General features: G+C 38.0%; 3 protein-coding genes, 1 long non-coding RNA gene, 1 other non-coding gene and 2 pseudogenes across 11 annotated transcripts; 4 read left to right on the top strand and 3 right to left on the bottom strand.

The window, feature by feature from the left end:
* Positions 1 to 2,409: 2,409 nt before the first annotated feature.
* Positions 2,410 to 12,822, bottom strand: RNFT1 (ring finger protein, transmembrane 1). 4 transcript variants are annotated; one of them, XM_037163765.2, is made up of 9 exons: positions 12,470 to 12,822; positions 10,858 to 11,312; positions 10,581 to 10,657; positions 9,144 to 9,244; positions 7,589 to 7,742; positions 6,852 to 7,010; positions 6,105 to 6,170; positions 3,494 to 3,595; positions 2,410 to 2,640 (listed from the first exon to the last, which is right to left on the bottom strand). In XM_037163765.2, the coding sequence occupies exons 2-9, from the start codon at positions 11,255 to 11,257 to the stop codon at positions 2,530 to 2,532; spliced, it is 1,170 nt and encodes a 389-aa protein (XP_037019660.1). In that variant the 5' UTR covers positions 11,258 to 11,312; positions 12,470 to 12,822; the 3' UTR covers positions 2,410 to 2,529. The 4 variants fall into 4 exon arrangements, with proteins under 4 accessions (XP_037019660.1, XP_037019658.1, XP_037019659.1 ...); XM_037163763.2 differs by having other exon boundaries at positions 2,410 to 2,681; positions 12,470 to 12,820; XM_037163764.2 differs by having other exon boundaries at positions 2,410 to 2,681; positions 10,858 to 11,309; positions 12,470 to 12,820.
* A 6,538-nt stretch (positions 12,823 to 19,360) lies between these two features.
* On the top strand, positions 19,361 to 65,501 carry LOC128628585 (uncharacterized). The gene is made up of 3 exons (XR_008393016.1): positions 19,361 to 19,455; positions 59,569 to 59,686; positions 65,419 to 65,501. It is a non-coding gene; the product is annotated as an uncharacterized LOC128628585 (long non-coding RNA).
* LOC119062729 (small nucleolar RNA SNORA12) lies at positions 33,217 to 33,364 on the bottom strand. Its single transcript, XR_005085031.1, has one exon. It is a non-coding gene; the product is annotated as a small nucleolar RNA SNORA12 (small nucleolar RNA).
* A 20,277-nt stretch (positions 65,502 to 85,778) lies between the features above and the next one.
* Positions 85,779 to 87,197, top strand: LOC119062711 (keratin, type I cytoskeletal 18-like; annotated as a pseudogene).
* A 10,444-nt stretch (positions 87,198 to 97,641) lies between these two features.
* LOC119062710 (cytochrome c oxidase subunit 6B1-like) lies at positions 97,642 to 103,366 on the bottom strand (annotated as a pseudogene).
* Positions 103,367 to 134,646: 31,280 nt separating this feature from the next.
* On the top strand, positions 134,647 to 234,849 carry MED13 (mediator complex subunit 13). Its single transcript, XM_037163736.2, has 30 exons — positions 134,647 to 135,448; positions 137,257 to 137,491; positions 148,580 to 148,748; positions 169,241 to 169,386; positions 170,147 to 170,344; positions 172,024 to 172,218; positions 172,707 to 172,869; positions 173,064 to 173,174; positions 184,138 to 184,821; positions 198,801 to 199,014; positions 200,014 to 200,095; positions 202,428 to 202,549; positions 204,360 to 204,450; positions 204,581 to 204,795; positions 205,660 to 205,856; positions 206,626 to 207,542; positions 211,125 to 211,286; positions 213,574 to 213,797; positions 215,206 to 215,395; positions 216,531 to 216,993; positions 218,640 to 218,859; positions 219,527 to 219,718; positions 219,893 to 220,116; positions 221,680 to 221,822; positions 222,748 to 222,906; positions 223,005 to 223,190; positions 224,599 to 224,741; positions 226,430 to 226,603; positions 230,429 to 230,529; positions 230,867 to 234,849. Exons 1-30 carry the CDS (start codon positions 135,383 to 135,385, stop codon positions 230,997 to 230,999), a joined length of 6,519 nt encoding a protein of 2,172 aa, XP_037019631.2. The 5' UTR covers positions 134,647 to 135,382; the 3' UTR covers positions 231,000 to 234,849.
* A 7,231-nt stretch (positions 234,850 to 242,080) lies between these two features.
* On the top strand, positions 242,081 to 287,940 carry INTS2 (integrator complex subunit 2). 4 transcript variants are annotated; one of them, XM_037163700.2, is made up of 25 exons: positions 242,081 to 242,174; positions 243,387 to 243,693; positions 244,359 to 244,497; positions 247,271 to 247,373; positions 248,543 to 248,656; positions 251,246 to 251,376; positions 251,622 to 251,795; positions 253,676 to 253,902; positions 255,555 to 255,680; positions 258,539 to 258,610; positions 258,699 to 258,813; positions 261,102 to 261,170; positions 262,574 to 262,708; positions 263,849 to 264,025; positions 264,964 to 265,072; positions 268,183 to 268,287; positions 271,880 to 272,044; positions 273,374 to 273,575; positions 276,713 to 276,838; positions 280,722 to 280,920; positions 283,838 to 284,089; positions 284,439 to 284,546; positions 284,672 to 284,777; positions 285,610 to 285,786; positions 285,896 to 287,940. In XM_037163700.2, exons 1-25 carry the CDS (start codon positions 242,156 to 242,158, stop codon positions 286,063 to 286,065), a joined length of 3,627 nt encoding a protein of 1,208 aa, XP_037019595.2. In that variant the 5' UTR covers positions 242,081 to 242,155; the 3' UTR covers positions 286,066 to 287,940. The 4 variants fall into 4 exon arrangements, with proteins under 4 accessions (XP_037019595.2, XP_037019596.2, XP_053512911.1 ...); XM_037163701.2 differs by having other exon boundaries at positions 242,090 to 242,161; XM_053656936.1 differs by lacking the exon at positions 242,081 to 242,174 and adding an exon at positions 242,266 to 242,443.
* The last annotated feature ends 418 nt before the right edge of the window (positions 287,941 to 288,358 follow it).

The raw sequence follows: 288,358 nt of genomic DNA, 5'->3' as shown, positions 1-288,358 counted from the left end.
CACTTACACACAGAAATTTTTTCAATAAATACGTTTGGCCCTCCATGTCAGTGGATGTGAAGGGCCCATTGTAGAATCAAGTTATATGTGGGTTTTGATGGGGGTGGGGGTGGGGGGCGATGATGGAGTTCCTAATCTGCACATTGTTCAAGGATCAACTCTACTATACAGGTGAGGAGTGGCAGTTGTGAAACTGTTTCTGCTGAGAAATTGCAGCTACTTAAATAGATAACAAGTTTTAGTACTGGTTTTATATATTAAATATTACACATCTGTGATCTCCAAGTTGAATTAGTTGCTTATTTTTTAAAAAAGCTCATGTGAGAAGTTGTGTGAAAGCTAGCCTGAGACTTTCTTATGCTAATAGTCAACAGTTTGTTCAGCCACACTTGTCAACTATACTTATTTGATGTGTATACACAAAATAATGTGCACAAATCTGTTTTTAACTAATGTCTCAATATATGTAGGGTAAGATGGGTAAAGTTTTGTATAAATCACTTTTTCTTTATGAGGCAATTATATCACGCTTGTCAAAATGATTTCTCTATAGAAGTTCTCAAACTGACTTTTTATAAAACATATAATAGCAACTCTTAACAGTGATGAAACAGTTTTTAAAAAGGTGTGATGTGAATTCACAGAATACATGGCTGTTTGAATTCCTGTTCCCGTTTTTGGAGGTGAAGGAATAGAAGTAGAGAAATGCTTCTGTTGTTTCAGTGTTGTTAATGGATGGCATAGCTCTCCTATTACAGTTTTCCTCCTTTTAAGTTCATGTGTGAAATGCTTTCTTATTAAAAAAAAAACACTGTCCACTGGGCATTTCCTTTACTAAATTATATTAGGAAACAAAGCTATGAATATAGCTATAGGATAAGTAGTAGTAGAAGTAACCCATGCAGTAAAGTGCTATTCCTCTGTTTTTAACAAGTCATCTTACTTATCTTCACTCCCAAATTCTAATTCTAAATTGTCTTTCTCACCCATCCCTTGCCTTATGCCTAAATAACTTTTAGGAAGGTGATAGTAAGCTGGTTTCAATATTTGCAATGTTCTCAAAGGAGATAATAGTTAAATATATCAATGCTGAATGTATAGAAACAGGTATACTTATAACCTGGCAATATATACCTGAGGTAAAAACTTACAAGCTTTCTAAAGTTCTTTTGCAAATTAGGGTAGCCATACAACCATGAAAGTGACTTAACCTATGGCTGGTTGGTCACGATCCTTATTAATCTATATGCTGGTTCAGCCTTTATCATTACCAACACTGCAAATTGGTTTTCTACCTCTACCTAACTTCTTCCCACTCTATCTTACTTGTAATTCAAACTGATACATGGTGATCAAGAAAATGGGCAGAGGCTTTGTACTTTAAACTTAGATATAACCACTACTTCTGACTTCTGTTACAGATATTGGTCCCTCTTAGAGGTTTCAAGAGTAGAATGCCTAAGTCCTTTTTCTACCACACTGTGCAGATACTTAAGAGTCAAACAAATCACACAACCCAAAGCATTTGGTTGCCTCTGAGTGCAAGCTTTTATTTCCCAAGTAATGGGGATTCAAGCATTAGATTTCAGAACTCTTTGGAGAACACGTTTTAGGAGGAATTCTTTTTCAAGATTTGAGTTGGTCATGTTTGTGAAACTATTCAAATTACCAGGAAGCCAGCTATTTGTAATCCACATGAATTATTTTATTGATTTTTTTTATCTTCACCAGAGGACATGCTTATTGATTATAAAGAGAGGGAAGGGATAGAGAGAGTGAAAGAAAAATCGATGTGACACAGAAACACTGATCAATTGCCTCTTGTACACACCCCCACCAGGGACCCAACCTGCAACCCAGACACATGCCCTGACTGGAAATCAAGCCAGTGACCTTTTGGTTTACAGGACGATACTCCAACCAACTGAGCCACACAAACTAGGGCTCCACATGAATTAATTTTAATAGTTACTTCAAGATAGTCTATGGCACTATACAACAAGCAGGGTCACGAACTGATGGCAAGACTGTATGTAAGAGATCCACAAACAATAAATAATCAATTTTCACTGATTGCTAATCATACTACAGAGAATGCAGTATTAAAACATATCACCCTCAGTAAATCTTTACTTAGAAAATCTGATTGTTACATGTAAAATATAGCATTTAGAACTTTCATTTAAAAATACTTTTATGAAAATTTTAAGAATTTTTAGAATAGGAATTATAAAGTCAACCCTGAAGAAAATTCTACTTTCAGATCATGTGTTTCTTAAAATACTGAGAAAAATATTCTTTATTTTGAAAACAATGTTAGGAAAGAATACCTGAGTTCCTCTAAGAAGTAGCTTTAGTTATCCAATTGCTTTTTTGGTAACAAGAAAAACACAGTTTAACACTGCAATCTGTCAATTAAGATAGAATAATATTGCATATGCATTCAGTTCAACATACATATATTTTAAAACATGGGGTTCTTTCAATCTTTTGATGAACTGGACTACAACACTTCAGTGTTTTGTGGCCTTAAAAGTTTATACAACTCAATATATCTGAAGGTGTGATGAAGTAGCTCCGTCTTTCCATTTGTTTATATGGTCTGAAATCACAGTTCTGCACAGCGGACATGTCTTCTCTCTGTTAAACCATAAGGTAATGCACTCTTCACAAAATATATGCTGCAAGGGAATTAAGAACTACATTTTAAACTTGATGACATTTTTTGTAAAGATTTTATTTCTTTATCTTTAGAGGGGAAGGGAAGGAGAAAGGGAGAGAAATATCAATGTATGGTTGCTTCTCATGCATCCCCTGCCAGGAACTGGCCTGCAACCCAGGCATGTGCCCTGACTGGGAATCGAACAGCGATACCTTGGTTCACAGGCCTGCGCTCAATCCACTGAGCTACACCAGCCAGGGCTTGATGACATTTTTATTTTAAATTCATCACATTTTAGACAGTCATACTCTTAAAGCGAAAAGGGATTTTGGAAAGCACTAATCCCTTCACTTTACAAATTAGAAAACAGTAAGTATGACATTCCAGAGTAAGGGTCACTAGTGTTCTTTTGATGGTACTATCCATTTAACCACTTTTAATCAAATACATGCTATCCCTAGGTGATAACTTTGGAGACCAAGTATAATGACATAGTGGCTTAATAAAGTCTCTGAGAGTAATTGCCATAAAGTATAGGAAAGGGACTTACACGATCCAATAAGAAATGCTGGTATTCTAAAAGTGTCCAGTTATTAAAAATAGCATGTTTTTTAAAATCATACTGGTAACCCATCTGTGTAAGTCATCAGAACATAAAGGACTAGATTTAACTAAGCTACCAAACCCCTAAACCACAAATAAGAAATTACCAGTATGTGTCCTGAATGCTACTTTCTGCTAAATGTCGTTTTTCCCCCTTATAACTAACATAAATGGGACTTTTACAAGTCACAGAAGTGGTGTATTTAGATTGCTTAGGAATATAATTACCTGGCAGATGAGAAGAATTGGCTTTTGAAATTCAGCTTGACATATTGAACAAATATCATCCACATCTGAACACTGTCTCTTGCTGGCAGCCACTCCGTAACTCTATGAAGATAAGAAGTTCTGTTCATCTACAAATTCTTTCCTGTTCTTCCAGTATGTTGGTGATGCTGTGTTTCTCAAATCTACTTGGAACTAGGCACTTGAAAACTCTCCCAAACGGCACATTTCAAAGCTGAACTACATATGCAGAACCACACACTGATGGGCTGCATTAAGGTAAACTCATTAAGTACATAAAAGGATCTTGAAAGGTTTTAAGATTCACTAGATTTCCTGAATAATGACAGGGCTTCAAATTTAACATGGATTCAACTGGCTTAAGAGCCTAAGCAATCTGAAATACAAATATTATAAAATCTACATTAATGTACTTAGGTGACCACATATTGTCAAATCGAGCCCACTTGTCTATGGTAATAGATCAAAAAAAGTCAGTCCAGAGTTTGGCTGATTGACTGTAACTCATGTGGAGAGACAGCTTTAAAAACAGATTTTCTGGCCCTGGCTGGGTAGCTTCGTTGGTTAGAGCACTGTCCCAATACACCAAAGCTGCAAGTCTGATCCCCAGTCAGGGCACATACAATAAACCAATGAGTGCATAAATAAGGAGAAACAACAAACCAATGCTTCTCTCCCTTCCTTGCTCTAAAATCAATAAACGGAGAAAGTTAAAAAACAGATTTCTGTGCTCCCTACTGGAGATTGACTCAATGGATTAAGACATATGGGGATGTGACAACAGGAATTTAATTTTTGTAAACTCCAGATGAGTTCAATGTGAAGAGTTGGGGATGACTAAACAGTGTCCTTACTATTAAGTCTAAAAATAAGTTTAGTTTTGCTTGACACAAAGTCAGGGCATTTAGTACTAGGAAAGAATGGTAGAATTTTATTAAAAAACTAGTTGCAGAATGTAATTTGGGTAGAGTTACTGTCAAAATTAACTGCCTGAACAATAATGCAATTCTTTGAATTTCCTTTTCTTCTAAGGTCCTAAAATTTTTTCTGATCTCTTTAAGATCTTAGTAACTTCCTCACCAAATTCAGTAGAACTTACTTATTAATAACTAGATGTATCAAAATATTACAAAAGAGATCAGTTTTTTGTAGAAATTTTGGGGAAGAGGAGGCTAAAAGGGGAGTAAACATCCAAGTTCAGTCAGTCATGGTAGTGACAGCAAAACATGATTTGACTCAACAATCTGAAGCTATGATCTAAACTTTTTGTACTAAATATCAAGGATTAACAAAGTCAAACTAAGACAGCGGATAAAAAGATTAATATTTTTTCAGGTTATTGACCTTGGTGCCAATTTCCCTTCAGTGTCACTTAGCAGAGTACACGGCAGATACTTAGGCTGACAAGTATTCAAATGAGCACTTTGGCATTTTGCAGACTCCTTTCTTAATGGTGATTGCCATTTCCCTGGCAAAGTTAAGGAACATAATATATATATGTCCATGTAAATGTTCCTAAGAGACTCAGGAGTAAATCAAAGAGAGCTGATTGTGATATTCTGTTTCACAGAGACAGAGTCAAACAGTTTGTCACACAAGCCTTACTAGATTAATTAAAGTAAAATAGTTGAGACCCACATAATGAATAAACCTAATCAAAGCTGAACTCTCTATTATACTGTATCTGTCTAAAGGATGAAGTCTGAATAGTAGGCAGCAAAATTCATTACACTACCATTATCTTAGGGACAGGGTACCTTGACCAGTTAGTGTAGTCCAATTGGGAGATAAAATCCTCTCTTTTTGTTTTTTCAACATATATTATTATGTTGGCATTCTTTTAGTCAGATGCCCTGAGTCCTGGCCATGTAATTGTTTAAGTACCTAATGCACTGCAAAATTGAGGATCAAACTCTGAGATCTGACCACAAAGGCTATAAATAACAAATGAGTCTACAACACCATTTTGTCTGCAATTTGTAACATCAGTAATAATCACATAATAATCACATTTATAGCTAACATTGAAGTCTCAATGTATTGTTAAATTCCATGCTGTGAACTTATTTATGCACACAGAGTTGAGTATCAGTGGGAAGATTTTTCCAGTAAGAAAATTGCAAGGGACATGATTTTTGGTAATAAGCTTTTTTCACACACATAATAAATAACAGTGAAGGTGTTTTCATAGAAGTTGAATAAGGAGTTAATGGAAATACACAAAGCTAGTACGTGTAGATTAAAAAAGAAACAGCTACACAGTTCATAAGATACTAAAGGGAATGTTTATTAAAGACCTTAAGAATGTCAGAATGTTTATTAAAGACCTTAAGAATGTCAAGTGATTAGAAGAGGCAAGAAGCACATTCAAATACATAAGCATTATACCAGCTTTCAGGTTAATCAGGTTAATGTACGAGTCAAGAAACTGATCATAGATATTTCTAAATCATTCTCATAGCCCTAAGTACCAAAGTATTAGAAAAGTATTTTAAAAGTAGGAAATCCACATTTGCAAAATTACTGAATTAAAAGTTATTTATAATGAAGAAAAGTTAAAAGCGTTTTTCTTAAATGATTGAAAAGTACTTACCGGTCGTGTAAAAAATATTTGCAAAACCCGCCTGAAATTTCTTAGATGTCCAAAAAAGTCTAAAAGCTGAAAGAGGAAGTAAGGTTATTTATTGATTCAAAAAACCCTATCTGCTAAACCCAGAGATTAAAGCTAAGGTGCCACAATATCAAATACTGATAATAATGTCCATCACATATCACAACTAATTTCAATCTATATTTAAAACCCAATTATGGAATTTTTACTCAATTTACAGGTTTCAGCCAACTCAACACACCCCGAACCCCCCAAAAAAGTACATTTGAATACCTATAAGGTACAATTTGGTCAAGACAAAAAGTTAACTATGTCAAAGACAAGGCTTTTACCTGGTCCATATGTTTTTTAACATTTAGATTTTATAGTTTCATAAAAGCGATTAAGCTGAGGGGAGAAGGCATAGAAGAAATAGGATAGGAGACTCCATTAGTGTCAGCATTATGTGTATGACAGATGCTGCTGTTGGAGATGGATATTTCTATTCTCCCCAAATCTCCACAGCATAGATAATCCATGCTGTGTGGAAGTCCACTGTCCCAATAACATCTGAGAGCCACTGGGTTAAGATAAAGATACATATTTCCATTTCTCCATCTCTAACTAGATCTAGAACTTATGTCAAACTACTGATAAGATGATAAACTGTAAACCACTTAAAGCAATAGTAGATAAAATCTGTAATCACTATATGAATCATACAATGACAAGATTAATAATGTTACCTACTTTTAGGATGAGGTAGAGTAAAGCCAGCAATATCCCAAGACTCCTTCTAGTTATATTACCAAACTCCCCATAGCTTATAAGGTAACGAAACCAAACTGGTATGGGAACAAAAGTTCGGTAATACTGACACAGTTCTTCCAAAAGCATATACCAGTAACCCTAAAAAGGAAGGAAAAAGAAAACAAATAGTTACCCATGCTAATTACATATATTACACAAATTATATTGTATTGAGAACATCATGAGTATATGACACAATCACACAAATAACTATGAATTAGTCTTCATAATGCTAATGGTTATGACCAACAACCTCAACCTGCTTCTCACATATTATGGTCACTCACTGGTTTGTTTTCAAAGAATAACATAATGAAAATGTTTTATGTATACTACAAGTGAAACTTATGTGTGTTTTTGCTGATTACAAAAATTGTTATTAAAGTTTTTATTGAGATGGGAAAAACAGTGATTAATAGCATATAGTCGGTTATCAGTTGATGATGCCCTGGAGGAGAATAAAAGTATAAATCTTATATTTTCCATATATGATATAGGAATTGATTTTGAGATGATTCTGAAGCAAACATAATTCTGATTTTTTTAATAGATTAATATTTTGGTCCAAGTCTTTAAGCAAATAGTTGCTATTCTGAGATAATAAAATTAGGTTGAGACTAAGTAGCATTAATGTGGTTTGCTAAATATTATACTATCAAAACATGTTAGTTTCTTACCTTGGATTTAAAAGGTGTGATGAAGGAAGGCACCAATAAAATAAGGCATTTTAAGCCCATGCAGAGGAATTTCAGAATGAAGTCTGTAATTCCAACAATCCAAAGTACTTCCCAGAAGCTTGAATGGTCCAAAGTAGGATTTAAAAAAATTAAGCTACCCAGAGAAAAACATCAAAACTTAACAGAGTAATATACAAAGGTAAAGTATTCATATATATGTTTTTAATTTGCTACTGAATATTTTACTTTGATGAGTAAAAAGTATGAATTTGGCAAATGTTAGAGTTCATATAAACAGAAGATCATTTGCTTATTTTAAAGAGATTTTTTTTAATGTCTGAATTTCGAATCTTTCCTCTATAGTATAAAAAATAGTCTTCCTAACTTGTCATGGTTGGTACCTTTCTAGTCTGTAACCTAAGGAAATTCACTGAAATTAGATATCTGCCATTCTCTCAACCAACCTGAATCGGGATTCCATGCACTTCTTTCCACTGAATTTTTGTCAAGATCACCAACTCCCTCCATCTTGCTAAATTCAGAGGTCATGTCTCTTTTTCCATTTCCTTCCCTGAATTATTTTTATCCTAGATTTGTAACACTCACTCCCTACGTTTTGTCCTTTGTGACTGATGATGGTCCCTTCTTAGTTCTCTTTGTTGTAGATGTGGGCATGTCCAGTCCTGGGCCCTCTCCTCTGACTACTTTCCTTGGTTAGTCTTGGTTTTAAAAATATCAATCATAGGCTCATCACACCAAAATTTATAGCTCTAACTTCTACTTTGAGCTCATGACATATATCTATAATCACTTTCTTAAGAATTTTACATGGCATCTCAAATTTAGTATGTTCAAAACAAAATGATGGATTCTTTCTCTCAAAACCAGCTACTTTCCCAGTCTTTCTAAGCCTAGTAAATGGTACCACCATCTGTCAAGTTGCTTAAGACTAAAATCCCAGGAGTCATCCTTGATTTACCCCTCTGCCTACCCTCCCAATCCAGTCTGAGTGATACTGGCTCCACCTACAAACCATATCCAAGATTGTCCATATCTCTCCAACACTACTGAAAACCAGGACTTCTAATTATCTGATTAAAGCCAAAAATTCAAAACACTTCCATCTAACACGAAAACTTAACAACTACTGTCCTTTAGCAAGTCATCTCCTTCTAGAAACAAAGATCAAGTGTTCTCATCACACAGTGTATACATATATCAAAACATCATGTTGTACAACTTAAATATATTTTTGTCAAAAATAAATAAAAATAACAAAAAACACCACCACCAGCATTAAGTAAATGGTACTTAATAACTACTGATTGTAGAAATAAAAATTTAAGTTTCAAAAATCAAGTATTTATTGAGCACCTGTCAGGAGCCAAGGGACTGGGTATACAAATCTGAGTAAGTCACTTAGAGCTTTCAATCTTGGAAGGAGACAGATAAAAATTGAACTCTAACAATAAGTATGTGCAAGTAAAATATATGCAAAATGTTAAGGAATATTATTACATAAAAAATGTGATTGTGTACTTGGACCTCTAATTACCTGTGATAAAGTGACTGAGAATGAAAGGTGTAATATAAAAGAACAGAAGATCCTGCTAAGAATACCAGTAACCAAGCACACTGAATCTTTGAGCACCTTTCCTGAAAAATAAATAATTTTATAATTTGTTACTTTGGATTATGCCATAATTTTAAATATCATTAAACTATTTTTACTTTAATGACTAATGTATTAACTTAGAATGTTTTACTAGATTAAACTTACTAAATATATAGAATATGTTAAATTGTACATCATCACACTCTTTTATATACTTTAGTGAACAAAACAGAACCCATATTTAACCACATTTTTTAAATAAAAATTATTTCATTATATAAAAAATATTACCTATGTTTCAAAGAAGCCAGATCTTCTACAGATTGACATAAAGGACCCACCCAAATATAAACTTTACCTCTGCAGCTCCCTATTTTTGTCTCCCTGACAAAATGTTTAAAGATGCATTTAAGTTATCAGTGTTCATAATTTTTAGATTCTCAAACATCAACAATAATTTAATAATGTAATTTGTTTTTTAACATTAAGTTTTTTAATTTTTAAAAAAGATTTCATTTATTTATTTTTAGAGAGAAGGGAAGGGAGGGAGGGAAACACTGATGTGCAAGAGATACACTGATTGGTTGCTTTTCCCACATCCCCAACTGGGGACCTGGCCGGCAACCCAGGCATTAGCCCTGACTGGGAATCAATGGGTGGACCTTTCGGTCTGCAGGCTGGTGTTCAATGCACTGAGCCACACCAGCCAGGCCTAAAATTAAGTTTTAATTACTAATTTAATTAAAACTTTTACTAGTTTTAAACCCTGAATTAAATTTTTAATGGTTTGATAGATTCAGACTACAAATTTCCAGGTCAAAATTCATGATCCTTTACACAGGTAGTGCCCTTTAAAGTTGCTTGAAGGTGAAATTTTATAAACTAATCCTAGTTTTCCCAGTAATTTACATGAATACCATTCTTATATAATTTATATTAGGGAAAAACTTCTTGGGTTTAATTTTCTTTAAGAGAGATGTAAATAGTTCATTACCCATTTATTCAATGTACATTTTGTTTACTTTAAATCTGACAGTGCAATAGCTAAGTTTTTAATGATTATATTACTTATTGTGGTTGATCTATCTCATAAAACATGACGACACTCGACATATCAGATCAAATAGAGCATTCTAAACTTTTTAATCCTTCTGTCCAGTTTTTCTTTATCAGGAACACAACTTACAAAGATTATTAAGGTGAAAACAATTCAAATCATGTATGCCATGTCATTTAGACAACAAAACTTAGTATACATGTTACAATATATCTATTTAAATTTGTCAAACTATTTTAATTCCTATTTCTCTCAAAAATGAGTATATAATCTACAGAGAGAGACATTTAGTAATTGTTTTCATTGTTTGTTATACTTACTCTTAGAAACACCTGATTTACAATGCTTTTGTTTGCATACATAAAAGTTGTAAGCAGTCCAATTCCGAGAGAAATTCCTGTTAGATAATAAGTTCCAGTTAATTACAAGAAAAAAAAATAAATGAGCCAACACAATGACATGAACTTAAAGGAAGCATTTACAATTTTAAAAGCTAGCAGAAAATAACTAACTAAAATACACAGGTTAAAGTAGATTACCAAAAAGAAATAAAATTTAGTGAATTTATCAATGAAACATTTTTTTATTATACCCTACCTGTTATATGCTGCATTACAAGTTTGACACCCAGAATCAGAATATATGGAAGACTTTTTTGCAGCCACTTGAAGAGAGATTGGAATTCTGAGAAGGAGTTACTACCATGATCTCCAGATTCCATGGAAGTATTATCAGGCTGCCTTGCTTCATTATGGGAGTGATTCCGTAAGCGACTATGTACACATCCATGGGTACAGCTATGGACACCTGACCTTGTATTTCTGGAGCTTGGGTTTTCAGCACATTCTTTAGGTATGGAATTTATTTGGATATGCACATCTCCAGAATGAAGACAAGAACCTTCTGTCAATCTTGTGTGGACACACTGGGAGACTGAGGCATCCTCACTGCCTACAGCTCCTGGAGGACTGTGCAATTGGCTACAGTTGGCTTGCATGACCCTTGAATACTTTTTCTGTGATCCAGATTGCTTTGCTTCAGGTCACTGTCTTCTAAAAATAAGAGCAGAAAATATTCTAAGTGAACAATTCACTAAAGGAGAGGCTGATAACCACAGCAGATGAATTATTTTCAGGTTATCTATCATTTATTACTAGACTCCTCCCTTACTGCGAAGGCTTGGCTGCCTTACACAAACTATTTTTTAGGGAACACCTGCTACAAGAGAAGTTGAGCTGATGCGTCCAGTTCTCTAATGAGAAGGAATCAGCAGAACAGAGTAGGGGTGCCCAGTAGATGTGAATATCTGAGCACTAGTACTCATTCATATTTTAATACTTCAGTACTTGTACTGTGCCCACTGGGCGCAGTTTAATCTCCAATGTGGATACTACATTTCATAAGAATCATTTTTTTAAAGGCTTGGAAAGGCTAGGAAGAAAAAAAACTAAGTCAATACTAAGTATCATCACGGGGAACTAATAAACATTTCACTTAGGTGACCTACACATTTGTTTTATGCTAAACATCTTTCCCAAAGCTAATAAAAAGGCTTCTAGTAAATACTAAGAGTATTACCTCTCCCGCCCCAAATATTACCCAAATACCTTTAAATTAGGGAGACTTGGGGAGTCACCATTTAATTGCTAGGTAACCCTGGTCTTAATAAGGATAGTAGTCTGCCCATTAAAAATGCCAATCGTCGAGGTGTGTGTGTGGGGTTGGGCGGGGGATGGTCACGAAAGAGGACACGGGCAGGAAAGGAGCCCTAAATGACCAGTGCGGCAGCCTCCAAGGATGCCAGCCTGGCTTTTCTGTAGGAGGAAACTAGGTTTAATGCCAGGTCATTCCGTTTCATTCCTATGTTTTTTCAGTTACTGTATGGAGTCTGGCTTTTCGTTCCTTTCACTAAAAGCTTTCACCGATGCCAAAGGTGCTATTTATTCCCTCAAACCTCTGAAGACAAGTTGGATGCGACAGTTTCAGGGTCTTTTCCATGAAAAAAAAAAAAACAAAACCCAAACATAGAACCCTCCCACTTTCCAACATGCAACAGCAAGAAATAGAAGAAAAGGAAGAAAAACGCAATCAACCTTCCGGAATCCCCAGGACAGAATTTTCCACCCACGTTCGAGCTGCGAGTGTCTCTCAGTTATTCCCCCCCAGAGCCCATTTGCCGGGGCCTCCGCCCGCTTCCCCCAGGCCTGACCTCTCATGACGATGAGGGGACCGAGTCGCCAGCCGCGATTGCAGAACGAGCGAGTGAAGTGGCTTCACGGCCCTCCATCGGGGACATCACCTTCAAGCCCCACCACCGGCTAACCCTGCCCGGCTCTGAGGCGGTGGCGGCGCGCTCGCTCCCCGGAAGTCCTCACGTGCGCGTGCCCGCCCCCGTGCGCCTTCTAAGGTACATGCCGCGACCAGGTTGCCCCGCGGAAGCTTTTAGGTGGTGGCGGTGGAGGGCACTGGGCTGCGCCTGAGAGGACACCCCCAGACCAGGCGTCTGCATTAAACAAAACTACCGACACGTAGTGCATGTATATCGGTAACCCGCCATATTCCTTGTGGACGTCTAGAGGTTAAAAATGTTTTGACTTCGAAAAGCTGCCTTTGGAGGAGGGGCCTGAAGTAGGGACTGTCCTAGTCCCGCCCCTGGCTCATCCCTCAGGGCCCCAGGCCCCTCCCTTCTTGAGGCTGCCTTGCCCGCTAACCCAGCTACGCCCTCGTCTCAGGGGACTAGAGTTAGAGGAGCCACGTCGGCGAGGGTTTCCGAGTGTCTCTGGGCGGGGCTAGAGCGTTAGGGTTTCCGCGTTGGGGTTACGTGAGTCTGACTTCTGACCTAGTTGTGGCTGGCCGTGGCGGAGGTTTAACTGAACTGGATTTTTCTTGCAATCCGAAAGTTGTGCCGTGCAAACTCGGCCCTGCCAAAACCTGAGGGGAACAGAAGCAAAGAGACGTGGGGGAGAGTGTAGGTAGAAGTGGACGTTGAAGTGAGATTTTTAAAAACCTTGTGCGGGGTATAGGGAACTCTGTACTCTCTTCACTATAATTCTTTTAACATCTGTTCTAAAACAAAAAGTTTATTAAGAAAAAGCTTACGCAAAAGAAACAAAAAACTGCCTCTTGTTACTCGCCCAGACTGTATTTTAAAGGATAATGAATGTATTCCTTGAATCTCCCCTACCCTCCGCAACCACCAATAGCCTTTCCATGCTGAATCTCCCCAACGTAATTTTTAAAATTTATTAGACATTCATGTCAAGTAAATACCTCTTGATAGTCTTGCCACAGTTCTTTAAATGAAATATTCTATTCCATGTGCGCTGAGTTAACTTGTCAAGGGGTTCAGTCTTTCCTCACTGAAGAGGATGCATTTGCATACAAATACACACTTTATGAGTTGAATATCCAGTGGAAAGAATGATGCTTTGTCTTTTAATTGGTCACTGCTCCGCGTAAACTATTCACAACAATTTTACCCAAGTTAGTTTGCTGGTGGTGAGATTGGAGGTGCTTGAACCATGACATTATTTCCATTTCATTTTCTCCTATATCAGTAAACTGAATCCACTGTTTAACCTCAATTATCCACGTTGAGACTGTGCTTAAATCAATTAGTCCTGTTACCAAACCATTTCCCGTGGTTGGAAAAGCACGTTTCCCCTCTCAGTATTAGATCTGCTTCTCACTGTGCATTAAGAGACTGGCTTACTTGTTTTGTATTCATAAGTCTCCATGAATGTAAGTCTTGGAGACTAATGTTTGTCTTCCCAATAAAATATAGGTTTCTGGGTCGGTAAGGCAGCCTTAGTCCTTTTGGGCTTCAACATTATAGACTGGATGGATAGCTTATAAAGAACAAACTTATTTCTCACAGTTTGGGAACCTGGAAAGTCCAAGATCAAGGCGCCAGCAGATTTGGTGTCTGGTGAGTACCTGCTTCCTTGCTTCCTCGTTCATAGACAAATATGGTTTTGTTTTGTTTTTTACTCAAATGTCGTCTTTTTGCTCTGTCCTCACACATGGTGAAAGGATGGAGGGAGCTCTTTGTAATATTTTTTTTTTAAAGATTTTATTTATCTTTAGAGGGGAAGGGAAGGAGAGAGGGGGAGAAACATCAATGTATGGTTGCCTTTCGTGCGTCCCCTGCTGGGAACTGGCCTGCAGGGAACCTGCCTGCAACCCTGGCATGTGCCCTGACTGGGAATCGAACCGCGATTGTCTGGTTTGCAGGCCTGTGCTCAATCCACTGAGCTACACCAGCCAGGGCTTCTTTGTAATATTTTTAGAAAGGCTCTAATCTCATTGGTGGAGGCCTTGCCCTCATGACCTAATCACTTACCTCTACCTCCTAACACTATCACATTGTGGGTTAGGGCTTCAGTATGAGTTTTGTGGGGGGACACAAACATTTGGTCTGTAACAAAGGCTGAGGGCCAAGCTCTGGGATGAAGTGAATTTTCCAGGGAGATTTATGTGTATATATTCTATCTTGTCAACTATAACATGGATATTTTTCTTTTAAACTTTAAAATGTGTGAGAATTTAGGAAACATAAAAGAGATTCAATCTCACATAATCCAGTTACAGCCACAGTGGGTCATCAGTATGTTTTAGTATATTAATAATTTTTAGTACATTAATAATAATTAAAAGTAATTAAAGTAATAAGGCACATTTGTGAATTTAGTACACTTATGCACTGTAATGTAATGTTTAAATTCTCATTTTAACATATTCATAACACATTGAAGGTATATTAGTATATATTGAAAGTTCATTAGGACACTTGGAACTATATTCCATTCAAATAACTTGACTGAGAGTAACATTTAAAGAAATAAAAAGTACTGAGTTAATGAGAAGATTTGGTAGTGACAAGTTTATCTGATAAAGTTTCTTTCCACTGGCATCTAAAATTTTGGAAATGGATATTTTAATTAATTAATTTAAAAAATCATTTACTGAGTACTTACTAAATATCAAGAATTGTACTAGATGTTGGAGAGATAAACATTAAAAAAGATATAAGTTAAAAACATGATGCTTATTCAAATATAAAATAAATATTTTAGATATTTTATTTAACTCATTGAATAATAAGAGAACATGTAAGATACTAAGATTGGTTTACAGAAGAAGTCAAGAAACAAAATTTGTATAGTCAAAGGAATGCTGAAATAAAACTGTCAGTGGAAATTCCTGCAAGGCAAGAGGCATAATATTTGGGGTTGCTTTTTTTTACCAGATGCAAAACAATTAAATCTCTACCAAGACTTTTGTATCTGTAGTGCTAAGGACAGGAATCAGTTCCATTGCTTTATGACAGGGAGTGTAATTTCTTTGTTATCAGTTGTCTACAGGTTAATCACTGCCCCTAGAAAGTTGTAGAATAGTCTATTCAAGAGAAAGTCAGACTTCCAGCCAAGATGGAGGTATAGGTAGACACACTGTGTCTCTTCACATAACCAAAAGAAGGACAACAAATTTAAAAACAAAAAACAACCAGACTGCCAGAAAATCAAACTGTATGGAAGTTGGACAACCAAGGAGTTAAAGAAGAAACATTCAACCAGACTGGTAGGAGGGGTGAGATTGGCAGCTGGGTGGAGGACCGAGGTGGGCAAGGCAGTGGCTGGTGGACTATGTGGCTCCACATTCGCACGCAGATAAGCCAGGAGGAGCAACTGAGAGGCAAGACAGACTGCAACCCAGGGTTCCAGCACAGGGAAATAAAGCCTCAAAGCCTCTGAAAACACCTGTGGAAACTGTGGCAGCAGGAGGAACTCCCAGCCTCATAGGAGAGTTCATTGGAGAGACTCACAGGGTCCTAGAATGTACACAAACCCACCCACCCAAGAATCAGCCCCAGAAGGGCCCAGTTTGATTAGGGGAAGTGACTGAAAACCAGTAGAGAGCAGAGCAAGTGGCACTGTTCCCTCTTGGACCCCTCCCACACACACAGCATCATAATGTAGCCGCATGATGGCCCCACCCTGGTGAACACCTAAGGCTCCACCCTTTACTACGTAACAGGTATTGCCAAGACCCCCCCCCCAAAATGGCCCAAATTAAAGAACAGATCAAAGCTCCAGAAAAAATGCAACTAAATGACAAAGAGATAGCCAACCTATCAGGTGCACAGTTCAAAACGCTGGTAATCAGAATGTTCATAGAAATGGTTGAGTATGGTTGCGAAATAGAAGAAAAAGTAAAGGCTATGAGAAGTGAAATAAAGGAAGATGTATGGGGAACCAAGAGTGACAGAAAGGAAACCAGGCCTCAGATCAATGGTGTGGAGCAGAAGGAAGAAATAAACATTCAATCAGAACAGAATGAAGAAACAATAATTCAAAAATATAAGGAGAAACTTAGGAACCACTGGTACAACTTTAAACGTTCCAACGTCTGAATCATAAGGGTGCCAAGAGGAGAAGAGGAAGAGCAAGAAATTGAAAATTTATTTGAAAAAATAATGAAGGAGAACTTCCCCAGTCTGGCAAAGGAAATAGACTTCCAGGAAATTCAGGAAGCTCAGAGAGTCCCAAAGAAGTTGGACCCAAGGAGGAACACACCAAGCACATGGTAATTATATTACTCAAGATGAAAGATAAGGAGAGAATTTTAAAAGCAGCAAGAGAAAAGGAGACAGTTACCTAAAAAAGGAGTTCCCATAAGACTACCAGCTGATTTCTCAAAAGAAACCTTACAGGCAAGAAGGGGCTGGAAAGAAGTATTCCAAGTCATGAAAGGCAAGGACCTATATCCAAGATTATTCAGTCCAGCAAGCTATCATTTAGAATGGAAGGGCAGATAAAATTCTTCCCAAATAAGGTCAATTTAAAGGAGTTCATCATCACCAAGTCCTTGTTATATGAAATGTTAAAGGGACTTATCTAAGAAAGAGAAGATAAAAAATATGAACAGTAAAATGACAACAAACTCACAGATATTTAACAACTGAATCTAAAAATAAAACCAAAAACAAACTAAACAAACAGCTAGAACAGGAACAGAATTACAGAAATGGAGATCACATGGAGGGTTATCAGCAGAGGAGTAGTGGGGGAGAGAGGGGGGAAAAATACAGAGAATAAATAGCATAAACGGTAGGTAGAAAATAGGGGAAGGTTAAGAATATTATAGGAAATATAGAAGTCAAAGAACTTATATGTACACCCCATAGACATGAACTAAAGGTGAGGGGGAATGCGGGTAGGAGGGGGTGTGCAGGATGGAAAGAATAAAGGGAGGAAAATGGGATAACTGTAATAGCATGATCAATAAAATATATTTAAAAAACTAAAAAAGAAAGTCAAATGAAGATGCACTCTCCTACCTATCAGGTCAGTCCCAGAGGGTCTGCTAAATTACATCCTGCATCCCATTGAAAGGACCCCAGTAATCTCTTTTGCTTATTTTCAAATTTTGGATATTTTTTCTTAATACTCTTTACCCTAGACAAGAAAACTTTACTTTCTCTTTTCCTTTGTACCTGTTGCCCTTCCCTTATACAATGTTTTTTTTTCCTTTCCAATTATTGTCTTTGTATCCAATTATCTTTCTTTAATTTTTAAAAAAGATTTTATTTATTTATTTTTAGAGAGAGGGGGAAGGGAGGGAGAAAGAGAGGGAGAGAAAGAAACATCAGTGTGTGGTTGCCTCTTGCACACCCCTACTGGGGACCTGGCCTGCAACCCAGTCATGTGCCCTGACTGGGAATCGAACCAATGTCCTTTTAGTTCACAGGCCAGCACTCCTGAGCCACACCAGCCAAGGCTCTTGTTTTCTTGAAATCTGGGCCCCAGCTTTCTTTCTTTCAATACATTTTTTTTTCTTTCACCATTATGTGATGTGGCTCACCCTCAGTTCATTCTTTAAACATTTGAAGAGTAATTTGTAGTGTTAGTTTTTCATCTGGGGGACTAGTGAGAGGATATTATTTTTATAAAAATGGTCTTTATTGGGTTGGGATATGTATATTCTAAGTTTTACTTTAAACTCTGGGTCAAAACTATGATTTTTTAAAAACAGAAATTGTGTCTAATAATTCAGGGAATGTAAATGTACAGCACTTGTGCTGCCTTTCTAACTGCCTGTACCTAAGGCAGAGACTGACAATTGATAGCAAACTCATTCTTTTTCAGCTTACACTCAGCTTCAGAGTCTTTCTTAACGAAGAATTCCAGGTATTCACTATCAGTCAGTTGAAGTTGGCACAAAGTGGACATGTTTTAAATGAATACTTTTAGGGAAAATGTCATAAAATAATCTGATTTTAGAGCTAGCGTATTGAGAGGCAATTTTTACCTCTCTCCCCAAATGAAAATGTCTTTTGGGAATTCTTCTAAGGTAATTAGTTGTATGAAGTTGAATTTCTTCATAATCTTCAAAGGTGTGGTTTCCTTTGCTTTTTTGCTAAAAATCCATGTTATCAAAGTAGATGCATTATTTATATAAAATGTATTCCTATCATGTGTTTCCGTGGTTAATCCTTTACAAAATAAAGATAGGGATTTATGAACCTTTTTTTCTTTTTGGCAACTTTACACCTCTTATTTGCAGTGCCTGGGCTCTGTTTTGAAACAACTCCTTCTACTCCTACAGTGGGATGTGGAGGGAGTAAGAAAAAAATAGAAGATATTCCTCCTTATTAATAGTACATGGACCCTGTATACAGGCCCAGCTGACCAAGGCTAAGGAGTCTCTTGGCACATTTTCAGATCCCTGTTCAGGAGGGGGAAGGGTGACTGAGGAGGTGGTCACACATGAGAGGGTGCCCAAGGGCAGCCGCTGGTCCTGGCTACTGGTCTTGTGCTTCCTGGGTTGTTGGTACCTTCCTGGCCTCAACCTCCAGTCCCAATCCCCATTGCATCTTTTAAAATGTATTTACATTTGGTAATAATGTGTTCATGACTGAAAATTTGTTTGGATTCATTAAATCTAGAGAGTTTTGTCATAGAAGAAAGAGGTTTCAAAAACAGAAATTAAAAAAAAAAAAAATCCAGAAACTAGTTACCTCCTTCCTAAATTTTTTTTTCTTAGCCTCACCCAAGGACATTTTCTTCATTGCTTTTAGAGAGAGAGAGAGAGAGGAACATTGATATGAGAGAGAAACATTGATTGGTTGCCTCCCATCCATGCCCAGACTGGGGATCATGCACAGCCAGACCAGGCATCGAATCCACAACCTAGGTATGTGCCCTAACCAGTAATCAAACCCACAACCTTTTGGTTGTGGGACAACCCTCCAACCACCCAGGGCAGTGCACTCCTTTCTTATAGCAGATCTGTCCAAAGGAAGCATTTGGTATTTTATAGAGGGCAGTTCAGAACAAGATAGGAAGGATCTTTTGGCTTGTTCAGTGTTCTCCTCAGAGCTCTTAATATATACATGTAGTAATTATTTAAAACATGTGCTTTGATGCCCAACTCCCTGGATTCAGCTTTTAAAAACTGTTTAACCTAGCTCTGTCTCAGTCGTTTCATCTTAATGGGGTTGTTTGAGGAATTTTTATTTATTTACATAATTATGAGCGACACACACACAAATAAGGATTCATATACACAGCCTCCTGTATAGCACTCAGCATAGTCTGAACATGGTAGTATGCTACGTGTTATTTATGTTTACAAATTAAATTTATTACCATTTCTCAAATGCTTGCCAATTCTAGATATATTCTCATGAAAGAGTATTAGAATTTATTTTAAATATTTATATAATAATTATATCAATTTTATTTCTTGTTGTAAATAGGTTTCCAGAAAGAGCTGTTTGATCAAAAAAAGTGACTCTTAATTTGTTTGGATCCAGAAAGAATAGATCAATTTGAAATGTTTTTCATAAAATGGCTGTAAGTGGTAGCAGTGCGTAGAAACATGAATTTATGAGCATAACCGCATGCTTTTTTTCCTTTCAGTTTGATGTAAATTTAATATCCTTCCACAATGGAAAATGATTTACAATAAAGAGATAAACTAGAAGGAATAAGAAAATGGAAACAAGATGTTATTACATTTTACTGTCCAACAGATTTACCATCTGTTTTAAAATGATGTTTGACCATCCACAGTAAATGAAACAAAATACTTTTTAAAATAATGTAACTCTTTATGTTATTTTTACTACTAAACTCTTTCCTTCCCTGTGAAAACATTCATCTTACTGAGTAAAGGTTTATTTAAGCTCCACTTACATCTATGTTGTTTTTAGCTTATTTTCTTTTTAAAATACAATGCGGTGAGTTTATTTCCCATTATAGCTGTTATAATAAAATATAATAGACATTTTTATCGCAAACTTTTTATTTAGTAAGTAGAAAGAGCACACTCTAAAACAATAAAATGTATTATATGGTAGATATTATACAGTAACGTAGTCAATTATGGTGATCAAGTATGTACACATAATTGTACACGCTATACTCTTATGTGACTGGCAGCACAGTAGGTTTGTTTACACTAGCATCACAACAAACAAATGAGGAATGGACTGTACTACAGTGTGACTACAACTACGACATCATCAGGCAATAGGAATTTTTCCGCTCCATTATAATCTTACGGGATCCCTGTTGTATATGCATTCCTTCATTGACCAAAATATTGTCATGCAGCACCTGACTGCTTGCTTGCTTGCTTGCCCCCATACCCAGCTCTCTGGGATTGATTTGGCTCCATGTGCAGTGCAGGAGTTTCTTTTTCAGCCTTTATTTTTCTCGTTCAGATCTTCGTTTCACTTCGTTTATCAACACCGTCACCTTTTCTAGGAGGAAGCTCTTGATTCTGGGTAAGTTTTGCCCCATAACATACAATTTCTGCATCTTTAACCATTTCATTCCATAGACTACAAAGCCCACCTCTTGAGAATGCAAGCTGCATATCTGTTTTCAACCATTTAGAATCAGATCAAGCCTCAGCAGTCTAACAAAGAATCAGAGGGCATCTTTTCTCCAGTTTCCTCCCAGCTGTCAGACCTTAAGTGCGGAGACCCCCACAGCCTGTGCCCCACTGGTTCGTCTTGGGATTCCCATAGCCTCTCGGAGAATCACATTAGTTCAAGATCTTTCTTGAGGTAGTTTTGCTAGGACATAATTCTAGGTTGTCGATTATTTTCCTTTCAGACTGTAAAGATATTATTCCACTATTTTTTGGCTCCCGCTGTTGCCATTGAGAAATGTCTTGTCATATTCTTTTTTTAAAAAATTTAAATCTTTATTATAGTTTTTAAATATGTTTCCTTTTAGTCCCCTTATACCCCCTCACCCCAGCAATCACCATACTATTGTCCATGTCCATGAGTCCTTTTTCCTTTTTGTTTAATCCCTCTACCCCTCACCTCCAGCCCAACTAGCTGTCATCCTGCTCTCTGTCTATGAGTCTAGCCCTATTTTTCTTGTTAGTACAGTTTGTTCATTAGATTCCACACATGAGTGAAATCATATGGTATTTGTCTTTTCTGACTGGCTTATTTCACTTAGCGTAATGTTCTCCGGGACCATCTATACTGTCTGTCACAAAGGGGAAAATTTTCTTCTTTTTTTATGGCCAGTAGTATTTCATTGTGTAAATGTCCCATAGGTGTTTATTCACTCATCTGCTGATAGACACTTGGGGTACTTCCATGTCTTAGTGATTGGAAATAATGCTGCAGTGAACATAGGGGTGCTTATGTTCCTTGGAATTAGTGTTTGAGGTTCCTTCAGATATATTCCCAGAACTGGGATTGCTGGGTCAAAAGGCAAATCCATTTTTAGTTTTTTGAGCTATCTCCATACTGCTTTCCACAGTGGCTGCATCGGGTGCGTTCCCACCAACAGTGCAAAAGGGCCCCCTTTCTCCATATCCTCACCTGCACTTGTTTGTTGATTTATTGATGATGGCCATTCTGACAGGTATGAGATTGTATCTCATTGTGGTTTTAATTTGTGTTTCTCTGGTGATAAGTAACATTGAGCATGTTTCCATATGTCAAAATAAAAATGTCCTATCATTTTCATTTATTTTTTATAGGTATGCTACATTTCTCTCTAGCTCTTTTAGAGTCTTTTTCTTGTCTTTGGTTTTCTGTAGTTTCACTATGATGGGTGTTGATGTGGGTTTATTTTTATTTATTTAGATTGAGATTAATTTTATTTCTTCAAACTAAGAATTTCAGTTTCATTAATTCTGGAAAATTCTCAGTCATAATTTTTCAAATATGACTTCTCCTCCATTCTCTCCATTTCCTCCTTTTGGAACACCAGGTTCACATTGGACTTTGCCCATGATCATTTGTGACCGATAATCTTTTTTTATCTTTTCCATTTCTTTGTCTCTGTGTTAAAATCTAGGTAACTTCTTTGGGACTGTCTTTTAGGTCACAAATTATTCAGCTGAGCTATTCAGCTGTTTATTTTTTTTCAGATTTTGTACTTTCAAATATTCTATTTTTTATTTCAGAAATCCTGTTTGATTCTCTTATCACTACCCACTCTAATGATATGTTTTAACCAAGTCAAACTGCTTGCAGTTCCCCATTATGTTGATAGTAGTTAAAGCTGGATGGATGGGTAGATAGGGGTTCATTATACATTTTTTCCTACTTTTGAAATGTTAAATAATTTACATAATAAGTTTAAAAATTGAAGGGAGGACATCACCAAACTTTAAAAGGTTGGAAACAGTTGAACAATTGGCTACATGAAAAAAAGCATGGGAATTTAAACTGGGGCATAGAGAAGACATATGGTGGTAGGACACCAAAACAGTATATTCAGTTTTCTACAGGGCCTAGGATTGTGTTTGGTTTCAGGGATTTTTGGAAAGTGAAAACTCTAGCTTCTGTCAGGGTAGCCTCATTGCTACATTCTGGTTAGTCTGATATATCCAGTCTAACCTCTTGGCTGAACTGGTTTCATCACCAACCAATCAGTGTCCTGCTTTGCTAAGAAAAAGAGGGTGAGAGTCAAGGAAGAATAGCTTCAGACTTCTTTTCTTAGGAGATGTAATTCTTCCTACTTTCTCTTCTGTCATGACAATTTAAAGAACATTTTTAGTTAAAAAAACTAGAGCAGAGCCTTGCATTCAAAGATTTTCCATATACAAAGCAACCCCTAAAACATATCCTTGGAAGCACCAGGGTTTCTCTTGTATACATTTTAACAACATTTCTCTCTTTTGAAAATGTTGTTACGTATGCCATACTATTAGATCTTTACAGCAACTCTCTTGGGTGAGGTAGTTATTACTAAATACTTTTATAGAAGGGGAAAAAAAACAGTACTTTCTTGCTTTACTATAGTGTCTTTGGTTTCCTTCAATTTGACATCTCATTCTTGACTCAGAGTGTGGGCCCTCAATAAATACTTGTTGGATAAATGCAATTTCAAATATGATTGGATTTGAGGTTTTTTATTAAAAAATTAAAAATGTAGTTAAAAAATGAGATTATCTTTGGCTCCTTCCAGCATAGTCTTTCTGAATAGGAGGAAATTTTTTGCAGTGATATAGACAAGAAAATTTTTGTTTGAAAAAAAACTGAGAATTGGCCCCTTGAGTTGTTTTCTGCCCCTAAAAAGGTACTTACATGCTGTCACATATAGTTAATGTCTTAATCAGCTACACATTTTCTTTGAGGCATGATAATAAAATAATATAATGAAAATCTTGTCTTCATTGCTTTAAGGGAAAAGCCCTTTAATTCATTAAAATTTAAACCAGAACAATAATAACTTCATTGCTTTAGAATGAAATTTGGCATATGAAAAGTTTGTTAGTGAGATGTAGTAGGATTGTCATACTCTTTAGAATTTACCGAGTGATACTTGAAACTTATAAATGGGATAATAAAGACAAAATTAATTGTAGTTCTGCTGAGATTAATACTTTTTCAGATATCTAAAATATTACAACAAAGGCCCACATGAGGGCGCTCTAATCAGTCAGAAATTTCAAGTGCATATACATTTGTTGCTAGGAGTTACACTTTTAAGAAGTCAAAATCAGTGCTGTACATTTACAGATGGAAAACATAAGGCTTGAAGTTATTTTGACTCTACATGCCCTTTTCTTTAGAGTAAATAAGTTGGGCACTAAGACTGTTAAAAAGATTGTACTGTAGTCCTTTGTCAGTAAATTTATGCCAGAGAATTTTGATTCTCAGAAACTTTTTATTTAAAATCTTTACCCATGGCATGATATAATTTATTTATAAGATATAGGAAAAACAATTAGTTAGAATATTTATTTTGTGAATTTTTGTGCCACTGAATGAAAAAGGTCTCTCCTTTAAGGGGGCTAGGTTGTGGGAAAGAATATATCATGAATCTAATTTTCTGATTTGTTTTTGTTAATGACATATATATAATGACATGTTCAGTTCAAGATGTGGCTATTCATTTGATTATCTTTTTTAAAATATATTTTATTGATTATGCCATTACAGTTGTCCCATTCCCCCCCTTCATTCCCCTCCTCCCTGCACACTCCCCCACCCACATTCCCCCCCTTTAGTTCATGTCCATGTGTCATAAATTCTTTAGCTTCTACATTATCCACACTACTCTTGCCCTCCCCCTATTTTCTCCCTACTGTCTGTGCTATTTATTCTCTGTACCTTCTCCCCATCTCTCCTCCTCCCACTCCCCCGTTGCTAACCTTCCATATGATCTCCATTTCTGTGGCTCCGTTCCTGTTTTAGGTGTCCACTTAGTTTGCTTTTGTTTTAGGTGTGGTTGTTAATAAGTGTGAGTTTGCTGTCCTTTCACTGTTCATATTTTTTATCTTCATTTTCTTAGATAAGTCCCTTTAACATTTCATGTAATAAGGGCTTGGTGATGATGAACTCCTTGGACTTGACCTTATCTAGGAAGCCCTTTATCTGCCCTTACATTCTAAAAGAAAGCCTTGCTGGATAGAGCAGTCTTGGTTGTAGGCCTTTGGATTTCATGCCTTGGAATACTTTTTTCCAGCCCCTTCTTGCCTGTAAGGTCTCTTTTGAGAAATCCTCTGATAGTGTGATGGGAACTCCTTTGTAGGTGACTGTCCCCTTATCTCTTGCTGCTTCTAGAATTCTCTCCATTTAAATCTTGGCTAATGTAATTATGATGTGCCTTGGTGTGTTCCTCTTTGGGTCCACTTTTTTTGGAACTCTGTGAGCTTCCTGGACTTCCTGCAAGTCTGTTTCCTTTGCCAGATTGGGGAAGCTCTCCTTTATTATTTGTTCAGATAAGTTTTCCACTTGTTGCTCTTCCTCTTCTCCTTCTCGTACCCCTATAATTTGGATGTTGGAATGTTTAAAGATGTCCTGGAGGTTCCTAAGCCTCTCCTCATTTTTTTGAATTCTTGTTTCTTCATATTTTTCTGTTTGGTCATTTTTTCCTTCCTTCTGGTCCACTCCCTTGATTTGAGTCCCAGTTTCCTTTCCATTACTATTGGTTTTCTGTGCATTTCCCTTCATTTCAATTAGTTTAGCCTTCATATGTTCCTCTAATTTGTGACTAAAATCAACCAGTTCTGTGAGCATCCAATCACCAGTGTTTTGAACTATGCATCTGATAGGTTGGCTATCTCTTTGTCACTTAAAAGTATTGGCTCTGGAGCGTTGATTCATTCTTCTGATTGAGCCATTTTTGGTCAGGTCACAACTGTTACATGTGAGGGGCAGAGCCTTGAGTGTTCACCAGGGCGGGGCAACCCAGTTGCTGGGTTGTGACGCTGTTTGTGGGGGCAAGGTCAGAGAGAAGACAATGGTGCTTGTTCCTCTCTCTCTCGGATTTCAGTCCCCTCTGACACTTCCCACAAGCTGGCACCTTTTAAATCGGTGCTTTTAGGCTTTATTTCCCATCGCTGGGGCCCTGGGTTGTGTGTTTTTTCTTGCTGCCCATTTTTGCCTAGTTTATCTGCTTGCAAACATGTGACCAGGGTCAGCCTTGTGCCACCTGTGCTCCCAGGTCTGGCAGTTACGGCCTTTTCCTTCCATGATCCCTCTCCTCTGGCTACAGACTGCAGCCCTCTTACTGGTCTGGTTGAATGGTTGTTGGACTTCTGTAGAGTTCAGTTTTCTGTCTGTTCTGGTTGTGTTTTTGTTTCTAAATCTTTGTTGTCCTTAATTTGGGTTGTGCAAGGAGGCACAATATTTCCACCTATGCCTCCATCTTGGCCAAAAGTCTCATTTGATTATCTGAATTTGTCTTTTATGAATAAAAAATTAAACCTTTTTTCTGTCCTTGAAAGTACTTGACAGTCCTATAATACAAAGCATGAGGTTTTTAAATCAAGGATGCAAATAACAGATTACATTACAAATGCTAAAAGTTGTGTTGTGTGTGTATATTTTATCTATATTTAGTTAAGAATATCAGACAAGCACAAATTTAATAGTATGCATATGAATCTATATGATCTGGCCCTGTTCCCCACTCTGCTTCATTTATTATGACTTCCCATTGAGTCATTCCATGTTGGTTACACTGGTCTTTCTGCACAGAAACATGCCAAATATCAGCCCAAAATAGCACCATTGCATTTTCTGTTCTCTCTGCCTGGAATATATTTATGAATTTATTTTTTTCTTTGATCATTGGAATGAAAGCTCTAAAGTATAGCACAGTTTTTTTCCGATTTAGTATGAATCTCAATAGAAAACAGATGGTACACTAAAAATAATTCTAGGAAAATTTATTCACAAAATGGTTATTTATTTATTAAAATGTTATTTACAAAGATGGAAGTATAGGGAAACCACAAAGACTACTGAAGTATCTTGGACCTGGTAGCAGCTGTGATGTTACCATCTTTAGACCCAAAATGACTAGAGGAATAGTTATAGTAGTTAGTAGAACCTAAAAGAGACAGTATGTGAAGTTGGCTGCCTTGGAAGGTAAGTGACCTTCCTGGAGAGGCACAGCAAGCCCAAGGTACCCTTTCAGTGAGGAAACCAAAAGAACAAACACTCTAATACACTCTGATCTCCTCCCTGAGCTCCTTGTTGGCCAAACCCAACCACAGCACAAGAACCCTTTTGATGTGGTCTGTTAGGTCAGCTGCTAGGGACCCAGCACAATGTGAAGAGTGGAAGGTGAATCTGGAAGGCTAAATGGAAGACATATGTCAACTATTGTATTTGCAGCACCTTGAGCATTGCCAGGCACATAACAGGTTTTTGAATGTAACAGTATTATTAAAGTGTAAGTCACACACCATATAATTCACTTATTTAAAGTATATAACTTAATGAGTTTCAGTATGTTTACAGAGTTGTGCAACCATTATCACAGTCAATTTGAGAACATTTTTATCAGCCCCACGAAAAGAAAACCCTCATACTAATTGGCAATGACTCCAATTTTGCCCATTCCCCAACCTTAGGCAATCACTCATCTTCTGTCTCTATGGACTTTTCTATTCTGGACATTCTGTGTAAATTGCATTATAAAATATGTGATCTTTTGTAACTGGCTTATTTCCCTTACCATGTTTTAAACATTCATCTGCATTGTAGCATGTATCAGCTATTCCTTTGTTAAATTATTTTTTATTTTTCAAGTACAGTTGACATACAGTATTATATTAGTTTCAGGTGTACAACCCAGTGATTAAGTATTTATGTAACTTTCAAAGTGATCACTTTGATAAATATAGTATCCATCTGACACTGTAAATATTTATTACAATATTATTGACTATATTCCCTATGCTGTACTTGACATTCCCACAACTATTCCATAAGTACCAATTTATACTTTTTAATTTCTTCACCTTTTTCATCCCCAACCTTCCTCCCATCTGGCAACTGTCAAAATGTTCTCTGTATCTTTGAGTCTCTTTCTCCTCTGCTTATTCATTATTTTGTTTTTTAGCTTCTACATTTAAGTGAAATCATAGGCTATTTGTCTTTCTCTGACTTATTTCACTCAGCACAATACCCTCTGGGTCCATCCATGTTGTTACAGATGGCAAAATGTCATCTTTTTCTTTTTTGGGCTGAGTCATATTCTATTGTACATATGCACCACATCTTCTCTATCCATTTATCTATTTTTTTAAAGGACTTTATTTATTTTTAGAGAGAGGTGAGATTGATTGCCTCTCACCCCATCCCCTAAACTTGGAACCTGGCCTGCAACACAGGTATGTGCCCTGGCTGGGAATTGAACGAGTGACCTTTTGGTTTACAGTCCGGCACTCAATCCACTAAGCCACACCAGCCGGGGCTATGCATTTATCTCTTGATGGACACTTAGGCTGCTTCCATATTTTGGCTATTGTAAGTAATGCTCCAATGTACATATGGATGTATATGTCTTTTTGATTTAGTGTTTTGGGTTTCTTCAGATAAATACCCAGAAGCCAAATTGCTAGGTCCTTCTTTGTCTCTGTTATAGCCTTTGTTTTAAAGTCTATTTTGTTTGGTATAAGTATTGCTACCTGGCTTCCTATTGTTTCCATTTTCTTGCAATATCTTTTCCATCACTTTACTTTTAGTCTGTGTGCGCCTTTCTGTCTGGAGTGTCTTGTAGACAACATATATAAGGGTCTTGTTTTTTTTTTTGTCCATTCAGCCACCATATGTCTTTTGACTGGAGATTTTAATCCATTTGCAGTTTAAGTAGTTGTTGATAGATAAGATATATATTTATTGCTATTTTATTATTAATATTCTTGATGTTGTTCTTATTTCTTCTTCTTCCTCCTCCTCCTCCTTATTCTCCTTCCTTCCTTCCTTCCTTCCTTCCTTCCTTCCTTCCTTCCTTCCTTCCTTCCTTCCTTCCTTCCCTTCTTCTTTCTTCTTTTTTTCTTCTTCTTCTTCCCCTCCTCCTCCTTTTTCTAGAAGATCCTTTAACATTTCTTAGAATGTTGGTTTGGTGATAGTAAACTCCTTTAGCTTTTTCTTGTCTGGAAAACTCTTTATCTGTTCTTCAATTCTAAATGATAGTCTTGCTGGGTAAAGTAATCTTTGTTGTAGGTCTTTGTTTTTCATCACTTTGACTATTCTGTGCCAGTCCTTTATGGCCTGCAAAGTTTGTTTTGAGAAATCAGCTGACAGTCTTATGGGAGCTCCCTTGAAGGTAACTAACTGCTTTTCTTTTGCTGCTTTTAACATTCTCTCTTTGTCTTTAACCTTTGGCATTTTAATTATGATATGGCTTGGCTTCATCTTGTTTGGGACTCTCTGCCAGAGGTTATGGGGGCATCTTCCCTGGCACTGGAACCCTAGGCTTGGGAAATCTCATGTGGGGCTTGGACCCCTCACCTCTCAGGGCAGACCTCTGCAACTGAGCTGTCCCTTTCAATTTTTAACTGCCACATGTGGGTGTGGGATCAGCCAATTCTGTTGCTCCTATCTATCTCTTTGTGGCTTCTATTTATCCTTATTATAGGACTCTGTTCAATCAGATTTCTGGTGGTTCTGAATGATGGTTATTCTGTACTTGTAATTTCGTAGTAATTGTGGGAGGTTCCAAATTGACCTACGCCACCATTTTGACTAGAGCCTCCTTTACTCCTTTTCTTTAATAATTGAATTTATTGAGGTGATAATGGTTAATAAAATTATATAGGTTTCAGGTACACAATTCTATAATACATCATCTGTATATTATTATATCATGTGTTCACCACTCCAAGTCAAGTATTTTTTCCTTTACCATTTATCCCCTACCCCCTTACCCTCTTCTAGCTCCCCTTTCCTTCTGGTAATCACCATACTGTTGTGTATCTCTATGAGGGGTTTTTTTTCTTAATTTTTATACCTTTTTCACCCAGGCCTCCAGCCTCGCTTCCCTTGTGACAGTTGTCACTCTATTCTCTATATCTCTATCTGTGTCTATTTTGTTTGTCAGTTTATTTTGTTCACTAGTTTCCACATATAAATGAAATCATATGGTACTTTTCTTTCTCTGACTGGCTTTTTTCACTTAGCATAATACTATCCAAGTTCATCCATGCTGTTTGCAAAAGGTAAGATTTTCTTCTTTTTTTCTTTTGTCTCATAGCAGTCCATATCAAAACTTTGTTTTTTAATCCATTCATTACTGATTGGCACTTGGTCTGCTTTCAAATCTTGGCTATTATAAATAATGCTGTAATGAACATAAGGGTGCACATATTCTTTCAAATTAGTTTCTTTGGATATATTCCCAGAAGTGGAATCTCTGGGTCTTAAGGTAGTTCCATTCTTTATTTTTTTGAGGCAACTTCATACTGCTTTCCACAGTGGCTGCCCAAGCCTGTATTCCTTCCTCCATTCCTTTTTATTGTTCATATTCTGTTTATTTTTATTTTTATTTTTATAATAACTTACTTTATTTTTTAATCTTTTCTCATTTTATTTAATTTTTAGAGAAAGAGGAAGGGAGGGAGAAAGAGAGGGAGAAATACATTGTCGTGCAAGTGATATATCAATGAGTTGCCTCTCACACTCCCCCAATAGGTGACCTGGCTCGCAACCCAGGCATGTGCTCTGACCATGATTCTAACCAGCAGCTTTTTGGCTCATGGGCTGCTACTCAATCCACAGAGACACACCAGTCAGGGCTCATATTCTCTTTATGAATATACCATATTTTATTTATTTAGTCATAGGTTGAATGGCATTTGACTTGTTTGGTTTTTGGCTATTATGAATAATGCTGCTTTGAACATTTATTTACAAGGTTTTCTATGGACATGTTCTCATTTTTCTTGGAAACACACCTAGAAGTGAAATTGCTGGGTCATATGGTAACTATATGTTTTACATTTTGAGGAACTGCCAGACTGTTTTCCAAAGCACTTATGCCAGTTCACATTTCCACCAGCAATGTATACATGTTCCAGTTTCCCTACATTATCTTCAATTCAGTATTATCTCTTCTTTTGTTTGAGTTTTTCATAGAATATTTAGTGAAAAAATAACTCCATTTCAATATATTATTGATTGAATAACCAAATATATTTAATGGTTGAATTTCTTTTTTTTTTGAATTTCTTTTTATTTAAGGATTTCTTTATTGTTATTCTATTACGGTTGTCCCAATTTCTTCCCCCTTTGCTTCCTCTGCCAAGCCTAACTCCCACTCCCACAGTTAATCCCCACACTGTTGTCCATGTCCATGGGTCATTCATACATGTTCTTTGTATGACATGTTCTTTGGACTTCTGAAACATAAGAGAAAAAGAAAAATTCTATCTTTTTTTAAATTGATTATGCCATTACAGTTGTTCTATTCCCCTCTTCATTCCCCTCCACCCTGCACACACCCTCCTCCACTATCCCCCCCTTTAGTTTATGACCACGTGTCTCAAGTTCTTTAGTTTCTATATTTCCCATACTATTCTTACCCTCCCCCTATCTATTTTCTACCTACCATCTATGCTACTTATTTTCTGTACCTTCTTCCCCCTTCTCCTCCTCCCACTCCCCTGTTGCTAACCCTCCATGAGATCTTCATTTCTATGGTTCCGCTCCTGATCTAGCTGTCCTTTTAGTTTGCTTTCGTTTTAGTTGTGGTTGTTAATAAGTGCGAGTTTGCTGTCCTTTCACTGTTCATATTTTTCATGTTCATTTTCTTAGGTAAGTTCCTTTAACATTTCATATAATAAGGGCTTGGTGATGATGAACTCCTTGAATTTGACCTTATCTAGGAAGCCCTTTATCTGCCCTTACATTCTAAATGAAAGCTTTGCTGAATAGAGCAGTCTTGGTTGTAGGCCTTTGGATTTCATGCCTTGGAATACTTTTTTCCAGCCCCTTCTTGCCTGTAAGGTCTCTTTTGAGAAATCCTCTGACAGTGTGATGGGAAGTCCTTTGTAGGTGACTGTCCCCTTATCTCTTGCTGCTTCCAGGATTCTCTCCTTCATTTTAATCTTGGCTAATGTAATTATGATGTGCCTTGGTGTGTTCCTTCTTGGGTCCAACTTCTTTGGGACTCTCGGAGCTTCCTGGATTTCCTGGAAGTCTATTGCCTTTTACAGATTGGGGAAATTCTCATTATTTGTTCAAATAAGTTTTCCACCCGTGGCTGTTCCTCTTCCCCTTCTGGTACCCCTATAATTCGGATGTTGGAATGTTTAAAGATGTCCTGGAGGTTCCTAAGCCTCTCCTCATTTTTTTGAATTCTTGTTTCTTCATATTTTTCTGTTTGGTCATTTTTTTCTTCCTTCTGGTCCACTCCCTTGATTTGAGTCCTAGTTTCCTTTCCATTACTATTGGTTTCCTGTGCATTTCCCTTCATTTCAATTAGTTTAGCCTTCATATGTTCCTCTAATTTGTGACTAAAATCAACCAGTTCTGTGAGCATCTAATCACCAGTGTTTTGAACTATGCATCTGATAGGTTGGCTATCTCTTTGTCACTTAAAGACAAAGAGAGTATTGGCTCTGGAGCGTTGATTCATTCTTCTGATTGAGCCATTTTTGGTCAGGTCACAACTGTTACATGTGAGGGGCAGAGCCTTAGGTGTTCACCAGGGTGACCCAGTGGCTGGGTTGTTAGGCTGTATGTGGGGGCAGGGTGAAAGGGGGGCAACAGCGGTCCCCTCTGCTGCTTCTTGCTGCTGGGGTCTGCGCGGTCTGTCTCACTGCTCACTCCTTTGCTGGTTTATCTGTGCACAAATGTGTGACCACGGTCAGCCTGACGCCTTGTGTCCTCAGTGGGTCTGTTGGTTGCTACTCCACACCTGGGATCCGCCCACAGCTGCCTGCGTGCCTTCGCGCACCTGGGTCAGGCGCCTGGATCCGTCCGGTGGATCTTTCCTGCCTGACCCCACTCTGTTGCTGGCTTCGCCCCTCTTGTCGGTCTGGCTGAAAGGTTCGTTGTTGTCGAACTTCCGTATAGTTCAATTTTCTGTGTTTTGGCTGCGTATTTTGTTACTAAATCTTTGTTGTCTTTAAAACCTGGTTGTGTGAGAAAGCACCATGTTTCCACCTACACCTCCATCTTGGCGGAAGTCTCATTAGTTTATTTTGTTCATTAAATTCCTTTTTTTCCCCACATGTGGGAGCCAACTTCTGCATCCCGGAAAGGCCAGAGAGGAGTCTCTTTGTCATCAAGCCTTTGCTGGCTCCTGTATAATATCTGTGGCAGAATCAGGCCCATTTAAAAATTTAACAAATGTGCCAAAAGAAAACTACCACAGTATTAAATTCCTTTTATAAGTGAGATCATGTGGTATTTGTCTTTCACCAACTGGCTTATTTCACTTACCATAATATCCTCCAGCTCCGTCCATGCTGTTGCCACAACAGGTAGGAGTTCCTTCCTTCTTTCTCCTGCATAGTATTCTGTTGTGTAAATGTGCCAGTTTTTTGATCCACTCATCTACTAATGGTCATTTATGCTGTTTCCAACACTTGGCTATTGTAAATAGTGCTGCTGTAACACAGGGGTGCATAAGTTCTTTTGAATTGATGTTTCAGGATTCTTTGGTTGTATTCCGAGCAGTGGAATCACTGGGTTAATAGGTCCATTTTTTATTTTTTTAGGAGATTCCACTGTACAATGGCTGCACCAGTGGTGTACTAGGGTTCCCTTTTCTCAATATCCTTGCCAATACTTGTTGTTTGTTGACTTGTTAATGATAGCCATTCAGGCAAGAATGAGGTGATACCTCGTTGTGGTTTTAATTTGCATCTATCTAATGGCTAGTGATGTTTAGCATCTTTTCACATGTCTATCGGTCATCTGTATGTCCTCCTTGGAGAAGTGTCTGTTCAGGTCCTTTGCCCATTTTCATTTGGGTTGTTTGTCTTCCTAATGTTCAGTCATATGAGTTCTTTATATATTTTGGAGATTAAACCCTTGCCTGATGTGTCATTGGCAAATATCTTCTCCCATACAATCAGTTCCCTTTTCATTTTGCTGATGGTTTCTTCAGCTGTGCTTTTTAATTTGATGTAGTTCCATTTGTTTATTTTTCCTTTATTTTTCTTGTTCTAGGAGATATATTGGCAAAAATATTGTTACATGGGATATCTGAAATTTTACTGCCTATGTTTTCTGCTAGGACTTTTATGGTATCTCGACATATTTAAGTCTTTTATCTATTTTGAGTTTATTCTGGTGTGTGGTGTAAGTTGGTGGTCTAGTTTCATTTTTTTTTTGCATGTACCAGTCTAATTCTCTCAACACCATTTATTGAAAAGAGTATTTTTACTCCATTGTCTGTATGCTCATGCCACCTTTGTCAAACATTAATTGACCATAGAAACATGGGTTTATTTCTGGGCTCTGTATGCTGTTCCATTGACCTATCTGTCTGTTCTTATGCCAGTAGCTGACTGTTTTGATTACAGTGGCCTTGTAGTACAGTTTTATATCAGGTATTGGGATTTCTCCAACTCTAACAGGGTATGTGTTTCCATTTATTTGTATCTTCCTCAATTTCTTCCCTCAGTGTTCTATAGTTTTCTGAGTATAGATCTTTTACTTCCTTGGTTAAATTGAATACTTTATTTTTCTTGTTGTTATAGTACATGGGATTTTTCCTAGTTCCTCTTTCTGATAATTCACTGTTGGTGTACAAAAATGCCATTGATTTCTGAATATTGACTTTGTATCCCACTACTTCGCCAAATTCACTTGTTAGGGCAAGTATTTTTTTTGGTGGAGACTTTAGGGTTTTCTATGTACACTATTCTGTCATCTGCAAATAATGACAGTTCTATTTCCCCCTTTCCAATTTGGATACCTTTTATTTATTTTTCTTGTCTGATCATTGTGGCTAGAACTTCCAGTACTATATTGAATAAGAATGGTGAGAGCAACACCCTTGTCTTGTTCCTGATCTCAAGGGCAAAGCTTTTAGTTTTTGCCCATTGTGTATGATGTTGGCAGTAGGTTTCTTGTATGTGGCCTTGATGATGTTGAGGTATGCTCCTTCTATTCCCACTTTGCTGAGTGCTTTTATCATAAATTGGTGCTGGATTTTTATCAAATGCTTTTTCAGCATCTATTGATATGATCATGTGGCTTTTGTTTTTCATTTTTAATGCAGTGTATTATGTTTATTGATTTGTGAATATTGTACCATCCTTGCATCCCTGGGATAAATCTCACTTGATCATGGTGTATGAGGTTTACAATGTATTGCTGGATCTGGATTGCCAATATATATTTTTTAAGATTTTATTTATTTATTTTTACAAGGGAAGGGAAGGATAAAGAGAAGGAGAGAAACATCAATGTGTGGTTGCCTCTTGCACGCCCCATGCTGGGGACCTGGCCTGAAACTCAAGCTTGTAAACTCAACCAGGAATCAAATCTGTGACCCATTGGTTCACAGTCTAGTGCTCAATCCACTGAGCCACAACAGCTAGAGCTGGATTGCCAATATTTTGTTGAGGACTGTTCTATTTAATTATAGCCATCCTAGTGATGTGAAATGGTATCTAATTGTGGTTTTGATTTGTATTTTCCTGATGGTCAGTAATGTTGAGAAGATTTTCATGTGCTTATTGGCCATTTGTATATCTACTTTAGAGAAATGTCTCTTCAGATCTTTGTTGTAGTTTTAAATTGGGTTATTTCTCTTTTTAAAATTTAGTGTTAACAGTTTTAAATATATGTATTCTAGGTATAAACTCATAGTATATACATCATTTGCAAATATTTTCTCCCATTTTTGAGTTCACTTTCTTGATGGTGTTCTTTGAAGCACAAAAGTTTATAATTTTGATAAAACCCAGTTTATTTATTTTTTCTTTTGTCACTTGTATTTTGGTGTCATATCTAAGAAGACTTTGCTTAACTCAAGAGCACAGAGACTTACTCCTGTATTTTTTATTTCATCTGTTTGGACTGCCATAACAAAATACCATAGACAACAATATATATTTATGAGTGGCTAATAAAGAGCAGAAGTTTATTATGGCCTGGAAAGTCCAAGATCAAAGCACTGGCAGATTTAGTATCTGATGAGGATCTGTTTCCTGGTTCACAGACTGCTATTTCTCACCATTCTGTCCTCATGTGGTAGAATGGGCAAGGGAGCTCTCTGAGCTGTTTTATGAGGGCACTGATCCCACTGATGAAGGTTTCATCTTCATGACCGAATCACTTCCCAGAGTTTTCACCTCCAAATACCATCATTTTGGGTGTTGGAATTTAACACACGAATGTCGAAGAGACACAAATACTAAGTCTATATCAATTTTCTTCAGTCAGTTTTATAGTTTTAACTCTTACAATTAGGTCTGTGATTTATTTTGAGTTAATATTACACATAGATGTTTTAACAAATATTGTTGGTACATGGGAAATATACATGTTTCATGTATAGTTGCTAAATGGTCTAAAGGGCTTTCTGGAACACTACCATCTTAAATAATTCAGCATGCAGTACAGCAGCAACTTAGCACTTTAAATCTGGCTGGATTGTAGATAAAGACTGACATGTTAGATTTAGTATAACTGTAGAATTAATACTCAAAACCCCCATGCTGTATAGTTTTCCCACACGATACATAAAAATGCTATATAGTTTCTCACTCGTAAGCTGCTATATTAGGTTGCTAGCTGATTTTATTACCTCAACTTGCTTAATGTTTTCATTTATATACAATAGAGTTTTATATCACATCAGTCAAACCATGTATTGCAAAATAACTTACAGTGAAATCATAATAAATTTATACAAAGTATTGATTTAACATTAACTTTCAAACTGTGAAAAATCAATGAACCATAAATCTGTAAATAAATTGGTGAAGCAAAAAACATAAATGACAAGAAAAATTAGTCACTCTGTTGTGTATGTACTTTTTAGATAGCTACATGGAGAAAATATATGGGTAGAGCCTTCATAAAATGTAAAATTAGTAACATATAAAAATAACAATGCACAAAGAAGTAAGCTATCTCAACAAAATTGTGAAAAAAAAATCAAGAATCTGGTTCATAATCTTGACATACTGGTGTCACAATTCAGTTGAATGATAACCTGAAAAAGAAAGCAGCTTCATATTCTTTTGCTTTCAAGTAATTTTGAAGTAGATTGATAGTACAATGTATTTAATTTTTAGATTACCATGCTTCTGTTTGTGTGCATATGTTTGAATATTTTTACTATAGAAAAGACTACATTGGAGACATCACCTTTGCAGCATAATGGTCCATGTTCCCAGTGGATGTTTGAGTCCCTCAACTTACTTTATAAGCAGTCATTGAACCTGGGTTTGACCACTTGCAGTGATGGGAATCTAGAATCTCTGGTCCATTATGGCCTATTTGTTCTAGTCTTGACTGGTTGCTTAGAGATTGTGGCAATGCCAGTTCAGTCTTCATTTTGGTCAGAAAAAACGTTTTTTTTTTAAGACCATATTTACCAGACCCTTTGTAACCCAATCTCAGTGGTGTCCACTGGGCACAACAGAGACTAAAAAAGGAAGTCGCTATGTTGATGAAGATACCATTATCATTGCCTGGGAAAAAAATAAGTCCTTCATCTGGACACAAATTGGTAGTTACTGTGAAAAAAAGTCAGAGTTTTTGGTTGGAAAATTATGTTATAGGGATATACATTCTCATTAAGAGTCCTGGGATCCACTCTGATTGGACTTGTTTAAATTTAGTTCTTGTGCCCACCTCCCATCTCTCCCCGCCCCCCCCCACACTTACCAAGGGGCCAGGGGAATGGATGCATTAGGACTTATCCTTTGCTCTAACTCCAGGCCACAGGTAGTGTCCTATCAGGTCATGTTGACTATGACAGAATAAGTACAGGATAAGTCCTTCCACAAAAGGAAATTTGGACTGTGGCCAGGACTACGGTGAGTGTTGTGTAGGCGGCAGCCTGCACAACTCCAAGGATCATGATTCACACAATCTGCAGTATGATTGGTCCCCACCCTTCAAGTTTTGCATAACCTATGTAGCCGTATGAGTAACCCTAGCTGTGACTTGGAAAAGAAACAATAAATGCTGGAGAGGCAAATCACGATGTCTACTATTCTGATTAACTATATTTGTTTACCTATGTGTTCCTAAAAGGATACTTAAGAGAGTACTTATATAAGATCCTGAATCTTATCAGTATCTTTGGTCTATTTCTATACCCTATCTCTTCAACAGTGGTTTTCAATTCTTTTCTTTTCCTGCTACAATATGTACAAAGAATGATTTTCATGTAAGTTTATATGTAGGTTATATACAATCCTGAAGTGTGTTATCAAACTCTACTCTTTGTTACTCAAGAAAGCACATCTGTGGTCTCTTGTGCACCACAAGAAAACACAGCCGTGGGCCACATGGCGAGTGTTCATGCAAAAGGGTAAGTTTCTCCCTTCCCCATAGGAAACCAAGTAAACAGTGATGCTTAGAAAAATCACCTGTAAATTGTGTGGGTTTTTTTTTAAATTTATTTATTTTTCGAGAGAGGGGAAGGGAAGGAGAAAGAGTGGGAGAGAAATATCAATGTATGGTTGCCTCTCATGCATCCCCTGCTGGGAACTGGCCTGCAACCCAGGCATGTGCCCTGACTGGGAATCGAACCGCGATAGACTGGTTCACAGGCCCGCGCTCAATCCACTGAGCTATGCCAGCCAGGGCTGTAAATTGTGTTTTGAGTGAGGGTACCTGCAAGAAGGGGTGCCTGGCATTTTGGTACCCCAGATGTCCATACATCTGCTTATACAGCACACCCAATCTATCATCTGTACCTATCTGAGCAAAGAAAGAGTAAATAGGAGAAAAATGGAGAGACAGAAACAGGAGTCAGTGGAGCAGCCTGCATTTCTCTGTATCAGGGCAAGAATGTGAGCATTCCTCGAGGTTTGGGGAGCTGCCAAAAGTAGCTGCCCGACCGAGAATGCTAGCCCCAGCCGAAGGCACCCCAACAGCAAGAGGCTCAGAGAGATGGAAACAGAAGCGGCAGAAGTGAAGCTGGAACCAGATTTCTCAAGACCAGGACCTAAATTGTGATGAGCCCCAACCAGCCTCTCTAAAAAACCCACACCATAGCTTCAGGAGGCAGTGAGCAGTTGGATACCTGCCATGTAGGATATGCCTGTGGTGTTCATGGTAGTGAGCTGTCCAGATCTCCTTTCAAGAAAGAACTGCTTTTCAACTGCAGGGAGTGCAGTTAGCTGACATCTTTCAGCTGCAGCATTTGTGATGGGGCCCATGTTTTCCCTGGGTAGCCCCTAGCAATTGACAGAGCACAGAAAGGGCACTAAGACCCAGCCACTTCTGCCAGACTCCTCTAATGTGCAGTCTTTGTGCCAAAGCTCCCTCTTGGTTAGCTGAGACGTCATCAGATCCACATTACAGGCTGAGATTCTCCCTGCCAGATTCTGTTTTCCCCACTCTATCCTTTATCTTTTACAAGTATTACTCCTCAGGAAACTTCTGATACTCCTAACTCTGTCGCATCTACTTCTTTGAGGACTCGTACTGTTACAGCATCCTTGACCAGTTAGCATTTACTAGAGAAATAATGACAGCCTACTTCCATACCCAATTGGAGAAAGAGATGTTTTCCTTTTCCACCCTTTCTTGCCACCACCGATAACAGGCAAGCAGGACCAGAAAGGTGAGGAAGAAGGAGTACCAGAGTAGACTGTACCTCTTTCCTACTTCACATCCTTCCAGCTTTGGGTCAAGCCTGCTCTGGAAAGTGAGGTGTATAAGGAAGAAATGAAGTTAAAATCAGCGTTGCCAGATTTAGCAAATAAAAATACAGAATACCCGATTACATTCGAATTTCAGATAAACAATGAATAATTTTTTAGTATATGTATACCCCAAATACTGCATGTTTCTAAATGTAACATTTAGGTTTGAGGGGTACAACAGTAATTTTTTAGGGCTGGACTTTTAACATTCAAAAGGGATCAGGAAGTTACAGAATTTGCCCAAGATGTTAAAGGGGAAGAAGAGATTAACATAGCACAGTTGGGCCCATGAAAGAAAAAAAGTTTCACATTTATACCTCTTGAGTTGAAACTCTTCATTAAACTAGTTCAGTAAACTGGCTGAGCATATATAAGTCAATCTGTCTTACACTTCCATAGTTTGTAGGTAGTAACAATTATTAGGGTGCAACAATAGCTTGATACCTCCTAGTAAACCCTGCTCTCAGAGACACCCCAGGGGAACTATCATTTATGTAAGTCTAAGGGTGTCAAAAACTATCTTATATGACAAAAACTCTTAGAGCCTTCCAAAAGAAGATAAAAGAGCTGTGTCCTTTTGCCCTGCACGTGCTTGAAACTGCTGAACCTTTAACCTCGGGTAGCAAGTTCATCCCATCAGCTTCTAGCCATTGTTGCCTGCCACAGATACCAAGCCCTCTTCTCTAGCTCCTTTCTCTGCCAAGGTCAGCAGCTAGACAGAGCTCAGAGCAGAGAGAGTAGAACTTGCAATTGCTGATGAAATGTATTTGTTCTGAAATGGAGCTGAGGGGCCAGTTTTTGAATGGCAAGTTCTAAACAAGATACAATTTCCAGAGGACAAGAGAACAAAGCATCATAAAGAAATACAGCTTGAACACACGTATTGCACTATGTATGTATTGGAGTGAGGAACAGGTAGTTACAGGTATATGGTCGTGAATGAAAGAGGAATGAATTGGACAAGCAGTTATTTCTTAAAATTCTAAATGGCAAAGCACTAAAAAATATTTCCATTAAAAGGAGGCATCTAACTTTGTTGCTATATAATTCTAGAAGTTCTTACCAGTCCAGTGACACGATACAGAAATATGATCAGTTAACATTATGACATATCCATAAATAAAGCATTGTATACACACTGAAATGATGTTTCCATGAATTTTGAAAGGCATGAAAAATTTTATATTGTGAATGAAAACATAGAATGCAAAGCTGTTCATGGTCAACACCAGTAATCGAACAAATTAATATCATATGCCTTCTAACAAGATACACTAAGAATATAATAACACCACTTATATTGTGTTTTTGCCAAGAAAGCATAACTTGAATCTAATCACAAGGAAACATCAAGTAACTTTAAATCAAGGGACATTCTACAAAATAACTGATCTTTATTATTCAAAAATGTCAATGTCATGAAACACTAAAAAAGACTGAAAATTAAAAAGACATAACCAAAAGCAAAGCATGACCCAGGATTTTCATTTGTTATAAAAGACATTGTTCAGAAAATTGGAAAATTATGAGCAAGATTAGATATAGTATTGTATCAATATTAATTTCCTGATTTGATCATTGTACTGTGGCCATTGCAAGAAAATTTCTTGTTTTTAGGAAATACACAATGAACTATTGATGTGTAAAGGGGCTTCATATCTCTAGGTTACTCTCAAAAGGTTCAGAGAGAGAGAATGAATGGGAGAAAAAGGGAAAGGGAAAGATAAAGCAAGTGTAGTCAAATGTACACATTTAGGGAATTGGAGTGAAGGGTAGAAGGGAGTTTGTATACTATTTTTGTACCTTTCCTGTAATTCTGAAATTACGTAAAAATAAACAGAAGAAAATGTTCAGTGTGACATTTAAGAACAAATTATGACTATAAAAATACATATTTATATGTTATCAATATAAATATATATTATGTAAAACCACTTATGACTGGGAAGAAATATACCACAATGCTATTTCTTAGTTGAATGATTTTGAATGATTTTTGGCACATTCTCTCCATGAACTGTGTATAAATCATTTCTATGATTCCTCCACAGACCCATTTGTGCTATCATTTTAATGCCCATAAATTAATGGCCATAAAACAATTTTTTAACTTACCTGGTTGACTCTTTGCTATTTTTAATGTAATAACTAATGATTTTTTTTTGTTTGAAACTGACTTGGAGATGACTGTACACTTGCCTGCATCCAGCAATCATGTAGGTGGGTGAGTAACGGATTCTGATGTTACCCCATGTGCCCCCATAGCCTTATTGGAAAGGATAGTTTTGTAGATGAATAATTTTGTATTTGGGTGTAAAAGACCAAGCTAAGTAATTTGTGTAATACTATGTTAATAAAATGTAGTATACCTTTAAGTAAAGGAAGTACTAGACTAATAAGAACTCTCAAATTTATTCTTTTAATATCAGGCATTTTATAGAAAAATGTTCTATAAAAACTGTATGGAATCAGGATTCTACAAAATCCAGGTTATAGATTTCACATCTGTAAATCAACAGTCTGATCTTTACATGGATGCATTCCATTATGTGCTTCATAATAAATTTAAATTTAAATTATGCAGGTTTTTAAAATAGAATGATAGCCCTGGCTGGCGTAGCTCAGTGGATTGAGTGTTGGCTGTGAACCAAAGGGTCGCCAGTTCGATTCCCAGTCAGGGCACATGCCTGGGTTGTGGGCCAGATCCTCAGTATGGTGTGCAGGAGAGTCAACTGAGGCAAGCATATATTGATATTTCTCTTCTTCTCTTCCCCCTCTCTAAAAATGAATAAATAATGATAAAAATCTTTAAAAATAAAAAAATAAAATAGATAAAATCCCGCTATAGAAGTTATCAGGTCAGCCTTATACTTTGAGGCAGATCCATAATTAAGTTATCTTAGCTAGGTAATTGTCCATCTAGTGGGAGTCTATACATGCTCAGAATCCATTCCTGGAGTGATTTTTCATCAGAAGCTTCTTTTAAAAAAAGGATCTTATTTATTTTTAGAGAAAGGGGAAGGAACGGAGAGAGAAAGAGAGGGAGAGGAACATAGATGTGAGAGAGAAACATCAATTGGTTGCCCCTCACATGCTCCCATCTGGGGACCTGGCCCACAATCTAGGTATTTGCCCTTACTGGGAATTGAACCTACAACCTTTTGGTCCTCAGGTCGGCACTCCACCCACTGAGCTACACCACCCAGGGCTATCAGAAGCTTTTTATTTTTATTTTTTTAATTTTTACTTATTTTTAGAGAAGAATCTTTTAAAAATTAATTTTCTAATCATAATTGATGTACAGTATTAGTTTCAGATGTATAATATACTGTGATTAGACATTTATATACCTTATGGACTGATCACCCCAGTAAGTCTAGTACTCGTTTGACACCATACATAGTTATTACAATATTATTGACTATATTCCCAAAGCTGTACTTTACATCTCCGCGGAAGCTTCTTTATGACATCTAATTCAAATATTTGCCTTTCAATTTAATTTGCTGACTTCATATTACATATTAAAATTCATTCTATTGTAGAAACTTATGCAGTGATATGTTTATTCCATCAATTTATTTTACCTAATATCATGCTGACAAGAAAATGTTGTTTAATTACTTATTAATCACTAATGTTATTTGCATATATTAACTGCATTTTCTTTCTACTCTTATTAGAGTATAATGATGTGTTATTACATTATCCATTTAGTTGGTATCTGTATATGATGCCTTTTAAAAATACACTGTATTTTTGCTTTTGAGAAAACAAAAATGACTGTAGTTTATGACTATACTGGGTTGTAGTAATGCGAGTTTATGCAGATGATTTACCTTGACTTGAACTATTGAAGAGAATATGATCATCCACTTTTATCTCTGTGATTTCTAGTAACCTGTCACTTTACTAGTGTCTAAGTGTTGTCAGTATCTGCACAGTATTTAGGGCTGGGGGTAGAAATGAGCATGAATAATAATCTAGTTACTGTGATATACCTCCCATTCAGCATGATTTTGTCTTGGTTTTGGGTGTACAACGTAATGGTTAGACAGTCAAATACTTTACCAAGTGTGCCTCTCAACATTTCCATTACCCACCTGGCACCATACATAGTTATTACAGTGTTATTGACTGTATTCCCGGTGCTGTACTTTACGTCCCTGTGACTGTTTTGTAACTACCAATCTGTACTTCTTAATTCCTTTACTTCTTCACCCAGTCCCCAAACCTCCTCCCTTCTGGGGGGCAGACAGAATCTTGTCTCCCCAGATTCATCGGTCTGTTCTCTTTATCTATGACTTACTATCACTTTTAAATGTTTCTAACTCTTAGTTCTGAACTTAATATCAAAATTCTACTTCTGGGAGGATAGTGGAAAGTAATAATAAACAAAGTCATTAATGTCAATATATTTTCTTAAATCCTGGTGATCTGGTTATAATTTGTTAATAAATTTATTTGACATGTTTATTTTTCTCTTGATTTTTTCATTTATTTTTCTTCTTGTAAAATGGAGAATATTTTAAATCAGTATGAAAAGAAAGAAACCACTGATGCTAAAAATGTACACTTATTTGTTAGCAACAGCACAAAATAGTTAAGTTACAATAAACTTCATTGATAATTTATTTCATATATAATTGGTCAGCAGATGGTAAAATGTAATAGTTTAAAATTCACAAATGTAAAATGACCTAGGAAAAGAAAAATCATTTAAGATATCTGTGCTATAGAATCATTATTTAAGGTGGTGTCCAATAAAATGATTAAAAACTCTGTCTGGTAAAAACAATTATTTAAAACAATATATGCTAACAATAGAAAAAAATCCAATAGATTGTTGAATTGCATATGGCAAGGTGCTGGTTTTCACAGCTTCTAAAACTTTAGGATTTGGACTAGAACGCATTGAAAACTTGGGCAAGCTGATGCTTTATATATCCTGGGATAGTTCTGTCGCCAAGCGTTTCTTTCACATCTGTCCCTTCATTTCCATTCTCAGTGCTACCAACCTACTTCATCTCCTTATGTCTTCTCCCCCAGTAGTCCATGGAAATACTATTTTGATTGGTCTCTCTCTCTTAGAGCTTCCACTTCTCTGATTTCTTTATATAAATCTGGATTAATTTTAATATTGTTCTTTATAACCTCTTGATGAAATTCAGCTTCTCAGCTAAGCATTCAAAATCTACTGTGAAGTCTACTGTGAAGTCTACAGTAGATGTCTGACCTGAATAATTCATGTCTCCTGAGGACTCAGAGACTCAGGGATGAAAACAACAGACTCACCTTCACTAAAATAAACAGCATTCTTCTATCTCCATTGCTGCAAAGACCCCTATTATTTCTGGGGCTCCTGTCCTTTTATTTGGCTCTGCTGTTTTTCATTTGGGTTGTCTGCTAAGGTAACCTCATCCCGATGAGTCCCTTAAGAAGAATAATAGCACTAAAAGTTGATTGGTTCTCAAGGTGTACAAATATCAAGCCATTATGTTCAATACTTGAAACTCATATTACATGTCAATAATACTTGAATTTTTTTAAAAGGAAAAAATAATACTAAAGATTACTATGAACCAGACACACTGGGTCACACTGCTCACCTATGTTACCTGAACACATCCTCACAATCTCTTGTGCAGTAAGTACCAGTAGGAACTGGTAGTAGCAATGCTAGGATAAAGCCCTGGAAAGCCAACTCCAGAAGTCTGTCTTGAAACCACCAACCACACTATGGGGACACCTTCTGATGTCACCATGCACCATTGAGGATGAGGAATTTCAGAGATGCTATGACCCCTGAGCTGATTTCTGTGTTTCTGCCTTATAGCACTTCTTTCCCTGCTTAAAAGTCATTGGTGCTGCTGTCACCAGAGCCTTGGACTTGTACCTGTACCTGTGCCATTTGAGTCACTGGTGAGCTGGAAGCTTTGGTATGTCAAAGCTTCACTCTGTTTCCAGAGCCCTTCCAGTTTCATAGCCCTGTGGAGTTTCTGCCCAGGTAGGCAGAATACATTCTTACCCTTTGAGCTTACTCTGATGCAACGGTACCCAAGTTGTCCATGTGGCCATCTTGCCTCCCCAGATTCTTTTAAGAGATTTTAGTAAACATAGATGTTCCACTTTTGACTTCGAATCCCCTCTCTCTACATGGCTTTTAAGTATGGGTCCACTGGCCAGGCTAGAAAATCTACTGTGAACAGTGGCCACTAGGATGAACTTAGAATCCCTCTCTCACTAGGGGACTGGGAGGGGAGGGAGAAGCATTTTTCATTGAATACCTTTTTGAACTGTTAGATTATATATCTTTGTCTTTCAATTAACAAAATCTAGTGAAAAAGTAAACAAATTTAAAAACTCGAATTCCTCCTCTGATGGCCTCCCATAATATGGTTATTAGGCAGAGTTTGTGTAATTTTTTTCCTGGGAGGCTGTTCAGTCTCTCATATAAACAGATTCCTGGCAGGTCCCAACTCATGAGACTCCCAGGTCAAACTCTATTTAGACAGAGTTGAATTCCACTATACTTATTCCCTACAGTTCCCATGTGAACCCTGGAACCCACCAAATGGAAACATACTCCAAACCAGGCCTTGCTTTCTTGCAATGTCTTTTGCATATCCCTTCCTTCACCTAAACTTTCTTACCACCTGTAACTCCTGAAATCCTATCTTTAATGTGCAGGCACAAGGTTTCTCTTCCAGATATCCTTTACTGAGCACCATAGAAGGAGCTCTCTCTTCCTGCTCTAAACTCCCAAGTGTTTTCAGTCATTTCCCTCGCCCTTGTAATGAACATTTGTTTTGTCTGCATGGCATCCCTTTCCACTGTCTCCAGTAATGGCTTCCACTTCCACCTCTTTCTCTTTCCACCTGGTGATTTAGTCCTGGTGTAGATGTCAATCACAGTAGCTCGCTATACTGGGCATGGGGTAACATATACCCAGCATACTAACGGTCTGTTGCTTTGGCTTCAAAGATTTGTGGGGATCGAAGCAGACCAATCATTCTTTTCCTGGGATCAACATTTATAGAAGTGAAAAAAAAGACATTCTCTCTTTTATTTGGGTCAAAAGCTAACATGGTATTAAGAGATGCCTTGGGGTGTGTGTGTGTGTAGGTTTAGCCAACAATTTTGTTTGAGTCCCTCAGGCTACTTCATTCTTCCCAGTTGCACGAGCCAATAAATCCCCTGTATTGCTTAAGCCAGTGTAAGTTAGTCGCTGTTACCTAAAACAGAAAGTGCTTGACTATAAAAGAACCTTTCCCTATATATAATTAATATAATCACAAGCTCCTGCTGGCAAAGATTGTGTCTTTTTTTGTATTTGCATCTCACTAGCATCCAGCACAATAGCAATCAATTGCATAATATGAGCCCAATAATATGTTGTATGAATGAGTAACTTTGTATAGTATGCCTCAGTTGACAAGCTAAAATTAAACTGCTTATTTCTTCTTGGACACTTGTCTCTACATGCATTCAGAAGGTGTCATCTGAATAAAGACAGGCAGGAAGTGAGGGATCAAGCGGATTAAGTGATGTAGGTGGATATCTGGAGGAAGGGAGGATGCTCTCAGCAGAGGAGAGAGTATAGCAAATTGCAAAACTCTGAGGTCAGAACATGCATTATGCATTTAAGAAATATTAAGGTGCTCCATGTGACTGTAGTTTAGTGAACAGGGGAGAGAAGATGAAGTCAATATATCATGTAGGCGCTTGTAGTCCACTACAAAAATTTTGAGTTTTACCTTACATGATATGGGAAGCAATTGAAGCATTTTGAGCACAGGAGAGAGAGATACATATTTCTTCTCTTTGGTATTATATTTCTTTAATTAGGAGGTCAGCTGAGCATCTTTTCATGTATATCTTGGTTGTTTACATATTCTTAATCCATTTTTCCATTGGATTAGCATTTTTATTTTATTTTTATTTGTATTGAGATATAATTGACATTTAAATTTGCATATTTTAGCATGAATAGCATAATGATTTTATATATGTATATAATGCAAAATAATTACCACAGTAAGTTCAGTTAATATCCATCAACTCACAGTTACAGTTCTTTTCCTTATGATGAGAACCTTTAATATCTACTCTCTTGGCAATTTTCAAATATATAAAACAGCGTGTTGTTAGCTATAGTCATCATGCTGTGCATAGGAGAGATATTTGTAAAGGAGCATGGACTGTTGTGCGGAGTGTGAATTCCAGCAGGGCAAGGATGGAAGTGGCTATGATGGTGGCAGTGGGGACAATGAGATGGAGTAGATTATAGAAATCTTTTGGAAATTAACCCAACAAGCTTTGCTCAAGTAGAGTATAAGAAAAGGAGTGGAGTTATGGGTTTTAAAATTAAAAATAAAAAATAAACATGGTAACAAATCAAATTGTGTAGAAGATCTTACTATGAAAAGTCAGTTTCCCACTCTCACTCCTCACAGCTAATTTCCTTTTAACAGTTTCTGGTTTTGATTGCCTCAGTTGCTCAAGATAAAATGTTTATGGTTAACTTTGCAACCATTCTTCACTCTGATTTATCATTCTCTGGGACAAAGTTTAGAAGACTAGACTCATCTTCCCAGCCTCCTTCTCAAATAGGTTGGTCATGTACCGTCTGGAAAATGGGATATAAAAAGAAGTCTGCAAAGGTGGTTCTCTTAAAGAAAAAAAAAAAGACAAGAACCAGGGGGTGGGAATGCTAAACAAATACATTTTTTAAAAATGCATTGAAGCAGAGTCCAGAGGATTTTTAGGGCCTTGAAAATACTCCCTGTGATATTACAATGATGGATACATGTTATTAAACACTTGTCCAAACCCACTGAATGTGCAACACCAGCAGTGAACCCTGAGGTAAACTGCAGACTTTGGGTGATTATGTGTCAATGCAGGTTCATCAGTTGTAGCAAGTGTCCCAGTCTGGTGGGTGATGCTGGCAATAGGGAAGGGTGGGGGCAGGGAGCATGTGAGAAATCTCTGCACCTGTTTCTCATTTTTCCTGTGAACCTAAAACTGCTCTTTTAAAAAAAATAGGATTTTTTGTTTTTGTTTCAGATTATTTCAGAGTTAATATTTTCTTTATATTTATGCTTTTAAATTTTTATTTTTAAATTACAGTTTATATTCAATATTATTTTATATTAGTTTCAGGTGTACAGCATAGTAGTTAGACAATCATATACTTTATAAGGTGGTCCCTATGATATTTCAAGCACCCAGTTGGCACCATATGTAATTATTAAAATATTATTGACTATTTTACCTATGCTGTATTTCACATTCCCATGACTATTATTACCAATTTGAAGTTTTGTCTTCACCTTTTTTACCCAGCCCCCAAACCCTTCTCCCCTGTGGTAACCATCACTTAGTGCTCTATATCCATGAGTCTGTTTCAATTTTTTTTAATAGTCTTAAAAAAAAGTCATAGAAATGTGTTTTTTTGTTTCTTTTCAAATGAATACCATTAATGAGATTAATCAGATTTTGACACCTTTACTGAAATTGACAAATATTATCTGCGTGGGACTGAATTTATATCATTTCCTTTCCTAGGAATGAATGACAGTTGTGAAGGATATTTTTATCTTTGCTGTTTTTTTGTAATATTCCTAGTGAAGACTTGGAATAGTCTTGCCTACTATATCAGTTCACTCCTTCACAGATATATTGCAAATATCATCAAAGTAATTAAAACAATAGAGATTTATGAAAATTTTAAAAAGAAGTCTACAAGAGTGAGTAACTCTAAAAAAACCACTACTTTGTTTCCTCATGAAAGAAACAGATCACAGCTGGATTCCTCCATTTCCTTTCATCACGTCTTGACTGTGGATGTCAAGAGGAACGGCAGCCAACTTGAAGCTGGAAAGTGATCAGCATGAAAAAAGGGCCAATATGCTAATGATGGCAAAACAGAAAGAAAGCCTCGATCCTTGGTGATATCTTAGAGTAGCTGAACCAGCTTTAATATCCACCTGTCTCTAGGTATATAAGATATTAGATGTCTATTTTTTAAACCAGTGGTTCTTCAAGTGTCATCTTTAAACCAGAAGCCAGCCACAGCTCATTATCACTGGGAACTTGTTAAAAATGCAAATTCTTAGGTTCCACTCTAAACGTACAGAATTAGAAGCTCCAGGTGTGGACCCTGCAAGCTGTGGTTTAACAAGCCCTCCATGTAATTCTAATTCATGTAGAAGTTTGAGAACTTAACACCAATGCTTTTCAAACTTTAATGTGCATAAACATCATCTGGAGATCTTGTTAAAACACCTATTCTGATTCAGCAGGTGCAGTGATGCAATAGTTAAACCCAGAACCCCGCCCTTCAGGACTAAGGCACTCATTCCCTGATCTGCTAGGGATGTAATTACCTTCAGCCAAAGAGAGCTGCCTCACCCAAGATCATGCCCCTGGCCATGGGGCAGCCTGCATGCAATGGCTGGTTGGTGTGGAGAAATAAAGTCCATCCCCACTTCCACAAGGCAGAGAGCCCTCAGGTGGATCTCTGATTTCTAGACCTCCCTGTAGAGTCCACCGAAGCCTCTCTTGCAACTGCTTCATAGTTAACTTCTTCCCCTTCACAAGCCTGCTCTCCTCACCTCTCAAAGGTGTTGTTCCCTAGATAGAATTGCCAGACTTAGCAAATATAGACACAGAACACCCAGTTAATTTGAATTTCAGATAAATGAGAATAATTTTTAATATAAGCATGTCCCAAATATTGCATTATGTGTTGTTTATTTGAATTTCAAACTTAACTGCACATTTGGTATTCTATCTGGGTACCCTATCCCCATTGGCACTGTCAAACCACCTGCCTACAGAGAATCTCAGAGTCTTTCCCAGGGAAGGCAATTTATGACAGTTGGGACAGGGAGATATCATGAGAAGAAGACTCTAAAGTGGGATTTTAGAGCTGTTTCACCGAACATCTGGCTTCCAGAAAAGACCTGGTCACTTGTGTGAGTATTGACCCTTGGCAAGTGGTTGTGGGTAATTGTCAATACTCCACCAGTCAGGGCCTGAGGTAGAAGGCTGGGGAAGGGGAAGCACTGGAGGGTCATTTGAAAGTTTCAAGGGACATAATTATGTAACGACTTTGAAATTGGATGGCTGTTTCTCCTGGCTACTAGTGCGTTAGGGAGAGAATGAAAGGCTGAGGGTCAGAGAGAGCTACCTCACCTATATAAGATGAAGTGTGAAACCAGTGGCCCACCTTGGCAGCACATGAGGAGACTCTCACTGCCTGTAGCTGGAGGACAGAAAATTCGAGGAGCAGGAGTGGGACTTAATTACAAGAGTAGCAGAGTTCCAGTGAAAACTGGATTCTCTGTCATGTCAGGTCTGCTGTACCAAGGTCTGGCCCTGATTGGGAAGGAGTGGGACCCTGAGTTTGTGAGAAGGACCTCTGGATCAATGAATTGAAAATCCTCTGGGTCTATGCACTAAAATTTCCTCTGAATCCTCTGAGCCTGCAAAGCTAATACTCTCCACTTTCTTGAAGATGATCCTGGGGATTGTGCCATGCAGGACAATTCATGCCCTCCTTAGGATCTATTCCCATTCCCTCTTGCCACAAAACGAATAGCTTATAACTCCAGCAGCCACCTTGGACCCTAACATGTTCTCGGGAATAGAAACAAGGTGAAGTAAAAAATGAGGGGTCTGACATCCTTGGTGTTGTGGACACCTCTGGACTTCTGAAACAAGAGAAAAAGAAAAATTCTATCTTTTTAAAAATTGATTATGCCATTACAATTGTTCTATTTCCCCCTTCATTCCCCTCCACCCTGCACAACCCCTCTCCCACCATTCCACCCCTTTAGTTTATGACCACGTGTCTCAAGTTCTTTAGATTCTATATTTCCCCTACTATTCTTGCCCTCCCCCTATCTATTTCCTACCTACGATCTATGCTACTTATTTTCTGTACCTTCTCCCCCCTTCTCCTTCTCTCACTCCCCTGTTGCTAACCCTCCATGTGATCTTCATTTCTGTGTTTCCGTTCCTGATCTAGCTGTCCTTTTAGTTTGCTTTTGTTTTAGGTGTGGTTGTTAATAACTGTGAGTTTGCCGTCCTTTCACTGCTCATCTTTTTTATCTTCTTTTTCTTAGGTAAGTCCCTTTAACATTTCATATAATAAGGGCTCGGTGATGATGAACTCCTTGAATTTGACTTTATCTGAGAAGCACTTTATCTGTCCTTCCATTCTAAATGGAAGTTTTGCTGGATAGAGCAATCTTGGTTGTAGGTCTTTGGTTTTCATGACTTGGAATACTTCTTTCCAGCCCCTTCTTGCCTGTAAGGTCTCTTTTGAGAAATCCTCTGATAGTGTGATGGGAAGTCCTTTGTAGGTGACTGTCCGCTTATCTCTTGCTGCTTCTAGGATTCTCTCCTTCATTTTAATCTTGACTAATATAATTATGATGTGCCTTGGTGTGTTCCTTCTTGGGTCCAACTTCTTTGGGACTCTCTGAGCTTCCTGGATTTCTGGAAGTCTATTTCCTTTGCCAGATTAGGGAAATTCTCCTTTATTATTTGTTCAAATAAGTTTTCCACTGGTGGCTGTTCCTTTCCCCCTTCTGGTACCTCTATAATTCAGATGTTGGAGTGTTTAAAGATGTCCTGGAGGTTTCTAAGCCTCTCTTCATTTTTTTGAATTCTTGTTTCTTCATATTTTCCTGTGTGGTCATTCCCTTCTTCTTTCTGATTCACTCCCTTGATTTGAGTCCCAGTTTCCTTTTCATCACTATCGGTTTCCTGTGCAATTTCCTTCATTTCAATTAGTTTAGCCTTCATATGTTCCTCTAATTTGTGACTAAAATCAACCAGTTCTGAGAGCATCCTGATCACCAGTGTTTTGAACTGTGCATCTGAAAGTTTTGCTATTTCTTCATTGCTTAGAGTTATGAGTTCTGGGGCTTTGAGATCTTCTTGAGCCATTTTTGGTCTGTTTGCGCCCATTAAGTATGAGGAGAGGCGCCTTAGATGTTCACCAGGATGGGGCTGCCCAGGTCACTGGGTTGTGACACTGTATGTGGGGGTGGGGTCAGAACGGGGAAATGGCGGCTCCCTCTGCTGCCTCCGGCTGCTGGGTCCTGCTTGGTCCTATCTTACCGCCCACCGCCCACTCCCTCCCCAGATCTATCTGTGCAGGAATGTGCGACCACAGTCAACCTGCTGCCCTGCGTCCTCGCTGGGTCTGCCAGTCGCTCACTGGGTCACTCACTGAGTTGCTCACTGGGTCCTCCTGTTGCAACTCCACGCCTGGGATCTGTGCACCCAAGTCCGGCTGACTGAGTTTTCCTGTTCAACCCCGCCCCTCTTACTGGTCAGGCTGAACAATTCGTTGTTATCAGACTTTCAAAAAGTTCAATTTTTTTGTGCTCTGGCTGTGTTTTCTGTTGCTAATATTTTGTCTCTAAACTTGGTTGTGTGAGAAAGCACGGTATCTCCACCTATGCCTCCATCTTGACGGAAGTCCCAGAAAAATTCTATCTTAAGATACTATTATTTTAGATTTTCTGTTATTCAGAATGAACTTAATCCTACCTCATAGAGCTCTTCCCACTTCAATCTCTTTATTGTTGTGTTTTTAATGCCTTTAAAAATTTTTTTACTATCGTTTTAAGGAATCTTAATAAAAGAAAGATTCAGCTCATGGGCTGGATCAGATACTTTGAATCTGAACTTTTGATTACTCTTCAGAACAATTGTATATTATAACAACAGCATTAAGATGGCAATGATGGAATTACAATAAAAGCAAAAGAACCACTTACCTTCTCACTATCCCACCCCTCACAGATTCTCTTTGTCTAGTTTCCTTTCCAAGGTTTCATACTTAATCACAATTTTATTTTCTCCTTTTCATGATAAATACATCAGCATTTCCATAAGCTATATAGTGCTCTTAATTATAATTTAAATAGCTATATTTTATTTTATTAAGTGTATGCACCACAACTGACTTAACCTTTTTTCTATTTCTGTTCATTACAGAATAAAGCCTCAGTAATGGGATTATTAAACCCAAGAATTTGAACTTTTCTGTGGTTATTGAAATGTATAGTCAAATTATAACTCCAAAAGAGTAGAGAATTGCTATGTAGCAAATTCATTTATGTGTAACACACAGAGCTAGCACAGTGCTCTAAAGGACAGATAGAATTCAGATAAATGAAGGGGGGAAATTCAGATAGGGCTGGAGTAATGATATTGAGATGTGCATAGTCCATAGAATGTTTGAGCACAATAGTTGTGAAGTTTGAGTAGTGAGTAGTGTAAGTGTAGATTCACATATTGAGATCAAATTGTGGAATGCCCACCAAAGGAATTGGGAGTTTATGCTGTAGCAATGTGAAGACTGATGAAATAACAATGGTATTTTATCACTATATTTAGATGAATTGGAGGGAAGGGGGTTGAGAGATGAAAGATGAGGAGACTGGGAAATAGGGAAACCACTTTGAAATTATTGCAGTATTTCAGAGAAGATTAATAGCACAGGAAATGGAATGAAAACCTTCCAGGTTAATGGTGGCAGATCGGTTGGTCTTGATATGTCTTTTCTCAACTTCTTTTGAAAATGGCCAAAGAAACAAAAATTTTTTTGTACAGATATAGAAAAAGTTGTGGCAATGATAATGTACATTAAAAAGTGAAAGTCTATATGCCAAAATCATAGGTTCTTTTAATTGCATCATGATTTTGTGGGCCTGAGAAACTCAATGATTCTCTTTTGAACGCGTAAGTGTCTAAGAATAAAGGAAATACTGACTCGCCCCACCATTTGCTCCATCATCCGGCCTTACACCAGGATGAAGGAAGGGGCTGCACTGGCCAGGAAAGCAGAAAGTCTTCTCCCCAAAACAGGAATGAACCTACTTTAGGGAGACTAATGGGATGGGGAGAGGGGCGGACAAAGAAAACTTTAGCTATAATTCTAACACTTGATTTTTTACAAAGCTAATGTGTATCAGTGTCACTCATGTAATTCGTAACAGTGGGAAAAACAAAACCCAAAAGCACCTCATTACAGTTCACTCATTATCCACTAACCTTTAACCTTTATTTATCACTTAGCAATCTTATTCTGGTTTTCTTTCTAGGCTTGAAAGGAATATTTCATTGCAGTTCATCTTAAATCCTTGTCTTAGAGTAATATCCTATCAAAGGTTCATGTAGGGACTTCAGGACTTGAAGATATTTTGCCACCAAAACCTCTCCTCTGGTTTTTTCCATCATAGTCACTACCATCAGGTACCCCGCTGGGGGGTGCGCTAAGCAATGGGATGTCCTGCCTCAGGTTTGGCTTCTTGTGTCTTCCTTCCTTTCTCTCAGCTGACATAACTGAAGAAATCTCTCCGGTCCTGTAAAGTACCTCCATACAAACAGCTTTTGAGAGATAGAGAGTTCTTCACAGAGAAGTCCAGCTACCCCCACTATTTCTCATTCAGCATAGAATCACCACTCAGCAGTCGGTAACCCGCCTCTGAGAAGCAATTTATAAACTCTTCATGTAAGCCAGAAACTCTTTCCAAAAGGGTCAAACATCTCTAGCAGAATAAATGCTGTCTCTAAGCTAAAATCCAACATTTAAGCCCCAAACATTATTTTACAACAGAACTATATAATGTATTTTTATCACAATGTGCTATAAAAGAGAACAAAAGGAGATGGGTTTAGGTTAGGGTTTTCTAAACGTAAGAACCTTCTCAAGATATAGATTATATATTGAAACAGGTTATTAGAGACGGCCTTCCTTGGGGATCTTTAAAAATAGAATAGACAGCTCTGGCTGGTGTGACCCACTGGACTGACAGCCAGCCTGTGAACCAAAGGGTCACCAGTTCAATTCCCAGTCAGGGCACATGCCTGGGTTACGAGCCAGGTCCCCAGTAGGGGGCATGCGAGAGGCAACCACTCATTGATGTTTCCCTCTCTTTCTCCTTCCCACCCCTCTAAAAATAAATAAATAAAATCTCTAAAAAATAGAATAGACAATCATTCTTCTTGAATGATTTATCTGCATGCCTGCTTGGAAGCAAGAACTAAAGTAAATGCTCCCCTGGGGTCCCCTACAGTTTGTCTAATCTATGATTTCTGACAACCTTTCCCAGGACACCAGGCATAGAAGAGACATAGAAGTTGATGAAAGGTGGACAATAGTAGTGACATTTGGGGTTAGTTCGCCCCAGGAATTGAGAAAAATTATTACAGTCCACCAACTGAGCAGTTAATGTAAGTAGGCAGTGCAAGAAAAATTGTTACCCCCATTCGCAAAGAAATATGGTAAAACTGTGACTCTAATCTGAAAATGATATTGATTAGAATTCAACAAAGTTGTTCTTTTCTTCATATATATATATATATATATATATATATATATATGACGTCCAAATCTAATTCAAAGTCTAATATATAGGACATTTTTTTAAAAGGATTTAGGTCTATTGTATGCATTTATTGGAAATTGTATAGGGTACATGTAACTGCATAGATCTCAATAAATACAAATCAGTTTCATAAGAAATGTACCTTTCTTTATTTTTCTACAACTTAATCTCTCTTTTTGTCATTTTTGCCGAGTAACAGATACTAAAATCTTAGTTTAGGGTTCCCACTGCTCTATTCCTTTGAGACATGTAGAGAGAGGCACAGCATCAAGGTGGGGATGGGTAGTGTCTTGTCCTTGTTCATCAGCTCATGTTGGCATCTGCTAAAATGTTCCACATCCCATCTGTTTTTGGCCCAGGTGGCTGTTCTGTTGTCTCTCCTCCTGACTGCAGGAGGCTCTCTAAACACACTTTCCCCCTACTTTCATGCTCCCTCACCATTCCTAGACTACAAAGAACTAGTTGGAGTGTCTAAGCCCTGCCCAAAGTCTGTGTTACTCTTAGGTGTGTAGAAAGTATTTTGATTCTCCCTACACCACACTGAGGCACAAGCAATGCTTTGAGGCTGCCCCTGTCCCACCACCCAAGACACATATTTCTTCTGCACCTTCACATAATGGGTAAAGAGGACTATGGTGTCTTGAAACCTTCCTGGGCTCTATTGGGCTGCACACAGGTTCCTCTACCCCTGGATTGCTTATACCAGGTGGTATGAATCAGGGGAGGACCCTGAACTCTCTCCTTTGATTTTCTCTCTTGATCTTCCAGTCCAGGTAAACTATATTTTGCCCCAAGGGTGATACCGACAGATCTCCCCAACTGTCTATGCTCAGAAAGCTTCAGGGTTCAGGCTTGTTGTACTCAAAAAGCCTTTCCCACTCTAACAGTCCTTCCCCAAGGTAATCAATGCATCAAAGTATTATTTTTTAAATAGGGTATAAAGGAACTACCAGGAATTAGAAACATATCTGTTAATATATCAAAATATGGTGCCACTATACTATAAAATAAATGTATTGACAAGAGGCACTGAGAACTGGAAGACTTCAGTCACAGATGAGAGGGAGAGCATCCCTTCTCTTCTCCCTTTCCCACCCCCACTCCTCTCCTCCTGTGTAAAAGACACTCAGCTCTTTCTCGTGGTTCAACACAATTTTAGTTCTTAGGCCACTTTCAGGCAGGTGTATATTTCCACATCAGTTGAGGTCTACTTCACTGCCATCTCAAAAACCCTCTCCAGGGAAAAGGAGAGTATATTTCTCTGCTACTTTAGGCTTTGAGTTAGAGACTAAGCTTCCTAAACTGTGGTGTGTGGTGGTGGTGGTGGTGGGGCGGTCTCTCATTGGTTCCATGATGGCTACGCTCATTCCCTTAGACTGGGAAACCGGGAAGAAAAAGTAGAAATAAATGAGTCTCCCCTACCTTGGAAATTAGTTTTCAACAGATTGTGTTAGCACTTGAAATCACTGCCTTAACTACTAAAATTGATTAAATTAACAGCTCTGTGTTTTGCCAAGATTTTTATAGGCTTCCCCCCTACCCCCCTTCTCAACAAATTAAAACCTGGCTTGGAGGGGAGTGTAGTAGACTGGAGACATTTCTCCTCCTGTCGCTGATGCTGGCGTAGCAAGCCTTTGTCAGTTTTTAAAAAGAAAAACTTAATTCGGGATTACTACTCCTTTTGGTGTCATATCAGGACTGCAGGATGGGTGAATGGAAGGAAAACTGTTGTAACATTGAAGAGTTTAATAAATATTTGTGCTTTGGAGCTTTTAAATCATTGATTCACAGGAGGCTATGATAATAAGAATAGAATTATTTTATTTTAAAGGTAATGTAGATCTTTGGTAATATGTTAATGAATTGAATAAAATATTCTATGAAATAAATGTCAGGCCTAGTGCAAGCTAACAGATTTAAAGCAACATTTTTAATTTGCCATAAAATATAATAACTGCTAGCAATCATATTTACCATCCAAAAAGATAAAACTCTCCAAAATGTGGAAAAATACAGTGTTCAACTTAAATAATGCAAAAGGGAGAGGTGAAATGATGAAGAAATATGTTTTATGATGTTCAAAGTAATATAATCTTGACTTCTAATTTAAATGAAACACATATTTTTACTAAACCCTGTGTTCACATCAACTTTCAAAGTATGCATATTTGCTTGAGTTATAATTGGAAGTGAAAATAGGACACAAAAGTATATATATATATTCTATACATATAGGGTGATCACAGTAATCTTTTTTAAAATTTATTTTAAGGATTTTATTTATTTAGTTAGAAAGAGGAGAAGGGAAGGGAAAGAGAGGGAGGGAAACATTGATGTGTGAGAGACACATCAATCTATTGCCTCTTGCACAACCCCCAGCTGGGCACTGGGCCGCAACCGAGGCACATGCCCTTACTGGGAATGGAACCTGCAACCTTTCAGTTTGCAGACCAGTGCTCAGTCCACTGGGCCACACCACCCAGGGCACAAGCTGTTTTTTTAAATGTGCACTACTAAAAGCTCCAAAGGAAATTCACTGAAGTATTATTAATGGTTATCTTTTGGATTGGGGCTATAAAAATGATTTTTAATTTCTGTGACATTTTCAAAATCATATATAATGATAATGTATTTCTTATATGTTGACTAAATGAAGTAAAAGCTATTTTTAAAAGTAAGTTTCCCACAGTGTCATTGTGTTTATTAAGTACAATATTTTCTTTCTTTATACTCCTCATGATTGTTTGGGAAAGTGGTATGAGCAAGAATTAAATGCTAAAGTAGATCCTGAGATGCATCAATGAGCTCCCTAAAGTGTTACCAGGAAGCAGGTATCAGAACAAGGATCAAATGCACTTTGGTCTCCAAAGTAAGAGAGACACTGAACAGTCATCATTTCAGTTTGACTCCCCCACTCTGTGACAAGATGTTTTGCCTTTGAACTGCCCACTGGAAAGATTCGTGTGTGTAAATGCCCAGATCTTTCTAAGTTTGATGACTGCTTTTCTTCACCACACTTTGTTTTACATAATGAATTCAGTGTAGGAATGTTATGGTGTAAAGTGGTAGAGAAATATAAGGTGCTAAAATAAGGTAGAGCAATATAATTAAAAGGCTGTGGAGTTGCCTGTTGATTACTGAGGTTTCTGCAGATTTTATATATAGTCCCAGTGAATTGTACTGATGAGGAAGGCAACAGAATCTGAACAACCAGAATCAAAAGGAGAAAAGATGTCTTTGATTATCTATTTGACTGACAGAACTAGTCACAATTTTTTAAAGTCCTCACCAGAGGATATGTTTTCATTGCTTTTAGAGAGAGAGGAAGGAAGAGAGAGAAACATCTGTGCAAGAGAAGCATTGATTGGTTGCCTCCCATACGCCCCAGACTGGGAATCAGACATGCCTAGATTGGAATTGAACCCACAACCCAGGTATGTGCCCCTGACCAGGAATCGAATTTATTTATTTTTTTTACATTTAAAAAATCTTGTTTAACAAGACTGTATTTCTTTTATGTTGATTAAATTAATTAAAAACTAATTTTATTATTTTTTAAATATTTTATTTATTTATCTTTAGAGAGGAAGGGAAGGAGAGAAGGAGAGAAACATCAATGTATGGTTGCCTCTTGTGAGTCCCCTGCCGGGAACTGGCCTGCAACCCAGGCATGTGCCCTGACTGGGAATCGAACTGCGATCGTGTGGTTCACAGGCTCGCGCTCAATCTACTGAGCTATGCCAGCCAGGGCTAAAAACTAATTTTAAAAGTAAGCATTTATTTCCCACATTGTTATTGTGTTTATTAAGTACAATGTTTTCTTTCTTTCTGCTCCTCATAATTTGGGAAAGTGGTATGAGCAAGAATTAAATGCTAAAGTGAATGCTGAGGTGCATCAATGAGTTTCCTAAAGTGTTACCAGGAAGCAGATATCAGAACAAGGAATTCCATAGCCTTTTGGTTATGGGATGGTGCTCCAACCAACCTAGCCACACCAGCCAGGGAAGTGGTAGTCACATTTTACTTGAGTAAAATGTGCTAAACATCCAAAATAACTCTTTTTCATCTACTTTTAAAAATATATATATTTTTATTTTTATTGATTATGCCATTACATTTATTCTATTTCCCCCTTCATTCCCCTCCACCCTGCACACCCCTCCCTCACCATTCCCCCCTTTAGTTCATGAACATGTGTCTCAAGTTCTTTAGATTCTGTATTTCCCCTACTATTCTTACCCTCCCCCCTATCTATTTTCTATCTACCGTCTATGCTACTTATTTTCTGTACCTTCTCCCCCCTTCTCCTTCTCCCACTCCCCTGTTGCTAACCCTCCATGTGATCTTCATTTCTATGTTTCCGTTCCTGATCTAGCTGTCCTCTTAATTTGCTTTTGTTTTAGGTGTGGTTGTTAATAAGTGTGAGATTGCTGTCCTTTCATTGTTCATTTTTTTTATCTTCTTTTTCTTAGGTAAGTCCCTTTAACATTTCATATAATAAAGGCTTGGTGATGATGAACTTCTTGAATTTGATCTTATCTGAGAAGCACTTTATCTGTCCTTCCATTCTAAATGAAAGCTTTGATGGCTAGAGCAATCTTGGTTGTAGGTCTTTGGTTTTCATGACTTGGAATACTTCTTTCCAGCCCCTTCTTGCCTGTAAGGTCTCTTTTGAGAAATCCTCTGACAGTGTGATGGGAAGTCCTTTGTAGGTGACTGTCCCCTTATCTCTTGCTGCTTCTAGGATTCTCTCCTTCATTTTAATCTTGACTAATATAATTATGATGTGCCTTGGTGTGTTCCTTCTTGGGTCCAACTTCTTTGGGACTCTCTGAGCTTCCTGGATTTCCTGGAAGTCTATTTCCTTTGCCAGAATGGGGAAGTTCTCTTTTATTATTTGTTCAAATAAGTTTTCCACTCATGACTGTTCCTCTTCCCCTTCTGGTACTCCTATAATTTGGATGTTGGAACGTTTAAAGATGTCCTGGAGGTTCCTAAGCCTCTCCTCATTTTTTTGAATTCTTGTTTCTTCATATTTTTCTCTTTGGTCATTTTTTCCTTCCTTCTGGCCTGCTCCCTTGATTTGAGTCTCAGTCTCCTTTCCATTACTATTGGTAGTAATGCCAATTACTACCTTACTACCTTACTACCTTTTCCTGTGCATTTCCCTTCATTTTAATTAGTTTAGCCTTCATATATTCCTCTAATTTGTGACTAAAATCAACCAGTTCTGTGAGCATCCTGATCACCAATGTTTTGAACTGTGCATCTGAAAGTTTGGCTATTTCTTCGTTGCTTAGATTTATCGGCTCTGGGGCTCTGAATTGTTCTTGAGCCATGTTTTTATCTGTTTTTGCCTATTACGTATGAGGAGAGGCACCTTAGGTGTTCACCAGGGCGGGGCCACCCAGGTTTCTGGTTTGTGATGCTGTATGTGGGGGCCAAGTCAGAGAGGGGGCAATGGCGATCCTCTCCGCTCGCCCCTGCCTGTTTATCTGAGCGCAAATGTGCGAGTCCGCTGCCCTACACTGGGGCCTGCACGGTCTGTCTCAATGCACATCTCTTCACTGGTTTATCTGTGCGCAAATGTGCAACCGCAGACAGCCAGCTGTGCTGTGCCTTTCCTGGCTCCGCCCGTAGCTACCCCACACCAGGGATCTGTGCCCTCAGCTGCCTGTGCACCTCCCAGGTTGGGGGATCTTTTTTGCCCGACCTGCTCCACTGCTGGCTTCGCCCCTCTTACCGGTTTAGCTGAGCGGTTCATTATTTTCGGACTCCGTATTGTTCGATTTTCTGCGTGGTTTGGTTGCATTTATTGTTGTTAAAACTTTATTGTTTTTAGATTTGGTTGTGCAAGGAAGCAAAGTGTTTCCACCTACGCCTCCATCTTGGCAGAGTCCTCTCATCTACCTTTAATGTAACTGTTGGCACTGGTTTGTACCGAAGTTTGTTCAAGGGTCTTTAGGAAAACAGGCATTTATCCGGTTTACTTGCTGGTTGTTCACATTCTGTTGCTTTCCTAATATTGGAGTACAGCAGAAAAATGTCAGGTGTGAAATCATGAATCCTATAGATGTTGCCCAGGTAGATTCATGAATTAGTTACTTTCAAGTAGATCATTTATTAACATGTTTAAAATAGTAACTATTTCTTCAGACTCTATTCTGCCCCATCTCTGTACTCTAAAAACAATGACAACAAAAAACCCGCTACTTTATTAAAGTTGTATTTAAAGTCTTAGGGGCAATCCCTAGTGCCATATCACAAAGATCATATATAAAATTTTATAAACGAATGGTTAAAATGAATCTCCAAAGATTGTTTCAATGTTACACTGTCAGGGAGAAGACCTTAGATAGTCACTTAATATGATAAGTAAAAGAAAGGTCTAATGTATACAACAAGGTGTAGAGTGGAAATCATGAAAATCTAGGTTTCCAGGACAGAATGAGCTTTAATGGATGCCCCACCAGAGAGTGTTCAAAATAAGACATGACTCTGAAACCAGCCAAAAAAGACTTCAAAAATTTACTGATACCTTTGCGCATGTCTGAGGCCATATGCTACGACTAGGGCAGCAAGGAGGGAGAGGATGGGCTGGGATGTTGGATGAATGGGAAGCTTCCTAGGCCTAGAACATTGTCAGGAGTGGATAATGACCCTTAAGATCTGGCAAATCAGAAGCGAGAGCACAGGTGCTAGGTGGAACAAAGCCTACACCTAAGCAATCCTAGGTGAGTCAGTCAGGCCTAGGTTGGTGGAGATGCAATGGTGGAACCAAGAGTTAAGAAACTGTAGACTTGATTTGGTTGATGAGTCTACCTATAAAAAGGATACTAAGAATAGAGACCTGCTAGTCAGAAATGGGAGGAGCATTGGAATTGATAAACAAAGTCAGGGTCCTCCATTAAAGGGTAATAATAATAAAATCTACCACAATAGATTCTTTTTTAAAAATATATTTTATTGATTATGCGATTACCATTGTCCCATTTCCCCCCTTTATTCCCCTCTGCCCTGTACCCCCTCCCACTGTCATTTCTGCCCCATCCCCCCTTAGTTATGCTCATGGGTCATACGTATAAGTTCTTTGGCTTCTCCCTTTCCTATACTATTCTTAACCTCCCCCTGTCTCTTTTGTACCTACCATTTAAGCTTCTTATTTTCTGTACCTTTTCCCCCTTCCCCCCTCTCCCTCCCAGCTGATAACCCTCCACGTGATCTCCATTTATGTGATTGTATTCTTATTCTAGCTGTTTGCTTAGTTTGTTTTTGTTTTAGGTTCAGTTGTTGATAGTGGTGTGTTTGTTGTCATTTTACTGTTTATATTTTTTATCTTCTTTTTCTTAGATAAGTCCCTTTAACATTTTATCTAATAAGGGCTTGGCAGTTATGAACTCCTTTAACTTGACCTTATCTAGGAAGCACTTTATTTGCCCTTCCATTCTAAATGATAGCTTGGGGGACAGAGTAATCTTGGATGTAGGTCCTTGCCTTTCATGACTTGGAATACTTCTTTCTAGCCCTTTCTTGACTGTAAGGTTTCTTTTGAGAAATCAACTGATAGTCTTATGGGAACTCCTTTTTAGGTAACTGTCTCCTTTTCTCTTGCTGCTTTAAAAATTCTCTCCTTATTTTTCATCTTGGCTAATGTAATTATGATATGCCTTGATGTGTGCTTCCTTGGGTCCAACTTCTTTGGGACTCTCTGAGCTTCCCAGACTTCCTGGAAGTCTATTGCCTTTGCCAGATTGGGGAAATTCTTTTTTATTATTTGTTCAAATAACTTTTCCACTTGTTGCTCTTCTTCTTCTCCTTCTGGCATCCTTGATCAGATGTTGGAAGGAATCTGAATCAAGCACTTCAGGAAGTGCTTCTCCCAGAGAACATGGGGACTTGGGCTATGTCAAAGCCGGGGGGTGAGAGTCCATTGCTCTTTGTTGCAGCCCCTCAAGTCCTTCCATGAAGGCCTCCCAAGTGATCGAATCTGGCTTAGGTTGCCCCCCACCGTGAGGGGTCTTACCCGTAATTGACTTCTGACCAAGCTTTGGGGGCAGGGAGAAGAGACTGAGGCAGCGTTTGCTACCAGAGACAAGCTTTGTCTCCTGTGGCTGGCATTCCAAAGGTCATCCTCGCCCTTAGCCACAAGGGGTCGAGATACAATTCCTAAAACCAGGCAGAATGGTCTCCAACACATATACAGCCAATTCTGTGAGCATCCTGATCACCAGTATTTTGAACTGTGTATCTCATAGGTTGGCTATGTCTTCGTTGCTTAGTTGTATTTTTTCTGGAGCTTTGATCTGTTCTTTCATTTGGGCCATTTTTTTGGTTTGTTTTGGCAGATCTATAGTAAGGGGCAGAGCCTTAGGTATTCACCAGGGTGGGGCAATCCACTTGGCTGCTTGTGGTGCTGTATGTTGGGGAGGGGCCTGAGAGGGAACAGTGCCTCTTGCTCAGTTCTTGTCTGGCTTTCAGTCACTTTCTCCACCACCCACAAGCAAATTGGGCCCTCCTGGTGCTAATTCCTGGTGGGTGGTTTTGTGTACATTTAGGACCCTGTGAGTCTCTCTAATGAACTCTCCTGTGAGGCTGGGAGTTTTGTTGCTGCCACAACCCTCACAGGTTTTTACAGTTAGAGGTTTTGAGGCTTTATTTCTACATGTTTGGACCCCGGATTGTGTGATCTGTCTTGCTCCCCAGTTGTTCCTCCCAGTTTATCTACATGCAAATGTGGGACTTCCTGGTCTGCCAGCTGCTGCTACCCAGTCCTCTAGCCATGGCCTTGCTAGGTGTCCTTTCCACCCCTACTGCCTGTCTTCACCTCTCCTACTGTTCTGGATGGATATTTCTTTAACTCCTTGGTTGTCGGATTTCCATACAGTTTGATTTTCTGGCAGTTCTGGTTGCTTTTTGTTTTTAAATTTGTTGTACTTCTTTTGGTTGTGTGTATCTACCTATGCGTCCATCTTTGCCAGAAGTCAATCGTTGAAAGAAGTATGTTGAAATAATGAGGGGGGCATCTCAGGACCAGGTAACCAAAAATAGATTCAGATAGAGCAAGGAGCATAGAAGAAGTAAGCAGGGAACTGGAGTGATGCTCAGGATTCTTTGAATGGTTTTTATGTGTCCAAGTTTTCTAATCAATGCCCCTTCTCAATTCTAGAATCTCAGAGCCTTCCGAGACTGGAGTCTTCCCTGCCACACCTTTCAGCTAATACAACCTTTATAGAGGTATGATTGTTACCACAACTAAGGTAAGGTTCTACATAACAAAGCTATTTCTGCAGCCCCCAAATAATGCATATCAATGGCAATTTCTTTTCATCTGTTTATCATTAAGTCCCCATAGGGAGCCCTAACTGGTGTGGCTCAGTGGATTGAGTGTCATCGGCCTGCCAGGGGTGGGTGGCACTGGTTCAATTCTGGTTGGGTGTGTGCCTGGGTTGTAGGTGAGACCCCAGTGGGGGACTCCCTCCCTTCCCCTGTAAAAATGAGTAGATAAAATCTTTTTTAAAAAAGAGAGGTGGGGGAGAGGAAGGAAGGAAGGAAGGAAGGAAGGAAGGAAGGAAGGAAGGAAGGAAGGAAGGAAGGAAGTCTTTTAAAAAAAGGTCCCCATAGGGAAATAATCTTGTAGGCAAATACATCATCTTATACCTGATCATAGATTCCCAAAGCCAAAGGGACCATAAATGACAAAGTAGTTCAACAAAATACCTGAACCATCCATAACATGTCTGTATTTGTTGCCTGTGGCTGCATAATAAATTTCCCCAAAATTTAGCAACTTAAAACAATTATTACCTCACACAGTTTCAGAGCATCAGGAACCCTGGAGAGGCTTAACTAGGTGGTCCCAACTCAGGATCTCTCATGAGGCTGCAGTCAAACTGTTGGCTGGGGATGTAGTCACCTTAAGGTTTGACTAAGTCTAGATGACTCACTTCAACTTCAGTCATGTGGCTATTGACAAGAAACCTTCAGTTCATCATGTGGGCTTCTCCATAGAGCTGCTCAATACTTGATAGCTGACTTCTCCCAGAGCAAGTGATACAAGAAAAAGAGAATGGTGCCACCTTGCCCACCTTTTTATGACCTTGCCCTAAGTCATACACCAGCATACTGCCTAATTCTATTCATTATAAGTCATTAGGTCCAGCCCTCCATCAAGGAGAGGATGACACAAAGGCACAAATACCAGGAGCTATGGATTTGGGGGGCATCTAAGAGGCTGGCTACTGTGCCTTACAGGATGTCATCTACTTTTTGTGTAAGCACCTCCGGAGATGAGTAGCTGGTTTGAGAGGCAGCTCAATCCATTCTTGAGGAGCAGTATGGTTTAACTTATCTCTGATAACTTCCACTCATCAGTTCTAATTCAACTCCAAAATAATTTTCCACAAGACACTCAACTATGGGGAGACATGCTGCCCTTTCAGTCATTAGAGGTACAAGCAACTCAGATTCCTTTGACTATTTTTTGTATGATAAAGGTTTCAATATGCTCTTCATTCTGATTGCATGCTTGTGGGCATGGCTTATTTTTCAAGTGGTGTGGGCAGAAGTATCCCAGTGCTTTGTTAGAGGGCAGAAAGAAATGGAGAAGACAGGGCTAACTTGAGCTGGAAACTCTATTCACATGGATTGCTTTTTGCCTACTTATGTTACATGATTGATTTTTATCAAGTTTGCAGTTAATTGAAACTTCTAAATCTGTTGACCTTGTAATGCTCTTGAGCCACATATTCCTCATCTTGAACCTGTGAAGCTGAATTTTTGGACCCCAGTGTAGGATTTTATATTTATCCCTGTTAGATTGTTCTGTCTTTCCATTACTTAACAATTTAAAATGACTTACATGTACACCTTTCAAATTTTCTCATGACTCAGAATGTTGATAGCAAGTTATTTCTGGCAAGTTGGTTTCCTCAACTCTTGAGATGTCAGTGATTAAAAATGAACCATTGATTTCACAGTGTTTCGTTGTTGTTGTTTTTTTCAGGAAAAATAACTGAATTATCCAAATAAATTACCCATAAGAGATGCATTGTGTAAAAGACACATATTAGAATTAGATGCAATATGATGGAAATAAAGATGTTGGGCAGCATTCAAAAAGATTTTACCAGACTAGAAAAATTGGACATATCTGGATCAGGGCCAAGAACATAACCCCACTAAAAGCAATTTTATTTCTTTAATTATTCCTTCCTTCATTCAGATGTTCGGAGAACATCTGCTGTGTGTCAGAGGTGGTTGTAAGGCAAAGATGAATAAAACATGGATTCTACTCTCTGGGGCTCCAAGTTTACATTTTTTAAAAAGGTGAGATTATACATTATAGGTTGAACTTCTTTTGAACACCATATTATTGTGTGTAAATTATCTGCAGTGTGGTTTGATCCTTGAGTCAAGACTTTACCTTATATTTGGCTAAATTCTGCCTACTAAATATGATGACTTTGAGGATATGGGCTTAACAAATTCATTGTTTGGATTCATACTCTTTGGATCTGGGTTTTCTGAATAAATTATAAGATGAAGGGGTCCCTATATTCAGGCATGCTGCAGAGACAGTGCGGGTTTGTTTCCAGACCACAGCAATAAAGCCAGTATCACAAACAAGTGAGTGGTAATCTTCTTGCTGGGTCTTGTCTTCAATTTGTAAAAACACAGCGTGACACACAATAAAGCAAAGTACAATACAAGGTATGCTTGTGCATGAAGGGAAGGAGAGAGACAGACAGGCAGACACCAGGCGATGAAACAAAGAAATTACTTCTGTATTTTCCAGAAAAGACAAACTCATGATAAGATAGATTTCCATATTAGAAAGCAGGGAGAAGTTCTTAGGGAAGTGAGGGGGTTGGGTATCATCCCAAATGATAAGAAATACTTGTACTGGTCCTTGCCCCCCGATCTTGACACAGAGCTCCTAAATCCCTTTTAAATAGAGGTGCTAGGAGAATTTGTTTCAATATCTAGTCTTTCACCTCCAAGCTCCTGAGCCCTTGTGATTTCCTAAGTGACAAGAGCACCAGGAGCATCATTTGTTCTAATATTTGGTCTTTGATCTGAGTTTCTGACCAGCACTCCTAAATTCCTCGGAATTTCCTGTGTGGCTCTGGGTGGGCTCAAGAGTGGCTCCTGGATAGGGGGTAGCCATGGTTAGATGCTTGGAATTTTTAGTCCTAACTCCCATTCTCCAGAGAGGGGAGAGAAGCTGAATATGAAGTTATTAATTGATCATGCCTATGTGATAAAGCTTCCATAAGAATGACAATAGTGTGGGATTTGGAGAGCTTCCAGGTTGGTGAATGTACATACGTACCAGGAGGGTGATGTACCCCAATTCCACAGGGACAGACCTTCTGTGCTCAGGCCCCTCCTAGATTTCTTCTTATGTATCTCTTCACCTGGCTGTTCATTTGTATCCTTTATTACATCTATTATTATATAATCTGATAAATTAAAAAATTTCCCTAAGTTCTGTGAGCCATTCTAGCAAATTACTGAGCCCCAGAAGAGGATCATGGGAACCTGAATTTATATCTAGCCTGTCAGAAGTACAGGTGACAACCTGGGACTTGTGAGTGGCATCTGGAGTCGGGGCATGCAGTACAGTCTTGTGGGACTGAGCACTTAACTTGTGAGCTCTGATGCTAACTCCAGGCAGGTAGTGTCAGAAGTGAGTTGAATTATGGGACACCCAGCTGATATCATAGAGAATTGCTTTTTTTGGAGAAAACACCCACAACTTTGGTGATCAGAAGTGTCAGAAGTAAAGTGTTCTGCGTGAGTAGTAAAGGAACACACATGAGGAAGAGTTTTTCCTACTCACATGTACAGACTGTTATTACTCACTTTATCTCTTATGTTGTAAACAGGGGGCTGAGATCTAACTTTCCTAATTCCTAAAACATTGGAAATTTTCTAAATTCCTGGATCTGTCTATCATCTATCTATAGCTTCATCGAGAGATAGTTCACATATTATATATTTCACTGACTTAAAGGATACATTTCAATGGTTTTTAAGGATATTCATAGATTTGTGCAACCATCCTCACCATCAGCTTTAGGACATTTTTATCATCCCCCAAAGAACCTCATATCCATTCAACCCAGGAAGCGTTCTCCCTTTATCCCAACTTCTCAGCAGCTCTGGGCAGCCACTCATCTACTTTCCATGACTACAGAATTACCTATGCTGGACATTTCACATAAAGGCAATCATGAGGTCTTTTGAATCATTTTTTTTACTTAACAATGTTTTTAAGATTCATCTATGTTGTAACATGCATCAATTCTTTATTCTTTGTAAATTATTGGGTAATATTACATTGTATGGATATACACATTTTATTTATTCATTCATTAGTTAGTGGATATTGCAGTTGTTTCCACCTTTTGGGCATTATAAATAATGCTATTATAAACATACATGTCCAAGATTTTTTGTGGACATGTTTTTATCTCTCTTGGGCAGAATTGCTAGGTCATGTAATAATGCTATGTTAATCTTTTGACAAACTGCCAGACTGTTTTAAACTGGATATACCATTTTACATCTCCACCAGTAGCATATAAAGGTTTCAATTTCTTCACATCCTTGTCAGTACTTGTCATTATCTGTTTTCTTAACACATCCTCATGGTTGTGAAGTGGCAGCTCATTGTGGTTTTGATTTGCAGTTCCCTAATGACTAATGTTGAATTTCTCTGCGTTACGAGTATGCCTGCAAAATGTTGAGCATCATTTCATTTGCACTTAGTCATTTATATATCTTTGGAGAAATGTCTGTTCATATCCTTTGTCCATTTCTAATTGGGTTATTGGTCTTTTTATTAACTGAGTTGTATGAGTTTAAAAATATGTGCATATTTTAGATATCACTCCATTATCAAATATATGATTTGCAAATATTTTCTCCCATTCTATGGGTTGTCTTTTCTTTTTCTTGATGATGTCCTTTGAAGCACCGATGTTTTTAATTTTTGTAAAGTCCAACTTACCTATTTTTTTTCTTTTGTCAATTGTGCTGTTGGTGTCATACCTTTGAAGTGTTTGCTTATCCCCAAATCACAAAGATTTATTTCTATATTTTCTTTTTAGAGTTTTATAGTTTTAGCACTTGCATTTAGGTCTACAATCCATCTGAGCTGATTTTTGTGTGTAGTGTGAGGAAAGGGTTCAACTTCATTCTTTTGCTTTTAATATTCAGTTGTTCCAGCACCATTGGAAGACTTATTTATCTTTTGGGAGTAAATATTAACAATATCTAAAATTTGTTGAGTACTATGCAAGTGCTAAGCACTGTTCCAAGGCTTTTACATCTGTTGCCTTATTTAATCCTTACACAATTCTAAGGGAATGATTGAGAAGTGTAAAGAGAAGAAAGTTGAATGTTAATTGCCCGAAAGAAGAGCCAGAAGGAGGTAACCTCAGCTCTTTTATTTTTCTCCCCTTGCTTTTAATACCAGCGGCAGTGACTGGACTCCCTGGTATGGATGGCATAATGTTAAGAGGGAAATAAAGCAAAGGATAGGGGATCTACTCAAATTATATTTTGCTGCTATCAAGAACTATTGATAGAGATATTATGACTAGAAAAGGAGACACGATTGTTAAGAGGCAAGCAAAAATCTTGATAGGGGTGATGATACTTAGAGAATACTGTAATAAAACCTCACTGAGTTTAAAGCTCTTGACTCAGAGGGATTATAGCTAAGAATGAAAAATCTTACAGATGAGATAACTTGGGTGTTGCCATCATTTTCGTTTAAATGTAGACAACAGAAGTGCTAGAAGACTGAAGAAGGCTTGCTAGTTTTTAAAATGAATTAGGGGCTTAATTCTGCCCATCCTAGAAGAGAGCTTGGTAGCCAGTGCAGACAAAATCCTAGAATGGTTCTTTAAAAGAAAATAAAAGAAGAAGTATTTTTTAAAAGATGTATTTATTTATTTTTAGAGAGAGGGGAAGGGAGGGAGAAATAGGGAGAGAAACATCAATGTGTGGTTCCCTATCACACCCCCAGGTGGGGACCTGGCCCATATTCCAGGCATGTGCCCTGACTAACCAGCAGCCCTTTGGTTTGCAGACCAGTACTCAATCCACTGAGCTGTGTCAGCCAGGGCTAGAATGGCTCTTAAAGTGGAAGTTTTGTGATTATTTAGGAAGAGAAGGGGTGAACAGTAGGAAATGGCATGCGTTCACCATTTCAGCTGACATCAATTTATTTGTAATCCTCTATCTGTATATGTGCTTATAACATTTAGTACTTTGCAGTACCATGTCTCCATAAATTATACTTCCAGGTTGAAAAGCAATATTTGAGGGGATAGGGTTGGCAGTAACAGTTTGGAGAATTAGTAATTCTTTTCCAACAATGATTTAGCACTTTAAATTTAAATAAAGAAGAATATTTTTTTCCGTCTAGACTTTTCCTTGTTGACTTGCTTAATTAGTTAGATCTGTTCCATTTACATAAGAACATAAATATTTTAGAGTAAAACCCAATTTAATAAATGAACAGACTTACTAAGATATAATTACTTTTCTAAGTTCTTGTTTTAAAAGTAATAATGAGAATGTGGATTACAAACTATTCTACATGGAGCCTTTAGGAAGGTTTGGCTTATCTTTCTATAATTGTATCTGGTTTAAAGCTAAACATGCAGTAATGTGGAATGCATGGCTTTAAATGGAGTAATTTCATATTGATAAAGCAGAGTTCTATTTCAAAATATATGTAGACTTATTATTTAAGATGGAGAAATGGGGAAGAAAAGCATCCTAAGTGGAAGGAATTTCTGATTAGGCTTCATGTTTCCCCATACATAAACAATTGTATATATTATTTATGAACATAAAATATAAATGTGAGTATGGATACTATGGATATAAGTAGAAAAGCACAAAAGTGCTTTTGGAAGTCAGCTTTAAGGTAGTGATTATCTGTGGGGAGAAAGAAAAGGAAAATCAAGAATCTAGGACTTTAGTTTTATCTATAATATTTCACTTTTAAAAAAGAGTAAGATAGAGGATGGGTTTCTTTTATTTTCTGTATGTTTGAAATGTTTCATTAACTGAAAATTTGAAAACTAAGAAAATAAGCAGCTTAATTCTCTGCTTTTCTAAAGGACCCAAGGGTTTATCTCCTGTTGCTTTGAGAGCAGTGTTAAATAAGGATTAAAAGGTGCATAGGGAGTTTATTTTTATGGTCTTAGCATACACGACAGCTTTAGTTTATTAAGCACACACAGTGTTCCAGGCACTATGAAAGGTGCTTTAGAAATATGCTCTCTACTATTCTTACAATGACTGTGTGAAGAAGGTTTCTTTCATTCCCATTCAAGAGATGGTAAGGTGAGCTGTAGTTCTAATCCATTAGTGGTGATAAAATATGCTAAGTGAAAACTCAGACTTCCAAATGTCAGGTTTAATATCCCAAAGATCATTTTTCACATAGTAGCTTACTTTTCCCAATAGCTATTTCTACATTTTAATATGTTTACTTGAGAAAAAAACAGAAAGTATGGATAGGGGAAAAGAAGATAAAAGATTGCCTATAGTTTCACTACCACCCAGAGAAAATTGCTGCTACTACATTAATAGGTGCCCTTTCATATGTTTTTATGCATAAATATGTATGAAGTTTTAAATGCTTTGAGAAGAAACTGTGTCAAAATCTCTATTAGTGTTGCTTGTGGCACATAATATAGAATAAATTAAAGCTTTGGCTTTTATTCCATACGTGTCTGTGTATTTTTAAAAGCAGAGTTTTAAACTGAAAAACTTCATTAAAGAATCTATACAACATATATGAAAAATAAATTATATAAGCTACTTTTTCAAAAATCCTGGTATTTATTACATTAATCGATCTAATCCAAAGTCCAACTAGATTGTAAATTGTTGAATCAATAAGGAGTATATTACCTCTTGGGGATAGTTTGTTTCAAAGGACAGGTGTGCCTGCATTTTAAGAAAAAGGGAAAATTGCTATATGAAATATGAAAACCAATTTTCTAAATTTTAAATTTCTGTCATGTAGTTGCAATCCAAAATGCTCAAAACAGGAAAGCAACTGTTAAATTGAGAAAAGGTACAATTTATATATATTATTTTCAGAAACCCAAATAGATATCTTATGTTTTCCCAGGTTCTTTGCTTAATTTTAGAAGTGTTACATGCAGATTATCATGACATCTCTCTGATCACTGCTCCTGGAGAACATCCCCATGAGAAATGAAACATTTGTTAACAAATATTCATTAAGTACCCTCACACACAAGATACTAATCCTCATCCATTACATAAATCCAAAGCAACTGCAATTTTAGACCACCTGGATATTATTTGTGTTATGTATCATGAACACAAAACATTGATTTCTACTTTTTTTTTTCATTTTTTTCCATAATGGTAAGATACATACCCAGTACGTAGTACAGAGGCATGAAATACATTGATATTGTTGTGCAGCCATTACCACCATCTATCTCGAGCTTTTTCATGCAAAGCTGTAACTCTAACCCCCTTAAATAGTAATTCCCCATTCCCTCCTCCCTTCAACTGCTGACAACCACTATACTATTTTTTCTCCCTATGATTTCACTACTCTAAGTACCTCATATGAGCAGAATCATATAAAACTTGTCTTTTTGTGACTGGCATATTTACTTAGTGTAATGTCCTCAAGGTTCATCCATGTTGTGGCATATATCAGAATTTTCTTCCTTTTTAAGGCTGAATAATATAATATTGTATGAATATGACACATTGGGCTTATTAATTCACCCATCGACGGACACTGGGATTGCTTTACATGTTAGCTATTGTGAATAATGTTGCTATAAACATGAGTTACAGATATATCTTTGGGGCCCTGCTTTGAATTCTTTTTGTTATATACCCAGGAGTGGAATTGCTAGATCATAAGGTAATTCTATTTTTAATTTTTTAAGAAACCTCCAGAGGACTTCTGCCGAGATGGAGGCATAGGTGGGAATACTTTACGTCCTCGCACAACCAAATCTAAAAACAACAAAGTTTCAACAACAATAAACGCAACCAAACCACACAGAAAATCGAACAATACGGAGTCCGAAAATAATGAACCGCTCAGCTAAACTGGTGAGAGGGACGAAGCCAGCAGCAGAGCAGGTGGGGCAAAAAAGATCCCCCAACCTGGGCAGTGCACAGGCAGCTGAGGGTGCGGATTCCAGGTGCGGAACCCAGGGAAGAGGCACTGCTGGCTGTCTGCAGTCGGTTGCGCATTAGTATGCAGATAAACCAGTGAAGAGGTGAGTGTTAAGACAGATCGCACAGGCCCCTGCGGTGCAGGGCAGCGGACTTGCACATTTGCGCTCAGATAAACAGGTGGGGGCGAACGGTGAGGCGGACTGGGGGAGTGGACAGGACCGCCATTGCTCCCTCTCTGACCTGGCCCCCACATACAGCATCACAAACCAGCAACCTGGGTGGCCCCGCCCTAGTGAACACCTAAGGTGCCTCTCCTCATATGTAACAGGCACAAACAGATAAAAACATGGCTCAAGAACAATTCAGAGCCCCAGAGCCGATAAATCTAAGCAACAAAGAAATAGCCAAACTTTCAGATGCACAGTTCAAAACACTGGTGATCAGGATGCGCACAGAACTGGTTGACTTTAGTCACAAATTAGAGGAACATATGAAGGCTAAACTAATTGAAATGAATGGTAATGCACAGGAAACCAATGGTAATGGAAAGGAGACTGGGACTCAAATCAAGGGAGCAGACCAGAAGGAAGTAAAAAATGACCAAAGACAAACATATGAAGAAACAAGAATTCAAAAAAATGAGGAGAGGCTTAGGAACCTCCAGGACATCTTTAAACGTTCCAACATACGAATTATAGGGGCGCCAGAAGGGGAAGAGGAACAGTCATGAGTGAAAACCTTATTTGAACAAATAATAAAAGAGAACTTCCCCAATCTGGCAAAGGCAATAGACTTCCAGGAAATCCAGGAAGCTCAGAGAGTCCCAAAGAAGTTGGACCCAAGAAGGAACACACCAAGACACATCATCATTACATTAGCCAAGATTAAAATGAAGGAGAGAATCCTAGAAGCAGCAAGAGATAAGGGGACAGTCACCTACAAAGGAGTTCCCATCAGACTGTCAGCTGACTTCCCAAAAGAGACCTTACATGCAAGAAGGGGCTGGAAAGAAGTATTCCAAGTCATGAAAACCAAAGACCTACAACCAAGATTGATCTATCCAGAAAAGCTTTCATTTAGAATGGAAGGACAGATAAAGTGCTTCTCAGATAAGATCAAATTCAAGGAGTTCATCATCACCAAGCCCTTATTATATGAAATGTTAAAGGGACTTACCTAAGAAAAAGAAGATAAGAAAGATGAACAGTGAAAGGACAGCAATCTCACACTTATTAACAACCATACCTAAAAGAAAAGCAAATTAAGAGGACAGCTAGATCAGGAGTGAACCATAGAAATGAAGATCACATGGAGGGTTAGCAACAGGGGAGTGGGATAAGGAGAAGGGGGGAGAAGGTACAGAAAATAAGTAGCATAGACAGTAGATAGAAAATAGATAGGGGGAGGGTAAGAATAGTAGAGGAAATATAGAATCTAAAGAACTTGAGACACATGTTCATGAACTAAAGGGGGGAATGGTGGGGGAGGGGTGTGCAGGGTGGAGGGGAATGAAGGGGGAAATAGAACAAATGTAATGGCATAATCAATAAAATTTAAAAAAATTTCCAGGGGGGAAGAAACCTCCATACCATTTTCCATAACAGCTATACTGTTTTATTTATTTTTTTTAATTTATTTATTTTTTTGAATTGATTATGCTGTTACAGTTGTTCTATTCCCCCCTTCATTCCCCTCCACCCTGCCCCCCAACCCCACCATTACCCCCCTTTAGTTTATGTCCATGTGTCTCAAGTCCTTTAGGTTCTATATTTCCCAAACTATTCTCGCCCCCCCCCCCCCCCATCTATTTTCTATCTACTGTCTATGCTACTTGTTTTCTGTACCTTCTCCCCCCATCTCCTCCTCCCACTCCCCTGTTGCTAACCCTCCTTGAGATCTTCATTTCTATGTTTCCACTCCTGCTCTAGCTGTCCTTTTAGTTTGCTTTCGTTTTAGGTGTGGTTGTTAATAACTGTGAGTTTGTTGTCCTTTCACTGTTCATGTTTCTTTAACTTCTTTTTCTTAGATAAGTCCCTTTAACATTTCATATAATAAGGGCTTGGTGATGATGAACTCCTTGAATTTGATCTTATCTGAGAAGCACCTTATCTGTCCTTCCGTTCTAAATGAAAGTTTTGCTGGGTAGAGCAATCTTGGTTGTAGGTCTTTAGATTTCATGACTTGGAATATTTCTTAACAGCCCCTTCTTGCCTGTAAGGTCTCTTTTGAGAAATCTCCTGACAGCCTGATGGGGACTCCTTTGTAGGTGATTGTCCCCTTAGCTCTTGCTGCTTCCAGGATTCTTTCCTTCATTTTAATTTTGGCTAATGTAATTATGATATGCCTTGGTGTATTTCTTCTTGAGTCCAACTTTTTTGGTACTCTCTGGGCTTCTTGGATTTCTTGGAAGTCTATTTCCTTTGCCAGATTGGGGAAATTTTCTTTTTATTATTTGTTCAAATAGTTTTTCCACTGGTGGTTGTGACTTTCCCCCTTCTGGTACCCCTATAATTCGGATATTGGAGCGTTTAAAGATGTCCTGGAGGTTCCTAAGACTCTCCTCATTTCTTTGAATTCTTGCTCCTTGACTCTTTTCTGTTTGGCCATTATTTGCTTTCTTCTGGTCCACTGCATTGATTTGAGTCCCAGTTTCCTTTTCATCTCTATGGGTTTCCTGTGGAATTCCATTCATTTCCCTTAATTTAGCCTTCATATGTTTCTCTAATTTGTGGCTATAATCCACCAGATCTGTGAGGAAGGTGATGACCAGTGTTTTAAACTGTGCGTCTGAGAGTTTTGCTATTTCTTCGTCATTTAGATTTATCTCTGGGGCTTTGAGTTCTGCCTGTGACATTTTTGGTCTGTTCTGGCCCTTTAAGTGAGAAAAGCGGCGCCTTGGAGTCCCAGGTCGCTGGGTTGTGACGCTGTATGTGGGGGCGTGGTCCGAGCGGGGAAATGGCGCGCCGCCGCCGGCCGGTACAACCGCTCACTCCCTCACTCGCGCGCAACCAGGCAACCACAGTCAACTCGCTGCCACCGCCTCCCCACTGTGTCCTCTGTAGTCGCTCACCCGGTGGGCTGCTCGGTGGCTCACTAGGTCCAATCCTGGGTTTGGAACCCACGCAACTGGATTCGCGCGTCTGGATTCCGCGCCCGGGTCCGACCGAGCCCTCGTTTGTAAGTCCTCACCCGACGCCGGTTTCGCCCCTTACCGGTGGGGCTGAAGAATTTGTTGTTAGCGGACTTCCGAAAAGTTCAGTTTTCCGTGTTCTGGTTGTGTTTTCTGATGCTAATATTTAGTTGTCCCTAAACTTGGTTGTGTGAGGAGGCACGGCACATCCAGCTAAACCTCCATCTTGGCGGAAGTCACAGCTATACTGTTTTATATTCCCACCAACATGCCATTTTATTACTCATATTTTTATCTCTTTTTCTTCTTTTCCTTCTCCTTATTCTTCAAGACCCTTTAATATTTCTTGTAATACTGGTTTGGTGGTGATGAACTCCTTTAGCTTTTTTTTGTCCTGGAAACTCTTTATTTATCCTTTGATTCTACATGATAGCTTTGCTGGGTAGAGTAATCATGGTTCTAGGTCCTTGCTTTTCATCCCTTTGAAATTTTCATACCAATCCCTCTGGCCTGCAAAGTTTCTGTTGAGAAATCAGCTGACAGTCTTTTTTTTATATCAATTTCATTTATTTATCTTTAGAGGGGAAGGGAAGGAGAGAGGGTAAGAAATACCAATGTACGGTTGCCTCTCATGTGTCCCCTGCTGGGAAATGACCTGCAACCCAGGCATGTGCCCTGACTGGGAATTGAACCACGATACTCTGGTTCCCAGGCTCACACTCAATCCACTGAGCTACACCAGCCAGGGCTCAGCTGACAGTCTTATGGGAGCTCACTTGCAGGTAACTAACTGCTTTCCTCTCATTGTTTTTAAGATTTTTCTCTTTGTCTTTAACTTTTGGCATTTTAACTATGATGTATCTTGGTGTGGGCCTCTTTGGATTCATCTTGTTTCAGACCCTGTGTACTTCCTGGATTTATATGTCTATTTCCTTCACCATGTTAGAGAAGTTTCCATCATTATTTTTTCAAATAGGTTTTCAGTTCCTTGCTCTCTTTTTTTCTGTCCAGAATCTCCATGATGCAAATATTGGTACATGTGAAGTTGTCCAAGAAGCTCCTTATACTATCCTCAGTTTTTTAAATTCTTTTTTCTTTTTTCTTTTCTGATTGGGTGTTTTCACCTTCCTTATTTTCCAAATCACTGTTTTGATCCCCTGCTTTATCAACTCCACTGTTGATTTCCTGTAATATATTCTTCATTTCATTAGTGTATTCTTCATTTCTGATTGTTTTTTTGTATGCTTTCCATGTCCTTTTATTTTTTAAATATATTTTATTGATTATGCTACTACAGTTGTCCCATTTGCCCTCCCTTTATTCCCCTCTGCCCTGTATCCCCCCTCCTACCTGCACTCTTCCCACTTAACTCATGTTCATGGGTTGTACATATAAGTTCTTTGGCTTCTACATTTCTTATACTTTTCTTTTTTTGTTTTAAATTTTATTGATTATGCCATTATGGTTGTTCTATTCCCCCCTTCATGCCCCTCCACTCTGCACATCCCCTCCCCAACCATTCCCTCCCCTTTAGTTTATGACCATGTGTCTCAAGTTCTTTAGATTCTGTATTTCCCCTACTATTCTTGCCCTCCCCCCTATCTATTTTCTACCTACCATCTATGCTTCTTATTTTCTGTACCTTCTCCTCCCATTCCCCTGTTGCTAACCCTCCATGTGATCTTCATTTCTATGGTTTTGCTCCTGATCTAGCTGTCCTCTTAGTTTGCTTTTGTTTTAGGTGTGGTTGTTAATAACTGTGAGTTTGCTGTCCTTTCATTGTTCATATTTTTTATCTTCTTTTTCTTAGATAAGTCCCTTTAACATTTCATATAATGAGGGCTTGGTGATGATGAACTCCTAGAATTTGATCTTATCTGAGAAGCACTTTATCTGCCCTTCCATTCTAAATGAAAGCTTTGCTGGATAGAGCAATCTTGATTGTGGGTCTTTGGATTTCATGACTTGGAATACCTCTTTCCAGCCCCTTCTTGCCTGTAGGGTCTTTTTTGAGAAATCTGCTGACAGTCTGATGGGAACTCCTTTGTAGGTGACTGTCCCTTTCTCTCTTGCTACTTTTGGGATTCTCTCCTTCATTTTAATCTTGGCTAATATAGTGATAATGTGCCTTGGTGTGTTCCTTCTTGGGTCCAACTTCTTTGGGACTCTCTGAGCTTCCTGAATTTCCTGGAAGTCTATTTCCTTTGCCAAATTGGGGAAGTTCTCCTTTATTATTTGTTCAAATAAGTTTTCCACTGGTGGCTGTGCCTTTCCCCCATCTGGTACCCCTATAATTTGGATGTTGGAACGTTTAAAGATGTCCTGGAGGTTCCTAAGCCTCTCCTCATTTTTTTGAATCCTTGTTTCTTCATATGTTTGTCTTTGGTCATTTTTTCCTTCCTTCTGGTCCACTCCTTTGATTTGAGTCCCAGTTTCCTTTTCATTACTATTGGTTTCCTGTGCATTTCTCTTCATTTCAATTAGTTTAGCCTTCATACGTTTTTCTAATTTGTGACTAAAATCAACCAGTCTGTGAGCATCCTGATCACCAGTGTTTTGAACTGTGCATCTGAAAGTTTTGCTATTTCCTCATTGCTTAGAGTTATTGGCTCTGGGACTTTGAGTTCTTCTTGAGTCATGTTTTGTCTGTTCGTGCCCGTTACTTTTGAGAAGTGGAGCCTTAAGTGTTCACCAGGGTGGGGCCGCCCAGGTTGCTGGTTTGTGACGCTGTAGGTGGGGGCAGGGTCAGAGCAGGGCAATAGTGATCCCCTCTGCTGCTTCCCAGTGCTGGGGCCTATGAGTTCTGTCTCACTGCCCGCTCTTTCACTGATTTATCTGTGTGCAAATGTGTGACCCCAGTCAGCCAGCCGCCTTGCGTCCTCACTTGGGTCTGCCTGTCGCAACCCCATGCCTGGGATCTGCCAGCCGCCGACTGCGTGCCTGGGTAGGTCTGACCGAGTTTTCCTGTGCAACCTGCTCTGCCAGCTGCTGGCTCCGCCTCTCTTACCCATCTGGCTGAAGTGTTCCTTGTTGTTGGACTTTGGTACAATTTAATTTTCTCTCTGTTTTGGTTGTGTTCTGGTTTTTAACTATTTGTTGTTCATAAATTTTGTTGTGCGAGAAGGCTCAGTGTTGCCACCTATGCCTCCATCTTGGCAGAAGTCCCCATGTCCTTTTCTATGCTCTTGAAGTTCTCACTCAGTTCCTTGAGCATCCTTATAACCATTCTTTTGAACTCTGTATCTGATAGTTTGCTTGCCTTCATTTCATTCAGTTCTGTTTCTGGAGATTTCTCCTATTCTTTCATTTTGGACCTGTTTCTTGTCTGCTCATTTTGGCTGCCTCTCAGTGTTTTTCTGTATTAGGTAGCTGCAACATCTTCCAGTCTTGGTAGAATGGCCTTATGTAGTAGGTGTCCCATAGGTCCCAATGGCATAGCCTCTCCAGTCACTTGAACCTGGCCACCTTCCTGTTGTAGTTGAGACTTAATTGCTGTTGGCTTATCACTCAGAGGGATTGACTGCCCGAGCTGTTCAGCTGTGAGGACCAGCTATGACTACAGTGGACTACAGTGGAGTAGTTGCTGTGCTGAGGCTGACCCCATGGAGCAGGACTCATTTCAGTGGAGTTTTGGTGCCTGTTAAGTCTTCCACTTGAATATCACTTGTGGAGGTGATTGGGTGTAATCCATTATAGTCCGAAGCTGTCCACTGGGTACATTGGCTGTTGGGGCCTCCCAGAAGGTGCAGGCCAAAGTCAGCCACTGCCTGTGTCCTGCCCAGAGCTACAGATCTGCCAATGGCTGTTATTTGTGCTGGGCTCGGAGGTGCCCAGGAGAGGCCAAGCTGTGAATTGAGGATGGCTGATGCCAATGCCAGGCCTGGAGCCACATAGCAAGAGCTACAGGGTATATACCAATGCCAGATGCTATTTGTTTAAGAGGTTTTAGGAAACTGCAAAGCATGGACCAAGAGAAGCCTCTTGGGTGGAAAAGCCACTGAAAGGGCTTGGGTGGCCCCACAAGTGGAGTGGGGCAGGATCTCAGGAAATCACCATGGTAGGGTGAACAGTGTGAGCTGGGTTAATAGAGTCTCAGATATGGTGCTTGCCTGATGGCTGTCATAGAGGGGAGGGCTCAGCAAAGGAACAATGGTCTCTACAAACATTCCATCTGAGAGAAAGCTGCCCCTCCAGCCCTCATCTTGGAGCCAAGTAATTCAGTCAAATTTTAGGCTTTGCTTTTATCATCACTTTTTAACTGAGCTTGGGGGAAACAGAGCCTTGTGCTTGGGAACCCCAGTCAGACCATAACCTCTGCTCAACTGTCCTTGGCTATTTTCCATGGAGCAAAGGACTTAGAGCCACTACTACCTGAAGGCATTTTCCATACTTCAGGATTAAAGGGAAGAGGATCCTGGATTCCACATACCTAAAAGAATGAATATGTAAACTCCTGTGCCAGTGGCTCTATGCTCTTCTTCACTTACATTGGTCCACCCTATGCAGATATTCTAAAGCCACACATGCCTGAGCATAATAAACATCCAGTACCTCACAGGATCCTAACCAATAACCTTATAGCAAGTGTGTCAAGAAATGCCTTGGTAATTATCTCAGTGGGTTTGCCAATTTGGGAGAGTTTCTAAGGAATGGTTACATATCAAATGGTTAGTTTCACCAGCATAGTAGTGAAATAGGCAGATGTAGGAGAGGCCATTTGAGAGAGAAAAAAGTTATATGCAAGAAATCACAGACTTTGTGATGATGAATCTAGGGCAAGAGGAAGCATTACTTTTTTGCCTTTTTTCTCTTTCCAGACAAACTTCATCACTGGGGATAGCTACAAGTCTTCTCTTCCCTGATGCCTTTTACATCCACTTCTTTTCCAGGAAAATACTGAGACATGAAAGTGTCTTAGACAGACTAATAATTTGGTGCCTCCCCAAAACAATATACTTAAAATATTTATTCAAAATTTTAGGTCGGGTTAGAGAGAAACCAATATTTTTATTATATTAAAAAAGGGGATTCAACCACTCCCATTGGCTGAAGTAGAGTTAGTGTGCTAGAAAAAAGAAATCTCATTTTTCTGTAATTCTTGTTCTCATTTCTATTTTCTTTTGCAGTTTACTGAATCAGACTATTTGGGAGACATACCAAAGAATATAAAATTTAGGCTTTGTTCAACAGTTTGAAATTCATTCCAGAAAAAACAGCTTGGCTCTATGCATGATTTGATTTCAGAATTTCAGTTGACTTCATCTGCAGCTGTTCATGGCAGAACTGATCAACAGACATAGGTCAGCTCTACAGAGGAGGTTTCCGATTCTTTGTTTTTTTAAATTTCCATCTGAAAGCATTGTCCTCTTTGGTAGAAGAAAAAGAAAATTATCTTCACCAGGAAGTGAGTTTTGTATAGAGATCTTAGTGAACTAGCACATTTCTGATTTTGTATTGCTATCTGGGATGGGTGCCTAGATTTATTATTCCTTAATACAACTGTGTCCCTCAAATAAACAGAACTGTGTGCTCCCTCTGGTCTTCTACAGTGCTCTGCTAGAGATCATACTATAATTGTTTTTGCATCTTTGTCCTCTACTAAACTATGAGCTTGCTCAGGTCAGAGACTGTATTGTGTTCATGAAGCCTCCTGGGCCTTCAGTAAATGGATGAATGAATGCCATGGGCAGCTAGGAAAGATCAGCTGGCACCAGGCCTACATGTGGGACATTGATGAAGAATCTGAAATCTCATTGGGCAAAGCCTTCTATATGATGGGCAGAAACCCTAAGCAATCTTAAGTTGCCAAACATTCAAAGAATTTAGTCACATATTGTGTGTGTGTGTGTGTGTGTGTGTGTAGTTCACACCAAGCACTCACCATCTCTAATTTGATACAAAGCAGAAATAACAGGTACTGACCTAGGATCTTTACACCTATTTTTTAAAAGATTTTATTTATTTACTTTTAGAGAGAGGGGAAGAGAGAAAGAGGAAGAGAAATATCAGTGTGTGGTTGCCTCTCCCATGACCCCTACTGGGGAATGTAGCCCACATCCCAGGCATGTGCTCTGCCTGGGAATCAACTCGGTGACCCTTTGGTTCGCAGGCCAGCACTCAATCCACTGAACCACCCCAGCCAGGGCTGCACCTATTTCTTATTAAATTATAACAGCTCTCTGTTATACATGTTATTATCCTTTCTTTTATAGGGTAAATAACAAAATTGATAAAGGTTAAGTAAGTCCATGATCACTGAGCCAAGCAGAGGTGAAACTGGCCTTTGAACGCACCCCTGCCTTTTCCTTCCACCATATCTCCTGTTATAGTTACACATTACATATTTCACTATGGAGCTATAAGAAACAAGGGACATTCAAGCATTATATTAATTAGAATTTTCATACAATAGTCAAGAAATCAGAGACTAATTCTCCCCAGCCTCAGCCCTGAAATTGAAATACAGTAATATAAAAGTGTATCTTGATTTCCCCCCAAGGAATTGCCCTCTCTTACCCACATTGTGAGCATTAACAATAATGGGAAGTGCTTTTCAAACCATATAACATCATTCTTAATATTTATGATGCCCATGCAACACACAAACATATGTTCTGTCGAGTTATAACTGTGAAAGCATACTTAAGTGCCAAGCTCTGTCTCTCATATAGACAAGTCAAACGTTTATGCAGTTGCCCCCCCTGGAGATTTCTAAGTAGCCACGATTCCAAGAAGATGGGAGAAAGACAAGTTTAGACTCAACTTATCTTGAGGAATACTGGTTCATTTTATTAGAACCAAAAGCACATGATAATTTTAAATAGAATAAGTTATGTTTAAATGGTTGACATGATCTTTCATATTGGGGATGATGACTGCAGTGCACCCCTAAAGCTGAAGATAAGGTTTCCCTCTGAGAAATAAAATTAGAAAAGCCTCAAAAGTTCTTTTGATGAATGAGATCATCCATCAGCAGGAAAGGCAGATCTGAGGAATCTGCTGTTAAAGTGAGACTGAAGAAGAGTTGGGTACCCCCAAATCCAATTCAGGTGGCCTGCAAATACTTCAGGGAGCAGGCCTGACTTGAGGTCATCACTAAGAAAAAGGTCTTTTACTCCATTTCTAAAGAGACTGGGAATGGAGAGTGGCCAGCTTGGTTCTCTGATAACAGAGTTGAGTCAGTGGAGCCAGTACCTTCAGCAGAACTTTCTGACTATATACCGAGCTAACGTGAGCCAGTCTCAGTGTGCACTAACACAATTTAGTTTAGCAAAGCTGAGGACTAGACTTTAACCATCAATCACATACAAGCAAGTACTGCCACCTAGTCTTTCCCAGCTGCCACTTCCTCAGATTATAACAAACACAAGGTTAACATAATAGCCACTGCAACAATAATGGCAACTAACAATTGTTCAGCTCTTATCAAATGTCAGGCATACTTCTAAAGTTTTACGTATGAATTACCCACTGAGTCTTCACAGCAACCCCATGGGATAAAAGAAAACTTATGCACACAGAGGTTCTGTAATATATGTTATGTCATGTGCCAGTGAGTGGTGGAGCCTAAATTCTAACCTTAGTAAACTATTGGCATTCTTAACAACTCCTTGAGGGTGAGAGACAAGGGGGAACAATATAAATATATTTAAATAACATGTTCAAGCTGGGGTTCTTTTGTTTTTTTGGTTGCAAGATACAAAACTCTACTCAAACTATTTCAAATAAAATGTTGGGTGAGGCTCAGCCCTAAGCCAAGTAAGGTATTCTCCTAATGTAATAACTTATATTTATCTCTGTCATCACATTTACTATTGTGTTTACCACCCTGTGTTTTAATGATCTGTTTATATGTTCATTATAATTATCCCACTTGACACCAGTAACTTAATGACTTTTTTCTCTTTTACTTACTACTATATCCTTGGTGCCAAGAAAAGTGGTAGGTGCTGAAGAAATATTTGTTCAAATAAAAAGGAAGGTTGAGGACACTGGACAGGGACAGGGGTGTTAGTGAATTACTTTAATGATTAAAAAGTAAGGGCATAGCCATGAGGATGTAAAGTACGGTACAGGAAATGGAGTAGCCAAAGGACTTATACGCATGACCCATGGACATGAGCAACAGTGGGGGGATTGCCTGAGGGAGTGGGGGATGCTGGGTGGAGTGAGGGCAAAGGAGGCAAAATCAGGACAACTGTAATAACATAACCAATAAAATATAATTAAAATTTAAGATAATAAAACCTAAAAAATAAGGTAAGAGCATCTGGAACCTGGCTCTTGGCCTCTCACCTTCCTCCCCAAGCAACATGAGCTTTAGCATCTGCACCAGCTTCTCCACCAGCTACCAGCCCCTGGGCTCTATGCTGTCGCCCAGCCACTGGACTGGCTGGCCAGCAGCACAGCAGCACCCATTCAGGCCCTGGAGGTTTGGTGCCCCAGATCTCTGTGTCCCACTCCACCAGTGTGTGGGTGACTGGGGTTCTGGGACTTGGCCTTGGGGATTAATGGGGCTCTTATGGGCATAATGGGCACCCAGAATGAGAAGGAGACTAGGCAATGCCTGAGTGACAGCCTGGCCTCCTGCCTGGAGAGAGTGAGGAGCCTGGAGGCTGATAATCGGAGCCTGGAGAGCAATATTCAGGAACACCTAGAGAAGGGACCCAAGGTCAGAGATTGGGGTCATTACATTGAGACCACTGAGGACCTGAGGGCTCAGATCCTTGCAAGTTCTGTGGACGATGCCTACATCAATCTGCAGACTGACAGTGCCCCAAATTGCTGCTGATGACTTTGAAGTTAAGTATGAGAGGGAGCTGGTCATGCAGCTGTCTGTGGAGAATGACATCAATGGGCTCCAAAAGGTCATTGATGATACCAGTATCACTCAACTGCGTCTGGACACAGAGACTGAGGCTCTCAAGGAGGAGCTGGTCTTCATGAAAAGAACCACAAGGAGAAAGTAAAGGGTCCACAAAGTCAGATTGCCAGCTCTGGGTTTACTGTAGAATTGGATGCCCCCAAATCTCAGGACCTCAGGGCATTAACACTCATTATAATGAGCTGTCTTGGAAGAACTGAGAGGATCTGGACAAGTACTGGTCCCAGCAGACTAAGGAGAACACCACAGTGGTTACCTCACAGACCACTGAGAGAAGAGATATTGAAATGACACTGACAGAGCTGAGACGTATGGTTCAGTCCTTGGAGATTGACTTGGACATGATGAGAAATCTGAAGGCCAGTTTGGAGAGCATCCTGAGGGAGGTAGAGACACCCTATGCCTTGCAGGTGGAACAGCACAACAGGATTCTGCTGCACCTGGAGTCAGAGCTGGCCTAGATGTGGACAGAGGGGCAGTACCAGGCCCAATAGTATGCGGCCCTGCTAGACGTCGAGGTTAAGCTGGAGGCAGAGCTCACCACCTACTTCCACCTGCTGGGAGAAGGGAAGGACTTTGATCTTGGTGATGCCTGAACAACAGCAACTTCATGCACTCCATCCAAAAGACCACCACCCGCAGGATTGTGGACGACAACGTGGCGTCTGAGGTCAGAAACACCAAAGTCCTGAGGCACAGAAACAGGGAACCCCTTGCAGGGTAGGAGGCCAATAAAAACCTCATATATATGTGAGGGGGGAAAAAAACAAGAAACAAAGTCAGTCAGACTTTATGAGAATTTAACTCAGAAACAGAGCTTGTTCCCCTATCCTGCATTCTACTCATGATATCTTGCTTCTACACTTTTTTTTGCATAAATATCTCATTTTTTTTCAAACAGGCTTCTTCGCTTACTTATAGCTTTGGCTCCCTCATAATTTTGGCTTTTGTGAAACTTTGGAAAGCTTTGGTGCCAAGTTTAGTCAACTTTTCAGTTCTGGAGCTGATCACTACCTATAGACTCAGTGCCTACTGACTGAGGTTTTCAGGAGAAAGATTCTGAATGGTTCAGCTTAGGTCAAGAGTTCTCCAATTGTCCAGTAAGCTGTGGCTGGAGTGTTACTTGACCAAAATGGCTGTGTGGGCTTGCTAAGGAGGCAGTTTTCACAGAAAGGATTGGGGGCTGGGTATGCACCCCCAAAATAGGTCCCCTACAGATGTGAAACTGATGTTTCTCTCCCTTTGAAATCTAGACCAATTTTTTTAAACCACCAAGGAGTACATTCTAAATTACATAGAAAATTTATAGCCATATGTTTTCTGTGTTTTAATGGGGAGTTTCTATGGACTGTCATTTTCCAGTTGCTTGCATTTTCAATTTGTTCCTTGATTGCTTAAAACAAGGCATCTTTTCTTTCTGGCCTTGCAGTGAAATGTTCTATTTTGATACGGTATGTGTTAGTCATAGTGTTTGCATTTTCATTATGATATCAAGAAGTTAATCTGTTCCACTCTTTTTAACTAGTGTAGTTAAGGGCTTTTGATGGTTTCTTGTGATAATTGCATTATGATTTTCACCCTTCTATGTCTTGGACTACATAATTTCTGAAGTGTTAAGAGAATTGCCTGACTTCCTTCCCTTCACTGTTGGTTCCCTGTATATTTTTCTTTATTTCACTTTGTATAGCCTTCACTTCTTTCTTTATTTTGTGGCTGTATGCAATCATTTCTCTGAGCATCCGATCACCAGTGTTCTGAACTCTGCATCTGCATCTTGGAGTCACTTAGTTCTGTTTCTGAAGTTTTTGGTCTGTTCTTTCATTTGGGCCATATTTCTTTGTCTCCTCAATTTGGCAGCCTCTCTGTGTTTATGTGTGTTAAGTATAGCTGCTTTGACTCCCCATGTCAGCACACCTGTTACTTTGTAAGGGGCAGGGCCATGTATTCACCAGGAAGCTAGAACAGGAATAGAAACATAGAAATGGAGATCACATGGAGGGCTATCAGTGGGGAGGGGGAAGGAGGAGAGTGGAGGACAAGGTACAGGGAATAAAAAGCATAATTGGTAGGTACAAAACAGACAGGGGGAGGTTAAAAATAGTATAGGAAATGGAAAAGCCAAAGAATTCATATATATTACCCATGGACATGAACTAAGGGGGGGGGGATTGCTGGAGACAATGAGGGTATGGGGTGGAAAGGGGCAAAGGGGAGAAAGTAGGACAATTATAATAGCATAGTCAATAAAATATACTTATTAAAAATAAAACAAGATATTTTTTTATTTAAAAAAGAATTGCCTGAAATTTTATTTGTAATTCTTGATTTAATATAGATGCTGAAGAGCCCTAGATTGCCCTTAATTTACAAATGAATTCCAAAACATCACTTCTAAGTCAGTTGTTTGAAACTGAAATGCATTCTCCTACTGGTGCACAAGATATTATTTAACTTATAATATATTCATTCACTCAATTATTCCATGAAGAGCCACTATTTGGCTGGCACTGTGTTAAACAACTCTGATTACAACATGAGCAAAACAGGTAGAGTCCCCTTCCCCATGAAGCTTAAAGTCAACAAGAGAATCACAAATAGGCAAACAATTACATAGAGCTAATAGTAATAGCTGACCCTGGGTGCCTGGTGCATAGTAGGTTCTCAAAATATTCATAGGATGCATGACTCAATAGGTTAAAAATGAATAATTTATGTTTATTATTTCATTTTATCTTCACATTTCTTTGACTTAACCTTTTAAAAACTCTAATCATAACTAAACTGGTTAGTAATTCCACTAAGAAAGATACATTTACAATGTATATCTTTTTAAACTTTTTATTGATGTACAGTATAAAATACATACAGAGATGTATGATAATATGCACATATCAACTCGATGCATTTTCACAAACTGAACACACCTGATCAAGAAACAAACTTTACCAGCATCCCAGAGCTTTCCTCATGCCTTTCATGATCATACACCCTCAAAGGTAAAGGATGTTATTGGTAAATTAAAATAGGTTGGCCAGGGGACTTCCGCCAAGATGGAGAAGTAGGTGGAGGGTCTACCTCGCCTCTGTGCACAACCAAATCTAAGAACAACTATTTTTAACAGCAGTCACAACCAAGCCACACGGAAAATCGACAATACGGAGTCCAAAGGACAACTAGATACTTGGCTGGACCGGTACGAAGGAGCGAGGCCAGAAGCAGAGCAGGTTAGCAAGAAAAAATCCCCGGGGGCGGTGCGCGGGCGCGCAGGCAACCGAGGGCTGATCGCCAGCGAGCTGGCTGCCGGAGCGCACAGGGAATAGGCGCGGTGGGTCGCTCAGTCTCGCGCATTTACGTGCGGAGAAACCAGTGAGAAGGGAAACCCGCGCGGTGCAGCAGGCTCGCAAAATTAGATCGGATAAGCAAACCCGAGGCGTTTGAGTGACTGGACAGACTGGCTGGCAGCGGAGAGGATCGCCATTGCTCCCTCTCTGACCCCGCCCCCACACACAGTGCGCAAACCAGCGACCTGGGTCGCCCCGTCCTGGTAAACAACTAAGGCTTCGCTCCGCTCACTAAACAGCACGAATAGACCAAAAATGGCTCTAGAACCACTCAGAGCCCCAGAACCGATAGACCTAAGTGATGAAGAAATAGCCAGTCTTTCAGATGCACAGTTCAAAACACTGGTTATAAAGATCCTTACAGAACTGGTGGATTTTAGTCACAAATTAGAGAAACATATGGAAGCTAAATTAATTGAAATGAATGCTGATACAAAAGATACCAATAGTGATGGAAAGAAAATTGGGACTCAAATCAAGGGAGAGGACCAGACAGAAGAAAAAGATGATCAAGCAGAAAGGAATGAAGAAATAAGAATTCAGAAAATGAGGAGAGGCTTGGGAACCTCCAGGACATCTTTAAACGTTCCAACATCCGAATTATAGGGGTACCAGAAGGGGGAAAGGCACAACCACCAGTTGAAAAATTATTTGAACAAATAATAAAGGAGAATTTCCCCAAGATGGCAAAGGAAATAGACTTCCGAGAGATCCAGGAAGCTCGGAGAGTCCCGAGGAAGTTGGACCCGGGAAGGAACACACCAAGGCACATCATAATTACATTAGCCAAGATTAAAATGAAGGAGAGAATCCTAGAAGCAGCAAGAGCTAAGGGGACAGTCACCTACAAAGGAGTTCCCATCAGACTGTCAGCTGATTTCTCAAAAGAGACCTTACAGGCAAGAAGGGGCTGGACAGAGGTATTCCAAGTCATGAAAACCAAAGACCTACAACCAAGATTGCTCTACCCAGCAAAACTTTCATTTAGAATGGAAGGACAGATAAAGTGCTTCTCAGATAAGGTCAAATTCAAGGAGTTCATCATCACCAAACCCTTACTATATGAAATGTTAAAGGGACTTACCTAAGAAAAAGAAGATAAAAAAGATGAACAGTGAAAGGACAGCAAACTCACAGTTATTAAGAACCACACCTAAAACAAAAGCAAACTAAGAGGATAGCTAGATCGGGAGCAGAACCATAGAAATGAAGATCACAGGGAGGGTGAGCAACAGGGGAGTGGGAGGAGGGGAAGGGGGGAGAAGGTACAGAAAATAAGTAGTATAGACAGTAGATAGAAAATAGATAGGGGGGAGGGTAAGAATAGTAGGGGGAAATACAGAATCTAAAGAATTTGAGACACATGTTCATGAACTAAAGGGGGAAATGGTGGGGGAGGGGTATGCAGGGTGGAGGGGAAGGGAGGGGGGAATAGAGCAAATATAATGGCATAATCAATAAAAAATAAATAATAAAAAAAAGTCAAAATAAAAAAATAAAATAAAATAAAATAAAATAGGTTGGCCAGCAGTCATGTGTTAGAGAAGAAGAAAGATATTTAAGTCAATTCTAAATTGTTCATTTAGGACTAAAAAAAAAAGTGTTACCAGAATTCTTTATTTTGTTAGTTATGATTAGATTCAGCTGTATATAAATGAAAATTCAAAATAACAGTGGCTTAAGTAAGGCAGTTTATTTCTCTTTCATGTGAAAGACGTTTAGAAAGAGATATTTAGGGCTGATTTGGCAGCTTCACAGTTATTAGATACCCAATTTCCTTCTGTTTTATAGAACAACCATTCTAGGGCATAGCTAGTGATCACCCAAGATGGCTATTGGAATTCCATTCATCTCCTGCATATTCCAGGCAGCAAAAAAGGAGGAAGGGCAAAAGGACTTTAACTCCCAGCTGATTACGTTTGCTTCTAAGGAGTCTGTCCCCAAGTCCCTCAAACATTTCTGCTTTTATCTACTTGTCCAGAATTTAGTCATGAGGCCATAGGGTGTTTAAGGGAAGCTGGTTGTAGCTTACACTGATCTTCTCAGTGATGCAGGAGTTCTGCTAGTAAGGAGAACATATTTGGGGGAAGCAACTAGTACTGTCTGCTGTAGTTATGTTGACTTTCATTATAATTGCTTACCATGTATCACATTGTCTAATGAAATTTTCTGCCTAGGAAGGGGAAAAATGGAAATGTAGTTGTCATGTATAAGGAATTGAATGATGAGATTTCAAAGAAAGGTGTCATGTATAAGAAAGTGGGAGATGAGAGTTCAAAAAAAGTTCATTTACTATACAAAGGGTTCTAGCCAGGTTCAATTGTTTGCTGTAGGCCATAGAACCAATAAGCAAACCTCTCTAAGCCCAAGAGTCTCACTGGTAAATTGTAGCAGCTACACCTCCCCTCTAATTATAGCAAGTCATGGTAGAAAATTTTTTCTAAAAAGCTCTGTGTGCGTGTGTGTTAGGAATTAGCTAGAAAAATTCAAACTAATAGTATTAAATCCTCAAAGGTATATTTTCTTCCTTCAAATTTAGTATTTTGAAATCAGCAAGTGGGTAAATGTTATACTAGAACCTGGCTTATTATATGGATTTATACTTAGAACAAGTTAGGTCTTGTTTCCCACAAGAAAAAACTATTTACATAAAAAGGCCAGCACACCACAATTCTAAAGTAGGTGCTACTATTGTCTCCCCTTTTCACTATGTTATAATGTTGGGCTCCGTTCCAAGAAAAACCCTCCCTGAGGCTGGGTGAAACTGGAAGCAAGTTGTACTTGGAGGCCTTCCTGCCTGTCATTTTTGAACAGGTGAAGTCTGATCAGAGTGAGCCTCCAGGGCTGTCTGTATCAGCTAAAAATGTAAACATCAGGAAGAGCAGGAGGTAGAAAGGGAGATCAGCAGTTGACAAAAAGGCATCTCTCTAAAGGAGCATCGGCTGGGTTTAACTAGGAGAGAGGGCAGGGAAGTAACCATGAGAGAATTCTTGTGGAGGGAAAGAATAGAGAAAGGGAGGAAAGGGCCAGAGGGAGACTTCCAAGTAGGCAAGGGAGTTGCAGTGAGCACATACAGAGTCCCAACCTTCAGGGAATGGCAACGCTTGTAGCGGAGCAAGGCCAAATGGTTGATTCGATAAATGTTATTGAGTAACTGCAGTGTCAAAGGCACTGTGCTAGGTGACATAGGGGACACAAATTTAAATCAACATGAACTCTGCATGAAGAGTGCCGATGGTCAACAAACTATCAAAGGAGATAAAGCATGGGCTTAAAGCATGTCACAAATTTTATGGTGATTGATGCAGTGAAAGAAGGGTAAATTGTATGCTCCAGAAATTCAGGGAGGAGGAGAGTGCAGCTACAAGAATGGTGAAGGTAGTAAAGTAGAAAGAACTGTAGAAAGTTTGAGAACATATCCTTTGAGTTGAGTTGTGAAGGCTGAGCAAGAGGGATAGGGGTACTAAGGATAAGAAGAATAAGAGGTTTGGGAAGTGGAGTAGGAGGGCAGCAGATGAGTCTTAAGAAACACAGAGTAGCTATGAAGAAGGTGGAGCTAAGAGGCATGGCAGAATGACAGAATTTCATTGCCCCACAGAGCACAGTTAGGCACCCGGGACCTCATAATGTAGAATCTGCTCTAGGGGGTGGCCTCTGAAGGAAGAGCCAGGAAAACATCTGCTCTCTCCCTCAGTCTAGAGTTTATACTACTCCTAATTTCTCTGGCATACTTTAATTTTGCCATCCCCATTTGCTGACATCATCATAAGGACACTAATGGACATTGTACTCTGTAACCTGTCAGCCTAGATACGGTGGCTGCAGATGCAGTTAGAGAAGGTGGAGTAAACTGGAGAGCATAGGTGAAGAGAGAGAGGCAGAGACAGAGGGACAGAGAGAATGACCGCACCAGCTGTCCCTTTATAATAAATCTGGTGGACTGACTTATAAGATTTTCTCGATAAGTCACCAAAGGACAGGCAAAGAAAGCAAATAAACAAGTGGGACTACATCAAACTAAAAAGCTCCTGAGGATGTGGAGAAAGGAGACCCTTATACACTGTTGGTGGGAATGTAAATTGGTACAGCCATCATAGAAAACAGTATGGAGGTTCCTGTCTGATTCAGCAGTCACACTTCTGAGTGTATATCCAAAGGATATATCAGTGTCTCAGAGAGATGTCTGCACTCCCACTTTCATTGCAACATTATTCGCAATAGCCAAGTTATGGAAGCAACTTAAGTGTCCATTAAATCATACATGATCATATATATGTACATACATATACACATATGTACATGGTAGGGCAAAAGGTTTACAGCTGTACATGAAACAGTTTCTTCTTGCATTATTATTTATTAATTATTGTATTACTTTTCATGCAAACAAAATTTTGGTTCATACTTGCTCTCATGTCCTTTCCATGTTTTTCCTCACCCTTGGCCTCTGTCCATTTGCCAAGTCTGGTACCACATTCTTTCCATATTGTTTCATCTCTCCTCTTCTGGCCCAATTCTCCCATTGCTGTTATTAATCCAACTTTACACTCTACCAAACAACTCTGAGGAGCTTACAGAGTATTTTGAGACACAATCCTGATGTTGCTAAAATATTCATTATAAAGTGCACACCCTTTAAGGGACTCTTACAAAAGACAGAGTTAGGTGGTGAGACTATAATCCATAGATTTACAACTTGACTGGACTCTTGTATATCAGGTTAATTTAAAGCATGCCCACTTGCCTATTAGTGAGCTGTTCTTAATGGAAAGGAGTTATATGAATTGATTTATTATACATAAGACACAGTCTAAACTGTCACTGCTTTGTATCTAAATTTGATTTCTAAAAGGTATCCAGGTGAAAGAATCACTTTTCAGATGAAAGAAAAATTCCAAAGAAGAACATATGTGATAGTGTCATAAATACTTGTTAGCCTACGGCAAGCAAGGCTTATATAGCAGTCTTTTTTAATATTTATTCATTCTAGGAATGGTTTAAATTAGTACTTTCATTCAAAGCTCCAAAGGCATTATGTTTTAGCAAAACTAATAATCCTTGTAATGCTAACTGACTTATGTATGTTTTTCTTCTTGTTGTTTGAGAGAAGGAAGTCATGAAGCTAAGCATCTGGTTTCAGTATTAGGCTTCAAAGAAATAGATACTCCCTATATTGCAGAGAACTGGTATACTGAAATCCTTTTACTCTTTTCATTAATCACTTATATCTAGTTGCTCAGTATAATCTGTGGATTACTCAAATAAGAAGGGGCAGTCTTCCATAAAGGATGCTTCTACTTGGTGTGCTCATTGAGCCCTGAAATCTTATTTGCAAAAGTCAGATGGAAACCAATTGGCTCAGGTACCTTCCTGTAACAAAAGGATTCTTAGCTCCATGACCTCAGTAAGATATCAAAAAGATTAGCTGAAAGTCATTGGGTCCATGCAGTGGGATAAATTATATGTATTACCAGATAGTTCAACATACATATGTATATTAGGACTCTTGATAAAGGTAACCAAAACCAACTTGAAGTAGCTGGAAGCAATAGAGAGAATTTATTAAGTGGGTAAAGGGTTATCTCAGGCTGAGAGGCAGCCGGGTTTCAAAAAGCAAATAGCTTAGAGTTATCAGCTCTGGGGCTTTGAGCTCTCCTTGAGCCATGTTTTGATCTGTTCACACCTGTTACGTATGAGGAGCAGAGCCTTAGTTGTTCACCAGGGTAGGGCTACCCAGGTCGCTGTTTGTGACACTGTATGTGGGGGCGTGGTCAGAGAGGGGCCACCCAGGTGGCTGGTTTGTGATGCTGAAATGTTAAAGGGACTTACCTAAGAAAAAGAAGATAAAAAAGATGAACAGTGAAAGGACAGCAAACTCACACTTATTAACAACCACACCTAAAACAAAAGCAAACTAAGAGGACAGCTAAATCAGGAGCAGAACCATAGAAATGAAGATCACATGGAGGGTTAGCAACAGGGGAGTAGGAGAAGGAGAACGAGGGAGAAGGTACAGAAAATAAGTAGCATAGGTGGTAGGTAGAAAATAGAATAGTAGGGGAAATATAGAATCTAAAGAACTTGAGACACGTCATAAACTAAAGGGGGGGGAGTTGTGGGGAAGGGATGTGTAGGGTGGAGGGGAATGAAGGAGGGAAATAGAACAACTGTAATGGCATAATTAATAAAATATATTTCTTAAAAAAAAGCAAATAGTGTCGAGTACAGGGGAATGGTCCAGATTCTGGCAGTCTTGTATTCTTCCTTCTTTACAACCTGATTTTTCTCTCCATAGACCAAGTTTTATGCTATAAATTTTATTTTTGTTGTTGTTACCAGTGTTTGTTTGTTTCAAATTTGTGGAATAATAAAGGCTTCTGGACAAATGCTTTGCAAATGCCAAAGTCTACTGTACTTTCACAAACAATGTAAAGTAATGAATATCACTTTGAAAAACTAAAAAAAACCCAAACACTGGAGGAAGGTATGAGACCCAGCATATTAGTAAATACAGATTCATTGAGGACACATTTTGAGAGCTAATCTTAATTACCTATGGGAAAATCCTTTTTTACTTTTCCAGGAAATTATAGTATTAATTTTAGATTATATAACTAATAAAAATAATGAAAAATTATACAGAAATCTTTTAAATCATGTCTTCCAACTCATAATGCATTAAACCTAATAAACCACTAAGCTGGTTTACCCCTATAAAAACAAATTAATCTTTTTTTTATGAAGGGAAAGTTGAATGTATTATGTCTAGTAAACACTCTACTATACTAAAGAGTATGAGATGCTGAGATTTTTTGGTGAAATTCTTGAGGGATCATTACGTTTATATGGACTTTGATTAAGGGAGGTTAGTATAGGCCTCAATCATCATATTAAACACACACACACAAAAAAAACAGGTAAAACTCAATGTTGGTGTCAGGTAACTATTTAACTGGTATAATGATAATTACAAACTATTAAGGTATGCAGGAAAAACAGACAAGGAGAAGTCATTTTAAGTTGGTCTAGTGATTTTGAGTTTATTATAAGGATTGAAACAAAAGACAATATCATTTCAAAGTGTTCTGCCTCATAAGCTGTAGCATGAAAATATCAAACAATTTTGATTTTGCTTTCTAATTATTAATTTTGGATTGGATACTTTCCAAACTTTCTGAAAAATGTTTAAATAGCAGTAAGTGTATTTGCATAAAATTGGCTAAAAAAAAGCAATTAGAACTTGATTAATATGTTAATTTAGTCCAGTACAAATATATCTGCATAGAGTTTATTGAATAAATCTCCCTTGATGTAATAGAAACTCAGGTGTATTTATTTACTTTAAAATTGAGCTAATTGGTTTATAAAAATTTTGATATGAGAGTGATTTTGTTGTTTTTGAGGTACATATGTTTTTTATTATACTGTTTTCATTACCTAAGAAAAGTTTTTAAAATTATACAGATAATTAAGGGATCATACAGATAAATTTTAGTACATATACAGGCTTTAGGCTATTTCATAGAATCATTCACTCTATTGTTTAGCACAGAGGAGGTGGTCAGATTTTGATAAAATAAAAATTAAAAGCAAAACAAAAATACTCACTCTGAAGCCCCTCTTACTTACTGGTCTAGGTACTATTCCCAACCCAGCTTCGTGACCAGTCATCTGGCTCTTTTACCCATACAAGGCCATAAACCTTTCCAGCAAGCATTATTTACTGGTTAAGCCATGATTCAGGACCCTGGGGTGGGATGTGCCCAGGTACCCTTCACCTTCCTGGGGGGAAAGATTCAGGACAGAGGACAGGGGGTTGCAGCTAGTTCAGATTTTCCCAGGAAATGTGCCTTCTGCCTGGTGGTCATCCCAGGCTGACACCCAGCATGTGCAGCAGAGGGACTTGTACACATGCTGTTACCATTCCCACCCAGAGACATCGTCCCCTTCAGCGGTCATTGCCCGTTCACAGTGGGGAAGTCCAGGCCATTCTGCCAGCAGTTTCTGGCTGGGGAAGCTGCTGTCAAAAGGGGTGGTTCTGAAGTTCTTGATTTTGCTCTTGATGTCTGCTGCCCTTTTGCCGTCCCCTGGGGAGCCCCCTGAAGCCACTTGAAGCTCAATGTCAAATTTATTTTGTATTCCTACTACCCCCCCAAAAAGACACCAGTTGGTTTTTCATTTGTTACCAACTTAATTATCTGACATCAAACAAGAAATGAAATTAGTTTTTTTAAATATGGTTACCCTATAAACCTATTTTTTCTATGTAGAAATTTTTCTTTACCATCTGGAACAGAAGGTTAAAAATACCCATACAAATGATGTAAATAACACACCTCTTATAAGAGCTGTGTGAATACACTGTTTCGTTTGGAAGAACATACAGGACCAGGAATTTAAAATCCCAAGACAAGAATGATTTCTATCCTTGTCTTTCACTAATTATGTAGGAAACCTCTTCAAGATTCACTACAAAAAAAATGGCAGTTAAACTCTAGAGGTGGGTTATATCCCTCACCCATCAGACAGAAGGATTAACCAGTGGCTTTTAAATATACATGATAAAAACCCAGTTAAAGATTAGCCCTTTGGCAATTTCTTTTCTTTTCTTTTTAAATTATGTAACTTTTAATGCATACAAAAGAGCAGAAGAGACCTGTGTAAATATAAAGATAAAAAGAGTACCCCGAATTTTGTTTTTTCCTGTCTTAGTCTGCTCAGGCTGCCGTAACAAACGACCACAGACTGGATGGCTTATCTCAGAATAATAGAGTCTGGAAGTCTAAATTCCAGGTGCCCGCTCAGTCCCCAGACATGGCTGTCTCTTCTCAGTAACTTCCCCTGATGATAGGGTCGAGGGAGCTCTCTCAGGCTTATTTCATGAAGGTACTAATCCCATTAGCGAGGCCCACGGCCTCCAGTGTCTAGCACCATTATGCTGGACATTACATTTCCACATATGAATTCAGGGGGACACAAACATTCAGCCTGTAGTCATTACTTTCTTACTTTTAAAAATAATTTAATCATAATGGAAAAATAGAATCAAAATAAATAAACAAAAACAATTTAATCATGTAGGTATGTATTTCTAAGCAAAGCTTTATTGTGTTTTGTTTGTTAACTTTGTACAAATGATCTTTCTATGTATGGTTTTCTGCTACCTGCTTTTTTTACTATGTTATGTTTCCAAGCTTTATCCTAAGGTTATGTTCTAAGATTCATGTGTCGTTTGGGATGTGACCGACACAGTGTACCATGACCTACCTTTTCTACTCATTTTATGTTTTTAAGCTACCATGCTCATTGCTGTGAATCTGTAGGACCTTGGGCTTTCCCACTCAGCCGGAATTACCTTAAAACAGAAATAATAATAGTAACTACTACACAGGGTTGTTTTGAGCATTAATAAATTATGGTTATGATACTTTCTTTTTGACTGATGAGAGAGAAAGAGAAATAGCCATTTGTTGTTCCACTTTCTTCATGCATTCATTGGTCGGTTCTTGTATGTGCCCTGACCAGGGATTGAGCCCGCAACCTTTGGTTGGGGATGACACTTTAACCAACTGAGCTAACTGGCCACGGTTATACTTTCTTTTATAAAACGTCTTCTGGTTGCTTATTGTTTGTTCTTATGGGTATTCTCTTTTTTCTCTGGGGTGTTTAAGGCCTTAGCTTTCAGTGTTGTGCCATTTCATCTCAATATGTCTCTTTGCTTATCGTGGTTGATGCGTGCTGTGCTTTCTCTCTGTGTGGATTTATCTTTAATCAGTTCAATAAAATTCTTGGCTATTATCTTTTTCAGTATTGCCTTGCCCCTATTCTCTTATTCTGATCAGATGTTAAACCTTAAACATTGTTCTACCCTCCATGTCTTTTAACCCCTCTTTCATATTTTTCATTTCCTGCACACTCTGTACTGCATTGTGGGTAATTTCCTCACGTGTAACTTCCAGAACACTAATCCTGTTTTAGGCTGTTTTTATTCTGTTTTGAACACATTCATTGAGTTGTTAGTTTCAAAATCTATATCTCCTGGGTCAAGAAGTTCTCTTTGGTGCTTTTACTACTCATTTTGATTATTTTAATAATTTTTTGTTTTTGTAATCTACTTCATTCCATATTTGATTTCTTTATAAGGTTCATAACAGGTTATTTAATAAAATATATTTTTAAATACAATCTTTAAAAAAAACCTGTGAGCTGATATTTTATTGAACTTAATTTATGGAAGTCCCAAGGATGCACACTGAGAGTTGCTTTCCTCCAGAGAGTATTTGCATTTGCTTCTGAGGGGAGGTGTGGGATACAACTAACTGATCAGGGATCTCTGAAGCTTTCTTTCCTTCTCTCTTCTTCCTTCTTCCTTCTTTCTTGTTCTCTTTTCTCCATAACCGGGCTCAAAGCATGAATCTCAGGTGTAATTCCCACACCTTGTAGTGTGTGTCTCCAGCTGGTCCTGGACTAGTACTGGCATATGCCCAGGCCAGCTCTGGCTTTTATATTTGCTTATTGCTCCCTGTTTTTATCTGAGCTGACTTTTTTTTCCTTCTTCATCTCTCTCATAAAACCACAGCAAAACTTTAAAATGCATGTTATTTTTTATTCAAATCAGGATTTAATTGTCTCATAGCTGATGGCCTCTTTAGGTTATATAGCTTTCCATGCTGCCAAAAAATGATGTCCGCACAAGCATTTCTAGCCGAATAACAATTCTTGGGTGAAAGATGTGGAGGACTCTTCCGTTAGTATAATATTAAGTTTCTCTTTTCACTAAAGTCCCTGTCTCAGAACTTGAGTTCTGTGCAGAAAGAACACTCAGTTGGGAGTCAGAGGTGAATGATTGTGTATGTTGCCTTGGAAAAGTCACTTCGCCCGGATCAGTTATCTAACTGCTTTGTTTCTGTTTGTTGTGCTATAGAATCAGGATATACATGTCCCCATACCTACCCACAAGTTAGAAGGATAAAATGAGAAACTGTCTAAATCATACCTTGAAAAATAGTGAGGTGAGAAACATAATGTGATGATAATTATAGTAACTAACATTTATTGAGCCCTTACCACATTTGGCAATTTTGCTAAGCCTTTCATAAGCCCTCATTGGCTCCTTACAACAACACTTAATAAAATGGGTATTAATATTTGATTTAGCAGTTGAAAAAACTGAGGCTCACAGAGACTAAAAGTTTAAGATGATGGTACTGTTATTTAGGAGCTCCTTATTCTCAACATGAAATGACCTGGTTCAGTTATTATAATCAAGGGCAGAGGACTCCTCAAGGTGAGTTAAGTACCACAATATCTCAGTTACCTGGATGATTTTCTCTCAAGAAATGAGAAGTATTATATTTACAAGGATGTATGCCCTGCAAGATACCTGCTATGTTAAAACCTCTACCCTGAGAAAGTAATGTGCTTTTGATAAAAGCAACTTTAGCCATGAAGACTCCATTGCAATTTGTACAGCTGTGTAATCGAAACTACTAAAAGGCATCTTAATATATTATTCTGCTCACAGAACAGCAGTTTGATTCCTATGACTTCTTGGCACATCTGTTTGGGATATAAATCCTAAGCAGACTGAGCAGTCACTTTCTAAATCTTCAAAATGCTTTACTAAGCAAAGTCTTTAGTGTGGTTAAGGAGAGAAGAAATTAATAGACTCCCAAGCGAGTGGAGTGGTCTGGCTCACTGCACAGTGTTTAGGGCAGGTGCAGGCAGGACTGGAAATGTGAAGAAGGTGCAGCACTTTGAGGCAGAGGATCACACACAAGCCTACAAGCACCAGAAGGTGAACTCTCTTGCCAACTTGAGATAATTAGAGAGGGTCTTTGGAGAAAGTGTTGCCCATGTTTGCAATGTGTTTAACTTTTGTTATTGGCAAGGGTTCAAATTATGTTTAAGTGGGCTTGATTGGAGATACTAATTATTACTGGCTTGCTTACCCCCTTTCTAGCAAAATCCCTACTCACTGACCCTACTGAATTGTCAGTAGGCCACATGACCATGACCACAACTAATTTACAGCTGTTCCAAAGGAGTGGCCATAAACTATACCCAGTGACCTATGTCTCATGTGCTTTGGTTTAAAAAGAAAAGCAGAGGAAGTCAAATCTTCTCTCTTGGGAACCTGCAATAAGAAACACAAAGGCAAGCTACAGTGTTGGTATGTGTTGGAACTGGAAGTCCATAGAGGTGCAGGGGTGAGAGTGGCTGCTTTTGCAGCCAGGTGCGAGATGAGTAAGCTGAGAAGGCTGGTCCTGAGAGAGGGGCTGATTCACTGAAGGTCAAAAAGCTCTGGGGGAAATGAGGGAGTGACCATTCCCTAGTCCTGCTGCTGCACTTTTGCCTCTTCCTGAGGCTTTGCAGTTCAGTTTGCTCAGGTTTTAGTGCATGTGTTTTTTTTTTCTATAAACCCTCCCTTTGATTTGTCTCTGAGTAATAAGTAACTTTAGTAACTTGACTCAGTCTGTTTCTTTTAACCAAAAATAACCTAGTATGGACCACATGATTTATGACTATTCTGTCTAATGCTGCTCTGCGTGTTAACACCTAGACTATCTTCAAATGTGCCCTACTTGTTTCCCGTCTCAGTAGGACTCTTGTACTACAAGTGGCGGAAAGGCACATCACACTGACCTGAAAGGGGGAGTGTATTGGAAAGATTTAAGTATCTGATGAAACAGCCATGTCTGGGAAAGAACAAGGATGCTCTGTGCCTCAGAAACAACTGGAACCAAGGACTCAAGCCCTCTTAGAACTCTAGTTCTATGTTTTGTCTTTCCTTCTCTCTGTATATTTTTATCCCTTCTTCTGCTAAAAGGAATAGAAAACATGGCCTCTGGGAATCCTAGTTTTCTGTAGAGACTATATGACTTAGTGATTAGGAAGCATGGGTCCCAAGGCAGGTGGGCTGGTTTGGGATCTAAATTTAGCCATCAACTAGCAGAGAGATCTTGACCTTTAAGTTTAACCTTGAGTTTAAGTCTGTTTTCTCCCCCGTAAAATGGAGATTAAAAATAGGTGCCTACCTCCCAGTGCTGTGAAGATTATATGTGATAATGTATGTACAGCATTTAGCTTAGCATCTGGCACTCCATTAAGTTCGTACTTATTATTACTTCCTTGCCAAAAGCAAAACCAGAAAAGGCTTTTCCTTTGAGAATATAGATCTTAGCATATATTGATACAAATACCTTTGCAAAAAAAAAAAAAACAACCGGGAGACAGGGGCTTGGTGAATCTCTCCATCAGTATGGTACAGGAGGTGAATTGCAAAGAACCACGCAGAAGCAGGGCTTGTCAACATGTTAGCAGCCCCGGTGGGGAAGCTCAGTTGGTTAGAGAACCATCCCAATACACCAAGGTTGCAAGTTCGAATAAATGGAACAACAAACCGATCGATGTTTCCTTCTCTCTCTCTCAAAAAATCAATTTCAAACAAAAAAAGATATGACGGTACCGGTACATTGTGATAGCAGCTCCTATTGATGTCACTGGAGGGCGCTAACAGGCCTGGAGTGTAGGGCATAGCTCTGAAACGCATTGCTAGCCAAGGCACATCCATTCATGGCCACCAGAGGGTGCCAGATGGACAGGATGGGGATCTGGCCCGAGCAATTTAACTGGCTGAGGAAACTTCAAGGAGAACTAGCTAGAGGAGGAAAAGGAAAGAGGGCCAATAAAGTAACGTATGCCTTACTGGCTCTGTATGGGGACCCTGGAACCCTGGGACAAGAAAACTCAGAGAGCCTCAGGAGATCTCTGTGCTTGGTTTGGCTTGAAGTCTCAACGTGTCTCAAAGAGATCTGGCTGGAGAAGCAGGGAACTGCTTCTTGATGTTAAAACATCAAGACAAGAGGGTTAGGAGAGATCAAGAATCAGGCTTGAGTTGAAGAACCTATACAGAAGTCTGGCAAGGCCAAGTGAACAAGACAAAGATGAAGCCTAGAGATATGACCCAAGGCAGAGTTAGCGGAGGGCAGGAGCATTTGACAGAGCACCTAGGCTGCTGTTGAGGAGGGGTCTGCTCAAAGGGTCAAACCAGCTCAGATAAACTGTACAATGGTTATTTCAGTCTTAAAGTAAACTCTACTGATAGTAAATATTAAAGGTCAAAGTTATTTAATATGTGATTATCTAATACGATCAATGTTTTTGCCAGTTACTATCCACATTGCAATTCTTTGTTTACCACCTTCATTATGGTGTAAAGTTGTAGGAAAAAAATTAAAAGCACTACTGGTTAGAAGTTCAGAGTCAATTAAAAAAAAACATTTGTTGGGCTTCAAAAATATGGAAAATAGAAAAATATATAAAGCATAAAACAAAAAATGATTTGTATTCTCACAGTTTTAATTGGTCTTTTAATCTTATTTTAAATATATAGATTTTGAGTGTAATCTCTTTGGTATTCTGTCTTTTACACCTACCATCCTGTCTCCAGTATCTTTATGAAACAAATTATTTTTACTTTTCTTTCTTTATTTAAAGATTTTATTTATTTCTTTCCTGAGAGAGGGGAAGGGAGGGAGAAAGGGAGGGAGAGAAATATCAGTTGCCTCTCCCCCACTGGGGAACCCAACCTGCAACCCCGGCATGTGCCCTGACCGGGAACTGAACCAGCGACCCTTCAGTTTGTAGGCCGGTGCTCAGTCCACTGAGCCACACCGGCCAGGGCATAACAAATTCTTTTTAATGGCTGGATATGAGAGCCATAAATTTCATATGATGTACCATAAATTATGTTAACACTTTCACTATTATTGAGTATTTAAGGTTTTTATTATAAATTATACTATGATAAATATCTTTTGTTTATAAAACTGTGTTCACATTTCTGATTAGAAGTTGTTCCTGAAAATAAAGCTTTGGTTCAGAGAGCCTTAATGTTTTAAGACTCCTGATATATAAGGTCAAATTATTTTCCAGAAAGTTTGGTCAGATCTACATTTCTCTCTACATTCTCAGCAGTGAAGAATATTCACTTAAGTTAATGTTAACATTTTTAAAAGATTTTATTTACTTATTTTTAGAGAGAGGAGAAGGGAAGGAGAAAGAGAGGGAGAGAAACATCGATGTGTGGTTGCCTCTCACGTGCCCCGCAATGGGAACCTGGCCTGCAACCCAGGCATGTGCCCTGACTGGGAACCAGAGACCCTTTGGTTCAAAGGCTGGCACTCAATCCACTGAGCCACACCAGCCAGGGCAATGTTAACATTTTTTGAAGATTTTATTTATTTATCTTTAGAGGGGAAGGGAAGAAGAGAAGGAGAGAAATATCGATGTATGGTTGCCTCTTGTGCATCCCCTGCTGGGAACTGGCCTGCAACCCAGGCATGTGCCCTGACTGGGAATCAAACCACGATCCTTTTGTTCGTAGGCCTGCGCTCAACCACTGAGCTACACTAGCCAGGGTTAGCCAGGGCTTTTTTAAATAAAAATTTTAAACATTTTTGATAGTACTAATACTAATAGTAATAAAACTATATATTTTAATAGTTTTAGCCATTTGTACTTCATCTATTGTGAATTGTCTGTTAGCTATTCTTCTAAATTTGGATCACGGTGTCTTTATTGTGAATTTATTTAAATGCAGTGGCTTCCTGTCAGGTGGGAGAGTGACCAGCTAGACCAGAGAAAGCTGCCTGAAACACAGACCTGTGTCCCTCTGGGATGTGAAACATCCATTCATGAGCCTAGAGACCAGGCTGCTCCAAGGGCTGAGGTCCAGCAGGCTGCCTGGGGTGGTGAATGGGACCTCATTGGACCAGGCATTGATGGGTAAGATAGCCCACACTTTCTCAGAGAAGCCCCGACACCCAACCTGCCAATCGTGGATGTAGTAAAAAATGCCAACTGGTTGAGTTGAGGCATACCTCACTTCATTTGGCCAACTGTTTTTGTTTAATTAAGCAGACACATTTGTCTCAGTTGTTATTTTCAATCTAACAGTGAGTCTTAATTCAGTCCTTTCAAATGATGACAAAAGGCATGGTATTGCAATTTGCCAGTTGCACTAAAAATCCTTCTATTAATTTAAATGAAGTTATTTATTTCTGTAAATAAATGAGGCAAAACTGTGGTAACAATGAAATACAACCATCCTATTTATTATGTCATCATGGTAAATAACAGTGCAGGGCTAGGAACTGCTAACCTGCTCTCAGGGTGATGTTTATATTAACCCTCCCTGCACCCACCCACCTCTGCCTTCTCAGGTAAAGTAGAGCCCATTACATCTCAGTGATATGAATGATCTTGTCTGTATGTGGGGGTGACGTACTATAACCATGCCTTCAGTTGACTTATGTTTTGAGTTACTTTAGAATTCTCAAGTGTACACACAGAAACACACTCTGGAAAGTGTGAGTAGAAAAAGGTTTTAGAAGGATAACAGGGATAACAGGTAGCTGATGGAACTGATGGGAAAGCTGGGGAATCTTCCTAGAGAAGGGCAAGAATCAGGACATCTGTAGAGGTTCAGGTGGGAGGAAGTCCTTGGCAGTCTGAGGGCACAGCTGCTGGGACAGTGGGTGCCAACCAGGTTTTCGGGGTTTAGGTCACATTGTTTAGGATTCACATCCCAGGAAAAGCTGTTTGCCTAGATTCTAGACAATGGGAGAATGAGGCAGTCTGGTTTATGCTCCCATCGAGTCTACACACAGTGGGGAAAGTAGTTTGCCAATTAGAGTGCTATTGCCAAAATAGGCTTTGTGTGGTACTAAAGCTTCGAGCCCCAGCTGTCCGAAGTTGCCCAAGTTCTGGGTGTCTCGGAGATTTCCACCCTCCTTCAGTGGCTTCTTCAGCCCTCCTGAGATCAAAATGTGAATCCTCACCACTTCTCCATGTCATTAGGATTGCCACATATCATTGCCCTCCATCGCTATGGCTGGGACTCTGGGTGTAATGAGAATGTTTCCTACAATTTACAATGTTTATAGCCAACAAGCAAGACATTTTGCCTATGGAGAAATGATAGTTTCACACTTAGGCCCTGTGGGGCCTAAGTGAAAAATGCCGAGTGGATCTTTCAGTTTTCAGTTCCACAAGTGAGCTCCGCAAATGAGAATACTTGTGTGCATTCCTCTGTATCACACAGGAATTCATCTCCCCGCTACAGCCACCAGTGTCCTAACCTGAGGCACATTTGTCATCTTATTCTGACCCAAATCAGGGTGAGTTCTCTTCTTGATCATGCTATCTCTTATTCAAAGATTGTCCCAGGCTTAACTCCCTTCCCAGTGTTTCAGGGTTGTATTAGTCCCAAAGTCTCCCACACCATTTCCCTTACAAAACGAGGTCTCCCCTGATGTCCCAGAAACATGCAAATGAGATCCCTAATGTGACAGAGTTTAAGTGTTGGTTTGTGATAGGGCATGGAAAACACATCCAAGTAAGAGGCTCTGTTTTATACTTGGGAGGCTAAACTTAGATCATGGCCAGGATGCAGGCGGGGGTTGGGGTCATCTCAGTGGAAATGAATTGCTTGGAACTCCACCTTGAATCCTGTAACAATAGAAAGCAACTATTCTGCCCTTGTCCACGTATGGAGTCACTGATAAGAATCCCCTGCTATGGGAGTAAGGTCAGGAGTCCAGGGGATTCACAGGGCTGAGGAATATGTGTTACTGGCGTTAAAACTCTAAATGCACTTTCCCACAGAAATTTCCCACTATCTATTGTTATAGATAGTGGTCAGGGTCTTTAGTATTAGTAGTACAATATTTTAGATACATTAGGGTTCTCTAATCTTTTGAGGGCTGGCCGTTGGGCAGAGCCACCATTTGTAACATTGCTTCTATTGAAAAAACGTGTTCCCAGTTCCAGACAACAGACCAAGAAGTAAATTTATAACTGGAAATTGCCTATTTTGAGGCTTTTCACCAGTAAACACAATAGATTCATGGGCTTTCATAGTCAGTCAGACAGACCTCCAGCGTTGTGGTCTAAGACATGGCTCTGAGCCCAGAAACCCCTCTCCCCCGAGGCCCTGCTGTCCTCTCTCTGCTGACCATTTTGATTGAACGTCCCCAGCCTCGGGAGGCCATCAGTGCTGTCTCCGTTCGCAGGTACACCTGCAGGCATTCTGCTAAGGTAAAAGAGGAATACCTCTAATTCTAAATTTTTAAACAGAAACACTTCAGAATGATGAGAGGGTATAAAGAATAATGAATATATGGGTACTCATCTTCAGAAATGAAATATCACCTATACTTGAAGCACCCATAGCCACCCATGGTCTCCTCCCATGTCCCTCCTCTTCCAGAAGTAATCATATGCCCTAAATTCAGTGACCATCATGGCCGCGGAAATGCTCTGTCATCCTGTACACTTACCCCAGGCTTCCCCTTTGCTAGAATGGTAGAGATGGAGAGGGTGGGAGAAGAATCCAGGCTGGGTAATATGGACCGGGTGACCCTGGCCCTAAACCAAGTGTTTGGTGTGGGGACTCAACCTGTGTTGAAGAAATGTCATTTTAGGGAATGGAGAAAACAGTATGTGTCAGGCTCACATTCTGGAAAGGTGTGGGAAGGCAAGCCAGGAAAAATCAGGACAGGGTGTTTTGTGAGCTGCATATGTCTAGCCTGGCAGATGGTCCATGTCTGGCAAGCATGAAATAAAGGCCAGGAAATTGATAATCATAGAAAAGGGTGGAAAGAATGGAAAAGTCTTGTCAGGGAGGCCATGTCTCTGAGTCCAACATTTCTAGACTACAGGAACAGGGAAATGAGAAGTCCATTTATTCGATCAGTCATTCATTTGGTCATTCACCCAACAAATCAGTGCACAGGCAATATGTTAAGCATTAGAGGGGAGGAATAGAAACAAGCAACAAAAACTGATCCCTGTTCTGAAGAATCTCAGAAGAGGAGAGGGCATATGAAAGTACTTACAGTACAACGTGGTCAGTTAGAAGATAAAGGATGTTGAAGGGGCTCAGGATGCAGCCTGGATTGGCATCAGTCCTACACCCTGGGTGCTAGTTTAAGAATCCAGATGCAGCTTCCAAGGGAGGTAGCTGAAGGTTTGTTGACACAGTGAGGATCTAAGATATGTTCTGGGGCAAAGGGAGGGGATGAGGTGGGAAGGTTGGCAATTCAGACTCAGTGGAAGCAGACAGGTATCTGGAATTGAACAGGGAGTTCAGGCGCTGGACAAGTGGGACAACTGCCACTGTGTGCTTTTAGGTCTTCCTGTAGATGCCATTCTAGGCACCACCTTCCTGACATCACCATTTAGAACCCATGAACCACTCCAGTTCCCATACTTCTTTGTGCTTCTGCTTTGCTTTTATCCCACCAGATGTTTCTCTCTGTGTCCTATGGAATGAACCCGTCTGTTGGTGAACAAATTCCCCTACTTCCTCTACTTCTTCAGAGAACTGTCTGTAGTAGACACCTTCTGGAGTATCTTTGCAGCTCACAAGGACTGTGATAGCACCTCTCCTCTCCCATAATGGTGGGCTTGTGGCTACTATCTTGTTTAATGTGCCCGAGCTACCCTTGAATACTCCCCCAACGCTTCACTCCCTGCTGGCCACAGAGAGCTAGAGCTGATTTCTGTTACATGCAACCAGAGATGGAGCTCATCTCCCACCACCGTGTACTGAACTGAAACCTGGCTTTCCCCTGAGGTTACCACTTCCCCTGCAGTCCTTTTAAGTAGAAGCTATTTATTCCTCCCTGCCCCACATACAGAGAGGCACTAGCAACATTCTTTTGCTCTCTTCTAAGCAATGTCTCCTTTATTCTAGCATGAAAAACCTCTGCCCCACTGAGGTACATGCCATTAAACTAGTTGCCTTTTCTCCTGTCTTCTACCAACTTATTTATACCCTCATTTATTAAATGCTTCATCCTGTGAGGATTTTGCTGACTCCGTGGACCACCTACTCAATGGCCCAGCTTCTCAGTTTCTTGACCTTTCAGATTCATCATCTTCTCTTCCAGTCCACTTCAGTGTCCTCCTTTGGCCACACCCTGTCCGTTGTCATCACCAGAATAGTTCCACCCAAGAAAACATAAATTCTCTACCACTCTAACTACTTATCCAGGTCTCTCTTTGGACATAACCTGAGGGTTTGAGGCCTACACACATTTTCAGAGGTGCTCTCAGCCCATTCGGTAAACCTTCATACTTGTTTCCTGTCAGCTTTCCCTTGCATCCTCTGAGGTCATTGCCAACTTTCACTGCTCTTCCCAAGCTCCACACAAATCAGGTGAAACTTTCTGTTCAGTTACTAAGTTATTCATTATTATTATTCAACAAATACTTATTACATACCTACGGTATGCCAGGCAGTGTGGATTCATCAACACAGCTTTGCCAGTGAGGAGCTCAAAGTCAAGGAGGAGGTAAATTCAGTAATCACACACATAACATAATCACAAACCATGATAAGACCTGGGGGTGGGGGTGGGAGGTGGAAAGGGGCATTTCAGGCAGAAGAAACAGCATGAGCAAAACACTGAGGCAGAATGGAGTGTGGTTTGAGGAAATGAAACAAAAAGAGCTAAATGGTTGAAGACAGAACTAGAAAGAGAATGGAGCAAGGTGAGGCTGAGTGAGGGGGGGCGGGTGACAGGGTGAGATTTGTGTTTGGAAAAGACCGTCAGCAAGGGATGAATAGGTGGAGCCCAGGGGCTTTTCTAGGGCAGTGAAACCATTCTGCATGACATCGTAATGGTGGATACAGGCAGGATGCATCTGTGAAAACCCATAGAACTGTATGACAGCACCAGCAGAGAACACCAATATGAGCGCGTGCTTTAGTAGTAGGAATATATTAACATCGGTTTAACAGTTGTAACAAAGGTACCACACTGATGCAACATGTTAATAATAGGGGACTCCAGGAGTAAAGTAGAGAGAGGTATAAGGGAACTCTGTACTATGTGCTCAATTTTTTGTAAACCTGGAACTGCTCTAAAAAAATAGTCCCCTACTTAATACAAAAGTGGGAAAGGGTAAGATCACTAGCTGCTGTGAGCAAAGTAGATTGGAGTCAGAAGAATATGGGCAAACCATTAGAGACCTGTCTCAGAAGTCCAGGCAAAAGAAGATGGTAGCTCAGACCAGAGTGGTTATGGAGAAAGAGGAGAAGTGGATAGAGGTGGTATTAACAAGACTTGGTGATGGACTGGATGTGGCTCAGAGAGTCAGGGGCCACTGAGGTTGTTGACTTGCCCTACCTAGTGATTAAATGACATTACTCAACAGCTGGGGCAGAGGATGTAGGACAATTTTACCGGTACCATCACTACATACCAAGAAACCATGGAACACATGCATTCTTAGCATGCACGTAAATGTGGTACTCACATGAGAGACATTTTATTGCCTGCTTTTTAGCTCTGACCATGATCATTCCAGGCCAGACCTTGCTTGAAAGGGAGTCCTATTCTTGCTTTAACCACTAATTGAAGTAGACAAGGTCACTTGGCTTTTCCGGGCCTTCGTATGTACACCAGTAACATGAGAAAGCTGAACCAGACGGCCTTTAAAGGGCAGTGCAGAGTGGGGAGTCTTCCAGATAATGTCCATGCCTGTCCCTCCCCAGCCTGTGGGCTTTCACGGGGAATGCCAACACATCCAATTTGTTGGTCAGTGCTCTGCTCCAGGCACAGCCACAGTTCCTGACTCCCGCTTCCGTGTCCTAGGACCTTGACCAGGGCCTGCACGAATCACCATAACCCCAAGGAACTCTGGACCAATACCAGACACTTCTGTCCAAGTCAGGTTTCGGACACACTACCAGATGGCCTCAGAGAAAACATAGTTCTTGGTGTGTTTTTATTTCAAAATAAAGCCTATCTTCAGACAACCAAACAAATGTGCCAACATCCTGTTCCAAAAACCAAAATACACAAACTCCAGGAACTACCAGCCCTTTAGTGAACCTGCCTCCTAGAGAATGCTGTTACTGTTCAACAACCCTGGGGCCTTACCTCCTTTCCAGCTACACCAGTAACACAACACAACACCCATAGCCAATGGACCATGCCAGCTTCATTCCCAACCCAGAGTCAACATTGTAGAGCACTGTCTTTCATTGTGGGATGCAGCAGGAAAACTCAAGGTCATGTGCTATAGCTGTGCCATGATGCCTCTGCATACCGTGGCTGGTTTAAAATTCCTTGTTGAGAATTGCCTAAGTTCAACACAGTGACCCTGAGTCTGGCATAGGGGCCTGTGCTATGTTGAAACCTATGGCACTTAACCCTAGACTAAGGATTGGCCCAGGGAATCCTCTTGCTCTTGCCACTTTCCCTCAGCCAGACCGGGGAAGCAGACTTCGCGGAAACTATAACTGATTTGCCTCTTTCTAAGGCTGTAATATCTCTCTGCAAGGAATGGCAGAGTTTCACCAGGCCTCACTCTAGTCATCATTTGAGCGCCGAACACAACCCTGCGCTGTGTTCAAAACCACCCCTGCTCCGTGTCCTGCTCCTAGTCAGAGTCCTTGAGTCAGACAGGTGCCCTCTCACTTCCTATCTCATGAATGAGAACGTTCCCTATGAATGAAGTCCTTCCACATAGTTTTGTTGTTAATGTAAGTTTCAGGTGTATATCATAATTTGACATCTGTATACACTACAAAGTGGTCACTGCCAAAATTTAGTTACTATCCATCACCATACAGTTGAGCCCCTCTCCCCACTTTCACCCATTCCTAACCCCCTCCCCCACATTCAGATTACTGCTCTCGAGTGAAGAGCTCAAGACCTGTTATGATAAATGTGTCAATCTATATAATGTCTGTTATACTATTATTTCTTCCTTCAAAGGGAAGCAAATTAACTTGAGTTAAACTGCCAGCCAATGTATTATTTGTCCTTGGTCAGATGCCAAACATCAGTCCAATCAGCTCTGTCCGGACATTGAGGGAGAGGTAGGGTCATTTAGGAATAAGCATGACAGCCTACTGTCACTGCTCCAGAAGGCAGCCAGTCCACAGAGTGTCCAGCAGCTGATCCCAAGGCCTGGTTTGAACCAATAAACTGAGGTGATCAGACTGCACCTGAAGCACTTGTGTAGTTATCTCATTGTCTCTCTCTAACTGGACAATAAACTGCATGTAAGTATGTAGATACTACATACTTATGAATTTAAAAATTCTTAAGTGAATGCATGAATAAAGTTGAGGAAGTTAGCAGGGGACTTGAATGAGTCAAAGGTTTGACTGAGTCAAGTTAGGAGTAAGCCAAGTTATGAATAAGCAGAACCTATGATGCAGAAAAGACGCACAGAGTAGATGGTAAGAAACCAGGCAGTAGTGCGTGGAGAGAGCATGGCAGACACACGGGGAGTAGCTGAGTCACAAGTAAAAATTCACAAAATCTGTGCCTGAGGTCTTAGAACTGCCTTGAATCCATAGCCACCCTCCTACTCCTGTTCTTCCTGACCCTGATTGCTCATCCTTCTATGAGTTTCCATGAATAACAATCTTTAAAATAAACCATTTCTTACTAACTTGAGTGAATTGCCACTTCATGGGAGTCTCAGCTTTGGGGAGCCTGAGGACACCATGTGAACTCCAGGGAATCCAGTTACTATTCTTCCCATGCAGCACACTGTTCCTTTCTGTGAACAGAATGGGAGCCGGCCCACATGGAGATGTCCTGACGTGCTTGAATTCAGGGTGGAGACACCACCGTAGGCTGTCTAGAACTGCCATATATATCTTTTCCCCCCTACATTTTCAAACATTTTTTTTAGCACACTAGAGCAAGGGCAACCAAATTTGCTTGGCCATACCTGCATTTTAAAATTGAACACTAAAAAGAAAAATAAGTATTATTTTCTAATAAAACCAATGAAGAGTTATAAAGATCATTTTAATCATATCATCATCAATAATTACTGCTTAATTAATATGAATCATCAATTGGTTCATTGGACATCTATACTGTCCGTTACCCCTGTGGCCCTGAGCCCTTTTTGGTGCTTGTCTCTGTTGGTTCTGTATTGCTACTGTAGTGGCTTAAATGATGAAAGTTATTATCTTAAGGCCCTGCAGGAGAGAAGTTCAACAAGGGCCTCACTAGGCTGAATTCAGACTATCAGCAGGTCTTTATTCCCTTCTTGCGGCTTAGGGTAGGGGGAGACTCTTTCCTAGCCTTTTCCAACTTGTACAGGATGCCTGCATTCTTTGGCTCATGGTGTCTTTCTTCCATTTCCAAAGCCAACAATGACAAATGTAGTCCTCTTTACATCACATCTCCTTCTGAATGACCTCAGCTGGACAAAGCCTGCTGCTTTTAGGGACTCATGTGATTGTGTTGGGGCCACCTAGATAATCCAGAATAATCTCCTCATTTCAAGATTCTTAACTTTAATCACATCTTCCCTTTTGCTGAGTAATATAACATATTCACAGGCTACAGGGATTAGAACATGGACATTTTTAGGGGAGCATTTATTCTGTAGTTACGTTCTGCAGTTACAAATCCTTTTATGTTCTTATAAGAACATCTAGGATCAAGGTAGTAGTCAAGTATGTCTAAAAGCCCAAGTTGGTTGCTAGATGGAGAGAACCTTGCAACTAGAAATAAGGCAGGGCTTTGTCCATTAAATATCAGCAGAAAGGGAAGAGAATTATCATGTTTTGAGGGCCATTAGCATCACTGTTTCAGGCATAGTGAGATATATACATTTGTCTCAGTTAACCTTCATAACAGCTCTTTTTAAGACTTTTTTAAATTAAAAAGTATTCATTACAGTTGACATTCAATATTATATTAGTTTCAGGTGTACAGCATAGTTCTTAGATATTAATTTAACTTGCTAAGTAATCCCCCTGATAAGTCTAGTACCCCCTGACATCACACATAGTTATCAGTATTATTGACTGTATTCCCTATGCTGTACTTTACATCTCCATGACTATTTTGTAACTGCTATTTGTACCTGTTTTTCTTTTTCTTCCTTTTAAAGTTTAAATTTTTTTCCAGTTACAGTTGACATTCAGTATTATTTTATATTAGCTTCAGGTGTAGAGCATAGTGGTCAGACAATTGCATACTCTACAAAGTGGTCCCCCTGATATTTCCAGTACGCACCTGGCACCAACATAGTTATTCCAACATTACCGACTGTATTTCCTATGCCATACTTTTCGTCCTGTGACTGTTCTGGAACTACCAGTCTGTGCTGTTTAGTTCCTTCGCCTTTTTTCCCTAGTCTTCCAACCCCTCCCTCAGCGGACGACCATCAGTTTGTTCTCTGTGCCTGTGAGTTTGTTTCTGTTTCTCGGTAACTCTTTCCAAAAGATACTATTTCCATCATTTTATAGTTGGACAAATGCAGACTCAGAGTGGTTAAATAATTTGTGTAAAGTCACAGAGCTGATAAGTGGCGAAGCTGGAATTCAGACCTAATTTGTCAGGCACTGAAACCCACGCATTTCCCAATCTGTCCCATGGCTTTCCAAATTTTCTGTGGAACTTAGTTCATCTGTATAAAAACTGATACAGCACCAGACAAAATTTCCCTTCAGAGGCTTTAAGATTGACTTTCGTGGGCCCTTTAAAGATGTACTTGGCGTTATACATTTGAAAGGAAAACATGTTCCCAGGATAGAAGGCTTCCATTTTCTCGCCATGGTGTACAACCAGGAAGGCTGCTAGACACTAAATATTTTTCTCAGAAAGAGACCATGGATATCCTGCTGTTTTATTAACTGGGAATGCTGTGGACCTGAAGGATGGCCCATGGGGATTTATTGAGCAGATTCCTGCTCCAGTCAAGTTCTCTCTTTCCATCAATGACGTTCAGATAAACCTGCATCCAAGAAGCCAGCATGGTCAGCCCTGAGATACTTTTCCAGAGACCTTTGTTAAGTTCCACCCCCACTCCTAACCATTCAGTTACTACTACCAGCAAGATTAAAGACCAGGCTCACTAAAGGTGCCTCCTCACCAGGGTGATAGAACCGTAATGGCTTCTGAGGCCAAGAGAGTGTGTTCCTTCTGTATGGAGAACCCTTTGCTGTTGGGTCTTAGTACTGTCTGTTCTCCCTGTGACTCTCGGAGGCCAGCCAATTGGCAGCTCTCTTCCCTGCAGACTGTTTGCATGTACTTTGGTCATTCTATCTTGTTCTGCCTTCTGATATTTATTTACTCACCCTTGATTTCTGTTTATTAATTGGCCTTTGTCTTATTGCTGTCTAAACCCTTGTAATTCTCATTGCGACCTTGTTCTCTTGTACTCTCAGCCTGCTGCCACATTCACCACAAATACCATTTCTTTCTAGAATTCTGCATGGGTAGACTGAACATTTACCACTTTGGAGCCAGCTTCCCTTAGGCCTTCTCACAGTCAAAAGCCGTTTATTGAGATCATCAATATCTTAGGACTGTCACTTTTAATATGTATGTTTTTTTAGCATAATGTGATTTTGGTGCTTAATTCATACTCTTGAATTGCATTATTCTGCACCTCAGAATGTGCTCATTTGCAGAACTTGTTTATGCTTCCTTTGCATTTTCTTTTTCAGATCAGCTGGACTCCTTAACATCATTCAGTAACTAGAAAAGTGGATAATGACTGTTTTTATAACAAATCTTCTAACAATAAAAACCAGCATATATTAAGTAGTTCATATAAAGCAGATGTTATCCTCATATATTACTTAATCTTTCCAACAAATCTCCAAGACTAGATCAGTGTTTTACAGATGAGGAAACTGAGGTTTAGAAAGGCCAAGTACTTTGTCTAAGGTGATAGAAAGATCCAGAAATTCAACACCATTTTATCAGTTTCTTAAATGGAGACTTACACTATCTTTCATTGCTGCTGTTGGCAACATTTTAGGAAAGAGAATATCAATTAGCCAGATAATCAGCAAGAAATACTTCACTTGCTCCTGAGAGGATAAGATGGGACCAAGGTGGCCAAGTTGAGTGGTGCCAAGGCATAGAACCAATGTGGGTAGGAAACCAAGGGGAGCCAATGAATAAAGTAGAAGCAAAGGGGACATAAAGGACTATAGCCTAGAGGAATTCCCAACATGGAAGACAGACACTAGTGGACCTGGTTATAGGATTCCCATGCCAACTTGCATGGGATTGCCAAGTACAATAACAAAGTCTGAAAGGGAAGAGATTGTAGCAGGGGCAGAGTATCAGAGAAGGTATAGTGGCTCCAGTAGCAAAGAAATGACCTTGAGTTATAAGGTGATATAGGCTTGTTGGGTTCCAGCTGCTCTTGTCCTTTCTATCTGGGATCCCCACCCTAGCAGGTGATGGTACCTGAAAGAGGGGGGTATGGTTGACCCATGAGGGAATGGGAGAATCAGATGCTGGGGCAGGAGGTCATTGGCTAAAGTGTGGAATTTCTCACCTAAGACAATGGGAGTTGCCCAAAACATAGAAGCCAGAATTCTAGACTTTAGAGAAGAGTCTGAAAGTAGGTTGACTGGGAAATGTCACCAAAACAGAGAGCCCCTGAGAGAGGCCGGGTAGAGTAGTGGAAAGGGTAAGAATTTTTTTTTCTAAAGCAGCTCAGCCCTTCTGTAGTTCTTTCCCAATCCATCGAGTTGTACGGGTTTCACAGGAAGCCTGTGGCTGCTCCTTGCCGCGCCCCATTTTCCTCCAAAGCCACTGGCTCTGTCCTGATGGTCTCCATTTACGTCCTGTTGTCCTGCACCTAGCCTCTGCTGCTCTGCCTACTCTCCTTGGCTGGGTAATTCACTAAGATAATCATCTTGGTCCTCTATTCCAGCTTTAACCCTTAATAGTGTTCAGATTTGCTGCGGCCCCTGCTCTGCAGCCTGCAAGCAGTCTCATCCCGCTCTTCTAGTTAACTTGTCCCAGAACACCCCTTGTCTCAGTGGGCCATTCCACCTGGAAACCAAGAGATGGAGACCTGTATTGTGTTGGCTGTGTGCCATAGCACTGATCATGTCCTGCCGAGTACCATGATGGGGGGCTGGAGGGAGATGTCTCCATTATAGCAGAGGAATCTATAGACTTTATAGTCTAATAGGAATTGCTAGGTTTTCCAAAATGACAAGAACACAAGAAAAGCTACTTAACCAGCCACTAACTTTGAATGTCCTTTATAACCACATATTAGGAAAGAGCAAGAAAGTTTTTCTATCATCCACTTTATTCACATATACTGTAGGAAAATACATGAATCACAAGCATACAGCTGGATGCATTTTTGCAAAGTGAATTCACTAGTTTAATCCATATTGAGATTAATAAAACATTATTGGTATCCAGTCCTCTCATGTCTGCACCTGGTTACCACTTCCCATATGGCAACCACTATTCTGACTTTTAACAACATTGATTGGTTTTGCCTATTTTAGAATTTCATATAAGTGGAATATATATTATGTATTCTTTTGTGTGGGACTTTTGGGGGTATCAGCATTATGTTTGTAAGATTTATCCATGTTGTTGTGCATAGCAGTAGTGTGTTTTTCCCTGTTACATAGTATATTATATGAATATACTAACCTTTATCTGTTCTACTGCTGCTGGACATTTGGACTGCTTCCAGTTTTTAGCTATTATGGATGTTCCTGCTGTGGACATTCTGGTACATGTCTTTTGGTGAACATATGCATGCATTTCTGTTGTACCTAAGAGCTGAATTGTTCGGTAAAAGTATATGCATATGTTCAGGTTTAGTAGATACTCCTGAACAGTTTTCTGGAGTTGTAACCAAGTACTTTTTTTATCTTTCTTAAATCTCTTGGAGCCAGAAGGAAAGGGGGACAGAGCTGGGCAGGTAGAAATTTGGCTGGCAGTGCCGGCAAGTGAGTGAAGGTTAAAAGCAACTGTTTCCTCCTGTGCCATTGTTTCTGTGAGATAGTTTTTTTTTTTTTTTCCCAAGGCACCGGGTTTGAACAATACATGCCACCCAGGTGCAGTTGGCTGGTAGAATTCTGCAGGATTGGTGCTTGGTATGAAGATTCTCAGCTAAGTCAAGATACCAAACCAGAGGAGTTAGTACAACTGAAAACTGGGCGAAAGGTCAGAATCGACACAGCCTGATGGAGAAAGTGGAGAAGAAAGTGTGGCTGACACGAAGAAAGAAGGAGACGCAGATATCAGAGTGGCATATAAGGATATTCACATTTGAATCCAGGATGTGGAGAGAAAGAAGCAGCAGGTGGAGAGCGAATGGCAACAGGTGTGTGAGTTATGACTGGCCTTTATACACCAGCCTGGGGTGGAATGAAAATGGTCACCCAAGTTTAAAGAAATGAAAAACAAAACAAAACAAAACAAAATTAATCACATCCTACTGAAAACCAAAGCTGAGTAAGTCTTGTCTGGAAACATCTTTCGTGGATAATTGCAAACTTCTGGGAACTTGAATGGAGAATGTGGGGGTGGAACAGAGAGTGTTCTGTCAGAGACGTAATGTTTGTGTAACACACGTCTCTCCAGGTCTCTCTGGTCTGGCAGTGCGGGATGGACAGTAGCAGCCTCCACAAGATCATCAGAACGGCAGGTCCTTTCTGTATATCTCAAGGATGTTTGGGGGCAGGGAGGTCGCACATACATTTCTGGCTGGCTAGTTTCTGACTCATATCACCAACCACAGCTGGTGTGCAGCCTCTTCTCTGCTGAACTGGAGAGAGATGCCTTCCTCCCACCTGTTCCATAATCAAGCCACAAAAAAGGGTGACTTTGGGCCCTGTTTCCTTGGGTGCCTGTAACGGTACAGCACTGTCATTTGACTTCGTTTTTGCTTGAACAAAAAACAACTGCGATGACAATCTGAGTGACTTCACAGTGTGCCACACTCAAAAACCAGCTCTCCTTATTGACCTCTCCCAACATACCCCTGTAACTCCTGATAGCTGCTAACTGTGTCACCTCAAACAAGTTTCTCAACCTCTCTAACATTTAATTTTCTCACAGCCAATACGGAAGAAAATTTTCTACCTTTCAGAGTTTCTGTGAGGATGAAGTGAGATCATTTATGTAAAGGGTATAGGGCAGGGGACACATTCAGTTTCCTCCTTACCATCCTTTGTGTTTTCCTACCATCCATGAGAAAAATGGCTAATCTGGTTGGTCAGAGTCCCAGACACCGACCGGGCCATTTCTCGGAGCAGTCAGGAGCACGTGCAATGTGCCTGGATTGTGCACGTGGGCATGGATCCCTCTGGGTTCTTCTCTCTTCATCCCCGTGGGACTGAGTGACACTCCAACCCAGGTGGGTTCTCAGGCTTAGCGAGAGGGAGCAGCCAGGTTGTACTTACACTGTGAAGGTACAGCCTGGTTCAGTCAGTGTCCACTGTGATTGGGCAGAGTTATGGTGGTGAAATATTTTGAATTTCACCCCTGGAAAAGGCCCTGTAAACCTCCAGCTCTGGGCATGTGACTTCAGACCCCCTTATCAGATAGTGCAAGCCTAGACAAAGTTCAAGTGTTATTTGTTTTTCTTTGCCACTGTCTATGTATATTTCTCCCTCCTGACCTTGAAGCAGGGATATGGCTGTGGTTTAAGGTAGGATTCTGGTTTTCTTAACCCTCTTGAACTAATCCTACCTAGTGGTATTCTAAACCAACCATAACCTTTTCCCTTATTAACATTAGTAGTGTTTTGGTTATCTGTTACTACTTAATAAACTGCTCCAAAATTGAGTGGCTTAAAACAATGTTTTGGATTTTAAAAAATTTCTCATGAGTGTGTGGGTTGACTAGTTGGTGCTCTGCTGGCCAGTTTTGCTGGTCTCATTTGAGTTTTTCATGTGGCCATAGTCAGATGTCAGCTGGAGCTGGAATCTCCAGGGTGGCTTCACTCCTGTGTATGACACCTTTCCTGGGATGTCTGGAAGGCCAGACTCAGCTGGGATGCTGGCCAGGCAAGATCTGGCTTTCTCACTGTGTAGTCCTAGAGCTTTTCCTTCTCCATCTGGACTTAGAAATGGTGGATCAGGCCTCCTAAGAGTATCAAAGTGGAAGCTGCCAAACATTCTTAACAGAGATTCTTTTTTTTTCCTTAAAGATCTTATTCATTTATCTTTAGAAGGCAAGGGAAGGATAGAGGGAGAGAAATATCAATGTATGGTTGCCTCTCTTGTGTCCCCCACTGGGAACTGGGCTGCAACCCAGGCATGTGCCCTGACTGGGAATCGAACCGCAATCCCTTAGTTTGCAGGCCCGTGCTCAATCCACTGAGCCACACCAGCCATGGCGCTTCTGTCACATTCTGTTCCTTAAAACAAGTCATAGGCCCAGCCATGATTCAAGGGGAGGGACTACAAAAGGGTGTAAAATGCCAGGAGGAATGGTTGATTGGAGGCTACTAATGTAATCGACTTCCATAAGAAATGTTATTGAGTTTTATTTGCAATCTCTAGGTTTAATAAATGCACACCAGGATTTACCTCTCTCCCCACTCGGGGTAAGTGTTTTCTACATATAGTACAATCTCTATAAAGTGTTTCCTGAGAGCCTGGGGATCTTAGAATATAGGGGTAGTCATATGCCCCAATATACCCAATAACAATCTTTTGTATGTGGTTTAATTTATAATCATGCAAATAAAGCCTCTGTTGATCCGCCTGCTCAAATTTGACCTCTCTGGCTTGTGTGGACGATTAAACAAAATCACTTATGCAAATTGCCTGGTACTACATGTTAGTAAATTTAGCATTTAATTAGATAGTAAATTTAGTACTACATATTAGTAAATTGAGTATTTACATAGTAGTAAATACTCAATGATGGCAGTTGTTATTATTTTGTTACTACCAGAGGCCCTAAGGTATTGGACTGGCCTTGGTAAAGAAATGGAGTGAGATGACTTTGGGCACCTGAGTGATTAACATCCGAGAAAGTGGGTGGAATTGTTAACCTGAGATAATGGGGACAGAATAGATTGTCAGCAGCCCACATTCACAAGTTGAAAAGAGAATCAACAAGTGCAATTGTAGGAAGTATCAAAACAAAACAAAACACCACCAACAAGAAGAGAAAATAGAAATAGTCTGAGGTCAGGTGAATAAGAGTAAGAATTTGGAGGAGTGGTATTAGAACAAAAGGAAAAGTCACTTATTTCTTAGTCGGCAAAAAGGCCTTAACAGGCAATAAGGCCAAGCCAACAGAGAGATTACCTGGACGGGGGCACTGTGATGAGGAGCTGCCAGCTTTTAGCTTGCAAAGAAGACAAAGTCAGGTACCAACTGTCCTGAGAGACGAGTGGGACCTACATTTTCTTTGGAGTAGTATGAACCTTCCAACACAACTAATTATGGATGATCCAGAGCAGAAGACAAAGAGGCAGTGCAGGGGAGGCCCTTGGAAGGTAATAATCAACTCTATCCAGAGTGGACAAACTGAGCCAGTCAAAACAGCTTTGGTCTCATCATGATTATGATGTTAGCATTTAGTCAGTTTATAATTCACTGTCTATAAACTTTCTTTTCCCACATCTGTGACTCTAGTTTTCCCCTTAGTTCTCCTAGGGGAAAAAAAAGTCATTTATCTGAGAATAAAGAGATTTAAGTAAGATCATGGGAGTCAAAAGCATTTAGTAAACTTTTAAGTGCTTGACAAATATGAAATGCTATTATTTTTCTTGCCAGTGGTTCTAACCAGGTTTTGTACAAGTGACTCTAAAATGCTATTATTTTTAAAGAAAACAGATTCAAGCTCTGACTGGTGTGGCTCGGTTGGTCGGGCATTGTGTGGCAAGGCAAAAGATTGCTGGTTCCATTCCCAGTCGGGGCACAGGCCTGGGTTGTGGGTTTGGTTCTGGTTGGGGCACGTACAAGAAGTGACCAAACTATGTTTCTCTACTTCACTTTCTCCCTCCTTTCCCCTCTCTCTAAAAGTAAATAAATAAATTATGTTTTAAAAAAGAAGAAGAAAACAGATTCATGCATTGCTCAGGGAGAGGGGTATTAGAGCCCCATGGCTCAGTGGAGCAGTTCTAAAGCTAATTGCTGTCCTTGTGAGCTCTCTGCTGTGGCTCCGGCCCTCACCTGGGTCCCCTCTCCTGACAGGCCTGACAGAGAAGGTGCTTAGTATCCTTTATCTTCAAACCCAGTTTGTGAGCTGAGGCTGTAAGGAAAGAGCTAATAAATATTGAGTCATTGTATTAGATTAACAAATATCTAGATACTGGTAATGCAGAGAGGAGAGCTGAGAGTAAAGCACAGATAATCATCTCTCTCTTCTGGCTTGATTTGTATCAGAGACAGAAGGATTTCTGAACAGAAGGGGAGCAAAATGTATGGGGAAATACCTCAGTAGTAGGCTGAAAAGATGGCAGTCATAGGAATAATTTCTTAAGGTAATTTTCTCGTGAGCACAGCAGGAAGGTCTATAAAGGCTTCTGGCATTAAATTAGCCTGAAGCTACAAAGCCATAAAAATGTATCAGAAAAGATGTTTGACTCTGTCCATGAGCTTCAATATGATTTTCATTTATTCTTTCATTCAGCAAGTATTGATTGAGTAGTTGTGTACGCGGTACTTTCTGACCTCATGGAACTTATATTCTGGAAGGTGAGGCAGAATACAATGATAAATAAATAAAGATAAACAAATGTCAGGCAATGGTAAGTTCTATGAAGACAATCAAATTGGGAAAGGGGATAGAGAATGGTTGTGTGCATTCACAGTATCCTTTTCTCCCTGTGCTTAACACAGCGAGGGCCCATAAATAACAAATAAAAAAATGAGGAAGTAACTGTCCCCTGCCAAGTTCAAGCCCTCACTACTACTGCCTAGTTTACTGTCAATCACCCTTTAATGGGTCATTTTGAGTTCATTCTGTCTTGTTTTCAGCAATAATGCATACCACTGCCTGATTTAAAATGCTGCTTTTATCATGTCCCCTTTCTACTCCAAAATCTTCAATGACTTCCGATTGCCTTTTTCTTTTTTAAGCAAAATTTAAAGAAAATAATATGTTATCTGTCACTAAACCTTATTTATAGATATAGTTTCTCTCCTATGTCTTACTGGAGATGTGCAGTGTCTTTTTGACATTATTATTAACTTAAGCAACCATATGGGAAAGAAGGTAATAAACAGGAAACTATTTATGTCACTCCAGATCTTTGAACTATGGAATCAGTAAACTTTAGCACAAAAAATGTCCTTGGAATCAGTCTCAGTCAACTTCATCTCACAACTGAGGAAACCGAGAGTGAGCAGATGCTTGACACCCAACCTAGTGAAGGCTCTGCCGCAACCAGAACTCAGCTCTTCTGATTCCCGGTGTTCTTTACACTGGGCTACGTTATATACACATATCTGCTTTTACATAGTTTAATCTGAGTACACATGCTATTTTGTGTCTCTTCTTTTCTGCTTACATTTCTGTTCATGTACATTTCCATGGACATAAGCCAGGTTCTTGTCATTTTTCGTAGCTATGTGGCATTCTATCATATAGGCTACGGTCTTTTAAGAATCATCATTTTGAGTTGCACAAAGAAAGCAAGCAGGCCAACACTAATGCTTTGTGTTAACTGCAGCTGCTTTGTTAAATTATGTTTAAAAAGTCATATATTCTTAATCTGTTTATTCATATTTTCTTTTCTAAAAGTGGACCAGCCATTCTGTATGTTTTTGAAGTGTTATTCTTAAGGTATAACAATAGACAAAGTAGGAAATAGTTTTGCATCAAAAACTGTCAAATCCTCTTATTACTGATTCAGAATTGGTACATTCTGATTAGTCTTTGTAATTCATCTCTTTGATCATGGCTACTCTGCATCTGAATATACAAAAAGTCTTTTGAAAGTATTAGCCCTCTCCTTCCATCTGGAAAATAGGGAAGGAGGGTTACAAAGGTGGATACCTCCAAAGTTCATTCTTCTCAACACGGCTCAAGATTCATGGCATTTTATTTTCCAAAGTCGGGAAAACTAAGCTCAGTTCGATAATCTAACTATCATTTTGTGGTGTTGAATTTTCTTATATTTTTTGGAAGTCATTATTATGGGGGGAAAGCAGATTAAAAAAAGATTTCTAGTTCACATTTGAATTGGGTATTAATTGGACTGCTTTGCATCTGGAGAAAACATAAAAGTAAAGGGTAACACACCCATAAATTGGTCTTTAGCCCTGGCTGGTGTGTCAGTAGATTGAGTGCCGGCCTGCGAACCAAAGGGTTGCTGGTTTGATTCCCAGTCAGGATACATACATGCCTGGGTTTCGGGCCAGGTCCTCAGTAAGGGGCACACGAGAGCCAACCACACATTGCTGTTTCTCTTTTTCTTCCTCCCTTTCCCTCTAAGAAATGAAACAAATAAAATCTTCTTAAAAATTGAGGTCTTTAATCATTGTTATTTTGTAGTTCCTACACTTCGGCATTGGAAGACCACTAATCACAGATGCTCCATAGAAGTAGGAGTAGAAGAGAACTGAAGAATAGAAGGTGAACTTCTCATGGGTGCAGTGCTTGCTCAAGTTATTAATCATTACTATCATTTACAGAGCCCTTGCTCTAACAGTCATTGTGAGAAGCACTATAACTACATTGTGGCATCTAATTCTCATGGCAGTTTGGTATTATTACCCCCATTTTACAGATTAGTAAGCAGAGGCTTGGAGAAGTTAGGTAACTTGCCCAAGGTTACACAGCTCGCAAATTCAGGACACAAATCTTTAATTCCAAAGCTTATGCACTGCACTACCTCTGTTTGGCAAATCACCGAGGGAAATGGCAGTAGTTTACCTTTGGAATAGTCTCATGCAGAAGGACTATATAAAGGTTGAGGTTGTTCTTGTGAGAAGAATAAAAGTCCTTTTATTAATTGAAATGAGTATTACTATGATTAAACGGTTTAGCTAAAAAATTTTGACTTTTCATCCAGCGGGAGGCAACCTTCCATGACTCCCCAGTGCCTACAGGATCGAGTTCAAACACCTTGCCTTTTAATACAGGGGAGGGCCTACATGATTCAGCCTCTACCCTCTTTTTACCTCATATTCTACAGCTTTCCTCCACACACTTATAGTTTCTAACGGACGGTTTGTGCATCCTTGCCATTAGGTGCATGTAAAAACAAAACATTACTTTAAATGTAAATGAATTACATTCTCCATTCAAAAGACATCAAGTGGCTCAATGGATTTAAAAAGTAATAATATCCAATTATACATTGCGTCCAGACACTTACACCACCTTCAAGGACACACACAGGCTCAAATTGAAGAGATGGAAATATATATTCCATGCAAATGGAAAACAAAGAAAAGAAAGCAGGGGTAGCTATATTTACACAGACAAAATGGACTTCAGGTAAAAAAATACTGTCATAAGAGACAAAGAAGGTCATTATATAATGGTAAAGGGTTCATTAAAAAAAAACCCAGGTCTGTGGTTTAAAAAAAAAAAACCTTTGGGAATGCTGTGTGCTGTGGATTCCACAGGGAGATTCATAGTGCACAGCAGTGTACTAAAAGCTCTGAGAAGTCCTGCAGTAAAGAAATCTGTTCAACTCAATTTTTTTTTTCAACACAAGACTTACATGAGTCAGGATCCAGAACAGAAAACAACAGCTATGCTAGGGAGATCAGTACAGGGAATGTAATATGAGAAACTAGTTTTAAAATTTTGGAGGAATTGAAAGAGTCAATAGGAGGATGGTGGGACAGTCCAGACTTGAGCAATAGGACAGAGATATGACCCCTAGGGGTCTATGATTAAAGGAGGCAGCATTGTCCAGATGCAATAACAGACTCTTTGGGGGCAGATTCTCCAGCCCCAGCGAAGCCTTGAGATAACTGCAGCCCTGGCTGACACCTTGACTGCAACCTCATGAGAGACCTTGAACCAGAATCACCTCAGTAAGCCAGGTCTTGGATTCCTGATCCTTGGAAACTGTGTGAGATAATAAATATTTGTTGTTTTAAACCATTAAGTTTCAGAATAATGTGCTCCACAGAAATAGACAACTAATATAGGTGTTGGTACCTTGAAGTGGGATTTTGCTGTAACAAAAATCCTAAAATGGGTAGTGGCCTTTGGGGAGAGTGTTAGTAGAAGTCTAAAGTACATGGAAGAATCTGTTAATAGAAGCATCTTGACCATTCATGTGGCTGCAGGCGAAGGTTTGCAAGAAAATGAGGTAATGTTATTGAAAACTAGACAAAAGGGGACCCTTATTATACAGTAGCAGAAAGTTCAGCAACACTGTTGCCTGCAGTAACTGAAAGGTAGAAAATGTGTCTAAAGAACTGGGTGATCCTGCTTATAGTCAAACGTGAGAGGAGAGAGGTAAACTAAAGGCAGAACTGTGAAACAAAAAAGAAACAATTTCCTGGGTTTGAAAATTCTCAGCCTCTCCAAGTGGCATACAATGCTAAAATTATGACATATCTTCTGAGCAAAGATCAAATCCAGGGCACTGCCAGTAAAACGTGGTCCAAAGATGAAGCCAAGGTGTGACTATAAACTCTTTTGTTATTGCCTCAGGAAGATTTAAGGTTGTGCACCACAGTAGTGTTTGTTTAGACAAAAGGTCCTCTAAGGAACCTTCCTCTAAGGAATTTAAAGTTTTGTCTCACACAGTCTCTCAATAAAATGATAAAGCATCCAGGCACTGTCCCTCAGCCATCTGGTCAGAAGTTGAAGGCAGAGAAGAGCTTGTCTGAAAGTTGTGTAGGTGTGGCTTTCATCTAATGGAGTGAGTGGTCCCCAGTAAGATCCACAGAAGACTCAGAAAATGTTTCAAAGTATGCATTTGGAAACATCGCCACCTTGGACCAAAAGAGATAGAGATCTTACAAAATGAAAAGAGGTCTTTGGACCCTCAAACATCCACTGGCAAGAAGTGGAAAGAAAACTACTCAGCTGTAAACATGGGCCATCTTTCATGAAAAAGAGACGATGAGTCAGAAATCAGAACCAAGGCCCAAGAACATGGAGCTGAGAACCAGGGAGAATTATTCCCAGGCCTTGCAACATAATGAAGGGACTTTCAGTGTTTGCTCAGATGATTTTGAAATTAATGTGACTCCTTTGTGCCTTCCATTCCCCTGTTTTTGAACAGGAATATCTACAGCGGTTACTCTGTTACTGTGTCCCCATCGTATGTTGGGTGCACCGAGGGGCAGAAAAATTGAAGTTTCACCAAGGCAAACTGTACTCAAAGAGCTATACTTAAGGAACTACACCCAAGGAGCCTCAACTGCACCTGGACCTGATTTAGATGATGAGATGTGTGACTTCAAGCAGATGCTGTAATAAGATGAGACTTTTGGTGACTTTGGGAAGAAGTGAGTGTATTTTGCATATGGGAGGGACATGAGTTATTGGGAATCAGAGGATGGACTGTGGTAGCTGGCCTCCAAGAGAACCTCAATTGTCCTTGTCTCCTGGTATTCGTACCCTTGTGTAGGTCCCCTTCATTCTGTATCACAGTTGGTCTGTATGACCAATAGCACGTGGCAGAAGTGACAGTATGTTACTTGTAAGATTAAGTTATTTAAATGAGTGCAGCTTCCATTCTCATATCTCTATCCCTATCTCTACCTCCACCTCCACCTATCTCTGTCTCTGTCTCTATCTCTATCTCTATCTCTGTCTATCTCTATCTCTATTCTCTATCTCTGTCTATCTCGGATAACTGTGTTTTAGAGAAGCAAGTCACAATGTTGAATGTATGTCTAAGGGGAAGGCCACCTGGCAGAATACTCATACTTAAGCCTCAGACCAATAGCCAGCTAGGAACTGTATTTTGCAAACAACTATGTGAGTGAACTTGGACTTGAATTCTTCAGCTCTACCCTGGCCTTGAGATGACTGCAACTCCAGTCAACATCTTGACTGCAATCTCATGAGAGACCCTAAGCCAGAAACACCTGGCTAAGTCACTTTCAGATTACCAAACCTTAGGAACAGTGTGAGATCATGAAACTTTGTTGTTTTAAGCTGTGAAGTTTCAAGGTGATTTATTGTGCAACAACAGATAACAAATACACCAGCCCAAGAGCCAGGACTACCCAGCAGAGATGGGCTGCTCACCTATAGTTCGAGCCACAAGGAAGATGCAGCCACTACTGGAGATACTGCCTTAAGGACAGGGAGAAGGAAAGACCTCTGTAGCCCCTCATCCGCTACTCTTGCCTCCTTTGGCCAAACCAAACCTTAAGAGAGCCTGAGAAATATCATTTGCAAGGAGCAACCTCCTTTAATACAGAATAGGGCAGGGGGAGAGAAGGAAATTAATCTAAGAACAAATAGGCAAATTACCAGTATAACCCAGAGCCCTTTTTACATGTGGAATTCCCAGTGACATTCTTTAGAATCTTGTCCTCAGGCTCCACTTTGGGAAATACTGACCTGAAATTGCTCTCCCCTAATCTCTGCAAGTCCAAATATATACATCAATTATCATACATTTTAAATACGAAGTTTTTCTCCACTAACCTTTTTTCCTCATTAGCTGGGATAGCCCCATCTTCTTTCAGTTCCACAGTGTTTGATCTACATTTTAGGCATTTTCAACATAACTTACAGTTATTTCATGCATGTCCTCTTAAGGGCCAGATCTGTTTTGTATTGCCTCATCATCATAGCACCTAGCAGAGAGTCTTGTTCATATTAAATGTCAGTAAGTATTAAGTGAATGAATGAATGTCAAAGCCAGTGGTACAAATGATATAAAACTCTGTTAACTTTGTCTATATTACTATTAAATCCTTTATATACTCATGGTAGAACCAAGAGACTCTAAAATAATCTTCCTATTTTTCTTGGCTGGTTACATCTTTTGAACTCCTTTAAATATTTTCTTGGAGGAAGAGAACAATAAAACTGCAAAGTGGTTTGTGCACAGGGATAATTATCCTGTGAGACCAAAGTCCTACTGGGAACTTTTTAGCAGGAGGAGTGGGTTCAGAGGACTGCAGTTGTCTCCTCTGTCACCTTTGGCTACTCTGGAAAAAAAAAACCAAACCAAAAAACCAATCCTCTGCTCAGTAAGAAAGCAATGCTCAGCGTTTTGCAAAAGTGATTTTCTCTACATCCCTATCTTCCTTGCTGATGCTTGACGGAATAAATTCAAAACAGAAAGAGGTTTTTAGATCAGCTTCGCTTAATTAGTTCAGGCCTCTTCACTTCCTGCCTGGATTACCACAATGCCCCCAACAAGTCTCTTGGCATCTTGTTTCTAAAAACAAATCTTAGCTCGGCACACTCATGTTTAAAGTTTTTCAATGGTTGTGCATTCTCTTCTGGATGAACTCCAAACTCTTCATGATTCGTCCTTGGGGTTACTTCTTCAAGCCAAATCTTTTCTTACTATGACCAAGCTTTTCAGTCTTCTCCCTTCCTTCTGCCCTCTCCATACCCTCTCATCTGAGTCTTCTCAAGCTGAACCCAACTCATTCTTCAAGACACACTTTCAGCTCTCCCTCCAGGAAGTTTCTCTTGAGCCCTCCATGATAGGTTAGGGTCCCTTATTTGCTTTACAGACCTCTTTGGCCTTGAGCAAGTTGCTCTCTAAACCTCAGCAGCCCAATCTGGGAATTGGGGTAATATAGTATTGATATTTACCTCTGAAGTTTGTGGCAATGAAGATAATGCAAAATACTTACCATAGTGCCTCACATATATTCAAGGTTACACAGTAGGTATTAAATCATAGCAATTATTTAACCTAATATCTCCGTTATGTTTGAGAAAAACAGATCCAGAGTCATCAAGGGGCATAAAAGTAGGGGGAGGGGGACATCTGATTTGCTTAAGGTTTACAAACCAAATTTCAAAATGAGGAAGTTATGGGGAAATTGATTTCAAATTAAATAATAAAATATTTATTAAGAAATAAGTGTGAGGTTGAGAGTAGATGCAACACTACTAAGAAAATGGCAAGTTAGGGCACCTTTTACGTCAATTTAGGATATTTGATGATTAGAGCTGAAATGTTTTCTTATTTGTCCCAACTTGCTTATTTACTTTGTCTGTTTATCTCTATATGCAACAAAGTAGTGTTTGTGCATCCACTAAATAAAACGACTTGCAACTCCTCAGCCATTTTTTTTCCTATTGAATTAAGTACAACATCAAACCATTAACGTGACCTTAAGAAAATCAATGTTGTCCCCAGGCTCAAGACCACTCACTTCACAGCTTAATTGGTGCTTATCCTTCAGTGTTTGTTTGACTCTGGACTTGTATTATCCAACACAGTTGCCACGAGCCACATGTGGCTGTTGGGTACTTGAAATGTTCTGTAAGTGAAAATACACATGGATTTTAAAGTTTGGGTTAAAAAAAGCAAACTATATAATGTTTTATATTGTCTACATGTGCAATGATAATATTTCTGTTATAGTGAAATAAATGTATAATTAAAATTAATTTCATCCACTTTTTAATCTTTTTTAACATGGCCACCAAAAAACTTTTATTGATTTATTTAGGTCTCATATTTTTACTGCAAAGCGCTGCTCTAGATTCTGGGATTTTTGAGGTGGGGAGCATTAGTCCTAAGGTCAGCCAGTGCTCTTTCCTGGACTTCCTCTGTCTCAGGTGATGTAGTTCTGTTACCCTTCTTGGAAGGTAGGTGCCTCTGCTGTCCCATTCAGAATGGAGTCCTTAAAAACAGGAGTTAAAGAACAGGTTTAGATCACCGAGCAGATCCGTGTTTTAAAGAGTTGGGGACAAAGGGTGATGATCAACCCAAGGCAACATCTAGGATTCACTTTAACATTCTTGCTTAGCTACTTTTTTACTTGGGTTATCTCTTTTAATTGTCACAACAACTAACGTTTAGGTGCTGTTGTTACGTACACATTTTACACATGGGTAAATGGAAGTGAGGGAGTTGGCCAGTGTGGTGTGGCATTTGAGCCCAGGAGGTCCCACCATCCAAGTGCTATATCCAGCAAGCTTGTGAGCTTCCTGTATATCCTATGCCTTGTCCGTACACATGACCTGACACATACTAGATGGTCAGTACACATGTACAGTAAAATGTACATATAGTACCATTCAGCCATTAGGGTGCATATGGAAAAGTCTGGAAGGAAATACATCAAAATATTAAAAGGTGGTGATGTTATGGGTATTTTTTTGGGTAATGTACATTTAAAACAATTTTTTTAAAGATTTTATTTATCTTTAGAGGGGAAGGAGAGAAGGAGAGAAACATCAATGTATGGTTGCCTCTAGTGCATTCCCTGCTGGGAGTTGGTCTGCAGGGAACTGGCCTGCAACCCAGGCATGTGTCCTGACTGGGAATCGAACCGCGATCCTCTGGTTCGCAGACCTGCGCTCAATCCACTGAGCTATACCAGCCAGGTGGGTAATGTACATTTTTTCATTTTTTTATTTTTACACATTTCTGTGCTTTCCAGACTTTTGACAATGTGCATTATACTGTCTTTATTTATTTACATTACTCTTTAAATCCTACAAAATGTCATTGTAAGACAATGCAGGTGGTTACTGACATGTTCTCTATGCTGACATCACTCTGTTCTCCCCATGATGGTTCCGTTCCCCTCACAGGTGCTGTCCCTCTCCCCAACTTCACTTCTCCATTCTCTCGGTCTCTCTCGCTTTGTCATTCCTCTCTCTCTCTCCTTCTGTCTCCTTCTCTCTCTCTCCCTTTGTCTCTATCTGTGCTTCTCCTTTTGGTGACCTTCTCTTAGGCTTTTCCTCTGGATCTTCCTCTCTTCTTGTCTCCTATCTCCCCCTTCTTTTGAGAAGATTGACATTAAAATGAAGGATCAGTCAAATGTTACTTTGCACCCGGTAAATTTCAGGCAGATTCTACCTGTCCCTGGAGTCCTGAAGAAGGTGCTCAAGTCGGAGTGGTGGGGGGCAATGGAGACAGAGACCTCTAAAGAGGATGGCTATGTTTTGGATAAACTGAGAGGTGGGAGAGAAGATTTCAGAGTGACAAAAGCAGTGAGAACAAGGGTCTGAGAATTTTCTCAGGGAAAGAGATGAGCAGAGGCTCTTACCTCGTTGGATCTGGGGATTGCTGTCTCCGGGTGCTGGCCTTCGGAGAGGATGTGGACCTTAGTTGATTTGAGTTCTTGGATTGAATTAGTTCTGGTTGTATAATTGACTTTGATATGTGGCTTTTAGATCTGAATGGGGTTTAATAAGATTTAACTGCTTCAAAGGGCTTTATAAGAATTCATTTTATCCTTTAAATCTGATTTCAAATGCTACCTGCTTTGAGATGCCTTCTTCAACTTTGATGCTCCTCCTCCAGAGCTCTCATTGTGCCATGGTTGGTACATACCTTATTCAAGCAATTAACTCCACTGCATTTCATCTTACTCTGTGGGAAATGGTTCCTTTATTGCCTCTCTTCAGGAATCTCAAGGGACAGGCAGATATCTTATCTATATTTGTATCAAGGCCCAGCACAGACTCAGTTGAGCAACACACTCAGTTGAGCACACGGGTGCTTAATAATGATTTTTAAAAATATATTAATAGCTAACATTTAGCAAGGACTGTGGCAAGCCCTGTACTTACACTGTTTCATTCACTGGATACTTTAGGAGAAAAGTACTTTTACTAACCCCATTTTACAATGAGAAAACTGAGAGTAAGAGAAACTAATTTGATCTACGCCAAATTTGATTCAAGATCAACTAGTAAGTAGTAGAACTTTTTCTACAGGCTTTTGGGTTCAAGATCTGGGCTCTTAACCACAGAGATGAATGAATGAATGAACGAATGAATGAATGAGAAATGCTTTTCATTCTGTGGCTGAAGAAGTGACATGGAAGTGTCCACCATTTATTTTACAGAAGCACTTATAATTTAAAATTATGGTAAGTCCTAACTCACTGATGTTTCTAACTTTTGAATCACTTTTTCCCTTTCCTTCCTCCTTTCTCCCCACCGCAGTCTCTGTCCCCCTTTCTTCTTCTTTCCTTTCTAAATCTCTCAGGAAAAATCTTGGAATTCCTATATTGAAATATAATCAGGCAAGAACTGAGTATTTTCTGGAGAAGGAAACTAACATTTTATTTGGTTCCTGCTTCTTGCCATTCATTGGTTTGCAAATTTACAAATATCAGGCACCTACTCTGTGCTAGGAATCTTTTGTTGGCACTACAGATAGAGCAGTAAACAAAAGAAAGTCCCAGTTCCCGCAGAGATTACACTCTAGTGGACACTTTCAGTACACTGGTTCACTTACACTCTTCCTAATAACCACACTAGGTAATGATGACAACAATAATAGATAACTATTAACAGTGCTAATCTGGGCCGGGCACTGGGCTACCATGTTTTATTTGTAGTAATTCAATTATCACAATAATCCTGTGAAGTAGGGGTTATGTTTTCCCCATTTTACAGGTGAGGACATTGAGACAAAAGAAGTGAAGTGACTCGTTCAAAGTTTGAACCCAGTGAATGTGGCTCTAACTCCCAGGCTCTTAAACACAAGGCTATATTGTTTTTTTTTCATGTTTCTTTCTTAATAACACAACTTTTAAGTGCTGAGTCCTAGCTCAGATCATCTGACTCCCAAGCCCAGGGGTTTGCTCTGCATCCCAGTGACCGCGTGAAATAAATGGGAATGCTTTGGAATTTTGGCAACACTGTCTCTTCCAAAGAATTCAAATTGCTTTCCACGTAATTCTCAGATTTCTGATGTGAACCCTCTTGAACTGTCAATTCCCCAGCAAGGAGAAACACAGGGCCAGTGCCAAGGGTCACCTTACACTGGCCGGGGCACCCAGCAGATGGCGCTACCTTAGTAGACACCAACTGGCTGCCCAGTCCCCGGGGCTCACCGCCTCCGCCGAAAGCTTCCCGGTCCTCCCTCACTCCCTTCTCTCCCCCCCTCCCCACGGAGCCCGGGCCCACGTGACCCTAAGGCGGCCAATGGGCGAGCAGAGAGGGCGAGTTGGTCCCTGTGGCCGCCATTAAAGCGTAGGGAAAACCCGTGAATTCGGATTAAAGGGGGAAAAACACCGCCCGCTGGGCCCACAAAATGGGGGAGACTACGGCGTCCCGGCGGTGAGGCTGCAGGAGAGCAGACGTTAGGCCAGCTTGGCCCAGGGACTACACGAAGACACAGTCAGGGAATGGTCTGAGCCCGCAGACACCGCCACCACCTCCGCCACTGAGGAGACCGGGCTTAAGGACATCGCCGCTGCCGGGCCGGGGGCCTGGGCTTCTCTCCGGTGCTCGCCCTTCCCGCCCCTCTGCGGGCGCCTCCTCGCCCGGGAGAACCCTCCAGGGCTTGGGCGCTTCCCCTCTCGGACTCTATTTTAATTATTTATTGTGTAATTTATTATTTTTTCTTGTGAAGGAACACAAGAACACACATCCTCGCTGTCCCCCAGAGAGGGACGAACGTCCGCGGCGGCCGCAGTCCGGCCAGCGGGGCGAGAGCCCACGGTCCTCCCGCCTCCGGCCCTCGGCCCCGGGCGGCTGGGTGCCGGCTGGGCGGCGGGGGCTGCTCGCGGCGGCGGGGGGGTGGGTGGGGAGGACGGGCGGCCCGGCGGCCTCCTCTTCCACTGTCCCTAGAACCAGCACCCCCCCGCCCTCCCCGGTGTCTGTGTTTCTCTCTCTGGTCGGAGGCGGCGGTAATGGCGGATGGTGGGTTGTGGCGCCGGCGGCGGCTGCTGTGAGGGACGATGAGTTCCTCCTTCGTGCCGAACGGGGCCAGCCTGGAAGATTGTCACTGTAACCTTTTCTGCCTGGTGAGTGCCGGGGACCGCGGCGAGCGGAGCGGTGGGGGAGGGGGCCGCGAGGTGCGCCCTTGGGCCGTGGGGGAGGGGGTCCGGGTCTGATCCCGACGCCCGAATCCCCGGGCCCTATAGGCCCTGCCCGCCCCGGGAGCCGCGTTCGCTCACCCTCCGACCTGCGCTCTGTTTTGGGAGAGTTGGCTTTTTTTCTTGTCTTGTTTCTGACCGTCCCCCCCTTTCAGTCTTCAACTTGGGCTGCTTATCTGGCAGGACACTAACATTTCCCTCCGTGCGTCTTGCTTTAACTGTTGCTTTTCTCCATGTATCCCGTCTTCACACTTAACATTATTGCCCATTCTCCCACTGTCTTTATGCTTCACTTTAGGAGTTTGTTTCCCTCAATAAACAAGACCCCGGAACTTAGGCACTTAAAAAGTCTCTTACATACAATTTTTCTATGTAAGTCAAACTGACAGGTTAGTTTCAGCCTTCAGTGACTTCAGATCTCAGTAAAAACCAGTAGATGCCATTTCATACGTTTCTCTTTAAACTTTGAAAACAGTTTGCCGTTTGACAATTTCTAGCCATCTTTTATTAGAACATTATGTTTGTGTGATACGTTTGTATGAGAACGGAACGGACAAATGGATGAGGTGCTCTAGTTTTGCACTATTTCTGCAAATAGTGAAAAACTTGCAAATATTTCTGTATTTGTCTGTTTTGCTTGCGTGTTAGAATTTTGCGTGGTACAGCCTGTTCCACGTTTTATTGAAAAGTCTGAGGAAGCTGGATGTAGGGGTGACAATTGTGTAGGTTGGCCCAGGTCCGGGAGCGTCCCACCTGTTTGACTTTATAAGTAGCAACTGTTGCAAATACTTAGTCCTCAGTTGAATAGTACTTTAGCTTCATTAGTGCTTTAAAGTTTCGGTGGCTTTTCTCTTTTCATTTTCACTGTGCTTTGAAAAATACTAAGAGTGTATGTGATAGGTAAGTGAATTGAGTGGGCGGAGCACAACTAGTTGGCAAGTGTAAACTGCCAGTCATGTATCAGCAGTTTCATTTTTGGCACCTATACTTTGCACTTTTAAGTTAAATTAAAGAATTACTGAATTCCCTCTGTCGAATTTTTTTCCAGATGCTAAATTACGATGTTTAATGCCCTTCCCCCATGACTTTTTTTTCCGTACAGTGTCCTTTAATCAGCATCTCTCCAAATGTAATAAGACGTACGGCAGGTTTTACGTTTCTATCTTCTCTGGCTCAGTCTATTTTTGGTGCTTTTGGGATCAGGTTCTTTGCAAGATAGACTAGTACAAATCTGACAGTTCTTTGTGAGTAGCTATTTGACTTCCTAAAAGGGATATGTGAAGAATTAACAAGAACTTTTTGTTATAGTTCAGACTTCTGTAAAGATGGAATGAGAGTCTTTAAAAATTAATTTTCTGTTACAAGTTTGACACCAAGGAACAAATGTGAGGAGTTAGAATAGAAGTTAGTATAGAGAGGAAATGTTTACTCAACGTGCAGTATTAAATATGTTTATAATTTTCGCTATTACATTTATTTTCCCTTGATGCACATTTCTTGACTTGCTATTCAGTGACATGAATAGCAAGTGACATGCCAGTGTTAATTTTTAAGCTGTTTTTTTTCCCTTAAATTTTGGTTGTTGCATTACCAGAATTAGCATTTTTGTTAATCTGCTTTCAATATCTTAAGCATATCTTGGAAAATTGTAATGTCCTAATGAAATAAGCGACTTTGTAGTGAATACTTTTGATTTTGTGCAATAATAAAAAAAACTCATGCTTTCTTTTCTTCAGGCTGACTTGACAGGAATTAAATGGAAAAGATATGTATGGCAAGGCCCAACTTCTGCCCCTATTCTGTTTCCGGTGACAGAAGAAGACCCCATTTTGAGCAGTTTTAGTCGCTGCCTTAAGGCAGATGTACTTGGTGTTTGGCGGCGAGATCAAAGACCTGGAAGAAGAGAATTGTGGATATTTTGGTGGGGTGAAGACCCCAATTTTGCTGACCTTATTCACCATGACTTAACAGGTGAAAGCAACTTAATCATTTCTTGCTAATAATACAGCAATGTCATATACTTTTCCTGAAAATCATTTGTATTAAGAATTTTTTTCATGGTACACTGTTATGAAGCCAGATAAAAAAATTCAGCTTCATGTTTTACTTACTGTGATTATTATTATTATTGTTTTTTTACTTGAAGTATCCATATTGTGGCAGGCTTTTAAAATTTTAAATAACGTTTCACCACTCAGCTTCTTCATGAATATCTCATAGACAGGGCCTAAGAAAGGCATGTTACATTTACCTAAGAAAAATGATATCAGGAGCATGAAGTTCCTAACAAAGTCTTAATACTTTTGAATTCATGTGTAGCTCAACTTTGAGTCAGTTCTGCCACTGCTCTCTTTTGTATGAATATGCAGATAATTGTAGGAGTATCTTATGTGTTTTTTAAGACATATAGTTAATTTATTACTGTTATTTGTTATTTTATCAACACAAAGACATGTTAATTTGGTTATTCTTGGAAAGTGATTATTTTAAATACCGTGGCATCAAAGACTATCATTAATATGAGAAGAGTGCCAACTTATTTAGCTTTTTAGAATGTGAGGGTCATAATTTAAAAAAAAGTTACCCAGATAATTTTATGAGCAAATCATTATGATTTCTTCCATCTTATTTTCTCGATTTAGGACCAAATGATACTTAAGAAAGACAAAGTGTAGCTCTCCAAGGAATTACTTACCTATTTTAGATTGTAAGAGTCAGTGTAAACTGAATCTTTGATGATAGGAATGTAAATGATTTGTTGTTTGCTGCAAGGTACCAGAGACTGCAGCAAGATGTTTGATGATTCTTGCCATGTAAATTTAGTATTGTTAGATTACTAAAAAAAAAATGTTATTTGGAATTGAGTATGCCAAAGTTCCTATTATTATCTATTTAATCTATAGGATCTATTTTATTTTTGGAGGTAATGTAATCCAGGTGACTATCTCAAGCACTTAGTAAGACCAACCTTTGTGCATGAATGCATGTGTTACATGTGTTACATTTTTTTTTTTCCCCGAGAGAGGGGAAGGGAAGGAGAAAGAGGAGAGAAATATCGATGTATGGTTGCCTCTCATGCGTCCCCTGCTGGGAACTGGCCTGCAACCCAGGCATGTGCCCTGTCTGGGAATGGAACCAAGATACTCTGATTCGCAGGCCTGCGCTCAATCCACTGAGCTACGCCAGCCAGGGCTATGTTACATTTTTTTTGATGGTTGCTTTTCACATTCTAGTGAACAATCCCTTCTTGTTAATCCTTATTTTGGGGAGTGGTTGCAATTCTTTTGTGATGAATTTTTTTTTCTATTTTTCCTGATAAGATCTTTGCTAGAGAGTCTGGCCCTTAGTTCTAAGTGTGTAATGTATTCTTGAATATGTAAAATGATGTGTTGGTACATATATATGTACCCATATATGATTATGCACATATCTCACAGTATAAAATTCCTTTCCACGTCAGGAAGATGATGCTTTGTAATTGTCATATCAAAAGCCAAGCCTGCTTGCTTCCTTTTTCTTTCATTGACTTGGGTATGCTTGAGTTATTTTCTTTCTTTTAGGTGGTATAAAAACTATGACCTTACTAAAATATTTGAAGACTTTTAATGTCGATAAATGGTCTGTAAACTATAAATAAGCTCAAATTGTTGATAAACTACAGTGCCATTTCAGTGGCTTCAGTCTTCTTAATATAGTGGGCAGGGCATCTGAACAGACCATTTTTCCTCCCAGATTCTATGAAATACATTTTATGGAATCAAAGATAATTTTAACAGATACGTAGTATTTAGTTTTATCATAGTGGAACTAATGTTTTGAAAGTTGAAATCATATTAAATAAATGTCAGCTGGTTTAATGTTTATTAAAAAACTATGTTGATATTTTTCTAAGTTTCATGTTACGAGTTTAAATGTTTTCTTTTGAAACTGGGTTACAGTTTAAAACATTTCTTCTCTAGTTTAATTTTTAGCATAATTTTTAAAATAGTAATACCTCTACTTTAAAATACTGATTTTGAATGTGAATGAAAGTAATTTTGAAAGAATAGGTGTTAATTGTCAGATTTTGCTGAATGCCATTGAATGGTAAATAATTTGTACATATTTATCAAACTGAAAGCAATTGAAATAGTAGACCAAAATATATTAGGAGTTGTATGTAATCATAATTTGGTATTCCAAAGCTTGTCCTGTAATGTTTTTAAATAGTTGTATAGTCAGTGTGTTTATGTAATGTTCTGGATTTTTTTTTAACCTGTCATTTATTTTAGAATGTTGTCACTTAAATCGACTTATCTTAAAGAATAGTAAGGTCTTTTCAGATGGAGTTTGTCTCGCCCTTTGCCCCAGGGACACAGTCTGCCTCCCTTTTGGGGTAATTAGTCTATGCCTCTGTCTCTCTAGCTAACCCATTTTCATTTCTTCCCATCTGTGGCACTCTATTTCCTTCTTTTAAGCTCCCCTGAGAAAAGAGCATCTGGACAGTAGGGATGGCATCAGCTGCAGGAGGCAATCGTGTGTTCCAAGTGGAGGTGTAGCACTGAGGAAAGGGAACCGGAAGGACCCAGGTGGTAACTAAAAAGCTGGCTAATTTAGTTTGAGGTTGCTCCTCAGTGTGGTGTCCTTCTGTTTGGTTCAGCAACTACCACATCTTGTTACTGAAATGTTTTGAAATGATGGTGATAATATTGTTCTTGTTGGGGAAGAAGAGAAGGCATTTCTTTTTGCAAAGATAAGAATTCCCAGTTTTTCTTTTAACTGAAATGTTCAATAGCGAAAGTACAGAATTGCCTTTGCTTAACCCCCTTATCACCTTTGTGTCATCCATAGTGTATTTTTATTATTTATTTATTTATTTATTTTTAATTTAATTGTTGTTCTGGTACAATTTTCTGTCTTTTACTTCCATCCCAGCCCACCCCCCCAGTATAGTGTATTTTTAAAAGTAAACTTTTTGTTGTAAAACAGTTTTAGATTTATATAAAAATTGCAAAGATAATATAGACCAGCTCCTGTATAACCTTACCCAGTTTTTCTTGTTAACATCTTACATTAGAATGGTACATTTTGCCCTGGCTGGCATAGCTCAGTGGATTGAGTGCCAGGCTGCGAACCAGTGGATCACTGGTTCGATTCTTAGTCCAGGGCACATGTCCGGGTTATGGGCTAGGTCCCCAGTTGAGGGTGCACAAGAGGAACCCACGCATTGATGTTTTTCTCCCTCTCTTTCTTCCTTACTTCCCCTTTCTCTGAAAATAAATAAATAAAATATTTTTTTAAAAGAATGGTACATTTTCACAACTAATGAACCAATATTGATACCTTAGTGTAAACTAAGTTCATACTTTACTTGAAATTCCCTCGTTTTTACCTAACAACCTCTTTCTATCTTGTGATATCATCCAGGTTACCACATTCCATTTGTCATGCCTTTTTAGGCTATTCTAGACTAAGACAGTTTCTCAGACTTCCCTTGTTTTTGATGATCTTGACAGTGCATTTTAAATTTCTTCCTGTCTCTCTTACATCATCTAGCACATGTTTGGGTCACCTTCATTTCATATTTAGTTGATGTGCAGAAATAGAATATAAACGTGTTTATATTCTGATTGCTGATTGGTAAAATCAGGTACAACAAACCAAATCTGATTTGATACATACTTTAAACCCTTAGTTACTTATGTTGTAGTTGTACTCTATAGTGATTAGTAAGACCTGTTAAAAAACTTTGATACTTTGCAATACTATCTGCAAAACCTGATGATTTTTGGGTCAGGATTTGTCTTAACTAGTATTGGCTTTAACTATAATATTCCAAAAAGATCCACGTTCACAATATCCCTTGAATCCCAATGCTAAACAGCTTTTATAAAAAGAAAAGAAAACCCCAAAACTTTTTGCTTTGCTCCCTATATCTAGAGATTGGATAGTTGAATCAATATCCATATATTTTGATAGAAAAAGAATTAGGGAACAAACCCCATCTCTGATTACAGCCTTCCGAATTTTATTTGTTCTTTGAATTTAAACTTTGTAGTAGACCTGTTTAGTGCCTATATGATAGAAGTGAAAATTGGTGGTGGGAAAATTTTAGCTTAGTTGCTCTGGTCAAAGTCTCTGTAGTGGGTAGGACTGATTGGTTCTTTCAGATGTACTGTTAGTTTTCTTCAAAGCAAGATTGTTTCATTAACATAAGTGTATCCTTGAAGGAGAAAAGTTTTCTGGGTATTTTTATTCTGTGCCTTAACATTTTTGGAATTTTATTCTCATCATTGATTTTTCTTTAAAAGAAATAACAGAAATAAAAACTAAGACTGCTCCTTCTCCCAACGTTAGCATCTTAAAGAAAAAATCACAGTAAGTTAGAATATGATGAGACTCTTTGAGAAAAGTGATACCTTGAGAAATGAAAAACAAAACTCAGAGCAAAAAATATTTGCCATTTTTCCTAGATACTATGGTCTACATGTAGGATTTTAGTAATATGTCCAATATCCAGTTGGCTAAAAAGTCCATTTTTTCCATGAAATAAAGGACACATTTTTTATTTTCACCAATAACTTTATTGATTAGGATATTTTAAGTACGTCGACTATTTCCTGCTATTGGCTTCTTGTGGGTAGAGGCCAGTGGTGCTGCTGAACGTCTTCCAGTCCCACAGCAAAGAAATCTTGTCCAAAATGTCCAAAAAGAAACTTTTGGTAATGTCACTCCAAGAAACTTTGCAAACCACTTTTGACAAGTTTACTCAGTCACAGCGCCTTCTCCATACGCTGCATACATCTTGTATTTGTGTGATTACCCTTGTAGAATTGATAAAGCATAATATGCTGAACATGTGGCATATTTTCCTCCATCTTCAGTATGAAAATGGCTGCACAAAAATTCACCAATTTTGATAATTTTTTAAATGCACACTGATATGACAGCTGTCATAATACAATCTAACAAAATTGTTTCAAATGAAGTTAAAGACAAGCACTACAAGAGCCATCTTACGGAAGAAACTAAACAGACTTTTTGGCCAACCCAGTACTTCCATTATGCTGGAAATTCATCATAGTACTGATGGGCCCACATTAAATGGGCCATTGGTTAGTCTTAATTCATTTTGGATGCTTCTTATGTAGGATATTAATTATAGTGGAATTTAACCTTAAATGGCAACTTGAACAGTACTGACAGATAAACAGCAGTCAAGTGTAGAAATCTACAAACTGAAAAATTGTCTTGTGCTCCAAGTAGCCTGGAGAGTCAATTCATTTCTGTCTTCTGTACCTTAATTTACTTGTGCCCCAATTTTTTATATTGGCTAATCATCTAGGGACAACGTTGTTTGCCCTATTTCTTTTGTGTGCTATCCATTTTGAACAAGAAACTGTCTTTCAGGTCTTCAAAAATGGTCATTAACATATTAAGCTGTTTTTAAATCCAAGTTTTTCACATTTGCCGTTTCTCAATGGTGCTGCCAGCTTAAGGCTCTAAGTAATATTTATTGAATGAATGGCTTATGAATGGACAGTTATTGTTCAAGACAGACACTGAACTAGACAGTTAAACATTTTTCTTTATTCTTTCAGGAAATACATGGTATTTTCTACCATGATAATTTTGACGCATTCATTAATTATTAGTGTATGTTGCATTTTAATAATTTGTCAGAATTGTTTAGGAAAAGATTCCTTCTCTGCCAGCTTATCACTGCGGAGATATTTAAAAATGTCAGGTTTTAGGAAAAAATGTTGAGTACAAGTACTAGGTATATCAGCTTTTTTGTATTTTGTTTTTTGCCCCACTCATAGAGTATTATTTTGATGACCTACCACATACTTTGGTATCCTTATAATCTGTATTTGCAGAAAAAAATTGTATGTTAATCATATTTAGCATTTGGACTTCTGCATTGTTCAAATAAATACTTGGTAAAAATAAGTAGTAGAGATTAAGAGTTCTAATACTAATAGTAACGGAAGAGTATTAAAAACTCAGAACTGAAACTGTTTTCTCTGGGGATACAGATAATAGAGGAGGAAGACATTTAAAAGCATTAAGCAGACTTTTTCCATTAGGCTATGGTTGATTAAATTCAAAGAGGTAGGTAAGATTTGTCGTGTGTTCCTCTTTCCCTCCCTTTCCTAATACACTGCTGGTGTTGAGATTAAAGGACTTGTTTTAATCACTGTTAAGAGTTACCTATCACTGCTTGGTTGTACCATTTCATTTTTCATATCTCTGTACAGCATATAGAGAAAGACTTTTATTAGTATTACAACATCAGAATATTAGAAGCTTGGCTTAGTAGGCTTTTTGTTTCTCAGTGACACACCCATCCCTTTTAGACTTTTTATTGAGTGTTACTAGGACTTAATTCTCATTATTTCCTCAGCAAGGAAAAATGAAATTATATTACTTTAGTGTAATTGTTGCTTGGCTACTTGCCACATAGGTGAAGATGTACTTCAGCGATTTGTTGGCTTTAGAAAACCCCGACAGGTGGTCTGTTTTTGTTTTATGCGTAACCCTCATTTAGTGTTAATGAGAATTGTAGGCATTTGAGGATATAATGTAAAATGATTAAACTATATTGTTCTTAAATCATTTAACTACAGACTTAACTGAAATGGATTTTTTTAAATGAATAAACTACAAAAAAAAATCAGAGTTTTATGTGGAAATTTGTATAAGTTATTGTATAACAGCCTTTACTATGCCAAAAAATTTTTTATTTACTCTTTTGGGGAAGAAGGCAAATTCAGTCTAAGGTTTTAAGTGAATAATTTCCTGATGAAGTTTGTAGTGACTGTATGATATTGATACATAATGGTAACTGTGTATCTTGGATCTTTGATACTTCAAAACCTGGAAGTAGTTAGAAAAAAGATTTTGGTAAAGGCTACTTGTGTGGGACAAATGTTATAACCATCGTTCTGCATTAAAGGTCAAGATTTTTGAGGTAAAAAGCAACATAAATAAAGTATACTAAATTGATTATAAAGAAGTGAAGAGTTGGGAGATATTTCCAGCATAATCCTCTTGAAATTAAGAACATGCATATTTTTTGTCACAAGTCACATAATTTGATGTAAAACTTTTTTTTATCCTTACCTGAGGACACTTTTCATTGCTTTTAGAGAAAGAGAGGAAAGGAGAGGGAGAAACATTCATGTGAGAGAGGAGCATCAATTGGTTGCTGCTCATACACACCCACACTGGGGATCATAGCATACTGGGGATCAACCCACAACCTAGGTGTGTGCCCTGACTGGGGATTGAACCCACAACCTTTTGGTTATAGGATGATGCTCCAAGCAACTGAGCCACACCAGCCAGGGCTAGGTAATTAAACTCTTAATGTAGCTATTTAATTTTGAAATTACAGAACCTGATTAAGCTGAAAGCAGATTGAGTGAGAAAGGTTCATTTTTAAAAATATATTTTATTGATTGTTATTACAGATATCCCAGTTTTTCCCCTCTTGCCCCCCTCTGCCTGATACCCCACTTCCCTCCAGCATTCCCCTCCCCCACTTAATTTATGTCCATGGGTCATGCCTGTAGGTTCTTTGTCTTCTCCATTTCCTGTGCTATTGTTAACATTTCCCTATTTTGTACCTGTGAATTATGCTTTTAAATCCTTGCACCTTTTCCTCCACTCTCCCCCTTCCCCCTCCTCACTGATAACCTTCCATGTGATCTCCATTTCTGTGATTCTGTTCCTGTTCTTGTTATTTGCTTTGTTTGTTTGTTTGCTTTTAGATTCAGTTGTTGATAGTCATAAATTTGTTGCCTTTTTAATGTTCATAGTTTTGATCTTTAATTAAGTCCCTTTAACCTTTCATGTAATAATAGCTTGGTGATGAAGAACTTTAGCTTTACTGTGTGTGGAAAGCACTTTATCTGCCCTTCCATTCTAAATGGTAGCTTTGCTGGATACAGTAATGTAGGTTGTAGGTCCTTGCTTTTCATCACTTTGAATGCTTGTTGCTAATAATCCCTTCTAGCCTGCAAAGTTACTTTTGAGAAATCAGCTGACAGCCTTATGGGAACTCCTTTGTAGGTAACTCTCTGCTTTTCTCTTGCTGCTTTTAAGATTCCCTCTTTATCTTTAACCTTTAACATTTTAATTATGATGTGTCTTGGTGTGGTTCTCTTTGGATCCGACTTGTTTAGGACTCTGTGCTTCCTGGACTTGTGTGTCTATTTTCTTTGCCAAATATGGAAGTTGTCTTTTTCTATTTTTTCAGATAAGTTTTTAATTTCTTGATCTTCCTTTTTTCCTTCTGGCACCCCTATGGTTTGGGTATTGTTACATTTGGAGATGTGTCAGAGTCTTCTTGTACTATTTTAATTTTTTTGAGTTCTTGTTTCTTCTTTCTGTTCTGGTTGAATATTTATTTCTATGCTCAAAATCGTTGATTTGAATCCAGCTTCCTTCCTTCAATTCACTGTTGGTTCCCTGTAGATTTTTCTTTATTTCACTTAGTGTTACCCTTCATTTCTTCCTTTATGTTGCCAGACCCAGTGAGCTCTTTGAGCATCTTGATCACCAGTGTTTTGAACTCTGCTTCTGATAGATTATCTCTGTTTCATTTAGTTCTTTTTCTGTACTTTTGTTCTGTTCTTTCATTTCGGCCATATTTCTTTGTCTCCTCAATTTGGCAACCTCCCTGTGGGTTTTTTGTTTGTTTGTTTCTGTTTTTGTTTTGTTTTTCCTGTGTATTAGGTAGAGCTGCTTTGACTCCCTGTAAAGGCACCTGTAACTTGTGTGGGGTAGAACTTTAGGTACTGGCCAGGGTAGGGTAACCTGCTTCACACTTTGTGGCTCTGCATGGTGGGGAGAACTCAAAGAGGGGATGGTGTAGCTGCCTGACCTTTGGGGGTTTGCCCCACATGTGCCCTGTTTTCAGGCACTTCACCCACTCTCTGAATGTGAGTGGTGCCCTTCCAGCTGTTGCCCTGGTGTTGAATCCTAGAGTGGGTAGGTTTGCATGCATTTTTAGACTTTGTGGGCCTTTAGGTGAAGTTTCCTGAAAATCTAGCATTTTCTTCCACTGCCCCAACCCCCACTGATTTTTATAGCTAGAAGTTAACGCAGATTTATCTTCCTGGTGCTGGAACCTTGGTCTGCACAGTCTGGCCTGAGGTTAGGATCACTTGCTCCTAAGGGATTTCTCCTGATTTTTTCCACCACATGTGAATGTGGGGGACTACCTGTGCCCATTCTACCACCTACGCCTCTCTGTGCCACACTGAGTCTCCTTGCTTCTCTGCCCAGTCTCCACTTTTCTGCTCCTCCTACTAGTCTGGATGAGTGTGGCTTCTTTAAATCCTTAGTTGTCAGACTTCCATACGGTTTGATTTTCTTACAGTTCTTGGTGTTACTTGTTTTGAGATTTAATTGTAATTCTTTTTTGCGGTTGTGTGAGGGGGTGCAAAACGTGTCTACCTACGCTTCCATCTTTACTGGAAGTCCTTTTATTTTGTGTCTTAGCAACTGACAAATATGCTTGTGATCCAGACCTTTAACTAATTAAAACAATGTCACTATGTGCCACTTCCCTTTTCTCTTAGCTTACTGTTTTCTTTAATAAAGTGGAACTTGTTAAGGCTTTAAATAGAACTATATAAAGATGTCTGTAATATAATAGAATATGAAGGACTTTTTCTATTCAATATTAATGCCAAATGTTAACAATTTAAAAACTATTCTAACTCAAGTATTGTCATTTTCTAAAGCTTATCTCATTTTTCTTAAAGCTTACCTTTTAAGATGAGACAATTAGTTGATTTGAGTTACTTGACTATAATTTAGGAAACATTTTAAAGAACAACATAAATTCAACATTAAACTGTGTAGTGGCACAAATTTCTGTTGCAGTTTAAAGTTCAGTCATGCCCTTTAGTTAATGTTTGTTCTGCCCATTTATGCAAGTTTTGAATATAAACCATATATAATTTTTAATACATGTCTCTGCTTTTATTCAAAAGCATCATGTTTTTTTTCCATGTGTATAGTGTATACATTTCTAGTTGAATTAGTGTTGAATTGAAAGAAGATGACCAATATTTATGAAATGTGTATAAAGGTATATAGGCCAGCCCTGGCTGGGTAGTTCAGTTGGTTAGAATGTCATATGCCAAGGTTGTGGGTTTGATCTTCAGTCAGGGCACATAAGCAACTTCTCTAAAAATCAATAACAATAATAGTGATAAATAGGTATGTAGCCTATAGAGAAGGGTAGTAAGTTATATTTAAAGTAACAGTTTATAAAACACGATAAAAGTTAGAATGTTGAAGTAGTATGTATAAGTTAATTTGGGGTGGTTAATAGATTTGCTGGCAAAATTGAGGCTGTAGAGTTACTAAAGATAGCTATAACTTTATATCAGAAGTGCCATTTAAAATTTAAGTTTTTAAAATTTTAAATTTATCTCCCAAGTAGAGGATCCTGTACTGAATCACAGGAGTCATATGGTTGAAATGAGATGTAAGGTGGCTGATAATGCATTGCTCGTTAGGCCCTGAGCCAAAAGCTTCCTTTTTATTCTTCAGTTATTTTTATAGTTGGGTCATATATTAGAATGCTGATGGGCATAAAATGTTTTGAATGTAGTTATTAACTGGCTACTTTTTTTGGCATACTGGATGACTGACTGGAGGAATTAGGACAAAGTAACTAAAAAGTGAGCCAGCTTAGGAATTGGCCTCTTTATATAGATATAGAGTGTGTTTACTATTTCCCAGGTTATACACATGTCCTTTTCATTGATACAGAAACCAAATCATGATATTTGCAATATAGCGTTACCTTTTCATACGGTGGAAAGATCATTTTCAGGTAATTTAATAGACTGAATGGCACTTAGGCCTTTAATTCCTTATGGGGTAATTTTGAAACCTGATATTTTAATGTCTAGAGATATATAGAAGTGATTATATCTCTATACTGAGTCAAAGTAGGGCTTATATACTTAGTTTAAACTGTAAAACTTTTTACTTGGCTCTGAGTAGATATAGTGCCATTGCTTTACTTTTTGTTTCTTTTTATTTCTCTTGTAGAAGAGGAAGATGGGGTTTGGGAGAATGGACTTTCTTATGAATGCCGTACTCTGCTTTTCAAAGCAGTTCACAATCTCTTGGAACGGTGTTTAATGAACCGGAACTTTGTACGTATTGGCAAGTGGTTTGTAAAGCCTTACGAGAAAGATGAAAAACCTATAAATAAAAGGTAAGCTGTCTTATTTAAACTCTCACTTGATATTTCTTTAGGTTTGTCAATTTTTATGGCTTTACATAAAATGTGAACTAACACAGCTAATATATTAACACACATATTAGGTTAATTATGGCAAAGTACTATAAGTATTCAATTTTCTTTGACCACTTCGCCATTTCTTTTGTACATTTTAAGAATTTTCTTGCAGTGTGAATAGGCTGTGTGTCAATACACTGGCCTAAGTTTTATTCTGAGATGATAGAAAAAAATGTGTAATGAAAGCAGAAGCTTATGTGTTTGTTTGTTTTTTGTTGTTTTTTTTTTAGTTCTAATGGAAATGTATATTCGTGGTTTTCTGTTAGGTAACATTAATACTTGTTAAATACAGTGATCTGTGGTTATGTTTTGGGTTGAGTTAACCTTTTACATTTCCAAATGTCTCATTTTGCTTTAAAGTAATTTAATTTTCTGTTTTTCTCTGTAAAACATGTTTACTCTTGGTAGTATTGATAATTTTCTTGAACTTTGAATTAAGAAAATTTAGGACATTAATTTGTAGAGTAGGTTTTACATGGAGGCAGAAGACTAAGATACCTTCTTTTCCCCTGCAGTTAAAAGCTTTAGGTTTATTATAATTCTCTGTGATTTACATAATATAAAGCACAGTCTGTTAGAAGATTCAGTTTCAAGTAGTTGTTGAAATACTGAGGCTTCAAGAGAGATGAAACAGTGGTAAGATGGGATGTGGAAGAAGAGAAAAATGAAGGAAATTTACTAGCTTTTGCTGAAAGATGTGAAGATATGAAGTAAACATTTGGTGGTTATTGTAATCATGGAGATGCCATTTTTTATGTCATGTGTGTATCTTTTTACATGTGCATATAGAGTTTTTTCACATGTTTCTACTTTTAGTAGAATGGATGAGCAGATAAGCCTGGACAAATCAAGGCTCTTTCATGTTTTTCTTTTTTGAAAATCAAAATAAACCTTTATTGTCAACAAAATGACTACAGGTTCAGAATGCAATCAGTTGCAAATGACAAAAATCCAAACTGCCTGGCTTATGTAGGAATTGATTTTTCTCAATAGCAAGGAGTCTGGAGGTAGATAGTTTAATACTGGTGGTACATCTTTTCAATAATGTCATCAATACTTAGGTTCCCTGGAGTTTTCTGATCTGTCATCTTTAGCCTTTGACCTTCATTCTCATGGTCCCAGTGGATGTTGTACCTCTAGGCTTTGCTCACGGTGGATTTCAGGCTGGAGGAGGAAGGAAGGGAAGGAGTAAGAAGGGAGTTGACCCTTGGATCAGAGAATAGATTTACTTCTGAAAAATTTAGCTGACATGTCATTGGCTATGCTAAAAAACTTTTTTTATGTGGGAACATTGCCCCTCTGAACAAAATAAGACTTTGGTTAGTAAGAATAAACAGAGACTAGATATTAGGTAAGTGGCAATTAGAAGAGGAAATAGATACCAGGTAGGCAATTAGCAATGCTCAGTATATACATTTATATAAGTTTAAGAAAGTAAGCAGATTAACAAGATTTAAAACTAAAAGCTGTAGTCCTGAGCCCTATTAGATGTTTCTCAGAGGCAATCCCTTTTAATTCTTTTAAGTTTATTTTACTTCATCTGTTTAAAAAATTTAAAAGCAAATAGCATAATTATTATTGAGTTTTCAGTTAATTTATTCAGGATTAATCTGTTGACTTTCTATTGATAGTTTATAGATGTTTTATTTCTAATACCCCCTATACCCACTCACCACTTGGTCATTGGCATACTTGTATACACTCTTTTCCCTTCTTTCTTTCCTTGTCTTGCCAATAGAGTTACTATAAGATTTGGTAAAAACAATACCCATTGTATATATTATATGGTTATATATTATTTAAAGCTGAGCCATACAATGTAGTAGGATTCCATTTCTCGTGCAACTTTTTGTTTTTCTCAATTTTAATGATTATCTCTTTTTTCACTTAATTATCAATGTTAGGGGTTGATAGATTGCCATCCAACTGGGCAAATGTAGCCTGCCACCTTTTGTAAATAATTGTAGTATAACACAGACATGCTCACTCATCTATGGTTTATTTTATGCCTCCTTTCACACTATAGAAAAGTTGTATGGTTGTGACAAAGACAGGTGACCCACAAAACCTACAATATTTAGCCTAAAATATTTGTTCTCTGGCTTTTTATAGATAAAGTTTGCTGACTCCTGATATATGTATCTACTGATAGATAATTCACCCGTAGACCACCTACCAGAATTATAAGTCTTCTCTCCTTGCCTTTAAGGAGTTTGTGTTATCTACTAGTTTCTTTTTCCCTTTCTCTTTCCTGTTAACATTCGTATTTGAAGCCCTTCATTCTTCAATTCCAATTTGGACTAGTTGTTCTTGAGGTCTGTTTCACAGTAGTCATCTTAGAAGTTACCTTGTCTTATCTGTGTTGGATTACTTAGTTCCTAGATTTTATATTTCCTTTTTTTGTTTTAGTATTTTGGTAGTGGCCATCCACCAGTAGTTTCCAGAGAAGGGGGTACATGAGAAGTAATATTTTTGGATCTCGAATGTTTGAATTACCTCCTTTTCTACCCGTAAGACTTCTTGGCACTAAAATGCTGATTGGAAGTACAATGTATTGTGTAGCCATGAAGTTGCAGGCTTTAGTAGGATAATTGGTTGGAGACCTGGCCATTTTTATTGGGGATCTGTTACCTGACATTGTGTCTCCCCTCATTCCCACCACTTCGAATTAATCCGCTTTTCCAGAGGAGTCCTTCAGTGTCCTGACTAGAGTGTATAAACTTTGTTGTCAACGTTTAGGGAGACTATTAGGAAAAGGGTACTACACCTGTATACTTATATTGGGGGTTACGTGAATAGTATTTACATTTTCACTTAATTTGTTTTTTAAATAAATCCACCTCAGGTACATTTAGCATCTCTGGGTGCTTGAGTCCCCTTGTTTCATCCATTGCAAAGAGTGAGTGCCTCTAAGATCTGGAACAATGTAAAGAGCCTGGGGAAGTCTACAGGCTCTTTAGGATGCCTACAGGATGGAGAAGTGGATTGGGGGGTCTAACTTATTTATTGGAACTTTCCTTTTGTTTTTAGTTCCTATATATCCACTTTCAGAGATACTATAGTGTCTTCAACTTCTGAAACTTTCTGGAATTCTGTGGTGTGATTCACTTTACATCTTGGCTTTCTCCCCTTAGTCTTTATCTGCTAAGTCAGTTACCATTTTTGCCTTTGCTTGCTGGCTGCCCAGATTTTGGGGCCATTTTTTGTCTCCTGCTGTCACTTCTGCCATTCTCTTTATTCTCCTCCTCACCCTTTACTATCTATATAGGCTTCACAAAGAAGTAGCGGTAAGTGAATGTGTTCACTCACTCCTTGTAAGATACTGAAGGTGTCTTTATTTTTTCTTTTTTTTATGAAAGAAACTCTTAATAGGCTGTTAATAATAGAAAATGCAACTTTTTGTATTGGAGAATTCCATGAATCCAATAGATTCTGCTTAGTTAACCACGTAATTGAGCACAAGTGTTTTCTCATGGGCTGACCCATTTAAAAGGGGAGTTAAATTGAAATTGTGTTTTTTTAGTGGGGTGGTACCAGAAATAGTATATGCTCTTTTGAATTATTCCTAAAGCATTACTGTACCAAATTGACTTTATCCAGAAAGATAAATGCTGGGCCTCAAATCTTTTTTTCCAAGAAACTTTCCTGCCACCTCCCCTCCCTTTAGAAAAGCAAGTAGAAAAAAGTCAAGCAGTTAAGCTTGACTTAAATCAAGTTCTTTTAATTATGATTTGGGACTACTTACTTTTCCATTGAATTCAGTGGAATGATGATGGGAAGGTGGTGGATCAAGATTGGATTGTAAATAATGCATTCTGGGGCCATTATGAGCTAAACCATTAAGGAGCATCTTATCTACTTTTTTTGTTTATTGATCAATTGTATAAACATTCTTAAAAAGAATTAACACAGTAGTTGAGGAAAATTTATTTTGTGAAACTGGTTTGTTTGAACAAAGAAAAGATCAGGAATATTCTTCTTTCTCCTTTTTCCCCCTTAAATATTGACTTTCATCTTCTAATAATAATCTAGATTTCCATGTAGTTAATTGTCTGGTTAAATGTAACAGTTTTCAGAGACTGACAGAAAGGAAAGAATTAAATGTAGGGGTATAGCTAGGTTATCTGTAAAGAACCCCTCAATATTAGGGCAATTAAACACTAGAACAAACTTAAATAAGAAATTTAAAAGAATTAACTGATCTTCAGATATTTTGAAGAATGGCCAGTTTTTGTTTTCTTGAACAGTTTAGGTGTTTTCTTACATTGTAGTCCTTATGTTTGTTAGTGAAATCACAGATAGGTAAATAGACTGTGATAAGTATCAGTGGCCTAGTGCAGGGTTGTTGGTTTTATTTTAGATTTTATTTATTTAATTTTAGAGAGGGGGGCAGGGAGAAAGAAGGAGAGGAACATCAATGTGTGGTTGCCTCTTGCACATCCCCCACAAGGGACCTGGCCTGCAACCCAGGTATGTGCCCTGACTGGGAATCAACTGGTGACTCTTTGGTTTGCAGCCTGGCACTCAGTTTACTGAGCTATACCAGCCAGAGCTACTACAGGTTTTAAATAGTCCCTTAGAAAAAGATGTCACAAACTTGTGATGTTTTAGCACATTTGAATAAGATTATTTTGAAAAGAATTTTATTATTTCTTTAGTTTGTCATATTGAATTAAATCTATTATAGCAATTTAGCTGAGTTAACAGTTAAATTTGTATATTTAGTAAGTGTTGAATAAATGCTTCTAGTTACGAAAGCTAGAAAGATATTTGAACTTTTTTTTAAGACAGCTAGTCCAATATCTTACAGTATGTATTGATATAGGAGGCCTGCTAAGTGGCAGTGATATAGTACAGGGATGTAATAAGTTAATAGGGAACATATTTGATTTTAATATATACTTTAATTTTATCCCATTCCCTCAATGAAAGATGTAGCCATATAATTATTTTTTATTTCTATTTTATTTAAAAATATATTTTCTTGAATATATAATTATAGTTGTCCCAGATTTTCCCTCTTTGCCCCTTTCTACTGGGAATTCCCCCCCCACCTTACTTAGATCATGTCCATGGGTCATGCATATAAGTTCTTTGTCTACTCTATTTCCTGTACTGTTCTTAACATCCCCCTCCCTATTCTGTGCCTACCAATTTATACTTTTTTTTAAATCTTTCTCAAATTTTTTTTAAAGATTTTATTTATTTATCTTTAGAGGGGAAGGAAGGAGAGAGGGAGAGAAACATCAATGTATGGTTGCCTTTTGTGCATCCCCTGCTGGGAACTGGCCTGCAGGGAACCAGCCTGCAGCCCAGGCATGTGCCCTGACCGGGAATCGAACCATGATTGTCTGGTTCGCAGGCCTGAGCTCAATCCACTGAGCTACACCAGCCAGGCCGATTTATACTTCTTAATCCCTGCACCTTTTCCCTCATTCTCCCCCTTCCCCCTCCCAACTAATAACCCTCCATGTGATCTCCATATCATTGATTCTGTTTCTGTTCTGCTCGTTTGCTCAGTTTGTCTTTTAGATTCACTTGTTTATAGTTGTGAATTTCTTGCCTTTTTAATATTCATAGTTTTGATCTTGTTTTTCTTAAATAAGTTCCCGTAACATTTCTTATGATAATGGTTTGGTTATCATGAATTCTTTTAGCTTTGCCTTTTCTGAGAAGCATTTTATCTGCCCTTCAGTGCCACACTTGATCTTAGCCAGAAGGTTGAGAAGTGATTGCCCTTCCATTCTAAATGATAGCTTTGCTGGATACAGTAATGTAGGTTGTAGGTCCTTGCTTTTCATCACTTTGAATGCTTGTTGCTAATAATCCCTTCTAGCCTGCAAAGTTACTTTTGAGAAATCAGCTGACAGCCTTATGGGAACTCCTTTGTAGGTAACTCTCTGCTTTTCTCTTGCTGCTTTTAAGATTCTCTCTTTATCTTTAACCTTTGGCATTTTAATTATGATGTGTCTTGGTATGGTCTTCTTTGGGTCTAACTTGTTTGGGGCTCTCTGTTCTTCCTTGACTTGTGTGTCTGTTTCCTTCACAAAACTGAAATGTTTTCTTTGTCCTTCTCTATTTTTTCAAATAGATTTCCAATTTATTTTTCTTTATTTTCTCCTTCCAGGACTCCTATGATTCAAATGTTGGTATGTTTAAAGTTGTCCCAGAGGCCCCTTAGCCTATCCTTGTGTTTTGGGGTTCTCTTTTTCTTCTTGCTGTTCTGATTGAATTATTTTTTCTTTATATTCTGAATTGTTGTTTTGGTTCTTGGATTCATCCACTCCAACATTGTTTTCCTGTAAATTTTTCTCTGTTTCACCTAGCATAACCTTTATTTCTGCCTGGGTCTTTCTTACACTGTTGAAGTACCCAATGAGTTCCTTGAACATCCTGATAAGCAGTGTTTTGAACTCTGCATCTGATAGATTTCTTATCTCCATTCTGTTTAATTCTTTTTCTGGAGTGCTTTCATTTGGGCCATATTTTTTTTGTCTGCATTTTGGCAGCCTCACTGTGTTTCTATGTATCAGTTAGAGCTGCTTTGAATCCCTGTCTTAGGAGTGTTGGCTCTTGTAGAAAAGAGCACTGGTAAGTTGGATGGGGTAGAGCCTTAGTTGTGAGCCAGGGCATCCTGTGTGAACCAGGTTGATGGAGTCTTCAATACAGGATCACTGCTCTGTGGCTTTTGTTGGGGGGACGGCTCAGAAAGGGGACGATGTCACTTCCTGGCCTTTGGAGTTTTATCTGGGAGAAGGCTGTTCCCTGGTACTCCCCCTGATGCCAGATGCTTCATTTTCTTCCTGTATACCACTGGTGACCTTCCAGCTGCTACCCTGGTGCTGAATCCCAGAGGGAGTGAGTCTGGTAAGTCCATTGTGAGCCCTTTAAGAGGAGAGGCCTGAGGGTCCTGGTTTCTTCTCCCGCCCCAACCCCCACTGGTTTTTAAAGTCAGGAGGTATGGGGACTTAACTTCCTAGCACTGGAACCCTGGGCTGGGTCGTTTGGTGTGAGGCTGGTATCTCTTGTTCCTGAGGTATCCCTCCCAATTTTTATTCACTGCACGTGTGTGGAACCACCTGTTGCAGGTCTCTGCACGTTTCCGCACCTCCAGCCCATCTGGATGAATGTGCCTTCTTTAACTCCTTGGGAGTTGTACTTCCATACAGCTCGATTTTCTGACATTTTCGGTGATACTTGTTTTGTAGTCTAGTTGTAATGTTTGCTGTGGTTGTGCAAGGATGTGAGCTGTGTTTACCTATGCCTTCATCTTGACTAATTAATTTCTATGGAAAAAACATATTGCTTACTTGATAAATCTACTTGGAGATTTTTACTTTATGTAAGATATTTATCTTTAACCTCAATTTTAAATGGCAATATAGGATATGCGCACACACATGTGCACACAAGATAGAATAAGTAAATTCTTGCTGAATGTATAACAAATGTGATAGGATCCAGTGTCTGGTTCTGTATGTTCTAAGCCCTTATTTTGGGTCCTGGAGTTAAGAGTTAAGTATTAGCAAAGAACTTGCTTCACAAAGATATATTTGGTCTTTGGTCTTGTGGGGTGAATTAAGTGAAGAAGTTCACAGGAAGGAGAGGAGTATATCCCTAAGTATTTGATTGGAATTAATTGTAACTAGAATATTAGGACAGAATAAGGAAATTTAATTTTTTTTTCTTTTAAAAAGTTTCAAAACTATACAGTTAAGTGTAGTAGCCACCAGCCACTGTGGCTACTGAAATTTCATTACATAATTGAAAAAATAAAATTAAAATTAAATTCAGTTTCTTAGCTGCTCAAGCCATATTTCAAGTGTTCCTGTATTGGATAGTGTAGATGTGGAATATTTCCGTCATTGCAGAAAGTTCTTTTGGATGCTGTTTCTTACACCAGAGTCTTGACAATTCTAATTAACAATACTTTGAGAGCTTCACTAAAGAGGTTGGTCAAGATTGATTTTTGTTTTTGTTTTTAAGGCAATGCATGAAAGATTATTAAATTTCACCCATAAAGCTGTGTTTACCTTTTACCACACCTGTAGCTTCTCCACCATCCTTTATCTCTAACATTATATTTAAATATAAGCACCATAAGATTTAACTCTCCTCTGGAAACATGTTAGCTATTTAATAAAGCTTTTTGGTATTACTTGGTTTGGTTCCTGAATACTTCTGGAAATCTGAACTTAATAGGAAAGTTAAAATGTATCACTATTATGTTTTCTAAGGACTTATTTTCCCTCTTTGTGTTCCAAGGTAGTACTGTCCAATAGAAATGTAATGTGAGTCACATATAATTTTAAATCTTTTAATAGCTACATTAAAAACCTTTAGAAATGACATTAATTTTAATTACTTAACCTAGTATATTTAAAATACGATTTCTACATATAATTAAATGTGTAAAAGATTTTAAGAGTTGTTTTGCCTTTTTTGGCTTTTTTTTTACTGTCTTTGAAATATATATTCTTAGAGCACATCTGAATTTACACTAGTTACATGTCAAGTGCTTGATAGTCACATCTGTATACTGGCTGTTACATCAATAGCACAATTCTAGGGCTTTAAGCCCAGCTGAGCTTAGGTAGTGTTTAATGATAAAAGATAATCTTCTGTCTGGTCTGTGAACCCTCTTGGAAGTGTGTGCTAAATTGTGAATGTGGGGGAAACCTTCACTTTTATGTCAGGGTACCCACTCTCTGCCAATTTCGGCGTAGTAGCTGTGTCTTTTTTCCTTCCTGCAGCTGTCTGTGCTGGTCAAGATCATTATGCATTCTATTTCTGAAATATTAAGTGATGATATAATAGTACTTATGACCCATGAAATTTCTCTTCAATGCTTGAATCATTAGGATTGACGTTGTCAGTTTTTCACATCCTCATGCTTTCCAGAAACATTTATGACAAAAATTAAGGGAGACTTACTTCTCTCTTTTCCTCCTAGTTAAAGATAAGCTTTTCTGACTATCGTTCCTTACTGTGATTCATACTACAGATTCATACAAATCTGTGTTTCGAAGTATTAATTGTTAGATGTGAATTAATAGAGAATTTTTTTTCTGAAGGGAGGGGTGAGTGAGAAACCTTTACCTAAGCAGAACTGACTAAGATGATTTGAAATTAGGGCTTTATATAAACTAGCTCAGTTCTCACAACAACCCTATATTACTCCAATTTTACAGGTAAACCTAAAGCACAGAGAAGTTAAGTAACTTGTCCAGGGTTAAAGCTTGCAAGTGTTGGAGCTGGATTATAGGGTATGAAAATCGTGAGACTGATGGTGGACCCTGTAGACCACTGTAACCTCTGTAACTACATTAAAAAGAAATTCTCACCTGAGGACATGTTTCCATTGGTTTTGAGGGAGGGAGGGAGGGAGAGAGAGAGAGAGACAGACATGGAGACCAGGGGTGGGGTGCTGGGGAGGGAAAAAAAGAAAGGGAAACGGTGGTGTGAGAGAGAAACATCTATTGGTTGCCTCTTGTATGTGCCCCAACTGGTGATGGAACCCTTAATCCAGGCTTGTGCCCCTACCAGGAATTGAAATGACAACCTTTCAGTGCACAGGCCAGTTTTCCAACCAGCTGAGCCACTTGGCCCAGGCTCTACCTACATCTTTTTAAAGTGATGGGAAATAATATAACAATGCTTCAAAATTACTTGTATTGGGGAAATACAAGATTATATATAAAGAGTACATGCAGAGCAGTTGAAGCATTAAACCAGAACAAAATGTTGTTTTCTAAGAATTCTTTACTGTATAAGGTTAATAATATGTTTGCTAAGTGAGCAGAAGTATATACAAACTTCACCAGTGTTTAATCTTCAGAATTTTATTTTATTTTTTTAATTTTTATTTTGTTGATTATGCCATTACAGTTGTTCTATTTCCCCCCTCATTCCCCTCCACCCTGCACCCCCCACGATTCCCCCCTTTAGTTTATGACCATGCGTCTCAAGTTCTTTAGATTCTATATTTCCCATACTATTCTTGCCCTCCCCCTATCTATTTTCTACCTACCATCTATGCTACTTATTTTCTGTACCTTCTCCCCCCTTCTCCTCCTCCCACTCCCCTGTTGCTAACCCTCCACGTGATCTTCATTTCTTTGGTTCTGCTCCTGATGTAGCTGTCCTCTTAATTTGCTTTTGTTTTAGGTGTGGTTGTTAATAACTGTGAGTTTGCTGTCCTTTCACTTTTCATCTTTTTTATCTTTTTCTTAGGTAAGTCCTTTTAACATTTCATATAATAAGAGCTTGGTGATGATGAACTCCTTGAATTTGATCTTATCTGAGAAGCACTTTATCTGTCCTTCCATTCTCAATGAAAGTTTTGCTGGATAGAGCAATCTTGGTTGTAGGTCTTTGGATTTCATGACTTGGAATACCTCTTTCCAGCCCCTTCTTGCCTGCAAGGTCTCTTTTGAGAAATCAGCTGACAGTCTGATGGGAAGTCCTTTGTAGGTGACTGTCCCCTTATCTCTTGCTGCTTCTTGGATTCTCTCTTTCATTTTAATCTTGGCTAATGTAATTATGATGTGCCTTGGTGTGTTCCTTCTTGGGTCCACCTTCTTTGGGACTCTCTGAGGTTCTTGGACTTCCTGGAAGTCTATTTCCTTTGCCAGATTGGGGAAGTTCTCCTTTATTATTTGTTCAAATAAGTTTTCCACTGGTGGCTGTTCCTTTCCCCCTCCTGGTACCCCTATAATTTGGATGTTGGAACGTTTAAAGATGTCCTGGAGGTTCCTAAGTCTCTCTTCATTTTTTTGAATTCTTGTTTCTTCATATTTTCCTGTTTGGTAATTTTTTCCTTCCTTCTGGTCCACACAGTTGATTTGAGTCCCAGTTTCCTTTTCATCATTATTGGTTTCCTGTGCATTTCCCTTCATTTCAATTAGTTTAGCCTTCATATGTTCCTCTAATTTGTGACTAAAATCAACCAATTCTGTGTGCATCCTGATCACCAGTGTTTTGAATTGTGCATCTGATAGGTTGGCTATTTCTTGGTCACTTAGAGTTATGGGCTCTGGGGCTTTGAGATCTTCTTGAGCCATTTTTGGTCTGTTTGCACCTGCTATGTATGAGGGGTGGAGCCTTAGATGTTCACCAAGGCAGGGCCTCCCAAGTTGCTGGGTTGTGCCGCTGTATGTGGGGGTGGTGTCAGAGCGGGAAAATGGCGGCCCCCTCTGCTGCCTCTCGCTGCTGGGGCCCACTGGGTCCCGTCTCACTGCCCACTCCCTTGCCCGTCTATCTGCGCAGGAATGCGCCACCATAGTCAACCTGCCGCCCTGCACCCTGGCTGGGTCCGCTGGTCGCTCACTGGGTCGCTCACTGGGTCTGCCCGTTGCAACCCCATACCTGGGATCCGCGCGTCTGAGTCCGTCTGACCGAGTTTTCCTGTACAACTCCGCTCCGCCAGCTGCTGGCTTTGCCCCTCATACTGGTCAGGCTGAAGAATTCGTTATCAGACTTCCAAAAAGTTCAATTTTCTGTGTTCTGGCTGTGTTTTCTGTTGCTAATATTTTGTTGTAAACTTGGGTGTGTGAGAAAGCATGGCGTCTCCACCTATGCCTCCATCTTGGCAGAAGTCCCTAATCTTCAGAATTTTAAAATATATCCTTTCTTCAAGTGAATACGTTAAGAATACCAGATATTGAAATGGTACCTATAAATTTAGGAAACTTAAAAAATTACTATGAGGATTACAGAAATAATAGATTAATGCAGTAGTTCCCAAACTTGTATGGATGTAGAATTACCTTGAGAGATTAAAAATTACTGATGCTTGCATTTTAACCTGAGAGTGTGGCCTTTGGAATTTTTAAAGGCTCTCCCAGTGATTCTAATGAAAGACAGGATTGAAAACTGTCTAATTAATGGAATAATTTAGGAGTAATCTGGGCTTTTTTTTAACAGTGGCAAAATATACACAACCAAATTTACCATTTTAACCACTTTTCATTGCACAGCTCAGTGGCATTCAGTGTGTGCACACTGTTGTACAGCCGTCACCACTGTGTATCTGCAGAACTTTTTCATCACCTCAAACTGAAAATCTGCCTATTACTCAGTAACTGTTTATTTTCCCCTCCTCCCAGTCCCTGGTAACTGCCATTCTACTTTCTATCTCTAATGAATTCAACTGTCTGGGTAGCTTATTTCACTTAGCATAATATCCTAAAGGTTTGCATCAATCTTGTAGCATGCACCACAACTTTATTCCTTTATTAAAGAGGCGGAATAATATTCTTTTGTATTTTTATAGCACATTTTGTTTATTGATTCATCTGTTAGTGGACATTTGGGTCGTTTCCACTTTTTGTCAATTTTGATTAATGCTGCTGTAAATATTGGTGTTCAGATACCTGTTCAAATCTTTGCTTTAAGTTCTTTTGGAATATAGCCAAAATGGAACTGGTGGATTGTATACTAATTTTATTGTAGGTGTTGTTTTTTGGTTTGTTTTTAAGGAATCACCATACTTTCTCTTTCATAGGGGCTTTACCATTTTACATTTCTACCAACAGTGCAGGAGGGTTCCAATTTCTCCACATCCTCCTCCTCTCCTCTCCCCTCCCTCTCCCCTCCCTCTCCCCTCCCTCTTCTCTCCCTCCCATCCCATTCTGTCCCCTCCCTCCTCTCCCTTCCCCTCCTCTCTTCTTCTCCTCTCCCTCCCTATCCCTCTCCTCTCTTCCCTTTCCCTTTCTCCATTTTTCCCTTTCCTTTCTCCCCTTCTCCTCCTCCTACTTCCTCTTCCCATCTTTAATGGGTATGAAGTGATATCTTATTATAGTTTTGGTTTGCATTTCCTTAATGATTAATGATATTGAGCATCTTTCCATGTGCTTGATGGCCATTAGTATAATTTCTTTGGATGAATGTCTGTCCTTTGCCCATTTTTTAATTGGTCTTTAGGATGACTAGGGCTTTAAGCCAACATTCACTTCAACTAGTTTTATGTTCTTAAGCCATCTAATTTTGTTTGTGCCATGAATTCCCTACCAGCAAAATAGCATATTGTTATTTCTGTACCCATCTAGCAGAAATGCTAAAAAATAGATGAGCTATGGTACCTCCTAAAGCAGTGTCCACATTTAACTGTTACAGAACAGCTAGCTTTAGTCTGTAAGCATATTTTCATTTTCTGTCTTAGAAATAAAGAATCTTGTTTAATTTCAGTACTTATATGAGGAACATTTTTCTTGTTCAAGTTTCAACTGTAAATTCTGTCTCACTCATAACTTTTGGTTTGGATCATTATAGTGTAAGCTCCTGGAGAGCAGTGGTATCCTCTGTGAAGTTTTATAGTAGTTAACAGTACCTTGGATTCTCATTGTACTTACATGTTTGTTTTAACTCCACTTTCTTAAGTGCTAAGTACCAAAAATATTGAGAGATAATATCACTGATCTCTTTCCTTGAAAGAAAAGTCATTCTAAATTTAGTTTGTATTAACTCCCATTCTTTTTGTCCTAGACAATTTTCTGACCAGAATATTGACTTTATATAAGAATTTCAGAAATTTTATCCCATATTTAAAATGTTTAGTTTTTCCTGTTAGGTCATGCAAATTTGGGTAATTTTAAACCATTTTTATCCAGGGGTTGGTAAAAGTAGGTTTACAGTTGCTCATATGGAAAACAATACAGTAATTAATAAAAATAATAATACAAGAATAAATTGCATTTCGCATACTTGTAACTGTGTGCCATCTCTTACATTGGGAACATGCTAGCAGTATAGGAGGCGATGTTTTCCTTTAATCATAGACAGCTGGAATTGAGAGCTGCTGGTGAGTACAGGGCAGTGTAGATAAATGGGTGAGAAGTTGATTGACTATATGTTTTGCACGTTGGAATATTGGGTTTTTACAAAGACCCTTTGGAGACAAATGGATCACCTTACATCAAAGCCACATTTTCTTTTCTGATTTAAACGTTATTAAGATGGTCAAGTGCTCATTGGACATATGGAAAGGCTATGTTTGGCCTTCAATTTTATGGGCCATGACTTTTATTTATATCATATTACATTTATTATCCTAAATAACACTTACTAGAATTTAAGTAATGTGCTTCTTTTTAACATTTCCCAGATTATAATAGTCTGTTCAGGAAAATTTTTAGTCACATTATTAGCTTTTTATGTCATGGCAAAATCCATCCTAAATGTTGTTTTTTTTCTCATTTAATATTTTATGTATGAAACGAAACATGTAGTTGAAAGCTGTATTTTTGAGAACTATACTTCATTGATTAAAAGAACAGTAAATATGAGGCTATAAAATTCATGTCTCCTAGCCTCTTTGTCTTTTAAAGATAAAGAACATCAGACTGTTTTAGGTTGTTGCTTATACTTGCAAATGTTGTTGGAAGTATTTGCAATTCAGATTTTTAAATCTGCTATTCAGTTACTGAGTAAGCACTTAGCATTCATAATCATTTGAATAGCATACTCACTAGATCTCTAAACCTAATCAAATTACAATTTCTCTAGTAATAGATTATTCTTGCTTGAGTCACTTCCTTAATGTTTTCCTTGACATAAGTCATTTTAGTTAGTAATTCTCCCTTTCAAGTTAAATTTTACCCCCTCTACTAGGAAATATTTGTTTTCTAAAGTTCTTTGAAAAAAATCTGTAAAAAGCTTGTAATGTTAAAAAATGTAAAGTCATTCTAACCAATCGAATATAAATTTTTCTTTTTAAAAGGATTTCTGTCTTGCTTTTAAATTTTCATGCTCTTTTTTATTGTTTAGAGAAAAAATACTTTGAAAATTGATTTCTGCCTGTTTTGTGTCAATAGATATAATGGGCATATCCCTCTCAGAAATGAAACAGTAATGGTTTACTAAAATAAAAATACTATTCAGAAACTATATTGTGTATTCCTTCCTCCCTTTCTCCCTCTCTGTCTCTCTCTCCCTCTCTCTTCCTTCCTTCCTTCCTTTCTTTTCACCCAAGGATTTTTTAAATTGATTTTAGAGACAGAGTTAGAGTGCGGCACAGGGCGGGGGACGGACATCAGTGTGAGAAAGAAACATTGATGGGTTGCCTCCTGAACGTGCCCCAACCAAGGATTGAACCTGAAACCTTTTGGTACATGAGATGATGCTCAAACAGTGGTGCCACTCATCCAGGGCATATTGTGTATTCTGTATGCTCTATAACTCAACCTTAATTATATAATTTTGTCCAAAAAGAGGACACTGGAAAGAAAAGCACAGATATGTCTACATATGCCTTCCAACATAATAGTAACAAAATTAGTTGCATACATGTTTGTTTACATGAAATACTGTCTTTGAGAAAATACATATATATGGAGACATAAGGGTAGTTTTTTTAAATCCTGCTCTTTCAATTGGTATCAAGAATCATGTTTGGGTTAACACAGGTATTAAGAGTCACACTCATGATTCCGTCTTTTCCTTGAGGCTTGTTATAGGCCACACCATCACTTGGTTGCAAAACAGTTTATTTTCTAGCCCTGGGCTATCTGTATTATTTCTAAATTATGCTTGGAAACCAGCAGGTTCTTTTCTGAGTTCATTTCTTTCTTTTAGTACTTTATCAAGGATAACTGCTGACAACCAAATTATATTTTGATTTTATCTGTTCCCCCAATTCTGTAAGTTCATTAGGCACATCTTCTGTCTTTCAGATTATTTTAGGTGACAATACTGGGAAGTATTTCTTCATTACATAAAATGGGTTCACCATTTTTCAGTGTCTTATATTCCTTGCTACCAATCATCTGGTCCCCAAAGCCAATGCCACATATTTAGGTTTTTGTCATGGTAGCACCTCACTTTTGCTGCCAATTTCTGTATCAGCTGTTTCTCTGTAACAAACCACCCCCAAATATGGAGCCTTAAAACATCAGTTTTATGTATTGTTATTAATGTATCTGCAGGTCAAACAGATATTAGCCAATCTAGTCCACGCTGTAAACTATAGGTGGGTAGTGGTGTACTCCATGATTCTCCTCCATGTTAGACCATTGAGCTAGCCAGGGCATGCATAAAGTGATGAAAGAAGCATTAGAGGACAAGCTAAATTGCATAACTACATTTCCAGACCCTGCTTGGCCAGAGAAAGTCACAAAATAGGCTTGAGCGAAGGGTTGGGGAAGTAGATTTCACTTTAATGAGAAGAATTACAAAAATCACACCAAAGAGCCTGGATAAAAGCAGGGGTGAGCAAAACAGAATACAGCCCTGGCTGGGGTGGCTCAGTTGGAGCCTTGTCCGGTGACTAGTGCACCAAAAGGTTGCGGGTTCAATTCTTTGTCAGGGCACATACTTAGGTTGTGTGTTTGTTCCCTGCTCAGGGTGCATAAGGCAGGCAACTGATCGATGTTTCTCTCTCCCATTGATGTTTCTCTCCCTCTTTCTGTAAAAGCATTGAAAAAATGTCCTCAGATGAGGATAAAAAATTTTTCTTAAACATAATACAAAGCTACAGTAATAAAAAAATGTACTGGCATGAAGATTGAGTAGAATAAAGTTCAGAAGTAAACATTTTCATGTATATGTTCAAATGATCTTTGACAAGAGTACCAGGACCCTTCAGTGGGGAAAGGGGTCTTACATGAAATTCATAAATTTCTAAAAAATTAAAAAATTATATGATTCAAACAGCACAGAATATTATTATAAATTTAGGAAAAAAATTAAAGATTTTATTTATTTATCTTTAGAGGGGAAGGGAAGGAGAGAGGGAGAGAAACATCAATGTATGGTTGCCTTTCGTGCGTTCCCTGTTGGGAACTGGCCTGCAGGGAATTGGCCTGCAACCCCGGCATGTTCCCTGACTGGGAATCGAACCACGATTGTCTGGTTCGCAGGCCCTAAATGTAGAAAAATTTAAGATTGCTCTTTATTGCTCTAGTCCAGTTCGCTGGAAGTAAACAGATTTTGTTTGTTTTTCAGTTTTGTTTTTTAAATTTATTTCTTCTTACAGTTACTGCCATAATTCCATAAATGCTCTACCTCTAGGCCTTGGTTAATCAACTATTAACACTATATTTGATTTTGTACCATAAAAGATATTTTTTAGCTATATTGTTTTTAGATGTAGTATTTTCAGCTCTTCTTTTTTTTTTTTTTTTAACTTGAATAAGCTTAAATTTCAGTTTCTTCTGTCAACTTCAGACATTACTTGTTGACTCCCTAACACAAAGGGGGGCAAAGATAGGTTTATAGTTGTGAATTTGTGAAACAGTTTATTCTTGTATTATTACAATAGTATTTTTTGACTTCTGGCCAAGATGGAGGCACAGGTAGACACACTGTGCCTCCTTACACAACTGAAAGAAGGACAATTTCAAAACAAAAACCAGTCCAAACTGACAGAAAATCGAACTGTTTGGAAGTCCAGCAACCAAGAAGTTAAAAAAGACATATTCATCCAGATCAGTAGGAGGGGCGGAGACAGGCAGCCAGGCAGAGAGGACTCACAGCAAGGTGGCAGCTGGCAGACCCAGTGACCCAGTGAGATGGCGGATTGTGGAGTAGGGTGCAGCTGGTTGGCAAGGCAGCAGCGGGCAGATCCTACGAGGCCAGGCTGCGGATTGCGGACTTGGCAGTCCCAGATTCACACGCAGAGAAACTGGGAGAAACAATTGGAGAGTGGGATGGACTGTGTAACTCAGGGTCCCAGTTGCACAGGGAAATAAACCCTCAAACCACTGATTGAAAACACCAGTTGGGGTTGAGGCACCAGTGGGAGAGACTCCCAGCCTCACAGGAGAGTTTGTTGGAGAGACCCACAGGGTCCTAGAGTGCACATAAACCCACCCACCGAAATCAGCACCAGAAGGGCCCACTTCACTTGTGGGAAGCAGGGGAAGTGAGTGAAAGCTGGCAGAGAATGGAGCAAGCGCCATTGTTCCCTCTCAGACCCCTTCCCCACATACAGCGTCACAAGCCTAAGGCTCTGCCCCTCACTATATAACAGATGTGTCAAGACGAAAAAAAGCCCAAATGAAAGAACAGATCAAGGCTCCAGAAAAAATACAACTAAGCAATGCAGAGATAGCTTATCAGATGCACAGTTCAGAACACTGGTAATCAGGATGGGCACAAAATTGTTTGAATTTGGTTGCAAGTTAAGATGAAAAAATAAAGGCTATGCTAAGTGAAATAAAGGAAAATGTACAGGGAACCAATAGTGATGGGAAGGAAACTGGGACTCAAATCAACTGTGTGGACCAGAAGGAAGGAAGAAACATCCAATCAGAAAAGAATGAAAAAGTAAGAATTCAGAAAAGGAGAGGTTTAGGAACGCCCAGGACATCTTTAAACGTTCCAACATCCGAATTATAGGGGCATCAGAAGGGCAAGAGGAAGAGCAACAAGTGGAAAACTTATTTGAACAAATAATAAAGGAGAACTTCCCCAATCTGGCAAAGGAAATAGACTTCCAGGAAGTCCAGGAAGCTCAGAGAGTCCCAAAGAAGGTGGACCCAAGAAGGAACACACCAAGGCACATCATAATTACATTACCCAAGATTAAAATGAAGGAGAGAATCCCAAAAGTAGCAAGAGAGAAAGGGACAGTCACCTACAAAGGAGTTCCCATCAGACTGTCAGCTGATTTCCCAAAAGAGACCTTACAGGCAAGAAGGGTCTGGAAAGAGGTATTCCAAGTCATGAAATCCAAAGGCCTACAACCAAGATTGCTCTATCCAGCAAAACTTTCATTGAGAATGGAAGGACAGATAAAGTGCCTCTCAGATAAGATCAAATTCAAGGAGTTCATCATCACCAAGCTCTTATTATATGAAATGTTAAAGGGATTTATCTAAGAAAAAGAAAATAAAAAATAGGAACAGTGAAAGGACAGCAAACTCACAGTTATTAACAACCACACCTAAAATAAAAAGAAAAGTAAATGAAACAGCTAGAACAGGAGCAGAAATACTGAAATGGCGATTATGTGGAGGGTTAGCAACAGGGGAGTGGGGAGGAAAAAGGGGTGGAAAGGTACAGAGAGTAAGTAGCATAGGTACTAGGCAGAAAATAGACAAGAGGATGAGAACAGTATAGGAAATGTAGAAGCCAAAGAACTTACATGTATGACCCATGGACATGAACTAAAGGACTAAAGGGGGGGGAATGTGGGTGGGAAGGGCATGTGAAGCGGGGAGAAGGGGACAACTGTAATAGCATAATTGGTAAAATATATTAAAAATGTTTTGTTTTTCCCATATGAACAACTCTAAACCTAACTTTTGCCCCACCCTATGTATATTCATTGAAGACATTCTCACCACTTTCCTACCTTCTGTTCTCCCACTTCTCTTAGCTATGGTATTACTTTTACTGTAACTTAGTTTTTAGTTTACTATGCTCTTCCCTTATCCAGAAATAATTCAAGAGGCCTTATAGAAACATACAACAGGTATTGAGTTTATTGTAAATAACTGGTTAAGTTGGATTATTAAGATAAATGTGTGGAGGAGGAATAAGAAAAGTACAATCTTTTTAGTATACAATATTTTCCTCTGGGCCACTTGATCTTTTTAAATTTTATCTTAAGGGCATATCTAAGATTGTCTGTTTTGCATGTAGCTTTGATTATAGGATGCCTTCAATTGTAAGAGCCATCATTGCTTTAAAATAACTTCATTGGGGCTGAGGGAAGGACAGTGCATTTAATGCTTAATTAATTGCATGCAGCCCAATTTCAGAAATAATACAATGAGGAAATATATTTGTATTTAATTTTTTATATAGAGGAAAAATGAACAAAAGTAAAAATTAGGTCACCCTTAATTCTGTTGCATACCTAGACTTTTTTCACCAAAGAAACTTTGCTTTTAAAAAATTGAGACTATACTATTTTGGTAGCCCTTTCCACCAAACCCTGTCCATACCTTTACTTATTTCACTGGCTTTATTATAATTGTATGTATATGTATACCTAACTTATATACCTTTATTCGCAGCTTTTTCTACTATAAAGAATGCTGCTAAGAACTTTTAAAAAAATTTTTATTTATTTATCTTTAGAAGGGAATGAAGGAGAGAAGGAGAGAAATATCAATGTTTGGTTGCTTCTGGTACATTGCTGGGAGCTGGTTCCTGCTGGGAACTGGCCTGCAACCCAGGCATGTGCCCTGACGGGAAATCGAACCGCGGAAATGCGATCTTTTGGTTTGCAGGCCCGTGCTCAATCCACTGAGCTACACCAGCCAGAGCTTTTTTTTTTTTTAAGAACATTTCTAGTAGCTAAATCTTTGATCATATCAGTGATTTTTTTTTTCCCTTCAGATGAAGTAGAATTTCTGGGTTAAAGAGAATGTGCATCATTGTGGTATAACTTCATATTAAAGAAAAGCAAGTTAATATTTTTGTCATATTATCACTAAATACAACTTTTTTTCCTTTATTAGTGAACACTTGTCCTGCTCTTTCACCTTTTTCTTGCATGGAGACAGCAATGTTTGTACCAGTGTGGAAATTAACCAACATCAACCTGTGTACCTTCTTAGTGAAGAGCATATCACCCTTGCTCAACAGTCTAATAGCCCATTTCAAGGTAGATTATTTTTTTGGCTTAGGTATTTGATCTTTTATTGTTGTTTCAAGAAAATTATCAAAGTTGGTATTTTGACATTTTGGGATTAATGAGATTTATCCTAATGATGATTCTGATACAGATTACTTTTTTCCTTCCCCATTAGAGTACTAAGTCAATGAAATAACTTTTTAATACTGATATTATTTTAAAAATTCTTGCAACTTGAATGGCAGCACATTTTAAAGAGTATCTTTTTAAAAAGTAAGTAGCAGACATACATGTTTATGTTTTCCTGGTCATCTTGTATGTCAGGTCACATAAGTCATTTTTAAAATTTAACACAGAGACATAGGTATAATTGATTTAGGGGAAATACTTTACAGGGTTGCTGATTTATTTTTAAGGACTTCCTAAGCCTACTATTTGCTTTTTAAAAATGTATGTGGCATTGCATAGTAAGCACTTAAATATATATAGTCGCATTGTTTTTCCTCAATTTGCTTTTCCTTAGTGAAATCAGGGTAACTTGAAGAATATACAAATTCGCAGTTCATTGTGAAATTCTGTCCATCTTAGATTTGGGGATAGACACGTTTTACATTTTTGTAATAAACTCAGTGCTGTACTTATCTTCACAGTAGTGAAGTACAATAAATTGATCATTATGGCTTTCCTTTAACTCTTTTAGAATTGTATAATTACTTGCCATACTGTTCAATGTGATCTATTTGATGTAACAGTCTTTAGTTACTTACTTGATTCTGTTTTGGATTTGTAGTTATCTTGAGCCCATTTGGGCTGAATGGCACTCTCACAGGACAGGCATTCAAGATGTCTGATTCAGCTACAAAAAAATTAATTGGTGAATGGAAACAGTTCTATCCTATCTCATCTTGCTTGAAGGAGATGTCTGAAGAAAAACAGGAAGATATGGATTGGGAAGATGATTCTTTAGCTGCAGTAGAAGTTCTTGTTGGTATGGATGCTGAATATTAATGCTAAGGGGAAAATATGTAATTGCATGTATCAGTAGATTTTGCTGAGTAATAAATGACGGTCATACCTTAGTGGCTTTCAACACCAGACATTTTCTTCCTTAATTCCTGCTTATATTACTGAAGGACTGCAGCTTGGTTGTGGTTCAGCTCCTTGTATCTTCTTATACTGCAACCTAGGTTCAAAGAGTACCCAGTATCTGGGACATGCTGTTAACAAGAACAGAGGAATAATAGGGACCAAGTCTTTCTAACCAAACCATGTAATTGTATTTAAGGCTTCTACAAGGATATATTTACACTCCACTAGAGAAAACTAGTCACATAGCCAAGGCAAAGTCATTGGGACAGGGAAATACAGTCTTATCTAAAGGAAAGCATGAGAAAGGATGAAGAAAATAATTATGAATGAGTAATATTTGGCAGCTGAAAAGTTGACAGACTATTATGCAGTATTTTAACATTTGGTTATTCTGTCACTTCTGATAGCTTAAAAGGCAGAATATAATATGTACCTAAAGAACTTGGGTCTTCATTTGTTCTGCCCAAGTCATCTCTATTCATATTGGATGTATTCTAAATGTCTTCTCCTTTGGGGACCTAGGTTAGCAACGTAAACTGTATTTGAGATATGCTAATTTCAAGGGAGAGGACAGAAGTAAGAGAGGCTGCACTGATCCTGCAAGCACTTTTAAGTTAAAGCTTCTGTTTAGATGTGACATATATCACATGCATTAACATTTCAGAGCAAGTTACAGAGCCAAGCCTAACAATGGAATGATGATGTATATTCTACCTTAGACATGGGAGGTGTGGGAAATGTATAATTGAGAAGATAATTGGGATTAGAATCTGCAGTACTGTGTTTAATGGAATCATATGGTAATGTTGTATATGAAGATTGCCTTATTTGTGGTTTTGGGTTTTTTAGTAAGAATATCAACATTCATTTTCAGTAAGTATGTTACTGTCAGAGCAGTTGTGACAAAAACAGATGCAAAACACAAACATATATTAAGCTTTTTAAATAGAGACACACGAAGAAGAAAACAGAAAATGGTGCATAATTCTAGTGCCCAGATTACCTTTGTTGTAAACTTTTAAAATTGCCCTGGCTGGTGTGGCTCAGTGGATGGAATGCCAGCTTGCAAACCGGAAGGTCACCAGTTTGATTCCCAGTCAGGGCACATACCTGGGTCATGGGCCAGGTCCCTAGTTGGGGGCGTGTGAGAGGCAACTGATCACATATTGATGTTTCTCTCCCTTTCTTTGCCCTTCCCTTCCCCTCTCTCTAAAAAGAAGTAAATATAAATCTTTTAAAAATTAATGTCAATATACCTTAAAGTTGGTCAAATTTGCAAATAAGGATTTAAAGGAAAGTAGTACACTTTCATGACCAGAAAGTCCAAAAATGAAGAGTAAGCTGCTTTCTTCTGAATCTCTTGTACGGAAGATACTACTACTGACAGCTTCTCATGGTTTCTTCCAGAAAAACTTTTTGCCAAAAAAAAAAATTTATAATAGTATATTAAATATATTGTTACTTAAATGTGATTATATTATACCTACTGTTCCTTTACAGTATTTTTGAGTGAAATGAATGCCACTACATTGCCACTGTCATAATAGTAATTGGTTTTCCTGTCTTTTTTCCTTTAAGCTGGTGTCCGAATGATCTACCCAGCATGTTTTGTTCTAGTTTCTCAGTCAGACATTCCTACTCCCAGCTCTGTGGGATCCTCTCACTGTTCAGCTTCTTGCTTGGGTGTCCACCAAGTGCCTGCTTCCACAAGAGATCCTGCTATGTCTTCGGTTACTCTCACTCCACCCACATCTCCTGAGGAAGTGCAGACAGGTATCGTTACAATCTGTTTTGTTAGCTCTAGAGATTGTCTTATTTTTAATACAGTAAACATTTAACTTAAAATTTACTGAAGAGTTTGCAAATAATAGTACAAAGAATTCCCTTATCCAGATTTCCTAAACATCATTAGTTGTCTTCTGAGCCATATGAGAGCAAGTGCAGGCATGATGTTCTATCAGCCTTACGTACTCAGTGTATTTTCTAAAATTAAGAACACCTTCCTATGTAACTACCATTTAATCTTCCAAGTAAGGAAATCAGCATTATATAACACTATCATCCAATTTACATCCCTTGTTTAGGTTTTTTGCTTTCTACTCATGTGTCAATTAAGTAACAACCTTTTTGCCTCATAATGTAAGCAGGCTTTCCAAGTACCTGGGGCAAGTTGTCGCTAAGTAATTTTTAAAAACCTAGATAATATTACTTTACATCAACTTAATTCTTCTACAGTTTATTCTTTTTTTGTTTGTTTTCAGTTGATCCTCAGTCTGCCCAGAAGTGGGTCAAATTTTCTTCAGTATCTGATGGCTTCAACTCAGATAGTACTAGCCATCATGGTGGGAAAATACCCAGAAAATTAGCAAATCATGTGGTGGATAGAGTTTGGCAAGAATGCAATATGAACAGAGCACAGAACAAGTATGTATTTTCATTTTCAAGTTTAAAAATTACATGTTGTTATAATAGTTACTTGTAAATAGTGTAAACAGTCATTTGTGTGATTTTTTTCTTAATTCAGGAAACTGATTTAGAAAAAATTCAATTTTAATGCCTAATTCAGGGTTACAAAAATTTTTATGAATTTTAAATAATTCTATAATTTCAAATCTTAGGAGAAAGTATTCAGTTTCATCAGGTGGTCTGTGTGAAGAAGAGACAGCTGATAAAGTACCATCCTGGGATTTTGTTGAAGCCACACAAAGAACGAACTGCTGCTGTTTGAGGTACATTTTTTTCTTTTGGTCAGTTGATATCTATATACATATATGTGTGTGAGGCAGTTCCTTATGCTGTTGACTACTTATGCCCCACTTTGAGGAAGCTTCCATAAACACAGTGTGTTAAGGTGTTTTTAAAAAATTTTTTTAAACTTATTTATTGATTTCAGAGAGGAGGGGGAGAGATGTTGACATTTTTTGTTGAACTTACTTATTATGCATTCATTGGTTGATTCTTAAATGCATGCTCTGACCAGGGATTGAATCCACTACCATGGTTTTTTGGGACAATGCTCCAACCAACTGAGCTACCTGGCCAAAGTCAAAAGAGAAAATTTGAGGAAAAAGAGTTTAGTAATTTGGAGCTGATTATGGAAGTATATACAAATGTATGCTTTAGTTCTTATACAGTTACCAGGGCTGGACTATGAATACTTGATTTTATAGCCAAATAAAAGGATTTTATACTTTAGTATATACAGCATCTATAAGGTAAAGGCACACAGGTCTTGAGAAGTGTTCATGGGTAGTGTTATCCCTGAGAAAATTTTCCCAAGGTTCTCATAAAAAAGATGATATATAGTTGATAAAAATTTCCACAGTCTTTTTATTTTTTTGTTTTTGTTTTTTTGTGTGTTTTTTATCCACAATCTTTTTAATACTAATGGTAGTATAGGGTTTGTTTCTATATAACATCCCTTTGGGCAAGATGTAGGTGATGTGTAGAAATAAGATTTGCAAAATAAGATTATTATATTCAGCATAAGTCCAAAACTGTACTGTGAAAATAAAAGCTTTGTAATAGAGTATATTAGTTGAAAGATTAGTAGAATTATGAACTTGGAATTCTTTAGGCAATTGTATTTATTTTGCATATTGGGGCTTTTGATTAAATTAGGTTATTAGAGGCATTAAGGTTATATTACCTGGAGTTTATTTTATTACAGATTAAAGGTAGATCAAATGCTTTTGTAATCAGGTAAACAAGTAGTAGTATTAACAGACCCTAATCAGGGCTTGTGAGCAAATAGTTGACCACCCCTTTTGGTGCCTTACCTTCAGGTTAGGGCCATGACTTACCTTACATTAACTGTGTTTGATTGAATATAGTGACAGACTTAAGTATTCTGGTGTGTTCTTGCATAGATTCTTTGGATTAGAGACTGTAATTTTTTTTAAAGATTTTTTTAAAATTTATTTTTAGAGAAAGAGGAAAGGAAGGAGAGAGACATCAGTGTGTGAGAGAAATATCAATTGGTTGCTTCTCTTGTGCCCCTAACTGGTACCTGGTCTGCAACCCAGGCATGTGCCCTGATGGAGAATCAAACCAGCAACCTAAACAGCAACCTTTTGGTCCATAGGCCAGCTCTCAGTCCACTGAGCCACACCAGCCAGAGGTGTGAGACTATGTAATTTTTTTTTAAGTCTGGCAACTTTGTTGAAAACCTGCCTCTGTTGTTGATAGATTAGAATAAAAATATGGATATATTAGATCCTGTTTAACAATTTAAAAAGAGTTAAAAACCATATCCACCTAAGGGGAAAACAAGCCAATGAACCTAGTCTTGAAATACAAGTTTTCATGTCATTATTTATCTGAGACCAAAGGTCAGGAAACAGTGATCTAATGACTAATTTGTCTCACCTTCTGTTTGGTATGGCCTGTGAGCTGAAAATGATTTTTATGTTTTTAAATAGTTGAATAAGATTTAAAGGGGGATATTTTGTGCCATGTGAAAATTATGCAAAATTTAAATCTCAGTGTGTTCATAAATAAGGTTTTATTGGAACCAAGCTACATTCGTTCATTTACATAATAACTGTGGCTGCTTTTACAGAGTTGAATAATTGCAATGCAGACTTCATGGCCCCCTGAGCCTAAAATATTTACCATCTGGTCCTTTACACTTGGGACAGAATAAGTTTGCCAGTCCCTGGTCTAAGACCAATAGAATGCTTAAATGAAATTAGGCTTTTCTTTCCTTGTATGTATTGGCATTTTTATCAAGCTGTGGTGTTTTTGTTGTTGTTTTGTTTTTAGTTTCTAACATAGACTTGTGCTTTATTCTTTTTGAAAGATGTGGGTTTTAAGTAAATTTATCAAAAATGGTTTTAGAGGCCCTGGCTGGTGTTAGCTCAGTAGATTGAGCGCGGGCCTGTGAACCAAAACAACTACCATTTGATTCCCAGCCAGGGCACATGCCTGGGTTGCAGGCCAGTCCTCAGCAGGAGATGCGTGAGAGGCAACCGTATATTGATATTTCTCTCCTTCTCTCCTTCCTTTCTGCTCTAAAGATAAATAAAATCTTTTTAAAAATGGTTTTAGAGGAAGATATTCAAAATGCATGTTGGTAAACATAAGTTTGTTTAAATTCTTGGCCTCTAAAATGAACCTTTTATCTTTAAAAACTTGCTGTCTCTTGTAGTTCCAGAAATTCCTCCCAGACATATGTAGAATTGGTGTAATAAAATTTTGTATAATCTATACATACGACTTGCTTTGGTAAACTTACCACTCCAATCATACAACTTTTTTTACTCTTTCATTTTGTACTATAGGTTTCCTCTTTTCTCCCTTCAAATATTTTTCTCTTATTTAGTTCTTAAATTAGGTTGAAAAGACTTGAGGCACCATATGTGTATGTATTGTCTTGCCATAGAATATAGGAGGTAGGGCACACATGAATGTGACCAACTCTGTTAGTCAGCCTCTTTGCTCTCAAATCCATCTTACATTTTCCCTGCTCTGTTCTAGCTATATTGAAGAGAAATAGTTACATTACCTTGGCTCCCTTATTTTCTACAGGCATTTTTTCCAGCTTTATTGAGATATAATTGACAACATGGTATACATTTCAGGTGTATAATGTGATGATTTCATGAGGCTTACTTGCTTTCTGGGTTTGGCTAATGGTGGGCACTAATAGAAGATTGGTTGGTGAGAGCAGGGAAGGAAACCAGTATATCTCCCCACCCTGATCTTGAACCAACTCCAGCAGCAGCTCTGAGTCCCATTAACCACTGCCCTTCCTTCCATGTGGTTCTAGTACCATCCTAAGCTTCTGTGATATGGTAAGGCTACTTTACCTTAATGTTTATTCAGTCTTAGAAGTGATTGAGGCTCCCTATTGTTTGTTACTAGTCTCCAGGTTGCCTGACATTCCTCTTAATTTTTTAAAAAATATGTTTGATTGATTATGCCATTACAGTTGTCCCACTCCCCCCCCCCTTTATTCCCCTCTACCCTGCATACCTCTTCCCTCATTCCCCCTTTTAGTTTATGTCCATGTGTCACAAGTTCTTTAGGTTCTCTATTTCCCATACTATTGTCCTCCCCCTGTCTATTTTTTATCTACTGTCTATGCTACTTATTCTTTGTACCTTCCCCCCCACTCCCCTGTTATTAACCCTCCATGTGATCTGCATTTCTATGGTTCCCCTCCTGATATGGCTGTCCTCTTAGTTTGCTTTTGTTTTAGGTGTGGTTGTTAATAATTGTAAGTTTGCTGTCCTTTCACAGTTCTTATTTTTTTATCTTCTTTTTCTTAGATAAGTCTCTTTAACATTTCATATAATAAGGGCTTGGTGATGATGAACTCCTTGAACTTGACCTCATCTGAGAAGCACTTTGTCTGCCCTTCCATTCTAAATGAAAGCTTTGCTGGATAGAGCAATTTTGGATATAGGTCCTTGCCTTTCATGACTTGGAATACTTCTTTCCAGCCCCTTGCCTGTAAGGTCTCTTTTGGGAAATCAGCTGACAGTCTGATGGGAACTCCTTTGTAGGTGACTGTCCCTTTCTCTCTTGCTACTTTTGGGATTCTCTCCTTCATTTTAATCTTGGGTAATGTAATTATGATGTGCCTTGGTGTGTTCCTTCTTGGGTCCACCTTCTTTGGGACTCTCTGAGCTACCTGGATTTCCTGGAGGTCCATTTCCTTTGCCAGATTGGGGAAGTTCTCCTTTATTATTTGTTCAAATAAGTTTTCCATTTGTGGCTGTTTCTCTTCCCCCTCTGGTACCCCTATAATTCGGATGTTGGAGTGTTTAAAGATGTCCTGGAGGTTCCTAAGCCTCTCCTCATTTTTTTGAATTCTCATTTCTTCATTGTTTTCTTTTTGGTTGTTTTTTCTTCCTTCTGATCCAGTCGATTGATTTGAGTCCCAGTTTTCCCATCACTATTGGTTCCCTGTGCATTTCCCTTCATTTCACTTAGTTTAGCCTTCATTTGTTCCTCTAATTTGTGACTAAAATCAATCAGTTCTGTGAGCATCCTGATCACCATTGTTTTGAACTGTGCATCTGATAGGTGGGCTCTGGGGCGTTGAGCTTTTCTTCTTCTTGAGCCATAATGTTTTGGTCTCTTTGCACTTGTTATGTATAGGGGTGGAGCCTTAGGTGTTCACCAGGGTGGGGCAACCCAGTGGCTGGGTTTTTTTTTGTGACGCTGTATGTAGGGGCAAGGTCAGAGGGGGGCAGTGGCATTTGTTCTGCTCTCTCTCTCGGACCTTGGTCTCCTCTGTTGCTTCCCGCAAGCAAATTGGGCCCTTCTGGTGCTGGTTCCCGGGTGTGTGGGCCTGTGCACTTTCCAGGACCCTGTGGGTCTCTCCAAGGAACTCTCTGTGAACCCGGGAGCCTCTCCTGGCACCTCGACCCCCCAAAGTTTTTCTGATTGGTGCTTTTAGGCTTTATTTCCTGGCCTTGGGGCCCTGGGTTGTGCGATCTATCTAAGTGCTCGCTCCTTTGCCTGGTTTATCTGAGCACAAATGTGTGACCACGGTCAGCCAGCCACCTTGCGCCCTCACCGGGTCTGCTGGTTGCCACTCCAAGCCTGGGATCTGCCAGCTGCCGCCTGCGCATCTGAGTCAGTCAGGCCTCTTTTTCCTGCGAGAACCCACTACACCAGCTGCTGATTCCACCCCTCTTACCGGTCTGGATGAATGGTTCTTTGTTGTCGGATTTCGGTACAGTTTAATTTTCTCTGTTTTTGTTGTATTCTGGTTTTTAAATATTTGTTGTTCATAAACTTGGTTGTGCGAGAAGGGACAGTGTTTCCACCTATGCCTCCATCTTGGCCAGAAGTCTCTCTCTTTTGTTTTCAATTTTTTGAACTGAATCTCTGTAGTAAATTTCCTCTGTGTGAAAGACAGGACTGCACCCTGAGTGGTATGTTACCATCTCTTGGAAATTGATTTGGTGGGGAGGAGGGGGACTTGCATTTTTATATAAGCAGTTTGCATTAGTATATGTGATTTTTAAGGAATTTAAGTTATTATACAAAGAAAGCTGAAGTTCTCTTTTCTACTGTCCTCTCCTACTTTCTCTCCCTTATCCTTGCATACTTTTTTGTGACTTTGTGTGTATATGTGTTTCTTTATCCAACACAAATAGACTGATGTACTGGGATTTTTTTTTTCCCACTTAATGTGTCTTTGCTCTTCCTGGTTACTTGTAGCTCTGCCTTACTGTTTTAAAAAACTTTTTGGTATTCCATTGAATGGAAGTACCATAGCATATTTAATCATTTGGGGTTTGATGGCTAGATAGGTTTTTTTCAAAGACTTTTTGTTTACTTAAACAAAAATAATATTTCTGTGACTATCAGTTTTTTATTACATTTGTTTGAAAAGTTACTCTGTGATAGATGTCATCAGGACATAATAGTGAACAAGACTCCTGCACTGTATTGGGAATGGGGCAGATAATTTGTCTTTAAAAAGAATTCTTAAACTTTAAAAATTTTAAGAGTGTTGAGTGCTAGGAAGGACATAAAACTAGGTAGGTGATATGAGAGTGAGTTGTGGGCAAGGGGACTATTAATTTTTTTTTAAAGGAAAGGAGAGAGAATGAGCCAGCGAGTGAAAGAGTGCACACAAGCGTGCATGTGAACACTCTTCGTTATTCTACTTATGTATTCATTAGTTGCTTCTTGTGTGCTTGCTGACTGGAGATTGAACCCACAACCTTGGTGTATCAGGGCAATGCTCTAACCAACTGAGCCAGGGCCAAAGGGGCTACTTAAACACTTGTGTGACTTCAAAAAGCTACTACAAATTTCATTCCTACTTTTTGCATAAGAGTGCTGAGTTTCTTGTGCTTTCACTGCTCTGAGAGCTGTCCAAAATTTATTTATTTTTGTCCTTGCAGTAAGTAGAAAGCATAAAATTGTTTCAATTGGCATTTTCTAGTTATTAGTGAGATTTAACATTGCACATTTATTGATACTAGGCTTTAGCCTGGTGGAATGTTCATAAGAAAATTTGCACTTAGAAGGCTATATTTTTGTAGATCAAGACAGTTTCAGGTGTTAACACTAAATTAAATATAAGGACTTAATCAGTAAGAAAAAGAATCTAAAGGGATTGCTCTGTTGGATTATGTTTAAGGACAACCTTTTAAGAAAGAGTCCCAGTTTGGTTGAGTTAATAGTATGAAATTTAGTTCTCTTTAAAAAACACTAGCTTTATCATTTGTTCATCCTCAAAATGATACATAGAAGAAAGGGGTTGTAATTTAATGTTACCAAAATTTCATAGAGCCACTGCTATTAGTATATAGCCTGAGTTAATAGTTTTTTTTTTTTTTTACCTTTATAGAAGGGTTAAGTGAATGTATGGCTCTTTTCACATCCCATGTATTATTGGAATATAACCAGGTAGTTTACCTTACATTATTGGAGACCCTGTCCCTTTTTAGTGCCTTGCATAGCTTTACCAGTTCTTAAGCTCTTGGTCTCAGAACTTATTTACACTCTTAAAAATTATTGAGGACCCCAAAGTGCTTTTATTTATGAAGGTTATGTCTATTTATGTCAATTTTAGAAAAATGTTAAAGCACTACTTAATTTATTAAATAATAACAATAAACCCAGTACATATTAATATGATATGAAAAGTTTTGTAAACTTTTATAGTAGACACTAAAATATTTGAATAATTGATAAATGATATCTTCTTATTGTTTTCTGTTTGTTTCCTTTGCTTTTTTCTTTCCATATCCTGCTGTAATTATTGACTGTTATCTTTTTCCTTTTTTTCCCTGGTTTGAAGTTACTCTTATTTTGATTCTCTTGTTAATTGAATTAAACATTTACTGTTTGCTTTCCTTGAAGTCTACAGTTAATCAGTGTTTCTATGAATCTAACAAGGACCTTGGAACACTTTCATCTTGCTCCTGTTATTTTCATGCCTTTTTTTTAAAGCATTGTAGTTCTACCTTGTTCTGTTCTGAAAAATTTCGAATGTGTACACAAAGTAAGAGAATTGGACAGTAAATTTTTGTGTATTAACCACTCATATTTACTTGCAATATTTGCTTCATCTAGTCCCATTCTCTTACTGAAGATTAAAAAATTTTTAATATATTTTACTGAACTTGATTTATCTAAAATAATTTTGACATACAATCAACACAAAACATTGATGAAATATTAGGCTTTTTAAAAAATAACATGTCTTCAAAACGGGTGTATATTTTATACCGATAGCACATCTTAGTTTGTACTAGCCACATTTTGTGTGCCTAGTAACCACATGTGACTTGTGGATGCTATTATTGGACAGCACAGATTTAGAAATAGAGTTAGAAATAGTACTAATGACTGGAAGATAAAGAAAAGGGAAGTTTCTGTTACAAATAAATTATTTCCTAATAACTGGAGCTATGTGTTGATGAGATGCATTTCTTTATAAAGTAACATTATCCTTGTCATTGAAAATGTTCAAAGACAGCGTGGTCAGAAAAGAGATTATTTCTACATTGAGTAGGACTTGCTGGTTTGTTTTTTTTAATGACCAATTCCTTTCATTAAAAATTTTTTTAGAATGCTATTTTTAAAAAATCAAGTGATGCACATGAATGACAAAAAATTATGTTTCTCCTCCTATATATGTATGTAGATCTTCCTGCCTGCTTTCCTTCACACAAATAAATCAGCCATGTATACTATCCTGTAACTTGCTTTTCTTGATAAGCAGTTATCATGGGTATCTTGCCATGTTAGCACATTTACAGATGTACTTTGTGTTTTTCTTTTAAGCTCATAGTACTCTATAACACTATGTAGATACACTACTTTATTTGGCTACACTCTTGCTGAAGATTTTAAAAGCAAATCTTAAATGTCATCATTTCATTTCTACTTCAATATGCAACTCTGAAAATGTTAACATTTTAAAATTACTATAACTATAATTCCATTATCACACCTAATGAAAGTCATACTGTCTTCTGGGTATGCTCTGATGCCCTCTACTAATTTGTCTTAGCAGTAACTCATTGGTTTGTTTGACTAGGATCCAAATGAGGAGTATACATTTAATTGTATACATCTTTTAGGTCTCTCTTGTAATTTTCTACCCTCTTTTTATGATATTGACTTGGTTGGAGAAACTAGGTCAGTTATTCTGTAGACTGTCCTACCTTCTGGATTTCTTAATATGTCATGTATTTTAACTTGTTCTTTTAGTGTCATTTAACTTCTTTTATCCCTTGCACTTATGTAAATGGAAGGTACTTGTAGAGCTATGCTCTTCAATACTAGTAACTATGTTAATAACCACTGCTGGCTATTTAAATTTAAAATAATTGGATTTAAAAATTAAAAATTCAGCTCCCCAATTACACTAGTCATATTTCAAGTCCTCAATAGCCCCATACAGAACATTTCCATCATTATAAAAAGTTCTCTTGGACACTGCTGATCTAGATGCTTGATTAGATTTAGGTTTGTCATTTTTGGTGAGAATACTTAATAGATGGTGCTGTGTTGTTGTATCATGTCACATCAGAAGAGACATGTCTGGTTGTCCCACTTTTAATGTTAATATTGAGAAGTGGTGATCATCCCGACCCCTTCATTGTAAAGCTTCTAATCATGTTTATTATGGATAAAGACAGTTTAAATTCTTCTTTTGAAATCTCTTTTTCTTGACTTACTATATTGGCTAAAACTTTCAATAAAATTATTGAATGGAAATGTTGAGTTAATATTCTTGTTTTGTTCCCAGTGTTGAGAAATCATTCAGTCTTTCCAATGTGAAGTATATTAGTTGCAGTTTTTCATAGATGTCCTTGATCAGATTAAGTTCTGTTCCTTACTTGCTAAGCCATTTTTTGTGAATAGGTGTTGAATTATGTCATGTTTTCCTGTATTTGTTGAGATAATTATATGGTTTTCTCTTTTATTTCACTGTGAGAAATACTGTATTTTGCCACATATGATGTGCGCTCATGTTTTTGGTGTATTTATACATGGGATTATTATACCCATGGCTTGTAGTTATTATACTGATGTATAATGCTTATCCTTATTTTCCTTCAAAAATGTGGGGGGAAAGGTATGCGTTATACACCACAATACCCATTTTTATCTTTTTTAAAAAAGATATTAAAATTTATTTTTAGAGAGGGGAAGGGTGGGAAAAAGGGAGAGAAACACCAATATGTGTTGCCTACCACCTCCAGGGACCTGGCCCGCAACCCAGGACTGTGCCCCGACCCGGAATCGAACCAGCAACTCCTTGGTTCACAGGCTGGCACTCAATCCACTGAGCCATATCAGCCAGGGCTCATTTTTATCTTTGGATGTTAAACCTTACAATTTGGGATGAATCCCATTTTGTTATGATATCTATTATCCTTTTACATAGTATTGCATTGTTAATATTTTGTTAATGATTTACATCTGTGTTATTGAGGGATGTTGTTCTGTGACTTCCTATTCTCATAATGTCTTTGCTTTTGGTATCATGGTAATAGTGGATTTCTCCTGTTATCTTTTGACATAACTGCACTTTGATAACTTTTTAGGCCTCCCTTCGCGCCCTCCTCCCATGCACAATAAGATGTCCCAGGCTCTGTACAAAATGGTGTCTCAGCAGCACATGCCCTTCATAGAGAAGGTTCTTCAAAAAAGTACTTTTTAATAATTCTTTCTGGTTATCTCTGTTATAACAAAATCATTATAAAATAAATTTTAAAAGAAAGCTAAAAAGATCTAATGAGGCCCTGGCTGGTGTAGCTCAGTGGATTGAGTACAGGCCTGCGAGCCAAACAACCATGGTTCGATTCCCAATCAGAGCACATGCCTGGGTTGCAGGCCAGTTCCCAGCAGGGGACACACAAGAGGCAACCATACATTGATGTTTCTCTCCCTCTCTCCTTCCCTTCTTCTTTAAAGATAAATAAATAAAATCTTAAAAGAAACTATTAAAAATTATTATTAAAAAAAGATGTAATGAGTACTGAATGCTTCAACTCTATATTCTTTCACATTTTTTCTAGTTTTTTCATTTAAAGACATTTTTATATAAATCAATGTTTGTTGAGTTTGGAAATCTCAATATGCATAGTATTTTTACTGCATTGAAAGAAACCCGAAACTCTGAACAAAATTATTAGATGTCTTAGTGCATAGTTTTGTTTTTCAGTTTAGAATTGCTTCACATTATGGGGAAAAATTCTTTAGTAATTTTCTCTTTCTTTTCCAGTCAGCTGATTCTTTGTGCAGTGGTAATAAGCCTTGGAAGAAGGAAGATAGGTTTAGTATAAGGCCCATCAGTCAGTCAGTTTCAGCACTATCCAGACTGTTGTTAACTTCAGTTTAGTGGGATAGGTTTTCTAGCAAGTTGCTGTGTATAGAATTGTAGATGATGACTGAGCTCAGCTAAACCATTAAGTACTGACTGAAATATCAGGTGTATTGATAAATGAATGAATTTCAGGACTTTTTTTATACCTTTGTATCTTAAAATAACCAGAATCTCATCTCAGTATTCAGATACTAAGATCTTTAGATTAATAATCTTCATGCTTCTTGTTTTAGGTCACTGAACAAAGTATTTTTTCATGTAAATTCATACTATTCTACTGTAGGATTGTATGTGAAAAACAAATATCTGAAATGTCTAGTATTAATTTATATATTTGATATATTGTGATCTTATAACTATTAAACTTTTCTTTTTAGGCACAAAAATCTTAAACCAAGAAACCCTGGACAACAAGGACAGGCATTATCTTTAAGTCAGCAACAACAGGTTCTTCCCAAGCACAAGACCAATGAAAAGCAGGAAAAGAGTGAAAAACCACAGAAACGCCCCCTGACTCCTTTTCACCATCGTGTATCTATTAGCGATGATGTTGTTATGGACACAGATTCAGCCAGCCAAAGACTTGTGATATCTGCTCCAGACAGTCAAGTGAGATTTTCAAACATCCGAACTAATGATGTAGCAAAGACTCCTCAGATGCATGGCACTGAAATGTCAAATTCACCTCAACCACCCCCACTTAGTCCTCACCCATGTGATGTGGTTGATGAAGGAGTGACTAAAACACCTTCCACCCCTCAAAGTCAACATTTTTATCAAATGCCAACACCGGATCCCTTGGTTCCTTCTAAACCAATGGAAGATAGGATAGACAGTTTATCCCAGTCTTTCCCAGCTCAATTTCAGGAAGCTGTAGAGCCCACAGTATATGTTGGTACAGCAGTAAACTTGGAAGAAGATGAAGCTAATGTAGCCTGGAAGTATTACAAGGTCCCAAAGAAAAAAGATGTAGAGTTTTTACCGCCTCAACTTCCAAGTGATAAATTCAAGGATGATCCAGTTGGACCTTTTGGACAGGAAAGTGTAACATCAGTTACAGAGTATGTATTTTTTTTAATAGTCACTATTATAATCTAAGGGTGGAAAAATGAAGTTCTTAATACTAGGACTCCAGAATTGGTTTCAGGGTAGGATTTTCCATAAGAAATCATTTAAGTATTATATTTACATAATTTTTTTTACTGTGTTCTTTCCTCAGGAAAGCTCTTTATTATGAAATAATTTAGTCACAAAAAAGTAGAGAAAATGTTAACATTTATCCAGCATCCAACCAACTTTTAAAGATTTAAGTTGATCAATCAGCCAACTTAAGAATATGATGTACAATTAGAATGTACTGTTTTTCTTTTTCCATTCTTCTTCCACTTTCCTGAATTTGGTATTTATCATTTCTATATGTGTTTTTACAGATGTAGCTCTAGTTAATTGATATTAATTGCTCTGTAGAATATCTTTTTTGAATATATTATCTACTCTCTTGAAGTTGGACATGTTGGTTATTTTCAGTTCACAATTATAAAGGATGTAGCAGTGAACTTTGTGTATACATTTTCTTGTATACTTGTATAAGAATTTCTCTAGGGAATACATTTTAAACTGCAATTGCTGGGCCATGGGATATTTTCATATTCGAGAGTTGTTGCTAAGTTTCTTTTTAGATTATACCAGCTTACACCCTCATCAACCAGCAGAATATAACAGTGACTATCGCTCTACATTCCTTAGTACTTAGTATTATGAGACTTTTAATTAGGTTAATCTATATTCAGAATGGCATTTTATTGTCTTATAATATGTGTTGTCCAGATTTCTAATGAGTTTAAGCATTGTTTTAACATGTTTACTGGATATTTAGGACTCATCTTCTCTGAATTGCCTGTGCCTTATATTATTTACTCCATTTTCCCCTGACTTATTCTTTTCATATTCTGACTATTAATCTTGTATTAGTAATACGTGCTACAGCTGTATTCCTCCATTCCATGGTTTGCCTTTCTTGTCCACTTTGTATCTGATATATTTGGGGCAGAAGTAGGCTTTTTTTTTTCAGGTCTCCCTCCACTTCCTATAGCTGTTTTAATTACACTTGTAGTCTGTCCCATAAGCCTTTTGCATTTTTATCTGTACATTTTTCTAAAGGGTGAAAAACATTGTTACACACAAAACATTGTTATTTTCATTAAAGCTGTCTACCTGTTTATCAATGCAAGGCCAAGTGGATGCAAAGATTACATTTCCTTTTCAGTCTGTTAATAAAGCATTTTTTAAAAATAATTATGTATTTATCTTTAGAAAGGAAGGGAAGGAGAGAGAGAGAAATATCAATGTGTGGTTGCTTCTTGTGCATCTCCTGCAGGGAACTGGCCCCTGCTAGGAATTGGCCTGCAACCCAGGCTTGTGCCCTGACGAGGAATTGAACAGCGATCCTTTGTTTCACAGGTCCGTGCTCAATCCACTGAGCTACACCAGCCAGGGCATAAAATATTTTAAGGTCTTTTATTTTGCTTAAGGTCTTTCAGTTTTGAAATTGACAAGAGAATGTGTAGGTATAGTGATCCTTTGTTAAGTCCTTACACTGGACATTTCAGAAGGATTGGTTCAATTTGAAGTTCTCTCTCTTTTTGTTTTGCCACTGGGAAAGTTGCTTTTTCTTGGATGATATCTCATTTTTGTTTTTGCCACTTTCTGTGTAATCTCTAATTCAGATGTTGAACATCATCTATATTTTTATCTTTTTTCTCTGTATTTTTAGGGGATTTCTCAACTTTCTTCTAGCCCTTTTCTTGAAGTCTTAATATTTATTTCTCATGCTTTTTTCCCTAAACATTTTTGTTAATAGTCTGGTAGTTTTTTTGCATCAGAATTACTTGCTTTATTTTGGTCTTTGTCTTCACTGTTGCTGCCATAGTTTACAGTTATTGTTTCTCCACATTTTAGAATGAAGACATAGAGATATTGATTGGAAATTTTGTGTGTATATATGCAGAACCTTGTTAATTGGCAGGCTTTCCTTACTCATTCAGTAAATATTTTAGTGTATACTACGAATCAGTTCCAGACACTTCACTCTATAATAATGGGGTAGGGGATGTTTTGGAGGGTTGGCCTTGTAGTACCTAAAATTTTAGAGTGAAGTAGATGACAGATCTTGGGTCTTTACTGGGTAGTTTATTCATTTTTCTTAAAAGAGGAACCTTTCCTGTTCCTCCATTTTCAGCTCTTATTTTTTTCTTTTCTGGACTTACAGAGATATAAGTCCAAATTTTCTTTAGTTTTCCAAGCAGTTTGGCTCTCCTCTTGTTCATATAGTCTGCCTATACCCTCCTCTTGCACACTCTTGGCCAACGTTCTCTGCTGTGTTTCATCGATTTTTAGCTTCCCTGAGACTAATATGTCTGGTTCATTTATAGGCTCTTTCTCATTTGTCCCTGCTGTTAGAGATTTACTTTCTTTGTTGTTGTTAATTTTTATTTATTGATTTTTAGAGGGAGGCGGGGAGGAAGGGAAGCAGAGAGAAAGAAATATCAGTTTGTTCCACCTATTCATGCATTTATTGGTTGCACGTGCCCTGACCGGAGATGGAACCCACAGCCTGGCATATCAGGACATTTCAACCAACTGAGCCACCTGGCCAGGAGAAGATTTACTTTCTTTGTAAAGTCCTTTATTATTTCAGTAGGCAAACCTGTGTGCTTTGTCTAGCACTTTGTGTTTTTTGTTTGTTATGTTTTTAAATTATATATTTTTGATTATTCTATTACAGTTGTCCTGATTTTTCCCCCTTTGCCCTCCTCTACCCAGGACCTCCTACTCCCTCAGGCTATCCCTCCACCATTGCTCATGTCCATTGGTCATGTGTATATGCTCTTTGGCTACTCCTTTTCCTATACTGTACTGTACATCTTTACAGGGCTGTTCTGTAACTAGGTGTTTGTACTTCTTAATCCCCTCACCTCTTTACCTATTCTTCCCCTCCCTCCAATCTTTCAACCTTCTGATAACTACTTTCGCTTTTAAGAGTCTTTATCTTTAACCTTTGGCCTTTTAATAATGATGAGTCTTGGAGTAGGCCTCTTTGCAAACATCATAATTGGGACTCTTTGTGCTTCCTAGACTTGTATGTCTATTTCCTTCACCAAATTAGGGAACTTTGCTTTCACTATTTTTTCAGATAGAGTTCCACTTTCTTGTTCTTTGTCTTCTTCTGGCACCCCTTTGCTTCCTTATGTTCTAAGTCATTGATTTGATTCTCATCTTCAGCCATTCTACTCTTGTTTCTCTGTAAATTGTTCTTTATTTCAATTAGTGCAAGGGGTGTCAAACTCATTTTCATCCGGGGCCATATCAGCCTCGCTGTTGCCTTTGAAGGGCCAAATGTAATTTTAGGGCTATATAAATGTAACTACCACATTTTTAGGACTGTAAGACACATTGGACCATAAGATGCACCTAGGTTTTAGAGGAGGAAAATAGGGGAAAATTTCTGAAGCAAAAAATGTGGTAAAATATTTAATAACCTGTAACCCCGCTCTACCACACCCCCCCATGAGCCAGGTAAGCTACATTCAGACTATAAGACACACCCCCATTAGTAGAAACAAGGTGCTAGGCCCGATAAAACAAGGTGGAGGGCCCGATTCGGCCCCACAGGCCTTGTGTTTGTCACCTATGAAACAGTGTATCCTTTCTTTCTGACTGGATCCTTTTCATGCTGCTGAGGTCCTCACTAAGTTCCTTGAATTTCCTTACAAATATTGTTTTAAACTCTCTATCTGATAGATTGCCTATCTCCATTTCATTTAGCTCTTTTTCTGAAGTTTTTATCTGTTTCATTTGGGCCATGCTTCCTTATCTCCTTGTTTTGTTTGTCAGTATAACTGCTATGACTGTGTCTTGGTAGCGTGGCCTAATGTAGTAGGTGTCCTTTAGGGTCCAGTGGCACAGCCTCTTCTGTCACACAAACTGGGTACTCGAGATGCACCCTTTTTGTGGGCTAAGTACACCCTACTCTTATAGTTGAGCCTTAGTTGCAGATCAGTGACAGGAATCTACCCAAACCAGTCAGCTGCAACAACTGGCTGTGACCCCTGACCACCAGCCTCCACCCTCTGTGGAGGATCAGCTGTGCAGGGGCAGGGTGCTGGTGCTCTGACTTGATCTGTAGCTGTGCACTGGGCACACTGGTCTTGAGGTTTCCCAGGTGGTGCAGGCCAAAGTCAGCCCCCACTTCTGTTTTACCTGGGTATCCTGCCTGAGCTATAAAGCAGTCTGAGGTGGCTGCTGCTTGTGCTGGGCTTGGAGATTCCCAGGTGGAGCCAAGCTGTGACTCTAATTTGTCTGCCTTTAGGGCTCACTAAAGCTAGTTGTTGCTTGTTTGATAGGATTTAGGAGCCAAGACCAGCCATTCTTATCGAAAAGCAACTTTGATGGGCCCGTACGTTGGGTAGGGTAGAGCCTCTGTGGATCTCCAAGGTGGGTCACACAGTGTTAGCCAGCTTGATGGAGTCTCAAATATGACACCAGCTTACTGGCTCTGTGAGGGGAGGGCTCAGCAAAATGACAGTGACCTCTGCTTGCCCCAGTACCAGACACTTCAGTCTCTCCCTGTATACCGCTGGTGCCCTTCAAGCTGCCACCCTGGTGCTGGAGCTCAGAGGGAGTAAGGGTCTGAGTCTGAGTAGGTGAGTCCATGTGTAGGTTCTTTAAGAGGGATTTCTTGAGGCTCCAGAATTTTCTTGCCCCTTGTTTTTGCAGCCAGAAGTTGTGAGGCTTATCTTCCTGGCACTGGGCTTGGGGTCCCAGTGTGGGTCTGGGATTCCTTGCCCCTGTGGTGTGGGGCCAGCCCAGTTCCATGCCTGTGCCCCTCCTACCAGTCTAAACATATGTGGTTTCTTCAGTTCTGTAGTTATTAGACTTCTATTCAACTCGATTTCTGATGTTCCTGAGTTTTGGTTTTATATTTTAGTTATAATTAAGTCATGTTTGTCTATGTCACCATCTTGTCCAGAAGCCTGTTTGTTTTTTTTTTCCATTTAGTACTCTGAATCTAAATGTTTTCTAGTATGATTTTTTTAAAGATGTTATTTATTTATCTTTAAGGGGGAAGGAAAGGAAAGAGGGAGAGGGAGAGAAATATCAGTGTAGGGTTGCCTCTTGTGCATCCGCTGCTGGGAACTGGCCTGCAACCCAGGCATGTGCCCTGATTGGGAATCGAACCGCGATCCTTTGGTTCGCAGACCCATGCTCAGTCCTCTGAGCTACACCAGCCAGGGCTAGTGTGATCTTTTTTAAATTACAGTTAATCTAGATTTGAAATTAAGGGACTTCCAGATATGATTATGGAAGATAGCTTACTTAGTTTTAGTAGTTATTCAACATGTCTCTTGGAAGCAAGTCTGAAAAGATCTCAATTATCTGTGCTGAATGAATATAAAAGTCTAAGCTAGCCTTAGCTCCGGTCTGAAACTAAGGTTGGTCTACTTATTTTTGTACTTCTCTACATTTATTTTCTATACAGCACTCCGAGTGATCATTGTCACTCTAACACAATGTGTTAAATATTTGCTGCTTAAAAACCTTCAGTAGTTTCCCTTTATTTTTTTAATTTTTATTTTTTTAGAAACTTTATTACATCATTTTGGGCATTTCTTATTTATCTTTTGATATTTATCTTTTGAATTTTTGCCAAATTAACTTTCCTTATTTTCAATTATAGTTTTCCCATCCCCCCTTACTCCTCCCTGCTCTGTCCACCTCCCTTTAAACTTAAAATAAAATCCAAACTCTTTTATATGTAAAATTCTACAGCCTCCTGCCTAGCTAGTTCTTCACTTTTGTTTACTACTCTCCTATTTGCTTCTGGATTTAGCTGTACCAGCTTTCTTGCCATTTTTTAAAAAATCCAAGTTCTTTTCCTATGGCCTTTAGAATTGCATTACAGGTGGGGGGAAACAGCATACCTTCTTATGTAATCCTGCTCAGAAGTTACCTTCTCAGGAGGTATTTCCCTGACCAATCTGTCTAAACTGTGACCTCTTTTCACTCCCCAAACCACTGCCTATCCTGTATACTACTTTCATTTTTCTCCCTGTATGCATCATTATCTGAAATTGTATTTTCTAATGGTCTTTAACCTATTAGAATGTAAGCTCTATGAGGGCTAGGACTCTGGTTTACCACTGTGTTCCTCCAGCATAAACAAACACATACACACATACCTTAGAATAATCTCAGGCACATGGTAGATAGTCAGCACATGTTTGGGTGAATGAAATGACAGTATGGCTGTCAATTAATTTTTGATTTTAAAACTTATTTTAGGTTATATTTTATTATTTAGTATATATTAAAATGTAGTGACATGAATATTTTCAGTTTTAAGAACTTGAAGAGTGAGGGCATATTACATTCATAAGATCCAAGAATTCTAGCCATAACCTTAAATAAGTGTATTGGCTACTTGTGTGCATGAGCATCTCTAAGTGAAATGAAGATCTTTGAGAAGTTAATACAGCTTAACTTTAGAATCTGTTTTAAAATCATTTGACATTTTTTCACTGAATAAGAATGAGAAGCGTAATATAGAAAAGTAGCATGCAGAGTAGAATGGTGCTGGGTCATGATTATGTCAATTAAAGAAATAACATGCTTTTACTTGTTCCTAGTCACCATTTTTTCTGCCTCATAAAAAGAAAAGATTGAATAAAAGGATTTTTTAAATTCTATGTCTCATGTGAGTATTGCTTTGGTTATGCTACTAAAATGTGTTTTATGTTACAATTCACATTTAGATAGAATCCTTGTTTCTGTACTATAGTAGTAGATTAGAATATGGTAAATACCACAAAAAAAATCAACCATCAGAAGCTTAGTTGCTATATGAACTTAGAAACATTTATGTGATATAATGTTCTGTACTTGGTAGGTTATGCTATGGGCATAGGTAGAGGCTAGGGATGTTGCTAAGTATTCTACTGTGTACAACAGTCCTCCCCAACAAAGAATTATCCAGCCCAACTGTTATAGTATTGAGTGCTTTAATGTCATGTATAACTTATAACAGAAGTTTGGTATTTAAGGTATTAAATTAGATAGGCAGAAACATACTTACTGATGAGTTTCACTAGGGAAGTCCCTGGTACTATTTTGGTCAGTCCATCTCATTCCTCCCCACAAACCACAATGAAATACTTGGCATATGGGGTTCAGTGTTTGTATTTCGCTAAAACAAAAGTTACTTTTCCCTGTAGTTAAAAAGATCTTGTTGGAATAACTTAGTAATTCAGGTGCCTGTTAATATATTACTTGAGGATGAATTTCATGAGGATGAAGCATCTCCTTATGGATATGACAAAGCCATTTGACAAAGTTAGATAATGTCCATTGTCATTAAAATCTGAATTATGATTATGCTGTCTTGATAGCATTTAAGCAATCTTAAATTCTTTATAGAGGCACTCTATAAATGTAATAGGATTAAACACTTTTGTAGTAATAGAGTAATTCATTCAGAAGCCTAATTTGCTTTATATAAATTTTGAATTCATACTACCCAGTCATTGTAAATTTTTATTTTTTTCTTATTTTAATTCTGAAAGTGTATTTAAACAGCAGTTAATTTTTATGAAGTTAGAAGGCTGTTGCAACTCCTACATTCTTTTTTCTTGGGAAGTTTATCTTTCCTTTGAAATATATATTCCTCAAAAATAAACTTTATTAGTTTGAATAAAGCTGAAATTTCTCTTATGTGCCAAATGCTGTAAAGGACTATTGGGGTATAAAATAAATTTGCTCCTGGCCTTAAAAAATGGTAGCCTAATGGAAAATAGCATTAAACTATCTGATAGAAATATATGTAAAATATAGTAATGATGGGGAGAATAGAGTGGGAGGGGGGAATAATTTAATTCCCTTTATAGAGATCCAGAACCATTATGTAGGTTGGTATGGATAGACTGTAGGGTGCTGTGTAGTAGTTTGGTGTGTCTTGATGAAAAATGGGACCTAGAGCTAGCTATAAAGTAAAATGGGAAAATATTTGTTTATAAGCTTATATATTATCCTTAAGTTGATAGGGGGCACTGTTAACAAGGTTTTTGACATGAAATAACAGGTTTTAGAAAATATGGATTTTAGAAATATTAACCACATAGTATTATTGAAAGACTGTTTGAAGTGAAAGGATGTATATGTATGAAAGATCAGTTTTGACATCTGTTTAAATAGCTCAGAAATGAGGTGGTACATGGCCTACACTACAGGAAATTAGAGATAGTAGGGATGTATGGAATTTGCAGATGTTGTGGAGTAGACTAAAGAATTTTACAGCTAGTTAAATAGTAAAAATAAGGGAGTAGCAAGAGAGTTAAAGACAAGTATTTTTATTTCATGAGAGGGAAAATAAAGAAGAATAAATTTGAAGCCTTCTGGTACTCATTTTTCCCACTTTTAGACTAAATCTTAAACTTAATTTTCATGAAATTTTTGTAAAATAGAAGTACCTTTAAGTAACTATTGATGGATCTTATGAAAGCGAGATATTTTAAGTAAGGAATGTCTGACCATTATTCTTTAAGTAAGGAATAATGACATATTCGATTTAAAAAGGAAAGGGCACTGGTTGGTGTGGCTTAGTGGACTGAGTGCTGGCCTGCTAACCAGAAGGTTGCTAGTTTGATTCCCAGTCAGGGCACATGCCTGGGTTGTGCGCCAGGTCCCCAGTTGGGGGCGTACAAGAGGGCGTATAAGTTGGGGGGTCAACCTATGGATATATCTTATCACACATCAATATTTCTATCCCTCTCTTTCTCTCTCCCTTCCTTTCTCTAAAAATAAATAAATAGAATCTTTGCAGGAAAAAAAAAGTGAAGGAAATCTATATAGACTAAATTATAGGAAGATCTCTGGTTAGAGTATAACATTTAGGAACAAGGTATATTTGTGTATGTATACACATGCACATATATGGTAGCATATGCATAGTTTTTCCCCCCCTCTAATTTGGTAATATAAACAGGTAATTGTTATAGTAAAGGAGAGGGATTTGGAAATTTAAACAGTCCAGCTATGCCTTTGTGTACTATATGACTTTAAACAACGTGCATGAATTGGATTGGCCAAAAAGTCTTTTTAGTTTTTTTTCCATAAAACAAAAGACATGTTTTTCATTTTCACCAGTAACTTACTGATATGGATATTTTGAGTATGTCAGCTATCCCCCACTATTGGCTTTTCATGGATAGAGGCCACGGTGCTGCTAAACATCTTCCAATGTATAAGACAGCCCCACAACAAAGAATTATTTGTCCAAAATGTTAATAATACTAAGAAACTTTGCAAACCACTTTTGACATGTTCACTCATTCACTGTACCTTCTCCATACACTGCACAAATCTTTTCTTGCGTTTCAGTTGCATTCATACCTTCTTGAAATAATAAAGTATAATATGCCAAAAATGTTGTATATTTGCTTCCAATATGAAAATGGCTACACAGAAATTCATCAATTTTGATAAGGTTTTTTTAAATGCACAGTGATATGACAGCTGTCGCAATACAGTCTAACAAAATTGTTTTGAATGAAGTGAAAGACAGCTAAGTACTACTAGAGCCATAGTACAGGAAAAAACCTAATGGACTTCTTGGCCAACCCAGTACATTGTAAAACTTTAAATTTAGTTTGAGGTATCTGCTTAGAGAGATTCATCATACAGTTGTAATCAAGTATCTGAAACTTAGGAGAGGAAACTATTAAAAACCTAGTTACAGTAGATATAGAACACAAAGAGGTACAAGAATAAATCAGTAGACAAAAACATAGTTTATTATAGTTGGCTTTTACAGGTGTGTGCCTTCTAAGAAGATGGTGGGAGAGAATTTTAGACATTTATTTAAGTAAAAACTCAATTTCATTTCGTATAAATAAATGAAGTTTTTCATTGATTGCTATTAAATGGTAGCACTTTGCTTCCATAATATAAGCAGATAGACGAAAGAAAGAAATACTCTTGATTTTTCTAGTTTTAGATGGTGATTGGTCCTCAAGCTAGTGTACTGCCTTAGAGAATTTATCCTTTCTAAGCGCCTCCCTTATTTTAAGATGTTCATGTGCAGCGGTTGATGCCCCAAATTTTCAGTAGCTACTTTAAAGCAAAATCCTTTTCGAATTTGTTAGAATTTAGTTGAGTGAGAGAGATAGGGGTGGAGCATAGCATATTCCACACACTGTATTTACATGTCTGTGGCAAATATCTTTATTTTCTTTTTGCTTCTAATTATTTTAGTTTCTCTATTAGTTAATGATAGCATCTATTCCAGATTAGTGTTTAAGACCTTATGAGTTTTAAAGGTAGCAAACTTTTGGCTAAGAGAAACATTACAGTTGATTTTTTAATTTGTTTTTTCAAAAGTGTAGCACTAGTTTTAGTAGAATTTGTGATTGCTTAAAATAGTCTACTATTCTGATTCAGAGGGAAACTTTTCTAAACCCTGAGCAAAGAAAGACTGTGTTCGAGCATTGTTCTTAACCACGTCTTGTTCAGTAGTAAGGATATGTCAGAATATCTAAACCGTAATGTTCATTAACAGAGCTAGCTCCTGTGTTGTAGTAATGGTATGTCAGATTTGTATTGTATGTATGTAGTTATAGAATGCAGTATTTCATTGCTAAAAGATAGTTCTAATTGTTTTATAGAAGTTGATGATGAAATAAACTTGTTTTGATTTACTGTATTCTAAGTCTTTTTAATTAAGTCTTCCTAACTCGATATCTTATTTTAATGCAGTAAAGCTGTATTTTTGACAGATAGCTTGACTCAGTTTAAGGATTGATTCTGAATATTGGAGATAGTATTAGAAAAGGTACCACTAAAAAAAATGAGGACTTTTGATATTTTTAAAATTTATTTGCTCCTAAACATTTCCTTCTATAGCTTATTTCCTTCTATAATTGTCAGCCCTAAAATATTGTCATACTTTGTCCAGAAGAATTTTTATTAAATAAAGGCAAAAAAAACCCACCAACACCCTGCTATATGCCATGTTAAATTTTCTACAAGTACATTTCAGTAGTACACTGTTGTTATAGTAAAGGAAGGAGATAAAATTAATAATATAAAAGTAATTTCAGTTTGCTTTGGACTTTGCCAAGCTTCCTGTTCATGGCTATATCTAATCCTCTTCCAGTGTGTCTGTATTCAGCTTTATATGTGATTGAAACTATCTCTGTAGTTTTATTATATGTGAAAGTTTCTTTAGAAACTTCCTCTAGAAAGGAAAGGTGTTGTTCCCATTCACACAAGTATGTGTGTGTTAAATAATTGGGTAGTGCTGAAACAATAACTTGATCTTTTAATCTGGCGTCTTTTGAAAAATCACAATTTTTACATCTATTTTTATCAGTTTTAAATACAAAAGGATGTGTAATATATAATTTATTTTTGAATTTCTTGTGATTTGATACTTTTGATATTACTGACTGCATTTAAATTCTTTGCATGTCCCAGTATTCATAGAACCATTCAATAAAATAAGAAAATGTCTTTTAGGTATTGTATTTGGTTTACTCATTTTTAATAGAGCCCCGTGCAGTAGGATTGATTCTGTTAATGTTACTGCACACTAATTTAACAACTACCCATGTAAACAGTGTGGCAGTTTTTGATGCTTCTGCCATAGGACAACTTAATATGAAAAACACAGTGTTTTCACCTCTATAAAGAATAGTAGTGTCTTTCAGGTTGCTGGTTGTGAGGAGTGTTCTTACACTTGAAACCTTTCCAGTCCTAACTCTGCCACTGTGTGACTTTAGCAAACCATTTCTGTCTACATCATTTCCACATCAAAGTCAGAGAGTATAACTTCCATTTCCTATGATATGAGGTTATTTTAAGTATTAAGTAAAAAATATATATCAAAGTAGACAGAAATACTATCTTGAAAAGATTTTTGTTAGTATCCGATAGACGATTGAGTGAACATTTTTTTATGGCCTAACATGGTGACGTACAAAGCTACTCTTAAGAAATAAATATTCATTTGTGGAACAGAACTGTTCTAACAATTATCAAACCTATCTCCCATGACAGTTATGTTAGCACTATGTTGCCGTGGTAGATAGTTTCTGTAGACTCTGGGTTGGGGTTGTAGGGAATCTGGGGCACATTGGGAATAACAATGACATATTTGATAACACGCTTAGAAAATAATCAGTTATTTGACGGCTGCTGTTTCAACCTCAAGTTTATAGGCTATAGAGTGTTTCTAGTGCTAGGCCTTGGGAAATGTAGTAATTCATGTCATTCAAAGAATTTGTAAGCTAGAAAATACCTTCATTGCTCCCAAATTTTACCTCTTATAATTTGTCTTAATACTCAGGACAGATAAGCAGTGGTAGCAGTATCACTTTCAAACAAATAAAGATGGTTTGTTTCAAAGTACAAGATAAATGTGTTTTAGAGTTGTTAATGCAAGTATAACATCTCAATCCTGTGTGTCTTCTAGATTTCATGTATTTATTTAGCAAATATTTATTGAGCACCTATTATGTGCAAGCCACTGTTCTACATATTTGGGATAATTCAGTGAATGAAGACAAGATCCCTGGCATATTCTAGTGGGAATTGACAGTCAACTATAAACATAAGTAAATTATACACTATTGAAAGATGAGTGGGATAGAAGGGAAAATGAGCAGGTTAAAGGAGAATCAGTGTTGAGGCAGTTGGGCCCATTACGATTTTAAGTAAGGTCTCATAGATAAGGTGGTATTTCATCAAAGACTTAAATGAAGTGAGGAAGTTGACCTGGTAGATATTTGGAGGAAGCATGTTCCAAGCAAAGGGAATAGCCAGGAGTGTGTCTGGTTTGTTTGAGGAACATCAAGGAACCCCTTGTAAGCAGAATGAGTGAGAGGGAGAGCAATAGTAGAAGAAGAAGTTAGGAAAAGAGGAGAAAGGCTTTGGTATAGGATTTTATGAGGACTTTGGTTTTTACTCAGAGTAAAATAGGCTTTGTAGGATTTTTAAGCATGGTTACCACTGTTACGGCAGCATGGGAATCAGCTTTCCAAGCCATAGAAAGCATGAATTGAGGGGTTTAAAAGTGTTTTAACAAACCAAAATTGTATCATTCTATATTCACACTCACCAAGCACCCTGCCCTTCAGAGATGTAAAAGTCCTGATGCTTTCCAGGGTTCTATGGTGCACATCAGCTTGTTGTCCCTCTCTTAGCCTTAGAGTTTAGCTTTCTGTTGTCATTTTCCACTAGTTATCATCTTTCTAGCTTCACTGTTGTCTCCTTCTTGTTTTGTCATCTTTTGTCATTTGATTGGCTATTTTAGGAAAATACAGATAAACTTTTGTCAATTTCCATGTGGAACCAGAAGACTAACATAAAACTGATTTTTCCACTGCGATTAGGAAATTGTCAAGTATATGCAACTGAAACTTCATTTACCATTTTGGAAAACATCTTGCCATAATTAACAATCTAATAATGTTATTTTCATGAAATACAAATCGGGCCTTTAAAACTTTTTTAACTTAAAATACATCTATGGCAATAGGAAAAAGATAACCATTTTTATTGCATAAATGTATAAATGTTTGAATTGTATCAAAGTAGTCTTGTCTCACTACATAACTCACATTTTTTAGAGTTCCTGTCCTGGAGCAGGTTAAATTTAAGACTTTCTTTAAGTGGATGGATTTGGTCAAATTATTGTGCTTGAGGATTAGGGAACTGAGTAGGTTACCAAAAGACAACATATTTTGGTGAAAAGAAAATAAGGATAGGAGGCTTCAGTTTTAGCTCTGTTTCTTTATTGCTAAATTTGAGACCTCAGTAGATCATACAACCTTTCTATGTCTCAGTTTCTTCATTTATAAAATGAAGGATTGTGGGTTAGATCAACTCTGAATAATTATAAGAATACTTTAGGATAGTGATATTGTTATGGAAATATTTTGTTCTTTTATGGAAAATACGTATAATTAATTTTCTAATCTTTTTTATGCAGGTTAATGGCACAGTGTAAGAAACCTTTAAAAGTTTCTGATGAATTAGTGCAGCGATATCAAATTAAGAATCAGTGTTTTTCAGCGATAGCATCTGATGCAGAAAAAGAACCTAAAATTGATCCATATGCGTTTGTTGAAGGAGATGAGGAATTTCTTTTTCCTGATAAGAAAGATAGACAAAACAGCGAGAGGGAAGCTGGGAAGAAACAAAAGGTAAGAGAAGTCAGAGGACATCAAAAAGTCTCTAATGATTTGGAGCACTGCACATAGTACCACACTTCCTATTTTTTTTCTTTGAAAGTAGAAACAGACTCACCATTTTAACTTAAAAAAAATTTAAAAAAATAGGTAAATCAGGCACACTGTATAAAATTTTAAGAGCTTGTATGGACTTCAAATTATAGCTGGTATCTCATAATGAAAAAATATTTTCTGTTTGCTGTTAAAGTTTTTGGATAGAGAAAGAGTACATTAACTTTTCTTGTTAAAATCAGGACATTTAGGTAGACAAAGTATTTTGATACTGAGTTAAAATATACTGTAAGTGAATTACCAGGTGTTTTCAAAAATATAATAAATGTCACTGAGTTTATTAAATACATATTTTTTAATACGTGAGCTAAGAACTTACAGTGTCTTTAATACAAAAATATTATATTAATAAAGTGTAGGACATAGAATTAGTTATTTGATTAAAATATTAAATACCAGATATTTGAAGATTTTTAAACACAAGATAATTGCTGTATTTGTCTTTTGCCTTAAATACAAAATATGGAAATTAAAAGCTGTTAAACTGTGGAAAGTATCCAGTAATATGTTTAATGTAAAGAATTAGTCTTCAGGAAGTTTCATTTAACTTTACTATATGCTAGGTACCTGAAATTTTGTCCTTATGTAAGTATAAAAACAGAAATAGCTGAGAAGGCTATAGCTACAGTAAAAAAAACATGGACTTTGGAATTTTACAGATTTAGGTTGAAATCCCAACTCCCACTACATATCAGCCATAATACCTGGGTTACCTTTAGAACTGTTTTTTGTCTGTAAGGTGAGCATACTACTTAACTATTATAGAGGTTAGTTGTGAGAATTAGTGGTAATGTCTGTAGAACGCGTAGCAGAATGCTTGAAACATAGTTACTCAATAGTTTGTGGATTTTGTTATTGGTAAATTGTATATTTCAGCCTAATATGTAATATCATTTCCAGGTAGAAGATGGCTCATCTAGTGTAACAGTGTTATCACATGAAGAAGATGCTATGTCATTATTTAGTCCCTCTGTCAAGCAAGGTAAAATTTGTATTTCCTAGTCAAGATACTGCGTTCCAGGATTGTTACTACAGACTCCAGTTGACCCTTGAAGAGTTTGGGGCTTGGGGTGCTGACACTCCTGCACGGTTGAAAATCTGCCTGTCATTTGACTCCCCAAAAGCTTAGCTAGTAATAGCCTACTGTTGACTGGAAGTCTTATTGATAACATAAACAGTTGAATAATATATACTGAATATGTTATATGTATTTTATACTTTATTCTTACAATACAGTAAGCTAGAGAAAAGAAAATGTTAAGAAAATCATGAGAGAAAATAAATTTATGGTACTGTACTGTGTTGATACTGTATTTCTTATATTGTCTTTTATAAGATGAAATATCTGTCAGTACCTGCATTAATATCATCTTATACAATACAAAACACTGTAGGAATGAGGCATATCACTACCACTAGATATCAAAAATGAAAAGATAGCATGAAAAAGAAATTGGTAACTATGCATTGATAATGAAGAAGCAGCAATATGATTACTTTATGGTAGCCTTGTATAATGAATAGGATTGATTCTTGGTAGTAAGAAAATTTCAAAAAATTTTTCCAATATATGTGCTAAAAAAATGCATGTTTAAGTTGACCTGTGCAGTTTATACTAGTGTTGTTCAAGAGTCAACTGTAATCTGATATTGGTGGACTGGACTTTGCATAATTCATATTTCATAGGAAGAGATGGATTTCTGTAAAATGTGCTGTCTAAAATGATGGATCACTTTATCTTGTACAAGGAGAAGCAAGTTCAGGTGATAGAAAAAAAATCTGTTTTGAATTGATCAGACTTTCCTTATTTACAAATAAAAATAGTTCTCATCTGTAAAATGAGATTGATGAGATCATCGCTGAAGTTTCCTCTCAGATCTAAAAACTCAGTAAATTAGACTAGACTGTAATTTCTTGTGCTTTTTTCTCCCCTCCCCTGACCACTGTGCTTCACATTTAGAAAAATTGTTGCTGAGGTCATTGATTTTACAAGTATTTACTGAGCACATGTTACGTGTTGGCACTGTTCTCGGCACTGGGAATACAGTGGTCGAGACTTTGCTTTGAAAGTGTCTGACTTGTACTCCTTAGAATGGAACAGAAAGACATAGTGTATAGTCCTTTTACAAAAACCTATTTAACTTTTAATGGAGGCAAAGGAAGTTGTCCTTTGGTATGTTTTATTTAGGGACAGAGTTGTTTTAATATTTGTAATAAAAGACAGGGTTGGTTTTGTGCAACCAAAAATAAGAATAAGGAAGAAATGGTTTTTCATGAAATAAATTTAGTAGTTGATGGTTCTAAGTAGATTGATAAATGAAATGTGGGTTCTTTGGCCTATTTACCTACCCTAGGATATAGGGAATGTGTAGTTGCCTTCTTGTGCCTGTGGTGTGGCTTTCTCAAAATGTGGACCATCTGTCACATTCTGGAGCATCTTTTGAGGTGAAGGTTGGAAATCTTGGTTTTCAAATAGTAACATAAGTGGTTTTTATGCACTGTAAAAGTTTGGAACTTCTATTCTAGTGAGTTTTTATAACTGACATGAAAGGCATTGGAAGACAACTTTTCATCTTTCTGAAGGTGAGGGCCTTTTCAAGTCATTTGACATCCTGAAGATGTTTTGGAAGATTGTACACCAAACTGCAAATTAGTTTATTCTCGTGTGAGAATATAAGAGGAGTTTAATAACTCCTATTTGTATATATATTTTTCTTTAATCATGTATTTTTTCCCTAAAATTAGAAAAAAATAAAAAGGAAAATTAAATTCAAGGAAGTAATATTTACCGAGTACTTAAGTACCTGGCACTTGACAAAGTGCTTTACCCTACCTTCTATCATATATAATTTTTACCATTACTGAGGCACAGAGAGGTTAAGTAACTTACTCAGGGTCGACTCTTAGTGTTAGAGTTGGGATTCAAAGTAATAGTCTGTCTGACTCAGTAGTTGGAGCATTTAGTCATGGTGCTGTGCTCCCTTTACAGTTTAGGAAGACAGGAAAATAAAACTATGTATTTAATTCTGTTGTTCTGATAGTATTACTTATATGTATATTTGGTATATTGTTCATATAGAGTACTTAGCTGTGTTATGGATTACATTGTCTTTGATGAGGTTCCTGTGGAAAGTATCACCATTTATTTACAACTTTATGTCTGTGAAAAAAATTTCTAGGTTTTAAGTCACAATTTCTTACTGCATTATACTCTTATCTATTTAAAATTGTATATCTAGCTTAAATTAATAGAATAATAACTTATTTGGTCAGTAGTAGAATTTTTTATTTTGTTTCCTGTTTGACATGTGTAGATGCTCCACGTCCTACTGGTCATGCTCGTCCTCCATCAACCAGCTTAATTTATGACTCAGACCTGGCTGTCTCATATACTGACCTCGATAATCTCTTCAATTCTGATGAAGATGAGCTAACAGTGAGTATCCTGGTAATGATTAAAGCTATAAGTTTTCCTTGATTTTTATATGAACTTTTTCAGAAGTGACATATGAGTCGACTACTATTTGAGCCCTGAACAATAGGAAATATTTTAGAATAAAAATTTATTAGTTGGTTTTGTTTTTTAACCTCATGTTTGAGCAGTGTTGATATAGTGCCTGTCCCCTACAAACTTTGTTTCTTTTTCTTTACTTTGTGTGTTTGAAGTACACGTATGATTAAACTTAATTTGAGCTCTGTCTTATGTTTTTTTTCCTGCAGTTCTTAGGAAGTAGAATTATTTTCCTTATCTTTGTTCCTGTAGTTTGAGAAATGACCCTGAATTGACTTGTTTAGAGAGTAACTAACATTAAAATTATATGCTTTGTCAATTTATTAAGGAATACCACTTCTTTAGAGTTTGTTTGGCATCACAGTCATTATTATAAGTCAACTAAAAACTATAGTAATGAAAGAGGAAGAAAAAGTAACATTTAATCTTTAACACCCATTTGCAGAGAAAGGTGAAGATAAAAGGAATTAAAGCTTAAAATGAGATTCCCTAGAATGTCAAGTCTGGCAAATTAATGAATTGGGTGCTGCATTATCATAAAAGGGAATTCCTTTTTCATCTGCATAAAGGTAGCTTGGAAACTTCTATAGTACATTTGGTCTTTCTTGTCCTATATAATATTTACTTTTAACCCTCTCATCATATACATACACACATATATGCACATTTGGTGTCTTCAATTAAGTGACGTAGGCAGATGTAGCTATATATAAACTTTATTCTATATCCCATAATATAGTATATTTTAGGGTACCGTTTACGGGGTAAATATATCCCTGATACTTTGGTACTTTTATACTTCCTCTCTGCTGCCATTCATGTATTAGCTGTGGCTCTTCTGAGGTAAAAAGGTTGTAATCCGAGATCAGTTAGTGTATTTTTGGATAATTAAGAACCAAGTTATCAGCTCTAAAAACATTGGTGACAGACTGGAGATACTGAAACTTGTTCAGTGTATTAAAATTTACCTTTGGTTGAGGACCCTTTGCTTTGTCATATGAAATCTTTCTGAAGTTTGTGCTTAGTTTTACCTGTTGAAGCACTTTTGCAGGGGTAAGGAGATTATTAAACCAGGTAAAAATATAAACAAGAAATAAGAGGGATGATTGATTATATAGGAAACTTGAATGTCTTTTATTTAAGGGGACAGATGCTTTATGAGTATCTTTTACTAAGAAACAGTTCTGATATTTATTATGAACCCTTCTTATTGCAGGTTTTATTTTTTGTTTTAATAGTTTTTAAGTGGAAGTTATTCTTCCTTCTAAGTGTTTTGAAAGCTTGGGTTATTTTCTTTAGAGGAACATTTTGTTCTAAACAGAAACTAATCTGGGTTCATTGATTGCCTAAAATGTATTATTTCTTTAAATTGTTTCTAGCATATACTTGGCTCTAGCACAAATTCAAAATACCGTATTTTTTGGACTATGAGATGCACTTTTTTTACCACATTTTTTGCTTCAAAATTTTTCCCCCTATTTCCTCCTCTAAAATCTAGGTGCATCTGGGGTCCTCACCATAAGACACACCTAGATTTTAGAGGAGGAAAGTAGGAAAAAATTTTGAAGCAAAAAATGTGGTATTAAAAAAAAGTGCATCTCATAGTCCAAAAAATATGGTGCTACTTTTCATGAATGGGCTCCACTTTCAAGTTACATATGAATGATTACTATCTTGAGATCACTTTGGATGTAAAACTTGAGATAAATATAAATATATAGTTTTTTTTTAATAGCCTGGATCTAAAAAATTGGCAAGTGGATCAGATGATAAATCCAACTGCAAGGAATCAAAGGCAGGAAATCTGGACCCGTTATCGTGCATAAGTAAGCTTCCCAAATCTGTGCTCCAGATAAATCCACAAACTTTTAATCTCAACAAAGTTCCCCACACCTTTGTTTTAAACAGATTAACTTCTTTTTAGTTTTATGTTAAAATATGATTTATTAAATACAGGCACTGCAGATCTTCATAAAATGTATCCTACACCACCATCATTGGAACAACATATAATGGGATTTTCCCCAATGAATATGAATAATAAAGAATATGGCAGTATGGATACAACACCTGGAGGAACTGTTCTGGAAGGAAATAGTTCTACTATAGGAGCACAGTTCAAAATTGAGGTTGACGAAGGATTCTGTAGCCCGAAACCTTCTGAAATTAAAGTAAGTATTTTATTTCTGTAGAAAAATAATGTACATCCTATATGTCATATAGAATTATTTTTTAGCTATATTCAAAAACCATTTCATATTGCCTTTGCAACAACATGGTTGGGTCATGAGGGTATTATGCTAAGTAAAGTCAAGTGGAAAAGGACAAAAACCATATGATTTCTACTCATGTGGAATATAAAAGAAAAGGTAAAGGAACTAACAAAACAGACTTATAGATACAACTGAGTGGTAGTTACTGGAGCAGACGGGGTGCTGGGGGAGGGCAGATTGGGTAAAGAGGGACAAATATATGATAAAGGAAGGAAAAGAGACTTTGGTTGGTGAGCACACAGTACAGTTACTGAGTTATATAGAGACACTGAATTATAATGTTATACACATGAAATGTATGTAATGTTATTAACCAATGTTACTTCACTAAATTTAATTATAAAAATTATTTGATTCCACCCTGGCTGGTGTAGCTCAGTGGATTGAGCGCAGGCCAAAAGGTCATAGTTTGATTCCCAGTCAGGACACATACCTGGGTTGCATGCCTGAGTTGAGGGCCCGGTACCCAGTGGGGGCCATGTGAGAGGCAACCACACATTGATGTTTTTCTCCCTCTCTTTCTCCTTCCCGTCTCCTCTCTCTAAAAATAAAAAAGAAATAAAATATTTAAAAATTATTTGATTCTAGTTTTGTAGTTAACAAATGTAAAGACTGAATTGTGACACTAAGAATATATTTAAGAAAAGAATTATATTTACATTTTATTATTTGTTTAAAAAGAGAAAAAAATGTCTAGAATTGGTTTGGGTTTTTTCCCCCTGGAAGATAAAGTTCTGAATGTCAGTTGTCTTTGTATTGTAGGATTTTTCTTATGTCTATAAGCCTGAAAATTGTCAAGTTCTAGTTGGATGTTCCATGTTTGCACCTCTAAAAACTTTACCAAGCCAATGTCTGCCTCCTATTAAATTGCCAGAAGAATGTGTTTATCGTCAGAGTTGGACTGTTGGAAAACTGGAATTGCTTCCTTCAGGGCCGGCAATGCCATTCATCAAAGATGGGTATGATTTAGATTTATATTACTGGTATAGCATATGAATGCTTATGTAGCTTTACTGTCTTTCGTAGAAGTACTTGGTATGCTGGTACCTGGTAAAAAGATAGGGGTTTTTAAAAAGTCTAAAACTTATTTTCTGATTAATAGATTATAATGAAGTTAGCTAGATATGGATAAACTATTAGAAACTTAAGACCGTTGTTGTGCTTTGATTCTTTGTCTTCAAAGCTCCTTTATTTTGGTCTGACATTGTAAATCACTCCCATTTGTACATTTGTCATATTTCACACACTTTTCTAATTTAAAATCTGTGAAATTGAGGTATCTTATAATTGGTAGCTTCTTAAAATTGTCATTAACCCTTTTTACACAGATATCTCCAAAATCAGGTTTTTATTTTTATTTTTTTACATTCAGTGTCATCTTAGAATGGAATATGTGTATTTGTAGTATAAGAAATATATAGATCACCCCGGACCGTGTGGCTCAGTTGGTTGGGTGTCATCCCGCGAACCGAAAGGTTGTCAGTTTGATTCTTAACTTTGATTACTTATAAGTTTGGAATTAGTTGGTTGGTCCTCAGCCCACAGTAATCTCCTATAGTGAATATATTAACCTGAAATATATTATAATTATACTTGAAATTTTTGCACTAACTGTATTTTTATAATTTTTTACCGAAAAATATTTGGGATTTGTTTTAGTTGTATTTCCCATTACTAATATGTTCCTTTATGTATGTGTTTGATTTTCTTTTACCCTGGTGATGCTAGTGACGGAAGTACGATGGATCAAGAATATGGCCCTGCTTATACACCTCAAACTCATACTTCTTTTGGGATGCCTCCTAGCAGCGCACCTCCCAGCAATGGTGGAGCAGGAATTCTTCCTTCTCCGTCTACTCCTAGGTTTCCAACTCCAAGGACTCCAAGGACTCCAAGGACTCCTCGTGGAGCTGGTGGACCTGCTAGTGCCCAAGGTTCAGTCAAATATGAAAATTCAGACTTGTATTCACCAGCTTCCACCCCATCCACATGCAGACCCCTTAATTCTGTTGAACCTGCAACTGTTCCTTCTATCCCTGAAGCACACAGTCTCTATGTAAACCTCATCCTTTCAGAATCAGTTATGAATTTGTTTAAAGACTGTAACTTTGATAGTTGCTGTATCTGTGTCTGCAACATGAATATCAAAGGTGCCGATGTTGGAGTTTACATTCCAGATCCAACGCAGGAAGCACAGTATAGGTGTACCTGTGGCTTCAGTGCTGTCATGAACAGAAAATTTGGAAACAATTCAGGATTGTTCCTTGAAGATGAACTAGATATTATAGGACGCAACACAGAATGTGGCAAAGAAGCAGAAAAACGTTTTGAAGCTCTCAGGGCTACTTCTGCCGAACATGTTAATGGAGGGCTAAAGGAATCTGAAAAGTTGCCTGATGAGTTGATATTATTGCTACAAGATCAATGCACTAATTTATTTTCACCTTTTGGAGCAGCAGACCAAGATCCCTTTCCCAAAATTGGTGTAGTTAGCAACTGGGTACGTGTGGAAGAGCGGGACTGTTGCAATGACTGCTACCTTGCTTTAGAGCATGGGCGTCAGTTCATGGATAACATGTCAGGAGGAAAAGTTGATGAAGCGCTTGTGAAAAGTTCGTGCTTACACCCCTGGTCCAAAAGAAATGGTAAGTATGCTAATAGAATGGTTTTTCTATTTGTTTTCCTTCAGCTGTATGGCTTTGCTTTTCTTCCTTAGGAAAAAGTATTAAAGGTAATTTCCCACATACCTAATAGAGACACTTAATTTGGGCTTTAGATTCCTTTAAGAATTTTATAGGAGTTTTAATTTCCTACCAGTTTAGTTTCATTTCACCAATAAAAGTTGAGTGATTGTAAATCTGTAATTATGTGCTTATATCGAAGTATAAAAAGTACTTTTCATGTTAATTAGCAGAAAGTTGCTAGATGTCTGCATTATTCAACCCTCCTTAAATATTTATTGAGCATCTAGTATGTGCTAGGCATTCTTGTTTTACGTGAAGAAAAATGTTCATAGTACATAAAGTAGTGTTGAACAAAGGAAACATACAAAGTCTGCCAAGAAAGTATCCAGCTGTATACTATGAAAAATAGGGACATTTATAAAGAAGAAACATTGTACGTAGGACAATGACACCTCAGTCTCCTTCAGAGTAGGAACTTAAGGACCTCACACACTTCTCTCAGTCACCATCAGCTGCTCTATTATATTTTCCTAAATCTCATCAATGGTCTGAAATCTCTTCCCTTTCAAAGGTGATTTTAGTTTTGGGAAAAGCCAGAAGTCACAGAGCACCAAATCTAGGCTGTAGGGGGGCTGAGTCACTTGGGTTATTTGATGTTTTGCCAAAAAATCTCTGCCTGAGACAGGATGTAGAAGTGGGCGTGTTGTTGTGATGCAGTTACCAGTCACTAGTTACCCATAGTTGCAGCCTTCTGAATCATCGAAATAGTTTCTGCAGGGGAATATTCAAGCTTAACACAAAATGTGATGCAGAGTCATTGCTTTACTGGCTCATTTTGAATGCGACAGCCACGTAGTACACATGCACACTCAATGGTGTCTGTCACCCCCACTGACTAACTAGCACAGTGAAGTCATCATTGTTTACACATGCACATTCTAGTCCGTTCTCCTTGGCTGCCAGGTTACATTGATATTGCACAAACTGTTCTCATTATATTAACAATGGCTGGACTTTTTCTGGACAGGCCACATATTTCCTGCTCTTCTGAGCCTATGGGAAGATAAAATAAAATAGGCGATTATATGATATCAGATAGTGACAAGTGCTTTAAAGAAAAAACAGGTAAAGGAGTGGAAAAAGACAGGAGATAGTGGCCAGTGTGGCTCAGTTGGTGGGAGCACTGTCCTGTAGACTGAAAGATCGATGGTTTAATTCCCAGTCAGGGCACATACCCAGGCTGCAGGTTTGATCCTCTGACTGTGTGTGTATGAGAAGGCGAACAATTGATGTTTTTTCTTTCTCTCTTTTCTCTCTCTTGCTCTCTCTTTCTCCCTCTCTCTCCCCACCCCGCCTTCCTCTCTTAAAACAACAACAAAAAAAAACAAGCGTGACATTTTAGACGTATGGATAGAGAATATATTACTGAGGTATAGCATTTGAGCAAAGGCCTACATAAACAAAGGGAATGTAAGCTATGTGAAAGACCAAGGGAAGAGTGTTTCAGGCAGTGCAAAAGGACCCTGAGGGAGTAGTGTGCTTAGTCTGTTTGAGAAACAGGAAGCAGTGTTGCTGGAATGAACTGGGTGATGGGGAGACTGGTAGGAGATAAAGTGGAAGGGTTCGTCAGGCAGCAAAGTCATGTGTTGGGCCCTTATAGTTTATTCTGACAGTGAGGGGAAGCTATAGATAGGACAGTTTTGAGCAGAGAAGTTACATGATTCTTTTTCTGTTTGCTATTGTGTTGTGGGTGGTGAAAGTGAGAGTAGAAGCAGATCAGTTAGGAGGCAATTACAGTAGTTCAGGAGAAGGACAGTGGTAGCTTAGACTAGATTAGAAGCAACAGAGTATAAATATTATGTTCTAGGTATATTTAGGAAATGGAACCTATAGGGTTTGCTGATTATTATAAGAAAAAAATGAGGCATCAAGAATACCTTGAGCCCTGACTGGTGTGGTTTAGTGGTTTAGGTGTTGTCCCACAGGCTGAAAGGTCATAGGTTTGATTCCCGGTTAGAGCACATGCTTGGATTGCAGGCCAAGTCCCCAGTCGAGGGTGTGTTTGAAAGGCAACCGATTGATGTTTCCCTTGCACATCGATGTTTATCTCTCTCTTCTTCTCTCTCTCTAAAAATAAATAAAATCTTTAAAAAAATTCTTACCTGAGTGTATTTTTATTGATTTGGGAGTGGGGAGGGAAACATCAATATGAAAGAGAAACATCAGTCAGTTGCCTCCCATATGAACCCCAACTAGGGACCAGATCCACAACCTAGGTATGTGTCTTCATCGACGATGGAACCTGCAACTTTTTGGTGCACAGGGCGACGCTCAGACCAACTGAACCACCCAGCCAGGTTGTTCGTATTTTAATTGTTGAGTTGTATGAGTTCTCTATTTATCTTGAGTATTAACCTCTTACCAGGTATATTATTTGCAAATATCTTTTCCCTTTAGATGTGCTGCCTGTTAATTTTTTGTTGATGAGGTTGTTTTTGGTGTGGTGAAGCTTTTTAGTTCGTTGTAGCCCCATTTATTTATTTTTGCTTTTGTTTCTCTTACTGTTGGAATCAAATTCACAAAACATCACTAAGATTGATGTTGAGGAGCTTACTGCCTATTCTGTATATTTTAGTGGTTACAGGTCTTACGTCAAAGTTTTTAATCCATTTTGAGTTAATTTTTTGTGTATGGTTTAAGATGATAGACTAACTTCATTTTGTATGTGGCAGTTTTGTATGTCCCACTACCATTTATTGAAGAAGCGCACTTTTCTCCATTATATGTTCTTGCCTCCTTTGTCATAAATTCGTTTGTACTTGTGCGTCAGTTTATTTCTGGACTCTGGACTCTGTTCCACTGATCCATGTGTCTTTTCCTGTCAGTAGCATAATGTTTTGATGTCTATAGCTTTGTAGTATAGTTTGAACTCAGAAGTGTGATATGCTCAGCCTCCCCACCCCCTAGAACTGCATTGGCTAATCAGGGTCTTTGGTAGTTCCATGCAAATTTTATGTGTTTTTTTGTTGTTGTTGTTCTGTTTCTGTGGAAAATTCCATAGCTATTTTGGTAGGTATTGCTTTTTATCATAGATTGTCTTGGGTAGTATGGACATTTTAACAATGTTAATTCTTCTAATCCATGAGCACAAAATAGATTTCCATTTTTTTGTGTGTCTTCAATATCTTTCAACAGTGCTTTTTATAATTTTAAGTATATAGGTACATCACCTTATTGGTTAAATTTATTCCTAGGTATTTTCTTGTTTTTGTTGCAATCGTATGTAGGATTGTTTCCTTATTTCTCATTCTGATTTTTTGTTGTTGGAGTATAGAAATGCAACACATTTTGTATATTGTTTTTTGTTCCTTACAGCTTTACTTATTTCTAATAATTTTTGGTGGAGTTTTTAGGGTTTTCTCTATATAAAATAGGTCAAGCAGATGCTTAATCTTCATCTCCAACTGTATTTATTATCTTAAAATTTTATTTCTTTGTGTTAGCAAGAGCAATTCTTATTTACTGTTTCTTTAATGGTTATAGATGTGAGTATGCAGTGCTCACAGGATATACTTCAAATGCTCCTATCTCTTCAGCCAGTTCTTCAGGATGCTATTCAGAAGAAAAGAACAGTAAGGCCTTGGGGGGTTCAAGGCCCTCTCACTTGGCAACAGTTTCATAAAATGGCAGGCCGAGGCTCTTATGGTAAGTAATTTATAATATGGATGTTGGCTAATTTTGTATCAGTTTCCATGCCCAACTTGAATAAGCACAGTTGCGTTCTTTAAATATATTTGTGGCATAAACTTAACTGAAGGTAGTGTGGTCAATCCTAGCCTTTCTTATGTTCAACATTGCCAGCATTCGGTTTGCTGGGTTCTCCACTCCACTTCAGAGGAGAGCTAACATTAGATCTGTTTTCACATATTAGACTGACCAGTACGATACTGCCAAAAATTTGAAAAGACTGAACACCACTAAATCATCATTTTGCAAAACTGTATGAAAAATGGAATAAAAAGGGAGCAGATAATACTAGTGATGAAAGTTCTCAAGCCCTGGCTGGTGATGCTCAGTGGATTGAGAGGCAGCCTGTGAACCAGAAGGTTGCAGGTTTGATTCCCAGTCAGGTTACATGTCTATGTTGTGGGCCAGGTGCCCCATTGGAAGTATGCAAGGAACACCGATTGATGTTTCTCTCACACAGCCATATTTTTCTCTCTTTCTTCCTCCCTCCTCCTATCTCGAAAAATAAGTAAATACAATCTTTTAAAAATGTTCTTAAGTTCTCATTTTTAAAAAAGACAAATTTGTTAGTTGTGACAAGAATAGTAAATGAATATTCTCAATATGCCATCACAGCAGACTTATGGTCAACTGTAATAGAAGAAAAGATTAAAAAATGTTTAACTGTTAAGACTGGCTCTGAAAGATGGGTTTAATTGGAGCTTTTAAAATATATCTGGAATAATACTTCTTAATAATGAAATCTCTGACTTTTGTACATGGTTTTAGAATGCATTATGTAGGGAAGTAATAGATTTGCTCATATTTCCCTTTTTCTCCTTTATTGATGGCTAAATAAGTTTTATCTCATATACAACTTGACATTGAGTGAAAAATGTAGGTTCATTATAGTATTTTTACATTCTTTTTAAAACCAAAATAGTAGGCACACACACAACACCCTGCAAACACAGTTTTTACTGACCAGTACATATAGAGAGGCCTTTTTTAAAAAATAGGCTGTATGTATTCCATTGTTCTTTATACATGGTATTATTTTTTACTAGCCTACTGTTTATAGGCACATAGATTGTCTCCATCATTACAACTATTTTGCTATAATTCAAACATTCCTGGCTTAAAGCACATGTGAATATTTTTAATGTTGCCAAATTGCCCTCTATAATATTAATATAAACTCCTGCTAGTAAAATTCCTCTTCTCTCAAATCCTTACCAGTAGGATGCTGAGTAGGTGGGTGAAAATGGTTGTTTCATTGTAGTTTGACAGGCAGAATAGTATAGACTGCTAGGAAAGATTTCCTGGTTTCTAGTCCCACTTCTGCCACTTTTGGTATGATACGGGAGAAGTTGCTTAGCTTTTCCATTCTGCATTTTTCATCTCTAAAATGAGATTCATGTTAGTATCTGCCTTATATGGTTATGAATTAATAAAAATAAAGATCATTGAATAGTACCTAGCATGTGGTAAATGTTATAATTGTTTGCTATTATTTTCAATTGCTTTGTCATGAGATTGAGCATCTTTTTATGTGTAAGAGGTATTTCTCTTTCTGTGAACTTTGTCCATATCCTTTACCCATTTTCCTATTAGGTGTTTGGTCATTTTCTTATGGGTTTATAGGTCCCTTTTATATGGCAAGAATATTAATTGCTTTTCATATACATTGCAGGTCATTCTTCCAATTTGTTATTAATCATTTGGCTTTGTTTATTGTTCTTTTAGTTTTAAAGATTTTATTTATTTATCATTAGAGAGGAAGGGAAGGGGAGAAGGAGAGAAATACCAATGTATGGTTGCCTCTCGTGCATCCCCTGCTGGGAACTGGCCTGCAACCCAGGCATGTGCCCTGACTGGGAATCGAACCACGATTCTTTGGTTCTCAGGCCCATGCTCAATCCACTGAGCTACACCAGCCAGGGCTGTTTATTCTTTTTGTACCCAAATTTAAGCTTAGAAAGGCTTTCCCTACTCCAGATTTACTAAAAATAAAACCCTCCCATGTGTTCTTTTAAACTTCTAAGTTTTTTCATTCAAATTAGTTTTTTGCATTTAAATGGAGGTATAACTCAAATGTCATTTAGCGAATTCCTAACTGGAAAAGTCTCAATCACTGGCCTTAAGTATTTTTGTCTTTAATAAAATATTTTTAGTACTAATAATGACTTCAGTTACTTTTGACATTTAAATAAGAAGACATGTCCTGCATTTAAATGTTTTCCTAAAATATATCTTTATTATTTAGGAACTGATGAATCTCCAGAACCACTGCCAATCCCCACATTTTTGTTGAGTTATGATTTTGATTTTCTGGTGCTTTCTCCATTTGCTCTCCCTTATTGGGAGAGACTTATGCTGGAACCCTATGGATCTCAAAGAGATATAGCGTATGTTGTACTATGTCCAGAAAATGAAGCCTTGTTAAATGGAGCCAAAAGCTTTTTTAGAGATCTTACTGCAATATATGAGGTAGGTGTTTAAAAAGTGGTGACATTTTAAAACTACCTTATTTTATGTTTATATATAAATTACTAGGCAATTTAGTTAATTGGACATAACAGTAATGATGTCAAGTTCTTTGATGTCAGATGTTTACTTCTCATACTAGCCAGTTGCATGCTTTACAGCGTGTGACCCAGACCCTTTGTTAGATGTGTGTGCCGTGGGTCATGGTGGTAATTGCCATATTGGGCAGGGTGGGGTTGAGGGCATATATGTCCCATGTAAGATAATTTTTTCCTAAAATAAAGGCTAGCATTGTTAATCAAGGAAATTACATTTGTAAAAATTCTACTGCTGATTTTCTGTAGGACCTCAGGTACTAACACTAGGCCTCACTTTTCTCATACATAAAATAAAGCTGTGCTAGCTCTGTGTACGATCTTTTTCTTTTCTGAAATTCTTGACTGATCTTTTAAGTTATAATTCTCATGTTATATACATCACTGAGTGCAGTGATGTACAAATTTACAAATTTAAAGTGCTGTGGGACATAAAGTCTCATTTTACAGATTTAAAGTGCTGTGAGACATCGTCTTAATCATTATACCTTCCTTTTTTTATATTAATGCTTGGAAATCCAGTCTTTAAAATTTAATTTCTTTCACAATCTGAATTGTTAGTTTGTGCTGGTTAAACTACTAATAGATGTTTACTTAATTACAAGGTTATCTGTAGTGTGTTCGTAGAAATAAGCATTTCCCAAAGACTGTTGTTTGGAACACTAGTCCTGCAACATCTTCCCAGAAAAAAGTTCCATAGTTACATAGGTTTGAGGAAGCATTGTGTATTATTACATTACCTTATATAGACTCACTGTTCATATTAGATTTTTAGAGCCTTTGAAAGTCTTACAGGAAAGAAATCCTGGCTAAATTTTCTTAATCCAGTATGGCAAACTTACTTGCTGGTATGTTTCTTACAACAAACATCAGTGCCCCACTGAATTGGAGGGAGAACTGGCAAATACATAGTGTAGTTATATATCTAATTTTATTTTGTTTAAGGGTATATGTATTTATATACATGACTTGGGATGGATGAAAAGCTTAAAATGACTGCATTTTTATGCTCATTTATTTTTGTATTCTTCAAGTTTTTGTTGTTCAGATCACATGGTTCTAGTGCCATTATTATTATTGAGGATTATAATTAGGTATTTTATTTCATTGGAGATAATTTAATTTTAAAAGAAGTTTAGTGGCTTTCTAAGGGAAAAAGGGAAAAGGCCTGTGATACCATCTCACCCTTAATATTTTTATCCCAAATGTTAATTATGTGTATTAAAGCTTACTTTAAATATCTTAAGCGCTTTATTTTATAATGTGCACTCAACTACTAATTTCACTAATTCTGCTTTCTTTGTGTGTATTTGTAGTCCTGTCGATTAGGTCAACATAGACCTGTTTCTCGACTGTTGACAGATGGGATCATGAGAGTTGGATCTACTGCATCAAAGAAACTGTCAGAAAAGTTGGTAGCAGAATGGTTTTCCCAGGCAGCTGATGGTAACAATGAAGCATTTTCTAAACTCAAGCTTTATGCACAAGTCTGCAGATATGACCTAGGTATTGGATTTGCATTTATTACATAAGGCTAGAGTTAGCAAAATATAGCCTCGTCCACCAGCTATTTTTGTAAATAAAATTTTAATGGAACACAGCCATGCTCACTTATATTGTCTTGGCCTGCTTTTGTACTGCAAGATCAGGTCTGACTAGTTGTGACAGAGACTGTGACCCACAAAGCCTAAAGTATTACTTTCTGACCCTTTATAGAAAAAGTTTGCTGGTCCCTGCAATAGGATCCCATCAGGCAGAAGGAAATAGTGGATCATAAATAATTTCCTGTTGCTCCTGTAGGATCTGATGAATTTGTGTTTTTATTTAAGTTTATTAAGGTTTTTGACTTGTTAATGGTTTAGAGATAAAATAACTTGTAGTAGTTACCTCTATAACATGAAGAAACAGTTCTTTGTTGGAACTAAGTAAATGACAGCTATTTAAGAGTTGTTTTTAACACTCTTGAATTAAATATCAGTGGACTTTAGGCTTAATGCAAAGAGGTATAGAACCAAAATATTGAATCTCATTAGACATTCCTCTAATTCGAAACTCATAATAACATTTTTTACATAAGGTCCAGCAGAAGTAATGCCTGCTTGAGTGTGGTTGGCAGGGTAATAATATGGGTGTAATAATTTATAGTTTTAATATGAACATTTCACCTAAAATGTCAATGGAGTGCTGGAGTGTGATATTGTTATGTTACAGAATTACATGCTTATGATTTTGTAATTAAAAAGGGGCGTTATTTATGCCAGACCCTGTGTTTAGTCAGCTACCGGGGTAGTCAGTATATATTTAACTTGTGATTTAGGAACTCTTTGAATGGGTTGGTAAAAATTTGATACATACTGTTACTTACATTTAATTATGCCCAGGAAATAGAATTTTATTATTCTTTCTGGGAAATCATTTATTTTGCACGAAAATGCTGGTTTATCTTTCAGTTCCATTTAAAATGTTTCTTCAGTTTCTAGCAAAATAGAAAGTTAGTATGTGCTACACTCTTACCAGCAACTTAGGGAGGGTAATTACCAAAAAGCATCAACTAGATAATTATTATTCACATAGTTGAGTAAATGAAGAACCATCAGTAAAATAAAGAATTAAATACCCTGTCTGTTTTTATTATCTTTAGGTCCTTATCTTGCTTCCCAGCCATTGGACAGTTCTCTACTTTCCCAGCCAAATTTTGTTGCCCCTACGAGTCAGTCTTTGATCACTCCACCTCAGATGACAAATCCTGGAAATGCTAATACTCCATCTGCCACCCTAACGTCTTCAGCGAGCAGTACTATGACAATGACTTCAGGTGTTACCATGTCTTCTTCAGTTGCCACAGCTAATTCAACTTTGACCACAACTTCAACTTCATCTTCATCATCCTCCAACTTGAGTAGTGGAGTATCATCAAATAAACTACCTTCATTTCCACCCTTTGGCAGTATGAACAGTAGTGCTGCAGGATCCATGTCAACACAAACGAATGCAGTTCAGAATGGCCAGCTAGGAGGGCAACAGTCATCAGCTCTACAAACAGCTGCGGTTTCTGGAGAGTCATCTTCTCTTCCTACTCAGCCACATCCTGATGTATCTGAAAGGTACTTTTAAATGTACTGATTCTGCAGAAATATAAGTATATGATGCTTTTTGTCCGAATAGGAAAGTCATTGTTAATGAACAGGAAGAGCTTTTTGGTCCTATCCTTGAACTTTTGTTTTTGTAATGTTCAGTATTTTATGTACAAATTATAATGATTCTTCATTAAGTCTTTATCACATCCTAGAATCTCAAACTGGGAATTAAGATCTTCTGCTCACAACTGTCAAGTAGATTTGCCTATGCAAATCACTCTTGTGATTTAGAAAGTCATTATTCAACTAGCCTGTTCACAGGCTTAGAGTCATACCAAGATTTAAATCTCAGCTCTGCCATTTACTGGCTCTGTGACTTTGGGAAAGTTACCTCACTTTTCTGAGCCTGTTTCCTTGTCTATGAAATGAGAGCAATAAGATATAAAGCACATACGTGCTTTACATAATGCTTCCAAATGCTTGAGGTAATTATATCAACAAAGATGATGACGGCTCTCTTCATTCCTTCATGAAGGAAGGTATTGAGTGAGCTTCCTTTTTTTTTAATATTGAGTTTTGGTTTTTTAAATATTTATTTATTTATTTATCTTTAGAAGGGGAGGGCAGGAGAGAGGGAGAGAAACAATGTATGGTTGCCTCTCATGTGTCCCCTGCTGGGAACTGGCCTGCAAGGGAACTGGCTTGCAACCCAGGCATGTGCCCCGACTGGGAATTGAACCACGATCCTCTGGTTCACAGGCCTGCGCTCAATCCACTGAGCTACACCAGCCAGGGCTTGAGCTTCCCTTTTGATTTATAGGTTAGGTTAGCTTGAGCATGGTTATATCTTCCAGCTACCCGAATACAGTTTTGCTTAAAGTTATACTCATTCGTGTGAGTAAAAACAAACTATTAATTACCCATATTGATCCATTCATCTTGAATATCTCAATATAGTTGAAGTTTTAAAAAATCATATCACCATCATGCCCTGGCTGGTGTGACTCAGTAGATTGAGTGTGAGCCTGCAAACTGAAAGTTTACCACTTTCGATTCCCAGTCAGGGCACATGCCTGGGTTGTAGGCCAGGTCCCCAGTTGGGAGAAGCAATTGATTGAAGTTATCTCTAGCACATCATTGATGTTCCTCTTCCTCTCTTTCTCCTTCCCTTCCTCTTTCTCTAAAATAAATAAATAAAATCTTATTTTTAAAAAAAGTCATATCACCATCAAAGAATGAATCTTATTGACCTTTGAAGTTACTAAGTATAAAACAAATGTGTATAGCTAAAAATGTAGTAGAACATTGACTAAGTTTGGAAACTTGATTTCTTTCTAGTTTAGCTCTGCTTCTAGCCAGCTTTGTGATTTAGGCCGCTCATTTAACCTATCTTTGTCACCAAAGCACTAAGCCCTCTAATATTCTCATACTCTGTGGTTTTAAAGAATTTTTTTTTTAATGCAAGACCTCAACACAAAAATCTTTGTACACCATGAAATTGTATACACAGTGTTTGTTTATGGTCCTCTTTTAGGAGAAAGAGATGTCCTTCATTTTTCAGAAAGGCTCTCTGAAAGGGACGGGGTGAGGTATTAAGAACCTTCTTTGATCCTACCCAGGAAAGGTATAGTGCAATTTTATTCTTCACTATCTTATTTCTACCTTGAATTTAGCACGATGGATCGGGATAAAGTGGGTATCCCCACAGACGGCGACTCACATGCAGTCACTTACCCGCCTGCCGTTGTCGTTTATATAATTGATCCTTTTACATATGAGAATAAAGATGAGAGCACTAATTCTTCTAACGTATGGACTCTGGGGCTACTTCGATGCTTTCTGGAAATGGTTCAGACTCTTCCTCCCCATATGAAGAATATTGTTTCTGTACAGGTAAGAATGATAAATGTTGCAGATAAAATTTATGTAAAACAGTTGGATTTTGACAGAAATTTCAGAGATACTAGTCTGTGTCTAAATAGATTTTCTAAAAGCTAGGTTCTAGTATACTGATTTTTATTTTAAGTGATATTGTACTAGAAATTTTAGCTTATAAAAGATAGCCTTTGCAATTATATCACCATAATAATGGAAAGTAAAAGGAACCACAGTAATAATGGAAAACAAAGATTGCAATAAGTACATTAATGTTTCTCCTGTGTTACCTTTATAAACTAGTTTTTAAATTCATAAACTTAAATATAAAAGTACAGTATGGACTTACATAAGCTAGAGTTCTAAATAAGACAGGTTGCAAATAAAAGTAGAAGAAATTTAACCATATTAAGTTATTTGCAGAGATCTTGAATTATTTCTGTATAGACTATAGCAAGAGTAGTCAGTAGCAATATAAATATAATGCTTTGTAGAATTTTTTAAAGGTTTTTACATAGCCCATTGGTAAAATTTACTATTAAAATTCTATAGAATTCTTAGCCGATCATTTTAATTTGGTTTTGTTTAAATTTTCTATGAAGTTTTAAGAGTTTTAAACCCACAGTCCTTAATTCTCTTGTTAGAAGTTTAACATTTGTATGTAATATTTGCCTATAATTCTTAGATTGTTCCTTGTCAATACCTGTTGCAACCTGTGAAGCACGAAGATAGACAAATCTATACCCAGCATTTAAAATCCCTGGCTTTTTCGGTCTTTACCCAGTGTCGGAGACCCCTTCCAACATCTACCAATGTGAAAACATTGACTGGGTTTGGTCCAGGTTTAGCCATGGAAACTGCTCTTAAAAGTCCTGATGTAAGTATGTGTTCTATGATCAGGGTTATTGAAAAACTCTACATGTTATTCAAAACTAAATGCAGTTATCTGTTTAGCTCTCAATTTTCAGTTATTTTTTAATTAGGCAGAAAGAATATATCACATTTTCAACATGATTGATTGTATATACCATAATACTTTTTTGTTTTACAGAGACCAGAGTGTATTCGCCTTTATACACCTCCCTTTATTCTGGCTCCAGTGAAGGATAAACAGACAGAGCTAGGAGAAACATTTGGAGAAGCTGGACAGAAATATAATGTTCTTTTTGTGGGGTACTGTTTATCACATGATCAGAGATGGATTCTTGCTTCTTGCACAGATCTATATGGAGAACTTTTAGAAACTTGTATCATTAACATCGATGTTCCAAATAGGTACTTATATTTCTTTAAATGTATCATTATCTTGTCCCATTTTAAAAAATTCATAGACAATCATGTTTTATTTTTAATGAATAGAAAAGTGTTTTGAAAGTCCTGTACATTAAAATAGTATGTTTTTGTATTGCGGGTATTCTCACCTTTTTGTAGTAAATGTTTATATTGTATAATCAAGAGAATCAAAACTAATTTTGATTGAGACTTTTGGTCAAGATGGTGACATAGGTAAATACAGCTCCTCACAGAACCACATCAAAATTATAACTAAAGTATAGAATCGTCAGAAATTGAGTTGAATGGAAGTCTGACAACTACAGAAGTAAAGAAACCACATCCATCCAGACTGGTAGGAGGGGTGGAGATGCAGGACAGGCTGGTTCCACATCCACGTGTGGTGGATAAAAATTCAGGAGGGACATAATGGGAGTGAGGAGTCCCAACCCCACATCAGGCCTCCCACCCACGGGTTTCAGTGCCAGAAAGATAAGTCCCCATAACTTCTGGCTGTGAAAACTAGCAGGGATTGAGTTGGTGCAGAAAACTTCTGGTGTCCCAAGCAGTTTCCTACCAAGAACCCACATGTGGATTGACTTCAGATTCACTTCCTCTGAGCTTCAGCACCAGGGTAGCAGTTTGAAAGGCACCAGTAGCATCCGGGGAGGAACTGGAGGACAGCTTTCTCCTAGAAAAGAGGCAGGTAGAGGCCATTGTCCCTTTTATGAGGCCTTTCCCCACAGAGCCATAGAGCTGGCAATCGAGTGCCATATGAGACACCATCAACCTGGTTAACACTATTTGCCCCCACCCTGGAGATCCCCTGAGATTTTATCCCACCCGACTTATGAGCCAATTCAAACTGTTAACTGTGTGACTTTTCCATATGAATGTCTTGTCTAGGCTCATGCTTCACAACTCCCTAAATCCTATCAAGCAAGCAACAGCTGCCTCAGAAAGCCCCCACCAGGATACCTCTTGCTAAGTGGCCCCAAGCCCAGCACACGTAGCAGCCATCTCATAATGCTTTATAACTCATGCAGGGTGGCCCTGAGCAGAGCACAGGTGGGGGCTGACCTTGGCCGGCACCACCCAGGAAACACCAGAGCCTGTGCACCCAGTGGGCAGCTATAGACCACACCACCCTGCCCCTGCATAGCTCATCTTTCATTGGAGGGCAGAGGGTGGTAGTCAGTGGTCATAGTCAATCCTTGCAGCTGACTGGCTTGGGTAAATCCCTTCCATTTGGGTAAATCTACCAACAGCAATCAAGGCTCAGCTACAAGGGGAAGTTGTGCTCAGCCCAAACAAAGGATGCACCGTATCAGCCTGGGTGATAAGGGAGGCTGTGCCACTGGATCCCACAGGACACCTGCTACATTAGGGCCACACTACCAAGAAAGGGAGTTGTAGCAGCTCTACAAATGGAGATGAGCAGTCTTACCAAATGCAGAGTTCATATTGTATAAAATTAGTGAAAAGTTTTTCACCAATTTGAGCTCTTTGGAAATGTCATATGAATTTTAGAAATATTGATCACTGTCTCTTTATTTTATACAATAGGGCTCGTAGGAAAAAAGGATCTGCTAGAAGATTTGGTCTACAGAAACTTTGGGAATGGTGCTTAGGACTTGTACAAATGAGTTCATTACCATGGAGAGTTGTAATTGGCCGTTTAGGAAGGATTGGTCATGGAGAATTAAAAGGTAAAATTGTGCTTTTGTTATTTAATACTTAAATTTCTGTTTTATGTTAATTCATAACACTGTTCAGACCACATCTAGTAGGTAAACTGAAAAAATGCATAAGTTATAAAATCTTTTTCTGTTACTGATTTTTATTTTTAAAGAGGAAACATAGAAGCCCTGGCTAATGTAGCTCAGGGGATTGAGCTACACGATCACAGTTCGATTCCCAGTCAAGGCATATGCCTGGGTTGCAGGCCAGTTCCCAGCAGGGGATTCACAAGAGGCAACTACACATTGATGTTTCTCTCCCGCTCTCCTTCCCTTCCCCTCCCCTCTAAAGATAAATAAAAAATATATTTTTAAAAAAAGAGGAAACACAGATGTGTAGGCCAAATGGGTTAATTCAAATTTCAAAAGTACATTTTTACAATATTACAACTTTAATATCAGTGTTATTATTAGTATTCCTTTTTCTCATTTTTCATTTTTCCTTTTTTGCTTATTACTCAACTCATCCTCTGTTTAGCAGATACTAATTGATATAGATGTACATTAAAGAAAGCTAGGGAGATAAAGAATGTTAGTATCACCAATTGGCACTTTTGGCTTAATGATGACACTAATTTTACTCTTTTTTTAAGATTGTATTTATTTATCTTTAGAGGGGAAGGGAAGGAGAGAGGAAGAGAAATATCAATGTATGGTTGCCTCTTGTGCATCCCCTGCTGGGAACTGGCCTGCAACCCAGGCATATGCCCTGACTGGGAATCAAACCACGGTTGTTTGGTTCGCAGTCCTGTGCTCAAACCACTGAGCTACACCAGCCAGTGCAATGATTGACACTAACTTTAAAACCATTTTGTTTTAACTTCGGTTCTATAGGGTGTTAATAATTATGTTTCTTTGTTTTGTTTTTGTTTTTTTTTGCTGTTGATACCCACAGATTGGAGCTATTTGCTGAGTCGTCGAAACTTGCAGTCTCTAAGCAAAAGACTCAAAGACATGTGTAGAATGTGTGGTATATCTGCTGCAGACTCTCCCAGCATTCTCAGTGCTTGCTTGGTAGCAATGGAACCCCAAGGCTCTTTTGTTATTATGCCAGGTTAGCTATTTTAATTCTTCAGCACTTAAGTTTCTAAATATTATATAAAATTGATTCTTCATTTTTTAAAAGAAAAATACCTTTCATTTTGTTTTCAGATTCGGTGTCAACTGGTTCTGTATTTGGAAGAAGCACCACTCTAAACATGCAGACGTCTCAGCTAAATACCCCACAGGATACATCATGTACTCATATACTTGTGTTCCCTACTTCTGCTTCTGTGCAAGTAGCTTCAGCTACTTATACCACTGAAAATTTGGATTTAGCTTTCAATCCCAACAATGGTAGGTGAATTATTTAAAGGTTTACATATATAAAATAGGTCTTGATGACTGTGGCTGATTGTGGGCTGATTAATCCCTCCCAAAACATATCCAGGTCTTGTGAATGTCCCTGAAACCTGTGAATGTTTCCTTAAATGGCAAAAACAAAAATCCCTGCAGATGTGATTAAATTAAAGATCTTGAGATGGACAGATTATCCAGTGTCATGCGGTTCAGTCCTAAATGCAAGACATGTATCTTTATAAGAGGGAAGTTTGACTATACATAAAAGAGAAGGCCAAATGATGAAAACAGAGGGAAGCAAAGTCAAGAAAACAATACTCACACTGCTACCTTTGAAGATGGAGGAAGGGGCCATAAGCCAAGGAATATAATTCTAGGTGCTAGAAAGACAAGGAAACATTATCCTTGGAATCCTCTAGAAGGTGCATAGCCCTGTTGGTTTCTTGATTTTGGCCTGGTGACCAGCACTTTGATTTCGGCCCAACAAAACTGATTTTGGACTTCTGGACCCTAAAACAGTAAAAGAATAAATGTGAAATGTTTTAAGTAAATAGGTTTATGATAATTTATTAGAGCAGCAACAGGAAGCTAATATAATAATTATTTTATCTTATTGATATCAAAACCGGTACTGTGAATTACCTCATAAACATTTACTTATTTTAAAAGACAATGTGCCCTGGCTGGTATGGCTCAGTGGATTGAGTATATTAATCATGGAACAGTCTTATTTTAAATATATTTTCTTTCGAGCATACTGTGTTTGCTTTGTCCTAGTTTCCTAATGCTGCTGTAAGAAGTTACTACATGATTAGTGGCTTAAAATAACACACTTACTGTCTTGCAGTTCTGGATGTCAGAAGTCTTACTGGGCTAAAGTCAAAGAGTGCAGGGTTGCTTCTTTCTGGAGGCTCCAAGGGACAGTCTGTTTCCTTGCCTTTGCCAACTGTAGAGACCACTTCCATCTCTTGCTTGTGGCCTGTTTTTCCATCTTCAACACCAGCATTATAGTATTGGCACATCTTTTTCACTGACTCTAAACCTACTGCTTCCCTCTTATGAGGGCCCCTGTGATTACATTGGCCCACCTGGATAAGCCAGAATTATCTCCCCCTTTCAAGATCCTTAGCTCGATCATATCTGCAAAGTTTTTTGTGGTAACAAAGATCCCTGGGATTAGGCCATAGACAGTCATTGTAGGGGTTAGGGAGCATTATTCAGATTCCACATGCTTATTTATGCATAATTGTGTTTTATGCATAGTTATTTATATGGCTCCTGGCACAGTACTTGGCACATAGTAGGCATTCCGTAGATGTTGGTTAAGTTAATTTTAATTCTCTCCTATAAATAACCATGAGGTGAAAAATGGGATATATTTAATATTTTTTTCTTTATCCTATAGCAGATGGAATGGGTCTCTTTGATTTGTTAGACACAGCAGATGATCTTGACCCTGATATCATTAATATTCTTCCTGCATCTCCAACGGGGTCTCCTGTACATTCTCCAGGATCTCATTACCCCCATGGAGGTGATGCTGGCAAGGTAACCCCCTTATAAAAGTTCAGTTTATGTAAATGTCATTCATTAACTTAGTAAGGAATTGATCTATGAAACAGAGCATTGTTTTTCTTTTGGAAATCAGCAGATAGTTAACAGTGCATTCATACATTTCTGCCTTTTGACATGACTACTTTGAATTATACTTTAAGAGGGATTCTGTGGCTCTGCTTTCCCTGACATCCTCTGTACTACTTTGCATTAATCCTTCTTTTGTGTTTTTCCTGCCACTTCACCATAGCTTCTACTCAGGTCTAGGATTGGGTTATCTGAGCATCAGTATGTGGCTCTAAGAGTTATCATTCATGTCAGGGCAGTGATAAGGAACATAATAGAAATACTAATTTTCTCATAAGAACAGAAAAAACACTGACCATCCTGTCCCCTAGCCCCTTTTTATTTTTAGCAGTTATGGAAGCAGGCTATTTTCTTTTTCTGTTTGAACTTGAAACTAATTGGTCTTCATTTGAATAACATCTTTATTTGAGTAAAATTATATATAGCGGTTATTTGACTATTTTAGTATGTATATGTTTAGAACCTGGCTTTTTAAAATAAGGAAGAGTCTATGTTCATTCTTACCTTGCATGCTTTTCTTCTTTTTTTAACTGAAAAGAAATGAGATTATTGGGAAAAATATGAGGAAAAGCACCGATAATTTCACTACTTTAATAAGACCATTTTTACTTTTAGTAAATTACCTTCCAAATGTATTTATATTGTAGCTTTCAGTAAGTATAATCAGCTTTTTGAGTTTTTTAATTGTTTTTTGCACTGCATTGTTTTTTTAGTATAAATTGTTGTATCATTCCCAGAATGTTGGACATTCAAGTTATTTTATTTTTTTCTATTATAGGTAATGTTGCAATGAACATTTTCATGCATTTTCCTTTTTATCTGTTTCCTTAAAGTACTAAAAAATACATTGATTAATTCAAAGTATTTTTCATTGATTATGAACATCATTTAATAATTGTCCCTTTATGTTGTCATAATGCTTTCCAAAACATTAATTGCATTTTATAGGTAGTGCTAGATGAACAAAGCTAAATTTTACTGCACCTTTTGGATGGGGGTGTCAGGTTATCAGGAATTAGTTTAGGGCAAGGGTGTCAAACTCACTTTCACCAGGGGCCACATCAGCCTTGCAGTTGCCTTCAAAGGGCTGATTGTGATTTTAGGACTGTATAAATGTAACTGTTCCTTAACTATGGGCAGGGAGCTCTGTGCTGCCGCCGGGTAGAGACAAGGTGCCGTCCCTCCCTAAAACAATGTGGAGGGCCAGATTCGGCCTGCAGACCTGTGTTCACCACCTGTGGTTTAGGGAGTTTTAGGAAATAACGTAGAAATTTCATTGAACCTTTTGTATTTTTCAGTCAGCTACAAAGATTTACACACACAGAATATGGGCTTGGCGTAGTAATACAAACTTATTAAATAGTTGGCATTTCATTTCCTTATGCAACTGTTAAAATAAAACTCACTCTTTTAATGCTATTACTAATTACACTATTCTTACTAAGTACAGAGAATTTAAAAAAAATATCCTTCAGTCTTTTTAAAGATTGAAGTGATATTATTATGAGACTGGTTTCCATAAACCATTCTGTATTTATACTGAGTGTCTAGATATATCATATGAACTAACACACTTTTAATTTTGTCTTTTTAAGGGTCAAGGTACTGATCGGCTACTTTCAACAGAGTCTCATGATGAAGTAACCAATATTCTTCAGCAACCATTGGCCCTTGGTTACTTTGTATCAACTGCCAAAGCGGGTCCATTACCTGACTGGTTCTGGTCAGCATGTCCTCAAGCACAATATCAGTGTCCCCTTTTTCTTAAGGTATTGCCATTTCTATGCCAGTTCCTAAATAATGCTAATTAATGGCTTATATAGTACAAAATACAGAAGTGGCTTTTTGAAACCTTGTAGCTTTTGTCTAAGGTCTTAAATGCATCACTACATATGACTGTCTACACAATATCACTAAGAGAATTATCTAATTAAGAAACAACTCTGATTTTTAAATTTTATTAAGTTGAACTTTTAAATCTTGAACTTCTGGAAACCTTGCTTATATTGTTTTTAACTGTACATCTGAAATTTATAGTTGGAAGAAACCTTGTATTATTATTATTTTTTAAGATTTTAGTTACTTATTTTTAGGGAGGGGAAGGGAAGGAGAAAGAAAGGGAGAGAAACATCAGTGTGTGGTTGCCTCTTGCACAACCCCCCATTGGTGACCTGGCCCACAACCCAAGATATATGCCCTGACTGGGAATTGAACCAGTGACCCTTTGGTTTGCAGGCCAGTGCTCAGTCCACTGAGCCACACCAGCCAGGGCCCTTGTATTACCATATTTTTCAGGCTTTAAGACTCACCCCCTAAATTTGGGAGGAAAGCGGGGTACGTCTTACAGTCCAAATGTAGCTTGCCTGGCTTACTGTGGGGGTGCCCGGTGGTGGAGCAAAGTCACAGGAGGCAGGACCAGGGTCACCTCTGTATTTTCCTCTTAAATTGCGGGGGCAGGGGGTGTCCTATAGTTTAAAAAATATGGTACTTTTAATCTAACCGCTTCATTTTCTGGATGAGTACATTAGAGTACAGAAAAACTTACTTGCCTAAAATCATAACTTGGTCATAGACTCAAAATTAAAAACTGGATCTTTTAGTGATTACTTTCTTAATTCATACTATACTCCTATGTTCTGGGGGGGATTAAAAGATTCATAGTCTTTGTAAGAATACTTGATATTTAAATCCATTCACCACTGAGTAAATCCATTTACCACTTCTCAGGAAAGCTTTCTAAGCATTGTATGAATTATTGTGTTACAACTATTGAGTGGTATTCAAGTAATGAAATTCTGAGACCCATAGTGACTTATTTTATCAGAACAAACTCAGTAGCAAGTGATATAACGAGGTTGAGATAAGTCATAAAATGGTAAAATGAGATATGAAAACCCTATCCACAATTTATATTAACAAAACAGTAGTTGCAGCTATTATTTCAAAATAACATATTCAGACCTGATTCACATATTCTTACATAAAACCACCAAAATTTGAATTTTTTATTCCATAAATCATGCTAATTTAACTCCTTGCTAACTGATTTTTGTTTGTAGAATAGAAGTTGGATAGTATGCTTTAGTTTTAATGGGTACATGAACCAATTGGGTTGTTGCTCTCTTCTAAGCTTATTAAATCCTGATATCCTTGGCACACATACTATTGGGTCAATGTTATTTGAGTTGAATTAAGTAGTGAACTTCTGTAGTACATTCCTAAAGAATACAATAGGTGTTTACCTGAATTGACTATTAATGAGATAATATATTTAGAGAGTGTCAGTTGGATTAATAATTAGTTTTATCTTATGATTTCCTTTCCAGTATATGTGCAGTGGTCTATGTAGATGTCATTACAAGAACTTGTACCCCAGGGGGTTTCTGCAGAATAGTATTCTTGGAGTTAGTATAAAACAAATGCTTCTTTGGTCCTTTGGGAGTGCTCTACATGCTTTCTGCCCCCTTTCATTGTTACAGCGCACGATGAACATTAAATGTTCTGGAAAATAGCAGCAGATAACATTGTTTACCTACCATTTCCTAAATTTACTTTAATACACAAAAGAGGATTGCGTAATACCTGCTAATACTTCATAACCTTAATGTTTCACGAAACATTTTTTAAGAAAATAGCAGTTTACAAAATGTCTTAGGGACTATCTGGATTTTTTTCTACTCTGTACCTATTTGCAGGGAGGATAGTGTAACCTGGGCATTCACCCTCAGATACAGCTTAACAAGATTAGGACTTCTATTGTGAATTACCTAGTAAGACATATCGTATCTTTAGGACTATAAAAAGATGCACTGGATTATAAGACACATCTAGGTTTTAGAGGAAAATAGGAAAAACATTTTTAAGCAAAAAAATGTAGTAAAATATTTAATAACCTGTGACCCTGCTTCACTACTGCCCCCCCCCCCCCCGCAGTGAGTCAGGTAGGTTACATTCGGACTATAAGATGCACCCCCCATTTCCTCCCAAATCGGGGGGGTGCATCTTATATTTTGGAAGATACTGTGACTTACCACAATTTGTTCCCCATTTGTTTTCATATCATTTTATTTCTATGCCACAGGGAGTAAAATCACCTTGTATGTTTCTCTTTGCTTGGAAAAATAATGGGCTGTTACCTTGATCATCTTTTTATCATAGATTCTAGAGCACTGGTGCTAATTACTTTAATTTGTAGTGATCTGTCATATGAGACTTTTGCTTATAACTCAAATCAGGAGTTTATGTACGGTTTGGAACATATATATCTTTGGTTATATTTTTAATATACAACTGAAGAATTTGTACATATAATACATTTGTGGAGAAGAGAGCACCTGTAAATATCAAATATGACAGGACCTTTTACAGTATATAGAACGAGATCTGCCAAATATTTCTGCAGTCAGTACATCTTGTTAAAACTTTTTAACACTATTATATATATTGACTTAAAAAAGGATTCACTTTTTAAAGTTGAAATGTGAAGAATGCCATATTCATTTATTTTATTCTTTGCTATACGTAAGTGGATGTGTCAGTGGTTGCTCCATTCTGAAACTGAGTGGCAGAAGAAGGCATCTGTGCACTATATTATTTAGAGTGCTCACAATTTTACCAAAGATAGTTTTGCTTAAGATTTATAGCTTTATACACAGTGCCAGGGAAACAGAAAATGAACACATTTGACTGATTAATTAGAGATTCATTTTCCTGCAGGGCACACTTTAAAGCGAGGTGGGCTTTTGTTTCAAATAGCCTAGGGACCCATAGCAGCTGTGCAGCATTTTCAATTGTTGCTATCAGGGAACCCAAGAGAACCACCTGGTTTCTAAGAGTATTTCCTGAAAATACATTTGTTGGATTTTTAAAATATTTCTTTGCCCTTGCCTTGCCTGTTCTAACTCTGTCTTCCTATAGTTTTAATTTTATTTATTTATTTTTTAAAGATTTTAGAAAATTTATTTTTAGATGGGAAGGGAGGGTGAAAGAGGAGAGAAACATCAACATGTGGTTGCCTCTTGTGCACCACCTACTGGGGACCTGACCCACAACACAGGCATGTGCCCTGACTGGGAACCAAATCAGTGACCCCCTTTGGTTTGCAGGCGGGTGCTCAATCCATTGAGCCACACCAGCCAGGGCAAATCTTCCTATAGTTTTTAAGTAAGTTAGGTTAAGCAAGTGGGGGGGAAGGTTTATAACTTTGTAAGTAAAATATTTTTGTATGCTTACCCCTGTTCACTTCATTCAGTGCAACATCTAGATATATCTGTATAGGCTTAAGCTCTGTGTAACCTAGAAACAGACTGTACTCAGGTTTATCAGTTTAGTGCCTCCTTAAACGTTTATATTACACTTAGAAAATAATTGAAAATTCTTCTTTTAAACACTATCATGTGGTCTCAAAAACAATAAAAGCTGAAGAAAAGTAAGTTTCAGTATATTACACACCTAAAAATTACTTCTGTACTGAATTAAACAAGAACAACAAGCATTTTTGCAGGGGCTCCCATTCCTTACATAGGTCTAAATGTATTTCATCAAGAAAGAGACCTTGGTTTTTTCATTTGGCTGATATCCTGTTACTTTTTTAGGCCTCTTTGCACCTCCACGTGCCTTCAGTGCAATCTGACGAGCTGCTTCACAGTAAACACTCCCACCCACTTGACTCAAATCAGACTTCAGATGTCCTCAGGTACAGCTCTCTTTACCATTGATGGCTTCCATTGTAACTGTGAATGAATATAGTGTTGATCTTTACATATTTTTCCTCACTTTTGGCAGTTGACAGTTGTACACCCTTACGTCTTTAGATGAATTATATCATTCAGGATGAGTGCTTTGTTTTTCTAACACATGGAATCTACTTTTGAGAAAAATTGTTATGAAGATTAATTATCTTTAATCTCCCCCAGGATTCACTATTCCATACTTTCTACCTTTTCTTTTTTAAGTGACTTCAACTCTTAGATGACTTAATTGGAAACTAATTCCAAAATCTACAGTATAAAAACAGTTTATTTGCTTTTCAGGTTTGTTTTGGAACAGTACAATGCACTCTCCTGGCTGACCTGTGACCCTGCAATCCAGGACAGACGCTCGTGTCTCCCAATTCATTTTGTGGTGCTGAATCAGTTATATAACTTTATCATGAATATGCTGTGATCTTCATTTGATGGAACTGTACAAGAAAAGAGCAAGGAAAAAAGACATTTCGCTGCAAGATTAAGTTACAATTATCTTCTCAGTGAAAGTCATTTGTGATGGGGTCTAATTCTTATTACTTCAACAAATATTGTTCAGACTTGGGGGGGGCGGCTATAACCCTGCTATTTTTCATTGACTATACTGAACTCTTTAGAATGATGACTGATCATACAAAACGTATTATAACATTTTCGTAGCAAAATTAACCTTTTTTTTCCAGTCACAGTATTTGTGAAAAGTAATGAGCCATAGTACCCAGTCATGTTAAATGAATATTAAAAGCATGGAGAGGAACTGAGGAACAATGAATTTCAACATACGGCTTCAGAACATCAAGATGTTCTTGTATTGGAGTATAGTATCTAGTATTCAAAATGCCTGCTTCTCTTATTTATTGTAAGTTTTTAAATGTATAAATTGTCTTATATTTCTTAACCTCTTTTATAAAAACTTTCCTAGAAGGTTTATACTGCCTTCTTGCTTTAAAGCAATTGGTCTAAAATATATGTAATCGTCTTAATTAAAAAGTTGCAGTAGGGTTGCTTTTAGAGTATTATTTTTTTGTAAGGGGGTGGGACAGTAAATTTGTATTGTCTCAATGTACAGTTCAATGGGAATAGACGGGGAATAATGTCCATGCCATTGCGTGTGGAGGATTTACAGCTAAGCTGTAGTTGCAGAGTACATGTACAGTAATGAAGTTCACTGTGTTTATAAATGGAAAAGGTACCAGGTCTTACAGCATTTTATATATCACACCTTTACCGAATAACATGATGGCAATATACAAGTGATATTGTTAAGTGGTTTAACTTAGAATAAAATGAGAATTCTTCAGTTACATTTTGTACTATGGTTTAGGGCTATGACTAATATTTCAGGCCATTTCCAGTGAAAAAACTTAGTTTTACAAGAAAAACATTTGCTACTGAATGCGTAAACTAATTTTGGTGTTTAATGTTACATGCTTAAATTTTTTTCAGTTTTAACAGTGGCACATCTAGGCATGGGAGTATTATTAATTATGAAAATATTTTCAGGATCTGCTATAAGGTTGAAATTTAGCCCAGCTCTAGGCATTTTACAAATTATTTTAAGAGCAGTCACTCTTGATTGTTTGACTTTTTTTTTAAATTAAAGATTGGGAATGTGTGCGAGAGTTTGCATAAGTATGGGTGTGTGTGTGCGATCAGACTGTGGTGTAAATAGATTCTCAGTGAATTCTGGTATTCAGACTCTTTCGCTAGTTAGAAACCATTTTCTAAACTTAACCTGTTTGTTCCCCTTTTCCTTTTTATTTATTTAATTGTCTTGGTTTGGAGATGACAGTCCCAAACACCAGAGTCTGTACTTTCTGTAACACAGCTCAGATGAAGGCAGGACATATGCCAAGGAGGCTCTCACCTCCCTAAAGAAGGGACTTGAATTGTTAGGGACTTTAATTCACCCCTTCCTCACATACAGCTTTCCCCCTTCTCGTTTGCACATGCCAAGATGACTGCTTTTATGCAGGCGTTACCCCTTGAAAGATCCTTTCTACAGTGCTGCTCACCAGAGTGTCCAAGTCAGCCTCCTGCCTGTGTTGCTGACTTGAATTCACAGTCGTCGAGTCTACCTTTTTTTCTTGGAAACAGTCAAGCAAAATCCCGAATTCGTAAGTTCACTAATTCTCTATAAGAATAAAGTCAACTGTATTTACAAAACAGTAATTCAGTATGTTTTATTTTTTACTGAAATGTTTTGTAAATACTATGTCTAGCTTAAATACCACTTTCTTATGAACAGTATAACTGCTTCAAATTGTGTATTAAAACATTAACAAATCTTTTTTTTTCTATAAAGAAAACAATTGGTGACAAAGATTTTTCAATCATTTCTTCAAAATTATAATGTGATCCCAATGGTCAGCATATTTTGAAATTAAAATGTAAAGATCACATCTCTGCGTTCATTTTTAAATTATGCTAACACACTACAGATTATGTTGGCATGTTTTGTTTTATACTTTAAAAAACTTGTCTGAGATTTGAAGGAAAAGACACTTATTTGGAATTTCTATTAAAAGCATATTATCCCTTTTTATATACTTAGCACAATAGTGACTTTTAAAAATAAAAGCTATGATCTCAGTTGTTTAAAATCACTAGCCTTTAGTAACCACACCTCAGTTTGAAAATAAAATTTTTAAAAATTATTCCCTGACAGTTTCTTTTATATGGAGCCATAAGGAAGGAACCCAGTATATAATTTCTTTTTATCTGGGCATCAGGGAGTAAATAACAGGATTAACTGATACGGTTTTTTTTCTTCCTTTCATATATAAGTTCACACTCAAATAGAAACATATTAAATAGCCATTAAAAACAGGTCAGGAGACTGAGTTCAGGAAAAAAAAAAGCCTTTTATGCAGGATGATGGATCTGACTTACTAATGTACTGTCACAGACAAGTGTGGGTAGTTTTGTTTTCTTTTGTTTAAATGGGTAAGTGAAATAATATGCTTTATACCAGTTGATCACCAACACCTTGACTTCTTTGTTACAGTGCTAATATCTGTTTTTTGTGCAGTTATCCATTACAAAGCAGGGTGGAAGCTCCGCATTTTGGCATCTAAAAAGATTACTTATATAATGTCTGCTTCCAGCCAGTGAGAAACATCTAGCCATACCTTTCTTATGCAAGCCATTCTGTTATCAGGACTGTGAATTAACACTGTATGAATAAATTTCTGTACACCTTATTGTTTGGCCAGAAGGCCACCAAGTGTACTTATATGTAATACTTAAATTTTAAAGTAGTTGTAATTTTTAATCTTTCTAAACTTTTCTTAAACCACTAAAATTAAGCTCTTACTACTTAGTCAACTATCCTCAGCTGTATTCGTAATCAATTGTCAGTATGGCACAGATTACTGTATTAAAATATTTTCCTTTTGTCTTCATATTTACCTTCTGAGGTAATATTTTTAACTTAATGTGTTACTACAAAGATTTCCAGATCTTTAATCAAGCACTATGTTAATACTGTAATATCAAAATACTATGTTGCATTATTTAAAATGTTCAAATTGAATACATTAAAAGGAAGTTTTTAAATGCTGTTGCATCATATAATTTGCCTCTCACCCACTATGGCATTGCCTATCAGTCTATTAATACATTTAATGTGCATGAGTGAGGTTTTGGTCTGGGTTTCCTCTTAAGATTTTCGTTTGTCTAAATTAAGGAAAAACGTTCTTGACATACATTTATTGCCCCATCCCCGCCCCCCAAATCAGCTGGAAATCTTAACCTTTTGGTTTTTTTTTCTTGGTGTTCTAATGGGCCCAGAACTGTGGTTTAAATTTATATATATATGTGTGTGTGTGTGTGTTTTTTCTCTTTTGTGGAGTATTAATTTAAAAACTGGATTTGGGACCTAAAATACTCCTCAGGTTGATGTATTCATAAAGTTTTAAAATAGCTTTAGTTTTCAAAGTAAACTGGATTTGTGGACCTTACAGTTACTGAACTTAAACTACAAATTGTAACGTCATTACTGGACATGTGTTGGCATCAACTCTCAGAATAGCTTGGTCACTTTATGAAGGGGTGTTTTAAAGTTGTTTAGCAGTGACACTTAATATGGTCCAATTGCTTTTTTTTTTTAACGTGACAAAAAAAGAATAAGGAACAAACACTATTGCTGCCGAATGCCATAACACTGAGTTGTACAAATTGTGATTGAGGAAATGAAAAGGTTTATACTTTTTAAAAAAAACAAAAAAAAACAAAACTTCAAATGGAATAAATTATTCATGAAGCCTTCATTGTGGTGTCTCATTCTGTTGAAGTATTTCCATGTTAAGTTTGTATAAAAATTAGTACCAGTGTTATTTTTGTGTCATTTATAAGCAGAAAGGGGCAAACTAAAAACTGATCGATGGACTTTTAACACTCTGTCTGAAGTGTTTTTTTTTTTAAATATTTTATTTATTTTTAGAGAGAGGGGAAGGGAAGGAGAAAGAGTGGGAGAGAAACATCAGTGTGTGGCTGCCTCTCATGTGTCCCCTACTGGGGATCTGGCCTGCAACCCAGGCATGTGCCCTGACTGGGAATCAAACCAGTGACCCTTTGCTTCACAGGCCCGTGCTCAATCCACTGAGCCACACCAGCCAGGGCTGAAATGTTTTATTTGTTAAAAATATTTTAATCATATAGTAATGTATAATGTTAGGAAAATTGTATATGCACATACATACTAATTCCTTTTAGACTGCTCAATTTGCTATTAGTGTGCTAGTCTAATATTTAAAGCATAGCTTTGTTCTATATTTTTGATCACATAAATGTTTTTGAAACATAGAAGTATTGTTCAGATATGAACAATCAATTAAAAATAGCTCTGTCCACTTGCATAAGCAGCCACTTTAAATATTTTTGTTCAACTTAAACTAAGGACAAACTCCAAAACTGTGGTCATTTTAAAATAGTCTTTGCCAGCAGAATTTTTAAAATGATCCTTTAAAAGGATGTGTATGTGCCCTGGCTGAGTTGCTCAATTAGTTGGAATGTCATCCCGTCCACCCAAAAGTTTGTGGGTTCAATTCCCTGTCAGGACACATATGTAGGTTACAGGTTCGATCCCCTGTCAGGGCGTTTACAGGAGGCAACCGATTGATGTTTCTCTCTCTTTAACATCAGTAAACATATCCTTGGGTGAGGATTTTTTTAAAATGTGTATGCTGGAACTTCTGTCTTAAATTATTTTCTGTTTCCCAGTTTACCTCTATTTTTTTCTTTTTTTTACTATAGTCTTATGTATGACTAAAAATAACTATGCAGATCAAGCTTTTTTTGTATTCACTTGTACAACTACATACGATCTTTATTTACTATTTGTAGTTATCAGTATTGAAAACCAGGCTCTGAAAAATCCTACCGAGTAGCAAAGAGTGTTTTTTCTGTAGTAGCTGAACCAAATGTCTGTCTGTATTATACATAAGATGTTGATACTCTTTAAGAATTAAAGTTGCTTAGAGATAGATACATTTCCTACACTAAGCAAATAACGTTTGTACATTATGACCCATTCTGCTACATTCTGGCAAAATCCAAGACTTGAAAGCTCAAAATATTAATTCCTTCCTGTAATTTTTAAAAACAAAATTTCCTGTCAGATTTCTCCTTATGCTTTTAAGAACTGCAGATTGAGAGGTAAAACTATGAAATGTGGTGAACATTTTGAAATGTTCTAGGAGGAATTACATGGTAACTATCTTGACTTCTTGATACCAATATCATATTATACAAATACATACATAGATGTGTGTATTTGTTAATTAACTTGATGAGGTGACTTGAAATAGTACCAGCTTATTATTCAACGTATATAAATTTAACACATTTCTAAAATCAAAATTACAATATGTCATCACAATTTTTTAATGATTTTATCAAAATAACACCCGAGACAGAACTGTTACAATTTGAATTGTTAAAAAGTAGTTGGAGTATATGTTAGTCATTGTACATTTTTAAGAAATCTAGAGGCAGAACGTCCACTTCAATCTACAGGATAGTTAGAAATGCAGTTGAACTATATATACCCAAACCATTTGGGGTAAATAACCTCTGAAATATTACAGTTTCTAGAGAAGGACTGGCATGTAGTAGGAACCCTTATCTCTTAGGCATGTTAAGTGAAATGTACAGGCTTTGCTTAACAAGGTATTAAAGGTATCTTGCTCTTTAATTAGTTCGAGACAGTTTCTCACATCCCCAAGAACGTGTGATTAAGGAAGATTAAGAATGTAGAAGTCCAAAGGGCACACTGAATTATTTGCAGGTTTCCATAAAAAGAAAAACAGAGAAAGGAAGAGAAATTGGCTTATGGTAAAAGAGAAATTTAATTGTTTTGAATGTATTCCTGAGTCATTTATTCTGTTATTCTCTAGTTTTCAATATCTCTCTGTTTATACTCTAAGAGAGTTATCAATCCTGGACTGGAAACTGAAGAACTCTTATTCACAGTCTGCAGCTATAACTAGAAAGTGTTTCAGACTGATAGAAACTCGTATTTGGGGGTGGTTTTATATTTTTTTCCAGACCAACCAACAGAACTGTGTCAAGAATGACCTTTTGTGAAGTTGAAAGGTTGATGTTTTAACAACTTCCTTATTTTGCCACTACCTACCACAGAGGGAAAAAAAATCTTAACTGATACATTTAAATAATCCCCAAACTATGTAGTATTTTACAGGCTTGCATTCAGAATGCAGCTCTTGGTTCTGTTCTTTTTTTTTCCTGAGTAAATCTGTACTTTTGATCAACAATCTTAAAAAAAACCCACCTAGATCTTAATAGTGTTCCTTAATAGTGTCACTGTGAATAGCACTACCATCAGTTGTACAAACCACAAACTTCTTGTAAATAGTCATCAAAAACTGTCTTGTATACTATCAGTATGTTCATTTCTACCTTTCCTGGCCTGACCTTAGTCTAAATTAGCATTATCCAATGCTATAAAGGTATTAGATAAAAACTATCTCGGCGGGCCACTGCAACATACTAATTTAGTCTCTACTTTAGTGTGTTGAGAGCTTAAAACTCTTCATGGCTGCTGCTTGCTCTAAAGATGCAGGCCAAGTCTTACATGACCTGCTCCCTGCCTACTTCACAAGCCTCAGCATGGGCCTCTTAGCCTCTTAGGCCTTGAGTTGTTTGGAAGTCCGGTGGTTATTCTTGCCTGGAGGCTTCCCCCAAACTTCATGTAAACCCTTGCTTCAGATTAGGTCTCCTTCCTAATGAGCTTTGCGAGCCTCAAAGGAAATTGCAAAAGCCATTTTGAAATTTGTAAAGTACATATTGTAAGGAATGATTGCTAACATACCTATGTACTCTAGAAGAGTCACATCCAAAATGAACTAAGGTTTGCAAGAGAAAAAAATGCTTATGGCAACAACAGGGATTTTTCTGGCAACAGCAAAGGTAAATAAAGAGTAGAGTATTTAGTACTTAAACTTTATCTCCCTTCTGTCCCAACCTACCCCCAATAAAAAGAATTAAGCTGGAAGCGTCTTCAAGATCTAAAATATGCATATGATGCATTTAAAATCTGAGATAGCTGATTTAAAGTCTCCAAATCCAAATGAATTACATTCTGGGTGCCGAAAGAACTTGTAGGTAAGATTTCAGAAATGCTGGGGGAAAACTGAAAGGTCCTAGAGAAATGGAAATGTATAACTTTCCCAGTTTTATAGTTTTAAAACTAGGTCCTAGAAACTGCTAACAAAATTACTTGACCTAATGAACAAAAGCATTAGACATCAGCATAGTTTCAGTAAAGCACTATTTGTTTGGTAAACTAATTCAATTATCTCCCCTACACTGGTTATGAGATACAAAACTTTTGACATTAAGCCCTCTGTCTACCAAGAAACGTGCTTGGATAAACATAATTAGTTCAATCAGCCCTCTAAAGTGATAAATGACAATGCAGTGCTTATACAAGAGAAAATGGCTGAAATCAATCTCATTACAGTTTATTTTGACAGCACTGATGAACTGATTGTAGAAGTACATACTCAGTTTATTTAATAAGATTTTATGGCATTCTTATGCTTAAATCATTAATTCAACAAACCAATATTAAGTGCTATATGGCACTAAGGGCAAAGAAATAGTTCCTTGCGTTCCAGGTGAGCACATACTTTCTGGTGGGAGAGACAGTCAAGTTCTAATAATTGTAGTGTGATGTGTCAAGTACTATAATGGAAGGAAAGCTAAGGGTGGCTTGGGAGCATCAAAGAGGGAGGGGTTACTTGAATCTAATGAAGAGACAGGGGAAGATTTCTTAGCAAGGGACCACTTCTACCTAAAGGATACATACATAGGAGTTACTACATAAGGAAGGAGAATGAAAGATGTTCCAGACAGAAGGAATGGTGGGGAGAAGACCCATGAACACCAGGAAGGAACTGGGAAGTAAACAGCTGAAAATAAATAAGGTGGAGGCACCATGGTGGGGTTTGGTCAGAGTCCAGACTGGAGAGTTAGATGTCAGACCATGGAAAACTGTCTTTTGATGTTACCTTGAGGGTCTACAGCCATACCACCCTGAATGCACCCCATCTTGTCTGATGTTAACCTTGAGGAAAGTCAACACTACCCCCAAGCAGGGAAGTAGTTTAGTAGTTGGGGTGATTTATATTCTATCTATCATCTATCTATCTATCTATCTATCTATCTATCTATTATTGGATTTATTGGGTTGACATTGGTTAATGAAATAGTTGGGTTAATAATTGGTTAAAAATCATAACCCAAAGGCTTGATTGGTGGAGGCTGTGTCAACCTGGAGGGATGTCTCTAATGTTATACTGTAGATCCTTGGCTGGACCCTATCCCCTTCAACATTAATCCACAAAATCAGTGAAGATATGATCTGTATAATCAAAAAGAAGCCAGTGTGAAAGAGGAGTCCAAAACATCTCAACAGGCTGAAACAGTGGAATAAATCTTATGAGCTAAAAGGCACACTACAGAGGATAATTACTTGTAAAGTGTTATGTTGAGTAAATTGGAGCTCAGTGTCTCCGAGAAATGAAATTCTGTGACTCTGTTTCCAAAGAACATTCATCCTCCTTTAAGTACCTAGGTTTTCTAATTTTTTGAAGTTCATTTACTCAGCAATAATCTACATACAAGCACCTAGTATTCCTGAAACATAGTAGGTAACGTCTTTTTCTTTTATTTTCCACAGTCTGATTTAAAATTAAAGTAGAAAAGAGTAAATCAAAGCAAGCCAGTCTGAGAAGAAAGCTTACCTCTCTAGGAAGGTGTCTTCTCTTTCTTCCTCAAGTATAGGGACTACATACACTGCATGTTTAATCAGATCTAAGACACCAGCAACCATAAGACATCACTACTTTACACTAAAAATAAAAAATGCTGCCAAGTACAATTTAGCACTATTGATTTTAAGGCATCCCAATTTTAGAGATGTTAAAATGTGAAAAAAGTCACCACAGAATCTATGAGATATATCTTTTAGTGAAGAGAAATGGTAATGAGCTTCAGTGCTACACTGGTCTTAAAAAATATTTTCTTAAAAATTTTATAATCGGGGGTGGGCTGGGATGGGGGTAAAAGGCAGAAAACTATACTTGAACAACAATTTAAATAAAAAATTTTATAATCACAAAAGGGTAAACCATAAATATATGCTCCACTGATAATCAAAGGTTTCGTGGTTTATAGGCAACTAAATGGGTTCATTTGTAGCATTATTTACCATTCTATAAGTTCCTGAATCTGCCTAATTAAATATGTGAGCTTCAGTTTTTCTAAATTGATTGTAGTATAGTAAGATAATTGGACTCAGAGGAAGCAGCTCTAAAACTCAAAAGTTCATGAGTTAAGTTTTTTTTTTTTTTTTTTTTTACCAGGGTGTCTGCATTTCCATATAATTGTCAAAATGATTTCATTGGCAAACACAACATAGCTTTGAAAAGACTTGCTGACTAGGTGGATATGAGAAGAGGCTGGAGTCTAGGATGACTTCCAGGTTTCTGGCTTGAGCAACTCTGGGTGGTGGTGATACTTAACTGAGAGAAGAAAGAGAAGAAAAAAGGGGACTTGGAGGAAGAGAAGTATTATTAGCACTCATCTCCATTACACTCCAGCTATCTTATTCAGGCTACACATGATTTGCTGTTCTCTGTTGATCAAGATGGATCTGCATGTTGTTTCCCCATTAATGGTTTCAGGATTATAAACAGTTAGAGCTGGAAGAGATCGTAAAAATCAGTTCACATATACCTTCTCCTCTATTCATCCCCCAAATCATTGTTTGGATACCCCCTTCATACTCTTCCTGTGAAATAAACATCCGGGGAGATTCAATTGTTTTAACCTCGCTCAATCTCAATTTTCAAGATTTAAAAATGGACAATATTATTATCTATCTCAGAATTAAATCGGATAACAGATACAAAGCACAGTGCCTAGCAAGTGTTCAATAAGTCTGTCTTTAATAAATACCAGCTTAAAAATAACAATATTGTACAGTTGTAAAATCAATTTGTGTGTAGTGACCGGCAACCTGGAATACATAACGTGTATTATTTCATAAGAGGTCTGTTTCCATTTAAATGTGGGTATATATGCATATGTATGTCCTGAGACGTAATTGAAATGTATTACTGTGGGTCGGGTGGAAAAAAGTCAAACTTTTTTGGAAAAGTCAAAAACCTCAGCAAAGCTGCAACACACATTCGTTCTTACTTTGCTGATTCTTCATACGAAAGCAGACCTTGTTTTTAAAGACATCATCCCTTTGTCAAAGCCTTGGGAACTGTAAAGTGTGAACCACCGTCTCTGTCAAATATTTTTGTTTCCAGCTCCTAGCACAGTTTTGTAAACAGAAGGAGCTAACTACACTACTACTGAACCAGGTACTACAAAAAGTATGAATAATATAGAGGGTAGTGGTTCTTCATCTTTTCTGGGTGATCAGACTCCTTTGAGAAGTTGAAATTTTGGACCCTCTTTCCGGACCTGCCAAACACTGAAAATTTCTGCAGACTGCAGAGAGAATTCCTGAAGCTCCATCCATCCATCGCGCTCTAACGATCCACTGACCCTAACTTAAGAAACCTGAAACGAAGACCTTTAACTACTGTGTGTGAGGTTGAGAAGGAAAGAAAGCTCGTGATTAGATTACTTCTTAAATTCTCTTACAAATCCTAGGATTCTAGAACTTTGGTTCAGGGAGGGCTTAGGCTGAGATGGAAAGAAGAGTAGTCTGTTCCGGCCAAAGAATAATGGGGATAACTTTAACATTTCTTTTACCTACGCTAAGTCACTTGAACGCCAGCATAATCCTGTAAAGACGAAACTGCAGCTCGAAAGGGCTTAATGATACAGCGGTTAGGGTCCGGAAAACAGACTTAGGACACTACGTTCCAAAAACACTTCGGAGGTGAAAGTGGGCGGGGCAAGCTGCGGGGAGAGGGGCGGGGCCGCGCACGCGCACTGTTTCCTCTGGGCGGACGTCCCAGGGTTTCCGTGCACAGCCTCAGATCCCCCCTCAATCCAGTACGGTGGCCGACGGGAGCCAGACGCTGGGGATGAATGAAGGTGCTGGGTGCAGGTTGAAACACTCTCCTTCGCTTTCTGTTCCCTTCAGTCTGGGTTCTGCCCTTGTGCGGTGTCCCCGTCCAGCCCCATCGCACCGCTGACCCGATTGGTCCCGGCGTCAGGCTTCTTGGTGCCCGGGTCGACTCGGGCACAGCTAGGGTCTGGGAATCCAGGTTATCGCCTAGGCCCAATTTTGGACCGCGCTGTCGATTTCTACCGCGCTCCGCCTCTGGGACGCGGAATCCGGGTAGGGTCCCGGGAGGTTGGAGGGTAGAACTTCAGGTATGAATCTTCCGCTTCTCAGGCCTCAGCGCGTTCCCCTGTCCTTGCCAGCACCCCGCCTGACTTTTCGCAGCCTGAGGGACTGGTTGGTTGTCGTTACACCAGGGGCGAAACCTGTGAGTGCACAGGGCACCTCTGCACCATCAGCCCGCCCCTCTGTTAAAAGGCCAACTCCTCTTGCCTAAAAGCAAAGCGGTGTTTCTGTCCACGACTGTTACCCTGTTACCCATGATGGCATTGGCTCACTGGTCCCTGGTTTTTTGTTTTTTTCCCTTATTGCTCCTGAGGACAGAGACGTGCCCAAGTGGGACTAATCATTCTCCTATGGCTGGGTTTATTATTATTATTATTTAACCCAGAGTACATAGGATAGTGTTAAGGTCTCCAGAGTTATGAATCTGGCATTGTTTTTGGCTGCCAAGGAGATTTACAAGTGCTGACTCTTGGAGGGTGGAAAGAGAAACCTCCTATTCTTTACATAGGTTGGGTAGTCATGTGAAACTAAAGAGGTGCAGAAGAGGAGCAGTCTTTTACTATGCCATTCATTTATTTTTATTTTACCTTGTGGCGTTCATGTGACTGAGAATGGGGAAAGCCTTGGACTGGGATATAGTAGATGAGGATTCAGGCTTGGCTTTTGCTGCTAACTAGTAATATTTCCATGGATTTGTTACTTAATCTCTCTACTTCATATTCCTTTGCAAAATAAGAGTATTAGAACAGGAGGTCCCTAAGGCTAGAAGAGACATTAATATAGAAAGAGACTGTTTTCTTTCTAATTTGCCAGATTTTAGTAGAAACATAAAGAGCCTTTAATTATGCCAGGAACCCACTGTCATCATAGGGGCTTATTACAGATAGACCACATTTTCCAGGGTATTTAAAAAGAGGGGTGCTCTCATGTGGGTGTCACACCCCTACTTTTACTTATTTTTATCATTAGGATCAACAGTGATAATGACTGAGTGTACAAGCCTCCAGTTTGTAAGCCCTTTTGCTTTTGAGGCAATGCAGAAGGTGGATGTTGTGCGTTTGGCATCGTTAAGTGATCCAGAATTAAGACTTCTCCTGCCCTGCTTGGTGCGGATGGCGCTTTGTGCCCCTGCTGACCAGAGCCAAAGCTGGGCCCAGGATAAAAAACTCATCCTTCGCCTTCTCTCTGGAGTGGAAGCTGTCAACTCCATTGTCGCATTATTGTCTGTGGACTTTCATGCCTTGGAACAGGATGCCAGCAAAGAACAGCAGCTTAGGTAATGTTATGTTTCACAATATGTGGATTGGTATATTTACTTGGATTCGCCAAAGAAGAAGGAATCAAATATTCCTTGGAGTTTTTTGGGCTTTCACTGGATGTACTTCTCCAGGAAAGAGAACATTGAGAGCCTAAACTTTCGGGAGCATTTTACTTATTTTTTTTCTATTTATAAGTAAAATTATTTTGAATTCCACATTATAAAATGTTGCATTGAGGACTTTGACTAGATATACACTAATGTATTCAGGCTAAATTGATTAGGCCAGTTACTCCTGCTGGGAACTGGGAAGAGTAAGTTCCCCTCCAGTAGAAGGATTTATTGGAATCAGCTGGGAGGGTTTTTAAGCTTACATTGATTCCCCCAAATTCTGGGCAGATGTTTTATTCCTCCCTGCTCATTGTGAATCCAGTAGTGAGTCACTGTTGTTAGTGGAAGTGGGTGTTAACTGTCATTTATGATGGAGTCTTTACATCAGTTGTGAATTCCTGAAAGAGACAAACTAAATAGTATTTCAGAAGTAATACATTGATGATATGTGTGAGAATTCACACATTCTTATCATGTTTTTGTAGATTATTTCAAGAAAAGATAACTTTTCTGTTATCATTTCCATGCCACTGTTCTCTTAATTGCTGTTTTACCTGTTTGTACTGTTTTAGGCATAAACTTGGAGGAGGCACTGGAGAGAGCATCCTGGTGTCACAGCTTCAGCATGGTCTGACATTAGAGTTTGAACATAGTGATTCACCTCGTCGATTGCGTCTTGTGCTTAGTGAGCTGTTGGCAATTATGAACAAGGTACATTTATTTTATTTTTTTAAACCTCTGTAACTTTTTTTATTGTTGTGCAGTTATAGTTGTCCCCATTTTCCCCATTACTCTCTCCCACCCCCCCCACCCCCACCTCCCACATTCAATCCTCCCTCCCCCCTTACCAGCCATCCCCCTGTCTTTGTCAGTGGGTCCTTTTTACATGTTCCTGATGACCCTTCTCCTTCTTTGCCCTATCATCACCTTCCCCTCTCCTCTTTGGTTACTGTCAGTTTGTTCTTTATTTCCATGCATCTGGTCCTATTTTGCTGGTTTGTTTTGTTGATTAGGTTCCACTTATAGGTGAGATCATACAGTATTTGTCTCTTACTGCCTGGCTTACTTCACTTAGCATAACGCTCTCCAGTTCCATCCATGCTCTCATGAAGGGTAGGAGCTCCTTCTTCTTTTCTGCTGTGTAGTATTTCATCGTGTAAATGTACCACAGTTTTTTAATCCACTCATTTACTGATGGGCAATTAGGCTGTTTCTAGCACTTGGCTATTGTAAGTAGTGCTTTTGTGAACATTGGGGTGCATAGGTTCTTTTGAATTGGTGTTTCAGGATTCTTAGGGTATAATCCCAGCAATGGAATTGCTGGGTCAAAGGTACATTAATTTTAATCTCAGCTCAAAATATGCATGATTCGATGTCTATGTATAGAAGGTAGAAAAAGAGGCAAGAAAGCAGACAGGATGCGTCCCCTTCTACACATATTTCTATTTGTTACGTGTTTGCCATTCTAAGGCTTGAAAGGATGAATGCCTGCCTTAATGGCTTTCTTTCTCTTATTACTGTTTCTTTCCTTTATGCATATTCCGTATTTTCCATCACAGGAATTTTTTTAGTACGGAGTTCCTACAATGGCTTCTTCATAGATAAGATTACCAAGTTTGATCGTACTTGTAAAGGATATAGTTTCCCCCATAAAATGTGATGTGTAGCTGAAAGATGGATACAGTGCCTTCAGACACTGAGTGATCTCTGACTGTCTCTTACATAGTAGTGCCCAGGGAATGTCAGAGCTGTATTGATGTAGGGTGGTTGGCTGGCCTTGCTTACCAGATGACTGAATTGTTCCACACGGTAATGAAGACTGTTCAACTTCTCATTTGACCAAAATGATATATTATTTTAGGTCATGGACTCTTGGGTAAAATTATGGTTAGTTGAAACTCTGAATTTTTAATTTGTGAATGTCAGGGGTCTACCACATAAAGAACTAAATTGGCTCTTCATACTACGATGGCTTAAATGAGATGAGGCCCAGAGTTTTAGAGGAAAAGTTATTTTTACCCTGGTGGGTGTGGCTCAGTGGACTGAATGCTGGCCTGCAACCCAAAGAGTCACCACTTTGATTCCCAGTCAGGACCCATGCCTGGGCTGGGTGCCCAGTTGGAGGTGCATGAGAGGCAACCAATGGATGTATCTCTCACACATCAGTGTTTCTCTCCCTCCCTTTCTCCCTCCCTTCCCCTCTCTCAAAAATAAATAAGTAAATTTATAAAAGTTATTTACTGTTAGAATTTCAAGGTCAGTTATAATAAATAAAGTTTAGTTTTATAAATTGTGGAGAAAAAAACTAAATTCTGGTTCCAGATAAAATACTTGGTAAGGGGTGGGAGGGGTGTTCATCAGTTTTAGGTAGTCTTTAAGATAGGTTACAAATATTTAAAACATTTCTTTCAATCACTATTATTTTCTTCCTCTCTCCTATACTATACTGAAAGCGTTCAATTTCAGCCAATATTTTCCCCACATCTTTTTCTCTGGCCTCACTTGATTGCTCTAATAAAATAGGCGCCCTTTCTCTCATGGGGGGCGCCAGCTTTTCGGTTCAGCACTCTCCAGCATGTGGGAAACGTGGTGATGAAACTACAGTGGGAAATTTTTTAAAAACTTAGTACTTCTATTAACTTTTTGTTCTTTGTTTTTCTCATAGTTCATTTGGAATTGACCATGAATTTATATTTGTTATACTGTTTTAAGTTTACAGTTTTTTTGGCTTTTTTCAGCTACAACTTAATGTAGGTAGCATTTCTGGTCAGTTTCTTTGGTGACCCTTATCTTTAATTCTGGATATCTCCAAATATTTATATAGACATAAATTATAGAGACCCATACTACCATGTCTGAATAATTAATGTGACTGGTAATTGGTTAAATTGGTTCAACTTAATAGAATACTACATATTCTGATGCAGTAAATATATACATACACTGTATTTTTTATTTATTTATTTTAGAGAGGGAAAGGGAGGGAAAAAGAGAGGGAGAGAAGTATCAACATGTGTGGTTGCCTGTCATGCAACCACAGGTCCCCTACTGGGGACCTGACCTGCACCCCAAGCATGTGCCCTAGATTGGGAATTTATCTTACAGCGCTTTTCGTTCACAGGCCTGCACTCAATCCACTGAGCCACACCAGCCAGGGCATATATATTTTAAATTAAAAATTTTTAATTGATTTTCTTTAAGAGACCTTGATTTGTTGTTCCACTTATTTATGCATTCATTGGTTGATTCTTGTGTGTGCCCTGACCTGGGATCAAACCTGCAACCTTGCCATATCGGGATGATGTTCTCACCAACTGAGATACACAGCAGAGCCTGATTCAGTACATAAATATTAATGACATATTAAGAGACATGGTGTACAAGCTCAACAAATAATTATAAAATTGATAAATTTTATAATTATAAAATTGAATGGGATTTAATCACCTGAATTTAATACTTCATCTTTTCTTTCTGATGAAAGGTATCTGAGTCCAGCGGAGAATTTTTTATCAAGTCCTCTGAACTGTTTGAGAGTCCAGTCTACTTAGAGGAAGCTGCAGATGTACTCTGTATTTTACAAGCAGGTACTGTGATAAGTGCTAAGATATATTTCAGATGTAGTTTTTTTTGTTAAATGATATTGTATAACTTCTTAAACTGGAAAGAACCTTAAAAGGTTAAGTCAAAAATGACTTTTAGTAGCACAATGATTAAATAAATTACATTTCATAGTATGGAATATTATACAGCCAATAAATGGTGTAGTTGAAATTTAATGAGTTTGGAAGATGTTCACAATATGTTAAAATGAAAAAAAGCAAAGAGCAAAATGGTTCATAGAGTATAATCCCACTTTTGTTAAATGTTAAAATAAAATATTTCAGATTATTAACTGACTGATGGGACAAGAGCTAGTTTTATAGCCGGAATGTATGGTCACATTTAAAGGTTGGCAGTGGCTGGGCTTGGTGGCAGCTCGCCTATCATTCCAGCTCCTGGAGAGGCTCAGGCCAGTGGATCGTGGGTCCCCGAGGGCTGGAAAAGACAGCTCTGGGTAGAGCAGGCATCCACACTGGGCCTGGCACACCCACGGGGCTCCTGGCACACGCACGGGGCTCCTTGGCAGATCCGGGGGTACCCTGTTGTTTAAGGAGTGGGGGCCCAGCTCAGGCTGAACACGGAGCAGGTCACACTCCCCACGCTGGATGGTGGTGGGACCGCACCTGCGAGTGATGCCACGAGTTCCGCCTGGGCATCCAGAGAGTCCTGGTCTCTTTAACTTCTCTTTTCAGGATTTCATTTTTAAAGATCATTGCTCCCCAGCATTATTTTTACACACAGCAAACCATCTGATGTCACTAGTGGGGCAGTGTACACACCACTGTTTAAAAAAAAAAGGATACGGCACATAAAAGTGCAAAGAAGATTTTAATAAAAATAACTGCCTCACTGTAGCGGTGGCAGTGTTCTCTGCTGTGCTAATACGGTTGCCACTGGCCACGTGTGGTTATGGGTTACTTTAATGTGGCTGCTATGACTGAGGAACTAAACTTTTCAAATTTTACTTAATTTAAATTTAAATAGCCACATGTGGTTGGTGGCCATCCTAGTGGACAGTTCAGCTCTAGACTATGAAAAGAAAATGCCTTAATTTATTGCTCTTAAGTGTCATCAGTGAACTGTCAAGGTGTTTAATGTATAAGGCAATGAACTGTCACTCCCTAGTAGCAACGTCGACTTTGTTTTCCCGTAGAGCTCCCCTCCCTGCTTCCTATCGTTGATGTAGCCGAAGCCTTGCTGCACGTCAGAAACGGTGCCTGGTTCTTGTGTCTGTTGGTGGCCAATGTTCCCGACAGTTTCAATGAAGGTAAATATGATTTAAAAAAGGGATATTAAAGAGATTTACTTGGGCATGTAAGGACCTATTTTTGAGCTGTTAAGAAATACTCACGGGGTTTTCTTTGATATTTTACCTTTTGGAAGTTTATTAGTGAGTACTAATTGTAGAAATGATGAGTTTAGAGATTTCAAAATTGTTTTGAGATGAACAATTTAAGTACAGCGAGTATGTAGCACAAAATTTGTTTGCCGTTAGTCACCAGTGCTGTCATAGGACAGCAAGAATTACCAAAGAACTGGAAGATGGGATCCTATGTTCAGGGAGCAAAGGGGAGAGAAGACGTATCAGTGAAATAGCCCCAGAGCAACCAGTGTGAGGTGTGTGCGGTCAGGAATCGGCAGGTACACCTTTGCTTTTCAGCCTTATTGCTGTCAGTTCGCAGGAAGGTATTGTGTAGAAATTGAGAAAAATCAGCTGAAATTTTGGCATCTATTCTGAACGATTAGTGATTGAGAATTACTATTTGGGTCTGAGTGATATAAAAATAAAAACATTTATTGAGCAAGGTAATTTGTGAATTGGGAGCCACGGAGGAAAAAGCACTGGACTTGGGGTTGTAATGTCACTTACTCGGTGTGATTCCCATGAATATATTTAACTTCTCATCTGTAAAGTGGAGATATTGATAATATTTTCCTTACATTTCTAAGAGATTTATTGAACATCACATGATATGTAAAAGCCCTTTGGAAGCTGTGTTCTTGCTGATTTTCTGTGTACCTCTTCAGTTAGTTACTGAGAGAAGGGTACTGGTGTCTGCAGACATTTGTGGGTTTGTGAGTTTCTCCTCTCAATTTGACAGTTTGGCTTTGTGCGTTTTGAAGCTGTTTTTTGGTCCATGTACATTTAGGATTCTTATATCTTTTTGATGAATTGAGCCTTTGTTTTTTTTCATTATGGAATGTCCTTCTTTATCCCTGGTAATAGTCCTTCTTTTAAAGTCTATGTTATCTGATATTAACACAGCTGTTATCAGCTTTCTTTCTGTTAAGTATTTGCATGGTGTATAGGTTTTTCCATTTAAAAAAATTTAATCTGTCTGTTTCATTATATGTAAGGTGGGTTTCTTGTTGATGGATTTTCTTATGGACGGGTAGATCTTTTAAAAAAATTCAGTGGCCATCTGCCTTTTTAATTGGCCTATTTAGATTATTTACATAGATGACTTAATGTGATTATTGTGGTGGTTAGATTTAAGTCTGTCATCTCGCTGTTTGTTTTCTGCTCGTTCCTTCCATTTCTTCTTTTTCCTTTATTTGGATTGAAATTTTTTACAACTGCATTTTATCTCACTGCTGTTTTATTAGCTATACTTCTTTATTTCATTTTTTTCTTGGCATTTATTTATTTGTTTATGTTGGTAGGGTTTATAGTATTCATCTTTAAGTTTTGGCAGTCTACTTTCAAATGATTTTAAACCTCTTCACACGTACTGTACTATACTTCTGTTTCTGCCTCTTGTCCTTTGTGCCATTGTTGTCTTAGATTTTACTTCTACATGTGTTATGAAACTCATTTTTATACAGTATATATAAAAGTACATTTTTACTACTTTTGCTTTAAAGCGGTAATTATATCATAAAGACTTTATAAGCACAAGAGAAAAAACTCTTTTTCTTTATCCATGTTTATCATTTCTTGGTGCTCCTCATTTATTTTTGTAGTTCCACGTTTCCATCTGGTATAATTTCCCTTTAGCATGAAGAACTGGTTCTAAACCTATCTTATAGTTCAGGTGTGCTGATAACAACCTTTCCCAGTTTTTTTTTTTGGGGGGGTGCATTATTTCCTTTTAGAGAGTGGGGAAGGGAGGGAGAAAGAGTGGGAGAAAAATACCGATGTAGGACAGATACATCGATTGGCTGCCTTTTACACACCCCCAACTGGGGACCTGGCCTACAACCCAGGCATGTGCCCTGTCTGGGAATTGAACCAGGGACCTTTCGGTTCATAGGCTGGTGCTCAATCCACTGACCATACTAGCCAGGGCTTATTTTTATCTTGGGGAAAAAACCCAAAACTCATTTTGCCTTCATTTTTGAAAGATATTTTCATTGGGTATAAAATTTTAGGTTGACATTTTCTTTTAGCTCTTTCAAGATGCCATTCTATTCTCTGTGGTAATTTTACCTCTCTTCCTCTGTATATAATGTTTCTTTTTATCCTCTGGTTGCTTTGTTTATTTATTTGTTTTTTTAATTTCTTCTGGCTACTTTTAAGATTTTTCTCATTATCAGTGGAGTTAATTGAGTTTCTTGGTTTACAGTTTTCATCAAATTTGGAAAAATATTTTTTTGTCTTTTACTCTCTCTCTCTTTTTGGGACTCTAATTACAAGTATGTTTGACTACTTGGTATTGTCCCACCGGTCACTGTGCATTTTTGTCTCTTCACTCTTTGCTTAATTTTGGCCAGTTTTTGTTGCTATGCTTTCAGGTTTCCCGATCCTTTTGTTCTGTAGTGTCTAATCTGCATAAATGATTGATTCTCAAGGCTGAAAATATTTTTCTAACGTTACTTACAAAGCTTAAAGTGATAGAGGCCATTCACTGTTCAGTTTGTAGGGGTCTGATCAAAAATGGAGAACGACAAGATGAAGAAAGTCTCGGAGGAAGACGCAGGACAGACGCCTTACGCTTCTTATGTAAAATGAATCCTTCTCAGGCCCTCAAAGTTCGAGGCATGGTGGTAAGAGATCTTATTTTTATGAGAAAAAAGGCATTGTATTAGGACCAGGAACTTTTCTCAAGATGGTTTTAGAATGTTGTGGAAAATTGTAGTTATATGTACTGGGTATAGTATATATCTTTCCTATCTGGGTTTTTATATTTTGTGAAACATCTTCCTCCAAACTTTGGAGGCTTTAGATTCTGAAGCATCCTGGCCCGTTTCCTTATGAAACTGAGTTTAATTTGTTTTCTTTACTGTGTTAGGTGGAAGAATGTCACTTGCCAGGCCTTGGAGTAGCTTTGACCTTGGATCACACTAAAAATGAAGTCAGTGAAGATGGAGTGAGTGACTTGGTTTGTTTTGTTAGTGGTTTGCTTCTTGGAACAAATGCAAAAGTCCGCACTTGGTTTGGAACTTTCATCCGAAATGGACAGCAGGTGAGGGATAAATATCTGTATAGGCAAACACAGATCAGGATATTTAGGCAATGTATGAAATAGGAAGAAACTCCTTTAGAATGATGTCATTAGACCAGTGGTTCTTAAACATCTTAGCCTCAGGTCCCTCCTAACATTTTACAAAATTACTGAGGATACCGAAGAACTTTTGTTTATATGCTTTTGTCTGTTGATATTTATCATACTGGAAATGAAACTAAAATAGTTGAAATGTTTATTTAAAAAAAATAATACTATTATGTGTGAACCTAGTGTTTTGTTTTATATGTATGTATGTATGTATGTATGTATTTTTACAGAGGGGAAGGGAAGGAGAAAGAGAGGGAGAAAAACATCAGTGTGTGGTTGCCTCTTGCACGCGCCCCCTACTGGGGACCTGGCCTTCAACCCAGGCATGTGCCCTACACTGGGAATTGAATCGGCAATACGTTGGTTCACAGGCCAGCACTCAGTCCACTGAGCCATACCAGCCAGGGGGGAACTTAACATTTCTAGTGAAAAATAGCCATTTTCTAGTGTCTCTTTACCCGAAGACATTTTTTTAAATGCTTTTAGAGAGAAAGGAAGGGAGAGAGAAGCATTGACAGGTTGCTACCCAAACCAGGGATCAAACCCTCAAACCATGTATGTGCCCTGACCAGGAATCAAACCTGCAGTCTTTTGGTTATGGGACGATGCTCCAGCCAACTGAGCCACACTGGCCAGGGCAGCCATATTTTCTAAAGTAAAAAATATTCAGTGAGAAGAGTGGCGGTGTTCAATGTTTTTGCAAATCTCTTTAATGTCTGGCTTAATAGCCTTTGGAAAACTGCACTATACCCTTGTGAGAAAATGGGAAAAAAGGCTGATAGTGTCTTAGTATTATTAAGGACTTCTTTTTTCCTTCTGGACCCCCTGAAAGTGTTTGGGAATCTTCAGGGTTCTAGGTAAGACCCATGGGAACCGCTATATGAGGTCATCAAATAAGTTCTGTGTCCAAGCTTTGCTTTATTTCTAGCCCATTTGAAAACTAATTTTAAGCTTTGCTTTTAAAAAGGAAGTTAACATTTATTGGGTACCTTCTATATGCTAGGCACCGCGCTAAGCACTTGGTATGCTCATCTTCTGTGTAATGGTCCTTTGTGTACAATGAATTTTTCTTATTTGAACGTAATGTTATTATTCAAGCAGGTTTATCATATTTTATTTGGAAACACTAAAAATAATAACTAACATTTGCCCATTACAGTTTGATCTGCCTTTACATGTATTATCTGTTTGTCTATTCATTCATCTATTTAACAGAGGTTGAGTGCTTGCTGTGTGTCAAGCACAGTGATCGGTCCTGCTGAGAGATGACCAAGACATTATCCCTGCCTGAAAAACTGGGGACGATAGACTTATAAATTCCTAACTTATAGCAGCCCTGGGAGATAAATATTATTAATCAGATATTCATTTCCTTGTCATTTGGGGTCCAGAGAGGGTAACTAATGTGTCTCACAGTACTTAATAGCAGAGCTATTGTTTAAATCCAAGATCTGTGTCTCCAAATATGATCACTGCTCTACTATACCATGTGACTTCGTCAGTCATTACATATTGGAAAGTGCCATTCAAATGATATTTTACAACTCAAATTGTTTATAATTAATTTAGTATTTTCTGTGCAACCAATCCAAATTAGGGTGAGTGGAATATTCTTAAAATGAACCAGTGAATTTCGAGTTTTCTCTATTTGGTTAAAATGAGATTCTGCAGTTACGATAGCCTCCCTAAAGGGGTTAATTTGAAGTGTCTAGCTGGGGAGCTTTGTTTGAGCGTCATTTTGACTTACTAAGTGCTCCATGCATTCTTTTTGTGGCACGTATTTCTTACAGAGAAAAAGAGAGACCAGTAGCTCTGTCCTTTGGCAGATGAGAAGGCAGCTTCTTCTGGAGCTGATGGGCATTCTTCCCACAGTAAGAAGCGCCCGTGCCGTGGAGGAAGCTGATATGGAGACGGAGCCCAGCGTGTCCGTTTGTTCGGGGCTGAAAGAAGAGCATGTTGTGAAAGCCAGTGCACTCTTGCGTCTGTACTGTGCTTTGATGGGGATCGCTGGACTCAAGTATTCACTGATTTGATATTTTCACCCTGTCATTTTACCTTCTTGTTTCTCATCCCAAGAAAGTGAGCCAAAGGTCTTTTATTCTGAGGATTTGGGTTTTCTGTCAGGCTTAGTGGCCTGGCCTGGATCAAGAACAAAGACCTAAGGCAAAACATCTTTAGCTGGGATGTATCTGTCTGTTTGGTCTGATTGTAAATATAATTATGTAAATATGGGACAGGCCTAAGTGGTTTAAGAAATGTGTGACTTCACCACAGCTTGACATGAGTCTAATGAATGGTCTGTGAGTGATGCTTTATCTAGTCTATGCAGCTAGTTGAAGTAAATCTCTTCTCTGTCTCCTACTACAACTGAGATCATAAATTGTTCAACTTTGATATGATGGGATTACTAAGCACAAGGTTTATTTAGTCAGTGCACTATTTCCTTTTTAATAATGTCCTCAGCTGTTTTATACAGTCTGTCTATACTTTGCATGTCTTTGGTACTTGCAAATTTCAGTTACCACTGGTTAGTTATCACCATTCCCTCAACATCTAATAGCACCGTGCATTAACCACGTCATTGAGCAAATTGACAGTTTGCCGAGAGCTCTTTAAGCCAGTATCACTGTGTAAATAACATGCACGTCATGATCAGTGGCCAGTTGCATTGTTTTTTTTTTAAGTCAGCAGTTGGCCACTACACAGCTATTACTCAGTTTATGATTAGATAGCAAGGTAGGTAGTTTTATTGTCTCCTTATCAGCAATCAATCCCTGTAGGCTGAGAAGTCCCTACTGAAAGAGGGATTTAGCCAATAAAGATGAAAGGGAAGCAAAGAAACGAAAAGTGGTGCTGGTGGAACCGAACGTAACAGAAGAGGCAGCTGACTTGTGAGAAGTTGGACTCAGCCGCCACTTGAGAGACCCTAGATATGTAGCTGGATGAACTTAGCGAAGGACAGCTTGTCAGAGTAAATGGGGCATGTCACTGTGACAGAGAGGATGGTGAAGTCTCAGAGGAAGTGATGCTGGCCAAAACCTTCACACGAAAGGAACCCCCAGCTGTTTCATGACTAAAGTACCAAAGACAAAATGTGGGAAGCTGATCCAAACATAGAAGAGGGTGTGACAATTCATTGAGGCTTGGAAAAGACATTCACTCTGTATTGACAAGGGCTGTTCAAACTATTGAGTTGTTGTTGTTTTTTTATAAAGAAATCACTGTAACTCCCAGTGAGTCTAATATTTTCAACGACAAAGTGCTATATAAATATTAGTTGTACAATTTTTAATGTCCTCAACATTATAACTATCAAAGAGTTTTTAACGTTTTGACAAAAAAATTTAAAGGTTGTGGTAGTACTGTTGAACTATTCCGCATTGATCACTAAGATCGTGGTGCAGAGTTTGAGCTTGCGTGGTGATCTTTATGCTTCTACATTGTCGTGCAAAGTGAATACCACTTGTGGTTGTGTCTGAGGAAGAACACTGGTCATAAACTGCACAGTTGCACTTCGCAACTCAAGATGTTATAGATTTCATAAATAGTGAGATGTTATTACAAAGCTCAGAATTTGTATCTGAATGGTTAACCTGTTGGTAAATTCCTATTTCTTTTCCCTTCCTTAAGTAACAAAGAGTAAAGCGTAGTAATGTGCCCCTTGTTTAGGCCCACTGAGGAGGAAGCGGAGCAGCTGCTGCAGTTGATGACCAGCCGTCCTCCTGCCACACCGGCGGGGGTCCGCTTCGTCTCACTGTCCTTTTGCATGCTGCTGGCCTTTTCTACCCTTGTCAGGTGGGTACTTTGTAAGTTGGTTTATTTTAGTCAAGGTCTGCTTTTGTTCGTTTTTTAATTTTTACAAATTGCATTTACAGTTGACACTCAATATTGTATTAGTTGCAGGGGTATAGCATAGTGGTTAGACAGCTCGATAGCTCACATTCCCCCCAATGCGTCTCGCACCCACCTGACACCACGTGTAGTTATTACAGTGTTACTGACTGTGTTCCCTGCACTGTCTTTACACTGCCATAGCTGTTTTGTAACTGTCAGTCTGTTCTTCTCAATCCCTTCACCTTTTCCACCCATCTGGCAACCATCAGTTTGTTCTCTGCATCCATGAGTCTGCTTCTGTCTTGCTTGATCATTTATTTTGTGTATTAGATCCCACCTACAAGTGAAATCACATGGTAATTTGTCTTTCTCTGACCTATTTTACTTACCACAATACCTTCTAGATTCATCCATGTTGTTGCAAGTGCTTAAGACTTCATTCTTTTTTAGGGCCAAGTAGTATTCCATTGTATATATGTACCTTTTCTTTATCCATTTGTTTTTTGACTGGAGCATTTAATACATTTACATTTAACATAATTATTGATGGGTATGCAGTTATTTTTATTTTATTAGTTGTTTTTGATTGTTTTTGTAGTTCTCTGTTTCTTTCTTATTCTCTTGCTCTCTTTCATATGTTGTTGACTCTGTACTGTTGTGTTTGGATTTCTTTCTCTTTATTTATTACCTGTCTGGCCGAATGGTTGATTGTTGGACTTCCATACAGTTCAATTTTCTGTGTTTTGGCTGTGTTTTTGTTACTAAAACTTTGTTGTCTTTAAACTTGGTTGTGCAAGGAGGCACAGTGTTTCCACTTACACCTCCATCTTGGCCAGAAGTCCCCTTATTTTTCTTTTATGGTCTTTATTTTTCAGGTTAGGAACTTTTTACCCCAGGGCTTTGATAGTTCTTGATTGTTTGTTCATGTTGAAGAGTGGGAAGCTTAAAAGCAGATGAGAACTTTGAAGCGCATAGGTGGGTCTTTGGGAAACCTTCAGGTCTATCAGTCTTAGCGAAGGCTTTCCTCTTGCTTGGAGAGTGCAGGCCTGACAAAAAGTCCTATAAATAAAGTTAAAAAGTCAGGGCTAACCTGCAGTATCATGACCCACTTAATTATCCTACTTTCTGAGAAATCCCTGGTTGGCCCTCATTCTGAGGTTCCCCCTTTTACCATCTCCAGAGAATAAATCTCCAGTCTTCTCTTCCAGGGGTGGGGATTCATCTAGTCGTGTAGAATGAAGGAGGTGATTTGGAGGTCTAATTCCTCATGTGGACTTTCAGCATTTTCAATGTAGTCTCTTTCTTAGCTCTTACAGAACTGCCTGGAGCCATTTCTGAATCATTTGGGGATTCTGTGGTATAAAGTAAATTGGTTTTTCCTCCTGGCAACTTAATATTTTGCTTTCTCTGGGCTGCGAAGTCAGTTACCACACATCCATACATACTCTAGCTTTTGGTTTTTTGTGTTGTTGTCCCTCAGCATCATCTTATGCATTTAATGGTTTCTTAAGAATATCCCTTTAATGTTGTTTGAGTGGAGTTTCAGGAGTGTATGAAATTAGGTGCATGAAGTGAAGTCCTTTCTTTTCTTTTCTTTTTTTAAGCTGGTCCCCATGGCTGACATCTTGCATGGCATGAAATTCAGTCTTGCAATGCATTTTTTAAAGATTTTATTTATTTCTAGAGAGAAGGTAAGGGAGGGAGAAAGAGAGGGAGAGAAACATCAGTGTGTGGTTGCCTCTTGTGCGCCCCCTACTGGGGACCTGGCCTGCAACAAGTGACTCTTATAGTTTGCAGGTCAGTGCTCAGTTCACTGAGCCACACCAGCCAGGGTCCTGTCTTTTTACTTGAAGTAATTTCTAAACATATCTAATTCTCATTATTTCTGTAAGGTGGGTATTTTTAATCTGTATTTTATAGAGAGGAGAGCTTCGGTTCAGGAAGATTACATTTGTTTTTCAGGGTCAGTCTACCAGTAATTAGCATAGATGGGATTACCGCTGAGGTCTGTCTTGCAGGCTCTAGTGGGTGTAATCTTTCTACTACGTAGCACTGTCTTTTATTAGTGAAATGGTTTAGCCACGATTGAGAATGGCCTTTCCAATGTTCTTAGCTTGGGGTAGCAGGCTTTTCAGTGGCTTTTTATTTTCCTCATTTATACTGCAATGAAGTGGGAGATGGATGAAAATTATTTTCACAGGTCAAAGTTAATTTGTACCTTTCAATCTCAATCTAGGAATTTCCTTTAAAAGTCATAACTGTTTTACATACCTGATGAGCAGTGGCTGCCTCTTTTTTCTCTTTTTGAATCACTTATTTTCTGTAATTTCAAATTCTCAAAATGTTTTTACAAGTTAAATTTCATTTTCCAGGCAAAAGATGGACTTACTTGTTATTGTCCTAGTACTCAGTTTGTGACGTTTTGATGATTAAGTTTTAACACTAGATTTTTTTTCTATATGCATTAAGTATCAGCCATTAACATGGTTCTTTGAACATTTTAATCTGAAAGAACCTTTGCTTTTTCAAGGAATGTGCATCGTTCACTCTCTCCAGCTTGCAAATGTAATAACTAAGACTTTTGAGAGATTTTTGAGTATTTATGGGACACTGTTAAAGAAAAGCGCAGGTCCTCATTCTTTAGAACTACTCCATGTCTCAATGGCACTGGCCAATTCAACACACTGTCAGTTTGAATTGATATTTCAAAATAGGGAGGGAGAAAATAATTTCTACCTACAATAATTTTGGAATACTTTCTTATTCATATGCTAGTATAGCTAAGTTAATCTGGTGACATTCTGGTGTGTTTTATACAGTACGCCTGAACAGGAACAGCTGATGGTAGTGTGGCTAAGTTGGATGATAAAAGAAGAAGCTTATTTTGAGAGGTAAGGTGACTTCATCGGTTTCAGTTAGCTGAGCAAGTGTTTCTTATCCTCTGCTTGGAAATTCCTGTTTTCTTTTCTCTTTCTACAGCACTTCAGGTGTCTCTGCTTCTTTTGGGGAGATGTTACTGCTGGTCGCCATGTACTTTCACAGCAGCCAGCTCAGTGCGATCATTGACTTGGTCTGTTCCACTTTGGGCATGAAGGTGAATTCTCTTTTATTTTCTTTCTCAAGAAACTGTCTCTAAGATGGGCATTTTCTTGTGGTGTAAAGTAAGTAGCTTTTTATTTGAAGTAATTTTAGCTTCATAGTTTGAAATCAGGAACTCGTAGAAAAATTAAATTGTGAAAACATTTATTTACCAGAGTAATAGATGTTCAATGTAGAAAGCTCAGAAAACACAGCAGAGAAAAATAGAATTCCATTGTTCAGAGGTATCAGATAGATATAAGTGTCTGTTTTTTCTTTAAATTGACATACATATTTTATAATTTTAGAGAACATAGCAATATATGATGAGCACTTTTCATATCAAATATTCTAATACCATATTATTAATACCATTTCCTCATGTAAAATATTCTAATACCGTATTATATTCCAATACCATATTATTGATTCCAATACCAAATATTCCTCTCGATGGTAGTCCATTATATGGAACAATCGTGACTTTCTTAATGGATCCTTTCTCATTTGCCATGACAATTTGCTAATTTTAGAAAAAAGGTTTAGCTTAAAAAACCTGATTTATGTAAATATGTACACATCTTCAGATGCTTTTTGTATTATGTCCTGAGGGTAAATTTCTAGGAGGCCGTTACTAAGTACAGAGCATGATGATGTGAAGTTCAATGAGCACAGCCACGGCCACTTCCAGAAGGGCAACAGCAGTGTCTCGGGTTCCATTAGTGCGGGAGAGCGACTGTTTTCCTCTCCTCTCACCATCGCCAGCATCACCAAAATTAGGTTAATGAAAAATGGTCTCACTTATTTTGCATTTCTTCGATTACTAGGAAAACTTGGTTTTTATTACTATTTTTTGTAGTTTATAGTAATTTTTTGTAATTAAAAAATTTATGTGTTTTGGCTGTTAATTTTTTTTAAAGATTTTATTTATTTTTAGAGAGAGGAGAGGGAGGGAGAAAAAGAGTGAGAGAAACATCAGTTAATTAGCTCTCTCACACCCCTAACTGGGGACCTGGCCTGGGGCCCAGGCAAGTGTCCCGACTGGGAATCGAACCAGTAACTTTTTGGTTCATAGGCTGATGCTCAACGCACTGAGTCATACCAGCCAGGGTGGTTTATTTGTTCTGTGAAAAACATATCAATGTCCAAATTTTTCTTTAGGTATTTATAAGATTTAATTTTTATTTCACCAATTCAAAAGGGCTTTTTATAGATGAGCGACCTGGCATTATACCTTGTATATCATATTTCATCAGTTTCAAGACCTATTCAGTATTAAATCATCCCACTCCAGTATTGAATACATATGATTGAATATATATGATTGAATCTCATTGAATATACTGAATTGGGATGATTCATTTCTAGTTGTTGTGTGATGTTAATGTGGTAGTGTTTTCCCCTTTTTTTCTTGAAAAGCTACTATTAAATCAGGGATATATTTATAATCTTTAGTATCTCCAAAAGTGGAAAAATACTTCATGTTGCAATCGATTTTTTCCCCAGTTGTTTTTGCCATGGGGAAATTATTATATTTTGTGTGTAGAGTATATTATTTCTTTTGTGGTTCTTACTTTGCTGTTATGCTTAGAAATGTTTTTCTTTCCTCAGGTTTATAGAAATGGTCACCTATATTTACTTCCAGTGTTCTATGGCTTCAAGTTTTACATTTAAATCTTTAATACGTTTAGAGTTTATTTTGGCAGTGGTGTCATGTGCAAATATGGAGCAGGTCCCATGACGTCATATTGTTCAATGTCATTTTGTTATACAGTGAAGAGAAGCCGTGGGAACCTAACTCTTGTTACTGTTAATTAGCCCCTGGTAAAATTGGTTTCATTTTACAGGGGTGGCAACAGTAGGCTTACAGTTGTGAGTACATGAAATACAAGTTCATTCGTGGATTATTATTTATTACTTTTGTATTATTTGTCTTCTTCTTTGTCAGCCTACTTTTGCCCACCTTTCACAGGTCGTTTCTCTTAACATTGCAGACCCTACCGACAATGATAAGTGAGGACTTACTGTACAGGTCCCCGAGAAAGGTCCCACCTCTCTGTTGAATAATCCACTTCTTCCCAGTGACTGGAAGTGTCAGCAGTAGTATTTACTAAGTACTTTTATATGGTGGGTTCATTTTCTGCAGAAAAAGCCACTTTAATGTTGGGTTTGAGAAGCCACTTCTGAAATAGAGTGTTTGAACACTAATGTTGTACATCACAGTCACTTTAGATAATAATATACGAGAGAAAATTGTGCTTCACATATTCTTATATGCTGTTGGAATTGTTTTGGTTGTTTTAGATCGTAATTAAGCCAAGCTCCTTGAGCAGGATGAAGACTATCTTCACACAGGAAATCTTTACTGAACAGGTACTTGTTTTAACTTTATTCTTAGGTACTTCTTTAACTTCCTTTTTTAACATTCTTTGGGGGGGCAACTTGTATATCTCAGTTTAAGAGAATAATAAGGTATTTTTCTATTCGTTTTTAGTTTCCAGTGATGATCTATTTAATCTTTGCAACATCTGTAAAGAAATAATCCCATTTAAAATGTACTTTTAAAGCTAGTTAATACATATCAAAGCGTGTTTTCAATTTACATATTTTGGAGACTTGAGTAGGTACCGAAGAGTATACTCTTAGGTCTTGTGAGGGTAGGGATTTCATACGGGGTAATCATTTGGATTTGTCAGAAGAAAAATGAAATAGAGACCTATTTAAACCTTTAGGCTGTAAGATTGATTTCTAACTAGATTATAACCTAGAGTCTGAATTCCTTATTCTTGTATTTACATGTTCTTATTTGGCCTCAGCACTTTTTCCCCCTGGTTATTTCCAAGGATATTTTATTTTTTCAGTGAAGGAAACTGTTGTAAAATTTAACATTAATTCTCAGATCCATTTTTAAAGTTAAATCTCAGAATACAAAAACATATGTCTTAAAAAATGAAATATTTGGACATACTCACGGATCCATGGTCATTACTTCCTTTAGGTAATGTCTCATCTCCATACCGAAGTCCCCTCCTCCCCTCAGTGCACCTACACCACCATGTCGGTCACGCGTCGGACTTAGGAGAATTTCGTGTTGTTTAATCTGAACTAACTGGGAGACAACTTTGGGGAGGGGCTTTGAAAGACAGGTCTGTGCATGACATGAGGAGAATAGCAATAACAGTTCCAGTTTATATTTATGTTTTACTTTGTAATTCACATTTTTTTTTAAGAAACTTTTCCACCCACAATCCTTTTGAGGCAGGTAAGTATTGTCCCATTTTGTAGATATGAAACTAGAGTCAGAAGATAGAACAGGAACAAGTATAAAGGACACATGGACGAAAACTAAGATGGGGGGCGGGAAGGAGGTGGGGAGCATTGGGGGGTGCGCTGGGATGGGAGTATAAGACAGAAAACTGTACTTGAACAATAATTAAATAAATTTAAAAAAAAGAAAAAAGAAGATAGAATGACTTACCAAAGTGATATCATTGAGCACAGATTATGATTCCGGTTTTATATCCATTTTCACCACCATCAACATATATCTGTGTTTAAAAACAAGCAAAAAAAATTAGAGAATTTTACAAATCCCTAAATGTGTGTTACCTCATCATTCAAAAGTAATTCAGTCATGTAATAATTGGTTTCTGTTGTTCATTCCCAGGGTCCACACTTACATTCAGTTTGGACAGTCTACCTGCTCACCCTCCCTCTCTGAGGATAATTTCATTTTCAGTTCTGTCATGTGTATTGATACTGTTTTTCCCTTTTAGGTTGTCACAGCTCATGCAGTTCGGGTCCCTGTCACCAGCAACCTGAGTGCCAACATTACTGGATTTTTGCCTATTCATTGTATTTATCAGCTTCTCAGGAGCCGTTCTTTTACCAAGCACAAAGTGTCAATAAAAGTATGACCTTACATACGTCTTTCAAGCTACAACCTAAGTTACTGTTTTTTTCCCAGTTCGAGTTCAATTTGTAGGCCTTTGTTGTAGGTTTTGTGTATGAAATGTGTCTTGTTACTAGTCATTTATATAATTATGGTAATTAGGAACTTAATTTTAGATTTTTTAAAATGACATAACTTAGTTATTTAACAAATGTATAGTGTTACTAATTCAGTTATATTCTAAATAATAGTATATGACTATTTCATTAAGCCTTAGTAAGAAATTGCCATTTTCTATAGTTAGGTTTTGTTTACCAAACTGGGAAAGTTGCTAGTCACCCACAGCAAGTGTTTGTGCCTCAGCCGCAAGGACATCTGACACCTCACTTGCATGCACTGTGATACAGTTTCAGTTTGTTACCATTGCTTTACCAAATGGTTAAAGGATCCTCCAAAGAAAAGGTTGACTCCCAGGAGGTAAAGCAATCTGTTTGAACCTTGTCTAGAGGCTCTTCTGTCTATAAAGAACAATGAGCAGTATGCTCATTGATATATTACTTTTAATTATCCTTGTTTTCATGATTTAGTGAAGCTGTTTTGTAGCTACATGATGTCTTCTACTTATATTTTTAGCAAGTGAAATAGAAAAGAATTACGAGTCTAAATGCACACCCATCACTTCTGCGTGTCCTCAGTCTGTGTAGTTAAGTGATAGTCTCCCTGAAGTGGTTCTCAAAGCCACTTTCTTAATCTGTCTGAGGGTGTGCCGTGAAGAACTGTTCCTCCTAAATTTCTCTGCTGTGGGGCCCTCTGCAACAACACATACGGTGCTCTAAGTACAGCGAAACCGAGGGGCTTAAAAACTTTTCCCGCTATGTAAAAACTGCTAGATTAAAAACACAAAGTTCAGATTCAAAACCCAAACTCACCATTTTAGATTTATCTTCCAATGGACAATATTCTCAATTAAGATATAAAAGTCATTAATATTTTAAAATCAAAGGCAATGTGAAATTGGAGAATATATTTCTAATTGCTAAAAGTTAATAGTGAGTTCCACTGATTGATAAATCATATAAAATTGTATGTGCTTCTAAAATTTCACTTGCTTTTTCTTATTGCTGTAATTGACTTAGTGCCCGTAACCTTCTTTTTTTAGGACTGGATATATAGACAGCTCTGTGAAACCTCTACTCCGCTCCATCCTCAGTTACTTCCGCTGATTGATGTGTACATCAATTCTGTCCTCACTCCTGCGTCCAAATCTAATCCAGAAGCCACAAACCAGCCAGTCACGGAACAGGAGATACTCAATATTTTCCAGGGAGTCACTGGGGTAAAATACTGATTTATTTTAACATTTTTCTTTTAGTTTATTTTTTTGACTTTCTCTGTATTCTTACTGATTATTAGAAGTTCTAAATTTAAAATGGGATTAAATTTCTTTAGATTCCTTGTAAAAATTTAAAGAATGATTTTAGTTCCAAGTAATTAGTTGAAGAGGCATTTTTTTTGAGGAATTCTCTTAAGAGCTTCACTTTGAAGTCTAAGCAGTACCCTGGAGACTGTGTTTATCAAAGGACTGTGTGGCATTCAGACACATTCAGTGTAGGTTTGTTTAGCTTCCTGTGAGTCTAAGATATACCTAGATTCATTTATGGAAGATTTGAGACTTTTTTTTTTCATCTTTTAAAAATGTTAAGATTTAGATTTTATTTATTTATTTTTAGAGAGAGGGGAAGGGAGGGAGAGAAACATCAATGTGTGAGAGAAACATCGATCAGTTGGCTCTCACGCACCCAACTGGGGACCTGGCCCGAAACCCAGGCATGTGCCCTGACTGGGAATTGAACAGGTGACCTTTTGCTTCTCAGGCTGGTCACCCAATCCAATGAGCCATACCAGCCGGGGACTCTCCGTTTTTTTAGAAGGAGAACTAGTCACATGTTTTACAAATATATTTTAATGTGTAATTTCAGATAATACTTGAGACTCCTGTAAGTGTGTTTCCAAGGCAGTCTGATGGGATTTCTGTTGAGCAGCAGATGAAGTTTTTTTTCCCCCCGTCTTAGAGACTGTTAACGCATGTTGCTTTTCATTTTCCCACACCATCTAAAATTTAATTTAAACTTCAAGTGGTCTCTTTGAATAATGAAAACAGCAACATTTCTCCCATTTTACCTGAGCTTGGGAATAGCCTATTTTGAATATTTTGCTATCAAAAAATCACCTATGAAACGTAACCTTATTTTAAAGCATTTCTGTTACTTCCAGAGTGACAACGTCCGCCTTAACCAGCGCTTTAGTATCACAGCGCAGCTTCTGGTGCTTTACTATGTTCTGTCTTACGAGGAAGCTCTGCTCGCAAACACGAAGACTTTAGGTACGTTGCGCGTGGGAGAGTGTGTCTAGCAATAGATAGTTCGTGTTATTCGTTTATGTTTTGTTACTTCCCCAGCTGTTACATGAAAAAGTCAGGTCAAATATTCTAGCAGCCTTCAGCGCCGTTCTATATAGTCCTTGCAGTGTGAGCGTTGTGTGTTCTGGTGTGTGAACACATCTACGTGGGGGCACTAACACCCCTCACACGGCTCATCCGCCTTACAGCAGGCTGATTGAGCAGAGAACTGAATTGCCGGTATTTTAACAACTTCAGTGACCTCATTAACTAAATATAAATTAAGAGGTTTCTTGATTTCATTTTTTGCCATATCTTTCTTCCATTAGTGTGAAGAATAACAATTGAATCAAAGCATTAGAAAAAACAACAGAAGACTTTCCTTTTGCCATTAAAATGATCGCTGAACAGGGTCTTCACACTCAGCTACTTCATATAATATCAGAAGGTCAGATTTAGAGTGGAACATTCAGTATAAAGTAGTGTGTTTTCCTGTATTTGAAAAAGAAAACTCACCTGTATTTTAGGCTTTCTAAATGTATGGTTCCATACATTTAGAAATGTATTTTGGTTCCCATACCTGAACCAAAAAGAGTATCATTAAACTATAAGCACTGAGTATGTAGTGCAGGGAAGTTGCATTCTTGTACGGGTGTTTATTTTGGCGCGGCTGAGTGATTTACTCTTTGCGAGCCATAAATGAAGGTCCCTTTCCAGTGTTTGGCACATCAGTTTTACTTATTTATCTGAAGTACTGTGTTTTAAATAGACTGTGAATTTCTCAGTTGTTTTCTTTCCTGACTGTAATTGTTAGGGTTATACAGTTGATATCCCATAAGTGTAATTATAGTCTTTGTCATATTAGGGACAAGGTGGGCTAATAATAAACATTAGATAGTAGCCTCTCACTTTTATCCACATGTAACTAAATCTGTTACAGAATATGACACTTGTGGTTTAATAACTAGATAGTAGAGGAGTGAGTTATATGCAAGGAGGTGTTCTGGAGGAGAACTCAGACCATTAATATTGTAGCAGGGGACCAAGATACTCCCTTAGTTTTTATTTAACCTAGTCTCTGGCAAAAAACTTTTTTTAACACAGAAAAATACAGAAGCCCCAGCTGGGTAGTTCAGCTAGTTGGAGCGTTGTGCTGATACACTAATGTTTCAGGTTTGATCTCTGGTCAGGGCACATACAGGAAGCAACCAATGAATGCATAAATGAATGGAACAACAAATCAGTGTTTCTCTCTCTCTCTTTCTCTCTGTCTCAAAAAAATTTGTATTTTTACAGAGATGTTAAAGAGAAATAATTGCTTTAGGCAGGGTTTCATAGGCTGCTAGTTCTTTGATGGGATCATTAAAATATGATCAGAATTTTGTCTTCAATTTTATAGGTCTAGAAAATGAAATATATTTTTAAAAATTTTATTCATTTGAGAGAGGGGGGGGAGGTTGTTCCATTTATTTATGCCTTCATTGGTTGACCTCTTGTATGTGCCCTGACTGGGAACTGGACCTAAAACCTCGGTGAATTGGGACAGTGCTCTCACTAACTGAGCTACCCAGCCAGGGCTTAGAAACTTAAATACTGATACTTTACCCTAAGCGGATCTTGGGGACACAAGATCTTTAATAACACTAGTTAAAATTTGAGTGCTTGCTTCATATCAGACACTACTTGACACTTTACACTCTTTAACTCATGCAAACTCTTAACATTTTGAGGTAGGAACCATCGTTGCCTTTACTATACAGGTGAGAGCACTGAGACTCAGGGAAGTTAAGTAACTTCTCTGCTTAGTAAGCGTCGGAACTAGGATTTCAATGTCCCTGGAACCTCTGTTGTTTTAATAACCACCTGAGACATATTCTTACTCAGTTCATAAAAGATTGGTGTGGAAGACTAGGATGTTAATTTATTAATTTATAAGCGGGGTTATATCTAATTAAGAGGTATATAGTCTGTATAGGCAATGATTTTCAACCTTTTTCCTTCTACTTGCTCTACTATATTTACTGTCTTCAACCCCCCAAAAATGTGTTGAGCTTTACATTTTGTGGTTTGTATTTGAAAAATAATACATATATTGGATACGCGTGTTCTACGACTATCCTGGTCGAGCTGCTCATGCAGTTTTGTGATGTATAAGCACAGCACCTTGGAAGGAGACGAGGGTGCCAGGCATGCAGAGTATGGTGGAGCTGAGCAGAGCAAGAAAGCGCTGAGGAAGACCTTCTTCGTGGGATCTTGGAATCCACTCAAGGTCTCCGAGGACACAGCCAGAGACCCATGATATGGTCAAATCTATGTGTGAAGGATGATTTAAAGAGAAGAGAAATCAGAGTCAGGGAACTTGGGCCACAATAGATGTTTAAAGAGATGGTGTGTAGACACTGAATTAGTCCAGCAGAAAAAGAACAGAAATTAAGATAGACATGTTTAAAAAAAACAAAAACAGGATGGAATCATTAGCTGGCTGAAGGTAGAAGTTGTGAGAAAAGGAAGTCAAATTCATTTGCCCAACTTCCTTTAAAAAGTGGGGGATGTGAGAGAGTAGGGGGATTGAACAAAATGAACAAAGGTCTCAGAACATGGACAACAGTGTGGTGGTTGCTGGGGAATGGGGGGCATAAGGGAACTAAATGGTAATGGAAAAAAGTACAGTAAAGTTTTTTTGTAAAAAGAGTCACCACTATGATACAAGATTAAATTAAGGCGACTGGGTCATGAAGCTTTAAGCCATGTGGTCAAGAAAACAAAAACCTCTATTTGGTTTTCCTAATTAGATTTGGGAGACTTACCAGGTTTTCTTTTTTTAGTTTAGGGAATTTCTGCAGATGATTTCTCTTACCCGTTAAGACTTTTCTCCCACTAGTTTCAGTTTCTGGGTATTCTCCAGATGTCGCTCTTAGGTATATTTTTGTTCTTCCTGTGTATCCACTACTTTGGTAGTAGTTCTTCATCTTTTATGAGCTCTATTCTCAGATTAAGTGAATTAAAAGTAATTTGATATTGTGTTCCCATTTGGGTTGAAGGTTAAGATTTCTCTTGTTTCTGACACTTTTTCTTTTGCTTTTCATCTTTGACAGCTGCCATGCAAAGAAAGCCAAAATCATATTCGTCTTCGTTAATGGACCAGATTCCTATCAAATTCCTCATTCGACAAGCTCAAGGGCTGCAGCAGGAGTTGGGAGGTATTTATTTTACTTTTACTGCTAACATTCAATGTTAACAAATTTCGTCTTATAACGTTATAAATTTAATAGGTGGCTCGGTATTAATTCAAGATATTCCAGAGTGAAATTCCTGTTTGCTCACTGTTCTGCCTCCTGACCTCAACCCCCCTAATCCTAGCTGTGTTGTTTTGGTGTCCGATTTCAGACCTTTCTTCCTCCAAGTTGATCCTTATGAAATGGCAGGTATTCAGCTATTCAAAAATGCAATTTCATATGATTGAAGCTCATAGATACATACATGAATAAAAATTATTTTAAAATTATAAATGGTATTATACCCTATCTCTTCTGAGATTTGCTTTTTCTTTTGTAGTCTTAGAAATTCTTCCTATCAGCACATGTAGATCTACTTTATTGTTTTTACCTGCTTCAAATATCCCAAAGCATGGAAGTACTATGATAGTTTTACTGTAAAACTGTCAAATAGAATATGGGAATATTTTTTGAAATTTGTGATTTTTCCTGTTTCTAGTTATAACGTTTGAGTTTGGGGTTCTTTTGTTTTCTTGTTGCTTTAAAGCTGTAATTTCCTCTTTTTTTCTTTGTTATTGTTGGTTTTAGGGCAGAACTTGAACATTCTTCGAAGTTCACTTTTAGGCAGATGTCTGTGTTTATATCTTTGCTTAATTTATTTTCAAAGAAATGTTATATTTAGCAGCAGTTGGCAACTAACACGTTTTCTTGAAGAGATTATGAAATGTAGATTAATCTGCACTATTGTAAGCAGTCATTTCCGTGACTGCTTTGCAATAGTCTTAACTTTACATATATTTGTGCATTTAGATGTTTAAATTTTAAAATAATACCACTTTTCATTGTTAGTGTCTTTCAAACAGAAACATTAATTTTGAGCACTTTTGGTGAGAAAGGAAGCAGATGCTATGCCTGTTAGGACTGAGCAGGGGTATTAGGAGTTGATTAAAGTTGCATCATAGGGGATGATTGGATCTACAGTATTTTTATTACTACTAATACTATTATTACTATTTCTACTCATGATGATGATGATGATGATACTAATAATATAGTAACAACAATATTTATTAAATATTTATGTGCCGAGCATAGTGGTACTTCCTCTATTTAAATAGGAATTATGTACAGTATTATGTATTTTCTCATTATTGATATTACTCAATAAGCCTCAGGAATAAACATACTATGCTGTAAGCGAAAGATTAGAAACACGACTTTGATTTAATAAAAGGAAGATTTTCCACTTCTTTTGAGCTTCTTTAACCCAAAGAATAGACTTTATTTTACTTTTTCCTTTTAAAAATTTTTATTTTTAATTATTAGTTTAGGTGTACCACATACTGATTCAACATTTATATATCAACATTTATATACCTTAGAAAGTGATCACCACAATAAGTCTAGTAGCCATCTATCACTGTACATAGTTAGTTTATTGACTCTGATTCCTGTGCTGTATACCTCAGCTTTGTGAATTATAACTGGAAATTTGTACTTCTTAATCCCCATCACCTTTTCTGCCCATCACCTTTTCTACCTGCATCCCTCTGGAAACCCTGTTTTGTCCTTAACTCTTCTCGAAGGAAGGCAGATGCACCCTCTTGTGGATGCTATCAGTATTGCTTCAGTTGGCCAACATAGAGGTCTGTCCTGATAGTATCCAGACACGCACTATGAAAAATAGACATTTATTGAAGAAGATACAAGATACAAGAAACACTGTACATAAGACAATGATGCTTCAGTTCTTTTCACAGTAGGCACCTTGGGACCTCACAGTTCTCCCATCGGCTGCTCCATCATATTTTCTTGAATCTCATCAATGGTCTGAAATCTCTTCCCTTTCAAAGGTGATTTTAGTTTTGGAAAAAGCCAGAAGTTGTAGGGTGCCAAATCTGGGCTATAGGGGGCTGAGTCACCTGGGTGATTTGATCTTTTGCCAAAAAACTCTGCACAAGACATGATGCATGAGCAGGCGTGTTGCTGTAATGAAGCTGCCCATCACCGGCTGCCCATAGCTGCGGCTGTTTTCATCATATTGCTTCTCTCAGCTGCTGAAGAATGCTGAGGTAGTACTCCCTGTTAATTGTTTGGCCTGGAGGGCGTACTTGTGATGGCCAACACCTTCCCAATCAAAAAACACAGTTAACGTGGTCTTGATCTTGCTGTGATTTTGCCATGCTTCCTTCGGGCCTGGAGAACCAGGCAACTTCCATTGGGAAAACAGGCCTTTGTTTCCAGATCATAGCCGTGGACCCACAATTCATCTCCAGTCATGACCTTGAGGAAATCTTAGTGGTTTCATTGTTAGCAGTTTGAACCCAGTCGTTAGTAACTGCAGCATGGTGCTGCAGCACGATGTTCCTTCCGCTCTGGTAGTAGAATCCTGGAATGATTCTGCCATGACAAGTTTCAGGCCAAGATCCTGTGTCAAAATCTCAGACACAGTAGTTTTTGGAATCCTCAGGTCAGCTTCTGGTTCTCATACTGTCAGTCTTCGATCTTTGTTGATTGCAGCCTGGACATGTTCAACATTCTCAGGTGTTCTGTTTGTTGCAGGCCTTCCAGATTATGAATCACTTTCAACAGATTTTGACCAGCTTTGAAGCATGTGTGCCACATTTTGATTTGCACTTTACCCATTGCATTGTCCCCAAAAGCCTTCTGAGTCATCCAAATAGTTTCTGTGGAAGGGTGTTCAAGCTTAACATAAAATTTGATGCAGATTTGTTGATCTACTCCCTCAGTCATTTTGAATGTGATGGCCACACAGTACAAATGCTCACTCAGTGGTGTCTACCGCCCCCACTGACCACTACAGTGAAGTCATCATTGTTCATGCACATGTATTCCTGTCCACTCCTCTTGGCTGCCAGATTACATGATGTGGCGCAAACTGTTCTCATTATTTTAACAATGGCTGCGCTTTGTCTGGACAGACCTCATACTTCACTGTGTGACTTTGGGAACCTTAATAAATGTTTACAGCCTGTTTCCTTACAGTAGAATGGAAACAATATTGCTTACCTTGTAGCATGTTAGGGTGAAACGAGAAAATGTACATAAAGTGCCTGAGACCTTTTAAGTATTCAGAAGTGGGCAACTTTAATTTGCTACCTATCTATAGCAATGATTCTCAGCTGGGTGAGAGGAAAAAATATATTTTCCAATAGAAGCCTGTCAGAATTTCTGAGTGAGGCCTTTTCAAACCACATGTAATCTCTCCCAGATGGATATTCTTTGCTTTCCCCTCCCTTCAACTCTTGACCTACTGCTACATCAAACAGCTTTTCCTGGTGGGAGACTTTAATGTTGGGATAGGAAGGAAGAAAGCTTGAGAAACTTTGGTATAAGAAGTAGTTTCCAATGTCCCATGTATCAGATCACTTGGTTAGCTTTACCTAAGCAGATTTTCCCAAACTACTGAACAGGAGTTCTGGAACTGTAGCATGTACGCACAACAAGTGCAGATTCCTTTGACTTTCTGAAAATGAATGGGAGAAGGGAGAGAGGAGAAGGAAGATTTTGGTGTTTAAGAATGAAGAATCCACTTGACTTCCTGTAAATTTTCAAGGGTTGCATTCGGCTTTACTACGTCTCCTTGCAACTAATTACCCACATTTATGCATCGTGGATGACTGGATCTGTGAAGAAGAAATCACAGGGACCGATGCTCTGTTAAGGCGCATGCTCCTGACTAACAATGCCAAAAACCACTCTCCTGAACAACTCCAAGAAGGTACAGTGAATTGATAACCCTTTTACCCCCTTAGTAGTACAAAGAAATGTTAAGCTTCTTAAAATCTAAAAATCATGCAGAATTTTCCTGGGGATACAACAGTGTTTCGGTGAATATATTTTAAGTAATTCTCTTTACATCTGAGTTTTAACCATTTCATTCTGACATGCTTCTGTCTGTTTCCTTGTAGGTCCTAAGTTATGTCACAAAACAGGCCATGTGGTTTTAGGAAGGTCCTAACATGGTCAGAAACAAGTGCCATGGAATAGAGCAAGTGAACTTGCTTTGAATGTATGGCGTTCTAGCTCAGCACTATCAAATAGAAACATGATGTGAGCCACTTACAGTTTTAAACTTTGTGTAGCCACATTAAAATGTAAAAACAGGCAAAATTAATTTTAGTAATTATTTTATTTAATATAATATATCTAATATATTACCATCTCATCATGTAATCAACGTAAAGACTATTAAGGAGATATTTTGCTGTTTTTCCCATACCAAGTGCTGGCAATCTGGTATGTGTTTTATATTTAGTGCACATTGTATTTTGGACCAACTATGTTTCAAGTGCTGAACAGCCAGCTGTGGTCAGAGACTAGTTTTGAGCAGCGCAGTTCTAGATACTGTTCACTAACAGCAATCTGCTGGGTGCTTACAACTTATAAGGGGGGTCACCCAGAAGAAATTATTGAGAAATTTGAACCCTTCAAATGAAAGCTTTACCAAAAACAGTACTAGGGTATATTTTCATGTTTTGTTTCAGTCAATTTTTAAAATCAGTCTGAATCACCAAGGAAATGACAGTTGTCTTTGAGTCACTAACATGAATTTAAACATGAGATTATTTTTTGTTCTTTATGAAACGACTACATGTAACATGAATTTTTCTTGATGCCTTTATTTTAAGTATAGCCAAAACTATAGCTAGGATTGAAAGTTTTACTTTTTTAAAGCAACACTATTTTCTCAATTTGCTTGGCCTGCAGTCTGATAGAGCAGCAGTTTTCACCATCGCAACGATGTTTAAATGTGCAGTACCTGACTGTTTAGTAGTTGGGGGCACTGACCTCTTTGTCCTTCGATTGTCAAATTGAAAAAGATGACAACAAGTCAACAAAACAATAGCTGGGAATGAATCAAAGTTATACCTATTTTTTTGTCAGATCAGAAAAAAACATATTTTTGGTGTGCTGTAGAATTTTAGTAATTAGTGTATGTATGCCATGAGATGAAAAAAGCTTGAAAATTGCAGTGATAGAGCAATAATACTTCTTATTGGGTAAGCTGTATAGAATTTAGATTATGACTGCTGAGTTTTCCTTTTAGCATTTTCAGCTGTCCCAGTAAGTCACACACAAGTGATGCAGATTCTAGAACACTTGACTCTACTCTCTGCCAGTGAACTTATACCGTATGCAGAAGTATTAACATCCAATATGAACCAGCTGTTGAACTCAGGGGTTCCGCGGCGAATTCTTCAAACGGTCAATAAACTGTGGATGGTTCTTAATACTGTGATGCCTAGAAGGTAATTTTTTATGTATTGTTTCGTGTAAATAGATAAATGTATAGTAGTGATTATATGCAATAACCCAAACTTAAATGTTAAAAAATTACTGACTGTTTGAAAATACAAATCCTTTCTGCAGACCATTAAAGAGTTGTTGTAACTTTGATGAAGAGGTTAAACTTTATCTTAAGAAACAGAGAGAAACCTTAAAGTATGTCCAATGTGAGAAGGTTCTTTAAAAGTGAGCTGTCAGGAATTATTGCCAGGATCAGTGCTGTGATTGTCCTTTCGGTGGCCCCACATTTGCTGAACATGAACATTACCTAGAGAGCTTCCAAAGCCTCTGACCCCCGCCTTGCACCCCTTGGCAATGAATCAGCACGTCTGTGGGTGGAGAGAGCACTGGTATTTTTTTAATGATTCCCTAGGTGACATCAGTATGCATTAAAGTTTAGAGAGCATTGGATGAATTAGTTTGTCTTTAGTCATGTGATGCTCTGCTGGCCCACAGGTTGTACCGAAGATACTTGGTTAGCTCTAAAAACAGTACCAGGCTGAGCTAACCTGAGAATTTGATTCAGTAGGTCTGGGAATATTTATACTTTTCTTTTTTAAAAAATATATTTTATTAATTATGCCATTACAGTTGTTCTATTTCCCCCCTTCATTCCCCTCCCTCCTGCACACCCCCTCCCCCACCATTTCCCCCTTTAGTTTATGACCACATGTCTCAAGTTCTTTAGATTCTATATTTCCCATGCTATTCTTGCCCTTCCCCCCTATCTATTTTCTGCCTACTATCTATGCTACTTATTTTCCGTACCTTCTCCCCCCTTCTCCTTCTCCCACTCCCCTGTTGCTAACCCTCCATGTGATCTTCATTTCTATGGTTCTGCTCCTGACCTAGCTGTCCTCTTAGTTTGCTTTTGTTTTAGGTGTGGTTGTTAATAACTGTGAGTTTGCTGTCCTTTCACTGTTCATCATTTTCGTCTTCTTTTTCTTAGGTAAGTCCCTTTAACATTTCATATAATAAGGGCTTGGTGATGATGAACTCCTTGAATTTGATCTTATCTGAGAAGCACTTTATCTGCCCTTCCATTCTAAATGAAAGCCTTGCTGGATAGAGTAATCTTGGTTGTAGGTCTTTGAATTTCATGACTTGGAATACCTCTTTCCAGCCCCTTCTTGCCCGTAGGGTCTCTTTTGAGAAATCAGCTGACAGTCTGATGGGAGGTCCTTTGTAGGTGACTGTCTCCTTATCTCTTGCTGCTTCTAGGATTCTCTCCTTCATTTTAATCTTGGCTAATGTAATGATGATGTGCCTTGGTGTGTTTCTTCTTGGGTCCAACTTCTTTGGGACTCTCGGAGCTTCCTGGATTTCCTGGAAGTCTATTTCCTTTGCCAGATTGGGGAAATTCTCCTTTATTATTTGTTCAAATAAGTTTTCCACTGGTGGCTGTGCCTTTCCCCCTTCTGGTACCCCTATAATTCGGATGTTGGAGCATTTAAAGATGTCCTGGAGGTTCCTAAGCCTCTCCTCATTTTTTTGAATTCTTGTTTCTTCACATTTTCCTGTTTGGCCATTATTTTCTTCCTTCTGGTTCACTTCCTTGATTTGAGTCCCAGTTTCCTCTTCATCACTATTGGTTTCCTGTGCAATTTCCTTCATTTCAATTAGTTTAGCCTTCATATGTTCCTCTAATTTGTGACTAAAATCAACCAGTTCTAAGAGCATCCTGATCACCAGTGTTTTGAACTGTGCATCTGAAAGTTTTGCTATTTCTTCGTTGCTTAGATTTATGGGCTCTGGGGCTTTGAGATCTTCTTGAGCCATTTTTGGTCTGTTTCGTGCCTGTTAATTATGAGGAGCGGAGCCTTAGGTGTTCACCAGGGTGAGGCCGCCCAGGTCGCTGGGTTGTGATGCTGTATGTGGGGGCGGGGTCAGAGCAGGGACAATAGCAGTCCCCTCTGCTGCCTCTCACCGCCCACTCTCTCTTTGGTCTATCAGTCAGGCTGAAGAATTTGTTGTTATCAGACTTCTGAAAGTTCAATTTTCTGTGTTCTAGCTGTGTTTTCTGTTGCTAATATTTTGTTGTATCTCAACTTGGTTGTGGGAGAAAGCACGGCGTCTCCACCTATGCCTTCATCTTGGCGGAAGTCCGGAATACTTATACTTTTCAAATTTAAAAGAATTAAATGATAAGTACCTAAATTTTTAATAGTAAATATAAGTAAGTTAACATATAACGTTAATACATACACATAACTTGAGAAGTAGTATATAAAGCCTGCCTACACCTTCCATTTTAGAATATTATTCCCTAGAGACAACTACTTGCAGCTTTTATCCTTTTTTTTTTTAAGATTTTATTTATTTATTTCTAGAGAGATGAGAAGGGAGGGAGAAAGAGAGAAGCATCGATGTGTGAGAGATGCATCTGGAGGCCTGGCCTGTGCCAGGTGTGTGCCCCCATGGGGAATGGAACCCCTGACCCTTCAGTTCGCAGTCTGGTGCTCAATCCACTGAGCCACACCAGCTAGAGCCAGCTTTTATCTTTTTATTCTGGCATTTATATTTCCCCATATATATAATAATAATATGCCTATAATTACTATGATTTCCTAACTTTCCAATTTAGAAATTACCTTTTGACTTCCTACTATACAAGATGAAGATTTAACACTTTTACCTCCTTCCTCCCTTCTTCCACCAATACACACTTCCTCCTTCTCCATTTCTTCCAACAGATGTCTCAGAATTTTCAATTAAAGCAGTATTCAGTGTGCATGTTATTATGACTCTTACATTCCTGTTTCATAAATGAAACAGTTCAGAGAGGCTCAGTGAGTTACACAGAGTCATAGCAAGTATGTATTACTGAGAATTTAATTCAAATTTTCATTTTGTATGCCATGATTATTCCATTATAGTGCTGAAGATCTTTGAAACTACTTTTTGTTTAGTGTTTTATCTTCATTTATTTTAGAGACATAACAATAGGTTAGATTTCTGTAGATTTAAAAATTTTAAAGTTCATTCACACCAGTTTTCTACTTTTTTCTGAATATATCCTTTTAAGATACAGAGGACTGGATGGCTACAGGTTTCATTGATAATATAGCTGTATTTGAACATGTGATTATTTTCTCATCAGGCTATGGGTAATGACAGTTAATGCACTTCAACCTTCAATAAAGTTTGTCCGACAACAGAAGTATACTCAGAACGACCTGATGATAGATCCTCTCATTGTCCTAAGATGTGACCAGAGGGTACACAGGTACGTGTCATTTGAATTTCATTTCTATTAGAGAGTTATGCTTTGGAGAGTCAAAGGAATTGAAGAAATTCAGTTTAAACTTATATCTGATGTTTTTGCAGATAACTAGCCATATAACCTTTGAGGTTTTCTTTAAGTTGTCTGTGTTCTTGAACTATCTGTTCAGTTTCAAATAAAACCTAGCCTTAAAGAAATGTCCTTCTTGGTGTTGGCAACCCTCAGTAATGGCTGTTCTTTCTCCCAGAACAAGACCAGTACAGGGATAATACCATGTCTGCTGGTACTGTTGAAAAGGCTTTTAAAAAATTAGTTTATTGTGAACCATTAAGTGCATTAAAACTGTGATCTTTTTGGCATCCTCAACTATGATGTTAGCTTCATTGAGTCACATTTGTCTATAATTTCTTGCTAATTGCTGAACTTAGTTGCTTTGAAGTGGCTTCACCTCAGGGGCAGAATTAATTAATTCACATTGTTAATATCTGAATTTCTAGTTGCTCCACTAAATAATATCAAATATATGTAAGTTGAGGGTCCTGCCTTTAAAGTGATTACCACCTGTGTGAGGAAGTAAGACAAATAAAAGTTAAAAAATCCATAAGTAGAGGAATGGTGTGGTAAATGAATGCTATTAAAAGTTCAGGAAAGAGGTAAGAAAGCAGGACCTGAATAGTTTTATAAAGAATGAAAATAGGATTTAGATAACCAGATACTATAATGATGGTGATTAGTGGATCAAGGAAGGTATTGTGGGCAAAAGAATAGTATAAGCAAAAGTGTAGAAGTAAGAATGAAAACGACTTCTGTGCAGGGGTAAGTTTTCGGGAACAGACTTCAGAAGTGGAATGGTAGATTGGGTCACATGAGGGAGGCCCTTGCCGAGTAGGCTGAAGAGGTCTTTTAGGTGGTAACTTAAGAAGGGAAGCTTTACACCAGGTGGTTTAGAGGGGAAGGACACTGGAGTACAGAAGACCAACTAGGATACCCTCTGAATAGACTCATCCGCCCTCCAACCTCGGGATGAAATTCTTGAAGTGACCAAATGCGCAAAATCAGCCAAATATGAAGGGGTGAGATCAGGGTTTCATGGGAAATACGAATCGGAAGACTAACTAGTATAAATGACATTACGTATCTAATAAAAGAAAAGTAATAGTAAATAACACTGCTAAAACAATTTAGCGGTGTTAAAAATCCACTTAAGTAGGTAACTTTTCACCTGAATTGCCTCCAGTTGTTCAGAAGTTGTCAAATTATGCTGTCATGTGTATGTAATGGTTTTGTAGCCTGGATTTAAAAAAATTATATTATTTGTTTACTTACTTACTTATTTTAGAGGAGAAGGAAGGGAGGGAGAGAAACATCAATGTGTGGTTGCCTCTCACGCGCCCTTACTGGGACCTGGCCACCCAGGCATGTGCCCTGGCTGGGAATTGAACCCAGGAATCTTTGGTTTGCAGGCTGGCATTAAATCTGCTGAACCACACGAGCCAGGGCATGTACCCTGGATTTTTTAAAACAACTTGGGAACTTTTTCTTATGTTAATAGATATTGTTACATAAATTGGCTACATGGAATTCCACATAGATATACTATGTTTAGCCCAGTTTTCTGTTTTGTTTCTTCCTATATTTTATTTATGCTGTGGTGACTGTCCCATGTACTGTTTTCTTTGAATAGATGCTTAAAAATGGAATTATTGGGGCAAAAGTAATATGCTCATTTTTTAAGACTTTTGATTCCTATTTTAATTCTTTCATCCAGAAATGCTGAACCAGTTTCCGTTCCCATACTGAGCTTGATGTTGTGCACTTTTCCACACTGTTTTATAGATTTCCCAGTTTGAGAGGTGAAAAATGGATTCCCATTTCAATTTATATTTTATTTATATATATATTTTTAGTTTATTTATTTATTTTTAGGGAGGAGGAAAGGAGGGAGAAAGAGAGAAACATCAGTGTGTGGTTGCCCCTTGCTGCACCCCCTGCTGGGGACCTGGTCTTCAACCTAGGGACATGCCCTGACTGGGAATCGAACTGGCAACACTTTGGTTCACAGGCTTGTGCTCAGTCCACAGAGCTACCCCACCAAGCTATACCAGCCAGGGCCCAATTATATTTTAGATTAAATATTTTAATATACTTATTGGCTACTGGTATTTCTTCTTTATGTTGTAGCCTACCTTTCTATTGGATTGCTTATCTTTTTTTTATTTAAAGAGCTCCTTCTAATGAATATTAGCTCTGTGTATAGCTGTTTTTACCTTTATTCTATTGCCTTGCCTTTTAATTTTATTTTTTAAAATCTAATTTTTTATAAAGTGATCATGCACATGTGTTTTAAAAAGTCAAATATGAAAACATATCCACATGTAAAAATATGTGATGTTTTGGATTTGCATTGCACTCACCCTGCAGTGGTGGAGGAGGGAATGGATGAATAGATGACATCAGACTGGCTGTTTGTGGGTGACTGTCGCAGTGGTAGATAAGTTCTTGGAGGTTCATTATAATGGTTCCTTTTTTGTGTGTGCATGAAATTTTTTATAAGACACATTAATAAGTGAATAAACAAGAAGTTTAACAACAAGAAAAAGATCTACAGTGAACAGTCTTGTTCTTGCTCGTATCTACCATGCCGCCATTGCTAAAGCAAAATTTCTCTGTGTCCTCTTTTGACCAATCCCAGTTCCATCTCCAGAGGAAACTTTGTTGTCATAAATGGTGTGTATGTGGCTTTATTTTCTATGTATTTACACATTTTATAAATAGAAATATTGACTTTTTGGGTGGTTTTAAAATACAGTAACAGTAGTATATTTTGGGAATTATTATTATTGTTTATTTTTATTTTTAAAAAAGATTTTATTTTATTTTTAGACAGAGGGGAAGGGTGGGAGAAAGAGGGAGAGGAACATCTGTGTATGCTTGCTTTTGGTGCACCCCCTACTGGGAACCTGGCTCCCAACCCAGGCATGTGCCCTGACTGGGAATCGAATTGGCAATCCTGTGGTTTATAGGCCAGCACTCAATCCACTGAGCCACACCAGCCAGGGCTATGATTGTTTTTTAAAAACTTACTGTTTCTGCCTTGACTGGTATGGCTCAGTTGGTTGGGTGTTGTCCTGCAAAGTGAAAGGTTGCTGGTTCAGTTCTCAAAGTTTGCTGGTTCAGTTCCTAGTTAGGGCATGTTTTGGGGTGTATATGGGAGGCAACTGATCGATGTTTCTCTCCCTCTCTTCCGCTCTAAACCAATGAATGAATGAATCAATCAAGAAACTTTTTAAAAACATTAAAAAACTTAAATGTTCTCCACATGGTTTTTGCACATCAGTGTGCATAGTTCTACTTCGCTCATTTTAACTGTTGCATAGTGTTCTGTCCACTATAGGTTACTAGGCCTGTCCTCCAAAAGCTGATACAGAATGTCTGGAGTGGAGCTTGGAATTAAAAAAAAAATAAGTACTCCAGATGATTCGTATCTTCAATTTTGGGAAACGCTGCCATAATTTCTTTAACCATTGACATATTTTTCCACTATAAATACATAGATGTTTATTACAGAAAATTTGGACGTTTCATAAGAACCATTGACATATTGATGGGCACTTAAGTTCTTGCAGTGTTTCACACTTACAAACAAAGCTGTAGTGCCTGTTTATGCACACATGCCAGTTCTCTGTGATAGACTGAGAAGTGGCATTTCAGGGTTTTTTATTTTGAGAAAGAATATTTCAATGGGAAAGTGTTACTTTATAGGGAAAGAGTCACTTTCCTACTCTTTTCAGGTTTTTCAGGTACTGTTCAAGTCTAACTGATCGTACTTGGGCTCACTGATAAATTCGTGTTCTTTCTCACGTATTTTCCTTCCTTCTGTATTTAGATGCCCCCCACTGATGGACATTACTCTACACATGCTGAATGGCTATCTTCTTGCTTCCAAGGCCTACCTTAGTGCGCACCTGAAGGAAACAGCAGAGCAGGACAGACCTTCCCAGAACAATTCCTTAGGTTTAATCGGACAAACCGATGGCCCAGAAGTTACTAGAGAGGAATTGAAAAACGCATTATTGGCTGCTCAGGTAATAAAGTAAAATGTAGTCAAAAAGGGCAAGGGCTTCACTGTAAATATAATCATTTCAGTAGAAAGCATATCATGCTGTCTGTGTGCAAAAGGTGACACATGGTGTATTCCTTGTGTTACAGGACATGCTGTCATGGAGTTACCTGTACTTCTCAATGCCACATGGACTGTATTACTAAAATCAGGAATAATCTTCATGATACTGGTTTAATAGCCATTTAAATAAGATTTACATTTTAACAAAAATAAGACTTTGCTCCTTAAAAATCAAATGGTGGAAATAAATGGCAGAGACAAACAGAACAAGAAGTATGTGCACAGGGGTATGTGCACAACTGCAAAAGTTGGTTTACAGTTGTGAGTTCATGAAACAGTTTATTCTTATATTATTTATTAATTATTGTATTATTTTCCATGTGAACAGCTGCAAACCTACTTTTGCCCCACCCCCTATATAATAAAATGTCAAGCAGTGTTAAATACTATGACAACGTTAGCAATTCAGTTTTATATTTAGAAAAGTTTTACAACAATGTAGAATTGTACTGAAGCCTTAAGTAGCCCTTTGGAATAATAAAGGATATGTAAGATGATTAGTCTGAAAAGTAGAAATACTTTCTTAGTCCAAAATATATTTTCTGAATTTTTTTCACAGGCAGTAAAAGGAATTAGAGCAGCAGTAATAGGTCCATAACCCCTTTTCTGTAATGGGGATATCCAAAAGGCCGTGAAATCTGAAGCATTTTTTAGGGTTGGGGCCTTGATCAGGACTTGGGTCCCCTGAAGCATTTTTCTGATACTTCAGTTGGCAGAAAAACCTAACCTGATGTGACCTCATTTGTGACAAAGCTTGACCCGAATTGATGTGAACCTATTTATGGCCTTTACCCCACTTAATGTGAATATTGGTATGTTTTGCTGCAGAAATACTAATATGTTTGATTATAATGTGCTACCCTCGTCTCTGCTGGAGGTATTCTGTAATATTTCAGTAAAACTAATTCTGAAATGACCCATGGACATGGACAGCAGGTGGGGATTGACTGTGGGAGGGGGAGGGGGGCGGGGAGAGCAACGGGAAAATTGGGCCCACTGTACTAGAACAAGAAAAATTCTCAAAAACAATTTCGTAGTTCTAAAATAAACCTGGCCTTCAGAGTTTCAAATAAGGCATTGAGAATCATAATAGCCATCATTTATATAGTGCTTACTATATGTGGGGTGCTATTCTAAGTCCTTTATTTATATTAACTCACTTAAACTTTACAACCAACCTACAAAATGTGGCATATTATCATCTCCATTTTAAAAATATTTTTATTTATTTATCTTTAGAGGAAAAGGAGAGAGGGAGAGAAATATCAGTGTACGGTTGCCTCTCATGTGTCCCCTGCTAGGAACTGGCCTGCAACCCAGGCATGTGCCCTGACTGGGAATTGAACCGCAATCCTCTGGTTCACAGGCTCAAGCTCAATCCACTGAGCTACACCAGCCAGGGCTGTCATCTCCATTTTTAAAGGAGAATGAGACTCAGGTTAAATGACTTGCTTAAGGTGACGCATGTAGTAGGTGGGAGAGCCGGATTCAAGTTTGGGCGGTCTGGCTCCAGAGCCTACGAACAGAACAAAACAGAACAAAACAATAAGAACCTCAAACCAAAAACCCCTCCACCCAAAATGATGATTATAAAATAAAACTGACTTTATAAGTGATTATAATGTAAGCCTAACCTTACTTCATAATCGTGTTCTTAATCAGATGAAGGAATTATTTTCTTCAGGCAATGCCTCTCTTTCAGAGATGAACATCGTATATTCCTTTTTTAACTCCTTCCTGCTGGATGAGAGTGATTAGAGGTCTTCTTTATATGTAGGAGTGTCAAGTAAATCACCCCTTAAGAAACTGCTGTTCTATGAAATGACACTCCAGCTTGTAGACTGAGCAGCACTGAGTTGTGCAGGTGGAATGGATGGTAAGGTAGAATCTTCCTTGCAAAACCAGGGCTTTGAAGAGCCCATTTTCAAATTAAAAGGACAAAGTGTTGGGAAGTGTCTTTTAGGCATTAATTATTAATCACCATCTTTAGAGGAATTAACTACTTGGTAGTCAGTTGGGAAGGAGGGAATTGCAGGATAGGATCCTGGGAGAAGTAGGAATTTGCAAAGAAAGGAGATTTTGGTAGAAGTCGTTTTTTGCCGAGGGCCTGTTTTGGATGTCACCGAATCAGGAAATTCTTCTAGAAATGTTTTTAACCTGGAGTCCATGGATCTGCCTTAGGGATATGTGACCAGCCTGAGATGATGCAATATTTTTTATATATATTAGTATATTTTTAAATTTATTTGTCTTTAGAAGGGAAGGAGAGAGGGAGAGAAATATTAATGTATGGTTGCCTCCCCTGCTTCCCTGCTGGGAACTGGCCTGCAACCCAGGCAAGTGTCCTGACTGAGAATCGAACCGCGATCCTTTGGTTTGCAGGCCCGTGCTCAATCCACTGAGCTACACCAGCCAGGGAGATATATATGTTAATTTTTATAGGGGGAGGGTATATAGTTTTCTGCAGATTCTTAAAAGGGGTGTAACCCTAAAACAGGTGAGGCCCACTGCCCTATAGATTGCTGACTTTTTTCCCTAGAAGTAACTGTTATTTTTATCAGTTCTGTTTATGTGAAAACAAAGTCAGATTTATTCTCAAATATATGTCTCAGAAATTTTTTAAAATTTATTGATTTGAGAGAAAGTAACATCAACTTTTTCCCACCACTCATTTTTGCATTCATTGGTTGATTTTCATATGTGCCCTAACCAAGGATTGAACCTGGAACCTTGGTTTATTGGGATGATGTTCTAACCAATTGAATTACTAGGCCAGGGCCTTTCAGAAGCATCTTAAATTCAGTTTTATTTTCTTGTAGGATAGTGCAGCTGTCCAGATTCTCTTGGAGATTTGTTTACCTACTGAAGAGGAGAAAGCAAAGGGTACCAATGCAGACAGCTTGCCAAGGAATGTTCAAAGTGTTATCACGACCAGCACTCCAAATAAGGGAACGGAAGAAGGCGAAGACAATTTGCTTTGTAACCTTCGAGAAGTTCAGTGCCTTATCTGTTGTCTTTTGCACCAAATGTACATTGCGGATCCCAATATTGCTAAGCTTGTTCACTTTCAGGTCTGTTTGCAAAGAATGATGCTTTACAGTTGAACTTTTGGGGGTGTTTGGGGGTTGAATACTAAATAGGGATTGCTTAGAAACTGGAGATGACACAAATAATCATGCTCCTTTGCAATTTGGAGAAAAATGAACATTATTAGATTTTATATTAGCCTGTTAAAATGTTCAGGTAATTTATCTCTGTACTAGTGCATCAGAAAGGTAAAATGCCAGGGTGGATGTAGGGCACTGTAGCCTTCTGAGCAAGTTTTACAGAAAGGAAGTGAAACCTACCTTTATATCGTTATCTGTATTTGACTTACACTTATTTTACTTACAACTTTCCCCTTCTTTCTTGTTGAGACAGGGTTATCCGTGTGAACTTTTGCCTCTGACGGTTGCAGGTATTCCGTCCATGCACATCTGTCTGGATTTCATACCTGAGCTTATTGCACAGCCAGAACTTGAAAAACAGGTAACCAGCATTTAAGAGCTTTAGGAGAATTTCGGTATCTCTCCAGTCTTTCTGGTTATATAAAATATTTTATAATTTGTAAAGACATTTTTCAGAAACACATTAGATTTGGATTTGTGTTGCAGATATTTGCCATCCAGTTGCTGTCTCATTTGTGTATCCAGTACGCCTTACCCAAGTCGCTCAGTGTGGCTCGCTTAGCTGTCAACGTCATGGGGACTCTGCTGACAGGTGTGTGGCCAGCCAGTGTCGATGATGAAACTTCCAACATAAAAGAGTTAGTGACACTGATTTCTGTGTTACTGATAGTTTCATTTATGCCATTTCTGAAAACTTTTCTATCACAAATGTAATTTATAGTGTAAAGATGAATAGGTAGGCAAATTGTATCTTTCATTTTGTGAATGACTATGTATAGATTTATAATAAATAATAAGCTCCCCGTACTGTAGAATGGAAATTGAATCTACTTTCTGAATGTAATTATATCAATAGAACACAATTACAAATGCTCAGAATTTTAGGAAAATGTAATCATATGTATAAATAAGATCAATATATTCATTGTTTCCTGAAGTTCTAAAACATACTTTAACATTTTAACCACCTTCTGGTTTGTAGAGGAAAATAGTATGAAAATAAACTACTTTAAAATGTATGAACTATAATTAAATTTTTTGAAGTAATGGTTTAGTGAATTTCATATTTTCTCAGGGCTCCCGTAATACCCTGTTTATTTTTCTTTCCATTGAATTCATCTCATGTTATAATTTATTTGTAGTGGTTAAGAGCTTAAACTGCTCGAGTTCAATCCCATCCTTACCCCTGTCTATGTGGCCTTGAACAAATTTATTGGCCTTGAACAATTTATTTGGCCTTGAACAAAACACTCTGTGTTTTATTTACTGGGTTGTGAGCTCCCTAAAGGCTGGGTCTGGCCGCACCCTAGAAAACTGAGTATTCTCAGCATGGAGCCTGGTTCTCAGTGTGTTGTATACTATAGGCCATGGATGTTGAATGTACACCTGTAAAGACAAAAATTCTCTTTCATTCTTTCCAACAGTTTTAACACAGGCTAAGCGATACGCTTTTTTCATGCCAACTCTGCCAAGTTTGGTTTCTTTTTGTCGAGCATTTCCCCCACTGTACGAGGATATCATGTCTTTGCTGATCCAAATAGGGCAAGTCTGTGCCTCCGATGTTGCCACCCAGACAAGAGACATTGATCCAATCATCACACGTAAGTACTAACTTATTTTCAGACTTGTTTTAATATCTCAAACACACAGACAAACCAAAATTCTTTTTAGATTTCTTGTCTTGATTAACTTTTGTCTTTATGTTTTTAGGTCTTCAACAAATAAAGGAGAAACCAAGTAGATGGTCTGGAGTCTGCAAAGATCCATCTTATAAAAATGGATCCCGGGACATTGGAAGCATGGATCCTGATGTACAGCTCTGTCATTGTATTGAAAGCACAATAATTGAAATAATAAACATGAGTGTTAGTGGAATTTAAAAAAAAACTTAAAAAAAAATGAAGCTGTTGGTTGCATATACTCAATATGAATCTGTATCTCATAACAACTCTAAACTGAATGGGAACAGTATCATCTTTGAATCTCTCAAATGATTCGGTTCAACATGAATACGATTTAGAACTCTCCTGAGAATTATGCTTGTTTGTATTTGATTGGCAGTTCTTTGGATCTCCTTTGCTGGTAGGTTTATATTGTACCAGCTGAGGGGTTTTTTTTTTCCCTATTGGGTTCACATTGAAGAAACTCATTACTGGAAAGTGAATTTGTCCTTATATTTAGCTTTTGAAGTGAAGAGAAACTGCCATGGTTTTAATTTAATTTCTTAAAAAATGAGTTTGTGGGTAGCCTTAGTGTTTTTGTTTGTTTGTTTGTTTTTACCTGTGTGAGCTAGTAACAGAGTGTGACAATGATGCAATGATGAGGAGAAAAAGGGAGAATTCAGGAAAAATTAGGAATTTAAATACCCGAATAGAAATTTCTAAAGCTTGCAATGCAAGTAATAGTAATGCAGGATAGAATGCCGGTTCTCAAGAAGCAGCATTGAGAAGGCTTTCAAAGAGGCAAATAGCTTTTTGTAAATGATTTCCATAGAATTACAGATAAGGATTTTAAGATTTTTACATATTTGCTTCAATTTTTACTAATATGTAAAGCCATATGTTTAAAGAGATACTTGAATACTTTGGGATTTTACGATACTGGCTTAAAAATGTGTACAGAAACATCTTTGTGCAGAGAAGAACCTGATAGGAGGGTCTCATTTAGTTTTTTTAAAATTTATTTTTATAATGCTTTACTAACTTATCTAATGGTCAGAAATACATTGGTACCTATTTAAATTTTAGAGTAAGAAAACCCACTGGATTAAAGAGCTCTTGGTATGCCATCAAGATTACAATTCACATCATAATTTTAGAAGATCTTTGAGTAAGAAAATATATAGTGTTTTGTCCTCAGGAAAAAAAAACAGGGAAATACCATGTTGCTGAAGGATTTTGCAGTCCTCTGTTAGTAACTTCCATTGATTATTAGGTAGATGCATTCAGGTAGTCCGCAATACTCATTTTTTCCTTTAGTTAAGTATCCACTGTAAAAGGTACTTCTTTTTGCTTTCTGAGATACACCTGAATGACAGACAATGCCCCCAACCCTGCCTTCTGCCCCCACTTGAAACAGACCTCTTCACTTGTAAAAGAAATTAGGCAGGCTTATAAGAAAGCATGGGTTTTAAGAAATTAAACTTCAGCCTTTTTACTAGCTAATAGTTACATCTCATTTTCTTCCTTTGTAAAATGGGATTACTACTGGCCCTACCTCATAAGGGTATTATATGAGAACTAATTTGTAGCTGTTTCAAATCATGAAGTGCACAGTGTCATAGATGGTAGATCCTTAATGTTCAATTAAGTACTTTTTGTGAAAAATAAAAGCATTTAAGAAATACCATAAGAATTTTCATATTTTTAAACAAGGCGATTTTGTAGTCTTTTAAGATTAAAAACACCTGCTTCTGTTTTGTTTTTAAATTGAGGCTTTGGAATATTTTGTGTAAGTGACCTCTAGGAATTCAGAAAAGGTGAAATATGTTTTCTAATTAAATGCAGCGCACATTCCTGGGTCAATTTTCAAAGACTGGTCAACACCTGCTGTGTTAAAATAATATGTACTGTTTTCCTTCAGATTTGTTGATGATGTAAGTAAAATGTGTAAATATATTAGTAAATGTTAATATTCATGTATTTTAAGTTAAGGTTATAAAAGTTGTCACAATGTGATTTTTTTTATTCAAGTGAAAACAGATGTGTGCGGCTATTTTGAATATTGGTTTATAAACATTCATATTCTCTATCAAATGAACTTGTAGTTTTTTGTTTCATTTCAAGGGACTGGAATCCAGGTCTGTCTGGGTCCGGAGCCTAGGTGGATCCGTTTCTTTTATGCTCACACGTCAAATGGCAACACCAGGCTAGAGGCAGGTGAGAGACTTAGGAATTTGGGAGAGAAAAATCAGAATAGTTACCTTGGAGCAGTTACTTAAAAGATTTGATATTTTAAAAATCTGTAAAAGCAGAATAACAATTTCAAGGTATTTTTAGGGATTTATTATTAGATATTATCCTTTATTCCATTGTCTTAACAGTAAATTACAGCTTTTTTAAAAAGATTTTATTTATTTATTTCTAGACCGAGGGTAAGGGAAAGAGAAAGAGAGAGAGGGAAACATCAATGTGTGGTTGCCTCTCACATACCCTCTACTGGGGACCTGGCCCA

This window comes from Artibeus jamaicensis, unplaced genomic scaffold, assembly GCF_021234435.1.
Source record: "Artibeus jamaicensis isolate MK-2021 breed Jamaican fruit bat unplaced genomic scaffold, CSHL_Jam_final contig_1998, whole genome shotgun sequence".
NCBI lineage: Eukaryota > Metazoa > Chordata > Mammalia > Chiroptera > Phyllostomidae > Artibeus > Artibeus jamaicensis.
Note: the sequence above shows the minus strand (reverse complement) of the source record. Positions and strands in the feature narration are given on the sequence as shown.

Excerpts from the sequence above, each read along its gene's own strand:
- INTS2 (XM_037163700.2), top strand. Across the intron at positions 264,026-264,963 it reads TTTTCCAGGGAGTCACTGGG|AGTGACAACGTCCGCCTTAA; the intron begins GTAAAATACTGA and ends TGTTACTTCCAG. Across the intron at positions 284,547-284,671 it reads AGCCAGAACTTGAAAAACAG|ATATTTGCCATCCAGTTGCT; the intron begins GTAACCAGCATT and ends TTTGTGTTGCAG.
- MED13 (XM_037163736.2), top strand. The coding sequence starts at position 135,383 with ATGAGTTCCTCCTTCGTGCCGAACGGGGCCAGCCTGGAAGATTGTCAC. Across the intron at positions 172,870-173,063 it reads ATGAACAGAGCACAGAACAA|GAGAAAGTATTCAGTTTCAT; the intron begins GTATGTATTTTC and ends TTCAAATCTTAG. Across the intron at positions 173,175-184,137 it reads ACGAACTGCTGCTGTTTGAG|GCACAAAAATCTTAAACCAA; the intron begins GTACATTTTTTT and ends TTTTCTTTTTAG.
- RNFT1 (XM_037163763.2), bottom strand. The coding sequence starts at position 11,257 with ATGCAAGCCAACTGTAGCCAATTGCACAGTCCTCCAGGAGCTGTAGGC. Across the intron at positions 10,658-10,857 it reads TGTAATGCAGCATATAACAG|GAATTTCTCTCGGAATTGGA; the intron begins GTAGGGTATAAT and ends ATTATCTAACAG. Across the intron at positions 2,682-3,493 it reads CAATTCTTCTCATCTGCCAG|CATATATTTTGTGAAGAGTG; the intron begins GTAATTATATTC and ends ATTCCCTTGCAG.